Raw genomic sequence first — 223,727 nt, 5'->3', positions numbered from 1 at the left:
CCATCGTATAAGGCATTGAAGTATTTTTCAGATAATAAACTACCTGCATCTGATCTGAGCCAGTCCATCATATGGGCCTGCACATCACCACACATGACATGTGCATAACACCTTAGAATTGATTGTAGCTCAGTAGATAGCTCAGCTGGAAAGACTAGCTAGCGCTCAGACTGGCAGAGGTATGCTCTATAAATTACAAATAAATTACCATAACCAGCGAGGACCGAAGGTTGCATTGGCCAGAAAGATCAGTAGCAGTATTCTAATCCCGAATTTACCTAAAAATATGCACTTGGAATTCAATCAGGGCAGGAGAACGAGCACGGCTAAAGCTCTATTCAAACACTATGGCAATTGCGAGGAAGCGCTATACGTGTATGCTGCGAAGCATTCAAATCACCAAGCGTTTACAGCAGTAGCAATGAATACAAAGCAAGAAAGCATGCACACGTGCTCAATCAAAACCAGAGTATCTGAGACTGCGGAGAAGGCTGCCATCCCTCTGGCTATTGCTTCTCCCAAATACATTATTAGCGACTCTCAATCGGCGATATGAAATTACATCAGAGGATGGATATCAGTTGAAGCTGTAATAATTCTAAACAGTAAAGCCAAACTCATATCATCTGAAGAATTTTATGACAAGGAAATCACCTAGTTCCCAGCTCATACAGAGTGCACATCCACCGCCACCCCCCAACCTTAACGAGACTGCTCATCTGGTTGCACAAGGGCTCATTAGCCACGCCCGATTAGGAGGGGTGGGGGGAAGGCTCTGCCTGAGGAGGAGATGGAATGGAAGAATAGGGTTAGATTTTTTTTCATTCAATGACATTACCCAATTCTATAGAAAGTCGAGGTCCATATATCCACCTCCTAGCCCGTAATTGGACAGGTCTCAGGTGGCTGACTGGAGGCGCCTTCAAACAAGAACTTACACGAACCCAGTACATCTTAACCGCATGTTTCCAGAATTATAGCCTGATGCCAAATGTAAACTATGTTATGATAGAGGAGCCACCCTAGAGCATATACTTTGGGACTGCGAAATAGTTCAAAGGAGAATTGCAGTATCCCCGGATGAACTAAGGGTGCGGTGGAGAGCCGCACTGACTAGCTCAAATCTCCAGGACCAACTTTGGGCCATCCACCAAGTCCGGGAAGGGACCGACAGACAGGGTCTCTCTGCTGCCTCCAGCGTGGCCATACCCAGGCAATCAGTTCGCAGGATATTAAATAAAGTTGTCGCACACACACACAAACCAGAGAGCCACTCTTTTACATATAACAAAAGAGTAATAGCATAACATAGGCAATAGCTAGCTACAGGATGCGCAGCCATACATTTTGCATAAGTGCTCAACTCGGTCCCCAGTCTCCCTGCAGTAACACTGGTAGCTATGTTGCCAAGAAAGCGCATGATAACAGCTTTATCAACATCCATTTTTCTTTCTTAGAGCTTATGGAAACATCATCTCTTCGAACAGACATGCCTACTAGCCTGCCGATCTATGTTTAACAAACTGCATTCAGGTGGCATCTAATTTTTCAGCAAGACAAAAATTTAATACAGAATAGTGAAATGGCTATCATGGTCACCATTTTTACAAGCCACCTATAACCAGTAATAATGAAAAAAAATCCTGATCCACTGCCCAAGTACTAGCATCTAAATGGTAGCAAGGGCCTCTATTTAATTGACTGCTTAATAAAGAAAAACAAAAATCTTCATAAAACACAGTTATGCAGCCATCTAGTCCACAATAGGCTGGGTGCTATATTCTTTGGCAGTGTTGCATTCGCCTGACCTTGGTGGCTCAGAAATAAAAAAAAAGTTCCTGCCCAATCCATCTCATGATGAACATCGACGTTAATGCGATTGGCATTGAAGCAATGCAGCAACACACCATACTGCCATACAGAGGTGCGATAAATATGAGACATGTATGCAGCCAAGTTCCTTTCTTGAGCTTTTCACTGAACACGCTGCACTATCTAGCAGTGCCACCATTAAGTCTGTGTGCGACATGTGTGTGAGTATACAGTAGTGAACGAAATTATATGTATGGTATTTTTCATTTGGATACTGTGAGCTGAACTGCTCAGAATTTTGGTGCTGCATTATGCCAGACTACTAGCCTAGGGCAATATTCTCTTGAATATGCACTGTCATCTTGTGATATTCACACCACATAGACCAACTACTGTGCATACAAATTGCCTGTTTCAAGAATGTATGGCAAGTAAATCGTATTACATCAACCAGTCTCTGAAAATATGTGCGCCCCGGTGAGATAACTTTTAATGATAGGTGGAGAGGTTAGCCGAACAAAAGGCTTGGCATACTGTCACAGTTTTAATATATAAGAAACCAAATGACACTCGCACAAAAACTCTAAAAGGAGCAGCAGCGAGCAGCACGAAATGAACAAAGTGGAAAGTGGTGCCTTACGACACTGTTAATAAACAAAATGTTATCTTTGTCCCTTTGGCTGCACCGTGTTGATGGTACTTATCTCGCCAATTGATTTGCTGTCCTTGTTGTTTTGCATGTCCCCATGCAACACCGTAGTCCTACGCACAAACTAGTGTGTTTCAGAGTAGTGTATAATACATCACGTTTGCCCGCTTTTGATGCCTCAATAGTTGGAGTTAACAAAATTGCGATATAATTTTCTTTGCTAAGTTCCAGTACTGTAAACTTGATACTTGAGTTTGTAAAATTTTTCAATATTCAAGCATTTTTCTAAAAAAAGACAAACTGTTGGACTAAATAAAAGATCGGGTGCTTGCACGTAGTAGATTTGAACCATTTCTTTTATATGCAACAGGCCTCATCAAATTCGGTGCGGAAGATGCTGAGCAAAACAATTTCTCTATTCTCATGCATTTACACAGGAGCTCCTGAGATAAATCTTTTCCTTAAGCACAGTGTCCCATGGTACTACCACCATCACTGCACCGCAATATATTTTCAACACATTTACATCGGAATATCTTTAGAATGATGAGCCTCTTTAATAAAGCCAAGCATACAGCAACACCTAATCACAATTGCATATGTTGCCCATAATTAAAGGGGCCCTGAACCACTTTTTATCGAATTGAAAAAAGGCATTTGAAGTAAAAATAGACTATTTCAGAAATACTTAGTCACAAGAAGTACTTCAATGCGTTCAGCAGAAACAGAGTTATTGGCAATCAAACACGGCCTCTGCTGTGCTCCCGTTCCTTCTTCAATGCCTTGTACTGCAAAGGCTACGGCGCAGTGGGGTATGCCCACATACTCTGCATTCTAAATGTCACTGTAGCACGCGGTTCAAATTTCCTTTCAGGTATTAACGTAGATGCTCTGGCTTCTACCTTGGGTGCCTACGCACGCTAAACATAAGCCAAACATAGTTGTCTTCAGTGAGCCATAGTGCACTTATCCAGTGGACTTGTGGGGGCAGCCCGTGGTGGCCGTAGTATGTACGCCAGGTAGCTTGCCACAGCTTGATGTCAGCTATCGGCCAATAGCAGCTGTCTAAGGAAATGATGAAACAATGCATCTGATGATGAAATAGTGCGCCTAGAAGAGAGTGAGGACAGGGCCTTCTGTTGAAAAGAGAGCACGTGAGAGAAAGGTGAATTTGTGATCCGCTTGCAAGCTCCACGCACCGCGTACGACAGCAAAACTTGGCTGGGATGTTCACAGCAGCATATGCTGCCTGTGGACTATGTTATTTCACCAAGCCCAAGGGCCCTTTTAAATCACTTATGAAAGTGAGGTCTTCACCAATTCATTTATCACACGTTGTGCTGGAACTGCTGTTTGGTGGCAAAGTAGCCATCCTGTAGTCAATGCATGTCACCTCAAGCTTCGCCTTGCTGCGCATGCGACGTGTGTGCCTCATACAGTTGGACAACTAGGCAAATGGCTTTTCACATACTGGACACTTAATAAACGGCTTTTCCCCTGTGTTCTTAGGCATATGACTCTTCATGTTCGATTTATTCGCGAACTTAGGTGGACACATGTGGCATGTGTAAGGCATATTATTTATGTGCCACTGCAGATGCTCCTTCAGTATCCCTTTCCGCACAAAGACCTCACCACACTCATTGCAATGGCGCAGGTCTACTCCCCTAGCACGCAGATCCTTCCGTCTGTTCAGTGGCTCCTTGTGTCGAAACGCAGATGGGCATAGCTCGCACTTGCACTGCTTCTCGTCTGTGTGAATGGGTTGGTGGTGAACTAATGAATGCTTTTCGTTGAACAGCTTGCCATACATGTTACACTTGTGTGCCTTCTCATTGGTGCGCAGTCTCATGTGGACTTTGAGTGACCTCCTGCTTGCTAATATTGCCAAACAGTGACAGCACTGGAACAGCTTCTTGTGCTGCTTTGAGTCCTATGCCCAGCAAGGTACCTCTGCATAAACAGCTTCCCACGCATAGAACCGTCTCTTGACAGAGTGCACGAGCTGTTGGGTCGTGACTGAATGCTTTTGGGCAAATGTCTGCTTGCAGATGGGGCATGCACTTAGCTTCTCACCCATGAGCATGAAATGATGCCCGCACACATTGCACTCGTGGGATTTGTCGATGCCGGTGCTCTGGCTGCACTGCGTCTCTGAAGCCACTATGGTACCACCAGGGGCTCTGCAGAATGAAGGAAAAAGCCCATTGGTCCTTGCAAGAAGTGGTGTGTTGCTATTGGGCCATGTGTAAGCAGGGCGTGGCCAAAAGGTATGGTGGTGGGGCAGAGTCAAGTTGACACTATTAAAAGTACTTGCACTACTGTATTGAAGTTAAGAGCGCAGCAAAAACCATAGACTAAAAAAGGGACACACAACACAAGCGCTTACTTACATCTGATCTTTACTGCATGCACAGAAAAATATATATACACAGATACACTGCGCATGTAAAAAAGAGATAAAAACGAACATCAACAGCACATGTCTAGCACTTATTATTGAAACTGAATTGTCAGTCATTTAGTAACAACGATGGCTGGCTTACACTTAGAGTGGAATTCTTGGTGATATGATAAGGCTCCGAGATTTCCCGAGGGGTCTGGTCAGAGTGCCGGAACAAAATTACTGTACTTTCGAACAAGGGTTTACAATGGCACAATTGGCACTGAGATGCAATATGAGAGAATGGTACATAATTTAACGAATTTCAATGTCCTGATACATATATTAATGCATCGGCCTGTTCTGCCAATGTACATGTGACCACAGGAAATGGGAATGTTGTAGACCATTCCTGTAATACACTCAACAAAACGATTTGGCCGATTTTGATGGCATTCTCCGATACTAACTGCGGGGCCATGTGTCCTTCTGTGCACGCACTTGAACCTCGTGCATGCTTGATCCTGCTACCGTGAGCTAGCTCTCGCGGTAACGGTAGCCTACGGTCGCTCTTGCAAACGCAAGGAGCCACTTGTAATTCAACTATTTGACCATCTGTGTCCACAGAGGGTTCCTAATTATTGTCTCTGTATTCCTTCACAGTGACAGTGAAATTTCGTAACATTGAAGGTTGTTATATTCAGGTTTAACTGTATATCTTGCCTTTTTGTTGACCGTTAGATGACTGTGCAAAGCATGTTTTGATGTCAAGCTGTACATTACTGCCAAAGAAGGGAGCAGCAGCTTTCCTCAAGCTGCCCAGTGCAGTAGCTTCTATGCAACTGCTACCTCCTTGCTATCTCGGAAAAGTAAAGTTGAATGGAATTGAACTCCAGATGGCACATCACATTTTTTGTTACAGCCTGTGACAAAATGGTAATGCATGCCTTGGAACATATAACTGTGAAGCTAATTTCTGCACTTTTCAAGGCTGGTACAATTTTGCTAACCTCTGACTGCACGTCAGTGAATAAATCAGAGTCAAAACAGTGCAGGTTGCAAGTGCCCTTCTGCAAGACTCTAGATATTTTATTCAGCAAAAATCACAAGGATGACGAGTATAATGCAACTTACAATGCCTCCTGCCATTTCAAACCTTTCAAACCGCAACATGAAGTTACACTTGTTTATAACTTTGTCACTGACTCCTCATTTCTTCAGCTTGAGCATCTGTACAATGAAGCACGATTACTAGGCGAAGCAGCCAGAATATGAAATTCAGCTTGAATTTCTGATACCTTTACACAGCCTTTACACAAGCAACACTAGTAGACAACCTCATAAGAAGGCAACAAACACTGACACCAAGGACAACATGGAGGAAATTACTTGTGCTTAATAAAGAAACGATAAATTAATGGAAATGAAAGTGGATGAAAAAACAACTTGCCGCAGGTGGGGAACGATCCCACAATATAAATACCCATGAAAGTGGATGGGGAACGGCGCCGCGGTAGCTCAATTGGTAGAGCATCACATACGAAATGCGAAGGTTGTTTTTTCATCCACTTTCATTTTCATAAATTTATCGTTTCTTCACTAAGGACAAGTTTCCTTCCTCCATGATGCAAACCATCATGGCATACATGATGGCATACATAGAGTTTCTCACTATATATATGATGGCATACATAGAGTTTCTAGAAACTCTATGATGGCATATTACCATCTCTGCCTAGACAGATAAATAGTAGTAGAAGAAAGTGTGAAGCAGTGAAGAGTCAGCTGATTCATTTCATTTGTCTACGCTATGTTCAAAATGGCGCTCAGTGGGGCCGATCCGTGGTTGGTATTTGCTTTCTGCTCCTCAGATTGCCGTCGCTTACGCTGCGTGTGGCCTGAAATTTTGAATTCGTAGCTTTTCGGCGTCTTTTTAAGGAGCTTTTTCGAATACTGTATTGAAGCTGCAGTTTACTGTCATCTCTTAAGTCTAGTGTCGGTGCTTCGTGCCCCTCATATCTTGTCAACCCAGTCACATGAACACGAAGGCGTTTGTACGGTGTTTCTACTTAGGCAGATCGTATAGTTATGTTAAAGCAGGTGCCCTTTCTTTCAGGCTAACGGCTTATGATGCCTGCGAGACAAAAAGAAGAGAAATTATGGGCCTCATCATGCAGCGGAACCAGTACGGGCGACAGACCGCTGCGTATGTTCAAGTTAGTGCGAAGTTGTGTTCTTCCTAATTTTGCTTTAAATGACATCGTCAGTTTTATTTTGTCCTCGTCGCCTGCTTTCTGACGCATGTTTTTGAGAAATCAACCGAGAAACGGGCATTTAGTCAATGCTGTGGTTTAGCAGACGCTAAATACTCTTGTCAAACATGGTCAGATGTTCCGAGATTCGAAAGAATTGTTTCTGACGTATTTGGCCTAATTTTTGGTCTTGTGTTGAAACTTCAACGAAGATGCGTCGTTTCGCTTTTCTAGTTTCATTTAACGAAGACAAACCCATAGTCAAAGCTGTAAGTTGAGGCTGAGGCTACTCCCGTGTTTCTATTCTTTACCGTCAATCCATCATCTGTTGCCACCTTCTCACTCTTTTAACACATTTCATTTTAGACCACTGGCAAGGTGCGCCAAATGATCCGGCAATACATGATGGATGCATCGAAGCTCCAAGAAGACCTGTCCAAAAGTTCACTGTTAATGTATCCTTTAATATGCAGTGAAATAACGACAAGTGTGGATTGCGTGATGTCATTTTTGCCTTGACATGAACTTCCAGCACTACTGGAGAGGTGGAGCGGCGCCAGTACATGGCCAATACATTATTAAACAAGGGGCGCGAACTTGATGCCTTACTGACGAGCAAAGCACCTACAGCTGGCCAACCTGGAAGGTTGTATTGTGCACTTGCAGTAACACCTTCAGTCTGGATTTCACATTATTTTGCCCATCATGTATACGTCAGTTGTTGGACACATACTAGTTCTCATAGATGTCGTTTTTCTGCATACTGGGTTGTGATATCATTCATAAGGTGCCTGTGGTCATGAGCTGCCTGTTTGTTCATTCTCAGTTGTTGTGACTACACCTTAGCTCACCATTTCTTGCGAGGCTTTCTATAACGTATTTTACGCTATCACAGCTGTTTGTTTGTTCTGTCCTAAATAAATAGAAACGACTGCTGGTTCCTTACTCAGGTGTAGAGGTAAGCATGAAATACTTTTTACATAGTCAATATGCATATCAACTGCTATCATCAGCTTCTTCCCAGGCAGCCATTATTTTGATTGCAGTGTTGTCTTCTGATATCTGTGGCATCAGTAAATAACTACACTAGGAACTTCTGGTGCATAAAGTTTCACAACGCTGTACATGCTGTCTTGCAGCAGTGCTAAAGCTGGATTTCTGGATAAGAATGTCATGATAGGGAGTTTTATAAGCAGGGAACCCAAAGTTTGGGGACGTTATTGTTCAGGTGTACAAGAAAATGCAGAGAGTAATGTAGAATGCGAAAGGTGTACAAAGGAAGTTGGGTTTTAGGGTACACAAAGGTGCTTGGGGATTTGCTTCTAAAACTCTCTGATGTTAAAAATGCACATAATGTGAAGTGTAAATTACTGCATGTTGCAAGACCAAGCTGAATAAATCTTTCTTTAGTGTTCTCAAGCATGTTTCGAAAGCAAGCAGTACTCATTGAATGTAACTTATGTCACAGCCTTCTTTATCTCGCACTTCCAGGCAAGAGCTTCTGGGCACTGAACTGTCCAGCGTGAGTGAAGGTGGTTGGAATGGAGAAGAAACTGAAGCCACGCAAAATCTTAATGTTGGTGAAATCAGGGAACAGCAGCAGAGGATACTCAGAGGTACTTGTTGATAGCTTCTCTTCTCAAACCAAGGAAATGTAAATGGTTAACAGCATCTTGATACTTGAACTTATATTCAGAAGGTGTCACCACCTTTTTTTCTCTATAGTCTATGACTTCAATCTTAACAGTCAACAAATAAATAATTTACTTGCAGTATCCTTCAAAAAGACTGATGTAAATAATTAGCAGGCTTGTGCTGACTTGTACGTGTATTCAGTCAAACCCACTTATAACGATACCGGTTTTAGCAATATATCAGTTATAACAATGAGAAGCTGCTGCACCGTCAACTTTTGTATGTTTTGCATGGTGAAATATCCTGCTTACTACAATGCCCCGATGGTGCATTATTGGTTGTAACGATGAAGTCTGACTGCTAGACGTCCGAGCCGAAAGGTGGTGAAATACGAAATCCTTGAAAAGAAAATCAGAAAACGAGAAATTTGAGCTGCTGCACGATGGGCCCGCTGCTCGAATGACTGCCGAGCTCTCATTTTCCAGCCTTCTCCGCATGCCTCTCTCCCGTCGACCTTCCACCCTTCCTAACACGAATGGGCTGTGCCCATATCTCTATGCCGCGCCACCCTTCGAAACACGAACGGACCGCGCCAACTGCACTGCTCGCATCTTGCTCGCTGGCTCCTCATTCAGTGCCGTTCTGCAAATAGTGTAATTTCCCATGTTCGTCTTTGTTGGTTGCTTCGAAATCGTTCCTGGCCACGTTGTTTCTCAGCCTCTTTTCACTCGCCTGCGAAATGGAAGATCATTGACCTGCCCACTGATAATTGGCAATGCATGACGTTGCCGGTGAAAGGAAAGCACACGGCTATATATTTGGAAACTAAGTGCTTCTAACCGATGAGTTGATCACTGCGAACGTGCTTGCATCGGATAGCGATAGCAGCAATGACGCGGTAGGGCAGGCTGCCTCAACGTTGTGCTCACAGGAGGCCCGGCAGGTGATTCAGTCCCTCCGGGGCTTCGTTTTCGTGAGGAGCCTTCCGCTGCACTACGTGGAACACCTGGATACTTTGGAGAAGGACGTCGGCAAGGCTGACAGACCTAAGGTTTTTTCATGCAATGCGACGTATGTGGTGAGACGCTTATGGCCATCTCGCCTCAGCGTTTCTTCTGGATTTCTCAAGCTGACAGGCTGCCACAGCAACCTCCTCGCATTCTTTGAAATGCCCCTTTTGGGCCCACTAAAGCGCTGCCTTGGCGGTGCTCGCATATCGCTTGCCACCCGTGACCCATCTTTGCAGTTATGGTAGTGCCATTCTTTAACGCCGACAGCCGCAGCTTGTTACCCATGATCAGAGTGCCCAGGAAGCAGTTAAACGAGTGAGCACAATCAGTAGCCGGATGGAGGAAGGTGGTGGGGAGGGGCACTGGCCTCCCCGCCATTATAGTTAAGATCAGCTCTGCCATTCCCCTATTTTTATTTTTTCATGCAAACCAGTTTTAACAATTATCAGGTATAACAATGGAATTTTCGGGGCATTGAAATATTGTTATAAGTGGGTTCAACGGTATATTTAGAAGTTTAATAAGGATGGTGGTTTTCAATTCATGCGGTTGCCTGCATGCCTAAGAAAAAACAGTGTTTACCTTAAGTGTTTTCCTCATCATACGGTTCACACAGCAACAAGCAGCCCTTGTGGAACTGCTTAGGATTTTTTTGTGTCCGTTAATTTATACTTTCTGAGATGAAATAACGAAGAAAAGTGGTGCACAGTACCAGCAGCAGTGAATGAAAGTGAGACAACTGTTTTAGCACATGTAGGATTCTGTAGTAACAATATAATCATCAACATACTTATTTGTTTAGTCAAAGATGTCTGCGCAGTGAAAATGTGACTGAAATTTTGCAATGCTGCACCAGGACAGCTTTGGCTCTGGCAAGCATCTCTGTAACATTGGGAAATGACCCTCTAAGATCACCGGCGCAGTGCGGAGCAGGGTGTTGTCATTGACCTCGGAGGTTGTGCAAAATCGGTGCCTTCTAGATCAGGTGTCGTGCGTGGGCCTTCCCAGGCAGCTCCACTCAGGAAAGTTTTGACTGTGCCAGTGTAGACCTGCATTGCATGCATTATTCTAGTAAGGTAGAGAGATGGGTGAGTTGGAAAGAATGCATAAGTATGCATTAGTCTAGTAGCTGTAGTAGTTTTGAATGCACTTTTGAATCAAGCACTCAGGTGCAGGCAATGTCGCCTGCTTGGCTGAATGACTCAGTGGCCTGGTGAGTGTGGCCACTTTTTTGGTTCAGCGTTAGTTTCTCATGCTTTCAACAGAGTTCCAAAACACCTTCACGTTGCTGTGCCGCAAACTACATAGCTTGCTCTTGGCTGACATCACAGATAATCAAGCAGGTCCAATGGGCGCTGAAAAGCACACCGCTGTTGTGTGGTGCATGCACCAAATTTCAGTGCACTGGACATTATTCTGGCAGTTTTGAAGCGTTGTTGAAGAGGTTAGGGAGGGCGTTTCGATGCCCACTGGAAGCGCCTGCTGTGTCGACACGCATCACCTCTGCAAGTGGCGTGTGCATGGTGCCGTGTACCTCTGCCATGCACTTTGGAGCTGTGCCACCTCACAGGCAGGTGCGAAAGTTCGATGCACCATGCTGCAATTGAAGGCCATGGCACAGCAGAATGGTTTTGCACTGGACAGTTGAATGCTGTGGGTTAACTTGACTTGCAGACATAGTTTAACTTTGACTGGCAGGAACACATGTCTCCATCTGAGTAGATGGGCTTTTCACTACCGCAAGCATCTCCCAATAATTTTGTTGCCGTTGAAGTTACTGGCAACTAATTGTCCATTGCAACTACTGGAAGGATTCATGCCAGCGCACGGGCCACAGTAGAATTGCTTTTGTCCTCAACGGCTTCGGCAGTGGTTGTGATATCACGTGCCTCACACTGAATCAAAATGAAATCAGTGCTTACAGAAATTGCTGCAGATGAATCCGTGGCACTATTGTGTATAGGTGTGACCACAGGTGATGAACACACAGACCTGCACAGTCCTTCATGTCTGCCATGGAGGGAGGAAACTTCCTCTGCAATGTATGCAGGCCTCGGCCCTGTGTGTCTGCCGCTGATGACTATATTGATGGGGACTCCACCGGTTCATTTCATTTGTTGCTATCTTGCATCTCACATCTTTGTCTCCAAGATTGCCCATTGCGTGGCCCACATTCATTGCCCAGTTTCGAATGCCATGCGCATATATGAGACACTCAGCGCGCTCCAGGGGTCATCCAAACCAAAGTGTGCAGTAAAATACGTCCGAATTAACAAGGGTTTGAAACCATTAAATAATGAATATGCTTGCCAAAGCAAAAGGGTTAGTCCAAATGATCTGATTTTTCTAAATTAAAGAGGGTTGAATTAGCAAAATTGTACTTAGGGTTTCATGTAATAAGCTGTGCATGTATCTATAAAACTGTACTGTAATTAAATCTGCTGACTGTTCATGCTTTAATAATTCCTGTACACCAGTAATAAAATTTAAGTGCTGCAGGCTGCTACAAAATTGGAATTCATCTGCTCCAAACTGCTTCAGAAATTAAATTTGGCCTACCCCAAAAATTGTATAAGATAGTTTGGGCTGTCACACTCCTGGCATCACAAATAGACAAGATCGGTGCATAGATAGCATGGTGACGATTGTGTCTGCAAAGGTTTGTGCTGATGTGCTCTGCAAAAAGTTCACCGACGATTACAAAACTCCCTAATGCAAAATTTGAACGTAGCTCTATACAAGTCTTCATTTTGCGATATATTGACTGGTGCAGACAATCTGTCTCATGTGACATGTTGCAAATGGATCGAAGTGTGGCGCTACTGCCTTGCTAATCTGGAGATTGCGAGGTTCAGCGCATGGGTGATACGTGGGCACAATCTACAGCAGCTGCTACTGACAGATTTCCTAGGTGACGCGCGCTACTCTGGCACCATCTCGTAGCCACCGTCCCCGTGCTACGCTTTTCCTCTCACCCTTTTGCCATACCCTCCTCCTACGATTTCTGCCTTACGGTTCCGTTGTACCTCCTCCTCTGTTTTCCTCCTAATGCTGTTCATCCCCCGCTGTGCTCCACGCTTTGCTTTCATCTTTCGCTGTGCCCATTCACTTAGTTATGAGGGACAATGCCGGTGTTCACTGCAGGAACAGGTGCCTAAGAGCTGAGCTGTAAAATAGCTGAAAATTCCAGTGATAGCCAGTGTGGCCTTCTTGGAGGATCCACTCTCTCCACCAGCAGAGGTGCAGCTGCTCTCACCTCCGTGCCACATGGTCCACAAACAGTCAGCAATGTGGACACAGGATTTCCCGTGACATCCAGATTGTGTGCAAAATGAGTGCAGGAAATGTTCCATGTAACAAATAAGTGAAGAGAGACAAAAAAGAAAGAAAAGAGGAATTGTGACTGTATGCGTCACAGGGGCCCTTAGCTTTGATACAGAAGAAATCAGCGCATGAGTATATCTTCTGGGACAACAACACTAGTGGGAGAGAGCCTGTGTTGTGGGGAGAGTAGCTAACTTCTCCTTGCTTCAGAAGGCAAGATGCACATTGGTGAGACACCACCTTTATTTTGCTGAGGCAGGGCCGCGATTTTGTAGCGATGCCTTCTGCTGGACTCTATGCCACTCTTATCCAGCATTTGGGGCCATCTGATCCCGTTGATAACGTGGGCAGAGCATTGTTCTGACCACCGACGAAGCACGAAAAGGAACTGCGTCGGAAAGGGCATGTGCTGCTACAAAAGGGTGGCCCAGTTCATTGCAAAGTCACTGATTGTGCAAACCCTGGTCAAGGACATCTAATTATTCAATGTAGTAGCGGACTGCATGACATTCAAATTCTTTTATTGATCACATTAAATGTGATCAATGGAAATGAAACCTCACCTGAAAATATTTGTGGGATTTTACTGCAGAAAAAGAAGCTTGGAAGTCTTGCACATCACATGTTGAGGTCCTTGCGGCCACGGTTCAGTTGTAATAAATATTAAGATGCTTGGCCTTCAGTTTCAGTCTTTCTGTGCTAATTATTTTTTTGTAATGCGCTGGGAGTAGTTTTACACGAATAATGCAGTAGGGTAGTGTAATTAAAATTTCATGTTTAACAAAACTGCACTGGTCCTGTCACCACTAAACAGTAAGATGTGCAATGCAAATTGGATGTTTCCTTACCTTTGAAGGAAGCCATGTGACATGCTTGACCCGACATGGTCATGTAACTGATTTGTGGAGGCTTTAGTTTGTATGTGTTGTTTCTGTAACCAGTAAACTCTTAATATTGAAAAATTCTTTCCTCAATATTTCAGAACAAGACAGAGGCCTCGAAGGTCTTTCACATGTTTTGGGTCGCCAAAAAGAAATGGCTATTGGCTTCAATGAAGAGCTCAACCTTCACAATGGTAAAGGCTGGACAGCAATGCTCAGGAAATTTATTACTACGTCCAGCAATCTCCAAGTGGTGTACTTTTGCAGAAACCTGGCTAAATGATCAAAGTTATTATGACGTCTTACTCTTTCAGAGATCATCGACGACATATCTGAACACACTGACCGCATGAGGGATCGTCTGTTAAGAGAAACAAAAAATGTGGCTGTGGTGGATAGAAAGTCCGGAACCTGTTGTAAGTGTCCTTGGCATCCTTTAATGTGTAATTTCTAACATGAGTACTGCGATACTTTTCATCTTTTGGTATGCTCGGCTTCAAAGCCCTTTATTTAGTCCTTATAGAGACATTAAAGAGATACACTGAAACTGTTTCAGCTGAGAGAGTGTTCTGGCAAAATTTTATTTCATTAATTTTACCGTAACATGTTCACTGTTAGAAAAGAAAATGATAGCCAAATTTCAATTTTCTTGAAAACTTCACACAAATGCTGGTGCTGGTACACTAATGTGAGGTCATGCATTTCAATGTATGGTGCAGTATTCGGGCCCTTCTGTCGCAGTATATGTTCTCAAATCTTATTGTGTTCAATCTACGGCTGATTTGTCGATGTACATGGAAGTGCTGCTGTTGACATCTAATCGGGGTATATATACAAAAAATGGGTTTTTCATGTAACATATGAGCCAACGATTAAAAACTGCCATAAAAAAATGCGATTAAGTCCCTGCACTGTCTTTGGATCCAAGAAGGATGCAGTTCAACTTATCTTGTTTGCATGAATATAAAACAAGTTAATTTTCTAAATTTCTGACTTCGGAATGGGTCTTGTCTTATATTTGGGTTCGTGACATGAATATAATGCATATTTGGTGCCCGCTGCCACTGTGCATTTCACGCTGTCTTAATTCTGATTTGGAATGCTGGTAGCATTGCATCAACATGGTTACGGCCTATTAATTGCAACCCTGAGCAAGACAATAAGCACTGTTGTGTAGGTGCATCAAGCGAGCGGTCTTCAAGGTCGTGCATTACATCACCACGCAATTCATGAAACGCTGTGCCATGTTCGACTGTGTCACGAGCCTTTCTGAACTGCTGTTTGTCCAATAACCTTGGTGGGTGTCACGGAAATTGGCACTGTTCTCATTGACAGCGACAGACTCTCCTCTCACTTTATTTTGCAATAGTAGTTCGCCGTAGCGATGATTAAAGCCCTGTGGGCATCCGCCTTTATGCATCATTTCCCATTTCCTTGCAGACATCACTTTGCGTTATATTCATATTATATATTTTCTTTTTATGAGAGGCTCAAAGTACCCTTTCACATTACATTTGTGGTGGCATTATTTACATGCAAATACAGTACTGTCCTCTTATGTCTCCGTTTAAAGGATGGGAAGTAGGGTCTCCTTTTTGGTATAAACGGAGGGATCTTCCATGATGTTGATTCTGGTGAGCTTCCTTCTATTGCAGTATGGTCACGTACCACTGCCAAGCAGATGCACATGTGAAGGCTGGGCACTCGTTCCTCCCTTATCCTGGGGTGTTTTTGTAACTCTGAAACAAACACTCCCTAGTCTCTGTGGGGAGTTTGTGGGGCCACGCTTATTGATGAAGGCATGACATTGTCATTGGAGGTGAATTTCTCCCTCGCATGATTATCATTCAGGCTGCAGATGAGAATTTCTGTTGATTTCGTACTTGTAAAGTTATTTTTCTATTATTCTTTTCCTTTTTTATTTCTCACACTATTCAGTTTCTGTTCAATGTTGTGCTCTATATGTTATATTTCATTCTTTCAGGGTACTGGGTTGTTATTGTCCTTCTGATGGTAGCCATCATTGTCATTGCTGCTGTTAAATTCTGAGCACGTGTTCGGTAAGGCGCCCTTCGTTCTCTTGCCTGCCTTACAGTTGTAACATTACAGCTATTATTCTCATTTTCAGGGTGTTTCATGGACCCGAGGATATTAATCAGTATGAAAATCCTGCACAGCCGATTGTAATGTACATAAGACGCGTATATATATGTGCAGCGTCGCTTTTGATACTTTATATAGTAACCCAAGATTTAATAACCACACTTTGTGCCTATTCAAAGGCCTGTAAGTTAGTTTGCCTTTGTCACTGTACGCAATTATATAATAAATTATTTTTTTACAGAATGCATTTTCTTTGTTCTTCGCTCACTTTATTTTGTGATGCCTAATGAAATTGTCGTGTTGATATTGGTAGGCATTAAAGCACCTTTAGAGTCTTCATGGCAAGGGTGTACAGGTGCTCATAGATATTTACAAAACAAAGCTGCAAAACTTAAAAAAAAAAAAGACACCTCAGTGGCCTTCCACTCTGTGAAGAAGGATGACCAGCAAACAGCAAAACTGTGTATGCGGGCCCATTAATAGCAAACTGTACCTCCACCGCGGGTCGGGTCGGCACTACACTATCTTTGGAATCGGCCCACGTGTGGGCAGTGCCTAGTGCCAGCTTCACCTCCGCCGTGGGTTAGCCCGGCATTGGACTATCTTCGGGATTGGCAAATGTATGGGAAGTGCTTAACACCTGCTTCACTTTCACTGCGGCTCAGCCCCGTGTTGCACTATCTTTGAGATTGGCCCACGTATAGGGAGGGATTAATGCCTGCGTCACCTCTGCCACGGGGAAAGTGGCAGAGGTGACCCTTAACAGCTTCACTGTAAAAAAGATCTCTTCAGCTCGTGTATGCTGTGTGGTGCACTAGAGCAAGGGACAGACGTGTCCGGACTGCAATTAAATTTTTTTTCATTTATGCAATGGATCTGCAAATGAATTTAGCATATTTTTATGGCTTCTATGTTTAAAGATGTCCAGGAATCAGCTGTATAATTAAGCACCGGTTATGAAGCGGAAGCTTTAGCTCTGGCATAACTCCAATGCCACCTATTCAAGTGCATTTAAAATGCTGAAATGCTTTTATGAAACAACCCCTGGATCAATTTTAGTGAAATTTGTTGCATTTGAGAGAAAAAGTTAAATTCCAGTGACTGTAGAAAGTGTAACTTACTGGTCTAAATATTTTACAAAGATTGAAATAAATTTAAGTTAGAAATAAATAGAAGCACCACGGTTACAAATTAACTATGCACCAAGAATAGGTATTGTAGTTTTGTAAACTACATCTGTTAGAGCATTTAAGGTGGACCGATTTGGTATTATTAATTTACCACTTACATGGATTTGTTACAATGTCTACGACGGTTTTGCAACAGTTCTGTTCTCGTAACACTGATATATAGGAGAGTGGTGTATAATACATCACTATTGGCTGCTTCAGATGTATCATTAAATGCAGTTTACAGAATTTTGATATTGCTTTTCGCCGCAGAGCTAGGGTGTTGTAAACTTGATAGTTTCACCTGTCTAAATTTTGCAATATTCAACAATTTTTGTCGAGTCTGCAAAGTTGAGTCTAAATCAAAAATTGAGATCCTACAGTGACTATATTTTAACTTTTCCTTCGCTATCTCTTTAGACAGGAACCCCCCAAGCTAAAGCTTCCTTAAAACTGCAGTGTAAAGTTAATTGAATGTAGTATCCTATTTTGGGGTGTTTATGTTCAGTTAGGCTTACTAACTTACTTGTGTTGGTTCACTACACAAGTTTCCAAGATGGCACTGTTAGGTTTTTTGCAGCGCGAGTGTCTTTGACAAGCTAGGCACTGATATAGTGAATAGTGGCAGGTTCCACTGGTATTTTCCGTTTTTCTTTGTTGTGGGCAAGATTGTGTATTGGTACTACAGGGTGTCTACCAACCGGGAAAACCGGGAATTCTCAGGGAATTTGAATAGTCTGGAAATACTCAGAGAAAACTCAGGGAATTCGTGCTTCTATCAGGGAAAATTAGCTGTAACTTTATTGAAAGGGAACGAAAGTCTTGTTAATGCTGGCTCCAGTAACAGAGGAATGGCAACGAATCGTCATTGACGCCGTGTCGTCGGCACGAGGTGTTGCCAGAGTAGTAACGACCGATTTTCCAGACATGCCCGATAATTCGCACGGCTTTGCGGCACCACCACGTACTCCATATAGTCAGTGTATATTGTTCTGACTGCAGGTCTGAAATGGCAATAATCAAAGCCACCACTGCCGCCATTTTGATTATCTCGCCGCCTCGAACAACGCAGATCCGCTGGCGGCCGTAGCCACCACCGCGGCAACGTTAGGTCTAGCTGCTTCTATGTTCGCTGTAAGCTTCTTGCCGTACGGTGTTTTTTCATTGAAAGAATTCGCCGCTGTCAGCAATGGCACCGACTCCGCCTTTGTAGTCCCCGCAAAAAGCTTACAGCGCGTTGCGTAATGCCAGTCTCCGAAAGTTAGCTTCGCCTCAGTAGAGCAGTGTTACGCGGTGAAGCATAACAAGCGTGGGAAGGGGCAATTGTCACGGGACACAGTATGTATTCCTTAATTATACACGCGTGCACCCTCGTCTCCTGTCACAGTACGAGCACCGATATGCCTAATAAGTGTACTGGTAGGCCTTAAGAGCTCTTTCGGACGTGCCTGTGGCAATTTTAGCCCTTAAGGGCAGTTAGACATGCATTCATTTTTTCGGACTGCCCGACTTTTTGGATGTTTTTGAGGCACCTAGGGAGCCCGAAAAATCGGACGTTGACTGCACAACTGACCAAGAGGATGCTTCAAATGATCCATGAGGTGAACGCGTGCTAGAAGGAGGATGAGAACAGAAAGAACCGGTGCACTTAGGAATTAACGGGAAAGGAAGCGTGCTGCCGCCTCTTTGAAAGAGCTTGAGCTCAAAAAACAAAGCGTTGGCTGACGCCGAGATGCAGGTGTCCCTCATCCAAACCAAAATAAGCTCTTTAAAGCAGTGAAACCCAACACTGAGATGTGTACGGGCTGAGAGTATGCCAGGACAGTTGAGGTTGACTTCCCAACTGCTGAGAGTGAATCTTAGTTGTGACAAAGTTCAGGCCTCATACCGATGAGCTTGCTATCATTTGATAGAAATAGCTCATATTCAAAAATATTTACTTATGTATGCATCTCCTTCACATTCGTATTTGAAAATGCTCGACCCAATTTGCAATGGGTTTTATCATTTTTTTGCTGTGCATTTTACTAACACCTTCCTTCTGTTTTCTTTTTAAATGAAATAGATATTACTCCTTACTATTCAAACTGGATTATGTCATTTGTTTTGTTTCATCATGCTTACTAGAGAGTGACAGCATCGGGTAACATGGTGTCAGCATGTCTTGACATAAAACAAAGTTCTGCTCATTCACGGAATTTTGCAACGACACTCAGGGAAAACGTGGAAAACTCAGGGAATTTCGAAATGTCAACTAGGTAGACACCCTGGGTACTCAGCATGGTAAGAAACAGTCACACAAAGACAATTTGCATTGCAGGAGCAGAATGCTATTGACATCCATTGTAACAATGTTAACAGACCGATTCTTGTGTTGTTGACAAGCAAATACAGTGAACTGTTAAGACAAACTTGGTTAAGGCGTATTCTCGCGTATAATGAACAACATGGAACATTTGTTTGGTTTTCGATAGACTCGGTCTATCGAGTCTATCGCGTGCAAAATATGCTTAAGACAAGCTGCCTCAGACGTGCTCTTTGGTTAAGACAAACATTCGGAGTGACCGCCACCGCTACCAATCCTGAAGGCTAGGGTGCCTCAATGCGCCACACCCGGGCGTGCACGCATCGAGGCAGCCTACTGGAGGCCTACGGCTCACATCGCCCATGGACAGAGGCGAAAACAAGAGGAGGACATAAAGTGACATTTCAATTTGCAAACGCGGGTGACTTGCAAGCGTATGGGTGCTATAGTGCATACGAAGATATTGGCCCTCGCTGTGCCTAGACTGCATCGCAGATCGTATTCAAGACAGGGTTTACAAGGCCGCACCATACGCAGCAGCCACCGGAGTAAAACGCCCCCTTGTGAACATTCGCTTACTAACTGCATTACCAAGCATGGTGCCAGTGCGTTCAATCAAACATGAACACATCACGCTCAACGACTGCGGACACTCGCTGTCAAAACGCTGGCGTGAGGAATCGCGGCAGCAGCAGAAAGCGAAAGGATCTTCGTGCTGTCTGTCACTTCAATGCAAACTGAGCAGCGAGAACACAGTGCATGCAAAGCTACGAGCCATCAGCCCACCTAGACTATGCCCCCAAAGCAGATTGCGTTCATGACATAAAGCCCGTGTGACCACGTGCAGCTGAAGTGCAACACCCCCCACCCTCCCCTCCCCAATGCTATGCATGCCCCTTTCCTCCTTCGCGCACATGAGATTGAGCCGCCATTGTCAGCTCACCGTCACACGCTTTCACTTGCACACACAGTGTACGGTGCACGAGGATGATATCACAAGATGAACCTGATACGTCCGTATCGCAAATGAAACCTGTAGCAACTGCCAGAGGAGGTCCACTCAGTGAGCCTCTGCCTAGCTTCCTCCTCCACGACACTTCGCCTCGTTTCTCCTTCCTTGCTTCGCTCAACATCACCTAGACTTTCCTTTAGGTTGAGTTGGTTTGCCGTGCGCTTGGCCTGCGCCTTCTTACTTTCGCTAGCTTGGAGCCTGCACCGATGACCTGTGATGCAGCAGATGCCCTACCTAGTCAACTTCTTCCAGAAGCATGAAGGCACAGAAAGATCTTTAAGGTAATTAGGTGAGATGACACCATTTGTGGTGGCTCGCTGATTTGTACAGAAGCGCCAAACATCCATCACAGATTGGATGAAACCAAGCAAGAGTACCACTTTAAAACAGTTTTTATTCAGTTAAATAAATGCTTTTTATGTCATTTTGCTCCTGTTTTATGCCTACTTCATTTATTGTTTTAAAATAAGATATTTGGATGCACCTGGTCATGTTGCCAATTATTCTTCTGATAAGACGAACAGATTTTCATGGTCCCTTCGAGTTCCTCATAAAAGGAGTCTACTGGATTGCAGTTTATAAAAAATTCGTTTTTGCACTGCCACCCATAAGCCTCCTGGCTAGCTCATATCGTCATATGTACATCATTTTGCTTTTTGCTGGTGACCATTTTTCCCCGAATCGTCACTGATAACGAATTATTGCTCGGTGAGAGATGCCTCTGCTCTATCCAAAATTTATGTAGTGTTTCACTGATTTTACAGCGAAAAAGTCTTGCCTAATCATGTTGCCCTCGTGGTCCAAGTTGTGTTGTACATTTCAAACGTATGCAAGCACCAGCAATAACTCTGGAATGCACAGTGCTGCATGTATAAATAGTGGACATACTTGATCTGTGAATTGATTTGACAGCTGACGAACTTTGCATAAATTGCAATATGTGCATTGAGAAAATGAGAACAAGGTAAAAGCAGGAGCCAACGTTTCGATAAGTCGCCTTGTCTTCTTCAATGCTCTTAAACATCTTTACATTTGACATCATGTATAGAATAAAGGAAGAAGACAAGTCCACTTGTCGAAACGTTGGCTCCTGCTTTCACCTTGTTCTTGTTTTGCTTATCATCTTGAATTTCCATTTCCCGCCCTCCCTATGTTTTCTCCAAGATGTGCGTTGGATGTTCACAATTTTTTGACTACAAGGTTTGACCGTTTCAGCAGAATGGCAGTAAAGTTTCTCCAACTTGTAGATTTGTGCTAGAAACTGTTTTAGTAAGTCGTTGACTTTGCTGGTTATTTAAGGTGCCTTTGTTTGTTTTCTTGTGCTTTGTTCTGTACAAGTCACTTCATGTAAAGGGCAGAAATGTAGCACCTGGGCTGGAAGCTTGCAGCTGGTTGTCTCATTTTAGCATTCAAATATATTGGCTGAAAATTCAACATGTGGAGGTCACCGCCGTGTACCTTTGTACCTGAGTAGCACAGACAAACACGTAGTACAAGTCTCTGACCTTATTGCCAAGTAAGGTGGATGAATATATAGTTCATCTGTGCAACTCTGGTAAAATAAAACATGAAAGCCAGCATTTGTTTCATAAGTTTATATTCTTCATTCCTTCTTTCTTTTACTGTGGCACTTGAAACACAAATAAATGAATACAAGAAAAGAAACATGGCAAGTCATGTGTTTTTTTAATCTAAGCAGAGATTTTCAAATCTGCAGTTTGGCACAATGAACGCTTTTACACATCTTTATATTTGACATCTTGTATAGAATAAAGGAATCCGGTGCTCAGACAAGAAATGAGGCATGCTTTTTGCTTTCTAGTACAGTAAGCAAGCATTCAATTTATGTAGCTTTTTAAGCAAAGTCATCCCATATCATTTGCCCCGAAGATGCACCTGCGCTACAAGTGACGCCACAGAGAAAGTTCCGTATTAGTTTAGTACACATGGTCATTTTTTTTTAAAGTGCAGAGTAGATCCAATGGGAATGATAACACCTCATTAGTATTCAAGTAGTAACTACTGCAACAATGTGACGAGATCTAAATAACTGTTCTGTTGAAGGGTCTACATTGTTGTACATTCTTTATTTCAGAGCAAGAAAAAGCACAGCTGATGATGTTTAGCACAAATGTTCTCTTCCATATTAGTAACTACTGTACAGAGGTGTTTTCCATGTTATCGTTATTGACCTGCAGTCACCGCTTCAACACTAGTTTGCTTGCTTGTGCAATTTTCTAAAACCAAGTCATTGTGGCTTCAGTGTAGTGCCAATTTTCTTACCCCTTTCTATTTTTTTTCCTGTTTGAGAGGAAATGCTTATGGTAAAAACAAGAAAACGCCAATCAGTATTAGTGGCTACATTGCCGCCTATCCATTGTCAAAAGGAAGTTACTAGCAAACTGATCTCTGCTTGGTACTCACCACTGTGGTTGAGCGACAGTGCTTTTTTTCTACTGCTGAACATGAGGCTGCGGATTTGGTTCACAGCTGGTGCACGCACATTCTAATGTGAACAAAACGTGAGATTGCTCACATACTTAAGATGCCCATTCAGGAGTGTCATGTGGTCAAAACAAATTTGGAGCTCACCATTGCAGCATCCCTAATAGCACTTGTGTTGGCTGCTTTCGAACATTAGAAGATATCCACCATTTTTTTGGTTGCCTGACACCTTCGATATAATGCGTTACAGTTGATCATGACGGCAAGTTGGGCCAGTTGGTTGGGATTCATAGTAAGGTTCGTTATAGCGCAGCGCAAGACAAGGTTTTATACCTTCTTTTGACCTTGTCTTGTGTGGTGCTGTAAGGAACATTACTATGAATCATTACAGTTGGCCAACATTGCGCTTCAATTCCTCACAATTTCTTTGTGTGTGTGTGTGTGTGTGTGTGTGTGTAGTCTGAATGTCTTAGATAGCGTGAGTGTAGACCAAAAAAAATTGGTGTGATTGACATCTGTTATTGCAGCCTTCAGCACAAGTCAGTCAATGACAGCACATTGTCATGCCCCTTGACATGTTGAGATTTTGCTCAACAAATTCAACTTCCTCTTGCCAAGGTTTTGCTGTTGTTACTGCATGAACAGACTTCAGTATGACCAAGGTTCTGCCGGTAGCATGGTAGTGGTGATAGGAGAAGCACCAGCAAATTATATCTGCAGCGTTCACAACATCACTGTTAGGTTCACAGTTCAAGTTGGACAACCTTGGCTCATGTATGACTATCTAGATTGACTCACCAAAGTTGTGGCTAATACTAAAGACAACGCAATCACAAAAGTGACAGTGCAATGAGATTTGCACAGGCTCACACATGCAGTGCATGATTTGGCACGAGACAGCTTTGAGACTGCACTGTCAGGGTTGTAAAATGTGGTGGCATATTTATTCCCATTCCCACTCGTCAAGCCACTTGAGCGTGGGTTGCAGTTTGTGATGTATTTAGAGTGACTGTCAAATCCATGCGTGCATGTAGTGTACCGTGTGATGTTACTGCCGGACAAAAAAAAATTGCACGATTACATACTCCTTTTCTGCCCCTTTTTACCTCTCCCTCCATTCTTTTTTTAAAATCTTTTATATGAGTAGAGTTCAGAGCAGCTGTGTTGTAGCAAGAAAGAGGAAGAAAGAACAACATTGCATGCTTTTTTTTTCATTTTTTGATATTTTACAACTTTCTCCATGAGGTAGCAGTATGTTGTTGGAGGAAAACGGCAGCGAGAGTCTTGTCAAAGCTCCTATTGGTGGTATCGGTGGTCCAGTGATGTGTGTGCTTTCGGATAAATTTTACTATTCAAGACAAAGAGCAAAACTGAGGTTGATTCATTCCATAAGTTGTGCCATACCTGTAATCATTACATGAACAATTTTTTTTACTACACACAGGCTTTTCATTATTGTACAGACATGTACAGCACTTAACACTGTGACCGAAGACTATTTTTCACATGCCCTTTTATTGTCCTTGTGTAAAACATGCCTAATTACCTTGTACTTTTTTCCTAATAATGCTAGCAATGTTTCTGATCAGCTAACAGACAAAGAGTTCATGTGTAGTAGATATGCTTGCACTTATTAGTTTCAATACAATGACTACCAGTGGCCATACTCGTGCAAGCATCAAAGAAGATCCATGAGAGCGTGTTCAATGCATAAACACATTTCTTTCACTTTATGATATGACAGTTCTCAGGCATCAGTTTGCATTGCGTGGCATTCATGAGTAGCAGCACAAACATTTTTTTCTTTTCTTGTAAAGATGAACAAACAGAAAAATACCTTGACTAAGCAGTCTGGAGTACTTTGACATCAACTTCTTTTTCACTGATGGGATCTCAAGATGTGTTTGAACATGGCTAGAGCTTACTATCAGGATGGCAAAATGTCATCGTCTGCTACATCAAAGGACACGGTTTCATTGTGGTAAATGCTCATTAGACACTGTGTAAAGTGTGAGGGCTCCTCATAGCCTTCTTCAGACCATTCTGAAAACAAAAGAGAAGGTATTGCTTAGAACAGTAGCTTTTCCATGCTCAAATGGGGTATCATGTATTTAAATAGAACTTAAGTGCATTTACGAGTAAACTAAAAAAAAAGTAGGACTTCATTACACTATACAACACTAAGTACAAGGCGATTATGTATTAACACACACACTAAGGGAGATGTGTTAGCATATCACAAGCACTGATTACAGAGTTAATACATCATACACATGCTCCACATCATAACGAGACACATGCATCACACAGTCATTAGAACAGGGCTGTAGCCATAAAAAACATGCAATATGTTCACGTGGTATGCTTTCCTAATGATCAAATAAATAAATAAAACAGTGCAGCAAATGACCAATGATGACAAGCTTTGTGTTGAAAACAAGCTTGGTGCTCATTTTTCTCTTTCTTTGGAGTGGGAGGATCTCGCTGACAAGTGATATGTGGATTTTTTGCTTTTTCTGCACAATTTAGCCCATTTTATACCATCCCAAATTGGACACCATGAGTGTAAGAGCAAAAGGGTATTTGTGTAGCTGTGCGTGTAGTTTTGAGTAGTGCACAAACAAATGCTTTCGCTGTATAACCTTGAACCTTCGATGTCTCCAGGCTCACAAAAGCTCATAGAAGCCAGCCAGTAAGTACACATGTATATGCCAACACATATGACAAACGACCTATATATAGTATATGTATACTTTCACAAATAATTGCAAGGTGACAACAGCCATGTCTGGCACAGCAATAGTTTGTAAGAACAACAAAGGATGTTACTCGTTTCCATTGTTTCACTTGTCTTCACTGGGAAGAATGGAATGGAGGTCCGTAGAAAGAGCACATACAACTCACATGACTAGTCAGGTTATGCACTGCCGGAGTATATATGTGGCATTCTTCACAAACAACAAGTGGAATGCAGGTGCAAAGTGGGCATGTTCGGCTGCATGACGAGAAAAAGAAAGCAGCTGCAAGAAGTAGGAAGGCCATACAAGCATATCACCATCCAATGTACTCATTTTTGTTGTTGCTTTTTTTTGTTTTTCTTCACAGTCCGACCAACCACCAGTGAATTCTGCTGTTACAGGCCAAGGTAGAAACAACTGCCTGCAAGCGCATCCAGATAGTGACACCAGAGAAAGAAATTGTTAGTAAAACAAAACCAGAGACATATCACATTTTTACCAGTGCATGCCTATTATCTCTTTGGCCAGTATGATAGCCTGAGTGCAACATTTGGCTGTAATCATAATATGGCTTGTGCAAGCTCCGTAACTCTGGTGCTGGTTAAAATGCCTTAAACCCTCTGATGCTTACAAAAGTCTTCAATTGTTCACTCCTAATGATCAGTGTGCTACAAAACGCGCATCTAGCGTATGCATTGTAATCAAGGCCAGTACTTTCTTCCTTATTTTTTCTTTCTATGGTAGCGGATTAAAATCCACACCTTTTCCACGCTGTCATGCAACAGACTGAAGTAATAGCCAACCATATTTTGAAATTTCGTCTGTTCTTCCGCAACATTTGCTCACCATTGCCCCTTGGTCACACTCCCATCCCAAGCTGCCCCTGGAACACCTTTTACAACCTTCAGGTTACTTGAGATGTTCCTGAGATTCGCGTTCATACTTGTGCCTACCCTTTCGCACTTGCCTCGTTTGTCATGCCACTACTTCACCCCTGGATACTGCAACCATCATAATAGTTCAGTGCATGGTGTGCACGTTTCAGGCTGCATTGTGAGAGATTAAATTCTTTTAGTCCTGGCTACGTGACCAGCAGGTTGCAGTCGCTTGAATCCCAGTAGTAGAGCGGAATCAGGAGTACCTAGGTTCGAACATGGTGATATATTTGTCTACAACGCTGCTTTCTGTCCCATGGTAATGTTCTCAGTTACACTCAAGTCTACAGTACTTCCGCTATCTGGCTGTCGTATCTAAAACGAAAGAGTGTTACAAAAGCAGGCTTCTCCTCATAAGGACTCTTGCTGTGGAGTAGCTGGCTTTGAGAAACGCTCTCTCGAACGCTACGCATACGTGCTGGCTCTTTCGTAATAGGCATGTACAGCCTACTTATTGTACACGGACAAAAAAAAAAAAAAAAAAGAAAATGTTGCAGCAATTGAATTCAATTACAAAAAATTACTTCCGCTTCTTCCCGGTTTGCGCGGTGCACTTCCAGCTTTTTTATGCAACTTTCCACAATTTCGTACCTTTGGCTGGCACACGGAAAGCAATAATATATGATAATGATCGCCGCACAAGAACATTTGACGTAATCTCAATAACTCGAGACGTGCTTGAGGAAATTTTCCTGTGGCCGGGTTCGTTCCTAGAAAACAATCGGTCTGCGCGCACTGTCGGTCACGTGATCGAAATCTGAAGGCAGTACTGCAGAATGTTTTTGTGGCATATCTTAAGTGGTAAGGCATGAACTCCGAAACTTGGCTGTTTGGAACTCCCAGCAGCATTTGAACAAAAGAAAACGAAAGTCGTGTCCGGGGACAGAGCCGCATTATTATTATATATACATTACAATTACTGGCATCGCGTAATACTCCTCTGGGTCATTTTGGTTGTCCCCTTTTGTCTCTTCATTGAGATATTACGACTTTGATCAGAGACTTTGTCGACATCTGACACAGGTGTTGTATTGAGAATCGATGCTGTGACGTGATAATTCGAATCATCATTTATGTTTGCTTCTCTTGAATGGATGACATCCCGTCATGACTCACGCCCCTGTGACTTCTTTTTCCTTTATCAGTTTGTGGCGTTAAAGAACAAAGAAAGAACATACCACTGCCTTTAATATCAAATAGAAAAATTATCGAGTAGAAAGTTCTAAAACTGGTACAGCGCAACATAAGAAGGAAGAAACAAGCCGAGCCGGCCACATGAAAGAACAGAGCGCGTGAAAGAACACGGCGCTCTGTTGTTTCATCTGGCCGGCTCGGCTTGTTTCTTCCTTTTCATGTTGCACTGTACCAGTTTTAGAATAAAATACCAACTCGCCCAATCCTCAACTCTAGCGAGTAGAAAGGCTACAACGTTCGTGATAAGGTTTACAGTGTCCAGGATAATTCAGCTGCGGGCACGCGGACGTACAAGACCCAGTCAGAATGACTATTAATATTGATTCGTTGTGTACAAATTCAGGGGTGAACATTGGGTATACGCATTTGCATTGCTGGAGCAACACTCCTGCAGCCCACCTAAGCGTGTTAAATTGACCGAACGAATACGAGTACGAATTTTCACGTATATATGCCGATAGCCGAAGGATATCAGCGTTGCACTGAGGCTGTCACGCTGAACACGTCTTTGGTCTGGACGATGCATCGTCAAGACAGATCAGTGCAGATGAAAGCCCCAAGACGACATGGCGCGCGCGCGTCTTCGCATTCCGCTTGGGCCTTTGAAAAAAAAAATATCTGGTCGGTTGGCGGGGTGCGCGGTTCTCGTTCAGCCCAGCTACGTTCAATTCTTGCACCTGCCTTTCCTTTGCCGCCTTTGAAACTTTCGCAGCCTCCTTCCCCACTCATCCTTCCAGTCGATGACGATGCTGTTCTTGTCCGCCGTCAGGCCCGGCTGGCCATCATGTATCTCTTCGTTACCTGCAAAGGAGATGGAGAGAAATAACGTTTGTTAGTCCCGTAGGAACCATTAGGACACAATTCTGGGCCTCTTGGTTGGCTCGGACATTCTGGCCCAGCACATTCTTGATGTGCTGCACCAGAAGCGGCCTCCATAATTTTTCCTAGCTTTCATGGGGGAGTGGTGCACTCCTCCCAGCTGCCGGGACACTTACTGTGCGGCATTTTCGAAAATATTGTGCTTCTGGAGGTGGAGGTGGTGGGGCACTCCCACTAGGTGTACATGTTTATTCCGTAGATAGGTTCCGCGGTGTTTAAACGTCTGGGAGCCTGGGTTCCTTTTACTATATGTATAATGCTTATACATGTATAGTGTGAGGCCAGTAATGTGTAGATTTGTGTTTTTTGTAAATTTGAGGCGTCCTCTTTCGAATACATGTAGGATGGTGCGTTGAGAAGTTGATGCTGCCCTGCGAGACTTTGAAATCAGCAGCCTTGCTTTTCGCTGCATCTTTCGTTCTTTTATGGGATTGCGAGTGTCGTCGACAGGCCAGAAGGATCGGAGAAGACGTCAAATGATCGAGTGGTCAACGATTGCCGCCACTTCACACTATCGTAATATGTTAATAGTGCACGAATCGTCTGAGATGAGTCGACAAAAATGTACTGAATAAAGTCTGAAAGAAGCAAAAATACCACAGAAGGCGCATTTTCTAAAATTTCATTTTTCCCCCATTATTTTCCACCTTCATCATTGGCACGCGCATGAATCGCACGCTGACGCGTTATCGCTGGGATCGGCCACTCGTCGCGTCATGGTATAAAAAAATGGGAAGTAAAGTGGCACTTTATAAAATATGGGCCAAGGTTTTTGTATAAAAGGGCACGTGCACGGTAATTCGACTCATTTGTTAAAATAGAAAAAGAAGGTAAGCCAAATGTCGGCGTTAAGGAAGACATGACTAACGTAATGATGGTTCAAAATGATTCGATGATTAAATTTATTTAATCTCTCTATTCTGCCTCTTTCTCTCTCTTTCTGTCTTTCTCACGTTCATGATTTACGTACTAATTTTGCATCGTATTTCACGAGCAATTACGTCGACCTTGTTTTCTTTAGCGTCGACGCTTAGTCTTGACCCTATCTTTTTTGACCGAGCGGGCCGAGCCGAAGTGGGCCGGTCCCGGAGATATTGCAAGGTGGGTATTTTTTTTATTAAGTGACACTAATAATGCTCGCACCGTTAACTTTACCTATCCTGCAACTAATTGCCACTTCTTGTGAGCACCGCCTAAGCCACTTTCCAGACACCATTGCCTCTCACGAGCCCTGCTTAGTCCAAGCGAACGAGCTTCATTTCGAAATGGTGCGTTGTACGGCGGCTTTGCCTCAACATATCTGTATCTGCGACGGTGCACCCTTTACAGCGGTATAGTGCAATGTGGCTAAACTTTTACTATATTGACGCTAATTAAGCCTGGACCGTTAATTTTACTTATTTTACAACTAATTATCGCTTCTTGTCTCGTTGAGAGCTGCGTTTTGATACTTCTTGCGACTCGCTACGATGCTCTGGAGATGCAAAAGGGCCGTTTTTTTCTGGAAGTGGTTACAAGATACCAGATACTCCAAACCAGTGTGAAGTAAGCTAAAAAGACCTTGCGTTTCAAAAAATTTCGGCAGAACTCATTTCACGATGATGTCGAAATGCGTGCGATTAGCATTGAAGCAATGTAGTGATACACGGAATTGCCGCTGCAGACACGCGTTAGACACAGGGTTCCTCTCTCGCGCTTCTGAACACGCCGCAGCATCTAGTGGCGCCACCGCGAAGCCCCTGCGTAGCGCATATGTGAATATATAATCAGACAAGACTGTCACAGTACATATAGTGCAGGTTCAATTCCTTCCAGCACCGGATAACATTTTTTATGCTATTTGTCATTGAAGAGCGGCACATACCCAGTGACACATACCCAGTGACACCTGCCCAGTGGCGCATACCTAGTGACCTAAGTTTCAACTAAATTCTCGGCTTTTACGTCCCAGAACCACGATATGATTACGAGGCACGCAGTGGCGGGGAAACCCGGATTAATTTTGAACGCCTGCGGTTTCTCTGACGGGCACCTAATGCGCTGTACACGGGCGCTGTTGAAGTTCTTCCCCGACGAAATGCGGTCCCCGCGGCTGGGATTCGATCCTGCGCTCCCCAGGCTTAGCAGCGCAACGCCAAAGCCATTACGCCACCACGGCGGGTGAGCCAAGTTGGCGTCGATAGATGTTCAGTGAAGAACGATACATACCCAGTGGCACAGAACAAGTCACCCAAGTTGACGTGAAATAAGTTCATTAAAAAGTGGCAAATACCTACTGGCACATTCCAAGTGACCCAAGTTAGCGTGACAGAGGTTCATCTAAGAGCAACGTCTACTCAGGCGGTTGGTTTCAAGCCCTGTCGCTTCGGCACAGCTACTCTATGCTGTTCCCATTAGACCATGGACTATTCAGCGATCCAAGTTTCCGGGAGAACGGTTAGACAGGCAGAGAGTCCCCTGAAAGTTCCTGAAGTTCCCAAAGAATACGCATAAAAATTACAAGAGCAGTATGAAATCAATTGTGCTTACAAATAGGGAGGGCGTACTATACTGTACTTTCAATATGTACAGTTGGGTTGATGTCGGCAGAACATAGGCGATTCACTTGTTCGCACCGGGGTCACTTCATGGTTCCGGGTTCGAACGTCTCTGACTTAATGAAAAAATGGCAAGGGGGCAGGATATTGTTCACGCTCATGGTTTGGGAAGTGTATTCAAAATTAGCTTTTACATGATTGTGTTTTTCTTCCAATGCAGGAGTACAATTGTATCTCCAAGATCATTGGTAAAACATGGTCCCGCAGAGAAATCCAAATCCTTGGTGTCGTTGTTTTCGAGCCAACGAACAATGACACCAAGGACAATGGAGGAGAAATTACCGGCCCTTCTTAATTTCACTAAAGAAATGATAAACAAATGGAAATGAAGAAAGAACTGTCCGCAGGTGGGATACGAACCCACGTATTCGCATCACGCGTGCGATCTTCTTGCCAATGGAGCTACAACCAGCGCCGTTTTCCTGTACACTTTCTGTGGTACTTTCTCTAATTGATATATATATATATATATATATATATATATATATATATATATATATATATATATATATATATATATATATATATATATATATATATTTATATATATATATATATATATATATATATATATATATACATATATATATATATAGGTCCGGTGCATAGGCAGTTGAAGAAACGGAGGGGCACTACGAAAATTGCATGTTTAATGGTTTGACGTTTCGGCCGTGGCACGGCCTTCGTCAGAATAAGACGTTAAAATAAAACGAATAAATATGTTTTATTCTGTCGAAGGCTGTGCCACGGCCTAAACGTTAAACCATTAAACACGCAATTTTCCTAAGTGTACCCCTTGGTTTCTTCAACACTATATATATATATATATATATATATATATATATATATATATATATATATATATATATATATATATATATATATATATACGTGTGTGTGTGTGCGTGTGTTTGTGTGTGTGTGTGTGTGTGTGTGTGTGTGGAGAGAAAGAGAAAAAAAAGAGGGGGTGATGAGGATGGCAGGGAGGTTAACTGAACGAGGTAAGAGATTCTGGTTTCCTACCCTGCATTAGGGTATGGGGAAATTAAAGACAAATAAAACTCATGGACTGCTTCTCACGCTGCCCGGCAACTGCCGCTTATGTTAACGTGTTGTTTTCCTTGGGAACGTTGGCACCCGCCGTGGATGCTCAGTGGCTATGGTGTTGGGCTTCCGAGCACGAGGTCGCGCGATCGAATCCCGGTCGCGGCGGCCGCATTTCAGTGGTGAAATGTGAAAACACCCGTGTGCTTAGACTTAGGTGCACATTAAAGAACCCCAGGTGGTCGAAATTTCCGGAGTCTTCCACTCCGGCGTGCCTCATAATCAGAAAGTGGTTTTGGCACGTAAAACCCCATAATTTTGGGGGGAACGCTGGCGGCGAATGCTGTGCACGAAGGCGAGCTTTCTAGTTTTGTTTTACAGCGAAGCTGTATATGGCTAGTTTCTGATGAAAAATGTGTCCATGGGCAAGAGCCGTGTAGAATGGAAAAAATATATATAGTGGTCCAACTGTTTCCGCGCGATGTTATCAGTCGCGGCGGTTGCTTTGAATGTTGTCATTTTATCGACCATGTTATGACGCATGACCTTCATGGCGATATCTAATACGTGGGATGGCAGCGCTCCTCAGCTCCCATTGGAGGGTCGAACAGTGTAAAAAAACGCAATAGTGCAACGACCAATTTGTCGACCGTAATGTCGATCTAGCGGGCCACGACGGTAAGTGGATTGTATCCTTCCTGTTGGAACGGTGCTACACCGATGTCAATGGTGCCGACCACGCGTTACCGGTCATGTATAGACTTAACCTTTGGCAAGAACGTGTCTAGCATAGCAGTATACTGATCGCGGTGTAGCACAGCGACCACAAAGGAATGTCACTGTGGCAATGAATGAGACAAAATAATGACGATAAAGAGCACGAGGTTACGTGTATATGTCTTTATTCAATCAATATAGCAATAACCATATAATTCAATATAGTTGTCAATATAGTCATTCCAATACAGCTTCACTGGTTATCCTTCTTCACAGAGTAGAAGGGCACTAAATTTTTGATGGTGATTGAAGGAAACGTGTATAACAGCTGTGTCTTACCAGTACTCACGTACAGGGCAGAAACCTGGAGGCTTACGAAAAGGGTTCTAATTAAATTTAGGACGACGCAACGAGCTACGGAAAGAAGAATGATGGGTGTAACGTTAAGGGATAAGAAAAGAGCAGATTGAGTGAGGGAACAAACGCGAGTTAATGACATCTTAGTTGAAATCAAGAAAAAAAAATAGGGGCATGGGCCGGACATGTAATGAGGAGGGAAGATAACCGATGGTCATTAAGGGTTACGGACTGGATTCCAAGGGGAGCGAAGCGTAGCAGGGGGCGGCAGACAGATAGGTGGGCGGATGAAATTAAGAAGTTTGCAGGGACGACATGGCCACAATTAGTACATGACCGAGGTAGTTGGAGAAGTATGGGAGAGGCCTTTGCCTTGCAGTGGGCGTAACCAGGCTGATGATTATGATGATGAAGGAAACGAGAGGGCCACGCCGCTCTTACTTTCAGACAGACCTCAAACAGCTGGAATATCGCGTTAAAAAAGGTTTGTGTTTGAGCTTCCGCGTATACCAGAATTGTGCTTTCTCGTATATTCAAATTACAATCCGACGCTATCATGTCTGCAGGTTGTGTGTAAGTCGCACTTTATGAATTTTCTGACGCATCTTACTTTCAGAAATTGAGCTAGTTCAGCAATGCCTACGCGCTACGCGGAGGGACTGCGTGGTTCGGTATTATTTTCTCTGCCACGGACGCCGACGCCTACGCCGACACCGAATTTTCTGCGACACGGGGCCCTTAACGCTATCGCGTTAATAGTGACGGTTGCACGTCGTTCCCTTCAAAGTAACAGTGCACTGAAAACTTCATCAAACGGGAGCGTTCGAAACCACGCTATAGCGTTTGCGTCTGGCACGCCAATAACGTCGAAGATTAGATAGATAGATAGATAGATAGATAGATAGATAGATAGATAGATAGATAGATAGATAGATAGATAGATAGATAGATAGATAGATAGATAGATAGATAGATAGATAGATAGATAGATAGTGTAAGCCCTCACCCAGAATGAGGTAGCTGCTCTTGAGCCTTAGTTTTGGGCACTTGCAGGCCAGGTCGGCCATGGGCACCCAAAGGAAGTCGTTGCCGCGCCGCACCTTAGACGGGCCGTACTTGAAGATGTCCACCACCTGGATGTTGAACCGCACCCAACTGCCCACCGTCTCTCGGGACAGCACATTGGCCTGGATGGCTGTGACAGGAACAGTGACAGAAGAACACGATCACGTGTCATTGAAATCATCGCTCTTGCAGCTACATACGATCGGACCGTGATTTGTAGCAGACAGCTCGCCTTCGTTAAGAGGCCTTCTATGGCTTGGTGGACGGAAATGTCGCCATGGTTTACAGCGAAGCTGTTGAGGGCTACTTTCTCCACCATTGTGTCCGGTTGTAGAAAACAATCCCGAAGATACAGATTAATTTTGACCACCTGTGCTTCCTTAACGTGCACCTAAGCCTATCTACACGAGTATTTTTGCATGTCACCCTCATCGGAACGGGGCCGCCGCGGTTGGGATCGAACCCGCGACCTCGAGCTCAGCAGTGCAACTAACACCATAGCCACTGAGCTACCGCGGTGTGCCTATAGATGAAATCCTCGATTCCTTTAGAACGAGTGTGTACTCCTTACTTGCAGTTAAACAGTTAACGAGCTTTGAGCAGATGCTGTTAAGTTTATTTCAGCTGGTGAGAACTCGAAGGTACCTTTTTTCTTGCTTATGCTAAAGTATATTTTACCGATGCAGCCTATTGTTTATTCCTTCTGGGCGTCCCTTTCAGTCAAGGGAGCCGGACCGTTGCGCTGCCAGTGGTCGAAGCGATGACCTCGATCGTGCACATGCTCCCCGCACACCCTGCAGCAGCGCCGCCCGTGGGCACACAGAGGCGGCGGCACGCACACTTATCGTCGGGCGCGTGCGCGCATCCCGGCGCAGTGAGCGAACCGTCAACTTGTACTTCTCGACATGCCTTTATTATTTACGACCTGCCGTGGAATTTGCGTTGCGCAGGCTTGTCGAGCGGGAAAAGTAAAACGGACAGATAGGAAGGAGTCTGTTGGGGCGCACGAGTCATGCTCCGCGGAGTTGCTCCATCCGCGGCGCGCTGTGTGCCACAGAAGTCGCGAGGACCACGGAGAGTTTTATTGGGCTTGTTATCGAAGCCCCCGTTTCGCGCAGCGGCTTTTCTTCTCTTTTCTCTCTTTTTTTTTCAAGGCCGGCCATGAGAAGTCGGGGTTGGCGGGGTTTCGCTTCTCGCGGTGCATGCTGGGCAGGGTGCGCGGGGGGGGGGGGCGCTTTTCTTCAACTGCTCCGTGTCCGGTCTCATCCGCACGGCTATCCGACCACCTCTTGGCGTCGCACCAGACGCGCACGGATGTGTCGGTACACCCTCCAGAGCCACCTGTCTCAACTCCCCCCATCCTCGAGCCGGCTTCAGTCCTTGATAAAGCACCGACATGACGCCAGATTGCTGCGGACAGCGTCTTTCTCGCGAGGTCTCCGTTTCTATGCGAGATGGTCGATAAGAAGGACCACTGTAGATTCTGTGTTTATGCAAGAAGAACAGGAACAACAACAACAAAAAAAAAGCTGTCTTGCGCATACCCTCACAGCTTTCTTTTTTTGTGTGTTGGTTTTGCACACATGATCTTTTTTTCCATGTCCGACGAGTGCTTGTTACTTAAGCGTATACTAAAATTCCGATAACAAAAAAGGCGCGAGCTATGATCGCAGGGAAAAAGCGGCTTCCCTCTTATACGTGGCCGTTTTTCCTAATTCGTGGCAGAGCGGCTGGAAATCTGCGGAGATGTACCGCGCTGTCCGGCGGAGAGCTTTTAAAGTTTACAAGCATAAATTCATCTTGAGCTCGGCGCTTTGGCGCTTCCGCGATACCAATACAGCACTAATGACACAAGTTCATCTGGAAACAAATCTTCACATGCCACGTTTTTCTCCGATGGCCGTCTTCTTGAATTATTAAAGATAGTGGATTTGAGATAAAATTATAACTTTGGTTGACAACAAGCTTGATTGAGTGTTGTAGAATTTATATTTCTAACTGGGAACTGTTGCTGACCACGCCTTTGTGCTGTCTGTAAGAGGCCTCAAATATTCTCAAGGTACTTTATGTAGTAGCTTTTCGTTTGGCGTTTCTTATCCCCTTTCTGAACGAATAAAAAAAAAAAGAATCACTGCATTGCTCTAGTCATACTATTCGAATTCAATTCCACAATTTCATAGTTCGTCTCATTTTCCGTGCATATGTGTCGGGATTCTTGCGATTACTAGAGCCAGTGCAAGAATAGATCAATTTTACCGCGTTCAACGAACATGCACATCGGTTTTTGTTGTCGGCGCCATGATGTGAGTGTAGTCTTAGGCGCTTTCCCGCTGCACTTGGGTTCCAAACAGCATCGAAGGGAATGCCGAAGCCAATGTCACTGTGTGTCTTTTTTAGGGACATTTAGGGGAAAGTATAGGATGTTGTGCCTGATCCTAACCACACTCATATTGTAGAGTATATTTTATTCGCACCTCCCTGCACCTTGATCTCGAGGGGCGCGTTCTTCTCGTGGTACAGACACAGCACGCTTCTTACCACGTATAGTTGTTATGTCAGCCCCCACACTAAGGACTAACAGATACCACCGGCGTGCTTTGCCGTGCATAGCGATGACACATAGTGAAACTCGCCGCGAAACTCGTCTATAATTTGCCTGTCTTGTCGTCCACGTGTCTACGCAGGAGATTCGCTCGGCTTTGCCTTCTTCGTAAGGCTTATCAGCAACAGTCCTCGCTCAGCGAGCTCGTCAACATACCTGCGTACGCGTCCTCCCGAGCTGCACCGGCATAATAACGTTGAGTCCCCCTCTTTGTCAAACTAAAATATATTTTGACTTACTTAGGCCACATACTATGCTGGCAGCCGGAACTGCCCAACCACTGATGTCGTATCAGCCAGCAGCCGACTACTTAAAAAAAAAATCATTCTTAATTCTTTCTTTTTTTTTTTACTGTGAATAGCTTACGTGATTGACGATTACTGCTCTGAGGGCATTTATTATTATTTTTTTCTAGTGAATGCCATTACCACTATATACCAACTGCTATGTATAGTACGTATCCCATTTTTGCGTATCATTATCTAAATATTTGTTTCTTCAATTTTCTTCTGTATTGAAACCATTCCCATCTACAATGCTCTGGTCGTTCGAGGGTTTTGAAAATAAATAAATAAATAAATAAATAAATAAATAAATAAATAAATAAATAAATACCAGACATGGTACCAAAATTTCAATGCTGAAGTATTCCTGCAATTACTGTGTTGGTTAAAGCCTCACCCTCCACCCCTAATCTTTCTTTCTTTTTTTTTTTTGCTGCAGGAAGCATTTAGCTGTTGCGTAGAGGATAGGGACCTACTTCCCGAGAAGAGTGTATTTGTTTACTTACAAATTATCGATTAATTCCAAGCTAATTTATTCTGGACGAACGTCGTGCCGTAAGAGCCCGATGCCGCCCACATACAACGGTCCGATATAATCATATAGAGCCCCTTACAAACCGATGTGATTAAATCAAGTTATTGGCACCAGGGCATGCGTTCTTTTTTTCAATAGGCACAAGTTCTCAAGCTTTCGGTAATACTCTGCGACGCTCTTTGGCCATTATTGGTCCTTCCTCCTCCTCCTCCTCCTCCTCCTCCTCCTCCCAACAACAACAACAACAACAACAACAACAACAACAATAATAATCACCGCCATCATCATCATCATCATCATCATCATCATCATCATCATCATCATTCTGCAACATACGGCGCAACTTTCTCTCGCCCATCGTCCGCTTTATTATTGTTGACCCGACGAATGCAGTTTCAGCAGAAGTAACGCTATTTGTTACTTTCAATTTAATATCTACCTAGCATTAAAAAAACATTAGAGAGTTTATGGAATGCATACCCCCAACCATATCGTAGAATAGAACGAGTTCGCTGATTATTATAGAAACGACGAGGCGGAAGCACCTTGCGAACGGTTAATTCAGTCGACTTACCGAAGTCCCGCTTGCAGTACTTTCTCTGGTTGATTCTTTTTGTCGTCGTTTTGCATTTCGAGCATTGTTCTGGGCAAACACAAAAGAATAGCACATTGTGAATCTCGTTGGGCACATATTTGTGTCTTGGCTCGATGGTACTAACGATCAAAGCTCGTTCACCAGAGAGCCACATTTACAAAATAAAAATAGACATTTACAAACACGCATTTATAAAAAATGTTTTCACGCGAGAACTGCTCGCGCGAGCAGATGAGAGCCAATTTGGGATGTTTGACATTATGTTGGCGAAGGCGACTAGCCAATGCCAAACGGCACTTATGAAGGAAAAGCTTTGTGAATCATCCCCAGAACTATACGCATTTTGACAACACATTTTGCTTCAAAGGCGGATGTGATACGAAAAGAGTACTAAATCTTCGATTCTTCGATTCTCTGTGGCAAACTTTCCATTTCTTTTTTGCGGTTTTCTTAAGGTTATCTTGACAGCACCAGAAACAAAAGGCTTTCACAGAGTAAAGAGGTACGAGTCCTGTGTGTACAATCTCTTTTACGTAGTCCACCTTCATCCGCGCTGTGGTGATGATGAACACTTACGAACTTTATACAATTCAATTGTATTGTAGCATTTCGTCAATGTAGACGCTGAATCTTACGTATGGAGAACGCGTGTAGTTGTTATCTTACCTTTTATAAAGGGTGTTCAATATTACGCTTTATGGTTTTCTTAAAATTAGGAGTTGGGAGGCATGCGAAGACCACCTGTGCAAATAAGTTATGTGGCCAGTGGAACACAAAATGAGATGATAAGTATCGCTGTCAGCAGCCCAATTAACTAAAATTGAACAATTAACTTTTTGTTGACTGCAGTAAGTGGGTATGTTTGTAATGAAGAGTTAGAAGCAGTCGTGTTTATACACAGTATCAGTTGGAAAAATTCTTCTATCGTGCCTGTGCTCCTAGATATCCGACTCCAAATTTTAATTGTCGTTCGCGTGATTACGCATGCAAGAGAGTGAGGATCGGCGCAAAGCTCCTCCCTGATGTGACGCGGCTGTTGCGTGCGGCGTTTAGACTGACAACGGGGAGAAGGCATTGACAACGGTGATAACTGTGTCCCTTCCCGTCTCGGCCGGCGAAATAAAAAAATGGAAGAACCCTGAACCACTGTCGTAACACGCGATCGCACAGCCTGTAACGATGGCGGCATCTGCCATGTCGAGATAATGGCGCGAGCGGGAACCGGAGGGCAGCGCGCGTGCGTAGTGGTGACTAGACGAGTAAGCATGGTCCGTGCCTGGGCTACGCAAATAAAGTCACTGCTGATTTCTAGCTATTGTCAGCTTTATTGAAACCAAGAGCAACAAATGCACGGCGCACTGCGCTGTCATATCTTGATTTCACCAGCCGAGAGAAGGGGTACAGTTTTCATCTTTGCCCATGCCTCCGCCCTGTTGTCAGGCTAAACGCCGTAGGCATCACATCAGGGAGGAGCTTTGCGCCGATCATCACTCTCTTGCATGCGTAATCATGCGAACAATAATTAAAATTTGGAGTCGGATATCTCGGAGCACAGACACGCTATAGATCATTCTTCCAACTGATACTGTGTAGGAACACGACTGCTTCTAACTTTTCAGTACAAACATACCCACTTACTGCAGTCAAGAAAAAGTTAATTAGTCAACTTTAGTCAATTGGGCTGTTGACAGTGATAATTATGATCTCACTTTGTGTCCCCCTGCAGCCACATAACTATTTGCACAGGTGGCCTTCGCGTGCCTCCCAGTGCCTAATTTTAAGAAAACCATAAAGCTTAATTTTGAACGCCCAGTATAAAGAATGAATAAAGAGTCCACAATGCAGTTCTTATAATGACTCTTCCTGTCAAGCACGTCAAGGGCGAACAGTATTGCTCTATCCGCTGTCGAAAATAACATTTCCTGTTCCATTTCTAAGCGTCCCGGAGAAACATAAGCGAAAAGCGGAGCGAAAGCACACTTACCAGGTCCTCCAGCTGCCATAACTGAATGGTCCACCGCAGGTATTTCTGCGAAGTAGAAGTTTCGGAACAGACTGAGTACAAAAAGCATTTGCAACTTGTTCCACTTGCTGTTATAGGCGTCAGACATTTGCGGCAAAAGGAAGAGACAACCACTTGGCTGGCGCGATAAAACAAAACCTTAGCCTGGGCAAGGACCAACGTACGAACCTTAGTCTAGACAAAAACAAAAGTGCGAGGCACAGATAACACACACACACACACACACACACACACACACACACACACACACACACACACACACACACACACACACACACACGGGCAGAAGTTCTCGCGTGTGTTGTTGTTGACGCCTGCATGTGTGTTTTATTTGTGCCGTGTCCTCCAGTCCACATCTTTTATGTCCCCGTTCACGTATTAATTAAAGGCCGTGGCGTGCTCTGAGCAGTTGTTGCCTGCGTCTGCTATACGTGTAGCGCATGAGGACATGCTGCGTGTTGTTTTGCGGAAGGTACGGAAAGAAAGTACTTGGCTATTTAGCGGTGGGCGTTAGCAATTACAACTCAAATACTTCAACCTTGGTAAAGCCATGGCAGCGCGAATAAAACAGACACAAGAAATACCACACCGGACATCACGGACTTGTGTCGTCTTTGTGGTGTCTGCTTTATTCGCGCTACGATAGCTTTACCGAGAAACAACCAAATAGCCCAAGAACAAGTTATTTTGACTACAACTTTGGTTGGATTTAAACTAGCGCACTGAACGCGTCTTCAATTCCCATGCACATAATCGTTTTCACAGCTTGAAATGACTCTTGAATAGACTACAGGGAAACCGGCCGGACAAGGTCTGACTTTCGCACATGTTAGCCGCGTTTACACACCGCTGACATATATAGTAGTGTAACTATATAACATATTTTGACATGTTTATATATTGACATATATGTAAGTTGTGGTAAACGGTATATCGCCGCAGCAATAATTGTTTTTTTTGGGGGGAGAGGAGCTCATAACTCCTTAACCCTCCCCCTTTTACGGCCTTGAGGACATCTAAGAGCGAAATAATTAAGGGTCTCAATATAAAAGTCTTATTTGCATGCACATTCGCGTCGTTATTTTCTTCTTCATTTTCTCATCGTAATCTGTCCAAAAGCGGTAACGTACGTACCTCAACGTACAAAGTTTATAGCGAATTACAGTTCCTGCACTTCTGAAGAAACCGTTGAACGAAGTAGACGTTGGGCGTCGTGTTCAATCGTGTATCTCACAAGACCGGTACACACGCTGCCCTGTGACTGACACAACCTAGCTCACGATGGAACCTATATGTTCCTGCTAAAGTATGCTCGATCATGCTCGCGCGTCCAGTCTGCGCGCACCGCTGATTCGAGGCGCTCACGCGCGCCTCGCAGATTCTGCTTATTCCCTCCCGACGATGGCTAACTTCTTGAGCTGCGGGCACTTCAGTGCCACAGTGGGATTTGCCGGCTCATTTGCCTCGGATATCTCGCCGCTGGCTCTTATGCGGCTATGCCCAAGTGCACTCAAATTGAAGGAGAGACGGCAGGAAAAAGTATCGATAAGAAAAAAAAAATGAAGCAGCACTCCCAAAACGGGGGAGTGGGGAGACGCGTCTAACAGGCGACGAGACCGGCCGGTCGGCTAGCAAGCAGCCGAGCAGGCCGCGGCATTTCTCGGGAGTGGCTGGCGGGTTCCATAATAGTTGCGCATAGCGAATCGCGCGGCTAACGTAGATTTATGGGTTTCTTTTTCCTCCCGCTCTATTTCGCCTCCTTGTTCGTTCACTCCTCGAGCTTCTCGGTCGCAGCTCTCGCGTCGTTTAGTGCGCCTGCGGATAGCCAGACGTGTAACGCTCTCAGGTCTTCCATACGTTACCTACATAGAAGCAGCGCGGGAGCTGTATGCCGAAAAAGGAAGAGAAGGGGCCAGAAATTGAAGAGGAGGAGAAGAGGGGAAGGAGGCGAAAGACTGGAAAACGGCGCGGGGAACGTGATTGATACGCATTTCGGCAAATTTGCCGAATACCTTCAAACATCCCGCGCCCGAAAGCATACTGGTGCTCACCGCCACCGCTGCTCGCATACTTTTTATAACTCGTGTTCGTTTTTTCTTTTATCACGCCACAATTTTCTTTCTTAGTAATAGAAAAGAGCGGCGAGGGTCGGTGGGCGGCGGCGATGCAGTCTCGGTTGTTTACCGTGACGTGTTTATGTGTTGGCGCGTTTATACGCGGGTGACAGAAGGCAAGGTACAAAGATAGAGCTGAGGGGGGTAGAGCTGAGGGGGGTGGTAGCGAACGGTCTGCATTTGCCGTCTGCTTTCTGCGATCTCACTGCGTGTCTGCCTCGCTTGCTTTCCATAATGTTAACGCGGGCGAGAGCGAGAAAAAAAATAATGTAAGCGTAATGGGGAAGGATAGAACGTATAACATTTGGGAAAGGATTTGCGAGATGGAGGGGTAGGGGGTGCTGAAAGCGTGGAGGAAAGTAACGCAAGAAAGAATGAGGAAAGTTCAGGACGTCTAGGCCTAATGTGTTTGCCTTTTACCCCTCCTTTTATTCCTTTCCTTTCCTACACTAAAGTGGTCGGGCGGTCGGTATGGTAGCGCGCGACGCCGAGCGCGGTCGAGCCGGTGGTTCGCATTATGTACGGCACGCTAGTGACGGCACCCACGTCTCCCCGTCTCCTCCCGATTTCTGTTCTCCCATCTACTCCCCCACCATATACATTTCCTTCCCCTCCACCCACTCCCCACCTGTCTTTCCTCCTTTTTCTTTTTCTTATATTTTTTTCGGCAGAGGCGAGATCCCGCTGTGTGAAATTTCAGGACACTTGGGTTTTGCCCGTGATATAGGAGAAATCAACAAAAGGAAAAAAAAATGCTCATATAATGACCTATGATGCGAGGAATGGCGGGGGAGACAAGGTAATGGAGCGGGAACGACTCGAGAGTGGCCGCGGTGGTATTCCCTGCCTATCGTGCGGGCGCGTGTGGCGACAATCTCATTTTTTTTTCTTTTTACTGGCCGTCCCTCAGGTCTGCGTTATTCCTTCGCGTTCGAGCACTCCTGTTGCTCGCTGTACTCATTCGCTTCGGCCATTCCTCCACTGTCCCCCTCCCCCTCCCTTCTTTTTTTTTAATTTTGAGCTCCGTTACATTCCGTTGCTTTGAAAATACAGCGTAATGCATGAATGATGGTCGATGATGACATGTCATCGTGTTCATTCTAAGTGCGTGAAAAATAAATCCCCACTACTATCCATAATACTCTAAATAAACTGAGGAAAAGTGTTGTAGGTGGCAAATACCTACCTCTTAGGCTTAAATGGACTTTCCAGTGCCAGGAAACGCATTACGTCGCTGCTGTGTGCCCAGCGATAAGCTAATGTGATGCACTATGAAAGTGTTCCTACGTATCGACGTGCGCATGGAAAATTTCTTATAAAATTTAGTCATGCATGTCACTTTGTTCCAAAGGTATGTGAGTGCATGGGTCAATCTTGCATGACCATGAATTGTTCGAGGCTTCACCGAGTGATCGTTGAATTATTTGACCATATTACGAAAATATACGACAGCTACATCGACACGAGAAAGTGGAGATTGAAGTTAAAAAGCCAAAGAAAACGGGATTCTCGGCACTGGGAAAGATACCAGAGCACCTCAGAGGGCGATATCAACGGTAAACTTAAGACAATTAAGAGAAACGGCAGCACTGTGTTAAAAAAAATAAATAAAGGAGGAAATGAGTTAAAGGATCAGTAATAGCATTTATTACACTGTCTATAAGGAAAATCCGTGCCTATTTTAAGTTCGTAAAATTTAGACAACCGTAAGTCAATTTATGACGAAAATTATTTTACTTTGGGCAGCTAAGACGGCAGATTTTCGCATCATCTGAAGGGTTCGATTACGAAGTGAGGCACAACAGCCACTGCCAGCCATAGCGCGTGAGCTTCCTACTCGCGCGAACACTGCAGAGAGAGCAAGGCAAAAACCAAAGGCAAGGAAAAGGGGCGGCTCACTGATGCATGGCGCAATGGGCGACCGGCTCTGCTGGTATCCCTTGGCACAGCGGTTGCACGTGGTACCGGTGACGCCGTCCTTGCAGGGGCACTGGCCCGTGGTCTGGTTGCAGGTGCGCCCCGAGGCGCCCACCGGGTGGCAGTCACACGCTGCGAGTGCGTACGTGTGAGGTCACTCAACTGAGCATTTTGCAAAAGCGCTGTCGGCTGCACGCACTCTGCGTGGCGCCATCTGCATTCGCGTCGTATGCAAACAATTTCGCTGGGTCTTTTCGTCGGTCCATGCAATCTGACTTTATCGAGACAAGTTACGGGAACAGAAGTGCATGATAGATAGATAGATAGATAGATAGACAGACAGACAGACAGACAGACAGACAGACAGACAGACAGACAGACAGACAGACAGACAGACAGACAGACAGACAGACAGACAGACAGACAGACAGACAGACAGACAGACAGACAGACATAGATAGATAGATAGATAGATAGATAGATAGATAGATAGATAGATAGATAGATAGATAGATAGATAGATAGATAGATAGATAGATAGATAGATAGATAGATTTGAGAAAGGCGTAAAGGTCAGCGTTGAGGAGTTTTATCACTGACCTGTTAAGTATTGATATTATAACCTGGCAATGCAATATCCTTCCGGCTCATAATATTCCGCCCTCGCGACGTATCACATCTTCACTATCATCGCATCGAGGACCCCGAAACCGCGAAGTTTTGAGGAGAGCTATAGGAGTACTGGCATTCTCAGATCATCAATAGTAGGCTGCCATTATCCCTCAAGAGAAAAGTGTATAACAGCTGTGTCTTACCAGTACTCAAGTACGGGGCAGAAACCTGGAGGCTTACGAAAAGGATTCTACTCAAATTGAGGACGACGCAACGAGTTATGGAAAGAATTATGGGTGTAACGTTAAGGGATAAGAAAAGAGTGTTGGGTGAGGAAACAAACGCGAGTTAATGACATCGCAGTTGAAATCAAGAAAAAGAAATGGGCATGGGCAGGACATGTAAATAGGAGGGAAGATAACTGATGGTCATTAAGGGTTACGGACTGGATTCCAAGGGAAGGGAAGCGTAGCAGGGGGCGGCAGAAAGTTAGGTGGGCGGATGAGATTAAGAAGTTTGCAGGGACAACAGGGCCACTATTAGTACATGACCGGGGTAGTTGGAGAAGTATGCGAGAGGCCCTTGCCCTGCAGTGGGCGTAACCAGGCTGATGATGATGATGATGATGACGACGAGGACGAGGATGATGATTACGATGATGATAGGAGTATTGATAGAAGTGCGCCGTCAGCGTGCAATCCGTGTCACAGGAACGCCGGTAGCATAAAACGCGCTAACGTGCGGATACCGCGGCAACTGAAGGCTGCTTTAGATGAACCGTTTTCTGCACGCGATCTGCTCTACATGAGCCGCGTGAATGTACGCGCAACGGTACGTCACTTACCAATGAAGAGTATCTAAAAATTCTAAGCGTGCAGCCCTTCATGGTAACCGCCGTCGACCACAGCTAAACAATGAAGTCATCAAAACTAAGCTAAGCTGGGTAAAGGCGTGAATACAGCTCAACAAAACGCGTTGCTGGGCTAGTTTTGTATCTTTTGTGAGCAAGCGCATCACGTCTGGCTAGTAAGGCGAAATCCGATGGGACGAAAAATCCGACGTCCGGCGTTGCGCCGTGCGCGGCGTTATGGCACCAAAATTCATATGTAGTCGAAACCTTGATCTTTGGTGGGAGTCGAACCTTCGGCCTGTGGTGTTAACTGAGGCGAAAATAATTGACTTTCGTCCTTTAGTGGGAGTCGAACCCATGACCGTTAGTGTTCATTAGGGCGAATTAGACCATCAATTTCTTTATAAGAAAGCGTCGAGCCGAGGGGAAGAAGAAGCGTGTGCACGAACTGTGGCGTTAATTAAGGTAAATATAATTAAGGCGCAGATAATTAAGATATGGTTAATTAAGGTACTCGAGCCCACGACCTTTGACGGGAGTCGAACTAACTTGGAGATATGGGCGAACCGCCATATCTCCAAGCTGGATTTCAGTTGACATTGTGCAGGTCGAGAGTCGATCCCATGACCTCTGGTGGGAGTCGAACCCATGACCTTTAGTGTTAATTATGACGAAGTTCATTAAGGCACTCGAAACAGTCGAACCCCCGACCTGTGGGGTTATTTAAGGTACAGTTAATTAAGGTATAGGTAATTAAGCCGCTCGTATTCACGACATATTATGGGAGTCCAACCCATGATCTTCGGTGTTAATTAGAGAAGTTGATTAAGGCAATCGAACCTACGACATTGACATTTGGTGGGAGAAAACAAGTAATAGGAAGTAACAACGCATTAGAATGAAAATGTCAAGTAAAGAATGTCTCGTGAGCGTGCAGGTTTTCGCCTACATCCTCTTTAGCGTAGGCTAAAGTGACTGTCAAGTTGTGCAGAAGCCCCATTTCGACGCAGTCGTCGACCGGTCTTTTGCAGCGTTCGGCTCTATCATGAGATAGATCGCTTCTGGATTGCCGATAGCTTCACCACGCATGACAAAAGTACCAAGAAAAAGCAGACTTACAGGGCCACATAGCTTAGTAGATGTAGGCCCACATTGTTCGGAACTGTTCTTGCCAATTATTTAGGAGGATATATTTACACTTCTCGGTTAGTAGGATCACTAAAACAAACGGTTTCCACGTGCGTCGATCGTGTATTAAATGACTGACGACTGGGATTTCTACAGTCGTAGTTACTTGGTAGAGAAACTAAACTTATGAATAAAGTATGTTGGTAGACAGAGCCGTAATTGTCACTTATAGCAATGGATTCAATGTCCATTTTTCTGAAACGACAGCGTTAACCATCCAGAGCCCAGCTTAACAAAATTGTTCACTCGTAGCATTCAATGACACTGATTTTACAACAAGTGTCGGCGACCGATGGCAATCTGACACTCCTCCAAACAGCTTTGTGAATTCGGTTTGTGCTCGACTGACTCCAACTTTGGGTATCACGTGTAGCTGAAGGGCTTTAGCGAGACGAAGTGCGCAGTCACGCCCTCAGAAAAGTCGCAATGTCTTGTCGCTGCGCCAATGACTCAGCATTGGAGATTCGTAACGTTGAACGAATAGATAAAGCGGAACCGTAGTACAGGAAGGAGTCACTGGAACGTTCGGCGAAATTATGCCGAATCTTCACAGACATTGAAAGCCATAACGTCGCGCAGAATCCCGTTACTCACATTTTATTCATGCTATAGGTACCTTTCTTTCGTGCTCTCACTCCCTCGCAGTAGCTCAGGGGATCTGCGTTTGCAGCCCTTCCACGACTGCTCTAGGGCTCTAACTGCGTGCACGGTTTTTATAGGCCTAGTACCTTCAGCGCAGGTAACCATGTAAACAAAAAAAAAGAGAAAGAAAGAAAAAAGAAAGAAAGAAAGAAAGAAAGAAAGAAAGAAAGAAAGAAAGAAAGAAAGAAAGAAAGAAAGAAGCTCTCGCTGGAAGGGTTCGCGGAAGCCGCAGGTTGCTTTCGATCAGCCGCTATGCGCAGCGGGGCGCTCTCCCAGGGCGCGTGCACGCGCTTCGCATCCGCGCGCACGTCCATACCTGTCTCCTCGGCAGCGGGCTAACAAGACCGTAAAGCTTCGTGCCGGCCCACCGGCCGGCTGCTCCGCATGCCGCTCCCGGATAGCAGTGGGGGGAGCATGGACTCGGCTGTCGTAACTTCAAATTTAGGGGGCCCGCGCTTTTCCGCGGGTCCCGCTTTAGACACGCGTGCCGCGTGTACTCGGAATACGCAGCAGCCCAGTTCTTACGCGGGGCGCAGGTCTGACGGTTAACCGTCTTCTGTGCTACAGCGCTGTCCCCTCGGGATGGTCCGCGCAACGCGTCTGAACCGCGTGGCGAGGCGGCATGGTGTTTCTTTTTTTTTTTTCTACGTTTACCTATGCGCTTGGCGCTTGGCCCCAGGGGGCTCTATTGCTTGCCCTCTTTGCCCCACCTCTTCGAAGTGTAAGAGACGAAAGAGACGACCAGTCTCCCCCCCCCCCCCCTCCCCCCTTGTTTCTCTTGCGAGTCAGTGCCGGAGAAGCGGTCACTTTCTCCGCGAGTGCAGATACTTGTCGAGTTGATAGCGAGGCTGGAAACACCGTCGCGGAGGTATCGCGGCCATTTAGTTTGGTGTGTTTGTCGTTTTCATCTATTTCCACCCCGGTCTCTCTTTCTCTTTCAAAGAACGAGTCTTGGAATCACCGTTCGCATAGTTCTGGAGTGTGACGTCTCTGATGCCGCCCGATCACTTAGCTGCGAAGAAATAGCTGCGCCGGACGCTACAGCATGAGGTCATAACAATACTTGAAACTTTCCAATGGCTTCCAGGTCACTGCGGGATTATCGTCAATGAACGGGCCGATCAAGCTGCCCGTTCAGCCCATATTGAGGAGCACCACGTACCAATACCACCTTCTAGAACTGACGCAGCACGAAAGCTCCGCCTGCTTGCTCGCCAGTGCACTACGTCGCAATGGAATGAGCCACATTTCAGGAATTCCCGACTGTACTCCCTTGATCCCACATTAAGCCTTCGAGTCCCATCAAAGCTTTGCCGTGGAGACGCCACGCTTTTGTATCGACTGTGGTTGGGCGTTGCTTTTACCAAAGCCTGTGTGTTCCACACAGGGATAGCCGACACCCCATCCCGTGTCCGCTACAGCCATGAAGAATCGATTGGCCCTATTTTGCGCGACTGGCCGCAGTACAGTCCACAGAGGGAATCCCTTCGCCACGAGCTCAACCAGCTGGACGACCGACCACTATCATAAGAAGAAATTCTGCATCATCGACAGGACCTAACGTCACATAAGAAGGCCGTGCAAGCGCTACTGCACTTTTTGCGATCTACCGGCCTTTGTGAACGTCTCTAACTGGAACGCCCTTCGTGTGCGTGCCTCTGTGTGTGAATTTTTCTTATTTTTTAAATTTTTTATCCCTTTCCTGTGTGCCCTCTTTCTAGCCCCTATCTTTCAACCCCAGTGTAGGGTAGCAAACCGGAGACTAATATCTGGTTAACCTCACTGCATTTCCTCTTCATCTCTCTCTCTCTCTCTCTCTGCTGCGGGTGACAGTACATAACAAATCTATAGATAATCGAAACTTCTGGAATAATATTGATATCGACCTGTGCGCGACCTGTTTTAAAGCTGGCTGGAATAAAGATCCAAAATGGATGACATTAAAACTTATTTTCTTTTTCGAATTATATTATGTGCTGTTGAATGTTGTATAATTGCGTTCAAGGGGATGTTTCTTTCTTACCTTTTTTCGCGGAAAGTTTACGCGAGCACATATTGACTCAGTAAGCACTCCACCAGAAAAGCCATTCCGAACCGACACACGTAACCGTCGTCGTCGCCAAACAACCATGTCTTCTCTTTGAATCAGAACTATAGCACAGTGCTGTCCTATAGAAAATACAGGACGCAGTAACGGGGACACATACGCCGCCTTTGACACAAAACCATCTAGATTTACTGCAGAGATCGCTCTACCTATAAGCAACGCTTAAGGAATCAAGCAATCAGAGATAAGAAACACGTACACAGTGGACTTGCAAACAAGGTTAAATAACACGCAGATATCCAGCGCAATCTTGGAATCTATCAATTAAACTGATGAACCTTGTTTGAGTTGGCGAGGTAGCAGCAGTGGCACAGGACGCGAGCCCAGCCTTGTCGCCTGTGGCTGTTAGCTGTCCGTGTCACGTGAGTAGGAAAGCAATGTTGATGAGAGGTGTGCGCACAGATACGCACGACACATATCTAAGTATATTTAAGCCTTCATACACGTTGTGTCACACTGGGACATCCATGCTTAGTAATTGACCAAAAATGGTCATATATATATATATATGTGTGTGTGTGTGTGTGTGTGTGTGTGTGTGTATGTATGTATGTATGTATGTATGTATGTATGTATGTATGTATGTATGTATGTATGTATGTATGTATGTATGTATGTATGTATGTATGTATGTATGTATGTATGTATGTATGTATGTATGTATGTATGTATGTATGTATGTATGTATGTATGTACACCCAGTCTTTTTTGTTTGCTCGTTTTGTTTCAGGAGGATACGCAGTGCCGCGAGTTGTTTCTATCAGGTGTTCTTTTTTTAGCTGCAACAGATTTCCAAAAATTGCCTGTGGCAGATAGCACAATTCGAACCTTTGAGCTCAATTACTCGATGAGGTAGCCATTACGTCTACGAGAAATAAAGGTGCTTAATTGAATAACTAAAATCATTACACAAATGAATTTTTTATGTAATTATATTACGGCACACATTTCAATTTGCGAATTTTAGCCGGTGAGTTCGCAAGGCGTATCCAGTGGGACCGATTTGTTCAGTAGAGCACCAGTTTGCGATACATTAATTTTCAAAATGTCCGACGAAATGCATTGACGTTCCAGTTATCTTTGCAATGCATAAAACAGCGTTTTCTTAAAAAAAAGTGGAAGAACACGCGATTTTTACCGCAAGTTTGACGTCGCATATTTCGAAACCGGTGCCAATCCTAAAATTCGTTCCAGGACAATGTGCCTTCCAAACTCACTAGTTGTCATTGGTAGATTGAAATATGTGCTGTAATGTAGTTAATGAGAAACTTAGTGCAAATGTGTTAACTATTCAATCAAGCATTTTGATTCCTCGTAGAAGTAATGACCGTCTCATCGGGTAATTCAGCTCAAGGATTATAATTGTGCTATTTGCCAGAGGCAATTAAAAAAAATGGGGGCAGCTGATAAAAAACATCCTATATATAACCAAAAATATATCCGGTCAACAAACGGCAATGAACGCCAAACTCCTGCTAGACGTTCTTCGCCGCCTTCGCCAACGGCACACACACACACGCACACGCGCACACACACATTATATATATATATATATAAACTGAAATCGATAACGATCAGATATGACGCATGGGCTCAGCCTATACGTGGCAATGTCGACAACCCTAAATTTGTAACCCGCGTCCATTTCTTGGCGATGCAAAAGTTGCGAACGACCCGCGGCGGTTCGACGCACTGCCATTGCGCTTGCATCCGCTAATAGCGCAGCGGGCCGGAATAAACATTGACGCGCGCTTCGAGTCAGTCGCGGAAGGACCCATCGGCATCGTGCAGCAGCAGCCACTCCCGGAATAGAGGAGTGACTTGCTATTTCCGAACGCGTGCCGAAGGCCCCTCGCATTCGATAAACAAACTCTCGGACGTCGTCACCCCCGATGAAAAGGCCCTCGAGCCTTCCACGGCGTGATCCTTCGTCGTGGGTGTGGGCCGTGGCATGCCCGAGTTGTGCGGTCCCGAATCCGCGAGGCGACCGGCGGTTGGCACCGCTCCCACTGAATTCGGTTACCCGGAGCCGAAAGTTACGGCACCCAAGCCGTAGGAAAAGCTTTTCCGTTTCTTCTGCTCGCGTAAGCCGTCTTCTGTGTTGGAATGCTGATGTTTGTTTTACTGAAGGAAAGAAAAAAAAACGAAAACGGTGCCGTCTTCCCAGCAAAAGGGATAAACGCGAGCGGCGGTGCGTATTGCCGTGAAGTCTGTATCGCTTCTTCATCGCCGCATCCCCGACGGTGAGATATACCCAGGCAGTGCTCAGGAAGTACGTATTCCCTATACACTCTCCCACGAGCGCCGTCGCCTCAGCGATCGTGTCGGCGTCATGTCGATTGCAATCGTGAGTGGCGGATGTCCGAGCGCTGGACAATGAAGAAATGCTCGTACGTGTAAGAGAAGCGAGCTCATCAGCCCCAGCACGTGTTCGCGCGCTGCTCGGGAAACAAGCGGTTCGCGTCGCAAGAGGAGACGTAAGGAAAGGACCCATCAACGAAGAGTCACGGAAACGACTAAATGAAGAGTGTTAAAAAAGACAGGGTTGGTAATGTGAAGGCACGGACGTGATAATGGGAAAGTGACGTTGACTAGACATGGGAGACGAATGCGATTAAGGTGGTTGACTATTTCAGGGATGCATCAGAGCCCGTGAACATGCAATCGCACTGTCATTAAATGTTTTTTTTTTAACTTTTAGTGCCTCTCGCGCCTGTTCTTCCCGCTTCGCGTTTTTACGGACTCATTCGGGTAGTTCCTCAAGGACAGAATTCAATATCGCAAGGGAGGTAATATATGCTTCCGAACCCCTGCTGTGACACATTATTCTCTTTTTCTTCGATAAGGTAAAAGAAAAGATATGAAAGAGTTCACTGCTTTCTCGGTTCGTTGTCGGTAGGCATGGAAATACTTTGAGAGGACGTCGGCCCAATGTGTAAACCCTTTGCTTGGAGCATGGTATACAGGCGCGATCGGGAAAGAAGACAAACAAGCACGAGCGGAGATGCGGCGGCAAGAAAACAAGCAATAGCATACGTTAGAACGGGGCTTAGCCGCGACGAAGTTGGCAGCCACGTCCTCCCACCGCCCCTGTTCAAACAACCACTGTCCCGCCATCACCCACCAGAGACGAGATCGCGACGACAACGTGCAGAGCTGTAGGTGGCAGTACGTGCAGACTGGGGTGGCGTTCGCCGTGCAGCCCGAAGAGATGTGCGAGGTCCCCGCCCTCTCCCTCTTTCAAACATCGGCAGCCGCGAAGACCTCAGCGGCGGAGGAAACGGCAACCGACGAAACGCACACAGACACACGCACAACTGACACGCAGCTCGCCACGCTGGAGGTGACAGCAGCGTAAATAGCCTGGGCAGCTGCGTTGGCATGCACGCTTGCTCCCCAAGCCGCCTCCGCACCTTTCGTCCCTTTTCCTTTTTAAATATGGCCCTCTCCGTCAATCCAAACGCGCGGCATCCGGACCCAACCCTCGGCTTCCAAGTGTGCTAGGGGGTTGGGGGGGGGGGGCGGAGGTTACACAGGGGGTCCCGAGAGAAGAGCCAGCGACAACGGGCTACGACGTGCCGTGCGCGAGCAACGCATCCTTAGAAGAAGAGGAGGAGAGGAGGAGGCTCACTGGGGCTCAGGAATTTCTTTTCACGGGGACACGTACGGGGGTTTCTTCTTCTCCTGTGGGTCTGGGGGGCGGGGGGGAGGGCGGGGTATCCCGTGCTCGGCAGCGGCTCCCACGGCCGTCGCTGGCTCTTTCTGGTATCCGGCGCCAATTTATGCTGCCCGGCAAAAGAGGTGTCGCCGCGTGGGGCCCCCCGAGAGAGAGGGGTACCGCCGATGGCCCTCGGCGCACTTCGCGTCCAATGCGCGGGACCTCGCCCACGCCGGCGTGACGTCGCATATATTGTTATCGGAGCTGTCAGCTGTGCCATATGGCTTTTGCGGGGAACGCCGCCACAAAAGGACGCGAGGAATCGGCCGCTAGTCACACGCTTCAATTTATACTCCCGCGCCCGAGAACCCGAGGGCCAAGTAGTGACGACGATCGGACGACGTTTCCCGCGATGCGTCTCGGCAATATGCGCGTACGGGAGGGAGTTTCAGGAACGCCGAATTTAGCACGGGGAAAAATAAAGTGGACACACACACACACACACACACACACACACACACACACACACACACACACACACACACACACACACACACACACACACACACACACACACACACACACACACACACACACACACACACACACACACACACACACACACACACGCGCGCGCGCGCACGCACACACACGCACGCACGCACGCACGCACACGTACGTGTGGACGAAGTGACCGTCCCCATACGTTTTATTTAACAGCTGAGTAATTTTGGTATTCGATAATGACGGGCAAGTGTTATTTTGTGTGTCCGCTGTTTTCTGCAGGCACATCGTGATGCTATTATACGTTCGGGCAATATATGGCTGACTTGAACGCGCGGATCAGGTCTTGAGAACCGGTGGAGAAATCCTAAAATATGGGTCAGCTGGCACCGTTGCTGTCACTCGTCCCACCCTGAGCAGTTGTTCTAAAGCGAATTGCTTTCTCACGCTGTTACGCCAGTTCTCGAGGTTGGCAGTCGATGCTGGTTGAACTTTCACCGCTGGCACAAAGGCGCCGATGCAAAGGGTGCGTGCTCTGCAACGCCTACTATTACAGCTATTTGAGCCGCACGTGCTCTCGCGCGAGAGCTTTGGGGCGTCTCAAGGTTTACAGGCCGCCTTCCACGGCGGCGCTAGCGTTTTATATATAGAGAGAAAACACACATAGTGACGAATCGGCTTACACTCTTAGGCAAAGTTACACCCTTTGGCTTGCCCCTTCTGCAATACAACAATAATCGTTATCTGCCTTGATGCGTTTCCTTTCTTTAACTCTGCGAGCCCGGAACTTTCCAGTAACGAACGGCACGCGCGTTATCAGAAGGGGCACTCCAAAGGGTGTAAACTGTTCCATGCTGATAATGCGCGTGCAGTTCGTTACTGGAAAGTACCGGGCTCACAGCGTTAAAGAAAGGAAATACATCAAGGCAGATAACGATTATCGTTGTGTGGCAGAAGGGGCAAGCCAAAGGGTGTAACTTTGCCTAAGAGTGTATGCGTGTAGCTATGAACCTACACTACCGCTGCGTATGTGCTGGTTAGCGGCTTTGGTTTCTACGAAATTATGCAATGAAAGAACAAACGCTACCAAAATATTTTCACTGCGACAAATATAAATAAGCCTTGAAGTGCATCATTCCTTAGATAGAAAGAATTGCTTATAGAAGCGTTCGGCTATTCGCTTATTTGACAATCGTCGTGGCTCGCGTACATAAGTGTTTTTGTGTGTGTGTGTGTGTGTGAATTTTATTCGCTGCTATATACCACTCTACAGCTGTCATACGCGCCACCATTTCTGTGCAGAGCAAAGACGAAACAATTAGAAGCACCTAATACAAAGGTTCTTATTTTCTAACAATTCATTAAATTTTTTTCACGTCCTCTATCTTTCTGAATGGTAGATTCGGCCTCAACCTTGCAGTCTCTGAACTGCACAATCATTTGAATGAAATTAGATTTTAAAGAAACAAGAAATTCGAAATGCCGGGCCTCAGACGCGATTTTTCTATCAGCTGTGTAATAATCATATTAGTAGTATTATGTCAAAAGGCTCATCATCGCTATTACAGTTGGCAGTTTGAGTGGCAACTGTGAGTGGCAGTAGTGGCAGCGTGAAACTATGCTTCCGTTGCGCGTCGCGAAGACCGTCTTGGTAGTTGACGGCGCACGAATGATTGAGGCCGTTTTCATAGCTTAAGCGATAAGGTGCAATGAATAGAAACTGGCGAAGCAAGTGAACTCGCCTTTGTTGTCATTCTCTTTTCACTTTGCTTGAACATTTATGCTTGTCCTACGGTCGAAGTCCGAGCTCGACGCTCATTTTCCTTGCGTTTGTTTCTTTCCGCAGGGCGCTCCCGGTGGCCTGCCGCGTACGCTACGCTCCTTCGGGGACGAGAGGAGGTGATGCAGCGTTAACATTGACGCGAGCACAGAATTCGAATCACGTGATTTCAAGGAGAGGGATGCAAAGAAAGCAAAAAAAGAAACTAAATACAGAGAAGTCAATCAGACGGGACTTCGCTTTGCTACCCTAAACAAGTTGGAGGATTGTGGTTGTACAAAAAGAGGGACAAAAGGAAAAGGAACATTAGATGCCTTTACATGCGCGTGAGCACACCACGTATGTAAATGCTTGCCACGACTTTCATAAAATGAACCAGCCCGGGATAATGATAGAATGCACATTCGAAACATAACTGCAAGAATTTTAGTCAGGAAGGCATTTGTTATATTTCCACTGATTAGACATACTCATTCGCTTGCTTCGTTCACTACAGCGTGTAAATCTGAGAGGTCGCGTGGCTGCTTCCTCCTCTCTTTTCTATCCTTCCCATTGAAAAATCTGCGTCGTTTAAGTGAATGAGAGAGAGAGAGAAAGAGAGAGAGAGAGAATGTCGATAACTTTCGTCTGCATTGTGGAAGTCCAGTAGCATTCCTATTCCTGTTTGAAAAACTTGCGTTCAGAGTCTTCTGAGGCGTGGCCTGCCACGCTTCACCCATTTAGGCTTCTTATAAGTATACGTTCTAACAGGTGCACAAGGCTTGAAAGAAGTTCCTGCAATGCGACCATCATGTACTTGATAATATAATTGCTCTATTGTGTGATCACATCAGTGAGGACAAATAGCGCGAGGGTGAAGACTGACACAGATATGAGACTGGTAGTATCCAACAGGAAACTGTTACGACTTGGCCATGTGACCGTTGTGAGCTCCCGTCAGCAGCTATAGTCTGAGGCTATATGCTGAGCTCCAGTACGTACACCCGCGTGAAACAGTAGAAAAAGTACGTTTCCCGAAGTCTAAGGGAGAAGTACATAACATATAGTTAGCCGACCAGACAGTAAGTGTCTGACGTAAAAGGCAACTCACAACGGTCACATGGCCAAATCGTAACAGTTCCCTATTGGATACTACCAGTCTCATATCTGTGTCAGTCTTCACCCTCGCGCTATTTGTCTTCACTGATGTCATCACACAATAGAGCAATTATATTATCAAGTACATAATGGTCGCATTTTCATTTTCTTTTGATCGAACTACAACCATCAGACTCTCACCAACAGATATGGGCGTTTGAATAGATAGCAGTGTTATAAGTACTCTGGGATAATATTTGGGCTCACGCGTATGTTATGTCCCAACTTCGGTATAGCAAACACTAATTACAAGTTCTCCGCGCACTCTGTGAACGGTCGACTGCTTCATAAAGTACTGTCCCAGAAGTATGCGATTTATTCTGTACTTTAAGCAGCTTTAAATGCCTTCATTAAGGTATGCAGATCTTAACGTCGGCCCCGAACAAAGGCATGTCCTCGAGGCTGAAATACCGCTGTCGGACTCCTGACTTCAGGTCAGCACACAAGGACAATCAACGAACTTGTCCGCGCGGCACGTATGCAAATTTTTTCTCCTGGGACGACATATGCTGCTGCAGCTGCACCGTCACCAACCTCGGCAGGACGACCGGGTCAGCATTAAATACTGTGTGGCATAGAAAACGATGATCGTCTGTCTGTCTTTCTTTCTTTTTCAGACTTTTGGGCAACCACTGCAAAGAAAACTGTTTCCATGCTATGGCAAGATTCGTTTCTCCATCGTTAAACTGCCAGCTTACTGGTGATTTAACATTAATTTAACTTTCATTTTGACAGGAGCATCAATGAATAACAATAGTTCGTTGTCATAACCCCGTACTTTAAACGCTTCGCGTAGTTTACTCGCATTTTCGTCAGAGTATGAACATGCTGGTCGCAGATTTACATCACGATTTATTACAGCCATGCATTTCCTCCAAATGCTGTGGAGTCCGAGGAGAAAGAGCATATGTCATAAGTTATGATTAAGCAATGCCATGTACTGTCAAGGACGATTCTTTTTTAATCATTACTAAAGTGATATCCCGAAAGAAGACCGCATCTCCAACAAACCAGAAATGTTGATTCTATTTTTCTTTCTTTTTTTTTGCATGGACAGTTAGTCCTCCATGTCTCGCTCGAAAGTTCGGAAAGAAAAAAAAAAACATAGTGCATCAGCGAAAACCGTCCTTATATGGAAACAGCAAGGACCAGTCTTCGCCGCATTCGTTTTTCTGAGAACTTGCGGCCTGGAGAACGCGTACGGCTGCCCGAGATGGCGGAAGTGATGGCTGACTCATTTCAGCACGAAAAAGCTTTGGCACGAGCAGCGGTATACTCCGAAAGTGCGCCTCCCCGAACGTGCCACCTGCGCAGTACGTGCCCACACTTTCGGGCCCCGCTATTGGCGAAATGAAAGCGCGGTCTCTGTCCCTTATTGCTGCTTCCCATTTCCCATGTCTAAATCTTGAAACGGGTTTACCCTCCTCCCCCCTCCCTCCCCCCACACCCCGGTGTGTGCGTAGGAATGTTTACCTATATATGAATCTCACGGGCTGAAATATACGTTTGTTATCATTTTGATGTGTAAGATATACCGTTCTGCAGCGAATCCATACCTCAAATATATTTTCCCAACGACATCTTCAGAGCACGTGCGCATCCAAACGCCATTTCTGGAAAGATGCGCATAGTTGTGCGTGTACTCCTGGTCGCAATCTTATTTGGCGCATATGTCAAAGGTGTGCTAGCCGTTTTGGAATCGACCGACCTGAACCCATTCGCGTGCCGAACGTGCGCGCCCTTGCACGTGGTTCGGGTTCAGTGTGGAACGCAGACTGACCCCATTTTTGCTGCAGGAAGACATCATCTTGTCATGCGGAATATTATGTAGGAACAAGTCGAGGTTGCAGGTGAATGACCGGTGTTTGGATCGCACCGCTGGTACGATCTGTTGGGAACTCGGCGCTGACGCCCGTGGTTGTACCTGGGTCGCAAGCCCCAAGGGTAGCGTTGGCCTGGCGGCCTGGGGTACAACTGGAAGCATCCGAAGGTCCCGGCAAAGCATGAGTCGACTGGTAACAACAAAACAACTTGTTTATTTTAACATCGCAAAGAGTTGGCGGTCAGGTTGACCGAAGTAGAGAGACGGGAGAGCACTTCACTCAACAGAAGAAATCGGAGCCCTCCTTTTGGCGTCCGGGGGCAGCTGTTTTTATACTCTCGCAGTTGAGGGCAAGAAGGAACCCCTCAAAAGACGAGCACGTGAATGTACAATGGGCTAATGGTGACGCACACTGTCGTAGCGCTGCCGTAGCACCATGTCGAGCACAATGTCGTAGCACCCTGTCGTAGCGCTGCCGGTCGGGCACAATGACTGTAATGAGAGGATGATCCCTGCTTTCGCATCGCCTGGTTCGGGCACAATGACTGGAAGGAGAGGGTGATCCTTTGCGGTCGCATCGCCGCAGTCGCGCCTGGAAACACCTGGCGATGAGCGTTGCGGCGACGACGATCGGGCCAAAATGTCTGCCGCCCCGCCGCAGTCGCGCCGGCAAAACCACGTGTCGCAGGCGAAACGCAACAGACCGCCCCGCCGGGGGAAGGAGATCCCGATGGACAGGGGACTGCATCCGCTGTCCGGAGGGATGTCGCTCGATGATGCTCATAACCGAAGTCGGGCGTCCCTCGACGTTTCTTGAGCGCAGCGCACAGAGAAGGCCTCGTTCTCTCGTTCAGGTTCGCACGGGACACTGCAAAGTGACTTCGGGAGAGTTCACATTTTTGTTCTCGTTCCCGGTAAGCGTTAGAACTACGCTGAAACTCAACCGCTCAGTCAGCAAGCACGGCACAACCCTCACTAAGCCCTGCCAGGCTCTTTCCCCTTTTTATACCACTGCCTAGTTCCTTACAGTAGTCTAGCATCACTCAGAACGCGTCCACAAATTGAAAAATTGCACTAGAAAGCATATCATCACTTTGAAACACTAAACAAAAGCAATATGTTAAAAAAAATCCTGCCTCAGGAAGAAAAACATCAGTAACAAACAATTTTGAGGCTGATTCCTACGTTAGGGGCTTCGACTTAAGCCATCGGCGTTACCGTTGAGACTCCCCTTTTTGTAACGCACCTCAAAGGAATATTGTTGTAAAGCGAGGCTCCAGCGCAGGAGGCGGCCATTTTTGGGAGAGATGGTCTGCAGCCATTGGAGAGGGCAGTGATCCGTCTCAATGATAAACCTCGAGCCGGCTAGATAGCATGACAATTTCTGAACGGCCCACACGAGACACGCACACTCTTTCTCGGTGGCGCTATACGCCTGCTCACGACTGGACAGCTTACGACTAGCATACAGGACGGGGTGTTCTACTTCTCCATTTTCCCGTTGGCACAGTACAACGCCCATGCCTCGCTCACTAGCATCGCACTGAACAACGAACCCTTTTGTATAGTCTGGCGATCGTAGCACAGGCTGGTTTGTTAGGGCACTCTTTAGGGCGCTAAAAGCTCTTTCCTTTGTCTCGTCCCAGACGACTGTTTGAGGCTCTGTTTTTCTTAGAGCATCCGTCAGGGGAGCCGCGATATCAGAGTACCTAGGGATGTACCTCTGATAGTAGCCGGCGACACCCAAGAACGACCGAATATCGGTCTTGGTGCGCGGTTGCGGAAAGTCTCGCACAGCGGCCACTTTTATTTCAGAGGGGCGGCGACGACCCTGACCAATCACGTGACCGAGGTAGACAACCTCGGCCTGTGCTAACTGGCACTTAGGAGCCTTGACTGTCAAGCCCGCTTCGCGCAGGCGGGTTAGCACTGCCCGCAAGTGTGCCATATGCTCAGACCAGGATGCGGAGAATATCGCTACGTCGTCTAGATACGGTAAAGCGAATTCTTGCTGTCCCCGCAACACTTTATCCATGAGACTTGAAAAACAGTATGGCGCGTTCTTCAAACCAAAACTCAACACTTTAGGACGGAATGTTCCCATTGGTGAAATGAACGCCGCATACCTACTAGCCTCTACTGTAAGTGGAACCTGCCAATAACCCCTGACAAGATCTAGGGTGGAAATAAACTGAGCGCTACTAACTTTCTCAAGGCGCTCCTCGATGTTAGGGATCGGATAAATTTGATCCTTAGTGATGGAATTAAGCCTGCGGTAGTCGACGCAAGGACGAGGTTCCTTGCCCGGTACCTCAACTAAAATCAAAGGGGAGGTATAATCACTCTCACCTGCCTCAATAACACCGAGCTGTAGCATTTTCTTTACCTCAGCCTCCATAATATCGCTCTGGCGGGGTGACACCCGATACGCCTTGGATCGTACTGGCTCTGTGGAGGTAAGTTCTATATCATGAGTAAGTACAGAAGTCCTACCAGGCCTCTCAGAGAACAGACCTTGAAACTCTTGTAATAGCTGGTGTAGTTCGGTTTTCTGCTCGGGCGACAGCGGTGCTTTACTGATAAGGTCACTAATGACTTGACCGGTGTCTTCCCTGTTCGTCACTGAGCCTAGTCCCGGAAGCTCGACCGGAAGCTCTTCAGGAACGTTTACCATCATGCACACCACTGCTTCCCTTTGTCTATAAGGTTTGAGCAGATTACAGTGGTAAACTTGCTGTGCTTTCCGCTTTCCTGGCAGACTTACCACGTAGTTAACGTCCGACAGTTTCTGAACAATTCGTGCTGGGCCCTCCCACTGCACGTCTAGTTTGTTGTTTAGCGATGTGCGCAATATCATGACCTCATCGCCAACCTCAAAACGACGGGCCCTGGCTGTCCGATCATAATAAACCTTGGCCCTCTGCTGGGCCTTTGCCATTGCTTCACCTGACAACTCCTGTGCCCTTCTTAAGCGTTCGAGGAGCTTAAGCACGTACTCCACCACGACTGGGTCGTCGCCCCTACCTTCCCACGATTCTCGAAGCATGCGAAGCGGAGATCGAAGCGAGCGACCGTACACCAGTTCAGCTGGCGAAAACCCCGTAGCCGCATGCGGCGCGGTCCTTAAAGCAAACATCACCCCAGGCAGACACAGCTCCCAGTCAGTTCGATGTTCAAAACACAACGCTCTCAACACGCGCTTCATGACGGAGTGGAGCTTCTCAACGGAATTCGACTGTGGGTGGTACACTGAGCTGTGTAACAGCTTTACCCCACACCTTTCGAGAAAAGTTGTCGTCAAAGCGCTAGTAAACACTGTGCCCTGATCTGATTGGATTTCCGCAGGGAAACCAACTCGCGCAAATATGGACAGTAGTGCATTAACTATCTCAACTGAGCTGAGTTCTTTAAGCGGCACTGCTTCAGGGAACTTTGTCGCTGGGCAGATCACAGTCAAAATGTGTCTGTACCCCGTGGCTGTTACCGGCAGAGGTCCCACAGTATCAATAACGAGCCGTCTAAAAGGCTCCGTAATGATAGGTACCAATTTCAACGGCGCCCTCGATTTGTCCCCTGGTTTGCCCACCCGCTGACAAGTGTCACATGTCCTCACGAAATGGTCTGCGTCCCGAAAACACCCTGGCCAATAGTACTCTTGCAAGAGACGGTCCTTAGTTTTCTTAACTCCTAGGTGTCCGGACCACGAACCCCCGTGTGACAAGCGCAACAGATCCTGACGATAGCATTGAGGCACGATCAGCTGATCGAACTCCACTCCTCTGCGGTCTAGATACTTCCGGTACAGGACTCCACCTCTTTCCACAAAACGCGCAGTTTTCCTGGCGATACCTTCTTTGACATTGCAGCGCACGTTTTCCAGGCTGCCATCCTTTTTTTGCTCGGCTATCAAAGCCGTCCGGCTGACTTTTAGCAACCTATCAAGTCCGTCTGACGTAGGCGCGATGAGCAAATCAGTAGATAGCTCTTCTAACTTTCCCGCGTCGGGCGTTTCCTCTCCAGTATCTGGCGCCTTTAACGTTACAGACTCAAGTTTATTCAGTTCGGGCGTGCTCGGAATATCAGCTTGCTGCGCCTCTGACCCTTTTTCGTTGTTTGATAACGTCGGCCCCGCAACTACCGCCTTTGCAGCGAGCTCCCGAACCTTCGATCTGGTTAAGGCCTGAACACTAGCTTCACCAAACAAAAGCCCCTTCTCGCGCAGGAGGTGATCGGACCTGTTTGAAAATAGGTACGGGTACTGGGGGGGGCAGCATAGATGACACTGCCGCCTCCGTCTCAAGCGCTCCGAAAGGTCCTTCAATAAGCACTTTTGCTACCGGCAGACACACGCTACGAGCTTCCACGGCTTGCTTGATCCATGCGCACTCGCCCGTGAACATATGGGGTTCTACGTAAGACGGGTGAACTACATCCATCGTAGCTGCGGAATCGCGAAGCACTCGGCACTCTTTCCCGTTCACGAGGAGGTCTCGCATGTAAGGCTCGAGAAGCTTCATGTTCTCGTCAGTGCTGCCTATTGAAAAAAACACAACTTTTGGTGTTGTTTCCGGACACTGCGCCGAAAAGTGACCCGGCTTCTGGCACGTATAACAAACGCGCGCTTGCCTCATCTCGAACCGCTTTCTGCGTTCGGCTTCGGCTGCTGCCGTCTCCTTAGGTTCGGTCGCACTGCTTCCACTCGCATCCGCACTACGCGTGTTCCCCTTTGCTCTCATGGGTGTGAACTTCGGCCTCTCAAACTTCGAGCCAAATTCACCCTTTTGACCGTCCTTAGCTCCGCGAGCCCGACGCGTCACAAACTCCTCGGCTAGCTCAGCGGCTTTAGCCACCGTACAAACGTCTGGCCTATCCAAGACCCAGTATCGCACGTTCTCCGGTAACCGACTATAAAACTGTTCTAGCCCGAAACACTGCAGAACTTTATCGTGGTCACCAAACGCTTTCTCTTCTTTGAGCCACTCCTGCATGTTCGACATAAGCCTATACGCAAACTCTGTATATGACTCACTTCTGCCTTTCTCATTTTCCCGAAACTTCCGACGGAACGCCTCCGCAGACAGCCGGTACTTTTTTAGCAGACTCGATTTTACTTTGTCGAAATCCTCTGCTTCCTCTCTATCCAAGCGAGCGACTACGTCGGCCGCCTCGCCGGGTAACAAAGTGAGCAAGCGCTGTGGCCACGTTTCCCGAGAGAACCCCTGCTTCTCGCACGTTCGCTCAAAGTTAACCAGGAACAAACCAATGTCCTCTCCAAGCTTAAACGGCCGCATCAGGTCAGTCATTTTGAACAATACTCGTTCTCCTGCACCGTGTGCCTGACTTCCATTACGAGCGCGTTCCATCTCTACCTCGAGACGCTTCATTTCCAAAGCGTGTTCGCGCTCTTCTTTTTTCTCTTGTTGCTCTCGCTCTTTCTGTTCTTTACGTTCACGCTCTTCTTTTTCTTTCTGTTCTTTAAGTTCGCGCTCCTGTCTCTCTTTTTGCTCTTTAAGTTCGCGCTCCTGTTTCTCTTTTTGCTCTTTAAGTTCGCGCTCCTGTCTTTTTGACCTCTCCTCAATAGTCTCAAGGCATTCCGACAGCTCGTCATCCTCAGCCTCTAACTCAAGAATAGCCTTTAGCAGTTCAGGTTTTCTTAGTTTGTCTGAGACATCCAGACCCAACTCTCTTGCAAGCTCCAACAATTTCGGTTTGCGCAACGACTTCAAATCCATGGCTGCTCTGAATGCTGCTTTCTCTACTGCTTACTATTGTCTTGCCGCAAACTAACCCGGCAGCAACGACAACCACAATTACCAGCTCTGTTTCTGACACTAACAAAAAGCCTGGCAAAGCTCAGAAGAAGAAAGTCCCGCACTCACCAAACCTCGCAGCCAAGAGTCCAGCGCAGTCGTTCCGCTGCAGGCAACCAGTCATCACACAGGGCTCGTTGCACTGCTCCCGGATCGTCGATGAGCTGCTCAGCATACAGTCAACTGCATCTCTTCGCTGCTGGCCTCCGTTGTCGCGATCCCACCGCTGCCAGACAGTTGTTGTAATCGCACCGCCGGTACGAGTTGTTGGGAACTCGGCGCTGACGCCCGTTGTTGCACCTGGGTCGCAAGCCCCAAGGGTAGCGTTGGCCTGGCGGCCTGGGGTACAACTGGAAGCATCCGAAGGTCCCGGCAAAGCATGAGTCGACTGGTAACAACAAAACAACTTGTTTATTTTAACATCGCAAAGAGTTGGCGGTCAGGTTGACCGAAGTAGAGAGACGGGAGAGCACTTCACTCAACAGAAGAAATCGGAGCCCTCCTTTTGGCGTCCGGGGGCAGCTGTTTTTATACTCTCGCAGTTGAGGGTGTTTGGATCGGACTGCTGGTACGATCTGTTGGGAACTCGGCGCTGACGCCCGTGGTTGTACCTGGGTCGCAAGCCCCAAGGGTAGCGTTGGCCTGGCGGCCTGGGGTACAACTGGAAGCATCCGAAGGTCCCGGCAAAGCATGAGTCGGCTGGTAACAACAAAACAACTGGTTTATTTTAACATCGCAAAGAGTTGGCGGTCAGGTTGACCGAAGTAGAGAGACGGGAGAGCACTTCACTCAACAGAAGAAATCGGAGCCCTCTCTTTTGCGTCCGGGGGCAGCTGTTTTTATACTCTCGCAGTTGAGGGCAAGAAGGAACCCCTCAAAAGACGAGCACGTGAATGTACAATGGGCTAATGGTGACGCACACTGTCGTAGCGATGCCGTAGCACCATGACGAGCACGATCTCGTAGCACCCTGTCGAGCACGATCTCGTAGCACCCTGTCGTAGCGCTGCCGGTCGGGCACAATGACTGTAATGAGAGGATGATCCCTGCTTTCGCATCGCCTGGTTCGGGCACAATGACTGGAAGGAGAGGGTGATCCTTTGCGGTCGCATCGCCGCAGTCGCGCCTGGAAACACCTGCCGATGAGTGTTGCGGCGACGACGATCGGGCCAAAATGTCTGCCGCCCCGCCGCAGTCGCGCCGGCAAAACCACGTGTCGCAGGCGAAACGCAACAGACCGCCCCGCCGGGGGAAGGAGATCCCGATGGACAGGGGACTGCATCCGCTGTCCGGAGGGATGTCGCTCGATGATGCTCATAACCGAAGTCGGGCGTCCCTCGACGTTTCTTGAGCGCAGCGCACAGAGAAGGCCTCGTTCTCTTGTTCAGGTTCGCACGGGACACTGCAAAGTGACTTCGGGAGAGTTCACATTTTTGTTCTCGTTCCCGGTAAGCGTTAGAACTACGCTGAAACTCAACCGCTCAGTCAGCAAGCACGGCACAACCCTCACTAAGCCCTGCCAGGCTCTTTCCCCTTTTTATACCACTGCCTAGTTCCTTACAGTAGTCTAGCATCACTCAGAACGCGTCCACAAATTGAAAACTTGCACTAGAAAGCATATCATCACTTTGAAACACTAAACAAAAGCAATATGTTAAAAAAATCCTGCCTCAGGAAAAAAAACATCAGTAACAAACAATTTTGAGGCTGATTCCTACGTTAGGGGCTTCGACTTAAGCCATCGGCGTTACCGTTGAGACTCCCCTTTTTGTAACGCACCTCAAAGGAATATTGTTGTAAAGCGAGGCTCCAGCGCAGGAGGCGGCCATTTTTGGGAGAGATGGTCTGCAGCCATTGGAGAGGGCAGTGATCCGTCTCAATGATAAACCTCGAGCCGGCTAGATAGCATGACAATTTCTGAACGGCCCACACGAGACACGCACACTCTTTCTCGGTGGCGCTATACGCCTGCTCACGACTGGTCAGCTTACGACTAGCATACAGGACGGGGTGTTCTACTTCTCCATTTTCCCGTTGGCACAGTACAACGCCCATGCCTCGCTCACTAGCATCGCACTGAACAATGAACCCTTTTGTATAGTCTGGCGATCGTAGCACAGGCTGGCTTGTTAGGGCACTCTTTAGGGCGCTAAAAGCTCTTTCCTTTGTCTCGTCCCAGACGACTGTTTGAGGCTCTGTCTTTCTTAGAGCATCCGTCAGGGGAGCCGCGATATCAGAGTACCTAGGGATGTACCTCTGATAGTAGCCGGCGACACCTAAGAACGACCGAATATCGGTCTTTGTGCGCGGTTGCGGAAAGTCTCGCACAGCGGCCACTTTTATTTCAGAGGGGCGGCGACGACCCTGACCAATCACGTGACCGAGGTAGACAACCTCGGCCTGTGCTAACTGGCACTTAGGAGCCTTTACTGTCAAGCCTGCTTCGCGCAGGCGGGTTAGCACTGCCCGCAAGTGTGTCATATGCTCAGACCAGGATGCGGAGAATATCGCTACGTCGTCTAGATACGGTAAAGCGAATTCTTGCTGTCCCCGCAACACTTTATCCATGAGACTTGAAAAACAGTATGGCGCGTTCTTCAAACCAAAACTCAACACTTTAGGACGGAATGTTCCCATTGGTGAAATGAACGCCGCATACCTACTAGCCTCTTCTGTAAGTGGAACCTGCCAATAACCCCTGACAAGATCTAGGGTGGAAATAAACTGAGCGCTACTAACTTTCTCAAGGCGCTCCTCGATGTTAGGGATCGGATAAATTTGATCCTTAGTGATGGAATTAAGCCTGCGGTAGTCGACGCAAGGACGAGGTTCCTTGCCCGGTACCTCAACTAAAATCAAAGGGGAGGTATAATCACTCTCACCTGCCTCAATAACACCGAGCTGTAGCATTTTCTTTACCTCAGCCTCCATAATATCGCTCTGGCGGGGTGACACCCGATACGCCTTGGATCGTACTGGCTCTGGGGAGGTAAGTTCTATATCATGAGTAAGTACCGAAGTCCTACCAGGCCTCTCAGAGAACAGACCTTGAAACTCTTGTAATAGCTGGTGTAGTTCGGTTTTCTGCTCAGGCGACAGCGGTGCTTTACTGATAAGGTCACTAATGACTTGACCGGTGTCTTCCCTGTTCGTCACTGAGCCTAGTCCCGGAAGCTCGACCGGAAGCTCTTCAGGAACGTTTACCATCATGCACACCACTGCTTCCCTTTGTCTATAAGGTTTGAGCAGATTACAGTGGTAAACTTGCTGTGCTTTCCGCTTTCCTGGCAGACTTACCACGTAGTTAACGTCCGACAGTTTCTGAACAATTCGCGCTGGGCCCTCCCACTGCACGTCTAGTTTGTTGTTTAGCGATGTGCGCAATATCATGACCTCATCGCCAACCTCAAAACGACGGGCCCTGGCTGTCCGATCATAATAAACCTTGGCCCTCTGCTGGGCCTTTGTCATTGCTTCACCTGACAACTCCTGTGCCCTTCTTAAGCGTTCGAGGAGCTTAAGCACGTACTCCACCACGACTGGGTCGTCGCCCCTACCTTCCCACGATTCTCGAAGCATGCGAAGCGGAGATCGAAGCGAGCGACCGTACACCAGTTCAGCTGGCGAAAACCCCGTAGCCGCATGCGGCGCGGTCCTTAAAGCAAACATCACCCCAGGCAGACACAGCTCCCAGTCAGTTCGATGTTCAAAACACAACGCTCTCAACACGCGCTTCATGACGGAGTGGAGCTTCTCAACGGAATTCGACTGTGGGTGGTACACTGAGCTGTGTAACAGCTTTACCCCACACCTTTCGAGAAAAGTTGTCGTCAAAGCGCTAGTAAACACTGTGCCCTGATCTGATTGGATTTCCGCAGGAAAACCAACTCGCGCAAATATGGACAGTAGTGCATTAACTATCTCAACTGAGCTGAGTTCTTTAAGCGGCACTGCTTCAGGGAACTTTGTCGCTGGGCAGATCACAGTCAAAATGTGTCTGTACCCCGTGGCTGTTACCGGCAGAGGTCCCACAGTATCAATAACGAGCCGTCTAAAAGGCTCCGTAATGATAGGTACCAATTTCAACGGCGCCCTCGATTTGTCCCCTGGTTTGCCCACCCGCTGACAAGTGTCACATGTCCTCACGAAATGGTCTGCGTCCCGAAAACACCCTGGCCAATAGTACTCTTGCAAGAGACGGTCCTTAGTTTTCTTAACTCCTAGGTGTCCGGACCACGAACCCCCATGCGACAAGCGCAACAGATCCTGACGATAGCATTGAGGCACGATCAGCTGATCGAACTCCACTCCTCTTCGGTCTAGATACTTCCGGTACAGGACTCCACCTCTTTCCACAAAACGCGCAGTTTTCCTGGCGATACCTTCTTTGACATTGCAGCGCACGTTTTCCAGGCTGCCATCCTTTCTTTGCTCGGCTATCAAAGCCGACCGGCTGACTTTTAGCAACCTATCAAGTCCGTCTGACGTAGGCGCGATGAGCAAATCAGTAGATAGCTCTTCTAACTTTCCCGAATCGGGATTTTCCTCTCCAGTATCTGGCGCCTTCAACGCTACAGACTCAATTTTATTCAGTTCGGGCGTGCTCTGAATATCAGCTTGCTGCGCCTCTGACCCTTTTTCGTTGTTTGATAACGTCGGCCCCGCAACTACCGCCTTTGCAGCGAGCTCCCGAACCTTCGATCTGGTTAAGGCCTGAACACTAGCTTCACCAAACAAAAGCCCCTTCTCGCGCAGGAGGTGATCGGACCTGTTTGAAAATAGGTACGGGTACTGGGGGGGCAGCATAGATGACACTGCCGCCTCCGTCTCAAGCGCTCCGAAAGGTCCTTCAATAAGCACTTTTGCTACCGGCAGACACACGCTATGAGCTTCCACGGCTTGCTTGATCCATGCGCACTCGCCCGTGAACATATGGGGTTCTACGTAAGACGGGTGAACTACATCCATCGTTGCTGCGGAATCGCGAAGCACTCGGCACTCTTTCCCGTTCACGAGGAGGTCTCGCATGTAAGGCTCGAGAAGCTTCATGTTCTCGTCAGTGCTGCCTATTGAAAAAAACACAACTTTTGGTGTTGTTTCCGGACACTGCGCCGAAAAGTGACCCGGCTTCTGGCACGTATAACAAACGCCCGCTCGCCTCATCTCGAACCGCTTTCTGCGTTTGGCTGCCGCCGTCTCTTTACGTCTGGTCGGACTGCTTTCACTCGCATCCGCACTACGCGTGTCCCCTTTTAATCTCATGGGCGTGAACTTCGGCCTCTCAAACTTCGAGCCAAATTCACCCTTTTGACCGTCCTTAGCTCCGCGAGCCCGACGCGTCACAAACTCTTCGGCTAGCTCAGCGGCTTTAGCCACCGTACAAACGTCTGGCCTATCCAAGACCCAGTATCGCACGTTCTCCGGTAACCGACTATAAAACTGTTCTAGCCCGAAACACTGCAGAACTTTATCGTGGTCACCAAACGCTTTCTCTTCTTTGAGCCACTCCTGCATGTTCGACATAAGCCTATACGCAAACTCTGTATATGACTCACTTTTGCCTTTCTCATTTTCCCGAAACTTCCGACGGAACGCCTCCGCAGACAGCCGGTACTTTTTTAGCAGACTCGATTTTACTTTGTCGAAATCCTCTGCTTCCTCTCTATCCAAGCGAGCGACTACGTCGGCCGCCTCGCCGGGTAACAAAGTGAGCAAGCGCTGTGGCCACGTTTCCCGAGAGAACCCCTGCTTCTCGCACGTTCGCTCAAAGTTAACCAGGAACAAACCAATGTCCTCTCCAAGCTTAAACGGCCGCATCAGGTCAGTCATTTTGAACAATACTCGTTCTCCTGCACCGTGTGCCTGACTTCCATTACGAGCGCGTTCCATCTCTATCTCGAGACGCTTCATTTCCAAAGCGTGTTGACGGTCACGCTCTTCTTTTTTCTCTTGTTGCTCTCGCTCTTTCTGTTCTTTACGTTCGCGCTCTTCTTTTTCTTTTTGCTCTTTAAGTTCGCGCTCCTGTCTTTTTGCAGTCTCTCTCTCTTCAATGGTCTCAAGGCATTCCGACAGCTCGTCATCCTCAGCCTCTAACTCAAGAATAGCCTTTATCAGTTCTGGTTTTCTTAGTTTGTCTGAGACATCCAGACCCAACTCTCTTGCAAGCTCCAACAATTTCGGTTTGCGCAACGACTTCAAATCCATGGCTGCTCTGAATGCTGCTTTCTCTACTGCTTACTATTGTCTTGCCGCAAACTAACCCGGCAGCAACGACAACCACAATTACCAGCTCTGTTTCTGACACTAACAAAAGCCTGGCAAAGCTCAGAAGAAGAAAGTCCCGCACTCACCAAACCTCGCAGCCAAGAGTTCCGCGCAGTCGTTCCGCTGCAGGCAACCAGTCGTCACACAGGGCTCGTTGCACTGCTCCCGGATCGTCGTTGAGCTGCTCAGCATACAGTCAACTGCATCTCTTCGCTGCTGGCCTCCGTTGTCGCGATCTCACCGCTGGCAGACAGTTGTTTTGATCGGACTGCTGGTACGATCTGTTGGGAACTCGGCGCTGACGCCCGTGGTTGTACCTGGGTCGCAAGCCCCAAGGGTAGCGTTGGCCTGGCGGCCTGGGGTACAACTGGAAGCATCCGAAGGTCCCGGCAAAGCATGAGTCGGCTGGTAACAACAAAACAACTGGTTTATTTTAACATCGCAAAGAGTTGGCGGTCAGGTTGACCGAAGTAGAGAGACGGGAGAGCACTTCACTCAACAGAAGAAATCGGAGCCCTCTCTTTTGCGTCCGGGGGCCGCTGTTTTTATACTCTCGCAGTTGAGGGCAAGAAGGAACCCCTCAAAAGACGAGCACGTGAATGTACAATGGGCTAATGGTGACGCACACTGTCGTAGCGATGCCGTAGCACCATGACGAGCACGATCTCGTAGCACCCTGTCGAGCACGATCTCGTAGCACCCTGTTGTAGCGCTGCCGGTCGGGCACAATGACTGGAATGAGAGGATGATCTTTTGCGGTCGCATCGCCGCAGTCGCGCCTGGAAACACCTGCCGATGAGTGTTGCGGCGACGACGATCGGGCCAAAATGTCTGCCGCCCCGCCGCAGTCGCGCCGGCAAAACCACGTGTCGCAGGCGAAACGCAACAAGGGCAAGAAGGAACCCCTCAAAAGACGAGCACGTGAATGTACAATGGGCTAATGGTGACGCACACTGTCGTAGCGCTGCCGTAGCACCATGTCGAGCACAATGTCGTAGCACCCTGTCGTAGCGCTGCCGGTCGGGCACAATGACTGTAATGAGAGGATGATCCCTGCTTTCGCATCGCCTGGTTCGGGCACAATGACTGGAAGGAGAGGGTGATCCTTTGCGGTCGCATCGCCGCAGTCGCGCCTGGAAACACCTGGCGATGAGCGTTGCGGCGACGACGATCGGGCCAAAATGTCTGCCGCCCCGCCGCAGTCGCGCCGGCAAAACCACGTGTCGCAGGCGAAACGCAACACCGGACACTTCGTGACAATATATATATATCTCAGATTCATTGAAACATATGCGCTATAGTTCGAAATTAACGCGAAGACGGATGTATAGACGTGAATACGATCGTGTTGCTTTTGTGCCATCTCAGGCCACCTGACGAAGGTTTTTGCTGGTTATACGGAATACGGAAATGGAACGCACAGCTGTTGGAGGTCAGCAAAGAGTGTTCTTCGAGCTATCTGCTGTGCTTATTGTAAGCAAATCAAAGACGAAGCCAGCGTTAAGAAGCAGGCATTGCTATTGATTAAGTAATCGTCACGGCCGTGATAAAGTCATTGTTAACGAACAGTGGAATGTGGAGCCGGAGCTTTTGTTGCGACGGCCTTGCTCATCCTCTGATGCACTTGCGATGGCTTTCTTGTCCAGAACTTACCCACAGCTCACACTATCGCGGACCCGTCCGCGCTTGCTCCCTCTCCCCATGGTAAGCGTGCGAGGCCCATTCTCCTCCGCTGTGTACTTTCAGAGACTCGCTCAACGCGGGTGCTGGTTCGTGATGCGCATGCACGATGCATCCCGAACCTAAACCCTCCGCGCAATCGACCCCTGCCACCTTTCTTTTTTTTTTCGGCACGTGGGACCCAGCCTTTGTGCTCACCCACGTGCGCAGCGAGCGCGGCTCAAACGTACGTCTGCTCTTTACAGGCATTCAAAGCAGTCACACGCAGTGCGCCAGTCGCCTTTCCTTCTCCGTACGCCGCGCAACGAAATTAGCGCCCCGAAATGGCCCTCTCTTTTCGTGCATTCTTGTCTCATTCACCGAGTGCTAGATGCAGAATAATGATAAACACGCTTCTTTCTTGTTGGTCACTCGCCTTCGTGGCCGCCTCTTGCAATAAATCTCACGCGTCTCCCATTCATCCTCATCGACTGGACGCCCTCGTCTTGCCTCTATAGAGACTTGAATGTATACAGAGCGTCTTCTTCCGGCAAAGCTTGGGGAAGATGTGTGAGTCTCTGCCCAGGCTGCGTCTCGCACTGTGACTCCCTGTTTCCTCGAACCTGCCGTCCGAGCGGCTGCCCGCGGTTGGCGCTGCCACAATGCATCGCACAGTGGGGTCCAGTTGCCCCGCGCAACAATGAACGAGGCAGTTGTGACTGAGTTGGGGGCGGGAGGAGCACGGGAGGCCGGGAAGCCTCCTTCGTCTCGTCGGACGCGTAGCGCGGCGCTCATGTCAAAAGGACCACGAAGAACTGATTCCCTAAAGTGCTTAGTGAGCGCAGGCCCTTCGCACTGCCCGACGAAAAGGAGAAGTGGAGACCGCGCCTTCGTTCCCGCATTTGCGTTTGTCCCTCTCTTGCTTACCCCGGGCTTTCCTGACTGGAAATACTCGTATGGGGCATAGCCTGCGCGCTTAGAAAGAGAGATCACGTTTGTGGAATATTCCTCCGCCAGAGAACGGTCGCTGTATGCACCGTTCCGTCCGAGTGCGCGAATACAAACGTTGGCGTCACGGGCTCCTCTGTCTTGCTGTTGCTACGGTGCTTGCGTTTGCGAATTCGACTCTTGTTAGAGCGCATATTGTTGGGCTAGCGTGCATTGCTGCGGTGCGTGGTCGAGCCTCGTCGGACAATTGAGAGATGAATAGGAGACAGAGAAGTGGGAATGTGCGTTATATGGACTAACTACTGCACAAAACAGAAAGAAAGATTAGCTTATCAGGCGGGCATGACTTTTCGTATAAGCTTCACAAACCTTCCCGTAGTTCGTTTTAGTAACTTGGTTGACAGAAATTCGTTCGTTATATCTTGAATCACGAATTTGAGTGCGGGTCAAGTGGCAGGTCGGTAAACAGCGTCTAAGCTAATACCAGAATGGCATGGCGAAAGGGCACATAGCCTGTAATGTCTTGGCCGAACACACTGCTGACACGCCATAGACTGCAAATCCGTGCAAATCGTCGCCACCGAAAAAATAACTATCTTCCCGTCTTTTACTACCATCATCATTTTCCTACATACAATCTATAGACTGGTCACACACTAAACCGTCACACGTGGAAATATGCAAGAAGTTATGCACCAATCATGCGCAATCTTGTCACCCCTTAAAGGACGGCATTCTGAACTTTCACTCCATTGGGAACAAGAGACCCGCATGGGTCCGAAAACATCGAGTTTTCTCTCTTTCTTTTAAAATCTTGTTTTCTGCTTATGGTGATTGTTCATTCTTTTCTGCCAAGATCAATCTTACTTTAAAAACTTGCAGTATACAAACTTGCAGCGTAGCCTGTATTGTGACGCAATACAGGCTACGCTGTAACCTGTAACGTGACGTAGCCTGTAATGCGGGCCACACACGATCGTTTCGACCACAAGCGTAACTTTCGTATGTCACGTGGTCTTGACAGGCGTGATCGAACGTGGCTTCATCGCATTCGCCTAAATGTCGCCTACATAAGACGCTGTATATTTAAAGTTATTTGTCCAGCATGCCACTGTGTACCATCGGTGTTGAGCACTTAGATAATTTATATTTGTTGTCGTTTTACAGGCCTTTAGGGCTGTTTCGAGGAAAGCCTTAAACGTGCGAAAGGCACTCGACTTGAGCTGCGGGACGTTCTTAGATCGTGACAATGTCTGGAATCTCAAGTGCGTTCCACTAAAGCGCTGATAGCGTTCTTGCGACACACTTATGGCCTCAATGAGACAATGTAAATGATTTTTGTGTTAGTGCATTTGTGATGTGTATGCGTACGCATGCTTTGCTTTAATTTACAATGTAAAAATTAGTGTGAAAATGAAAACAAGGAAAGAACGGAAAATGTCAATTTTCACTGCAGGGAATTTCTTTCAATGGAACAAAGGGACATTTTTTTACCCCTCCCTTTCCACCCACTCCCATACCTGAATTCCCCTAGCTTCTAAACATATATTATACTTAGGCCAAAACACCAGATTTTCCAAAAAAGATGAACTTAATTCATAAAAAAAAGACTTGTTTCTGTTTATGGCGAAATAAAATTTTCTTAATTTTAACACAATCGGGCCCCATACGGCAAAGGGAAAAATTTGTCATTAACAGTGTGAGCGAAATTGGATCCGTTCCATCTCAATCTTATCTCCAATTCCTATTATTGTGCACTTTCACCAGCAACGCAAGTATACGGGAAGTTATTTTTTTTTAGCCGCACCAAACTTTTTAAAGATTGCCTGTGGCAGATAACGCATTTCTAACCCTTGATCTAAATTACTCGATGACGTGGCGATTACTTGCACGAGAAATCAGAATGGTCAATTGAATAACTAACGTAATTACGCCAATAAACTTCTGAATTAATTACTTTATTCTACATATTTCAGTCTACGAATTATAGCCGCTGCAGTTCGCACGGCGCATTCACTCGGTACGAATTCTCTGGACAGCACAATTTCCGAGATATTAACTTTCAAAATGTGCGTCGAAATGCACTGGTGTTCCCGTTACTTCCGTATTTCAATGCATCAAACAGCGGTTTCTTAAAGAAAGTAACTGGAACGCCAATGCATTTCGTCGCACGCTTTGAAAGTTAACATCTCGGAACTGGGGCTGTCCAGAGAATTCGTTCCGAGTGAATGCGCCGTGCGAACTGCAGCGGCTATAATTCGTAGATTGAAATATGTAGAATAATGTAATTAATTCAGAAGTTTATTGGCGTAATTACTGCAACTATTCAATTGAAAAAAATTATTTTTCGTAGAAGTAATAGAGAGTTTTAGAATAGAGGCCCCAATATTTTGGGGCCCCAAAGAGCTTTGCGGGTGTTAGCGTTGGGGCACGCAGGAGTGAAGAATTTTAGAATAGGGCTTTGCGTTTGCGGATAGCGTCTTGCGCTGACAGCGCCACTACGGCGTCTAAGAAAAACGATTAAAATAATTAAATAAAATATACCATTTTATGATATGAATAGTAATTTTGACTTGCGTGTATTCGCGTTTAATTACAATTTAGAGCTTATTTTTCAAGCAGCAAACAATTAGTTGTGCTTAGTTTTGAGCAACAGAACCAACTTTACGTGCCTTCCCCAGCCAAGCTTAGCCGTGTTAGGCCTACGATCCATAATATCCACACTCGAATTCGGAATCAGCGGCGTCTAATGAATCAATCTGCATAACACACGCTAGTTGAGAGAAAGCGATAACTGCAGTCACTTCTCCTAGCTTGCGAACTTCACGCGTTACCGCGAATCGAACCCAGTTTGGTGCTAGGTTAGAGCCGTCGCTTCGATGGATGCTGCCATGTTTGTTGACGCAAAGCTTTTGGGAACGCTATTTGAGCTCCCGCTAAATCGGTGAAATAGCGTTCCCAACGCAAAACCCAAACGCAGTTTGCGTCTCGCGCATGCGCAGTGGCTTTGACGCTATTTCTTTTGGTCCCCAAAACGTTTGGGGCCCCTATTCTAAAACTGTCTAATGGCCACGTCTTGAGTAATTTAGATCAAGGGTTAGAATTGTGTTATCTGCCATAGGCAATCTTCAAAAAATTTGGTGCAGCTAAAAAAAAAACACCCCATATATATATATATATATATATATATATATATATATATATATATATATATATATATATATATATATATATATATATATGTATATATATATATATATATATATATGGAGAGAGAGAGAGAGAGATGCAAATGAGAGAAAGGCAGGGAGGTTAACCAGAGTTAAAGCCTCCGGTTGTATATATAGATTTCGTATATAGGCAAGCCAAGTGCTCTCAGTTTCTGAATAAGACATAGCTGCAATCAGGGTGAGTCATGCTCCTGAGAGGATGGCTATATAAACTCGTAGAGTGGATAATTGAATGTGTCGTGTAGTTCCGGATTACTTGGCATCAGATGTCTTCACATGGAGTGGTCAGATCTGATATGTTCGACGTAGCGCTCTCATCTGTACGTGTATGATCTGTTACAACCGCATCTCAGCATTTGACTCTTCCCTGCTGCATAATCGCGAGGGGAGTAAACTTTGTTCCTTTAGCGAAATAAACCATCTAAAATCTTGTTTCAGCAGGAATTACGGAAAGAAAGTTGACAAATTATTTCGGCGAAACCACAAAAAAAGCTAACCTATCTGAAAAACGAAGAGCACGGAAAAGATATGGTACAAAAGTTCCGTACTTTTCCTGTCCAAAAAAAAATAAAATAAAAGCAGTGTATTTTTATCTCACTACCTATTTCTTTCACCCCTTACCATTCCACCCGGAGTAACATGTTGGGCCTGTCGCTAAACTAATTAAACTCTACAGACATAACTGAAATGTTTTTCTCTTCCGTTCATTACGCAAGGCGAACCCGTTTTGCAGGATTCTCCTTAGCGCTTCTTCGCAAAGTAGAGAACGCATGTGTTTATGCGCGTGCGCGCGCGGCAGCGTGCGTACGTGCCTCTCTGCGTGCTTGTGCGTGCGTTATCTGCATTCGTTACGAGCACTCGTCACGCTCACTTAGAGCAGCGTCTTGTACTATGCGTCTAGCTCTTTCGACCTGTGACACAGACCCGCGTCAGGAGATATCTGCTTGAGCAGAGCCATCCCAAAACTAAACGAGTGTTCAAAGACAGACTTATCTTCATTTTCAGTGTGTCACGTCGCATCGCGCCGTGAAACAGAGTTTCGTTTCACTGACCATACCGAGCTATGAAAATTAATACGCGCACCATGTCTTGAGCGTGTCTGCTATGGAGCGAAAAATTAACGAGTGAACGCAATAAAGAAGAAGAAAAGAAAGTGCTTAATCGGAAACCTAATGGTTTTGCTCTAGAGTTGTTCACTTAGATCAAAGAAGTAGATATCAATAAGAAGAAGTTATAAGAACCGCTTCATCCAGAACATGAGTGCTCCCCCCGACTGGAAGACGAAGATAACTCTGCCCCGCTGTGCTGTGGCCCTTCGCGAAAGTACAACGAGAGGCGATTAACTGCGCGCTCAGCTGCATCGCGTTCTCTCCTTGTCTGCCATTGGCGGTCTCCCTTTTTTGATGTAAGCGAGGGCACCGCTAAGAAGTCACTCAACGGCGTGCGTAGCGGGCGCGCTTCTTTGAGCGACCATGCAGTCGCGTGTGTGTTTCTTTTCCCTTCTTTTTTTTTCCCTCTTCCTTTTTGCATAGTTTTCGTTTTCTTCCGACAAGCCCGGGATGAGGGTGGCGACAGTTCTGGAGCCACCGGGTCATTTCTGCGCGATGTCAGACAAGATACGGAGCTTCTTGGCGCGTTTATGAAGCGTGAAGCATAACCACAGGGGCACCCTTTTCAGGAGCCGACACCGTAGAGCGGCCGCCGCTCAGGGGGCCGGCGACGGCGCTCCCCCACCGCTCCACCCAACCTTTTGTTTTGAATTTTTTTTCACTGTTTCTTTTTCTCTTGCTGCATGGGGGCCCGTAATGAACGGCGTTCTTTAATGTCTCGGAAAATGAGAACGGCTTCAAGCGCGCTTATGTCCATAAAGAAGAACGCCGAGGCGTGGAGTTCTTGCGCTAAACCATCCACGCGAGAGAATATGCTTTTGAACTGCGAACACCGAGTCGGCTGGATGAGCCCGAGCGTTCTTGTACAGAGCATACACGCGTTATCTAGGCGCTCTTTCTTTTGCGCCTCAGCCGCTGCTTCGTGTACTGAGAGCTTGGCTTTGTTCTTACGGCGCAAGCGGTTACGTTTATTAACAGTGTAGCCGTTGCAGCGAATATCGAAGCCACATCAACCGGTGAACGTTGGCAACTTTCATTGTATACGTAGTTTTCCCAACGCCCGAATGTAACCGTTGCCGTAAGCGTTGCCAACCAAGTTAATTAGGGAGGCATCGCCAAAATAAAGACAGAGAAGAGACGGAGCAATTTTTGTTTCTAAGGATCTTCGTTTTGTCGCCGCTGGTGAGAGTATTAGCGCTGCACCAGCCCTGTGTGTTTCCTTCTACGAAGTGAATTAAGAAACTTCCGTCGCTACCGTTAGCAATTTTGTTCAACTTACGCCGGAGACAGGGAGTGACGTAGCCAGGGGCTAGTCGGGGGAATGGGGGGATTGCACACTGGGCACGCGTAGGCACGCGCCCTCTCCCCGAGAGAGAGAAAGAGGAAAGGCGGAGAGGTTAACCAGACATATCAGTCTCCGGTTTGCTACCCTACACTGGGGATGGGAGATAGGTGTTAGAAAGATGGCGAGAGAGAGAGAGAGAATGAAGAGGAAAGGCAGGGAGGTTAACTAGATATGAGTCTCCGGTTTGCTACCCTACACTGGGGATGGTTAGTATGCAGCCTGCCCAGTTGCCTCCCTCCTCGCCATCCCCGTCCCCCAGCTCCCGAAAAACATTTCTGGCTACGCCACTGGTCCCAGGGTACAAACTATGAGAACACTTGGCACGTTTGCAATTGTGAAAGTGTACCTACGGTCCCAAGAGACAACTGCAACCATTTAAAGCGAGCGATTTCAACGAATAGTGTGTGCGAAAGGTGAAACTGGGCTCGAATAATCGGTTGGTTCAAGTCGTGTAATCTACAAGCAATACCGCGACGAATTTCCACGATCGCCACTGGCTTGTGCACAAGTTCGAAGCCCCTGTCTCTCCCACAACATCTTCATTTGTCTTTTTCTTAGTGTCATGTCCTCCCCGCCCCTCCCACTTCTATGCTATTTTCGCCGACGCCTTAGCCTTCCTGTATGCTTCAAGGCCGTCGCACAAATAATTTCTTTCTTTCTTTCTTTCTTTCTTTCTTTCTTTCTTTCTTTCGTTTCCCGTTTGTTAGCGAACCCACTTACCGCAATTTAAACTCATACAAAAAAAAAAAAAAGAAACATCGCGCGTAGAGGAAAATTAATAGGACTTGGCAAAGGAGCAAGCGGTGCGTATAGCTAAGAAAACGCGAAAGTAAAGCGACTCGGGGGCCCTACCGCAGCGGGTCGGGAGAATGCGCAGCTATACGCCGAGCACATGCTATACCGTGAAAAAGTCAGTTCGGCCGATGCTCGGAAGCCTGCACGCTTTCCTCCTCCTCTTGCGAAGCGATTGGCGATCGTCGCATGCAGTTCGGGCCAGGCGGCGAATTCATCAAGGATGCGCGTACACAGTATCGCCGCCGCCGCCGCCTTTCGGGCGCCGCTCGCAATGTTCCGCGCACGGTCGCGTGCGTTGTGCCTGCGTGTGGTCCGCGCCCTCGCGGAGGCTTCGCTTGACGCGGGAGGAGTTAGATATATTTCGCGCCAGATTACGAACGCAGCGGCGGGGAATCGGGCGCGCACGCGTTCGCGCCAACGAGCGAACCCACGTTGCGCGCGGGGCGCAGAAGTAAGGAGGAAAAAAAAACTGGAGAGAGGAAAAAGAGGAGGAAAGCTGGTGGCGAGAACACGCGGTAAAGTGGCTATGGACGAACGCGCTTTCGCAAGTGCGGTCGGTCGCGCGCGGTTGTAGCGAAAGCCGAGTTTTTCTGCGCGCGCGTTGATCACTTTTGTCACGCATATCTGGGAACTTGCGATTGGTTGCTCCGCGCCGCCCAGTGGTTTCCTGTTTCCCAGCGGAACCTGTTTCCCGGTTCATAATGTAATGTGTTAAGAAAATTGTAGTTGGGGTCGGTAGCATGAAACACCGGTTACCTGAAGACACATGACAGGCGAAGACCATCTCGAAGAGTGCCGTGTTTGGAAGCGGCGATATGGCTTATTTTGTCTTTCGTACGCGTCCGTAGGCAAATGTTCGCTTGACTTTGCTAATGAGAGTAAACATTCGCCTCTCTAAGGGCACTACCCGAGTTACTATTGATATTCTTGCCTGCGCTCTTTTTAATCTGCATGTATTTTTTTGCATAACAGATTATTTAGCTAACGTCATTTCACGGCGCTACGTATACTGCAAACTTGTTTCATCTAGTCCCCCACTGTATAACCTCTCACAATTGTTGCTGTTGGGCCTCCTCCTGGAAACTTAAGCTGTTTGACCGATGTATTACAAATAAGCATTTATGCTAATAAACCCGCCGTGGTTGCTCAGTGGCTGTGGTGTTGGGCTGCTGAGCACGAGGTCGCGGGATCGAATCGCGGCCGCATTTCAATGGGGGCGAAATGCGAAAACAACCGTGTTTTAGGTGCACGGTAAAGAACCCCAGGTGGTCGCAATTTCCGGAGTCCTCCACTACGGCGTGCCTCATAATCAGACAGTGGTTTTGGCACGTAAAACCCCATAATTTAATTTTTATGCTAATAAACTTGAAACCTTATGGGATGTTTAATTGATCTTGTGATCGCACTCATTGTTGTTTATTTCTTTTTTCTGTTGCTTTTCTCGCCAGCCAATGCATGATGCACGGTGTTAGTGCTGTCCATGCATGCATTACTACCGCATTTTTTTCACTGAAAGCCGGGACAGTAAATGTGCCCGCGCACTTCGTCTTGGCGCTCTTCTCGCTTGTTTCTTTATGTACCCCACCGTGCACGATGGGTAAGTGCTCCTGCATCTCATGGGATGAACGAGTGCCTTTCTGCTCGCGTGTGTCTTACTGCGTTCTCGCTCAATGCGAAGAACTGTTTGTTGGTTACAAGTTTGCGTTAATTTTATTTCTTTCACGTCATCAGTTTATTCTTTGTTTTCCTTGTCAGTTTTTCCTGCCACCCGTATTCGTGCTTGCTTTTGGAAACCTTGACAGTGAATGGGGACGCACGCTCCTCGAGCAATTTTTTTCTCGATACAGGTATATGCCAAGCGCTGATAGCCTCTGTTAATCGTGTCACTAATTAAAGGTAGCTGTTTTGAAGTGCCACAGTTGTGATTCCCTGTCTAACAGTTTTCTCTTGTCACGTGTGACAAATTTTAGTGGAGAACAAAGCGCCGTGTACCCATTACGGATAGCAACGTATGCAGTTCAGCGTTAGGTTATAAACTGAGCTATACTTGCTCTAACGCTGGACTTTACTGGCCTTTCTTTCTTTATACCCGCGATACCTCCCGACTTCTAATTTCTCCTTCACCGCACCACCACCAACACCACATCACTCGTCGTCGTTATCGTAATAATAATTGCAATCGTGAATATATTCTAGGACTCCTTTCTTGCCATAGGGTTTCCTACAAAAATTGCCAGAGGGAATTCAGGCGCCATATATCTATAGTGCCTACGGGAGCTGCAAGCGTGGTAATTCGATCAGCCAGCATGGGAACGATGGCTAGTGCATGGATATGTCTAAAGTTCGTCCCATTGGCTTCACACGGCTTTGTGACTTTGGAAATAGACCATTTTCAACAAAATAATTGCGTTATAACTGGAACAATGCGTTATAATCCTGCAGTTGCGCGCAGTATTATTGCTTACTGCGTTTAGAAATATTGGATTGCTTCGTAACTCAGGCCGATAAAGGCTGCAGACCAAGCGCAGTAAATAAAAACGCAAGAACGTCTGAAGGCGCAAGCACGACCGAAGTACAGTGACCGAAGGTGAGACAAATCCATGTATACTGCACCATCACTCCCGTGGTAGATGAACGGATGGATGCATGCTGTAAGCGTCCACTTCGAAACGGGGCGGTGGCTTGCGCCACCAAGCTCGCATCGCCAGAGTTCGCAAGTTTGGTAGGAAACTCTTATGTTATTTGCCACCTTCTTCTCTATTGATGAGTCTACGTCAGCGTTCGGCAATGAGCCTCGTGGGGGGTCCTTCCGCGAAAACCCCGAAGGCCTCGGTGCCACACCTTTCTTTTTACCGGTATGAAAGCCCACTTTGGAATAGACGATAGGAAGGTGGGGGGGGGGGGGGTGCGAGAGAGAGAGAGATTGAAAGAGAGCAGCAATTTATTTTGACAAGTTCGTAGAAAGTCAGCGGGGTGGCAACGCGCCACTAGAGCTTCCGTTTAAACTAGACGTGTTCGGTGTAGGAAGGGTGTCGGTGTCGGAAGGGCAAAGAAACAACAAAAAATGAACAGGCGGGCCTCATGCTTCAAGAGAAGGAGGCCCCAGGTTCGAATACTGGCCGCATCGGCCTCACTTTCACGAAGATGTAATGCAAACACGCTTACTTGAGAAGGTCGTCTTTTCATCCCTCATCACTTCACTTGAAGCAGCATGCCGAGATTGTCGCTAGGCTAGACTCCCCAGATAACACTAGACTCTCTCTCTCTCTCTCCAAAGGTGGTTTTATAACAGTCCCAGATGATATTAAATTAGTCCCGAGATCTCTACTATGAGACCTCTCATAGCTATATATAGTGCACAGCTTTGGGATAGAAAGCCAACAGTTAATGATAAAATTAGCAGCCCTATTTGAAAATCGCTTGCCACTGTGAGAACCGCAAAGTAGTGCGCTTACGAACTACACGCTTCTTTTTCTGCGCCCGTACGCATAAAGATATTTTACGCTGTAGAATTGTTCGTAAGCGCAAATGCTAGCCGACATGCACCGACGCTGGACAAATTATTAGCGAAGGCGGCGGCCCGGCGGGCTATTCACAACGTGTTTACAGGAGGTATTCAGACACCTGGATTGGGAAGAATTGGGGATAAAAGTTAATGGAGAATAGCTTAGTAACTTGCGATTTGCTGATGATATTGCCTTGCTTAGTAACTCAGGGGACCAATTGCAGTGCATGCTCACTGACCTGGAGAGGCAAAGCAGAAGAGTGGGTCTAACAATTAATCTGCAGAAAACTAAAGTAATGTTTAACAGTCTCGGAAGAGAACGGCAATTTACAATAGGTTGCGAGGCACTGGAAGTGGTAAGGAAATACATCTACTTAGGGCAGGTAGTGACAGCGGATCCGGATCATGAGACGGAAATAATCCGAAGGTTAAGAATGGGCTGGGGTGCGTTTGGCAGGCATTCTCAGATCATGAACAGCAGGTTGCTGGAAGCTTACGAAAAGGGTTCTACTTAAATTGAGGACGACGCAACGAGATATGGAAAGAAGAATGATGGGTGTAACGTTAAGGGATAAGAAAAGAGCAGATTGGGTGAGGGAACAAGCTCGAGTTAATGACATCTTAGTTGAAATCAAGAAAAAGAAATGGGGGGGGGGGGGCATGGGCAGGACATGTAATGAGGAGGGAAGATAACCGATGGTCATTAAGGGTTTCGGACTGGATTCTCCAAGGGCAGGGAAGCGTAGCAGGGGGCGGCAGAAAGTTAGGTGGGCGGATGAGATAAAGAAGTTTGCAGGGACGACATGGCCACAATTAGTACATGACCGAGGTTGTTGGAGTAGTATGGGAGAGGCTTTTGCCCTGCAGTGGGCGTAACCAGGCTGATGATGATGATGATGATGATGATGATGATGATGATGATGATGGCGGCGGCGGGCCGTGGCAAAGAGCAAGAACAATTTTTTTTTTTATGAGCGAGCTTACTTGAGCTTCTGTGGTAAATAAATAAATAAAAAAGAACTTCTGCACTGTTCACGTGCTTGCGTGCTTCATCATCTTTGCATATCTTTATTCAGACGCAAAATGAGAAAGAGTAGCCGGCTTCCTCGACAGATGCTGGAGTCTCTTTTAATATATTTGTTGAAGAAACGCGCCGGGGTGGAGAGAGAGAGAGAGAGAGAGAGAGAGAGAGAGAGAGAGAGAGAGAGAGAAGGAAATCTTAAGGACGTGCTGCGCACTTAGTTCACTTCTTTTGATCGGTTGCGTCTTGGTTACAAGGCTTCACTATTAGATGAAGTATGATCTTTGTACTATACCCCTCCAAGGCACGTTAATGGTTCTTAAGGTAACGCCAAAGTAAAGAAAGGAAAGTGAGAGGGGCAGGCGATGAGAAATGATGGATGCGTGCGACGAGCCAAATATAGTGAGCACGCGAGCTTGTTTTACTTACCAGACCGGAGGGGAAAGCCAAAGAGCAAATATTATCGCATTAGGAAGGAGGATCTCAAAAGCAAAACATTGCAGATCGCCATAGGTGCTGCTATGTTACCTCAAACACTTTAGCTCTACACACGGATACAGGTGTGTGTTTTGCATATCGTGCACATCAAGGTATTCGCTGTTTCATTGAGCTAACCCGATGGATAATTCATTATTGCTAGGTAGTATACTGAAAAAAAAAATGAGATAAAGAAAGAAAGAAAGAAAGAAAGAAAGAAAGAAAGAGAGACTGTAAGTCAGATCCGATAAACGAAAATAGAAACCAGCTATAATATCAGGCAAGTCAGCAAGACGGAAGCAGGCGGGAGGGCATAATTTGCACTTATTACAGGCGGCTTGCTTTTGAGGGAACACCTTCGAAGTAGTTGTGAATTCCGTTCCGTAGCGAATCTTCGAAACATTAAAAAGAAAAGAAGGGAAGAAAGGCAGCTATTGGGCAAGCTGCTTCGGGACTGTAATTTTTGTCACGTACCTCTTTCCGGGGGGCGTTGCTCTGTGTACTCTATTATACGTGACAGGAATGAACACAACGCTTTGTCGGCGAAAAGCTTTCAGCTGCTTTATTTATCTTTGCTTTATCTTTATTCGTTCCGTAAACCGGGGGGGGCCTCGTATACACTCTTAGAAGAGGGGAATGCCATGCCGGAAAATGAAATCAAAGAAGCTTCCAGGGTGGCCGAACGCTGTCCGATACGGATTCCAGACGAACGCGGATCTTAGCAGCCCCGCTTCGCTTAAATTTTTGTGCATGGAGCATGCGCGAAGGTTCCAGCAGAGCCTTCTTTCAGCCTAAGTGTTACGCAACGCGTCTCTTTCCGTTGCCAAATGATTCTTCGCGGCAAAAACAGCAGCCGACGTGAGAAAAAATAAAATAAAAGCCGCGCATGGAAACATTACGCAGCTGAGATCGACAGCTCATTATGGACACGTGCTGCTTTAACAGAGCTGCGTGTATCATGCACGTCAGAGTACCTGATGCCAAAGGCAAGACGAAAGAAGAACAAGGACACATTGTAGAGCGCGGATCACGTTTTCTTTAGTGCGTCCTAACAGCCGTGTTTTCCGGCATATAACTGAAGCCCAATGTGTAGAACGGTGCGTTAACTTTGCGGCCGTGAAAAGCAGAGCTTCGCACAGTTCACAGCAATTTAGACGTATCTTAGAGGGATCTTAGATAGAACTTAGATCTCAGCAACTTAGATGCAGCATTAAATGCCTGGAGACATGATGAAAGCGCAGATTATAACTGCTGGAGTGCTATGAGAAGCCTACCAGTGTCAGATAAGGACGAGGAACTATTAGCCGGTAAATCAGACCATTCTCGAGGCTGTAACATTTGACACAGGAGTAAACATTTTCTTGCTCATATCTAGCTTATTTATGACTCTATACCGCAGCTTGGTCGGCCGAAAGCTGCTGTAAGCCACAATCCCCTGCGCTCCCCCCCCCCTCCTCGCTAAAGAAAGAAGAAAAATAAAATAAAATAAACATAAATTCGACTGTTTATGCAAGTGTGATTATAGACTGTAGTGTACTAGTTAGTTTGTAGGGATGGTGTTAAGAGCAAACTGCATCAGCTTGCAAAAGTCGAAAGTTTCTGTACCTTCTGTTTGCGCTCTCTCTTGTTACGTTTCGCCTACGACGCGCGGTTTAGCCGGCGCGACTGCAACAAAGCGGCAGACATTTTGGCCCGTTCGGCGTCGCCGCTACGCCTCCCCGCCAAGCGCGTCCAGGCATGTTCCGATGCCACGTGTCTTCATGTGCGTGTGTGAGTGTATGTGCATATTGGTGCCCACGCTTGTCGAAGCGCGGCAGCCGGGGAGAGGAGCTCCCAACAACTGTGAAGCGAGGGGGTCTGACCGGCGGCGACACGACAGTAGGAGTCACCTTCTCCTCCCCATTGTGCCCGACCGGCGGCGACACGACAGTGTGAGCCACCTTCTCCTCCCCATTGTGCCCGACCGGCGGCGACACGACAGTATGCGTCACCTTATCCCATTGTACAGTCACGTGCTCGTCTATAGAGGGGTTCCTTCTTGCCCTCAACTGCGAGAGTATAAAAACAGCTGCCCCCGGACGCCAAAGGGAGGGCTCCGATTTCTTCTGTTGAGTAAAGTGCACTCCCGTCTCTCTACTTCGGTCAACCTGACCGCCAACTCTTTGCGATGTTAGAATAAACAAGTTGTTTTGTTGTTACCAGTCGACTCATGCTTTGCCGGGACCTTCGGATGCTTCCAGTTGTACCCCAGGCCGCCAGGCCAACGCTACCCTTGGGGCTTGCGACTCAGGTGCAACAACGGGCGTCAGCGCCGAGTTCCCAACAACTCGCGCCAGCAGTCCGATTACAACAACTGTCTGCCAGCGGTGAGATCGCGACAACGGAGGCCAGCAGCGAAGATATGCAGTTGACTGTATGCTGAGCAGCTCAACGACGATCCGGGAGCAGTGCAACGAGCCCTGTGTGATGACTGGTTGCCTGCAGCGGAACGACTGCGCTGAACTCTTGGCTGCGAGGTTTGGTGAGTGCGGGACTTTCTTCTTCTGAGCTTTGCCAGGCTTTTGTTAGTGTCAGAAACAGAGCTGGTAATTGTGGTTGTCGTTGCTGCCGGGTTAGTTTGCGGCAAGACAATAGTAAGCAGTAGAGAAAGCAGCATTCAGAGCAGCCATGGATTTGAAGTCGTTGCGCAAACCGAAATTGCTGGAGCTTGCAAGAGAGTTGGGTCTGGATGTCTCGGACAAACTCAGAAAACCAGAACTGCTAAAGGCTATTCTTGAGTTAGAGGCTGAGGATGACGAGCTGTCGGAATGCCTTGAGACTATTGAGGAGAGGTCAAAAAGACAGGAGCGCGAACTTAAAGAGCAAAAAGAGAAACAGGAGCGCGAACTTAAAGAGCAAAAAGAGAAACAGGAGCGCGAACTTAAAGAGCAGAAAGAAAAAGAAGAGCGCGACCACGCTTTGGAAATGAAGCGTCTCGAGGTAGAGATGGAACGCGCTCGTAATGGAAGTCAGGCACACGGTGCAGGAGAACGAGTATTGTTCAAAATGACTGACCTGATGCGGCCGTTTAAGCTTGGAGAGGACATTGGTTTGTTCCTGGTTAACTTTGAGCGAACGTGCGAGAAGCAGGGGTTCTCTCGGGAAACGTGGCCACAGCGCTTGCTCACTTTGTTACCCGGCGAGGCGGCCGACGTAGTCGCTCGCTTGGATAGAGAAGAGGCAGAGGATTTCGACAAAGTGAAATCGAGTCTGCTAAAAAAGTACAGGCTGTCAGCGGAGGCGTTCCGTCGGAAGTTTCGGGAAAATGAGAAAGGCAGAAGTGAGTCATACACAGAGTTTGCGTACAGGCTTATGTCAAACATGCAGGAGTGGCTCAAAGAAGAGAAAGCGTTTGGTGACCACGAGAAAGTTCTGCAGTGTGTCGGGCTAGAACAGTTTTATAGTCGGTTACCGGAGAACGTGCGGTACTGGGTCTTGGATAGGCCAGACGTTTGTACGGTGGCTAAAGCCGCTGAGCTAGCCGAGGAGTTTGTGACGCGTCGGGCTCGCGGAGCTAAGGACGGTCAAAAGGGTGAATTTGGCTCGAAGTTTGAGAGGCCGAAGTTCACACCCATGAGAGCAAAGGGGAACACACGTAGTGCGGATGCGAGTGAAAGCAGTGCGACCGAACCTAAGGAGACGGCGGCAGCCGAAGCCGAACGCAGAAAGCGGTTCGAGATGAGGCAAGCGCGCGTTTGTTATACGTGCCAGAAGCCGGGTCACTTTTCGGCGCAGTGTCCGGAAACAACACCAAAAGTTGTGTTTTTTTCATTATGCAGCACTGACGAGAACATGAAGCTTCTCGAGCCTTACATGCGAGACCTCCTCGTGAACGGGAAAGAGTGCCGAGTGCTTCGCGATTCCGCAGCTACGATGGATGCAGTTCACCCCTCTTACGTAGAACCCCATATGTTCACGGGCGAGTGCGCATGGATCAAGCAAGCCGTGGAAGCTCATAGCGTGTGTCTGCCAGTAGCAAAAGTGCTTATTGAAGGACCTTTCGGAGCGCTTGAGACGGAGGCGGCAGTGTCATCTATGCTGCCCCCCCAGTACCCGTACCTATTTTCAAACAGGTCCGATCACCTCCTGCGCGAGAAGGGGCTTTTGTTTGGTGAGGCTAGCGTTCAGGCCTTAACCAGATCGAAGGTTCGGGAGCTCGCTGCAAAGGCGGTAGTTGCGGGGCCGACGTTATCGAACAATGAAAAAGGGTCAGAGGTGCAGCAAGCTGACGAACTGAATAAAATTGAGCCTGTAGCGTTGAAGGCGCCAGATACTGGAGAGGAAATGCCCGATAAGGGAAAGTTAGAAGAGCTATCTGCAGATTTGCTCATCGCGCCTACGTCAGACGGACTTGATAGGTTGCTAAAAGTCAGCCGGTCGGCTTTGATAGCCGAGAAAAAAAGGATGGCAGCCTAGAAAACGTGCGCTGCAATGTCAAGGAAGGTATCGCCCGGAAAAATGCGCGTTTTGTGGAAAGAGGTGGAGTCCTGTACCGGAAGTATCTAGACCGCAGAGGAGTGGAGTTCGATCAGCTGATCGTGCCTCAATGCTATCGTCAGGATCTGTTGCGCTTGTCGCACGGGGGTTCGTGGTCCGGACACCTAGGAGTTAAGAAAACTAAGGACCGTCTCTTGCAAGAGTACTATTGGCCAGGGTGTTTTCGGGACGCAGACCATTTCGTGAGGACATGTGACACTTGTCAGCGGGTGGGCAAACCAGGGGACAAATCGAGGGCGCCGTTGAAATTGGTACCTATCGTTACGGAGCCTTTTAGACGGCTCGTTATTGATACAGTGGGACCTCTGCCGGTAACAGCCACGGGGTACAGACACATTTTGACTGTGATCTGCCCAGCGACAAAGTTCCCTGAAGCAGTGCCGCTTAAAGAACTCAGCTCAGTTGAGATAGTCAATGCACTACTGTCCATATTTGCGCGAGTTGGTTTTCCTGCGGAAATCCAATCAGATCAGGGCACAGTGTTTACTAGCGCTTTGACGACAACTTTTCTCGAAAGGTGTGGGGTAAAGCTGTTACACAGCTCAGTGTACCACCCACAGTCGAATTCCGTTGAGAAGCTCCACTCCGTCATGAAGCGCGTGTTGAGAGCATTATGTTTTGAACATCGAAGTGACTGGGAGCTGTGTCTGCCTGGGGTGATGTTTGCATTAAGGACCGCGCCGCATGCAGCTACGGGGTTTTCGCCAGCTGAGCTGGTGTACGGTCGCTCGCTTCGGTCTCCGCTTCGCATGCTTCGAGAATCGTGGGAAGGCAGGGGCGACGACCCAGTCGTGGTGGAGTACGTGCTTAAGCTGCTCGAACGCTTAAGAAGGGCACAGGAGTTGTCAGGTGAAGCAATGGCAAAGGCCCAGCAGAGGGCCAAGGTTTATTATGATCGGACAGCCAGGGCCCGTCGTTTTGAGGTGGGCGATGAGGTCATCATATTGCGCACATCGCTAAACAACAAACTAGAGGTGCAGTGGGAGGGCCCAGCACGAATTGTTCAGAAACTGTCGGACTTTAACTACGTGGTAAGTCTGCCAGGAAAGCGGAAAGCACAGCAAGTTTACCACTGTAATCTGCTCAAGCCTTATAGACAAAGGGAAGCAGTGGTGTGCATGATGGTAAACGTTCCTGAAGAGCTTCCGGTCGAGCTTCCGGGACTAGGCTCAGTGACGAACAGGGAAGACACCGGTCAAGTCATTAGTGACCTTATCAGTAAAGCACCGCTGTCGCCCGAGCAGAAAACCGAACTACACCAGCTATTACAAGAGTTTCAAGGTCTGTTCTCTGAGAGGCCTGGTAGGACTTCTGTCCTTACTCATGACATAGAACTTACCTCCCCAGAGCCAGTACGATCCAAGGCGTATCGGGTGTCACCCCGCCAGAGCGATATTATGGAGGCTGAGGTAAAGAAAATGCTACAGCTCGGTGTTATTGAGGCAGGTGAGAGTGATTATACCTCCCCTTTGATTTTAGTTGAGGTACCGGGCAAGGAACCTCGTCCTTGCGTCGACTACCGCAGGCTTAATTCCATCACTAAGGATCAAATTTATCCGATCCCTAACATCGAGGAGCGCCTTGAGAAAGTTAGTAGCGCTCAGTTTATTTCCACCCTAGATCTTGTCAGGGGTTATTGGCAGGTTCCACTTACAGAAGAGGCTAGTAGGTATGCGGCGTTCATTTCACCAATGGGAACATTCCGTCCTAAAGTGTTGAGTTTTGGTTTGAAGAACGCGCCATACTGTTTTTCAAGCCTCATGGATAAAGTGTTGCGGGGACAGCAAGAATTCGCTTTACCGTATCTAGACGACGTAGCGATATTCTCCGCATCCTGGTCTGAGCATATGGCACACTTGCGGGCAGTGCTAACCCGCCTGCGCGAAGCGGGCTTGACAGTCAAGGCTCCTAAGTGCCAGTTAGCACAGGCCGAGGTTGTCTACCTCGGTCACGTGATTGGTCAGGGTCGTCGCCGCCCCTCTGAAATAAAGGTGGCCGCTGTGCGAGACTTCCCGCAACCGCGCACGAAGACCGATATTCGGTCGTTCTTAGGTGTCGCCGGCTACTATCAGAGGTACATCCCCAGGTACTCTGATATCGCGGTTCCCCTGACGGATGCTCTAAGAAAAACAGAGCCTCAAACAGTCGTCTGGGACGAGACAAAGGAAAGAGCTTTTAGCGCCCTAAAGAGTGCCCTAACAAGCCAGCCTGTGCTACGATCGCCAGACTATACAAAAGGGTTCGTTGTTCAGTGCGATGCTAGTGAGCGAGGCATGGGCGTTGTACTGTGCCAACGGGAAAATGGAGAAGTAGAACACCCCGTCCTGTATGCTAGTCGTAAGCTGACCAGTCGTGAGCAGGCGTATAGCGCCACCGAGAAAGAGTGTGCATGTCTCGTGTGGGCCGTTCAGAAATTGTCATGCTATCTAGCCGGCTCGAGGTTTATCATTGAGACGGATCACTGCCCTCTCCAATGGCTGCAGACCATCTCTCCCAAAAATGGCCGCCTCCTGCGCTGGAGCCTCGCTTTGCAACAATATTCCTTTGAGGTGCGTTACAAAAAGGGGAGTCTCAACGGTAACGCCGATGGCTTAAGTCGAAGCCCCTAACGTAGGAATCAGCCTCAAAATTGTTTGTTACTGATGTTTTTCTTCCTGAGGCAGGATTTTTAACATATTGCTTTTGTTTAGTGTTTCAAAGTGATGACATGCTTTCTAGTGCAATTTTCCAATTTGTGGACGCGTTCTAAGTGCTGCTAGACTACTGTAAGGAACTAGGCAGTGGTATAGAAGGGGAAAGAGCCTGGCAGGGCTTAGTGAGGGTTGTGCCGTGCTTGCTGACTGAGCGGTTGAGTTTCAGCGTAGTTCTAACGCTTGCCGGGAACGAGAACAAAAATGTGAACTCTCCCGAAGTCACTTTGCAGTGTCCTGTGCGAACCTGAACGAGAGAACGAGGCCTTCTCTGTGCGCTGCGCTCAAGAAACGTCGAGGGACGCCCGACTTCGGTTATGAGCATCATCGAGCGACATCCCTCCGGACAGCGGATGCAGTCCCCTGTCCATCGGGATCTCCTTCCCCCGGCGGGGCGGTCTGTTACGTTTCGCCTACGACGCGCGGTTTAGCCGGCGCGACTGCAACAAAGCGGCAGACATTTTGGCCCGTTCGGCGTCGCCGCTACGCCTCCCCGCCAAGCGCGTCCAGGCATGTTCCGATGCCACGTGTCTTCATGTGCGTGTGTGAGTGTATGTGCATATTGGTGCCCACGCTTGTCGAAGCGCGGCAGCCGGGGACAGGAGCTCCCAACAACTGTGAAGCGAGGGGGTCTGACCGGCGGCGACACGACAGTAGGAGTCACCTTCTCCTCCCCATTGTGCCCGACCGGCGGCGACACGACAGTGTGAGCCACCTTCTCCTCCCCATTGTGCCCGACCGGCGGCGACACGACAGTGTGAGCCACCTTCTCCTTCCCATTGTGCCCGACCGGCGGCGACACGACAGTATGCGTCACCTTATCCCATTGTACAGTCACGTGCTCGTCTATAGAGGGGTTCCTTCTTGCCCTCAATTGCGAGAGTATAAAAACAGCTGCCCCCGGACGCCAAAGGGAGGGCTCCGATTTCTTCTGTTGAGTAAAGTGCACTCCCGTCTCTCTACTTCGGTCAACCTGACCGCCAACTCTTTGCGATGTTAGAATAAACAAGTTGTTTTGTTGTTACCAGTCGACTCATGCTTTGCCGGGACCTTCGGATGCTTCCAGTTGTACCCCAGGCCGCCAGGCCAACGCTACCCTTGGGGCTTGCGACCCAGGTGCAACAACGGGCGTCAGCGCCGAGTTCCCAACAACTCGCGCCAGCAGTCCGACCACAACACTCTATACTCGGCGTACACCCCACTCAATTAGACCTAAAATCTGTCGCTCCGGTAACAATGTCGCTGTCGTTAGTAGACCCGCTGGTCGAATGCAATACGAAGTGAAATCGCTGCAAGGCGCGATGTCTATTCGTCGTTAAGTGGCTCGGACATATGAAGACAGTTCGGCGACAGTGCACAGGGAACACGGACTTAATTTTTTCCTGTTACACTGCAGTCCCTGCCACGGATCAACTGCTGTGAAGGGCCGATTCGTCCAGCAAAGACGGCTGCTATCTCATCATCTTCGGACGTCGTTCGGGTGGCTACCTGGCGCATGCGTGCTCCATAGAGAAGTTGGCTACGACGGCGGCGCCACACCAGTGTACTTAAGGAGGACGACAGCCAACTGCGACTACAGTTCGGCGACAGTGCACAGGGAACACGGACTTAATTTTTTCCTGTTACCCTGAAGGTGAGGCTACTTGCTATCCTCAAACAGATCCTTACTAACCTTGCACTGTTGCCGAACACAACGTGCGCCACCAGTGTCGTATTGTTTCTCGTTGATCAAGAGCCTACTGTGCGTTGTCCTTGTATCCTTACCCCACTTCTCTTAGCTGCCCGCTTTCGACCTAGTTATGACTAAGGACGCCAAAGATATTTTAAAGGCCCTTGATGACTTGAAGCGCGAACTTCGGGCTGACCTAAGGGCTTTGAAAGAAAGTGTGAAATTCTGCAGTGACACATGTGATGGTGTAAATGATATCAAGCAAGAGTTAAAGGAATTGCGAAAAGAATTTCAAGGGTTAGTGAAAAGAAATGAAGAACTTGTAGCCGAGAACCGCAAATTGAGCAACAGAGTCGAAGAGCTGGAACAGCATCAGAGATCTAACAATCTGGAAATCAAGGGTGTGCCAACAGAAGGAGATGCTACAGAGGCCGTTAAGAAAATTGGCGTCTTCTTGGGTGAGCCAATCGTTGACACAGATATTGACATTTGTCATCGCGCCGCTGTACACAACTCGGAGGAGAAAAACATAGTCGTTCGTTTTGTACAGCGTACCAAGCGAAATGTAATCCTGCAAAAAAGCAAAAAACAAAGGATAACTACGAAAGACCTTGACTACGGAGGAGAAGCTACTACGAACTTAATGTATTACAAAAGCAAATTTTGCGCATACTAGAAAATTTTAAAGGCAACAAGCAGTTATTGAGAACACAGCCAATATTTACCAAATATAACATGTTGAAGGCTGACCAGGTGTACTACTTTAAGCTATTGCAATGGATCAATAAATACAAGTTACATGTTTCCGCAGTGCCCAGCTCAAGTTCATACAGTACCCGAAACCCAAAACGAAAAATGCCGCAAGTTAGAACCAACTATGGAAGGCAAGCATTATCTTTTCAAATAACCAATGCTCTAAACAGAAGAGATATGCAAGTCGACTTTAATAAAGATGTACATACATTTAAGAAATACTGCAGGAAGTTTCTTGTGAACAGTGACATTATGTTTTCATTATTGTAAATTACCTTGCAAAGTGCGCTTTGTTCTCCCTTGCCATGCTTCTCTCAGCTACTGCAATTTTGATACACGGCTGTGAAATTGTGCTTGGTTTTTGTGATGAGTGCCATGGCTATGAATGATGTTGTTGAACGTGCTGACTGATAACTGAATTGCTGTGTTCTGTATGTAAATATTTTGTACCAATTATTTGCTGACTTCATATTCGAGCAGTGACTAGTCTCCCTTTTTAATATTGCCCACTGTCTGAACCTATGATGTCTGTCTGACTGAACTTTGTTGATGTATTTTGTCTGTATATATTGTACAAGGCGGCCGGGGCCCTTGTCAGGCGCTCTGTCGCCTTTAGCCTCGGCCCCCTCTTAGACTGTGTCGAAAGAAAGAAAGAAAGAGAGAGAGAGAGAGAGAGAGAGAGAGAAAGAAAGAGAGAAAGAAAGAGAGAAAGAAAGAAAGAGAGAATAGTTCTGCATGTCAGTGCAAAGCGTACCACATACCGACTTAAATGTCACCGTTTGCTTTGCGCAAGAAGTAATGTGGGTATGCGAATCGCAAGTAGAGATCTTCTGTATTATCATTGCGTCGTACCCTTCTGTTTCGTCTATTAGTGCAGGCGGGAAAGAGCACAGACGCAATGATTTCGAGAATCCGCTTAACTGTCGTACCAGTTGCCGTTGATATGTATAAAAAGAGGGCTTGTTAGACTTTATCGCGACAGCGTCTGGTGGTAAAGCTTAAGTCAGATAAATGCCACTAGAATGTTGTAAACAATAAACAAAGCAAGCTGCGAAGCACGGACTGTTTATCACGGTACACAGACCGACTGGTCCCTTTTCGATTCCTATCTTGTAAGAATTTCTTAGCACGGAACTAGATTAAGACAATGGAAGGGGACAGAGACGAGCGCTGATCTCGGTCGCTCCGCTCAGAACCGACTGGGTTTTCAATTTCGCACAATTTTGTCGTTAAAATTCGCAGAGCAAGTGTCTGTTCCACTTTCCTTGACCTTGTCCAGTTCCGCGGTGTGAATTCTAACGAGATAGAGTACTAGCTAGCCTTGTCCCATACCATGCGGCAATCTCGATTAATATGATATTCGCAAAAGGGAAAGGCGCATTACATGGGGTAACACGCGGTACTTGCCAACTGCGTTAAATTTGTTTTTAAAGCAAAACATGGTTTGTTGTCTCATCCGTAACACTATTCCGGTCGCTCATTCCTCTACGCATAGACTCTGTTTAGAAAGGTGATGTGGACAAAGCATCAGGAGAAATAAATCTTCCTTTTCTTGATGACGCCGCCGAATGATGGCGCCACCAGATACGCGAGTCTCGATGGACAATTCTCTGTCGTGAGCAAATGAAGACAGACGAAGCAACTAAGGAGAAAAAAAAAATATTCGCCAGTGTTCTGGGGCTCGTGGCAGTCAAGGTCTTCAGTTAGGTTAACTTCGCCGCATTGCTTCGCTTTACAACAACAAAATTGTAGTTGCTGCGTTGTACCTTAGTACATTATATCGCACATTGCCTTCAATTCTTTTTTCAAATTAACTCGGCAGCGATTGCTCAAAATATTCGCCTTGCATATGAAACTTCAATGCATGTAGAACACTACTGAAATGGTTTACTCATATTCTTTTCACCCGCTTTCGAGAAATTCGACACTAAATTGATCTAGACTTCTGTGTTGTCACAGTCGTCGGAAAGTAACACTGAAGTCGCGCTTCGAGTTCATCGTGATAGCGCGAAAATCTAGGATGCAGCAGCGACATGGCAATTGTACTACACGTAGTTCCATCTTAATGTTTGTGCTTTGGCAGTGAAATACAGTTTTTACCCCTGCAGAGATGAGGAGATGCTTACTTCTTTCCTGTACATGGGGATCCAGCTTTTGGCATGTAACCATGATACATAAATAAAAAAAATCCTTTCACGTTAGTAACATGCCAGTATAGAATAATAAGCAGTTTGAAAAGCAATTATGTCCCATAGCCGCATTCAGGTCTCAGGAGGTTATACGCTATCCACAATGATGGTGCTGCAGGAGCGAAGGACGGAATGCAGCACAAGCTCAAGAGCTTTGTTCCTACTTGGGCCTTGACTTACGGGAACTCATATGGGATAACCAATATGGGAAAAGCTTCTTCTACAAGTGAGTATGTCGGACAACCTGTATGCATATGCGCTCGCTAGCCCTTTATCTTTACACGAGACAAAGTTACAAAAGTTGCGTGAACGTTTTCTCACGTCATGAAATAGCCGAGGCGAGCATCATTCGAAGTTGGCTGTTCCATGGTTCCAATGGCGTGCAACCACATGGTTAAGCCGATTGAACGATTCAGGCACTGCTGGTAATTATTTAAAGACGACGTGCGAGTTCACTAGCAATAATTTCAATGAAATAATTGCATCTAAGGTCTTAGCACGCTTTTACTATCTCTTCGTTGCGTACAGAGCACGTATGTGCTATCTGAATTCCCAAGACAAAGAGCTTGCGATTGGTTAATACGTATTGGCGCGTGGAACTGCTGCTGTGGGTGACATTGTACTGATTCCAGTGTATAAAAGTGTCCACACCTCGCGAAGCGTTTATACGTACACCTCATCCCATCATTGGCAAGCGCACCCAGCACCACGACAAGGCGATACGGCTATTTCCGTCTGTACGGGAGGCAGAGGCCACCTTCTCGAACTGTGGAGGTCAACCGCTCAAATTGCGGGCGCCGTTGGCTCTGCGAGGCCCCTCCACGTTACAGCCCGGTTACTTTGACATTCGGGGCTTGTTCGGGGTTCCGAGACAATTGACTGACGACGAAACAAAAAAAACGACAATGTACGGCTCCATTGAGCCGACGGGAAGGCGCCAAGCTGCATTGCGCGCTCTGTCTGCCTGTCTCCGAAGAGGAAAGCGTCCAGGGCGACGTCTGGGCCGCTATATATAGGCATAATTGCAGACGACGCGCTGCCTTCACGGGGAGGTGCGAAGGTCGCAAGAGAAGCTTTGGAGGCTATACAGAAGCAGGACCGAACAACAGCGTGTGTCGGGCACGCTGAAAACACACAATATGGTATAGAAGGTACCTCTGCACGCTTTTCGGTGTGTGATGGGCTTGGAATGGTCCCGGTAATAGCCTTCTTTGCAGTAGTGACAGTGGCGTCCGGCTGTGTTGTGGCGGCAGTTGAGGCAGACGCCGCCGCTCTGGCGACCCGACAGCTTGTACAGCTCCATGTTGAAGCGGCACCGGCGGGCGTGCAGGTTGCAGTTGCACGCTGCGCAAGATGAGAAAGGACGCAAAACATGTGAGGCACAGGGAGAAGCCGCTACGCGGTACAAAGCAAAGGCAAAGACAGTGCTGTATTTATTATTTATGTTTCTTTTTTTTTGGGGGGGGGGGGAAAGACAGTTGTGAGGGTACGTTAACGGTCTTAATTGCTGTTGCCGTTGCGTATCTGCAGTCTCTCTTTTCTTCTGCGACGATTTCTAGTGGGCTGTTTCACGAGAAAAGCGAAATACATACCCACTAACTTCTTTTGTGTTCGCCTTGATGTACGTTGTTCGCGCTTTACTTTCTTGCTCTCTTTCAATCAATAGTTTGCATTAGCGTTTGTCATTCAGGACCAAAACCTGGGATGTAACGAAACTCTTTCAGGAACCATGACCTGCCGCCGGTAAAATAAATAAATAAATAAATAAATAAATAAATAAATAAATAAATAAATAAATAAATAAATAAATAAACTTACGCAACTTGGCAGCATCCAGCCATTCTCAGAGATACATTTAGAACGCTTTGACGCACTCAGCCTGCGGTATGGTGAGCCCGTCATACGGAGTCGGCTGCCACAGGCCACCATCCGGCGGAACTATAGGAGGGGAGATTCACGGTCTCTGCGGCTTCTCTCGTAACCGAGTGCAAGCATGCAATGTCTAAATCCATGCCTGGTCACAGCTCCTTGGCCCCTAGAGGCGGGCGAACGCCTCCATACTGGAGAAGTCGTCAAGCGGCCATCAGCAAAAATAAAATGTGAGAACTAAACAAGAAAGAGGAAGACCTGAAGGCGTGTGGAAGCGCCGGACGAAACGGCGTGAAGCAGTGGCGGCGGACGTGCGTGGAGAGGCAGCGTGAGTTTCGACGGCCCAGTTCTTCACCGCGTGCCTGCCTGTTTGTTCGGCCTTCCAGAGGGCCACGTGCGCGCGTTTAGATGACACTGTCCAGGCACGGCTTCCACACCGCAACAACCACCACCGCCGGTGGCCAAGTGAAAACAAACGGAGGAATGACAACAAAGGCGCCGGGCACCGCAATTTACGGTCAGCGCCCAGGCAGTGCCGCCCCGCGTATACACAGGAAGGCGCGTCTGCGCATCTGGTGAAACAAAGGACCGAGAGAACGGGAAATTCGGGCATTGGAGAGGTAAACAAACCATTGCGAAAAGGCGTAGAGAAAAAAAATGAAAAGAAAAAGAAGTCGAGGGAGGGAGAGAGAGAGGGGGGGGGAACGTGCAACTTTTTTTTTTTTTTCAGGACCTCAGCAACGACCGGTCGGCTGGTCTGGTTCAGAGTGATATCCGAGACCGCTAACCCTGAGGCCTAGGAGCTGGCTGCCGGTGGTCGCCAGACGATCGCAAGAACAGGCAGCGAGTCTTGATAACGAGCCGAGTTTAGCGGGCAAATGAGTCGGAACTTCGAGCCATCGCAGAAAGAGAAAGCCATTAGACAGGTCTTCGTACGTTCGCTTAAGCGCGAATATTCACGGTTCGCCTCAACAGAGGACTGCTTTTACGATCTTCGTGACGCCTGGGTGGGTCGCGAGGATGTCGGGAGATAGAGCGGCAAACGGGGGCCTTTTTCTGTTTTTGTTTTAGTTTTCTCGTCGGTTCCTCCTCGCTTTACTTTCGGATTCGTGTTATCAGTTCGTTAGTATACCAGCATTTCGCGCTGTATACTGCATTCGTTTTCTTTCTCGGATAGTTAGTTTTGTTCACGTGTTTCTCACGCCTTCGCTTGAAGTGACGCGATTTGCATCACGTGCTGTCTCTCGCGTCCTCTACGGTAAAGCCGGCACATACGGAAGGCTTGTCCTAAGTGTCGCGATCCTCTGTTTATCGCCGGGTGTGGCTTTCCCGCAGAGGTTGTATAGAGTGCGCTGTATTCCGCGCAAGCGTAAGGGGTGAGGAGCGTGGTCCACGCGTAGTGGCATACGTTATGTATGCGTGCTTGCACAAAAAGAAAATTTGCAACACCCGGCGTAACGTGAGATAAGACCATTACTGACTTGAAACCTTCGCTTGCTTTCTAATCAACTGCGTTAAGCATCTGGCGTCGGCTGCCTCCGCCGAAATCGAAGTCTTACAGTATATGCAAGGCGAACGTACAGCCGATATCTGTCGAACATAACAACATGAAAAACTGCAAGAAAATACTTGTTCTTCACGCTTGCTTCCGCAGCGACATGACCACTTGAGCTGAGAGCGCACTCAGTCTGAGAAGATAGCGGTGAGTATGAAACGCGCAGGTCATGTCAGCCGGCAAAGAGGATGGCGAAAAGTTTAATGAAGGTGACCTCAACGACGAATGAAGTCATCCCGAAGACATGACAGACGGCTAAGTATGTAAACGTAAATACTAGGTATATGACGTCACGAAGGGTTACCGTATATATTGTTGGTATAGGCTACCGTCACAAGTCACTTACTGCTAGACTTCAACTTGAATGTCAGCAAAAACAAGCTTTGCAGTCCTGTTGAATCACCTGTGCTGTATGTAACGACAGTCCTATCGGCAAAATACTAAAGCGCACCAGTATACATCGAGGAACAGCCCATTACATACAATGAAAGCTGTTATCTAAAGTTCCACAAGGGAAAATTGCAGCTATCCGACCGGTTGTGGCGATTTCGATAGTGACACAGCGCTCATTAGCGCCCTAGCTGGGATGAGACGCTTAAACAAAAGGAAGCTTCTAAATGAATGCGCATATCCCTTTCAGTGGCACGCTGATTGGCTGAGCCCCTGGGAGGACTTCCGGCACTCCAGTGAGCAGTCGCGCTGAGTATTACTTATTAAGAACATGAAAGTATCGGATAAAGTGGTCGACTGAGCAACGACCTTAGATTATGATCACATGTGTAAATAGTTTCCTGACAGTACGATATCAGCGCTTTGCCGTCTGTAGTTTGGCAGACGAAGCTCCTGGCGCCAAGTTCTTCCGAAGACTGCATACTCCTGGGTAACCACGCGGCTCTGTTCATTCAGGTACATTAATTGCGAGGTTCGCCACGGGCAATATAACTTTTCCCTTCTTTTTCTTCTCTCTGTCTTCCTTCATTTCTTAAAAAAAAAATCCCACAATATGGCCAAGGTTGCACTTTCTTCAAGCCAATCGCTTGAAAGTATTTTAACCATCGACCAACTACAAAATTCTGTGAAAGTATTTTTGTAAATGGTTTGAATGGTATTTTTGAAAGTTACTGGCTGCCGAAGCAACAAGCATAATTAAAGTGCAACAGTTTTTCTTCCCTCGAAAGTGCGTCGGTGGTCTACTATATTCACTGGACGTAAGCGACACGGTTCTGTTTCCGGAACTTGTAATTTAGACATACGCATGTTCTTCGCGACAAGGAATACCGGCGTCACTTGTTTAATATTGTAAGCTTTATTTCAGAACGTTTCCTTTTATTACAGTTGCGTCCTTTGTAGTCTCTCAAGAACTGAACCATCAAGAGGAACTGAATGAAGAGATATGAAATACCGGCAGATTAAAAGCAACACCTTCACTGTCCAAGCCGAGAGTACCATAGAAATGCGACGATGTACGAGATAGAAGAAAATAAAGTTTAGTAGACGGGCACGCCTGTCAGAAAGCGAGCCAGCGTGCAACGCGGACGTTGGCACAGACCTGCATATCTCAGCAACCGACTACACATAAAGGTCCCGAGAAATCATGCAGAAAGCGCAGGGTCAGTTCAGACATGTTTGAGACAGATTGCGCGGGCTTTTCAATATGCTAGCCATGCGCCACGGAGATTTCAGAGTGAAGCACCTGTGAGATTCGTGGAAGCTACGTGGAATGAATCCCGAATCACCTGGCACGGTTTTGAACCTTGGCGGCATCCATCCAGAATTCTCTCTCTTATGCTGAAGAGTAAGCATCGACAGTTTGTTTGCTTCATTTCTCGCTATACAGCTCTCCCAACACGAGTCAATGACACACAAAACATCGCGGATGAGACGCGTCGTATCTTATACTCTTGCTTCTCGTGTCTCGATCGATGAGCTCTTATCTTAGTACTCGCATCCATATATAAGCGCGTTAATGTGCGCTGCATCTCTGCCTTATTCGCGCTCTTACAACCCTTTTAGCAGACGTCGCTCTCAGCAGGCTGTATATGGGATGCTCGCATAGCGACGTGAAGTTGACCGGTCACGCCAGTATTACGGCCCGACGCCTTCCCGGCGTTTGATTTATACCTCTGAAACGTCTTCGGACGCTAGAGCGTTTCATTGCTGAGAGAGAGAGAGAGAGAGAGAGAGAGAGAGAGAGAGAGAGAGAGAGAGAGAGAGAGAGAGAGAGAGAGATTGTGAAGAGGAAGAGGCGCTATTTACTGCAACTAAGAAGAGTAACGCATGCTGCTCTCACGGTACTCTTATCAAATTGTTCTTTCAAAATACGGCCTAGCTTGCCTGATGTGAGATGGCTTCTGCGTTTCAGACAAATAAAAAATGTGAAAATCCTAGGCATGAAAAACTGTATAATTCTTTTTTTTTTGGGGGGGGGGCAGGTTACATTCTTTTTGAGTGCGTTGCAAATAAACGTTAACTTTAAGGACGACATATGTTTCCGAATACAGATCCGATTTATCGCCGCTTTCGCAATTACGTGAAAAAGAAAACAAGAAAGTTACCAGAGGAAATCTTGTTGAAGAGCAACTATCGGAGAACAAGCTATGGGAGACGCCTCTATTCACAGTGAATCCTTGGACTAGATGACATGGCCACCTTCTCTTGTAGAAAGTTTGGCCATCGCGGACACAGATGTCCCCCCTCTCTTCGCTGATACTCTCTTCCACGTTTCGAGTGCCCTTTTAATACTTCGTTGAATATCTAAGGCCAAATAAAAAACAAGAAAGCTTTTTGCTCGTGAGTATTGTTTGCGATTGACCGGCCACCTTCGCTAATAATGTTTCCAGCGTCACGATTGGCTGGAATTTGCCCTTACGAACAACTCTAGCGTAATAGCGTTTTCTGAATATGGGCCCTGCTTCACTTGCGCTCTTCCTTGTCACGGCGGCCTCGGAGGCTATCTCGGGTGCTTTGACATCCCGACGAAACGACCGTGATCACATTGCTATTACAAACGTCACGCATACGTCATTTCTTCAATGAACGTCCGGTAAGGCATTGCTGTGCGATGCCTGTTATATAGGGACGGTATACACAGGGGCGGGTGCAAGGCCCGAACACAAAGCCCTCGCGCCTTTCCTTGCCATTACGGCTGGGGATCCGAAGGAACGGGTATATCCTCCTCGTTCGGGTCTCGCCAGTCGCGTACAGCGAAAGGAATAAGCTGCGCCGCTCGTGCGCCTATCGACAGCTTCTGTCTGCTGCTCCCGTGGTCCGTGCTGCGCAGACCGCGCGCGGCTCTCAGTACGTGTACGCGCAGTTCGACGACCCTAGTGGCACGCAGGTCTTATGCAGGCTTGAACAAAACGTACGTGGGGGGCATTCGTCAGGAATACAAGAAAGAGGACGGAAGAAGAAGAGCCGCACAATCCCCCCGCCGACGCCTCCCGTCGGAGCCACCAAAGCGAGCGGAGCATCTTTTCCCTTCTCCTTGCCGTCGTCGAGTCTTCTATCGTCTTCCGCCCGGGGCCCTGCGGCGGGAGGTGTAGAAAGCAGCCCGCGAGACAGGACGAATCAAACGTCATTATACCTGCTCTGCCGCAAATCCACGGCCTCTGCCGACGTGCCGCACTGTGCTGTGGTGACGTGCTGTGCTGTTACAGCCGTGCACCTGCGCGAACTCCTTTGACCGCGTCAGGTTCAGGAGCCTCTTTCGCAACGCGCGCTCGCTAGTTCCGTGGTCGGCGCGCACGTTTCAACAGCGCGTCACCTCAGTCCGTTATATTTCCACGCCGCACTTTACCAAAGCTAAGGCTTGACGCTTTGTCCTCTCAGCGCCCGCCTCGACGGGTTCTACTTTGTCTTAGCTGCGCGGCAGCCAACGCCAAAAGAATCCCCCCCCCCCTCCCTTGTAGTAAAAAGAGGGTCAAAAGATGTCTTATGCACGCTGATGGGAGCTATAGCGTAAGCTCCTTTTGTCGATTTACTTGAATTGGTCAGGTTAATTCAGAGATACGTGTTTTGCAGTAATAGCTGCTGCTGCTACTGCTGTTATTGCACTAGTTATCACCCCATTGCCGCCAACTTCAGCGCGTGGGGCAGACCATGTTGCTTCTAAAATGGTACAGACTGTTTCAGGGAGACATCGATTTCTGAAAAGCGAGAACAATCTGTTCTCGCTTAGTTCACAGATTAGGACTAGTATCTATAGCTTGCTTTCATCATATCGCGCTCGTTCAACTGCGCTTGTGTGTGTATATATATATATATATATATATATATATATATATATATATGCGTGCGGCGGAAAAAGTGAGCCAAGGATGTGTCTCATTGCCCCAGGGCCCATAATCCGCGCAGCGCACGGAGGCGCAGGAACGCAGCCTTGCCATAAAGAAGTTATAGCTTGCTTAAATGGTGACGTAAGGCAAAAAACAAAGGTCCGGAAGAGAGAAGGGGCACAAATACAGCTACGGAAACAAACGAAACGGCCGTGGACAGTGCACAGTCGAGTCCGAGATGTCAGAGGCACGTGCGCGCTTACTATAAGGAGCCAGCACAATCGTCGAGTTTGCACAAGCTTTGGAGGACGCGCGAGTTTGCACAGGACGCGTTCCGACGTGCGTGCGTGGCACTCGGCGTGCGCAGCTCGAGCGTCTTCGCGCGAAGGCAGCGTGCGCGGGACGTTCACGCATTGGGGCCGACGCGCGTACTGGCAGAGGCTGTCACAGGTCGGCGCACGCCGCAGTCGGGGCCCCTGCTTGCGTTTCATTCATCTTGGAGCGCCTGCTCTCACCGGGAGGGCACGTAGCTGATGCCCACTTCGTCCCGGCCATAGTATATGTGTGGTGTGTGTACGCGCTGTCCGAGCGTCCCTCACTTGCGCCGCTGCTTTGGACGGCCAAATAGCGGTCGTGCTCCCTTTGCGCTTGGATTGTTCTCCACGACGCTTCGTCACTGTCTCGCGAGCCTGCCGCGCGCTCTTCTGCTGACAAAGTGCCTGTCGGCCGAAGCTTTCTTCTTTTTTTCATATGGGAGGGTTGGGGGGTGAACGTATATATGCAGCAAAATCCAGCCGAATTGTGGCCACCCCCATTTCCCACTGTATTTTATAACCGCACGGTGATCCTGGGAGGCGAAGCAGGACGCCTCGGCGGTATTTTGGGGTACGCGATCGCGGTCTTTCGCCGGACATTATACACGCGTGATCGAGGTTGACGCGCGGCTTTAGCATCTCGAAAAGCGTCGAGCTCCCCCGTAGCGCGGCAACACGTATACTTGGATGCACTAGTGGCGTGCATCCGGGAGAGCAACATAAATAATGACGATACTGTTTAGTCTGATGCGAATGTGTCGTTTCTTTCCGTCCTTTTTTTTTTTTTTTTAGTGTGACTGCGCGAAACCGGGTTTGATGGGTCTGTCCGTCCTTTTCCTTTACTTTGTCATTGTCGTCGTCTTCAGGCCCTCTTTATCCTCACGCTCACCCTGACCATGACAAACAAGAGCAAAACTTTGCCTTCCACCGCCACTGCGGATCGAACTTATGCTCATAAGACAATGCGCGCTTGCGCATGCGACGGACGAGCTAACCACCAGCAATCGCACTTGGTGATTTCTGTGCCATGTTGTGCATAACGCCGACTCCGAGGGTGGCGGCCTCTGTGTACGGGTGCCGGAGGCTTCAACAGGGGACACCGTATAGCGGACGCAGACAATATTGAGCATCGTAAAGAAGCTTTTATTGAGAAGGTTGTGGTGTCTGCCTAGAGCCTGCTGCTTTTGCAGTAAAAACACATCGGAAATAAAAATATACCGCTGAAGCCTGCTTTCTTTTTTTTAACGCAACAGCGGTAAGGGCCTCGGATCGCCGAAAATCCGGCGTCGGCACCGGCGGCGATGTCCGTATGAGAAAATTCTTCACGAACCACGCATCCCGATTCACGCAGGCCCTCCACGTGGCGCATAGGCGTTACTGAACTGAATTTCTCAGTGTAAAAATGCGCCACAAAAATTCGTACAATACGACTTACACACAACCTACAGACATGGTAGCGTCGCGTTGTACGTAATTTTAATATACGAGAAAACATAATTCGGTTACGCGGAAGCTCAAACACGAATCCCTTTTACAGCTGCAGTTCGAGGTGTGTCTTACTAGGAGCGGCGCGCCCCGCTCGGTTCCTTGCAACACCATCACGCTGGCGCTCGTCTCCCCGAATCGGCGGCAGCGGCGGCCCCCGCCGCAGGGGGGAACGCCCAACAACAACAAAAGAAAAGCGACGGACGGCATGAAAGAAACAAATGACGCGCGCTGACTCACAACTAAGTTTACTGATATCACACACCAAGAAATATAAGCGACGCAGGCAATCGCACAGCAAAGCAAAGAAAAAATCACCGCCCAAGCACTCCGTACAGATGGTTGACCAGCGAAGCTGAAACGTGCGGCCCCGGTGTTTATCACTGGGTTAATACCGACGGCGAGCCGACGGTTCATTAAGCGACAGCCGGGGGGCTGCCGGGTCCCCGGTATGCACTTGCTGCTTGCGCTCAGCTGCACGAGCCTGTTCTTGTGCCCGGGCTACAGCATCGGCACGGCGTAGACGAGCTCGTTCCTGGTTCTGCTCGCGGCGTTGATGATCGAAAGCTGATTGCTCCTCAGGAGTACGTATGACGCGTGGCCTACCCATTTCGGAGCCGGAGAGAAACTGCTGCGCACACGCTCGGCTGCGATGGAGAGCAACGATGTCACTGCTGGAGAAACCAATCGCGCGCCTCTATTTCTCTCTTTTTTTCATACATGGTCATTGAGTTGGGCCGGAGGAGTTTTCGGTGTACAGGCGGCAGACTGACGGACGGACGAATCGGCTAGCCCCCCCCCCCCCCCCCCATATACAGCTTCACTGCAAAAACCAGAAAGCTCGCCCTCGTGCATAGCGTTCGCCGCCAGCGTTTTGAGGAAAACATTACTGTTACATAAGCTGCTGTTGCGTGATAAGCAGTCAGGGATCTTTCAATGCTGTCGCGTTCCACTCTTAAAGGCGAAGCTTAAGCGTTCTCCAAATTTTAACACGAGAGTGTGAAGGACCCCCGTGCCGGAAAAAAATAAAAAAATAAACAATAAAAAAATTAAAAAGGACCGGGTGTCGGCACTGGACGTCGTTCGTGTAGAAACATTCCGAACCACAACCACGCAGGCGCTCCGTGTGGCGCAGAGGCGTTACTGAAGTCATTGAATTCCACAAAGCAAACTGCGTCAGAGAAATTGTTAAGTACGACTTAAACACAACCTACAGACATCACAACGTCGGACTGTAATTTGAATATACCAGAAAACGTCATTCGGTTACGCGGAAACTCAAACACAAACCCTTTTTCCAGCATTTTCGCCTCCGCGCATTCGCAAGAAAGCTGCGGTTGCCGGGAAGCGTGAGAAGAAGTCAGGGATCTTTGAATGCTATCACGTTCCACTCCTAAAGGCGAAGCTCAAGCGTCCTCCAATTTTTTTAAAAACATCTTTTATGCACTATTTATAGGCTGCATTTGGGTTTAATGGACTTAGCTGTGACATCGGTCTTAGAATGCAGGCCGGGTAACGGCAGACTGTCACAAATTACGACACAGTAATGCTCAGGCACACTTGTCACAGTCCTTGTTTTCTTACGTGTCGCTTATTTCGTATAATAGTAGCGCATCAAGCAAGAAGAAACCCTATAGCGCGTGAAGCGCTGTCATTATTTTGCAATCATCCCTCTTAGGAGACAGCTGCTAGCGCACTTCTCTTTCTATTTGTGTGGTGTTTATGTTTATACTAGATTAATATAATAATTCTGGAATCGTGGCGGAACCTAGGCAACGAGAGGTGGTTAATATTCCTCGCTATTTTACCGACTATGGTAAGCGAGTGGCATGTAGGTTATCTAAAATTAAAGAAAATACATGTGTAAAGAAAAGCAAGCGAATACGTTCTAAATGGGACTGCTAACACCAGTGCCTAGTTAAAAAAAAAAAAAGCCAACACAAACCTATTGCTCAATTTTTGCCTTTTATTGCCTCAGAGAACCCATCAAAAAGAGTGACCGCAAATAGAAATTGGACATAGCTAGTTGTTAGAAGACCACGGCAGACGTGAAGGAAGCTTGCAAACTCAGACGCTCACTGGAAAGTCTCGAAAGAATGAGGACGACTTGTTTCGGAAGCAGAGTGCGCGCACATGTCTCAGCAGTGTGAAAAAAGAAGATGAAGGAAACGTAAGAACGAAGAAACATGAACGTTCCCTCCAAGGGACTCGGTTGTTTTGTTTCCATCCACCAGCTGCTCACTCTTGCAAGGCGCCCCATGTACATGCGCCCGCTCCGCGGCACTTCTATATTTATGATCCGCCAGGCGCCAGACCAGGACGTGCGAAAAACCGCCGTGCCTCGCGGGTGGCGAGAAGAGCTCGGGCAGGCGAGCAGCCACTGCCGTAAGCGAGCCGCTTAATCGAAGCTGCGGACAGCTATACGGTGCGGGCAAAGCGGAGAGGGCGCCAACGGACATGCGACCTTGAGCGAAGACGCTATCCACTCCACTGGCGGACCCCGCGTCGAAGGCACGGTTACAGCTGACACAGCACGCCCGAAATCGGAGAAAACGGGGGAAGCAAATACGTATAAGCGAGGGGCGCAACACAGCGGGTGTACACAGCGCAGTGAGATTACGAAACAAAAACAGCGCCAAGCGCCGCGAGGAGCGGTCGCCGGGGTGGAGGGACAAGGAGCAACGCGAGATAAGAAGCTCCGCGTAGGGAACGAGCGGCCAAAGCCGGGCCGAGCTGTGACGAATTGCCCCCGGGTCGAGGGAGCACGGCCGTACGCAAGGTGAAGAAACATGCGGCGCCGGCAGACTGTTGTAGCGTGTGCCTCGTTGCTGTATAGTGCGCGTGCGGTTTACACGCGGCGCTATGGAACGCCCACGCGGAAACGCGAGCCAACTCCATTTCGCTCGCGCTCCAGCCGCGTACGCACACGCGACACGCTATAATAACAAGAAGCAAACAAGCTCTCGAAACAAGAACGCGTAGGATCGGAGCGATTCTCCCTGCGCCACCGCGGCACAGGTTTAACGCCTCTTCGGGCTGGCTCTTCGCTCTCCTTTCGTATAGCTGACGCCTTTCTCTTCTTCCTCGTCGGCCGAGGTCATGAACCCTCGCCTTGGCGGGCCGCGTACATACGGCGGTTGCGGCAGCAGTCCACGTCACCGGGGAGGAAGCGAGGGAGGCCGTGGCTGGCGTATTCTCCATCTCTCGAGGATCCGTCCTCCTCGCGTGCACGGTGTATGGGCCTGTGCCCGAGCGTGGCATATCATGCGTGGGCTTCCCCAACCAGCGGTTAAAGATGGGCACACGGCGATACGCAGCCGTGCTGCAGTTCAGTGGGCGGCTGGGCATAACTCTGCTCTTGTTTGTGTACACAATGGAATCGGCCCCTCAGGCGAGAGCGGCAAAGTCGGGGCGGTCTCTGAAGCACTAAGATGACAGGAGTTCGTAGGTTAGCTCGTACGCGCGAAAAAACACCTGCGCCGCGACTCCGCTCTCCGTCGCCCATCTTCATAGGCCTACCTGCGGGTGGTTAACTTATACGAAATCGGCTGTATTAAATGTGTTCACGGTGTTCTTCGATGGTATATGTTTGTGAAAATTTCTTTGCGCTGCTCGCGGTAGGCGACGATATGCCTTACTTATGGTGCCTGTCAACGACATTGCGACACGATTGTCCGGTATTATTCTACGCTCGGATTACTTTCATGCGCACGTACCAAATTCTTGCTTGGATATACATTTAGCTAATACTACACATTAGAGGTTTCAATTATGGCAATCCGCTTCAAATGGCAGTGCTGTCGGAGTCCGTTATGTTCTTGCCTTATAGAGCAAGTCTGCTAAGTGAAGCTCCGATTTGACTATTTTGCGTGGCAGTGACCACTAAACACACGAACACGCTGTAATGTATATCAGTTTTCCTTTGTGTTGTCATCCGATTACGGGTTTGATGTTTGTCTGGAAAATAAATTCATGTTAATACGTTTAAAACGACAAGAACTTACATGCTAATTGATACAAGCACGAAATACCATACAAAGCATGACGCACAAAGTGAGCAAGGCAAGCACATGACCTATAGTTTGACAATACATCATGTCACTATATTGTGCCTCAGGAGATGAGAGGATCTCCATCGGGAATGTGATGTCTATAAATGGTATGGAAGTAACACAAGCGCAAATGAATATGTCGCCGGTTCTAAAGGCGCAAAAAAAAATATGCTGAAACCATGTCAATGAAAGCAAATAACAAGAACGAACGGGCCAGCGAGCGAACGAGAGAGTCAGAGAGAGAGAGAGAGAGAGAGCAGGAGAGCAAGCGAGTGAGAGAGTGAACGAACGAGCGTTTTTCTTGCTGGATACGACCCCATGCACCGACCACCAACCACGAAAACAGCCGAGGAAACCTAGCAAAGCTATTCGCTATAAAAGGTGAACGCACTCACTACGTCTACTGTCTTTATTATTATTCCCATCATTTAAGGCACATTATTTTTTTACCATCACTAAATCATGAAGTTTCCATCCTCTCCAGTTGGACCCGTTAACCCAATCTAACTACATCTATACTCTTTTATTTTCTGTATACTCGCAGTTGAACGCGTCTTCCTTCAAAGCTGGGAGGTGGCGGGTTCAAACACCTTGCGGTGTATATTGTGAACCCACTACCGGTGAAACCGTGATTACGTGCAGCTGTACTTCGCGCCTCTGCGTGGAGCGCGTAATTAGCCGCACGATGAACTAGCCCTGGAGGTAGTAAACCCGTAGTGATGGCTGAGTGGTAGTGTTGATATGCCGAACCAGAGGTCGCAGGCTCGATTCCAGGCTGCGGCGGCAGCATTCCGATGGGTGAGGAATGCAAGAACGCTTGTGTACAAACCCTACGGTTGCCACGTGAAAGTACCAAACGCGGTCGACATTGATCCGGAGCGCCTCAACACACCTCTCACAGCCTCTGCGTTGCCTTGGACGTGAAATCAAACCAAATGACAGTCAGTCAGTCAGTCAGTCAGTCAGTCAGTCAGTCAGTCAATCAATCAATCAATCAATCAATCAATCAATCAATCAATCAATCAATCAATCAATCAATCAATCAATCAATCAATCAATCAATCAATCAATCAATCATATGAATCAATCAATCAATCTGTCGGTCGTTCGACCACAACGCTCCTCAATTTTCCCCCGAAGACGGATTGCGTCGTTACTTCTCTGCATCGTATGCGACACCTGTCGCCAAATGGTGGTCGTTTGTTGACTGATATATAGTTATAGTTTGCACTGGTAATGAAATATATTAACCTGGTGGCAACGATAAACGCAGCATTGTCGGCAGCATCTATTCTGGGAGATTGGCGAAGTGCTGTGGCTATATAGCATGCTTTCACAGAAAAGCTCTCAGGACAGGATTGCCATATGGATAAGAGAATTGCGAATTCTACCAAACTATACAAGTGTGTCAACAACTCAGGCCACGTCCACCGACTACAGAGGTATAGCTTTTACGTAAGCACAAACATACAAGCATTGCTCTGTGTCGTGCAGTCTGCCCGCATGATTCACGTTAATAGGCTGTAGACTTTAGACCATGTTATCCAAGGTAAATCCTCCGGACAAGCTGCTCGAGAGGTTGCGCAACGAACTTTTCAAACTACACAGTGAAACAGGTAGACAGCTAAAAGTTACGCACGTGTATACAGATACGAACAGTCATGGACACTCGCATGTATCCGTCGTTCTGCCTAGTGTCCTCTATTATTATTGCGTCTCTGCTTCCTGTACTGCGTGTTTTTGTGCTCGTGAACGTGCCCCGGAACCCCAGAGCAGGTCCGCGTGCCTTTCTCCGCGTATATACAGAAAGAGCAAAACAACGGCGTTTCCGATTCTGCTTAATCTTGCCGTTCACATCAGGGATACCGGAGAGAACAACCTTGCAGAGAGCTGCCCACGGGTATGCGGGAGAGAGACCCGAATGAGAGACGGGAGGGCCTGTTACACCGCTCCATGCACATGCGGTCGTCGCGACCTGCAACGCGATACGCCTGCTCACACAATATGATACCGCGGCGTCTGGCCAGGTCAACGAGCAAATAATATTGCACGCTCGTACAACTGCAAACGAGAGAGAGAGAAAAAAAGAAGACAAGCGAGAGAAAGAAAAAACGAACAGGGCAAGATGGACAGCGTCGCGGTTTCGGACCACGGTACTTGCTATACACATCCGATGTCGTATGCGGGGCGGTCCACTTGTGTGGCACGATGCGGACTTGACGTGAGAGCGCGCGGGCATTTTGCGGTGCCATGCGACCGCGCTGCCGGCCCGTCACATGTGAGCGCGGCGGCGGGGACCGTCGCGTGTGTGTGTCTGGGGTCCATTTGCGGCCGGTATCGTTTATCAAGCGGCGGTCGCGAGTCGCAGAGAGGCAAGGCAATAATGCGCCCCGTGCTCTGGCTGCAGCGCCGGCGCGGAAAGCCCAGTCAGCCAGCCGCGCGGTGGAGGGCTCGGTCAGCGAGAGCGCGCGGACGGAGGGCTCTGCCGGCAAAGTGGGCTTCAATAAGAGGCGGCCGACCGCAGCGGAGGCAGAGCGAGCCGCAGCAACGGGCGGAGGTGACACAATGATGGATGTCGTTTGGTTTTCCGCGTTCGGGTGCAGCCCACGCCCTCCTCTTCCCGCCCGAAGCAGACTCGTGTCTGTCCGGAGTATCCTGGTCTTCCATAAACGTACCTCTGTAATCTTCGTATTTTTCCTGCCTCGAAAAAAAAGGTACGCTAGACACTCAGAACTAGCTAGCTAGCTTCCGGCTTGCGAGTTCACGTGTTCGGGCTCGTCTGTTTTGCGCGTGTCTCTTGTTGGAAACCCTGGACCAGAGCGCATAACTTGCTCGCCTCGAGACGACTGCGGTGGTCGGCGGATGTTTGTGAGAAGAGGTCGTCGCGCGATCGGAGAAAGTATTCGTGGTTTTAAATCTCCAGGATGCTAGTGACATTCCTGCAGCAGCAGGTATCCTTGTCCATAAGGTGGAGTTTATTCTTGCAGTTTCGGTTGTTGAGTGCGGTGAATATACCACACAGTGAGCGCCGTTAGCGGCATCGCCCCAATATGACACACTTATGTTGTTCTCGTGCGCGACAAGCATGGAGTAACTCAGGCATGTCATCGTTGTTTCTTACGCTTAGTTAATTATGATGGAAATAAACTTAAAGAACGCGTGGAATGATGCGATAACATTAGAGGTGGAGAAAACATTGGCGAAACAATTCCTGCAGAACGCTTTGTCTGTAGCTTATATATATATACATATATATATATATATATATATATATATACAAAAAAAGGACAAAAAAAGACAAAATAGACAAAAAAAAGACGAATCAAGCTTTCTTTCTATCATCGGGTATACTACGGTCAGATGAGTTTTTTTACATTACGTGGACGTCAATGCATACCATAGTGTAAGTATGTGTCCTACTGGCGCTCGGGCAATCTTATTCGCCTTCTTTTTTTTTTACGTGTAAAATACATCAGTGCCCAAAAGACGGCCGTGTGTTCCCGGTGGTCGAGCGCCTACCATATACGTAGTGGGGGGGCAGCTGCAGCCGCGAACTGGGAGGACGGTCTCGGCACCCCGCGCGTGGATGAACGTTGACGACGGCGCGTGACGCGCGGTGCAGTAAATGGATGCTGTCAGCTCCGCGCCGAGATGGCACAGCCAACTGGGGCGACACACGGTGAGCTTTCGTTCTCGTCCGCACCTATGTGTTTCGTCACTTGTTGTGGGCATTACGTCAAGGCTTATTCTCGTTCTCGTTCACTGATGAGAACAAGAACGGGAACGATCCCTGGCTTTCTTTAGCTTTCACGTAATTTCCTTCGCATCCCTCTTACAAACGCACTGAAGCAATATATAGTCCTCAAAATCAGCCTAAAGTAAGTTAGTGCTAGACTCCGTTGAGCGTATATAGCGTTACTTGAACTAAACCAGACTCTAATAAGCTTGGTCGCGCGTCTGTGCCATGTTGGGAGTATCCTGTTGCACACAGAGAAGAGACGAACCACCTTCGCAAGCTCACTGAGTCGGTGACGCTGCATAGAACTAAGGATATAGAACATTACGACATCAGCAGCACTCTGTTGCACTGCGACAGGGCGCGAATGGCCCAGAGGACAAATAAAAGAAATCAGGAGTGGCCAGACGTGGAGCTCTCCACGGAGAGCTGTCCCTGCAGGAAAAGAGGCATCTCTCAGCGACCACTTGGTTCGGAAGAATGGTTGGCGGTCTCGGCAATATTATGTCGGACCGCAAAACGGTTGCGTGGTAGTCCCACGTATATGTATTACATGGCCTGCGCGTGTATGGGCGGCAAGCAGCGTCTCAGTGGCGTGTATACGCACACCTTGACATGTGTGCTCTGTTCGCGCTGTCCCTTTATGTCTGGCCAAGCTGCGACGCGCACGCTTGCAGCCTCTGCCGATGTGATCACGTCTTTTGTGCAGTATATTCAACGACGTTGTCTTATGCTTTCTCGTTTCATGGGCGAGAAAGGTTGCTCAAGCAGCGTTGTTTGACATTGACGCCTGCTCAAGTACATTCTGTGCACCTCGTCGGTCAACTGGGCTCCTGAAGATTAGTGTTTACTGTGATGGACCATGCACGCAGCACGAACGCTCGCAGCGTCGGACAATCACGCCGGCAAAAAATGGAGGACAGGAAAAACAGAATGAAGGAACAAAAATTTGGAGGACGCTTAAGCTTCGCCTTTAAGAGTGGAACGCGATAACGGTCAAAGATCCCTGACTGCTTCTCATGCTTCCAGGTAACTGCGGCTTACGTAACCGTAATATTTTCCGGGAAACGCTGGAGTAGAACGCTATGCACGAAGACGAGCGGGCGAGCTTTCGGGTAGAAACGCGGCCCCTTTCGTGAGATGCGGATGCGGGGAGGCGAGCGCCATCTGGATGGCGTTGTTGCAAGGAACCGAGCCCAGCGCGCCGCTCTATGAATGGTAGAAACACTGGAAGAAGTGTTTATGTTTGAGTTTCCACGTAACAGAATTATGTTTTCTGGTTTATTCAAATTACAGTCCGACGCTATCAAGTCTTTAGGTTGTGATTAGGTTTTACTTCACTTTTTTTTTTCTGACGCATTTCGCTTTGATGAATTCACTTATTTCAGTAACGCCTCTGCGCCACGCGGAGGGCCTGCGTGGTTGTGGTTCGGAATGATCGTTCGCTAAACGACGTCTGACGCAAGACGCCGACACCGTATCTTATGCGACAGGGGCCCTCTGTCACGTTAATATTGTTAATTTTCTTAGATATGCTAAATCTCCCGGTGAGCGCACATTGCCGCGGTCGCACCTCGATACGAAACGGCTACGCCCGGCGATAAGAATAAAATAATGCATTTAAAAACTGATCGAAATTAGTTTCGTCAACGGTTTTCGACACTGTTCCAGCAGACGAGGCATTTTCTGCAGAAGAAAGACACTGAGAGACCTTACCTTCAGGAAGCGTCTCATGCACGAGTCTGCATTACTCAGAGTGTTTGTTTTAAGAGATCCAAGCCTCTCGACGAGGGCGAGGATCCATAGTGGGGCTCTGTTGCAAAGCTCACGCGACACGCCTGGCACACCGAGGCTCCGAAAAATGAGTGCCCATCTACGTATTTTTCCACGACAAATGTTCTGCAGCGGCTTCATTACACGACACGAGGATGGGTGCAGCTGCATACGCGCCGCGTTGCTTCAAAACCTTTGACAAATGCTGTTATACATTTACGCTGTACACGAGCATAAGTTACGCTGCGCACGCGCAAGCTGGAATCGTTTTCTGACGCGCCAAACGGGCTTGCAGATAGCGGTAAATGCGTAACGACGTGCATACGAAATGACCCAGGAAGGAATGTAGCAGGAGGGAAGGAAAGAAGAGGTGCGCGCGGGAAACGTGTAAGGCAATTAACAACGTCTAAATATAAGGAAACGCCCGGTCCGCGCCGCCGCATATAGAGCCCAGGCGGTCACGAAAACACGGGCGTGCTTGACGAATAGCTCTGTTCCCATTCGACGTCGCCTCGTGCCCCGCACGTGCGAAGCGCCGCAGCTCCGTCTATTTTGACAGGGGCGGACCGTCTTTCACGGTCACACGTTTCACCGGCGAGTCAAGGCTGCCTTTGCTGCGATGCGCGCGGGCGCCGCCGCTTCCGTCTATGTATGAGCTAACAACGGACACCCGCGTAATTTACGGTCTCTGGCCCGTATAGAAAGGTCGACCCCCTATACCCCCTCCCTCCTCCCCCCTTCCCTCCGTTCATAATTCCCTTCTCTCACGCTGCGTCTAAGTGCGTACATGCGCGCACGCGCGCGCTCTCTTTTCCGTTGCGTACAGAACGACTGCTTTGACTTTTGACGCCACAGGTTTTCGCGCCTTCTCCCACCACACCTCTCGAGCTCCCACTTCCAAGCAAACGCGCAGAGGCGAAACCGAGCAGGCAGTCACGAGAGCTAGGCGCGCTATTTGCAGAGCCCGTGAGGCGCGCGCGAGGAACAAAATTAAGACGCTGCTCCAGAAGGGAGCGCCGTAAATCTTTTTCGCCGACAAGGGAGTTTGCGCCGTTTTGTTCTTCCTGGGGGTTAAGTGGCATCCAGAATGGCCCGCTCTCTCTACTGAGCGCGTCCAAAAGAATAACGCTGCGGGCCTGCGGCAGAGGACGCCGATCCAGTGTGCATGACGTCCCATGATTCTGTTCGAGATCGTTTTTCAGCGGTCGAGAGCAGGACGCTAATCGTCACCCCGGCCATGTGCACTATGCGGTTACTTAAACCGCAAGAAAGCGGCATAATGAAAGAATCGCTGCGCATACAATAACAGGTGCCATATCTCGTGAAGGGTTTTATATGGGAAATACTGGACCGAATATTGTGAACCAATATAAATCGTCGTCAATACTGCGCGCGCTCTCGACTTCAAATCATTTCCGCATGCAGTCCACGTCTTTTATATCCTGGCTGCGACTGTTGGCACGGACGAAAAGCGAAAAAGTTATGACAGTCTTTGTCGGGACCCAAAATTATTGTGTGTGTATGTGATAACATAAACAATACTAGGGGCCTTCTGTCTTGGAGTGCGATCAACGCACCGAGCAAGTTTGGTTGATAACGTGCACTGGCGCTCAAACCGAAAAGCAGTGCACACCGTACGCCGCCATTCACAATGTGTGTGCGATTTGTGTCGGCATTCTGCGCACAGTGACTAGCGTGCATAGTTCAAGTTACGTGACGAGCTACTGCTGTTGCTTACGTAACTGCACCGTCTACGTGGTAATTTTTTCCTTACACCTTCGCGTATATAGAAACGCACACGTGTCAGCATTTCTCATTTTTCGATACGTACACTTCAGGAACCTCCTTAGTCCAAAAAGCACTGACGACAGAAGCAGAGCATCGAACAAGGCTTTTCACGGCATTGAAAGAGCTTGTCAACATTTATACGCGAGGATGCTCAAACATGCAGCCTTCAATGTGTTGCCAAGAAACAATTCTCAAGACAAACAGGTAGCGTTATTTGACTCGTAAGCGAATGCGACGCTTGGCAGTGGAAAGACAGCAATAAATTAACTCGTCACCGTTTAACTCGAACGATGGCCAGTTAGGGGAGGGCCTCTGCAGGCCGTTATCGAGAAACGATTGAGGGCACGAAGCCTCGCTAAACACTTCCCTGGGCTCTGGTCATTCGCGATTTTCATCGCGCGAGCGCACCGCGTGGAGAACGTCTTCAAAAAACAGAAGCAGTCCGCTGCACCACACTTCGTGCCTCTCGCTCACCGCAAAGTGAGCGCTCCGTGTAAGCATTAGACACTCGTATCCTATACACGCCACCGAGCTATAGACGAGAAACCACAACACGACGTTCCTTTCTCGGCTCGCTAAAGAGCAGCGCGGTAGCTACCACATCGCCGCCGCAGTTTCAAGATCAGAGAGGAGCGATGGACGGTTTCGCAACGAGGCTCTTTCTTTTTTTTTTTTTCCGGTTTCCCACTTCACAAGCCCTTATCAGATCCGATTAGGAGTTCAACTCGGGAGCTCCCCTCGCTTCGTTCGATTGGGTCACCGACAGCGTCGTGATGAGCCGTCCCAGGAGCGGCGGACGTACTACGCTTACATACACCGGTTTTCCTCTCGACTATGCGGAACGCGCTAGACCGGACGAGGGAGAGCCGAACCGAAAAGCCAGGTCCGCGCGGACGCCCGGGAGAACGCCTTCTCCTCACGAACCTCGCGTGGGCCCCTTCGGAAAATAACACCTTGCCGCCGATGCGAGCGTCCGAGACAAAGGAGCCCAGATTTATTCGATGGCTTAAGGGCCCAATCTCTTTATGGGCTGTCTGTGTATACCATGCGCAGATTGCCGAGGTGGGGTCTGCACGATGCCTGCTTAAACGATGATTAACAGCGGCCCCTAGGGAGATAGCGCCTGTATGGCTACCGAGCTACTAAGTTATATGCGTGCACGACGCGCAGCGGTGCATACCTTGCGCGGACGGCGCGCAGCGGTGCATACCTTGCGCGGACGGCGCCAACAGCGTGCAGGCTCCTATTATGAAAGCATAAGGAAGGATGGACGTTCCTATGTTTAATAACCTGTAAGAGACTACAGTGTAAGGCTTTGCTGCTTGGTCTATTCATTTTCCAGAGGAAAAAAAAATGCGTGGCAGAGAGCTCAGGCAAATACAGCATGCTACACTGTATATCAGCGAGAAGTAATCGAAGAACAAGAAGTTTGTTAGCGCGTGGTTCGTTCAACGCAAAGCTCACAAAATGGTAAAAAGAAATTGGATTGAAACTGTGAGTTAAGCCGCGGTACGTGGTCACGTGGAAGGCGAAGAGAGAGAGAGAGAGAGAGAGAGGAAGAGAAATAGAAGAGAGCAAAGACAAGGAGGTTAACCAGACGCACGTCCCGTTTGCTACCCTGCATTGGGGGAAGGGGTATAATGACGAAGAGAGAGAGAGAGAGAGGGAGAGAGAGAGAGACCAGTTTCGCGCACATTTGAAGGTTCGCACCGACTCTACACACGGTTACCAAGGTCTGTCGACTTGAGGTACTTCAGCAACGCTTTCGTGGCTTTCCGTGTCACCGACGCGTACGGCCATGTTCCAAGGATCTTCATTTCCGAAAATGGTCTAGAGTCCAATCGGTTCAATGCTGTCCGGGGAGCTTCACGATCGACGTCGTACTGGGGACAGAGACATAGGATGTGTTCAATCGTTTCTATAGTTCCGCATGAGTCGCACATGGGCGTATCCCCCATTCCAATACGTAACGAGTAGGTCTTCCTGAATGCCACCCTGAGCCAGACGCGGCACGATACTGTCGCCTCAGAGCGGGAAGCTTTTGATGGCTCTTGCAGCTTTAAGTATGGATTAAGCCTATGAAGGTGACACTTTGGGAGGTTGGGAGAAGACCAGTATTTCTGTGTCATAGCTTTAGCCACGATATGAAGCTTTCTTGCAGGGTCGGCTCTGGATAAGGGGACTGGAAGTGGTCGCGCTTCCAGATGGGCAGACCGGGTGGCTTCGTCGGCAAGGTAACGGCAACTTGCTGAGTCTGTGAGAGTGCACGGGGGCACATGTCTCAAGCCTCACGCTTCCTCATGCTTAACCTAAACGTACAGGCCGTTTTCCAAAGCCCACTGTATCATACGAAGTCTGAAGAATACAAATTTAGTGGAAACTTGCTGTATACACATGCACAACGTTACAGCTTCGCTGGTTGTGAACTAAACACACGTGTGTGTGTGTGTGTGTGTGTCAGTGAGAGAAAGAGAGCGGGAGAAAGAAAGAGAGAAAAAGGTAACAAACCTAATATAGTAAGCAGCCATATACAGTAAGATCGAGAGCGTCGAAAGAACGTCGCATCGCTGAAACAGCATGCCTTGCAGAATAAGGTTCTACATGTGTCTCTACCGAAGCTCTGCGACCTATGGCCGTTGTTTCAGAGAAATAATTCCTGTCCGCTGAAGTAAATTAAACTATTACAGCCACTGCTATGGTTGTCAAACAGCGGCTTTTCTTTACATACAGACATTCCGTAAAGGGCGGGAGAAGGGCGGGGAAAGGCGTACAGTGAAGAACACGAGTAACAACGTTCTGGGCAATTTACATTTTGTTTGACTTGAGGGAAAAATAAGAGACCTTGAAGCGTGTTCGAGTTTAACGCATCGAAGAGTGTAATATAGGTTTGCTTCGATGGAAACGCTCAAACTAGGTTAGAAAATGGCCTTCTTATGTTGATTTTGTTTCTTTCTGGTTCTGCTAACGGCAACGAAAAGTGTGACCTGTATTTGCTCATACAATCTCTATAGGAACAAGTAGAACAAGAGTTTATCTAAGCACGCGACCTCAAAATGTCCACAGTCAAAGCTATATGGTTTCACAGCAGACAGATGTATGCACCATGGAGGCTGGCATTCCTCATCTAGAAAGCAATATCCAGGTCGTACGTCGTAAGACGCCTCAGCTGAGCCTGTAGTAGCTCGTCGCTCGTATGCAAGCTCATGCAGACCGCTAGTACACGAGGGTGGAGGAGGGCATTTAAAGAGACGTGAAGCTTGCCGGTGGGGCTGTCCACCCTATACGCGTAATAATTGTTACCAAGGGAAGAAGACTTCGCGCAGGGGCGCAGACACGCACGAACGCACGCACGCACATCCAACGCGTAAATGCGCGTGAGCGGCCTCGAACTTGTTTCTTGGGTGGAGCACGGTGCGAATACCAATTCCCGCAGCGCGTCGGCGTAAAACTTGCGGACTGCCTCCCTAATTCGGTGCAGTGCGACCTGTATATCGGTGACCGAAGCCGCGGCTATTCAGTGAGATGGGAGAAGATGTTCGTGGCACCGTGTCGCCTTCGTCGATTCCTGCATCCTGCTTCATTCGTGCGTGTACCTGCTATGAGAGACAATTTTCATACATTGTTTTTACTTATTTGTAAGCCTAATACGCAAATGTAGGTGTAGAAGTTCGCCTCAATAAAGCCTTCTTCTATCTCTTTCTGATTTTTTTTTCTCGACTCGAATAGTGCGATGCAGAGCCTTCATGGCTTGCGTTGCGCTGCACCGAACAGGTGAGAGAGTATGTACGTGAACGTATACATACTCGAGGAATGTGGGACCACGAGTTGGCCTCCTGTAAAGATGAACACAATCTTCTGGCAGACCTTGGCGACCTGGCCTATTGAGGATATATGCTCCACCTGAGCCCGCGTGCACAGAAATATGCTATGCACTCATTTCCACGGGTCCGTGCTGGAAGTGCGATAAGTCTAATACGCCTGGGAGGCTGTAAAAACGAACGGACAGGGGAACGGAGGGTCAAAAATTTTTTTCTTTCTTTTTTCTCACCAATGCCCCCTCGCTTTGGCGGGAAACCGAGCGAGCAACCGCGCGTGACAAGGCTGTTTACACTTTTGAGGGCGTGTTTGGTCCGTGCGAGATACAATCGAATTTACGGGGTCCGAAATTTCCGCTGAACGCGTGGTGGTGAGCAGTTTAGGTAACGCACTGGAAGCGGGGCTTGTTTACGGAGCGAGCGATCTCGTCCGAGATTCGTATCTCGAGACTGCAAGCTCTTAATTGAATACCGCGAGCTTCTTTTCTCCGGCAAAAAAGTTTTTTTTTTTTTTATGCGAGTGCGTCTGGTGTGTATGTGTATGTATGTGTGTATGTGTATGTGTGTGCGCGCACGCGCGCGCGCGTAAGTTTGCTGATATTGCTTGCCGACCTAAGAAAATGCCACGCCTCGACAGGTGCTGAAAACAGCGCCGACCGCGAAAGAAAACACGGCGCAGGCGTTTGCATTCTGGAACATTAAACGAGAAGCTAACGAAGATTCTCAAAACGCTTCGATGACCATGTCGCGTCGCTCTTGCGCGCGAAGCAGGCGCGTTATTCTTTTTTGATGGAGCGCTGGGAGCCTGGGAAAATAGGACGCCGAAGCGTCCAGCTGCTATCCCACGAACATCGAAAATAACCTAGAGTGGCTAAACAAGATTGGCAAAGAAGAAAGAAAAGAGCCACCCCGCCGTGGTTGCTCAGTGGCTATGGTGTTGGACTGCTGAGCACGAGGTCGCGGGATCGAATCCCGGACACGGCGGCCGCATTTTGATGGGGGCGAAATGCGAAAACGCCCGTGTGCTTAGATTTAGGTGCACGTTAAAGAACCCCAGGTGGTCAAAATTTCCAGAGTCCTCCACTACGGCGTGCCTCATAATCAGAAAGTGGTTTTGGCACGTAAAACCCCACATATTATTATAAAGAAAATAGCCAAATAGGAAAGAAAAATCGAAGCAGTAGACATCGCGTAAGGCAAGCTCAGCCGGCCCTGCTCTGTAGCCCGAGAGAACTATATGGGGGAGATTATTTTTTAAGTTTGACGGAATTTTTTAAAATCGCCTGTGGCAGATGGCATATAATTATTGTTCTTGAATTGGGTTATTAGAAGAGGCGGACGTTACTAGCACGAAAAATCTAAACACATATTAATCTAATTAAAAAATCACTAACGTCATAATTATTTACGTCACGGCTCGTATTGCAATTTACGAATTGTAGTCGGTGAGTTTGTAAGAAGTATCCACTTAAAATGAATTTCCAGGCTGAGAGCTGGTTCCACATATTATTTGCCAAACTGTAGGCCGAAATACATCGGCGTTCCTGTTATACTTTTGTGCTTCAATGAATAGACGAGCATTTTGTTTAAGAAACAGTAGGTGGAACAACCATAAATTTTTACGTCGAGTTTGATGGCGCATATCTCTAAACTAGAGTTCAATCCACCTCAAGGACCAGAATTATTTTGTCTGCAACAGTCGACTTTTAATAATTCCCTAAAACTTAAAAATGATCACCCCGTATACCTGCCGTACGTGAAGGTATACAATCTCAGCGAAGACAATACCAGAACAAATGGTATGCGAAACAATTACAGCATAGACGAAAAATAAATAAATAAAATAAATAGCAGAATACAAGCACCTCACTAGTGTTACTACGTATAGACATATAAGTGAGCAACTGCGCTTTCTTAAAAAAACAACAACGAAGAAACTAATGGAGAGAGAGTGAGGGAGAGAGAGCAGAGAGAGAGAGAGAGAGAGAGATCGAACCATTGGTGAATCTGTACAAAATCAGCAAAATACACAAATTAAGACTCTGGACGCACACACTGCAGTACGGTGTCGCCATTCCGAGATACTAACTATCGACAAGGAAGTCGCGAAGCGCTGTGACAGCGTGGCTTTGTTTATGCCAGCACTAGCAGGTACCAAAGACCATGATAACGAATACAGGAAGTCCCAGAAGGATCATTAGGCGACGTAGAGTACGAGTACTCGATGAACAGGTGGGCCATGCCGTTAACTCTTATCAGACCTCATGGCCTCCTTGGGCACTGCGTATTATCACTTGTTTTCTTTCAGTTCCGATTACAGAAAAAAAAATGCCCGTAAAGCGTAGCACTGCTCTGCATATTCACGTGGATTTCTGGGAGGGGTGATATTTACCCGCGTGAGAAATGGCAAGGTCATGGTAGCTAATTAAAAAAAAAAAAGATCCACGAATAATCTTCTCAATTCAGTTAATAACTGTAACACACGCGCGAAAATTTCGAAATACAAGCCGAGCAGCATAACGCAGTTGTACTTGCATCACTAAAATACTCATAGGACCACTTACGATATATCTGTTCTCAAAATCTGTTAAAAGATTGAATCGGCGTTGCTTAATTGATTTGTTTGGAAATACGTGAATATGTTAGAAAATATTTTGTTGCGATCTTTTCTATAAATATCAAATGTTTAAATAATTAAATGATATTACAACTGTCCCGAACTACTAGAGGTAGACTTTTGGCGAACTAACAATTGAAATGACAATGCATATCGCAGTACATACACTTTAGGCACTGACTCAAAAGTGTAGCTAGAATTAGGATATTTGCTGAGTAGACAGAACTTCATTACCGTCTAGCTTCAATTCTGATATTTAAACATGTACCCTAATATTAATAACTAGACGTGCAATTAATGGAGCTTCTTAATTAGCTACCCGGACAGTACAATTTCTCGTGCAAGTGCTTGTTCACCTGAACAGACCGAATTGCGTTAATGCTCCGTGCGATAAAGAAAGAAGAAATGGCATATAGTGGAGATAAGAGCGACGCAATTAAACTCTACAGTAGTGAGAGAAATCTTGCCTGGACAATTAAACAGCTCAAATAGCCGTAAGTACTAAGAGGCCGGCAAATGTTTATGTGGACTTTCCTTGGGGTGAATTTTAAGACAGAAGGGGGCGAAATACGTTTCAGCTGCTAAGAAGTACCTAGGACAGTCGATTCGCATCCGTTTATCTGCACCTCTCCGCGACGTTGTCAGTCAACTTAGAAGCCGTCACTACTTTATCGATGACTACCGCTGGCTCGAGGCACCCGGCCAGGTAGAAAATCGCCACTGACCGGGCCGCCCACGTCATGGAACTCCATGAACTCACAGACGAGTAGTGCAGCGGGGTCGTGCGGGGACCCTGGGACATACGTGCCCGAATCCCTTGGTCAAATAAAGTTGTTTCTCTCTCTCTCTCTCTCTCTCTCTCTCTCTCTCTCTCTCTCTCTCTCTCTCTCTCTCTCCCTGGCTCCGTCGAAAGCACGGACGCTGTCACCGCCTGCCAACGCTCATTCCGAAGAGTCACCAGGAGCCGGGGCTTATGCTTCACGTGGTCACTTATCATCAGGGCTCACCTGTCATCGTATCGAGACTACATTCTAGAACAAAGCGAAAGTGGTAAGGATGTCCCAGAAGGAATACGTCCGATAAAGAAAAAAAAAAAGGAGTGTGGGGTTGGGGAGATGTAGAGTTATTGTACAGGTTCCCTAACGGGGGCCTATACAGTAACTCTAGGGGAGAGGAGAGTTCCTAAGCCCTGAGTATGCGATCGATCTTGGACAGTGATAATTGAAGAAACCAACTTGTCGGTAATTTGCGAAGCCTGGTATTGACGCAACATTACATCTCCCACGTGTCTCAGTTCAGAATATAGAGGCGTGGTCCAATCAGTCGCCGAGCATGATATGCGGGGCCTCGGCACGTGGCCCCCACGGTTGGTTGTCATCGAAGACCCCGTCACGATGTAGATAAGTAGGCAAAAGTATCAGCCTTGAAGTCTTTGCGTATGGCCTGTATGCAGGTATGAAGACTGCGAGTATGTATGGCCCTGCTTCCAAAACCATGTAGATCTATAGATAGGAAAGCTAGCCTGCTCGTAATGACTGTAACAGCCATAAATAAAATACGTTAGGTTAGTCGGAAACTAAACGACGGACACGACGCCCTAATAACACAACATCGCAACAACGTATCCTATCAGTGTGTAAGGACCCCCTAACAGCTATCGCTCTAAAAGAAGGACGCCACGGCGGTCACTTCCTAAGTTGCGTGCACAATTTTTCACCGGCACCGGTGCAATGTCTGCGGTTTTGCGAGCTTGCGTGTGAACGCGCCGCCGCTGGTAAAATGAAGCCATTTATATGCGACGCGCGAGGGCGAATTCCCCCCCCCCAACCCCCCCACCTACCCTGGGCACCGTCGTCGTCGTGTGGACAGGCCAGCGGCCGCCAGCCAAGCCAAGCCTCCGGCGCGCGAGAGCGGCGGCGTCCGTATGCGACGAGGCGGGAGTTATTGCGACAGAAAGAAATCGACGCGCTGCGCAGTTTGTTCTCGCGACAAATGGCGCCCCGACGCACTGCGCACGCCGCGTGCACCTGCCGCGCTGGATGAGCGACCACTCCGTCATAGCATAACGAGCCCCAGACCCTCGTCCGTCGGTCGATTCCCGCGGTCGCGGAGGTTTCGCGTCGATAGATCCGAGCAGCAAGATTGCGATAGCGCGCATCTATACTTCGGCCGCCTTAAGGAGGCACCGAACAACCTTTGAAGAGACACTGTAAAGGGAAACACTGAACGAAGTCTAAAATGCAAAGTTCTTTAATAAGGCCATTTTAGTTAATTTCGATGTAATAGGTTTGTTATTACAAAGCAAATGAGTCAAATTCTTATATTTAAAATTAATTAATTAATCAATTAGCCTCTAATTTCGCGCCAAAACTCGAGCGCCGGCGCCTCAAGGTGACGTCGTGGATGCAAAGTTATCTTGTTTTTGTTTTGAGGCGTTTGGGGCAGTTGTAGCTGAATAAAAGTTTTTGAAACTTGCCGAATTCAGCCTTATAGCTTTCTTAGAATGCAATGCAGTCTACGTTAATCCGATGATAAGTTGACGAGCCTCGAGCAGACGCCGTATATATCCGTGACGTCACGGTGAGGTGGTGCGGGAACTTCAAGGTGGGCGTCCCCAGCCGTCTTTTGTTCTTGCGTCCTTTCATTCTTGCCAATCGTCCTCTCAAAATGAGAGTTGCCCTCGGTATTGCAGAAGGGTGATTTACCATATTGGTTCAGACATTGTTTTCTCGTTTGTGGCCCCTTTATAAGGGGGCGCCGCAGAACAGGTGAAGGTTTTTACGAAATTTGTTGCGCATGAAGTGGCAGCATTTCCCATGACCGCACCGTTTGATCCTGCAGCCGAACTCACCAAGGTCTGCGTTGGTAAGCGCTCTTCGCCACTGGCCGGCCCACCGTCTTCGCTTATAATATGTCCAGCACTATATGAATGGGTCTACAAACATCAGCATACACAAACGACTCTAGCGCAAGATAATTTTGTGAACACGGGTCCATGGCCTATTAGGCCAGCTATACTCGACACATCCTCTCGGTTATTATTTGATTCCGCTGCTCGTGCTTGCTGCGATTCGTGCTGCTCGTGCAGTTCATGAGGTTAATGGAATCTGGCCGGTAGAAATTGTTTACCATTTGTATGACGCATGTGTGCCGATGTACTCATGACCACATGGTATTCCGTGCTTCACAAACACCGACACACTCGTAACCGAAGTGACGCATGCCAGCTGCGGATCCTCCATGTTTTACGTGCACTCACCGCGACTTGCGAGAGGCCATGAAGCAAGGCGACGATGTTTAAAAGCGGCCCAGCAGACGATGGGAACGACGTAGGAGTTTTCTGGATCCGTGCAACCGTAATACGTCTCATGACGTATGTTCACCAAGGCATCGACTAACGCTTTGTCGGATCTATCTGTAGCGTGTAAGAAGCGTTGTTCACGGTCTCTTCGTGATGATATCTGACCGCCTAAAAGGACGGGCGCGCAGCTTCCGCGAAGAATGTGGTGACTGTTGATGAGTATATACGTATACGATAGAGCAAGACAATACAAATACGGGGGGGGGGGGAAGAATGGAAAGAGGGCGAGCGCGCTTCCTTGTCTTCGTTTTGTCTCGTGCTACCGCACTCGTAATGAATCACTGCCAATTATTCTGGTTGTAAGTTCTAACAGGCTGACTTAAATGTGATGTGGGTGCCACTTTTACCAGCCGTCCGCGCATGCAATAGCAAAGCGGCCGTTCTCCTCAGGGGCATTTTCGAGAAGGCTTCTCAGGGAGGTTGCGCTAGCACAGTAATCACGATCTACACTATAGAGCACACGGTACACAGCGACCAAGATGTGCGATGTCCTTCTTCAACCTCCCCCCCCCCCCCCGAAAATTTTCGCAGATTTTTCTTTAAAAGAAAGACGTACGTTAAAGACGCAAGTAATGGTGCGGCAGATGCCGCTATTTAAGAGAACGCGCTTGCTTGTCTTACCTCACTCTCAGTCGCTTCGACTATCCAATCCAGCAAAAATTATTGTCGAATAATGTTTATCCTTCCAATTTATCGGAAGGTTAATCGCTTACTCGACCAGCCCTGCATGCCAGAGAATGACGTTTCTTTTTTTGTGTGTGTAGGACATATTACTTTCTTTAAACACTGCGATGTTCCTACCATGTCTTTAACGGAAACGTGTTGTTCAGTCTTCTATGATCTGGAAAGTTTTCTATCGTAATTTTATTCAATTTTATAATGAACATACGCTCTTTATTTGCGCGTTGAGTGTGTACCATAGGCGTAATGCTTTTCGTAATTAGGCCAGTAGAGCTTTTAGTAAATGGGCCAATACAGTCTTCGTAATGCGATATCTGTCGGGGAAGGATTTCCTCTTCGCGCTGTCCGAAAATGACCCGACGCGACGGACCGGACGACGGCAGACGCCCACTTAAAGCTCATTGTCGAGCTGCTCGATTCAATCGTTTAAGGAGGGCGATTCTCCACTCTTTTGGTTTGGCGCTGCATACAATGGACTGCCATGAAATGAACAGCGCGACAGGCCATTCAAGTAGATGAAATCCATCACCGTCAAGGCGCTCAGACGCTTTCTTCTTTTTTCTGCTTTCTTTTTCATTCTCACGAAAGCCGCTGCACTCAGCTATCCGCACGGCGCAGGTGCTTTAAGAGGGTCCTTGAATTCGTGGACAGATTTGTGTTTCGGAGAGGTCCATTCTGTCTGTACGTAGTCGTCTGGTTTACGCAAGATAGACTTGGGCCCTAGTACCACCTGCAATTTTATTTTTACAAAGACTGCCTTTCGCGTTAAGTGCGAATGTCGTTATCAGTGCAAGGAGCATGTTTCTCCCTTTTCCTTGTTTTTTTTTCTGGGGGATGGGGGGAGGGGGAAAGCGCCTCGTCTGACCCTAGAACTCCAATATTATATTTTAAAAGCCCGAGCCCGAAATCCAGCCTATATTCAAAGCGGAAATCGAGTCAACCTGAACACACTCCCGAGCGTAATCCCTACTGTTGTGCATCTTGTCACGAATCGCATAGATGGACGTTGTTAAATGCGATGTTCTGCACTGTGACTATTAAAAAAAAAAAAGATGGGGCAACACTTGAATTGTTACTGCTAGTATTTGGATTTATTTCGCAGACAGTTCGTGACCTGCGGTACACAGCCGCTCCTATTTCAGCAAAGAGGAAGAATGTAGGTATTGTTTGCTGTAAACAGGCCTATAGTTTGCGAATAACTCTCGGCATCATGTTGAGGAAATAACTGTTGGCGAAAGCTAGCCACATTAAGGCGCAACATCCCTCCCTCCCTCCCTCCCTCCCTCCCTCCCTCCCTCCCTCCCTCCCTCCCTTTCGAAGCTGACACTGTATTCCCAAGAACAAATTCTCATGCACAAACGCCACCACTCCTATAGTGTACCTCTAAATTACTGATGCACTGTTTTACGTTGTAGGTGTATACGAATTTTGTATGTTGAAATTTTGTATACGCATAGAAGAGTATAGGGTAGTATTATCGTATGTATGCATTTCTTTTTTTTTTCATTTTTCGATGCCTATTCAAGTAGAACAATATTATAGTTAGAAATAAGGGATAACGGTTGTCTGAACTGTTCGTCAAGCATGCACTCCTTAAACCCTCTCTGCAACGTTAAATTTAAAAAAAAAAAGAAAAAGAAAAAGCTGAACGCTCGAAAAACTGATGTCCCGAAATCAAGGAAGAGGAGGAAATATGACAAGTTTTCCTGTGAGGGGAAGATCAATGACGATGTACGCGCGTTGATTGCACCACGAAGTCCTCTTCTGGGGTTTATTTCTGCCACGTTTTGTTTTACCTAATATTTCATTTTCCCCCTTGACGGAGGCAATTTTTGTGGGACAGTGCAGGTAGACAGAGAAAGAAGCCAGCCTTTCGGCTCACCATTTTGATGTTGCGCTTTTCATAGCCCACGGTGAAGTGTCTTGGCGCGCACAAGTTCCATGCAAATTTGACGACGGGCGTCCATACTCATGCGTGTTCTCACGTCCATCTTATCTCTACATAGTGCCATAATAGTGAGGTCTCTACATGGCTCGGTGTTACATGCATAGCGTGTACGAACGAGGCTGTGTAACGTACAAGAGCCGAAATATTAACCAGGAATACTGTTGACCGAGTTGAGTCATTATGCATAGAAAAGAAAATACAAGAGTGCAGATGGAAACGCAAACACCACTGACACTATTGCTGTTATCTCTCCTTTCCGTGCGTTATTTGCGCTTTTTAAAAAAAATAAAAGTTGATAGTGTCTGCCCAGATACAACCCAGCAAAAAATAAAAATAAAAAACCTGGCTGTCGTAGGCCACCGTACCAAGCGAGTTCCCATATACTAATCGACGAGAGGCAAAGAAAGACAAACACCGATGCGAAGTCAAGATAGCTACCATTAGAAAATGCGGGGCCTCTTAACTGCATGTGATGGGCGGTGCCGGTTGAAAATGTATACTTCGACATGCTTCTGAGAGAAACAAGCATGCGAATTACCAGATCTTCGGAGTAGATAAGTAGTGTATACAGCGCGTCCTGTTTTTCTCTCTGCATTAGCCGCGTGGGAACGGGCTGCGTGGCCGGAATTTTCCGAATTTAGGCCGCATTCTTGGGTTTTATTGTTACCTGTTCTATTCACCTCCGCATGTTCCGCTTCGATGAACGGCAGTTCCAACTTCTTTCTTGAGCTGCAGGGGTAACGTTTATTTGGTAGTTTTGTCAGTTTTTGTTCCTCTCCTCGGAGAATTATCGAACACTGCAAGGAAATGTTCTCTTCCTTAAAAAAAAGAAAAAGGCGATGCATAGAGTTGGTTAAAGGTATAGTGACAGAAGCATATTCGGCGTATCGACATGCACTTTAATTAACTTCCATAACGTACCCGAACGGCTGTGGACATGACAGCAGTTTGCAAGGTAACGCAAAGAGTAACAAACACTGGCATACGAATCCTTTTGTGAGCGTTGAATTCAGTAATGTCGTATCGCTGAAGTGCACTGTAACGCCATAAGTCGACTATGTGTGCAAGGAATATCATACGGTTTCATGTCATCGACAACTACTTCAGGTTCAATAGCATCCGCAGAAATAGTGCCATTATATAGAGGCTATGTCAGCATATATAACGTCCCCGACTGTTCCCCTCCCCTCGCCTCCCCTGCATTATTGAATAGACGGGAGAGGAGGGGAGGGTGTAGTAGGTAAGGGTCAAGCTGAATGTGTTCGGCTATGCTTAGAATTATTTGTGGGTGATATTTTCCAGTGCCAATTAAGCAGTCTAGTGCATAATGAAAAGAAAAAGTAAAAACTTGAATAGAGAGAGGGGCTGTGTCTATGTGCTCCTTCTATAGTATCGTGCCGTCAGGCAATGCGGCTTTTTTTTTTAACCATGTACGAAAGTAGTCTCTCAGTCAATCCTTGTGAGATAAAAGGGATTGCTCAATTTGCTTACGCTAGACATTTACGTTGAACAATCTGTCTGCATGATCACTCGGTGTCGGCAAGCTAACTAGTTCGCCTTGCGGTATTTGTCGAAAACACTGTTGCAAGGCGATTGACTTCTGTGGCGATAACGAAGGTAGGTATCATCTTTCTGGTAGCATCACTTCGGTCATTTCTTTCGTGAAAACGGTCACATAATGAGGGTTCAAGCATGCGTTTAATCCTGAACAACAATGAAAAGGTATACCTCTGCCACTTAAGTCAGACACGCGGCAAGTGTCAGATTCGGTAATTATTCTAGGTTGTAGATTATAATGCAATCGCAAAACCAAAGGAGTTTCGCAGATGCCTGGATTAACAATAAGTTATAGCTCCATTCCTTACGACAAATAACTTGCACAGTTGGCGCGCAGACGGTATTTACACAGACTTAGACTTCCTGTCTTTCCCTCTCCTTTCCGCCTCCTCATCGTAGCAAATAATTGAAGACTTGAACCATCAAAGGCTGCGGGTATGCTTGAAGAGAATCAGGCTGAAGTCTAAAGCCATGGTCAGTAGTAAGCCGAGTGAGCAACAGTTCGGGGTTTGACTTTCAGTGGCTTGATGCTGGGAAGAACGTTTTGCTAAGCGAAGCAGGTCACAGGTGACCCGGATTATGAGAAGTGTGTATCCATAACAATACGAAACATAAACTTAAGCGCGCATTCAAGGTATTCTCAAGTTATGAAGGGCTGTATATCAACATCTTTGAAAATCAAATTGCATAATCAATGCATATTGCCAGCATTACCGCATGAGACCGACTTGTGGAGAGATAAACGGGATGGGAAAGGCAGGGAGGTTAACCGGATGAGATTCTGGTTTGCTACCCTGCACTGGGGGAAGGGTAAAGGCAAATGATAACAAAACAGCTTATGAAGCGGTAGCTTAAGTTGATAGGCGTGACGTAAATCGGTAAGAAGACTTCCGTACGAATTAGAGAATGAGCACGGGTAGGATAGTATAGTTCAATTGAGAGGAAGAAGTGAAGTTCGGGAACTTCGTGGTAACACGTTGAACCCATAACCAGCTGGTTGTTACAGCAAAAGGAAGGATGTGCCAAGAGGAGATAGACAGCTACAAGCGCTGCAGAATGCTGTAGATGGTGTGATAAGATTTAAATTCGCCAGCGTATGTGCAGTCGACGGACATAATACTGAAGTAATTGGATATTACCAGGAGATACTATACTGCCCTGGCTGTGAACATATTAAAATAGAACATATAATAATATGGTGGTATACCGATAGCACTTTTCTCATTGCTGGAAAACATATCCCTGAACAAGAGAGCTGACAAAGGCTTGCGCGCGTGTATGCATGTGTATATGTGTGTGCGAAATAGAGAAACATGGTGTGCGCGTGCACATGCATTGCATGGTTTCTGCTTCTGCCACCTCTTCATCCTGCGTGACGCTTACCCGCAGTAGCACGCAGAAGCCCGTGGGTAGGCTGATTCTCCATTTATAATCGAGCGTTCTCTCCCTCGCACTAACGAGTTCTGCGCGCTTGTGTGCGCATGTATTTGCGTGCTCAATAAGTTTGCAAAGGTTCTAATACATAAACGTCAGGAAAATCCCTCTCAGACTTCTTTTTTTCTTCTTTGTTCAATGTACAGGTGCAATAAGTTTCTTTGCAGCGGACCAAACTGCAATGTTGAGAAATGGAAGAGGCCGCATCGCTTTGCCCCGCATTCGTTTCGTCTCGCAGCGAGACACCTATAGGGAACGTCAGCGCCACCCCACGGACGATTTGCTCGTTCCTAAGGTGAGGAGGTCTTCGTTACACTACAAAGGCTCGCCGAGTAAAGAAGAGCGCGGAGAAACGATTGGTCCACGTATACCGTACCAGCGTCGCCCGAAACGGTGGAAGCACAACCATAAGCGGTTCAAGGCCGCGGGCGAAACAAGGCCAGGCTCCCGCAGCGCACGGCAACACCTTTAATGCGCCGCCAGGAGCCTACAATCGCGGGGCGTCGAGCATTCATCAAAGACGGGGCTCGGCCGGCCTCTTCTTCCTCCTTATCGTCTGGCCCTCATTTATATCACCCCACGCCCCCCTTTTGCCCCACCGGTGACTCGCTTTTTTTTTCCCGCGGGCTTAACGGCTTACGCCAGGTAGAGTAGCGGCTCCAGACTCTATCCCATCTTTGATTTGTGGCCATTGCGCTCTGTGTACTGTTGGGCATCGGCTGATGTTGTTTTTTCGACTCGTGGGCCGAGGAGCTGCTCGCTGCGCCGCTGGATTGACGGTCGTCGTTGCTTGTCTGGTTCGCCGTTCAGGCCACTCCGGTTTCAAGGACGTTCTCTACCGTCGGCTTCTCCATCGGCTTCCACGTTCAGAAGGCCGAGAAAAAATAAAAATAAAAAAGAAACGCTATCTCTGGTGTGTCGGGTTGTCTCGCAGAGGACGCGTTACTATACATAACTCTGTGATGATGCGTCAGCTTGTAAACAGGTGAGTCACACGCTTTATGGCAATACAAGTTTGGAACGCGATATCAAGCATGCCGACCGTTCCATCGATGCCTGATGTGCGCGAACAACAATGACACTGGTAGCTCTACAGCATCGCATGCGTTAAATTTTGTTTCGGGCAGAAGCATGTGCCAGAGCAGTGGAGGTTCTACGAAGCACTGCTAATAGTTCGTGTGCAAATCTCGTTTGCTTGTGTAACCAGGATGTTCTTAAAAACACAGTGTAATAAAAGCTCTGCGCCGCGCTGATCAGTTCGTCATCGATCATATAGGCGTCACGTCGCACTTCCCTAATAACTCAAGCAAGTTATTTGCCGCGTCCAGTGCCTCTAACAATAGTTTTCGTTTTATTTACTGTTTTACTGTCACACTGTTTTATTTACCGGCGATGCGAGCCGTATTCGTATCTCGACGCAGTTTCCGTGGTGTCGCTGTACCTTTGCCCCTTGTCCCCTAAAATGTGTTTGTTAAAGCTGGCCACACCGCACCAAGAATGTTCGCGTGGTGAAGCCCGCTTCTGTATTTTATTCTTTTTGCAAGCGTTAGGTTTATGTTACAAGTGCAGTCGTGCGTGCAAAAGACACCGATGACATTGGAACGGCAAGCGTGGGTATATAAACAAATAAACAATGACGTTCTAACCGAAAGGAACCGAGGTTTTCGAATCTGAGGCCGCTGCTCAGCACGCTGCAACACGGAGACATCGGGCTACCACGCATGCACTAAACCGGTCGAGCGCCCCGCACAACGGTCCAAGTGACGCATGCTGAACACTGATGGTGATTCCAACGCCCAGTAAAGGCGTTTCAATGCGACATATCTGGATTATCGATGATATGACAAGTAGACTGGGCGCATATAAGGAAATTCGGAGGCGAGAAAGCCACCTGAAAGTAGTGAAAGATGCGCCAAGGGCAGTCAGAGGCGCGTAAGCAATCACCACAGAGTCATATATATTATACAATCTATGCAATCTATATATTGCGGTGAGGTGTGCGATGTTCCGAAAGGCTAGTTCCTATCAGCGCAACTCACTAGGAAACTAAATCGAGCGGCGCAGCTGCCCAATTTTTCAGAGGGACGACGAGAATGCGTGGGATCCCGCAAGGGTGATAAATGTTCAGATTCTCAGGGCGGACGAAAATGTTCGAAAACGAGGATTAAGCATTGCATAAACTTGAAGCTAGCCACATACGTATGTGTGCTGACTGTTCAAAAAAAAAAAGAAAGAAAGAAGAAAAGAAAGGCACGGACCTCACAGCCCCGATTCATCATTGACTGCGCTAAGCAGCGCCAATGCCAGGCCCCTCATCGCAAGACCTACCAATCATCATGTGTCCTGGCGACACTTCGAACAACAGGTTTCACTCACCTTACGTGCCTTCATTGACTTTTTGGCTGCTTCGCTCCCTTTTAATAACTATTTTGAACACGCGCACAAATATGGTAAGTGAAGTTTCTTGTAAACATGCTGTCTCTTCCTGTGTGAAGTTGCATCCGTCTGTATATACCTGACGCTGACGCTGTATGTGGCAGTGTGGTTGGTGCCTTGACATATTGTGTAACAGCACCTACGCCATCCACTGTAGTTCGCTTACTTGCTTGCTGCCTCTGTCATGGCGCGTACGCACTGCGGTGGATTGGCCAAGAAGCCCGCAGTTGAACACGGATGGGTGGAGATAAAACTTGAGAGAAAAAGTATATATCAGGGTAAAGTTGAAATTGTACAAGAAATTAAAATAAACAAACTAATTTGAGATATATTTCCTTTCTTAGAGGAATACCTGTGCTATATGAGAGTATACAGCTAACGTCAAGATAATAAATTCATCGGTACCTTTCATCGGGAATCTCTCATCTTTCATACCCGTTTTCCTGTTCCTCAGTCCAGGGTAACTAACCGGAGATATCCTCTGATTAGCCTCCTTGCCTTTGCTTTTATGTGTCTATTTCTCTGTCATGTTCGTGAATAGATGTTAGCATGCTTTTGTAATCAGTAGAGTAGGAAGAAAAACGTGGGAGATGAAGCCAGCACGTGTACATTCACTGCAAACAGCCAGCGCGAAGGACGTTCCGTCTGCCGTCTCAGTTGATCTTCTCGATCCGCACTTGTGTGGCCGAGGAGAGCACTGACGCGACAGCGTTTCATCTCAGCGCGGTCGCGCAAAGTTCCAGAAGAGATAAAGAGGGAGAAGACAGAGAAACGGAGAACGATTAGCCGCGGGCAAAGCAGCGACAGTTTGTTATGAACGACCGCGGCTACCGTCTTGGCAGCCCGCCGCCAAAGGGATACGGACCACTCCTTTGCTGCCGCGACGTGCCGGCTCGACTCGTTGGCACCTAAATCTCGACGAATGACACCACGCGGAGCCGAGGAAGCGCGATGAATATTCAAGAGGGGTCGAAGAAAATTGTGGGTTTTACGTGGCCCGCACGCGGTTTTACCCATACGCACATCTCACCGCACCAACCCATGGGGTTCGTTACAGCAACAATCTAAACTTCGATCGCGTAATGTTCTTCCGTGCTGCAAACTAAATCGTTCCTCTGAAGGTGAAAAACCCCATTTTCAATATTTTTTTTCTCCTTTCTTGCTTTTTCATGAAAATTTTCTCCCTGAGGAGTTAAAGGTCAAGAAACTTGCGATGTACACAGGTTTTGATTAGAGAATGCATGCACTGACTCGTCTGAAGTTCGAAATCCAGCAAGGAAGGGAAATAATGGAGCTGGGATGTCGTATGGTAGCTGGTAGCCACCCGTCATCCCCAAGCGTCTTTTGTAAAACATAGCAGCGGACTAAAAATGCCAGAAAGCTAGATTAAATTGCTTCTGGAGGAGTGATCATTTCGCGCAGCATAAAAGGTGAGAAAGGGCTCTTTATTGAAGAATAGCATAACTGATGCGTGCAGGTCGCTTTGCAGACTGCACGCAGGTCGCTTTGCAGGAAAAGCGGTGCAGAAGCGTAAAGCGGCAAAGAACGGGAACAGAGGTTGTAAAGACAGGAAAAGGGCTCTGTTTAGTTTGATTTGTACAGTTTTGACGGCCACCTAGCAATGAATATATTGAGCTTCGCTTTTCTTACATCAATATATATATATATATATATATATATATATATATATATATATATATATATATATATATATATATATAACAGATAACAAGTAGAGAATTGAGATCCACTTTGCTGAGCAGCTACGCATTAAGTCCGGCGCGTTTTTTCTTCTTATATTTTTTTAAGTATACTTGGCAAAGGCTCATGCTGGCCGTCAGAAAGCCTGTACAAGCGCTTACGTCGTAGTACCACTGCAGTGTTGTGTTTCACGACGCATCCCCCAGCGGATATGTGTTTATCTCATGCATAAACATGTCAGTTTGTATGTCGCTTCAACGTTCTTTTTCTTCATAGTGCGTTCTGCTGGCTGCTACGGGACAGTTAAATGAAAACGGGGACTTCGTCTGTACTATTGCTTTGTACCTGGCGCATTAGCATACGAGCTCACAGGATCTGAATTTTATTGGTATCTAGATGCACAAACATAAAGCTTGAACAACAGGTATATACATTGAGTGCAAATTTGGAAGAGCAGTGAAAGATGAGCGCATAAGATGACAGGTGCGCTTGTTTCTCTAGCTCTGTTTGTCCAAAGTGTAGCTCAGCAATTCCATCATTGAAGATCAACATTAATTTGCTCAACTTCACGCTCTCTTAAAGCACAAAGCTCTCGGGACCGAACAATGTTGTCGTGGTGTCCCACCAAAACATTCCATGCAGTCCAAGTGACATTGCTTGTGGGAGTGAGATAAATTACTTCAAGCGACAGTTCGTTCGTGTTGTTAGGCTGCTGATCAGGAAAATCTCATTGGAGAAGAGGCCAGGGTCATGCCATGAAGAGGCCATGCATGCGGCAGACTAGTCTATTCCAAAGCCAAGCCCTGGGACCGCTTGCACGACGCATTCATCATTTTATTCATTTTATTCATTCAAGAATAATTTTATTCAAAATATATATTTATTTGAAGTTTCTGACAGTCCTGATTGCAGTGAATGTGTTATAAACCGAATTATTCGAAGTGCAGTGGCACCAGGACTCCGCTTAGAACGAAGTGCGAAGCTACAAATTCGAACGGGACCGCTCAGTACAGCATGCACCATGGCCCTTTGCGTTTCTTCGTGAGAACCTGGCAATGCAAAGACGGCTGCTAAGGCTACTCCGCCAAGTAGTGCCAGTATTTTGGGACTAACTGTATCACGTGATAACCGACAGACGACGCAGTTGCTCTCAGTCGTCAGCACAATTACGGCACTTTCACGTCGCCACCATCGAGCGCGGCTTCGTTTCCATATGCTTTCCGAGCACCTGCGCTGTCGGAGTGCACGTCCCGCGTTAATTTGGCTGTCTTAGAGCGTCTCCGTTTTTTACGAGGTACCGCTTACAGCAAAGTTAATTTCTTGTCCCGAAGACTTCGTTATAACGACGGTTTACTGTATTTACATCACGCCTAAATATGACGGAAAGTCTATAGACGTTGTAATCGGGGAGAACGAGAACATCCTCTCTTTACTGTATAGCGTGGGAGTACAAAGGCACTTTCTGCAGCGTCTGCAATGTTTTTTTTTTTCCTAGGGGTTTCACACGCAATTACCACAGCTCAAGGAATATGGCGATGTTCAGGGCAGCTCTTGTTGAAAATGTCAATAGTCACGAGTTGCTCTTAGCAAGGTGAAAAATTTCGCATAAGGAACATGTTATGTAGCGTCAGTTACGTCTGCGAACGTGTCGACAACTTAAAATGGTCGTGATTAGGGCTACTGTACGGGACAACCTGCGGTCAAGCACGTGCACCTTTTATGCGAGGAAGCATTTACGGTACAGCTCGTAAAACTCGATAGTGGTGCATTAAATGAACGCACGAATTATCGCCTTCCTTGTTGCGTTCCTCCATTTAATACAGCAAGCCAATGATCATTGACTTGCCTGCCGTTCTTTTCTTTTTAACACCCGTGATGAAACTTTACGACGGGTAACATACTTCGCGCAAGTGACCCCTCATCTTCAAGCGAAAGGGGTGTAAGTGAATATGAGCAAAGTAAAGAAAGTGCGCTATAGCGCACTATGGCGCCGTGTCACGCAACGTCTACACACAGGCATGTCCGAATGCATTCGAACGCACCGTTGACTTACGTGCGCTCCAGGTCGGCATCGGAGCGCTGCACTGCACAGCATTTATGAACAACCTTGAAGGTGCGCACACACGTACACGCCGTCTCCCACGAAGACAGACAGGATCTCGCTCCGCCGTAAATTCGCAACAACGTCCAATGCACGAGGTCAAAAATGCCCGACTGTGAGAAAAAAATGTAATAAGGAGTGGCGCACTCTGCATCTTCACTGTTTTGCGTTTTGTGCGCGCAAGTACACGCTGGCGCTTGCTTGCTAAAGAGGCACCGAAGCAGGTGAAACCCTTTCTCATTTTTTTCCCTTCAAATTGCAGCCCTTTCGCTAAAACGTAGCCGCACAATATTTCACTGCACGATTGCCATCTATTATGAGCAGCGCCGCAAGGTCGTTTTCATGCCGGCAGTTCGAGCGGCTTTCGTTCGGCGGCCGAAGAGTTATGCCGGCGTGGTCGGTGCGGACAGGCGTGGAAACATTTTTTTGTTGTTGTTCATCGTCTTTCTTTTTTTCTCAATTGTTGATCAGCTGTGCACGTACGGAAAGCTACAGAAAACGGTAAGGGGTTACAAAAATAAAACGAGGGAGACATTGCGAGAACTTGGCCTTATCTCCTGTGAAGATTCACGGCCCCATTTAGCTGTAGCAAGTATAGGAGGAGAGCAGCCATTATATAGGAGCGGGTAAAAATTAGAGGCGCTGTCAAATTGAAGCCCGGGTATGGAACCGACAGCGCCAGCATTCTATCACGGCGTCTTGTTTTATTACTATAGAACTCGTTCGTTGGTCGTCGATATCCGAAGAAAAAAAAAATTGTTGCGCCGGCAGCTTTAGGAACCAAAGCTGAAGAAGCGGCGGGTTCGCTGTTTTCCTCGAAGTGAACATTTTCTTCGAGCAACCGTTCCCTCTAGGATCGAGGAGGAAGACGGAATTTGTATTTAAGACTTACGTGGTGACAGTGGGCTATCGGATTGCAAGCGTTCCTCGCGCATTTTAGCAGTGCCTTTTGGTAGAAGGAAAATTTATTCCTGGTTAAAATGCGAAGATGCTCATACACTGAATACGAGAAGTTTAAATGGGTATTCGAGACTCCGAGATTTGTGTATGTAAAAATTTGGAGCCAGCCTGACGTTTGCTGCGTGATTATAAGCGAGACAGCTGTTGGTCACGAATTTAAGGCAAACATATTTTGAAACGTTATTGGAGTGGTGCAGCGGCTAGATATTCAGGATTACCAGATGAATGCGGTCGAGTAAGCGGCTATGCATGCTTATAATAACCAGACGGAAGCGGCGCGGTCTCTACAAGGAAACAAAGAAAAAGCTTGTGTGAATTTTTATGTTTTTTTCTTCTTCTTTCTCTTTTTATCCTCTTTACCCCTTTCCCCAGCACAGGGTAGCCAGCCGGTACTTACACTGTCTAACTGTCTAACCTCCCTGTCTTCCCTCTCTCTCTCTCTCTCTCTCTCTCTCTCTTGATATTTCAATATTAAAAAATTCTGATGGTTTCAATTAAAGCACACTATATGCAGCACATTGACTCGAACTATGGACTTTGTATATACCACTTGGTTGTTGGCTAAATTTGTTAACGGAATACTTCAGACAAAGAGTTCAAAGGCCGGTCGTCGCCATTGATTACAACGCTACGTTACATCAGTAATTATATATTTATCGTGTAGGGTTGAGCTCCTCGATTCAGGCGAATGTTACCATTCTATAAGAATACTCGAGTCTAAGCCACTTGGTAATTTGGCCCCTCTAGAGGACTCATAAATGCAATAAATGGGATCAACTTTCCATCGTTTCGATCAAAAATGCTCCAACACCTGCGCATCTGACACTACAACTTGTCTTTGGCGGTCCCGGGCATTCTCTGAGCGCTGCTTGACAGATCGCTCGTAGAACGAGATATTGGAAGCCTGCCCGGACCGTCATCCTGACGGAAAGCTAGAAGAGCCCTGTTGTGCATCTTACGGACGACAGGATTGTTCGATCGCCTTTGAACAAGCGCAGTGAACTGTTGTGTGTGTGCGCGCGTCACTTAACGCTTTCCTTTTACCTATTCTCTCGTTCACATTCCTTGTCTCCCAAGCACCCTATGTATCAAACATTGTGGCGTTCTCAGCATCTAACTGATCGCGCACATACATGTTCACAGGTGCAAACGAATCCAAAACATCGGGCGTATACAGCTGCGCACTACGCGACCATAAATTCCCCATCTCCCTCTAGTCAACGTAGCTGTTTCACACAAGACAAGCGAGCTTGCCATTTCCACAGCTGCCAAGAACTAGAGCCACAGAGGTAGCGAGGTTAACTAAGGACGTGCCCGATCGGCTACCCTACACTTTGGGAGGGGGAAAAAGGGAAGAACAGATGTTTCTTTACAGCCAGAAATTTTTTCTTTTTAGATAAAGGAAATGATCAGTGTGGCGCGAGAAATAATACGCGAGAGATCGAATCGTGCTTCCAGATCTCCAGTCGGGCACGATGGCGATGAAGACGTCCCGTGGCACGAACGTACACGATCTGTGGCGGCCGCTCGCCGCCTGCCTGTCCACGGGCTCCATACATTACACATCTGCTACGGCCGTTAAACTATACGGCCCACTCCTCGCACCCGTCCATTTCAGTGATAAAACTAGCGCGTGACCGGCGCTCGGGAGCATCGCGAGAAGGCGGCGAGCCGAGCGTTCTCGTTTCGTTCAAACTTTTATCTCACCTTCACTGTTTGTTTGTGCTAGTCTCGTACTCGCTGCCGTTGCTGAACGTTGTAAAGAAAGCACAGCGCCTGGGCCAGACCCTTCAGCGCTAACAGGATGTAATGGCCGCCAGCGGCTGTTTGTATACGACTGCGGACTGGGAATAAGTTTGAATGAGCTGCCGCACGTTGTCAGTGCGTTCTACCTGGCGAGTGCTGATTGCATTGTTCTGGACGTGGCCAGCGCGTCGAATGTTTGCGGGTCCCAAGTGTGGAGTTTATTTTATTATTATTTTTTGCCTTAGGAAACGGCGGGAGGAATTCGTCGATTGTTGCGGAACATCCTGCCTTTATTCTCAAAGCTTACGATTCTTTCGTCTCTGTAGGTTTTGTTCAGTTGCTTCTCTCGGTAGGTTTACCAGTTCTGGTACGTCTGTGCATGCCATTGATCGAAACCGTAAATGTTTATTGCAGCTGCTGTCCTTCGTTTGAATTGCCGTACAGCCGGCGAACTGCTCACGTAGTAAACCGTGTAGAAAGCGCAGGGCCGTCGACGGCCCTGCGCATCCTACTCGGATTATAGATCTACAGGCCGTTCTTCTGTGACTTAGCCATGCGTCTTGCGTTCTCGATGCATCCAGTGCTACCGTTGCAAAGGAAAACATATCTCGAGATTAAATTTTTTGAGATATTTTACCCAACAAATAAGACAGGACGGGATTTCTTCGTTCTTGGGGAGTTTGTCTGTTGGAATGTTTTTCTTTCCCCCCTTTTTTTTTGCTGTTCACATTTTACTAATATTACAATTTTTAAAAGCTCAACAGCTCCATATGAATCACAACTTTCACATTCCAAGGAGATATGCATGCTAATTTCTTTAACAGTTCTTGCCGTTTTCGTGGACACACTGCTGACAATTCCTTCTGTAACAGGCCTTTCAGAAACATGGTGTTTGCATGTCTAAACAGTACTAACGGCAATAACGCGAACACGTGCACTACACCAACTGATCAATATAGACAACAAGAAAACGCCAAGAGGTCGCCGCCAAGTTTTCTTCTGCTACGTCGCTGTGTACGTGGGTAAGATACAGCAATTGCGCAATTATTCATGAATTAAATAAGGTCTTTTCTGCACTACGTCCTGCTGCGTTCGCACACACATGATACGACACACACAGATGTCAAGATCAGGCTTGTCGATCTAATTTCAAGTCCAGAAGAACTTCACTTTGGCCTAGTTGGTATTTACTGCATATCATATTGACCGCAAAAAAGACGGGGACAGAGGGAGAGAACACATAAACAGCATACCGCCCGTGCTGTTTATTTGTTCTCTCCCTCTGTCCCCGTCTTTTTTGCGGTCAATATGATATGTAGTAATTTCAAGTCGTTGGGTGAATATGAGTAAACAGCTGCACGTCCATGGATGAGGGCAGGTCACAGAAAACAAGAAGCAAAAAAAAAAAAAAAAAGGTCACCGCCCCTTTCAGTCCGTGAAGATGGTCGAACAGTGAAGCTGTGTTAGATACACCGAATGTTACACCATGCAAGTCAAACTTCGTAAGCAATCTATATTGTAAATCTTTCGTTTCCCCATTATTTCACCTCATTTTCGCTTTTGCGGTAGGCAGCTTCTTCCTCAGGAGTACGCACTACTCGTGGTGTTACCACAGTTGTAGCTGGGATAGAATGTGCGGAACCACTAATCCAAACCTCCCTCCATTGGGCTCAAAGCCCACCACTGGAGATGCGGGCGCTGCAATCGTTTTGACGGTTGGTTGGATTGGTTTGACGATTGGCGCGGCTGCCGGCAACCACGCTCTCCTAGTATCGCGTCTTAATCGCTGGACGCTGTTCGTTGGCCGCAAACCGCCAGCACACCATTTGTTTCTTTCGCAGCAGGGTGGAATCAATTGTAGATAAATTCGATACCAATTTGGCTCGATCGCTGAAAATGCACGGTGCGACAACAGTATGAGATTCGCGTATAAGATAGCGTTCTCACAAAGCAAAAGGGGTCACTCCAATCCCTTTCCACTTGTTGAGCTCTTCTTTTCCTTTCCCGCTAGGTCACGTCGCCCCTTTTTAGCGAAGTCGGACAACTACGGCACAGGGTCCACATAAACAGCTTCGCTGTATATACATATTTAAAAAAAGAAATAAGAAACGGTGCCTTCTAAACGATTACAAAAACATGCGTTTCTGAAGACGAGCGCACAACTTACAGAACCATGGCTCATTCATATATATGTTCATCAAGGAGGTCGCGACCCAATCACATGTTTACCTCGCTTTGTGCGGCCTGTGTATCTTCAAGTGCAGGAGCAACGCGTGCGTGGGCTTCTCGGGCGCCAGCATCGACGTGCGACGCACGAGCGCGCAGTTGGCCTCCGCCGCGTTTATTTGTCCAGCCGCCAGTTTGCAAGACTGCAAGCGGGGTGGCCCCCATCTGTGACTACTGGAGCCGCACGCGGGCCCACGCAGACCGCTGGACTTTTAAGCGTGCGATGTAAAACTGTGTACGCGGCGAGCATACTGTCTAAATAAAAGGGCTGCTTGTAGGCCGCAATGCCGAGGCGGCTTCCTCGTCAACGAGTCGTTAACACGGTCTATGCTATAAACAAAGTTGCCCCCGGAGTATGGCGCGATTAGTTTTATTGAAGGGTCTCGAGTTGAAAAAGTTTCCCCTTTTCTACACTTGCGTCCCCTCCCCTCCCCCCCCCCACCCCACCCAAGAAAGAAAAGTGCGAGGAAAGGAAGCATGAATAAACATTACTGATGTTGAAGAATGAGACGTTAGAACGAGTCTCGTCATTACGTCTGCAGTCGAATAGAGTTGTTTATGGCAGTTTGTGTTAGCAATCAAGAGAACAGGGCCAAGCGCCAAATTTACTACGCAGTCTTTTCCCACGTAGCTTTCTCCCCACAGAGATCGTGGAATTCGAATTTAAAGTGGAAAGAAGGTGCGAACATGCCCGGGTTAGTATCATGCTGCAATCTTCTTTCATCGCTTCTGGCAAGCAGCCCTCACTTTTGAAAGTGTAGCGAGCACGAGGAGAGCTATGCCAGCTATACTAACTGTGCCAGCCAGCATAAGTGGGAGAGCCAGCTTGCGGAATATAGGATGGGTTTAGCGGATATTTGATGCGGCCACGGAGTCACCGGGGTTGACAAGTGCAGTCACTTGCCAACAAACATAACAATGGTTTTAGAAGCACATCACGAGACGAAGAGAGTAGAATAAACACACGGCTCGATAAAAAAAAAAGTCTAAGCAGCTGGCACAATAACATCGTGCTCAGCATTTGAGCACTGAATTGACTTGAGCGTTATAAAATTTGCGGTAAATAATCCCACTTTCCTTCGGTCTGTTCCCCATCTCCCTTACCCCCAGTGTAGGGCAGCAAACCGGACGCTCGTCTGATTGACCTCCTAGCCTTTCGTCTGCTTGCTTTCTCTCTCTTTCGTATTTGGTAAATGTTGGACTGAACAATTCATCGACTAGCTAGCTTGCAAAAAAGTACGTCAGCATAATTCACCCACGTAAATAATGCGTCAGGACTCAAAATCACGTCCATAGCATTTCCAAGCAAGCTGAGTCTCCATTGCTATACTTATTTCATTTACTTAGGCGTGCATGTTTTCTTCCAACTTGAGTGGCCGATGCACCTTACCAAAATAAGCACTTAAGAAGATTAGCCCAATCCCCACGTGCGCCGCCCTTATACGTGCACCCTTACGCGGAGCAGCTGTGCCACGTGAGTAATGGACAGCTGCAGGAACCGAACAGCTGGTCTACTTGGATCGACAGCTGACGTCTACGTGCAGACTGTGTTCGCATCTTAAGTTATCGACATGTCACATACAGATGCCAAAGCACACAGATACAGATCTATCGTATTCTTGCTGCACCTAACAAAGGTAAGAACGATATAGGAAAAAAGGCGAGTGAGACAAGAACGTTGCAAGATGTAGTTTGCTTTCTATGACATCACTATCCCTGACGCGCACGGTGCAGGGCCAATCACGTACGTACGTGGTTTATGCTCCGGCCATGCCAGCCGCAAGGCGGCCGAAACATTCCTCTGAAACTCAGTATTGCGACCAAGACAAAAAAAAAAAAAGAAAGAAAAACGCATAGTTGGTAAGCATCGAAACAGGATTCCCTTCCCTGTCGCCTGGTGGAGCCTTCTAAGAGCAATTGAATAAACGCAATGGCCCCCTTTTTTTTTCTTTTTTTGATGCCACCAACCACAATATCTGCGCGCGTTCATGTAGAAATGTTTGCGGCTTTCCATTTATCTTGACGCTGAACCGTCGATGCAAAGCGGCTGCGTTGAGACACGCTCACGCACGACTAATCGCCTTCATAATTGGCCGTTAGATCCGCTCGAGAGCTGAGGCCGCCGCATAGCAAACAGTGAGCGAACGCCTGATATCCATAATAAGGCAACCATGGACTCAAACTTCATCGGCTATAGCGAAGCCAAGCTATACAATATGGAATACGATGTTCTGGTAGATGCGGGGTAGATGAACCTACTTGGTATGCTGCTTACTGTTTAGGACACGTCGTTGAGCTCCGTGTGGATACACTGATAGTGAGAAATATATTCCTTGCATTCAATTAATGGGCTGAACTAGGAGTCTGAGCGTGGCAGGATTCATATGTTAGGCTCGCTACAGGCCAGACTATGAGGCTTAAGACTACTGGAGTATACGCATCAGGTGGCGACCCTTAACGTAATCCAAACGTTGAACGACATCGTTAGATCGTCCATTTCTATTTAAAGATCAATGCCAAGTCTTAGTCACAGCACGCCGCGCATATAACTGCTAGAGAGAGGTGAACTTAGACTAGAATACCCACTTTGTACCGACGTTCGGCAGATGCGAGAACCGTACTTTCATAACCTTTATATCTCAACTGGTGACAATTAAGACCAACGCTATTCCGTTCAAAATTAGTTGATCTATTGAAACAACAGTTCATAGGCTTCGGCTAGGCACTGTCTATACCAAAAGCTTCCTGTATAGTATAAGAACAACTAACAGTGATACATGCTCATGGGAAGAGGCTGAAGAAGACATGGAACACCTTCCACTACACTTTAAAAGTAATGATGCTCACCGCAAGAACGTTTCGGAAAAACTACGTGGCTTGGATAGACAGCCACTATCCTTAGGAAAAATTTTTAGGTCCGTGGCCAACATAAAAACTTCAAAACATCGCTGCGTGCGCCTTAGTACAATTTTGCGGAGGAATCAGAAATATCACAAAAATACTAAGTCATACAACAGTTAGTGCTCGCATTGTTATTATTTACAGGCACCCTTAATTACGTGTTCACTGTGTCTTCGTGTTCATTTAGCATTTGTATTTGCTGTATTTAAAGTGCGGCATTCAAGTGCCCAACATCGTCTCTGTGAACATCTTGGTTTTGTGAACATTTATACTGTGTGAACTCATGCGTTGTGTGTGAACACTTCGGTTTTGTGAGTATTTATGCTATGTGAGCTTTTCTGTTGGCGCGGGCATTTACTTATATTGCAGTACTGAGACTTAGTACGTGAATGTTCGTTCATGTATTTATTAGTCCAATTTTGTGATTGTTGACAACTTTCCGACGATAACTATTATCAGCGAAAAAAAATGGAAGGACTCTGGTTGTAGATAGAAGGCGAGATATTTCTGGCGAGTCAATACGTGGCTGCATGACTCCCGCAAGGCAGATCTAGCATGCAGAATATTGGCTTAAATAATCTCACTGGCACTAAGTCAGTTTCGCATTATCGTAAACATGAGAGAGAGAGAGAGAGAGAGAGAGAGAGAGAGAGAGAGAGAGAGAGAGAGAGAGAGAGAGAGAGAGAGAGAGAGAGAGAGATCAGGTTGAGAGGCGCTCGCCCTTCGGGAGAACATAAGCGCTAGGAATTAAAATTAGCCCATGAAATTGTGCCGCCGAGGAACCACGGCACCCGCCCTGAACGCAACTGGTTCTTTTAGCGCGCGGACTCTATAAACACACACACACACACACACACACACACACACACACACACACACACACACACACACACACACACACACACACACACACACACACACACACACACACACACACACACACACACACGCACACGCGCACACACACACACACACACACACACACACACACACGGAGAGAGCGAGAGAGATCTGCTATATCAAAGACGTGTGGCGTAATGCATGTCTTTCTCCCGCATTTTCTTCTTCTTCTTTTCCATTTCAAGAAACATGTTTTGTGAAGGTGGTGCATAAGTTGCAATATTTAACTAAACGGGACACTTTTGCAAATATGTTTCACTTAGTCTAACCTATGTGAAAATAGATTAAGGGTGTGTTCCGAGACCATGCTCTTTCTTCAGATCGCACTACTTAACGTTAGTGCCAGTGAAGAAGTATATAGCAACACGCTAGACAAGACAGACACACGTCCTACAGCGCTTCCGTTGTGAACAGCTACCCCCAGTTCGACGACATTCCAGCTTCCCTATACACGATCGCAAACGGCTTGTGAACCATCGGAGGAGATAACGGCTGGACGGCCTGACGGTCCCGGCTGCTGTTCGCGGTACGCGGACCACCGTTCTGGGAAATCCGCGAGCGGCGTGAATTATTATAGCCGGTCCGGGCCTTCGAAATTCAGCGGCGGTGCCGGTGCGCGCGCGCTGTCCGGTGTTTGCCGCGTGGTTTGACTTTGCGGCACGCAGGTGGGATCTGTCTGTCCCGTTGAGAAAGAAGCGACCGCCGCCAGGGCCCCTCCCTCCATCCTTCCTTTCCAGCTCCGCCGCTGCTGCTTCCTCTGCTCCTATGAGCTCCTCCGCTGAGAACGTCGTCGAGCAGATGCGCTCTGCAGGGATTTTTATTATAGCACGCCGGCGCCTGCTTATCGCGTCGTCAACGCCCGAGACATGTGCACGGGCCTCGTCGGCCATATACTTTCGGGTTGGCGACCGAGGTCGTGGGGGTCGTGTGTCATTCGTAGGACACAAAGGAGATCGCGGGGACATCACGACATAGTGTATGAAACGATCAGCTGTGGAGGATCCGTACTTTAGAATATTCGCGTTTGAGCGTACGAACACTGAAATACATAATTGTTTCCTTAGATGATGGCCAGAATCACTCATTTTTTGCTTAAATGATACATACTTCTGGTTGCCCTTCGTCACGCTGTAGTCAGTTTATCGGGAGCATCAAGCCGTAAAGTTACACCTGGGGAATGAGAGACGTTATAGTCAGTGGGTGTCTCCCAAATAATTTTGACTGCCTGAGGTTCTTCAACTTGCTGGAGCTCTTTGCCATACGTGGACTCTTTTGGACCCACTTTCAGTGGAACGCGCCCCCCGCGCATCTGGGATGGGAGTCGAATACGCGATCCCGCGGTAGAACGACATGGCTGGTGAACCATGGTAACTGAAGAGAAAGTGTAGAAGACGGTGCCACGCTGAGGGGCCTTCCACGCAGGACGCTCGACAACACTGACATTAAGCGTACGCAAGCTCGGACTCGATACGGGTCAGTATGGAAACCTTTATTATTGAGCGATAAATCAGCACAACACCTTTATCTAAGGTTTACACGCTTCTTTAGGTGGCGCTTTTAATCTACCCCGGAACGATGGCTTGAAGCAAGTGCTAAAAGGATCGTTACACTGTATGCATGTGCTTGTGCTTGTTACCTGTGCATCTTGTTTGCGAACGTGCCCTGACTGTGATTGAGTGAGTCATTTCATGCATAACCGATCTCTCGCGGAGTTGCATGCTGGGCGTATGGCCAGGCCAACATCCTCCGCACTAATGAAAAAATGTATTTCTTTCTGTCACGTGTGGCCCACTGCGCACGTGAATTTCGCGCAAGAGCAGGCTCAAGCGCAATTCATCCTGCGCTCGGTATGATTGAGGCCAAATCCGTCAAATCAGTCAAAGCGTGGCACTTGATGCATGTGTCCTTTCACCTGAAACAACACCATTTGAAAGCCAGTGGCGCAAGAAAGTTTCGCAGACTGTGAGCATGCTCCGCCGCGTCTCATGGATAGCAACAGAAGGTTCTTCTAGGGAACCGTCAAATAAATGACACGTATAGCGAGACACGTCGAGCGTATAAGCATTCCAACTACTTATTTTCTCACGGAGTTGCCGGCTCTCTAGAGTCACGTTAACCAGTGAATATGCGTCTTGTCACGACTCACCCGTGAAGTGTCGTTCCGGGGTTCTGATTAACGTCGACAAGAATGATTAAAAACAAGACGCGAGCACACCGTCGTCGATCAATCTTTCAGAGAGTGAGGGCCGTTTCGCGTCCGCCTTGGTGCGCACCGCATGCATGACGACCGTATCGGCTGCGCTTACGGATGACACCGTGGTCGAAAGAAAAATGAACGAAAAATAAAAGAAAGAAATTCTGAACCAAACTTTCCTTTTTTAACCCACGATCACTTATAAGCTATCAAATTGGTCTAATGCAAGAAAAGAAACACGGTATGGGGCGAAGGGCCTACCGAGCGACGCGAGACATTTGGAGGGATGGGCCCACGAGTGCGAGTCTTCCTTCTCCTACGCAGGCCCATTACATGCTGGGCTGGGGAGATGGGGCGGGCGGTTTCGGAGACGCGTAAGTACTTAATCAGGAACGGCAAAACGTGACGTAGCTCTTCGCCTCTTCATGCCAAGGGCGAGGAGGAGTCCTCGCGCGTACTCGAGAGCCCGGGAGAAGGTGCATGCGGTGACTCCGGCACGAAGTTTGTCTGTGTGGACTCGTGGAGAGAAGGGTAGGGGAGGAGGCGTCGTAACTAGAGAAAGGTTCTACTGCCAGGGTGGTGAGAGTGAGTACAGGAGAGAGAGTAAGGGAGAGAAAGGGAGTTCGTCTCTGGCACAAAGAATTCCCGCGCCCTGCTTCGGCCGCCGCGTGACAGGTAATTAGAACTGGCGTATCGTCTCGTTGGGGCATTCATCATGTACTCTCCCTTCCCCTACTCTGAATAGGCGCCGCTACAACAACAACAACAACAACGGCGACGAGCCAGATATGGCTCAGGAGGAAGCACAACGTGAATGCATGGACATTTAAGGAACCCGGAGAGAGAGAGAGAGAGAGAGAGAGAGAGAGAGAGAGAGAGAGCTACTGGAGGAAGAGTGCAGTGCAGTTGGTGTTGCAGCCCGTGCGCGCCGTATGGTCTACAGGGAGCCAACCCTGGATGATGTCTGTACTTGCGCGTCACATGATATTAAACGTCAGGACGAGGTGAGCGTCATTGAACTTAACAACTGCAGGGATGCATTGACATTCACGCCGTACATCAGGAACGCACTTTACCTTTTTAGCCGAGAGAAAGAACGTGAAAAGGAGGAGGAGATAAGGGGATTAACTGGAAAATAAGTGTCCGGTTGACTACCCTACACAGGATAAGAAGGAAGGGGGGATAGATAGATAGATAGATAGATAGATAGATAGATAGATAGATAGATAGATAGATAGATAGATAGATAGATAGATAGATAGATAGATAGATAGATAGATAGATAGATCCCTCTGAAAGCATGAGGCACAAAAGGCAAGTGTCACGTTTATCGCGATATTGGCCCCGCGCATAATTAGCAAGCTTAATTTGTCCAGCAGCACTCCCTTGTAGTGGCATGACCATCCCGTACCATTCAACGTTGTAGCGAGCTATTTCAAGATTAAAGCATGTGATGAATTCGTGAAATATTGATGTTGTAAAAGGTGCTTGCAGTACTCGGCTTTCTCGCGTTATGTACGCCTACGCCGGGCAGTCGAGTTAGTTACTTTGTTGCAGTCTCGCTCGCCAACTAAGTGCGTCAAAGGGAGGAGGTGAATACGAAGAACGAGCAAAATGTCGAACGCGCGCGATGCACTCAAGTAAGTATGATTTCACCCTACAAGAAACGACGAAAACGCACGGCAAGTAAAAGGTCGTGTGAAAGGGCATGTTGGCATCAAAGCAGAGGAGCGAAGCTGCAATGGAAACGCGTGGGATCACCTCGAAATGGAACTTTAAACAGGGCGCAAGTCAAACAAGGACAGGTGATAGCGTGTACTTGAGCTCTGTGATGATTTGAAGTTGCATTTTCTTTCTCCCTTGCTTCACAGTCACGCTCTATCAGCGTGATAGTAGAGCAAAAAATTAGAACCCCCCCCTTCCCCCACCCCCCTCTATCTAGACATACAATCCGTAAATACAATCCGTAGCGTCAAAACCAAACAAACCAAAAAGATAAAAAAAGGAAGCAAACGAATAAAAAAGTTTTAAGTCGAGCTACGCAAACGATGCACTTGGCTGGCCACCCGGAAGCGCGGCGAAGCGTAACATCGGTCCCCCCGTTTCGCTACATCGTTTCGTGCCGACGCACCTAACGTATCAAACAAGCGCGCTTTACACGGCCATCCCAGAAGCGCAAACGCGTCAAAGCAAACGGAACTTTATATAGCGTGCATAACGCGGCGCGAAGCATATCGCGGCGATGCGCGCGCGCGTTCCCTGACCCCTCGAACCCCGGTCGACGCCGGGCCGCCCGAGTCGCCTATTCTGGGCCCCCCGCCGACGCGCCGCCGTTGGACCCTATACAGCGTGTATCCCTTCTCCGGGAGCCTCGTAGCGTGAAAAACATTGGGCCGCCGGTGCGACGACGGCATCTGCGCACCGACAGACAGCCGCCACGCTCGCGCCGCTGCGAGGTTCTTGACACTGCTCCAGTTTGGCTCGACGCCACCGGCGACGACGCGCGCCCTGCCGCAACAGGTGAAGGCAATTTCGCGCCCCGCGCGCGCTCCCGGCCTCTGAGGACGCCGCCTATCTCCTCGCAGTTCTCACAGCCGGTGGCGTGGCGTGTAGTAGCGAGCGTCGACGAGGGGAGGGGGCAAGGCATTTGAGGAGTGAATGAGGGATGACAAAGAAGGTGCACAGGAGAGGGAAAGATTGGAGACAGAGGGGAGGCAGGAGGGACGCTAACTAGACTTTGTCCGGGTGGTTACTCCATGATTAAGTCGCTCTGTGACATCGCAAAACAACTTATTTTCGTAAATCTTTAGTTGTGTAATAAACTTGATGATAAGCTCAATGCTCATGTCCTTCCTATTATTATTATAGTTATTATTTCTAAATTTAACAATGTAGTAATAGATAAGTGAATTCACTTCCTCAAAACTTTAGTTAAACGTCACGATCATAGATCTGCAGAAACGTTGAGGGTTGCGAACTATAAGGTCGACAAAGCCATACAACGAGGTCCACGGTTCCTTGCACTTGACACACGGCAACTGTGCTTAGTCCGTGAAGCAAGCAATGAATACACATACACGTCTAAAGAAAGAAAGAAAAAAAGAAAAGAAGAAGGAATGGAAAGAAAGAAAGAAAGAAAGAAAGAAAGGAAGAAAGAAAGGAAGAACCTGACCAGACCAGATTTGGTGCTCTGGCTCCTGCACCTATTTATAGCAGGCTGTGTCGAGATGAGTGTGCGAGGAAGGGGTCAATCCCTCGCACTCTCTCCTTAATTACCGGCAATCGGGGCAAATTTTGGCGCCCCATATTAGAGCGCGCTGGTCATTCGTCGGGTGTCTATAGCGTTTAATAAGGCCGTGGTGGGAGTAGTCGCCAGGCGAGAAAACGAGCGGCATACAGCCTTATAATTGAATGTGATAGCGCCGATTAGTAGATCGAAGCCGCGATCGTGAAGAAGGGGGACACCTTAGGTTGCAAGCGGAAAAAAATATAAATAATATAGGAAGAGTGAAATAACAGTTAGTCTACTTTAACTTTCAGGGCGCGGTTCAATCATTATCTGCTCAATCTTTATGCAAATGTTATCATTGTGTACCAAAAGCTTCTCTAAAAGAAATTTAGAAACACCTATTTCTTTCATTTGTGTATAAAATTTATTATAAAAGAAATATAAATACCAAGAAAATCTATAAGAACTGACTAAAATATTGCTTTAACGCTAAGTAACGACATTGGCTTTTCTACCATGTCTTCGTGGACAATGCGAAGTCCAATGAACAAATTATGGAGCAGAAACGAGTGCCACACAGCGGCTGTGTGCTCTTGGTAAGGCCACCAGAAATCACTGAAAACACGAACTAGTCCAAGCGCGACTCTTTCTCTCTCCCTCGCGCCTAGTAGAGGGTAAGAAAGGAGGGGAGTGGAGATGGGGCCAATTCGGGGAAAGATTCATGCTTCTCTCTTGCAAATTAAGAGGGTCACCTCCAAAGTAGAGGTCATAATTTGCGGTGTAGTCTGCTTTCCGGCTTAAATCAAACGCCTCTACAACGAGTTGAGCAGATGTCCAACACCGGCGGTTGAAAAGTGGAACCTTCAGCCAGCTGTTTGAAGAGATGTGGCCCAGACATCGCACGAACGGGAACCTGGCAAGTACCGGGCACGAGGGTAAAAAATAGACCCCTAGAGCGTCGTAAAACGCGCACCCCGCGAAGGGTGGCCCGGCATCGCGACGTGTCACAGGCCCCGCACGCTGCCTTTCACGTTCACGAAGCGGGCGAGAGAGAGGACGCGGGCGCTTGCCCCCAAAAATTGTTGGCGTAGCCTTTGCGAATTGTTTTGTCGTCCTTACTGGAACGACCGGTAAGACTGCGTGTGATTACTGGGGTTAGTTTACAAATTCTTCGTAACTGTCCTCGATACCTAACGCTAGCTAGCCTGCATGACAGATCTCTACAATAGCGAATAATTTTTGGAATGGCGACTTCACCGGCCTTCGTAGCAGAGGGCGACGAAGCCGTTGTTGCTGTTCTTGAGAGAGAGAGATAGACGGGGGAGGGAAAGTAAGAGATGAGAGGCCGATAGATTAACCAGCTGTCTGGTTAGCTACTCTGCGCTGGGGGAAGGGTAAAGGGTAAAAAAGGTGAGGAGAAAAGAAGATAGTTATACGAAAGAATCTGCCCTCACAAACACTATGACGGCACCTGACAACGATAACAGTCGTTAATAGAGTCCCGATGCTTTAAAGAAAACCACAGCTGTGCCTATGAAAGCAACTCGGGCTGTCGTCGTCTGGGACCAGGGTCTAAGAATACCAATTACCGTATGAGGACGGTTGCGTTTCTTAAAGACTTGCACAAACGACTTTAGCACTGAGTTAACTACATTCTTGTGCTGCGAACGTGAGCTCAGAAAGGTGATGATAGTGGGCCTGTTCTCTCTACCTCGCTCCAGTTCGTTATTTTCTTTCTTCGTCCCCTCCTCCCGTGTAGAGTAACAAACCGGACTTTCTGTTGTGGTTGATATCTGTATCGTTCTCCTTTCCTTCGTCTCATTTTGAAAATCTCTTCTTACCACAAGCATAAAAAATTAAATCGGCGCGAAATCACATGGAGTGAACGGAAAGAAATATTAAAGAAAAAAGGTAATGAGAGCTGCATGTCTGAGCACAGTCTCGTTCGCCTGCGAACAAAAAGAAAGAAAAAATGAACACTTATAAAAAAGCTGCTTGAGTAGCGCGGCGTCGAAGCCACCATGAAATTAAATAGAAGATATTGCAGCGTTTCTATAGGGTGTTTCATCTTTTAATGCACCAAATTAAAAAAAAAATTGCCTGTGGCTATTGTTAGTTTGCACTGCTGTGCTGTTTACATTTTAAAGAAAACGCTCCTTTATGCATTGGAGCACAGAAGCAACTGGAACGCCAATGCACTTCGTCGGACACTTTGAAAATTAATATCTCAAAATTAGTGTAGTCCTGCGACTTCATCCTAAGTGGATGCACCTTGCGAACTCACCTTCTACATCTAGTAAATTGAAATATGTGTCTTAATGTAACAAACTAAAAGTTCCAATTATACTCATTATATAATTACACGTTTCGACTTCTGATAGAAAAAAAATGGCTGCCTAATCGAGTAATTTAGATCAAGGGTTAGAACTGTATTATGGGCCACAGGCAATTTTTTTAAAAATTGGTGCAGCAAGAAACAACAAAGAGAATTTTTTTTTTAAACGCGGTGTATAATGGGGGGGGGGCAGCCCGTATTAACGTAACGCAATCGTCACGCATGACATTCTCGGTGCTATGTGCACATGAGTTGCTACCCACTCGTCTTTTTGCGATACTGCAGACATCCGATGCTTGTAGTATGTGTAAACTACTAGCTCTAGTTTTCTTAACTGGCGGATATTAACTAAATAAATCAATGAGCCATTCTAGGCATGGAAGAAACATGAACTGGACAGGCAACATGAACATGGTGAGATAAGATAACCAGGCACATATATGGGCAGGCTGCCTTTAGACACACCTGACTATGTGTCTATGTGTGACTTTCACACATAGTCAAATGTGCGAAACACACATCTGACTACGTGTGTTTAGACGCACCTGACTCCCTGCTCTGCCACAGTGATTGAGCGGTGAAGCTTGTCCTGCGGTGAAGCCAACATAATGTTTGTGTGCTGCGGCAAAGCCAACATAATGTTCATGGAACCTTCGTGTTGTGCCAGGTCCACCACAATGCGAAGATATTTTCCTCGTCCGTACTCTCTGGCTGTCACTGATCATTGGTTTCTTTGTGTGTGTGACATAATACATAAATTACGTACGACATAAGGACTAAGCATTCATGAAGAGGCAGAAAAGTAGGGGGGACCAGCGCTCCTTCGATTCATGTGCTACACTTCGAGCATGCCCCCTCCCCCTCCTCTTTCCCTCCACGCTCTCTGCATCTTGCACCGACACTGACCTTGCGACACAGTGTTCTCCTCCGGACGAGACGTGCGTCCGCTATGCTTCCGACAAGCTTTCTTTTACCCCCTCGCTGTCCTTACGCTTAGAGAAGAACAAACAGCGCGCGTTCCCCATAGCCCGCGTGCACAAACAACGCGTTGCACCTGTTTCTTGCGGCCGGCGTTTACAGGGACGGGGGGCGCACAAGCTTCTCCGGCGAAATCAGGCGCGCCTCAGACCGGGTCGCAGCACGGCGCAGCTCCGTGCACAGCTGGGGCGGGAGGATAAACGGCTTGCGAAAGCAAACAAAGCTTTAGGGCGCGCAACAAACTTTCTCCGCATGCCGCGGCGCGCTCGCGTTACGCCCCTTGTTTCAGCTCCGTTCCGCGCGTTCTTTTTTTTCTTCTTTCTTCGGCTACAGATAACGCCGGGCATTCATTCACCACCCACGTTTGCGTTGCGACGAGAGAGAAAGGCAGAGATAGAAAAAAAGTAATAATAATAAGGACCGAATTAACGAGAAAAGCAACAGAGAATGGAGTATCAGAAGAAAGGCGAGCGGTAGAAAGGTGTGGCAATGAGGTCCGAGCTGGGAAAAGACGGATTGTTTCTTTTAGAAAGCAATTTCCCATGCCAGCAAGGGTAAAGCGCTACGTCTATCTACGCACGCTGCGCGGCCTGCAGATAGACATTGCACGCTGTTGGCTGTACGAGCTGAATGCGAGAAAGCAGTGGAAATAAAGCTGTAGAAAACGAGATAGACTTCCGGATTCGGGGAGCTGGTGAATCTGCCTCAGGAGATATATCAAATCCTCTCCTCACTGTGTGGCCAGGCGTTCTCGCGCTGCCTGTTTTTTGTATTATTTCGATGATGTGAGTTCTGTTTATAGCGGTCAGCACGGCGCATCTCAACATTTCGGTGGCGAGGTGGTGGGCCCATCGCTGGGCGTATATATGCCGGAGTGGCCCGCCACTGTAAACCAGAAGAGTGTTCCCCGCTCGCAGAGTTAGAAAAACGAAAGGAAGGATAGAGAAACAAAATTCTTTGCGTCTGTCGTCTGAAACTTGCTCGAAAAGGCCCGCGGGACGAAGGTGTAAGCAATGCTTCCTTGCCTTCGTGCATCCGTCACAGAAGCCTTTCGAGCAATTTTCAGTCGATGCAGATTTTACTCAGCGCCGATGGAGCTCTGCTTCAAGGATATTTTTTTTTATCCTCTCTTTGATCGTGCTGCACTCAGTCATGCTGCGTAGCTTTCCTCACGCTCGAAAAATTCAACAGAGTTGACTTCGATAAGGATCAGAACTAATTCCTCTGTTTCTAATTTCCCAGCAAATGGACGATTTGCAAGATTCGCAAGCTTGCTTCTCCACACACCTCATCAGATGTAACCAAGATGACGAAACTCATGATACTATCGTAAATTATGCGCCAGAAGAGGGGGTGCGAGGTGTTGTAGTCTGATGTCACCATCTCTGCCATCTTCCGTTCCTAGCGCCAATTCAGCGCCTTTCAGCTTTAGTGCTACCAAGAGGAGCACGGTCGTGTTGCTTACGTAGAGCAATTTAGATGCGCGGGAAAGCCTACTCACAGAAATTCGCGTCTCGTCTTTTGCAACGACCGTTGCGATTGCTGATGCCGTAAATGCGGCAGGACTAACATCAATTTTAGGATGTTGATGCATGTGCAGTAAGCTACTTCAAGTTAATTAAAAAAAAGAAGTTATGGTCGCATTTTTAGAATCTGCACAGTCTGACATCGAAGTGTCTTGCTCTGAAAGACAATCTGTCGAGCGTGCTTTACAGCCGTAAGCGATTATGCGACAGCACGGCAGCTGACTGAGAGAAAGACAAAGGGCGTAAAAAAAAGAGAGAGAGATAGAAACGGAAAGACATAGCGCAAATAAACGTGACAGAGTGCAGCCGGGTTTTCAATTCACACGTCCGGCCGCAGGCGTCCACGCTGACAGCAGCTGCCGTCGAAACGTCTGGCCTTGAAGCGCGCTGACTGGGATGAAGATGAACGACTGTCAGCGCTCCTCCTCTGCATCTCTCTCCTTCACTCCCTGCGCGGGAACCCTTCTGAGAAGGCGCGAGCAAACTCCTCAGGCCACGGAGCGCGCTATCTTAAGTCTGTGTAGCTTTAAGTCTGTGTAGCTTCCTATACAGTCTGCACACTCTGAGCCGGGAGGCACGTTGCAGTAGTACACGGGCTTCATGAACATAACTAAAGCTTCGCATCTGCAGTGCCAATGATCACTGAGCATTGTCATCGTTGCGCTTGTCGATGATCGCCGAGTCCGATAGCAGCATCCATATCTACATGCGGTATAATCAACTCGCAGTTGCTCACAGGAAACTCACCTCATTCACAACTATGTTCGCACGTTAAAATAGGATATGCCTTAACTTTTTTCGGCCTTATGACGCAGTTTCTTCTTACAATATATATATATATATATTACATTTGTTACTATTGTGTGAAAAGGAACAGCCGTCACCATTACAAGGTGACTACATCTCTCTATTATTTTAATTTCGATAAAAAATACTGTTGATTAATTCAATAACGCTTAATTTCAGGGAGCATTGAGAGTGCACGTGTGATGCCAGTACAAGGGTTGGACAGGTGCCGTGCCCACGGTGAACGGGTGTATAATTTCGTCGCGTGCGGGTGGTTAATTAAAGCGAATTTTAACGAGGAGCGTTGGTCGCTTCTACATCTGGACATTCAAGCGAAAATTATTCTCTTCTTTATATTTTTTAGAATGCTGGTCAACGTGTAGAGTTCTCACCACTCTGCACAGGCATATTTCGTAGGACTCGCACACGCGCGAGAAGCCACGTGCTATAAGACTAGTTCCACAGTTTTCGTGCCGCTTATCGACAGAGGCGAAGGCTAGATGCGGTATAGATGCTGCAGAACTAGGAGTTGCGGTATGAGGGTCAAACACCCGTGTGACTCACCAATTGTGAGTATACAGGCCTTGTGTCGAGAGAGAGAAAATAGCTATAGGAAATGTATACGGGGGTTAACCCCTGAATTAATCGAGTTTGGAACCAAACACGGAGGAAAGGGAATACAGGGATGAAAAGAGAAAGAAGAGGGAAGTTACACCGGCATGTAATCACACTTCTAAGCCTATCGTCTTTAAGAAAGCCGAGTGCCTTGGCCTTTACACTCAGAAGGCGGATGGCGTTCCAGCGTATCGAGGGCCTATCTGTTTGTGAAGCCAGGGGTAGTCACAAACTAGATGTCCCATGGTTTGATCACAACCACATATGTACTTCAGAAGCAGGACTGTATTCCATGCCTACGCGAAGCGCATTATGCGTTTGTAAACGCCACGCCGATCCACAGGCCTCGTGTAGCTAACTGTGTATATGCTCGCAGTATATGACAGAGCATTGGAGCTATAGTGCTGAAGTTGAAGGGTCTACAGAAACAATACTTAAACAGGGAACAAGTATGCAGTTACCGCCATAATGCTGAGTGCGATCATTTGCCGCATGTCATTTAAGTCTTCGAACTGTCGCGAAGCCGGTTGCTCTGCAACAGATCTTGCTGTGCCTGCGCGAATTCTTATCTGCTTGTTGAACTGCTTTAAACGGCTCTTCAAGAAAAAAAGAAATCAAGAGGCAGCAAGTGTGGTTGGAAGTCGGTGCGCAGTGCGATCTGATGCCCCGCGGAAGGCCCTCTCTGAATGCCCGTGTCGACGGAGGAAACGTTGATTATAGGATAGTGAAATGAATGAAGTGAAAAAAAAAAGAACATAACGAAAAGGAATAGGTTGCTGGCGGTGGAGAAATCTGGAAAGAGGGGAAGGCGAATGCGTTTTTGACAAGCCAGGTCACGTCGGAAGGGTCGAGAAACTGTTCTCTTTCCTCGCGAGTGCAAGAATAAGGCCTGCATACTCGTGTCTGCGCCGTTCACTGAGCCAGGATTAGCGAAGAAAACTGTATTGCGCAACTTTTCACAGAGCTTCTAACACTCCCCCTCCTTCTCCCTCTACCCCCCCTGAATTACTCCTACTGAAGTAATTGGTTGTTTTTATTAAATAAATGTAGAATATATGGGACGCGTTCTGCATATCTTGCTTAACGGTAGTACCTGAACGGCGACGGAGAAATGCGGGGCTTGAGAACTGGAGCAAAAGAGAGGATGAGAAAGATGAGATATGAAATGGTAAATACTGTATACTATATACAGCATGGTCTCTGCGAAGACTGCTACAAAATTTTTAAGTATCATCTGTGGCCGATACTACACAGTTCTAGTCCTTGAGCGGAATTACTTAATTAGAGGCGGACATTATTTGCGCTGCAAATTCATAATTCACTAGTTACTAAAGTTCCATAATTATGCTTTAACTAATTAATTTATTATACGGCACATATTGCAATTTACAAAGTGTAGCTGGGGAGTCCGCAAGGCGGACCTACTTGGAACAAATGCTCAGTAGCTCATCAGTTTTGAGATATTCATTCCCGAACTTCGCGAACAAATGCATTGTTGGTCCAGTTACTTTTGTGCTTCAACGCAAAAACTAACCCCCCCCCCCAAGAAAAAAGAAAAACAAAAGAAAATAACACAGTGTTTTATTTAAAAATACAGGGCACACAGGGTCTTATACAAGGCATACAGAGTCTCACTGGCTTCATATTTATAAAATAGAATACGTGCCATAAGCTAATTAGTTAAAACATACTTAGGGAATTTTAGTAATTAGGCAATTATGCATTTCGGTTTCAAATGATCTTCCTCTCATTGAGTGATCCTAATCAAAGAATAGCCACAGGTAATCTTAAAACATGTTCCGGCAGTCTTCGCAGAGATGCCCAGTATACAGTTCGCGACTAAGTAGAAGTTCACCCTTAATTAGCGTGCTGTGTTTGTGCATGGTGCTTAATTGTGGCACGGCATCACTTGACGTCGTTTTTGCTACTGTTTGCAAGCCGGGGAGCAAGCCCCGCAAACTCTGGAAAGTCAGGTAGAGTTTTGTGAGCTGCTTTTCGCGCGCACCTGTGGCCGCGCGCGTGGCCGAAGGAGAGACGATCGCATCGTTGTCGCAACGCAGTTGCCTATGCCGAGCTAACGTGGCATTGGTTTAAGTTACGACGAAGCAAAAGAGGCTCGGGTACAAAGACAGAATGAAACGCGCGCTGTGTACTGTGTAAGTATCCTCCGAACTTCCATTGTTACAACTTGCGTGGCTATATATAGTGTTAAACTTGATGTCGAGGTTGAAGGGAGATAAAAAAAAATTAATTCCAGAGAGGTGGTTTAACATTACTTCCTAACTTCACTTGCTTTTCCCCTAAAAAGAAAATAAAGAGAAAGAAAGAATGAAAGAAAGAAAGAAAGAAAGAAAGAAGAGAAGAGAAAGCTAGAGAGAAAACAAGAACACGAAACAATATTTAGAAGTGCGTGCTCAAGAATCAAAGTGATGAAGTCATGCGTGACGTCACTAAAACTGCAGCTTCCCCCCGACTATATTTTTTTACTTCGTTTGCTTTCATGAAGGACATAAAGAAAATCTTCACTTTAACCGAATCGATCAATAATTCGTATTTATGCGTGTTTGCCGTTTAATATGTTAGCCCACACCACGATCACTTTCGGCGATACCATCGCGTCGTCCATCAGGCGCGCGCGGATTGGCTTGTTTGCGCCAATCCCAATGAGCTGATTGGCTGGTCGAGCACTACGTCACACGAAGGCCACAGTATCGCCGAAAGTAATCGTCAGAGAATACGTCGCCTGTGTGCCTGTTCGGGTCTCAGTATGGTGCAGGGCGCAACTTGACCTCGTCTTTTGCGTCCGATATGCTCCAGTGTCTCAGACTATGTAAAGACCTGTCTTATATACTCGCTTTAGATCTCTCCGCCCATAAATGTTTGAACCTGCGACGTTACTGTTTAACTTATATATTATTTGGATCCGACTGCTGGTACGATCTGTTGGGAACTCGGCGCTGACGCCCGTGGTTGTACCTGGGTCGCAAGCCCCAAGGGTAGCGTTGGCCTGGCGGCCTGGGGTACAACTCGAAGCATCCGAAGGTCCCGGCAAAGCATGAGTCGACTGGTAACAACGAAACAACTTGTTTATTTTAACATCGCAAAGAGTTGGCGGTCAGGTTTGACCGAAGTAGAGAGACGGGAGAGCACTTCACTCAACTGAAGAAATCGGAGCCCTCCCTGGCGTCCGGGGGCAGCTGTTTTTATACTCTCGCAGTTGAGGGCAAGAAGGAACCCCTCAAAAGACGAGCACGTGAATGTACAATGGGCTAATGGTGACGCACACTGTCGTAGCGATGCCGTAGCACCATGTCGTGGCGCTGCGCACGATCTCGTAGCACCTGGTCGTGGCGCTGCGCAGCACACTGTCGTGGCGCTGCCGGTCGGACACAATGACTGTAACGAGAAGATGGTCCCTGCTTTGGCATCGCCTGTTTCGGGCACAATGACTGGAACGAGATCCCTGCTTTGGCATCGCCTGTTTCGGGCCCAATAACTGGAATGAGATCCCTGCTTTGGCATCGCCTGTTTCGGGCACAATGACTGGAACGAAATCCCTAGGCGGTCGCATCGCCGCAGACGCGCCTGGAAACACCTGGCGATGAGTGTTGCGGTGACGACGATCGGGCCAAAATGTCCGCCGCCCCGCCGCCGTCGCGCCGGCAAAACCACGTGTCGCAGGCGAAACGCAACAGACCGCCCCGCCGGGGAAAGGAGATCCCGATGGACAGGGGACTGCATCCGCTGTCCGGAGGGATGTCGCTCGATGATGCTCATAACCGAAGTCGGGCGTCCCTTGACGTTTCTTGAGCGCAGCGCACAGAGAAGGCCTCGTTCTCTCGTTCAGGTTCGCACGGGACACTGCAAAGTGACTTCGGGAGAGTTCACATTTTTGTTCTCGTTCCCGGCAAGCGTTAGAACTACGCTGAAAACTCAACCGCTCAGTCAGCAAGCACGGCACAACCCTCACTAAGCCCTGCCAGGCTCTTTCCCCTTTTTATACCACTGCCTAGTTCCTTACAGTAGTCTAGCATCACTCAGAACGCGTCCACAAATTGAAAAATTGCACTAGAAAGCATAACATCACTTTGAAACACTAAACAAAAGCAATATGTTAAAAAAAATCCTGCCTCAGGAAGAAAAACATCAGTAACAAACAATTTTGAGGCTGATTCCTACGTTAGGGGCTTCGACTTAAGCCATCGGCGTTACCGTTGAGACTCCCCTTTTTGTAACGCACCTCAAAGGAATATTGTTGTAAAGCGAGGCTCCAGCGCAGGAGGCGGCCATTTTTGGGAGAGATGGTCTGCAGCCATTGGAGAGGGCAGTGATCTGTCTCAATGATAAACCTCGAGCCGGCTAGATAGCATGACAATTTCTGAACGGCCCACACGAGACATGCACACTCTTTCTCGGTGGCGCTATACGCCTGCTCACGATTGGTCAGCTTACGACTAGCATACAGAACGGGGTGTTCTACTTCTCCATTTTCCCGTTGGCACAGTACAACGCCCATGCCTCGCTCACTAGCATCGCACTGAACAATGAACCCTTTTGTATAGTCTGGCGATCGTAGCACAGGCTGGCTTGTTAGGGCACTCTTTAGGGCGCTAAAAGCTCTTTCCTTTGTCTCGTCCCAGACGACTGTTTGAGGCTCTGTCTTTCTTAGAGCATCCGTCAGGGGAGCCGCGATATCAGAGTACCTAGGGATGTACCTCTGATAGTAGCCGGCGACACCTAAGAACGACCGAATATCGGTCTTTGTGCGCGGTTGCGGAAAGTCTCGCACAGCGGCCACTTTTATTTCAGAGGGGCGGCGACGACCCTGACCAATCACGTGACCGAGGTAGACAACCTCGGCCTGTGCTATCTGGCACTTAGGAGCCTTGACTGTCAAGCCCGCTTCGCGCAGGCGGGTTAGCACTGCCCGCAAGTGTGTCATATGCTCCGACCAGGATGCGGAGAATATCACTACGTCGTCTAGATACGGTAAAGCGAATTCTTGCTGTCCCCGCAACACTTTATCCATGAGGCTTGAAAAACAGTATGGCGCGTTCTTCAAACCAAAACTCAACACTTTAGGACGGAATGTTCCCATTGGTGAAATGAACGCCGCATACCTACTAGCCTCTTCTGTAAGTGGAACCTGCCAATAACCCCTGACAAGATCTAGGGTGGAAATAAACTGAGCGCTACTAACTTTCTCAAGGCGCTCCTCGATGTTAGGGATCGGATAAATTTGATCCTTAGTGATGGAATTAAGCCTGCGGTAGTCGACGCAAGGACGAGGTTCCTTGCCCGGTACCTCAACTAAAATCAAAGGGGAGGTATAATCACTCTCACCTGCCTCAATAACACCGAGCTGTAGCATTTTCTTTACCTCAGCCTCCATAATATCGCTCTGGCGGGGTGACACCCGATACGCCTTGGATCGTACTGGCTCTGGGGAGGTAAGTTCTATATCATGAGTAAGTACAGAAGTCCTACCAGGCCTCTCAGAGAACAGACCTTGAAACTCTTGTAATAGCTGGTGTAGTTCGGTTTTCTGCTCAGGCGACAGCGGTGCTTTACTGATAAGGTCACTAATGACTTGACCGGTGTCTTCCCTGTTCGTCACTGAGCCTAGTCCCGGAAGCTCGACTGGAAGCTCTTCAGGAACGTTTACCATCATGCACACCACTGCTTCCCTTTGTCTATAAGGTTTGAGCAGATTACAGTGGTAAACTTGCTGTGCTTTCCGCTTTCCTGGCAGACTTACCACGTAGTTAACGTCCGACAGTTTCTGAACAATTCGCGCTGGGCCCTCCCACTGCACGTCTAGTTTGTTGTTTAGCGATGTGCGCAATATCATGACCTCATCGCCAACCTCAAAACGACGGGCCCTGGCTGTCCGATCATAATAAACCTTGGCCCTCTGCTGGGCCTTTGTCATTGCTTCACCTGACAACTCCTGTGCCCTTCTTAAGCGTTCGAGGAGCTTAAGTACGTACTCCACCACGACTGGGTCGTCGCCCCTACCTTCCCACGATTCTCGAAGCATGCGAAGCGGAGATCGAAGCGAGCGACCGTACACCAGTTCAGCTGGCGAAAACCCCGTAGCCGCATGCGGCGCGGTCCTTAAAGCAAACATCACCCCAGGCAAACACAGCTCCCAGTCAGTTCGATGTTCAAAACACAACGCTCTCAACACGCGCTTCATGACGGAGTGGAGCTTCTCAACGGAATTCGACTGTGGGTGGTACACTGAGCTGTGTAACAGCTTTACCCCACACCTTTCGAGAAAAGTTGTCGTCAAAGCGCTAGTAAACACTGTGCCCTGATCTGATTGGATTTCCGCAGGAAAACCAACTCGCGCAAATATGGACAGTAGTGCATTAACTATCTCAACTGAGCTGAGTTCTTTAAGCGGCACTGCTTCAGGGAACTTTGTCGCTGGGCAGATCACAGTCAAAATGTGTCTGTACCCCGTGGCTGTTACCGGCAGAGGTCCCACTGTATCAATAACGAGCCGTCTAAAAGGCTCCGTTATGATAGGTACCAATTTCAACGGCGCCCTCGATTTGTCCCCTGGTTTGCCCACCCGTTGACAAGTGTCACATGTCCTCACGAAATGGTCTGCGTCCCGAAAACACCCTGGCCAATAGTACTCTTGCAAGAGACGGTCCTTAGTTTTCTTAACTCCTAGGTGTCCGGACCACGAACCCCCATGTGACAAGCGCAACAGATCCTGACGATAGCATTGAGGCACGACCAGCTGATCGAACTCCACTCCTCTGCGGTCTAGATACTTCCGGTACAGGACTCCACCTCTTTCCACAAAACGCGCAGTTTTCCTGGCGATACCTTCTTTGACATTGCAGCGCACGTTTTCCAGGCTGCCATCCTTTTTTTGCTCGGCTATCAAAGCCGACCGGCTGACTTTTAGCAACCTATCAAGTCCGTCTGACGTAGGTGCGATGAGCAAATCAGTAGATAGCTCTTCTAACTTTCCCGCGTCGGGCGTTTCCTCTCCAGTATCTGGCGCCTTTAACGTTACAGACTCAAGTTTATTCAGTTCGGGCGTGCTCTGAATATCAGCTTGCTGCGCCTCTGACCCTCTTTCGTTGTTTGATAACGTCGGCCCCGCAACTACCGCCTTTGCAGCGAGCTCCCGAACCTTCGATCTGGTTAAGGCCTGAACACTAGCTTCACCAAACAAAAGCCCCTTCTCGCGCAGGAGGTGATCGGACCTGTTTGAAAATAGGTACGGGTACTGGGGTGGCAGCATAGATGACACTGCCGCCTCTGTCTCAAGCGCTCCGAAAGGTCCTTCAATAAGCACTTTTGCTACCGGCAGACACACGCTATGAGCTTCCACGGCTTGCTTGATCCATGCGCACTCGCCCGTGAACATATGGGGTTCTACGTAAGATGGGTGAACTACATCCATCGTAGCTGCGGAATCGCGAAGCACTCGGCACTCTTTCCCGTTCACGAGGAGGTCTCGCATGTAAGGCTCGAGAAGCTTCATGTTCTCGTCCGTGCTGCCTATTGAAAAAAACACAACTTTTGGTGTTGTTTCCGGACACTGCGCCGAAAAGTGACCCGGCTTCTGGCACGTATAACAAACGCCCGCTCGCCTCATCTCGAACCGCTTTCTGCGTTCGGCTTCGGCTGCCGTCTCTTTACGTTTGGTCGGATTGCTTTCACTCGCATCCTCACTACGCGTGTCCCCCTTAAATCTCATGGGCGTGAACCTTGGCCTCTCAGACTTGGAGCCAAATCCACCCTTTTGACCGTCCTTAGCTCCGCGAGCTCGACGCGTCACAAACTCCTCGGCTAGCTCAGCGGCTCTAGCCACCGTACTCACGTCTGGCCTATCCAAGACCCAGTATCGCACGTTCTCCGGTAACCGACTATAAAACTGTTCTAGCCCGAAACACTGCAGAACTTTATCGTGGTCACCAAACGCTTTCTCTTCTTTGAGCCACTCCTGCATGTTCGACATAAGCCTATACGCAAACTCTGTATATGACTCACTTCTGCCTTTCTCATTTTCCCGAAACTTCCGACGGAACGCCTCCGCAGACAGCCGGTACTTTTTTAGCAGACTCGATTTTACTTTGTCGAAATCCTCTGCCTCCTCTCTATCCAAGCGAGCGACTACGTCGGCCGCCTCGCCGGGTAACAAAGTGAGCAAGCGCTGTGGCCACGTTTCCCGAGAGAACCCCTGCTTCTCGCACGTTCGCTCAAAGTTAACCAGGAACAAACCAATGTCCTCTCCAAGCTTAAACGGCCGCATCAGGTCCGTCATTTTGAACAATACGCGTTCTCCTGCACCGTGTGCCTGACTTCCATTACGAGCGCGTTCCATTTCTACCTCGAGACGCTTCATTTCCAAAGCGTGTTCGCGCTCTTCTTTTTTCTCTTGTTGCTCTCGCTCTTTCTGTTCTTTACGTTCACGCTCTTCTTTTTCTGTCTCCCTCTCTTCAATAGTCTCAAGGCATTCCGACAGCTCGTCATCCTCAGCCTCTAACTCAAGAATAGCCTTTAGCAGTTCAGGTTTTCTTAGTTTGTCTGAGACATCCAGACCCAACTCTCTTGCAAGCTCCAACAATTTCGGTTTGCGCAACGACTTCAAATCCATGGCTGCTCTGAATGCTGCTTTCTCTACTGCTTACTATTGTCTTGCCGCAAACTAACCCGGCAGCAACGACAACCACAATCACCAGCTCTGTTTCTGACACTAACAAAAAGCCTGGCAAAGCTCAGAAGAAGAAAGTCCCGCACTCACCAAACCTCGCAGTCAAGAGTTCCGCGCAGTCGTTCCGCTGCAGGCAACCAGTCGTCACACAGGGCTCGTTGCACTGCTCCCGGATCGTCGTTGAGCTGCTCAGCATACAGTCAACTGCATCTCTTTGCTGCTGGCCTCCGTTGTCGCGATCTCGCCGCTGGCAGACCGTTGTTTGAAGTCGTAGGCGATCCCACCGCTGGCAACCAGATGTTTGAAGTCGTAGGCGATCTCACCGCTGCCAACCAGATATTTGGATCCGACTGCTGGTACGATCTGTTGGGAACTCGGCGCTGACGCCCGTGGTTGTACCTGGGTCGCAAGCCCCAAGGGTAGCGTTGGCCTGGCGGCCTGGGGTACAACTCGAAGCATCCGAAGGTCCCGGCAAAGCATGAGTCGACTGGTAACAACGAAACAACTTGTTTATTTTAACATCGCAAAGAGTTGGCGGTCAGGTTTGACCGAAGTAGAGAGACGGGAGAGCACTTCACTCAACTGAAGAAATCGGAGCCCTCCCTGGCGTCCGGGGGCAGCTGTTTTTATACTCTCGCAGTTGAGGGCAAGAAGGAACCCCTCAAAAGACGAGCACGTGAATGTACAATGGGCTAATGGTGACGCACACTGTCGTAGCGATGCCGTAGCACCATGTCGTGGCGCTGCGCACGATCTCGTAGCACCTGGTCGTGGCGCTGCGCAGCACACTGTCGTGGCGCTGCCGGTCGGACACAATGACTGTAACGAGAAGATGGTCCCTGCTTTGGCATCGCCTGTTTCGGGCACAATGACTGGAACGAGATCCCTGCTTTGGCATCGCCTGTTTCGGGCCCAATAACTGGAATGAGATCCCTGCTTTGGCATCGCCTGTTTCGGGCACAATGACTGGAACGAAATCCCTAGGCGGTCGCATCGCCGCAGACGCGCCTGGAAACACCTGGCGATGAGTGTTGCGGTGACGACGATCGGGCCAAAATGTCCGCCGCCCCGCCGCCGTCGCGCCGGCAAAACCACGTGTCGCAGGCGAAACGCAACAATATATGATTTAAATTATAGCTAACATATAAGTAAGAGTACCCTTCACCATTATAAGGTGACCACCATCTCTTTCTTTCACTTTCATATCAATAGAGAGAAAATTAAGCTTTACTTGAAGTTTTGCTCGAGCAAGAGCCTTTTACAAACTCAAATTCCGCAGCATACGACGTGCAGTCTTCTGGGTGTTCCCATCGCTCACCGCTCGTCGCCTTCAGCGCGTCACGTATTCTCCGTACCACACTTGAGCCGCACGCACCATTGTGGGGACACCTGCGGAACGGCCGGTCCCATGCCAAGAGCCCGCGGGCGCGCAAGCGGTCGAAATGGCCTGGGCCACAAAGGTTCCGACGGAGCCGTAAAAAACGCCGCACCAGCGCTACCGGTTGCCGCCTTCCTTTTTTTATTCTTTTTTTTTCTTTCTTTTATTGCTATGCAGCCGTTTTAGCGCTCTCAACCACTCCGCTTACCACGCGCCAGAGAGCTTTACCAATATTTCTGTGTCCCTCTGCAGCGTGAAATGCGATTTCGATAACCACGTTTTGATGCTATAGCATGAAGCTCTAGCCGGCGCCTTTCAGTAAGCCACACCTATACCCCGCGCTATCACTGTCCAGCGAGAAGTGTCTCGTTTGTAGCAATGTGCAAGTGTCCGCAATGCTTACATTATAATGCCTGCTCGAATAGAGATAGAGAGAGAGCTCTTTAATGAATCCTGGAGAGCTCTTTGTCTGGCGGCATGCCGAAGGCATGCAACTCTAATAATTAATTATGGTGTTTTACGTGCCAAAACCACTTTCTGATTACGAGGCACGCCGTAGTGGAGGACTCCGGAAATTTCGACCACCTGGGGTTCTTTAACATGCACCTAAATCTAAGTACACGGGTGTTTTCGCATTTCGCCCCCATCGAAATGCGGCCGCCGTGGCCGGGATTCGATCCCGCGACCTCGTGCTCAGCAGCCTAACACCATAGCCACTGAGCAACCACGGCGGGTCATGCAACTCTAGATGAATACGATGAAATTAAATGATATGCGCTGTGCACGTCACGGATACGCAACATTCACAAAACACATCACAGCACGCAACAATCAAACTAATTCAAGTATCTCATATAGAGACTTGTGTTTTAAAGGCACTTGGATTTTCAAGGCACTTAGCTTGCCTGGAATGAGGGAGCAAATGCTATTAATGGAACCGTTGCTTGGTTCAAACGCATTGAAGCTTAAGCTTGCTTTCTTGCTTTTACAGAATCTGAAACTTGCCGCCTTGCACTTTTCAAATAATAAGTTCTGGCTACGAGCAGACAGTTATACTTCGGCTATGAGAATTCACTGTGGCCACATAGACGCGTCTCTTGTCATAGCTTTGTTCAATATGTCAGGAAAAGTGTTGCACTGTGATGTGCTACATTGCTGTTTGTCCCGTAGAATTTCAAGATAAGCAAGATGAAGGAAGCCAAAACGAGTAAATATCGCCTCCTGCGGACTACGTGCATGGTTCGTTTGGTTTTTAGTGACCAACAATTATCAGGAACGCTGTCGGTTACGCAGCCTGTGACGACCTCCACTGGTTGACTCCATTGTATGAGCTTCTTATCAATACTATCTCAGCTTGAGGTCAATGTGAAAGAGATAGAAATATGCGTAGGAGCAGTGGTAGGGCAGTGAAGCACACGGTGGATGAAGAGGGCAAGAGAACGCACTAACTTTGCCGCGTGCAGAAAAGTTTGTTCATATATATCTTGCTTTGCTTAGAACGTGCAACGATGATTACAGATTCGAAAGGGGGACGTTCAGTAGTAATCTGTCCAACTGAGAAGGACCGCGCAAATGAAACGAAATGAGCTCCTATACCCAAGGCGATAATGAAATATACCCGACGTCTCTCGCCGCTTCTTGCGCGTTTGGCAGAGTGGTGGAGCAAAATTTGCGCCCCGGTTTCGTTTCAGCGCTGCCACTGTGCTTTCTTTTTCGGAATCAATCCGGAAGGCACTCTGCTACGACGGTCTCCACCGAAACCCTCGGAGAGTGAAGAAAGAAAGAAGGAGAAGGGGACGAATAGGAATGGGAATGCTAGACAGGGAACCGAAATACTTATATAAAAAGGCAAAAAAAAAAAGACAGAAGAAAATATACGCACGAAGAAATAGAGAGAAGGTTTACAAGTAGAAGCATCGGCAAATGCAGAGAAGCGGTGAATGGACCTGGAAAGGGGGAGGTGACAAGCACGCAGCGACGGGTGTGGGTCACAGATTTCTCCGTCGGCACCCCGTAGTGGTGCGGCTTGTCTGCGCTGCCGTGTACTGTGCCAAAAGACCTGGAAAGAAGGCGGCTGCGCGCTTGTACGCCACTTCGGCACAATGGGAAGTCCGGCCACCCACCGACGAAACCCTCGCGAAGCTGCGCTGCGTGAAGCGGGGGAGGGGGACTAGAACGAGCGGAGAGCAGCCCCCCTCCCTGCGCAGTGCCAGCCACAGAGCGCGCGCGCCAGTTTGGCTGTGTGCACGGTTTTGCCACCTGAACACCACGAGAATACAGTTGTCCCTCTGGCTGGCAGTTGCATATGGTGGGAGAGCCGCCGTTCTTTTGGTCTCTTGCCCTCTATCCTTGCGAGCGGTCGACTGACATTGCACGGTCGCCTTTGCAGGCCCGCGTTCTTCCGCTTTCACAATCGTTTCCGAGTTTCCCAAAGACTCAAAAAATATTCCTTGATAGCTTATGAGATTTACTTTAGTGGCTACTAGTGTTCGTATGAAATTTTGTTTCCACTCGCTTCGACAAAATTAATACTATTTCAGCTCGTATACGGTGTCCGATTAACGAGTCACTGCTGCACGCCCACATAGACTCCCTCCCTCCCTCCCTCCCTCCCTCCCTCCCTCCCTCCCTCCCTCCTTCCCTCCTTCCCTCCCTCTCTCTATCTCTCTCTCTCTCACACACACACACACACACGCACACGCACACGCACACACACGCACGCGCGCACGCACACACACACACACACGCACGCACGCACGCACACACACACACACACACACACACACACACACACACACACACACACACACACACACACACACACACACACACACACACACACACACACACACACACACGCACACACACACACACACACACACACACACACACACACACACACACACACACACACACACTTTTTGAAGCTGATGCATGATTCTTCTGCATTCCAATTTCCTAGCGTCTAGACTGTGAAACCGACCGGGATTAATTGTTTGCAAGCGGTATGCGGTTGGTGGGCTTCGTTTTTTTTTTCGTATTTGTTTCATTACTACGATCGGCGCTCCGGGTCACGAGAGATGTCAGTAATTTCAACCTGCGGACACAGAACAGCATTTGCTCCGCACTGTGAATGTGCGATTTAATTAAGTTTTCTGTCCCCAATTTTCTGCATCGGGTGCGGAAATCGGTGATAAAATTTATCGACATGCCGGACCTATATGGCATCCCTGCGTTCTCTATTTGAGGTCATTATTGCGGTCGGATATAATAAAGCCCCTGTTATCTCTGTGTTATAATCCAGCCCCGGTTATGACCGTTGGCGCTACCGCAAGCCGCTCCCATTTCTGCAGACCCTGTTAAAACTCCTGAGGGTAGAACGCTTTCAGATACTAGCATAACCAACAATGTATACACGATAACTATTGGTAGCTTTCTCAGCGTAACGTGTTCTGTCACGGTGAGTTTTGCGTAGCGTTATACGCGTTGGCTATATACATTCGTGTTGATTTTAATTATAAACGCGTGCTCAAATTCACTCAGCCCCGGACGGGTCTTTTCAGAAACGACTACTTTTCCTTTGCCGTGACTCTGACAGCAGTGTGCCAAATGACATGACCTCGGTGAGAAGGCGTCATTTGCACCCCTGCGCTGGCGTGAGTTATTTACCTGGGAAACACTGGCTCCTGCTCTGTGGCAGGGCCCCGGAATCAACATCCGGAATGGAAAACATTGAGAGCTAATTCAGCGCGCCACGCCAACGTTTAGCCTTCCGAAGTGTGCACTGACCTTCTATGGAAAATTTGCTGGCAAATGCAGGGAGCGCCCTCCATATGCTACGGTATCTGTCGCGGTAATGACGTCGTCAAGCATGTAGTGTATACAAGCACACTCGTAGGAAGAAACGTTCTCCACTTTATTCAAAACTCTTCTCAATACTGGTACAACTGAAAGTTGAAGTCACGGAGGAGGAAAAAGAAAAAAAAAAGAAAAAGAACACGGGCCGAATCACTTCTGATTGCCTAAGTTTCTAACTGCGTTTTACGGCATAATCTTAATGCCCCCTACATGTCGGGCTTGCCCACTTCATTCCCTACACTACGTGCGCAGAATACTTCCTACGCTGCTAATGAAATCACAGCGAGCTTTCTGATTTATGCTTCTTTCAATTCACGTACTCTCAGTACCCCTCCTCCCCCCCCCCCCACTCGCACTTTTTCTTTTCGTTATCTTTTTTTTTTTTGTGTGTGTGGACTGCATTTATTAACAGTGCCTGTCTTGTTGCAACACTGACCAGCTTCTCTTCCAAATGAACTTTCTATCTCCCTTGCGAGCTCGGCGTTCATCAGTGGCCGGCAGCGCCGCATTGAAACAAGAGGCAAAATGTGCGGCAAGAAGAGAGAGAGGGTGAAAAAAAGAAAACCAAACGGGACATTGCGAAATATGCACACCTCAGTACGCACCCACAGGACACAAACACACACAGAGACCGAGAGAAAAGAAGCAAGACGGGAGCACCGGAACGAATCGGGAGAAGTAAGCGCAGCTCACGGGCAGAACAAGGTTGTGTGCCCTCGCTTTCTTTTGTGCAGCCCGCGCGCTCGTTTCATGCTATGCGCACGTCGCGGATGGACGGGAACTATAGGGGACGTCGCCCCGTAACACAATAAACGCGAGGCAATTAAGACGAGATTATTGCGCGATCCCTTCCTTGATAAATGCGTCCTCTCACCCACTCGTTGCTCGAGCGACGACTCCAAGCGAACTGGCTACGGGGCGGTAATAGACGCCCAGCGCGCGAGCAGCCGACACTACGGACGTCTTCGTCTGCCGGCTTAGAGATTCCCACCGAGCAATTTTTTTCCCTGCAGTTGTGGCTTGATATGCTCGTGCGTCTACTTCCTTTCCTTCAGTTTTCTCTGCGGAACAGAGATAAGCAACTCGAAAGTGTATTTCGAACCGGTGATGATGGGGATGATTACGTGAGCTTCGGAGCGCCCTGAAGAACTACGGGGACAGAATCGCTTCACTCGTTTCTTGCCATGCTATTAAAGTATAGCGTACACGCACGCGTCTGTTTACGAACTCGTCAACTAGACGCATAGTTACATTCGCTTAGCTTGTGTGGGTGCTAAACTTCGTTCGCACTAGCAGATCCTTCGTTTACCACTACAGACTATCTGTTTACTTGAGCGATCCAAGGCGATGGTGGTGGCGGATAGCGAAATAGAAAGAATAACTCCCCTACGTACGGAAACTTGCTCGATCCAGCGCATTTGCAGTGGCGAGACGAGATGGAAAGCAAATAAACGGCCACTTTGAACGAGAAGTGCCGCCTGACCGCCTTTAGATGAGAGGCTATACATAGACATCAGGAGATCGACATGCATGACCTTTTTCGTTCTTAAGGTACGCGCATATTCGTTATTCTTGATCGGCGCACGCGTTGTCATCGGTCTACATACGTTCAGGTTCCAGATACGGAAAGTATCTTGGTACAGGCTCGAATGGTTCGCGAGAACAGTTGATAGCGTTTAGGAAACGAAGATATTACCGAAGGCGCCCTGCCAATGACAGACAATTGCTACGAAATAAATGTATTGCCAGAGCTTATGTCGAATATGACTCCCTTTATACAGGCACTTCGGATATGATGAGTCAATCGATATACTTAATCAGCGGCAATGACCGTGAATAAACATATACTACTGGCAAAAAAACAGACAGACAGACAGACAGACAGACAGACAGACAGACAGACAGACAGACAGACAGACAGACAGACAGACAGACAGACAGACAGACAGACAGACAGACAGACAGACAGACAGACAGACAGACAGACAGACAGACAGACAGACAGACAGACAGACAGACAGACAGACAGACAGACAGACAGACAGACAGACAGACAGACAGACGTGTGCCGGATTTTCGGCTAATATTCGCAGCAGGTACCACCCCAACCCTTCCACCTGATTCGCACTGCAGAAGTTTACACTGAAGCGCTGGTGAGAATGCCACCCTTTATAGCGAACGTTTCATCTGCACTACTATGCTAAACTGCTACTATATACTCCTTACTGCAACGCAGTACAGGTTTCCAGCATTTCGCCTTTTGTTGGCTCGCTAATTAGGAGAGCCTGAATTCATTAAGGTGTCTTTCATAAGCTCATTTCATAAGATCATTTCGGTTATAGGTGCCGACTGACTTCGCTAAGAATGTGTTCACTATTATACGACTTGCCGGCGCCTGTTACTCTCAAGTGTTACGCAACACTTGAGAAGTCCTTGCTGGATACGGGCCCAGTTTTGTAACTGCCCCCCCTCCAAAAAAAAAAAAATTAGTTGCCTGAACCAAATGCTTGGAGATACATTCCTTGTAACGAAATTTGCGATATAACAAACACTTCGCCACGTCCAGTGTGCTTAACTATAACGACGTTCTCCCGTATATCCTTTACCAAGGCCTATGCATTCCGCATAGGGATGACCGACACCGCAACCTGTGACCACTGCGGCCATGAAGAATCAATTGACCATATTTTGTGCGCTTGCCCGCAGTACAGTCCACAGACAGAAGGCCTTCGCCACGAACTTGACGAACTGGACGACCAACCGCTATCGGAAAAAGGAACTCTACAGCACCGAAGGGACCTAACGTCACAGAAGAAGGCCGTGCAAGCGCTATTGCGCTTTCTGCGATCTACTGGCCTTTGCGAACGTCTTTAACTGGAATGCCTTTTGTGTGTGTGTGGGTCTCCATGTGTGCGTGTTTCATTTTAGCGTTTTGCTCTCTGTCGTCTTTCTAACCCCTATCTCCCCTCCCCAGTGTAGGGTAGCAAACCGGAGACCGATATCTGGTTAACCTCCCTGCCTTTCCTCTTCATCTCTCTCTCTCTCGCCCGTATAGTACGTGTTGACACGCTTGTTTCAAGCGAGCACAAACAAACGACGAGCACTTACGCTTTACATTTATCTTTTTGTCCCCCTGCTGCTTACCTCCATGTAGGGTAGCCAGTTAGAACTGCCTCTGGTTAATCTGTCTGCCTCTCCATGCATTCTTTCTATCTTCTCTCGTTTCAAGCAGCATCTTCTGCTCCACAGAGCGGCGCGCAAAGAGAAGCAGAACGAAGAGGGAGCGCAAGTGCCACTCAGCCTTCGCAGAACACAGAGGAAAAGAGGCGACGTGCCGACGCGCTGTCCCTCTTGTTAGAAGGCCCTGGCCGTTCCGTATACGACGAAGCCTGCTCTTTCTATTGAAAGGCCTTCGCTTTTACGGCATAAATAAGCAACTCAACCAGCATGAAATTCTAGGGCTGGGACTTACAGATGGGCGAAATTGTACGGTTATTTATATTTCTAACGATCAGTTGACATATTCGAAGAGTGACGTCCTTTCTGTGCACAAAAGGAATAAGTGTGCGCGCCACTAAGCTTCAGCAAGCCATTACGGATCCCGTGAGTATAAAAAAATATTGCCCGTATTACGATTTACTGCCGCTGCGGTAGGTATACGCACCGGCGCGGTTGCGGAAACGCAACGACTAACGCACGCCGCACGCACTCACGTGTGCGAGCATGTCTGATCGGGTCGCGTGATCGGCGGTTCTTATGTGACGCTAATGTTGAACGAGGGAGTTAGTTACACGGCGGCGCGTGACTTCGCTTCGGGCGACGCGGCGGTCGTCCTCTTATCTTAGGCTTTAAAAGGATCCCTTCGGCAACTCGCGCGCTTCTAGCTCGAAAGACTTGCTACGCACATACGGACTCGCCGGAGCGTACTAACCGGTTTAACGCTAATGATACGCTTCCGCCTCGGAGTCCCACAGAACGAAGCTTGTCTCCGTTTTAGCCCTTCTCTCTCGACCACTACGCCTAACAGCTTTGACCCTTGGTTTTTGTTGATTATTATTTGACCACCCTCTCCCCCTTTACACACACAAAATTTCGCATTTTTCTTTTACATGTATAACTGCGACCTCCACGGGAAGGCGCGTTCCTTTGCAATAGATACGCAGGGTAAAACTGGTTGTTCGATAAGCCAGCAAGTATATAAGTCTGAACGTTCCGACAGCCAGAGTAAGTACAGAACCTGCTGAGTATCTCTTCGCTACTGTTGATTCAAAACTGCATATCCCGGACCGTGCAAGTAATTCTACCAGCGATGTTCGTCTTGGACGCGAGCAGATAGACCTTAACCATTTATCGTTCAGCCAATGGGACAATATTAAATAAATGGATAAAAAAGACAATCCACAAGACAGGATAAGATTATGAGCTTATACATCGAAGGGCAAGCACACATTTGCAAATTTATCCGATCATCCAAGCTTGCATGTCACGGTCCGCAAGTTCGACTCCCCCCCCTCCCCCGGTATTTCATTTCTGATCGTGGTCAAAACAGCTGGAAGAATTCGCAATGCGGGGTGAGATCTCCAGTTCTAATTACTTCTTTTTTTTCTGCCAGAGGACGAATTTCCGCAATTTCATATGCCGTGATAATTTTGCACGTAAGTGAGCGCGGCCGAAAACAATGTCGGTACACGTTCACGATGAAGGAAAACAGCTGGCAGTGCGGTATAAAAGCACAGCAAAATCGAAAACTGTATTTCATACGAAAAGTCATCAGACCAATTTCCATCTTCCAGATACGATCAGTCACTCTATGAAAACGACGATGCTCAGACTATGACTCGCTAATGCTCGTAAGAAGCTATTTCTACAAAAGGTGGGCAATGCGACAGGGCAGCGTGCTATTTTAGCGAAGCAAAAGAACATGTTTAACACTTAATTCAGCGCTGTTGTAACTACGCTGTGCATCCTTTCCTTTCAGATCCATTTTTTTCTCTTCCCTTAGTGCACGGTAGCAAACCGGACGCCTTCCTGATAATCTCACCGCCTTTACATTTTCTTCTCTGTCTCTCTGTCTACGCAGCATATCGATAAAAGCTAAAGAATAGCCGATACCTATCCTGGGTAGATCACGACGTTACTAACAAGGAAACGAAAGCAAGAAATAAGCTTGAAAAGGATCAGAGTTCTTGGCGCGTCCGCCAGTTGGGTTTTGTTGATCTCTTGCTGAACAAGTGCTTTCAAAATAATCTCATTGTTGCAACCCATCATGAAACCAAAGCAAAGCATTTCGTCGCCGGCTTTTCTGCGGTCGAACTCAAAGGAACCGCTATAAATAGAATTGGAGTGTGTATGCTTTTGTAATAATAGGATAAACGGCAGGCGATAGCGTATACACTACACTATACACATGGCAACGAAGGTTGACTCTTTAAATGTGGAACGAAGCAAGCTTCGTCTGTTATTTTCTTTATTTTATTTATTTCTCAAACTCACTTTGCAGCCGCGCCAAACATTCCCCGTTGATTGCATGGCCTCCCGGCCCACTGGCTGAGAAGTCCGCCTGACTAATTTCGTTCAGTATAGTGAAGAAAGCGAAAAGACAGGAGAAAATAACACGCTTTATCTCTTGACCAACTGCGTCGTTTCGTCGTCCACGCGTGATCACGTTTAGGGCCACTTCAATCCTTTTGGTGCCTCGATCCCAGTAGGAAAGTATGCTGCCACAGCTCGCTAGAACAGTGTTCAGAAGGCTTTTAATTTACTATAAGAACTAATCCCAGATCTACAGACAAGGCTAAAGCCACAAGTGTGCATGATGGACTGCACATCTTCGCTTACGTCATTGATACATTTGCGCCCAAAATGCACACCTAACGAGGGCGCCATGCTGAAACGCCTGACACTGAACTGTCGTTCTTTACCATTTTTTATGTAGATGATGGTGCCTCGTCGAGAAGTCAACATGCGGTTTGGGATAGAAAGGGAGACACCATGAGAAAAACAACGGCATAACGACAGAGAAGACACTCAAAGACGAATTCCCTCGAACAGTTCAAAAGTCGTCGCACTCAAACCACAAGTTCACAAGCCAAGTTCACAAGTCCGAACATAGACGTTATACAGTCCGTGTGAAAAATTAGGGGAAAAAATGCAGGAATACCTAGATTTCTACAATACACCTTGAAACTTCATTTTTGAAAAGGGAGAAATGAAACAGACCATACTAAATGTTAATTCCTTTAGTTGATATGACAATTATGTGACTGTGGAAAAGCCGCGGCGACTAAACTTGTCATTCCCAAGTAAATATTTAAATAAGTAAGTAAAAGTCAGATCAATCAATCAAGTAAGATCAGATCCATTCACCGATCAATCACCTGCAGAGATATTTCAGGATACGGTCGTTTTTACATCGCGTCCTCGGCGTGCTCATTCGCGGAGCGACATATATCCACGGACTGAACGAATGAAACTTGCGAATGTACCCACAAAATTGGTAGTGATTTTCTACATGCCCTTTGACGAAATTACGTTAAACTCGACTTTAACGTCTGCATTATTTCGTATTCGACTTATGTGGCTTAGTGAATGCGCTTCTAACGGATCTATGCGTGCGTGTGGTGACTCATTTATGCAAACGGGCTTGCTCTCCGCGGCACGACCCCCTTCTTCTGCAGCAACGCACTCGCTTGCTTAATGGGACGGATCATAAAAACGAGTGTTTCTCTCCTGAGAGCAGGGTCGAGGCAGACGCCAGAAGCTATTCTCAACAGGCGCTCCACGTGCTCTGCGAACGAGCCGTGCGTGTGTATATATACAGACAGAGCACCTCTTCAGTTTCCACAGGAATGCGACGTAATTCCCTCGCATGCCTGCGGCCGAGCACGTAGCCGCGCTTGCCGCATTTGCTGCAGCCTGCAACCAAACGACGCAGGGCAAGCCCCCGGTGTAAACACCCTGCCGCGGAATGCGCGTGTCCATGCAGTGCAGACCTTACGGCGCTGTACAGCAGAGCCGACGAGTATGTGGGGCTCCACTTTTTCTAAGTGCAGGGCTAAACTAAAATGAGTGAAGCCTCTCTCGATCGCGCGGCCCTTGGCTCGCTCGCAGATTTATTTTGCCCCCCTCGCGTTTCTTCATTCGTTTTCGAGTCCCCGTTAAGGTCACCGCCTTGCTCGCGCTCCTCTTGCGGCAGCCGCTCATCTGTTTCGGCTTGGCTGACAGTCACGTTGTTTGAATCTGTGCGCACGCTCGTATACACGCACGCGCCCAGACGCCTTGCGGCGACGCGCGAACCTGCGACGGCAAAAGCGTCAGCACTGACCGGCCTGCTGCGTCGAAAGTGCCTTTTCTTTTTTCTTCCTTTCTTTCTTTCCTTCCTTCTTTCTTTCTTTACTTTTGTTTTTCTTCACCTCGTACCTCGGCGCTCCATCAGCATCCGTCTTCGCGAGGGTGACAAGCAGCACAGTGCCGCGGCATCCCGATATCTGCGCGGGCAAGCTCAGCGCGGTGAGCGCACCCTACAGGTATACAGAATCCCCGCGGTGAGGCGTAATCAATTCCCCGCCACGAACTACGCGCATAATAGGTCGTATATCCGCATACAAGAGAGAGTGCACGCGCTGCGTTTTTTTTTTATTAATCTACCACGACCACGGTCATCCTATAAAAAAACGTGGCTTCTGACTGAAGCTCGCTCCCTGTCAGTTGCCGCATACATGGGGCGAAGAGTGCGTCGCTATAGCCTTCTTCCCACGCGCTTGTCAGCTTTGCGGTGCTGCTCTCTCTTATGACGTAATCGGGGTGCGATCACGTGCGTACCGGGTATACGTGCGTGTATGCACTATATTACGCACACGACACCGCAGAACTGTCGAGCCATGGGACATGGTCGCCGCCTCGCACACGTCCGAGTAGAAGGCGCGTGGACGACAGGAAAGAGAGGGAGCTGGAAGACATCGTTATTGGATCAAAAGCCTTCCGCTCCTCGCACCCACCTGATAGGCTGGGTGTGGCGATATACCTGCACGCGACGGCCAGGTCTGTGAAAGCGCAGCGCACCCAAAGGAAGGCCGCGCGTGATAGGTCTTCCTTTCCCCTTGCTCTGAGCGCGTCGTGCCGTAAAATTATGGAGCTCCTGGTGATTAATTGGAGGCAACCGCAACGGAAAAACGTTCACGAAGGCACACTTCTGCGCTATATGCAGGCTACTTAAAGATTATGTTCATGAGTGAAGAGACTAAATAATGCTACGTACGTGTACAACACTTTCAACTAATCACGCGAACTTTCTCTGACCCACGCATGACGCCCATTAAGCTGATAAACGCAGTGTGTTTTTTAACACTTAAGATTCGAGATAACATTTGAAAAAGTCCCTCGCAAGCTCCTTTAAGAGTGGGCCTATGCTCACAGAGAACAACCCTCGCATAGGTGTACTGTACGCATCTCACATGCGCTAGTCAGAGCTGCAAGAAACTAAAAAAAAAAATCGGCTACCTTTCTTAAAATGCTAGGAACCTGTTTCCTTTCATTCTTTACAGTCTTACACCCGGATTACGGGTGTTGTCCGAATATGCAAAAAATTGTTTGAGCGCTACAACAATGAAAAGTAAAGGCATCGGACAGTGGCGAAGAACAACTCTCATAAATGAAACATTTTACTAATCAGGCTCATTTCCCCTAAAGTCAAGGAGAAAAACAAAGCGAATAACGCTATTTGAATAGAAATGTTTTTTTTTTTCGCGTAGTAAATTTGCCTTGAGCACGCGTTTGCTAACACGCCTGGCGAAGTGTACATGCATTACTCGGGTCTTGGAAATAAAGACGCTGCTTACAGCTAGCTCAGTGCCTGTGCGTGCGCATGGGGATGCGCATGTGCTTGCGTTCACGTACAGGCAGAAAACTGGAATTTTGTTAATCGCTTTCCTGTAAGAATGCATCGCGCCAAATGCTGCTTGCTGCTTTCCCTCACGACACCGAGCTCGCAACTAATGTGCCGGGTATCGTCGATGAGAGCGGGAAGAAGCAACAAATGGGCGTCAAATTGCCTCTGCTAATGCAATTTGGTCGTATATAGGCGGCAGCTCGTACATATATATAGGACGACAGGACTACCGCGCGCTGCCGTAATGAGAGGGGGGAGGGCACCAGCCGCCGGTTAATGGTACCTTCTAATTAACACGACGAGTCGTAATTACGACATTATGAGGCCATTCTATACTACGCCAGATTGACACAGCATGTGCACGAAGGGAAAGCGAGGCAACAGACGTTGTAGGGAAACTTGTATAAATGGAACCATTTTGTATGTTTATTTCGCCCTCTTTAGTTTCCGTGGCGCGACGTTCCCCTGGCGTGGCGGTTGCCACGGGTGCCTGAAGGGTGTGAAGGGTAATCAACAATGTCGGTTGGCGTAAACGTAGCGAGAACACCTATAGAAAAGAGTAAGCGGAACGTCGCATTCTTTCAGAATCGACCTGTTTCCCCGACGACATGTCCTGCATTATTCGTTCACTTCCATCGCACGTCTTTTGATCCGCAGCGTCGCGTGTGGAGAAGGAGTACACTGATGAGGAATTCGTGCACTGAGAGGGCACTGATTATGAACGGCCACGCAGATCGCAGCATAAAGTGGTAACGCACTGTAATGCGATGTTCGTTATACATGGTGATTGATAACGCTTAGCGGCGGAGATAAACTGACTGCAACATTATATCGTCAAAAAGCCGCTCAAGACGCGTGTCGCGATGCATGTTTAAAGCGCTCATCAAGACAGCTGTCGAGGTTGTAAAGCTTCTGGAAATGCAAATTACGTGGTCCAAGCCCTCGATGGCATAGCAAGTGGGACATAATGGCATGCTGGGCAATTGAATCATAAATAGTGCCTAAATGGGCGAGGTTGATTATTGAGGTCAAGGTGATTAGTGTGTCAAAGTTGAATCCCTCACATTGTTAGAAAAAGTACATTTTTTTCAAAGTACAGGACATGATTGTACGTCATATTTCTATCTCTCTCTCCCAGCGTGCGCATGTCGTGTGTGTGTGTGCGTGCGCGCGCGCATGTGTGTGTGCGTGCGTGCGCGCATGTGTGTGTGTGTGTGTGTTTGTGTGTGTGTGTGTGTGTGCGCGCGCATGTGTGTGTGTGTGTGTGTGTGTGTGTGTTTGTGTGTGTGCGTGCGTGCGTGCGTGCGTGCGTGTGCGTGTGTGTGTGTGTGCGTGCGTGCGTGTGTGTGTGTGTGTGTGTGTGCGTGCGTGTGTGTGTGTGTGTGTGTGTGTGTGTGTGTGTGTGTGTGTGTGTGTGTGTGTGTGTGTGTGTGTGTGTGTGTGTGTGTGTGTGTGTGTGTGTGTGTGTGTGTGTGTGTGTGTGTGTGTGTGTGTGTGTGTGTGTGTGTGTGTGTGTGTGTGTGTGTGTGTGTGCGCATTCTCTGGCTTTCAAGTTGTGAGTTCGGTAATACACCGAAATATGTTCGCTTTGCTTCCTACGTCCGAGAATCGACCCGAGAATCTCCATGGACGTGACTGACGCGTCACAGAGGACCTTAAATCTGCATCGCCTCAGCAGGCGAGTGCTATTCTTTATTCCATGCCCATGATCCATGATGGAGCGAAAAACAAAAGCACGAAGAAGAGGTAGTCTACCCTGGAAACCTTCAAGCGATTTCAAGACAAATAAACAAAACAACAACAACAACAAAATCGGGCAGTGTACAAAAACAGTCTGGAAAAGAACGAGACCTCTACTGGCTTGTTCGGCTCCTTTAACCATGTCACTTTCCTGGCATCGGCATACGGGATTTATCTTGCACAGGCCGACTCCAGTCGTCTAGAATGTATACGGACAACACTCGCACGGCATCCTCCTTTGGAAAGATTGTAAGTTCCTCAGGTCGCCACAGAACGCCCTGCGTGATACAGCTCATCCTTCTCGGGCAGCGCGAAGCGAAGATGACTGAGCTCCTGTGATACATCTTCGCCCACCAGCGGTACGGATATGACACGCGCACCATGCTTTACATGCAGGTGACGGTGCCGGCCTTTTCTCGAGGCTGGAATGAGTAATGGGTTGCGTGGCGCCAAAACTGGTACACCACCTCTAAATGCAGAGTCTTTTGCTTTGCACCGGCTTTCATCTGCTAGGCACTGCACTTTTATTTTTGTTTTTCATTTGTTTCGTTGCAGCCACCGTCAAAGGTTCGACCGATTAACCGAACCTTCTTGCAAGTGTACGTGTCTGTGCGCTTCCTCTGAAACATGAACGTGAACGCGTAGGGGCACGATTAGAGATACTAATCAGAACAGAGGAGTTGTGCGCAGAATAGAGCTGGACTCGCACCTAATCTTCGGCGCAGAGTTACAACGCATAATATTCAAAAGTACATGACGTGTAATTACAGGTGTATTTGATACATCAAGTCCGCGAACGTAATGAATCAAAGAGGAAGAGGCGGAACGAGTTACTTGCGGACTCTGCAGGAGTCACGTGTTCGTCACAACAACTACTTTTGACAGCGAAATGTCAGTTGACCTCTCCGTTGCGGTGAGAGGTTCAAAAAACGCGTCCTAATTTTCGATACGCTGACCGTGTCAGCAGTGTCTGGCATTGTTGATTCGCTCAACGTCAGAGTTGCATAGGTGCTGTCAAACACCACACAAGGCTGTTCTCGTTTATAGACCTATGCACGTTTCTCGCCCTCGCATGAGCACCGTTTTGCGTCGCAATCTTATCTCACCATGTTCGTAATACAGACCTGCGGTTCGCCTTCCAGCAGTACATGTGGTCAGAATAATTGCATTTATACAGGAAAGTTAAAACTTGCAGCTAGATGCAAGTTTCTGTACTTTTTTGACCACACATTTATTTTAGCTGAGGCATTGAAACGTCCATGCGGAAACTATTATCCTTGTTCATAATAATATTTCTATTTCATTTCCAAATTTCGTGCCAGCACTGTTTAGACTGTGCTAAACCCACTAACAGGCCACTTTTCGCTCAAGCGCGACAACAGCTTGTACTTTAGTTCTTGGACTAGGCAGGTTAGAACCGAGTATTTTGGGGGGACCTTGTGGACACAGAAACACTTTCAGATCCTGGCCTAACGCACGTGGCTGGACGTCCGTCTCAACTACGTCGGCAGTGAACGCCTTCTGAAATCCATGAGCGCACACGCGGAGTAAACCGCGGAAATCACGGCACATACGTTATACGTATGCGAGGCGCAGCGGTCTCGAGTGACATGCCCTGCCATCACGTGTTCCTTCCTAAGGGAGTCGGCCGACGGAGTAGCATTTGATGCCGGCATTACCGCATAGGGGTCATTTCTCTACGCATACGCCGAGCATTCACGGTGACGATGCGTACGAACCAGCCTGCGCCACTTACTGTAACAAAGCATGCGTTTTGCATATGTGGCCGCCGCTTTGTGAAAACAACGTTCCAATAATCAACCGTACACCGAGTTAACTCAATGCCAATGACTTGCTTTTCCACCTTCGAAGAGCTCACAGTCGTGTGTACCGATTTTGAAGAGGTTCTTTCCCCTGGGAGCTGTCGCATGTTGTTAACTCACGCTCTTGCAAGGGCATGTTAGCAAATTTAAATGTTATTCGTGACAGAGCTGTCTACACGCGACGTGTAGGACAGATGACCACCTGTTACCCGATTTTTTCTTCCCAAGAAAGGTGTGGAACTGAGCGTTCTGACTTGTTTGAGTGTTTGTTTGTATTTTTTTTTCATAATGCTGCTTCGCTCAAGAACTCGGTGAGAGGCAGGTATAAAGAGTGGATTAATAGCCAACAATGAGACATCAGAAGGGGGCAAATCAGCTTTTAAGATAATCCCAGTAAGGTACTTAAGTCATACCCGCGAGTAAACTGATAACTGAAGGGTTAGTCATTCATTTAACCGGCTTATTCTGGTCGAAATCACCACAATACCTGGGCGACACTTTCCTGGCAGTGACACCACGAAAAGCGAAGCTCCTCCTCCTATATCTGAAAATTACTTCCGTCCCTCGAGGCTTTCGGTTACTGTAGGTAGATGCGTGCCATATAGGCACTCATATGCATGTATACGGAGCGCGCCCGGAACGGAGTAAACCGACACCCCCGCACGCACCGCCTCGTTTTGTTCCGGGCGCGTGAGCGTGAGGGAAGAGCGCGGAGTGAAAGTGCGGGAGGAGAGCAGTAGATGAGGGGTGGAATCGTGCGGGGCGTATGCCGTCGGGACGGCACAATTTGTCTTCATTCCGGATCACCGCACGGGACTTCTTTCCTCTCCGCGCTCGGGAGAAGATGTCCGGGAGAGTGGCGATCCGTACGCGCACGCCGACTGTGTGTTTGCCAGCCAATCGTTCACGCAGAGATGGGGAATGAAGCTGCAGCGAGGCGCCCTTGGATCCGACGAGCTCGAAATCGCTGAGCCGCGTGTGGTGCGAGGGCTGGCATATACACCTCTCAGTTAGCTCCCCCGCCGGGATCGCGGAGTGGTTCCTATACGGCCCTTCCGGCTTTTGCTGTGGAGCCCACTTGCTTTGTTACGCGCGCCGGCGTCGGCGGCAATCGGGAATTCGTTTTAGCGTGGCTCGTCCGGGTGTTTAGCTTGTGCGCCTTCTGGGACTGTTGGGTTGCTTTTAATAATTCAGCGTGTGTGGGCATGGCCTGCGCTCACCGCAACATGAGAGTGGCATGTTCGCTGAAAATGCGCGAGCAGTCCGAAGGCGTGATTATTTGATGCTTATGCAGAGCAAGTTGCCTTTTTTGGGCAGCGAGGAGTTGTTGAAAAGAGCGCTACAAATATTTTCCTATTGCGAAATATCCATCATTCCGTTGTGAACCCCGACAACTGTAGTGCAAAGCACCTTAAACTATAGCCCAATAAGTATATTTCTACTGTCGCGCGTCAACACGAAGTGAACGGATATCTTTCCGATGTCTGCTTTTGGTGGCTTATCTCAAAGTTCGACGGTGCGATGTACATGTGGACTTCTCACGCTGACGTCACCTACGCACGCGTCGCGATGCCTATAGAGAGAGCAGCTGCCGTCTCCTGTCTTTTTAGCCTCCCCCCCCCCCCCCCTCCCTTCCTTCACTGTCCGAGGGTCGATGATATAGGAACCGGGGTCGCGGCGTCGAGTCCAGAGCAAAGAGACGGCATTCGTCCAGCTGCGTGCCATTCGGCGAGGGCCGCATGCAGCGTCCTCGCCTCTGCTGGGAACGTCTCCGATCTCGATCTGTTTGCGGGTGAATAATTTATGAGCGACACTCGAAAGATGGGGAGAGCGAAAGACAAAAAGAGAAAGGGGGCCTCTGGTGCTGTGTGGTTTGGTGACCGCGGATCAACAGGAGAATGGTCGTTTGGTGGGCGGGCGAGTCTGGTCGCGTGGGATTCACCCGCGTCACGCGTAGTTTCTCTCCTTGAGGCAGCTTGGCGGGCTTGCACATAGCAGTGGAGGAGGGAGGGGGAGGAGAAGCAACAGGGGATGCATCAGGTTTCTTCGCGTCTTGCTTGTCCCCTTCCTGTTCTTCTTCTTGAACACTGCGTGCCCCGACACCGAAGGAAAGGGAGGGTGCGGGGGAAGGCCACCGGGAGAAGAACGCAACAAAAAACAATGAAAAGAAGCACATGTTTGTCCGTAGATTGCATCTTGAATTCTCTGAAGGCAGACTCCTCTTCCTTCGAAATCCCTGTTCATTACAGTTCTGCGACTAGGGACCGAGGAAACGTTCACTCTTTCTGTAGGCGGACATGCCACGTTGCGTTGTGATGTAAGACCATGCGAATAACTTCAAAACATCCCTTGCGATGACGTCTGTTCGATTACTTGCGCTGATATGAACAAGTCGAGGACCATGTTCGCAAAGAGGACGCGGAAATTCGTGAGCAAAGGGGCAAATATGGGCGGTACAAGGCTCTCTATCGGTGTAGCGAGTGGTTACCTTGAGTATGCAGCCTTAGCGAAAAAAAAAAAATCCGCGCATGCGCCCCCAGAGGAGAAAGAAAACAACCTATCAATAGACCATGTCGTAACCAGTGAGGTTCAGGTTATTCTGCCTAATTCATTGGTAACGAGGATCGTTTTATTCAAGTTTAGCTGCAGTAGATGAAGAAGGAAACTAGGCTGGTGCAAGCCGTAAGTGCGACGCATTTACATAGACGTACCTTCTGAACAAAGCTCCTAATTTAGTTCCTGTGGATAAATCATTCTGTTGGAGCACTTGAATTGTATTTTAACGGGTAAAGAAGATTTTACTATGACAGTAGACAAGATTTCAAAACTGGGTTGGCTGTATCCGTCCGTCCCTTCATTTATGCTGTCATTGTCGTGTCCTCGTCGTCATGCTAACACTCGGCGTCACCATGCATCACCACATGGCAAATAAGCACAAAACTTTGCCAGCCATCGCCACTGGGGATCGACTTCATTGCCCTGAGAGAAAGGGTAATTGGGAGGTGGACACGCTATATTCACTAAGCTACAGCGCAAAAATTCGCGCGTGGCGATTTGCGCGGGTTGCTATGCAGCTCGCAAGCTCTGAGTGTGGAGTCCGTGCATGTACCGCGTACGACGAAGGTCACGTCAGGCAATGCCGTAGCGGAAGACGACGGAGTTGCCCGCATCGCAAAGAAGGAACTGTTCTCGAGGAGACGGCCGTGCCTACTGTGCACCTGCTGCTGTCGCAGTAAATAATGAGTTACATACCAGAGAAATCGTCGAATTCTGCCGATATTTTGTTCTCTATAGCCCTCTCACGGCACCATTGTAGGTTTGAATTACACTGAATAGAAATAAATTGATTGATTTAAATGATATGGCTACGAGTCCAGTCCCCCGACTGTGTGTCGAATAGTATAGTTAACCGTACAATATACTAACGTAATGCCACTGACGGGCAAGCAGTGTGCCGCAACAAACACTGCTAGAATCCTGAAAGCAGTCGCACAGCGACGCAAGAGCACGTAACGCCCACACCAACCACACGCGTGCGAAACGGGATCCGGCGGTGTGAGAATGAGCAGAAGTGTTTCACTCGGACAGGGCCCTTGCCGAACCCCTTCGGACCACTCACCGCCACTAACGCCGTACACATTACCGGAAATCGCTCCGTGCTCTCCATTTGCTCCAGAGCCCCTTCAAGACGTGCTAGGAGTGTCTGTCTATACGGGAGCCCGCCTTGAGGTCCTCCTGCACTCCACAGGAGAAGGAAGCGCGGAGTCGGCGCAGCCACACAGAGATTATCCGTTCTCCGCCGGATGGACGAAAGCCGCACGTTCGGCTCGTACGAAGGGACAAGACTGCGCGGCAATTTGTCATTCGATAGCACCCTGCAGATAACGCCGATGACGGCAGCTGTAGGGCTCGCAAAGAAGCTTCCGCGACGGCTGAGTGCCGAGCGAGAAGATGCAGAGCTATATAGCGGCCGGCGCGCCTCCAATAAGTGCCCGTCTCTGCACCTCAAGCGCCGATACCGCCTGCCTCCCGTCGCGTTATGCCATGCATATAGACGTCGAGGTGCGGCCGCATCCGTGTCTTTCGGAAGCTAACAAGACGGAAGAAAGAGGGTGTCCCGGCGATGAGAGCGACTGTGTCTTTATGGGCGACTCTTTCGGGAGCGAACATACGATTCAGCCCATTTTGTGCCTTTGTAACCCGTGCGACGTCCAGCGTGAACACTATACCATTACAGCGGCTGGACTCGAGACCATTTTTAGAAACAAAGATCCTTGGACCTGGTCTGGCCCATCGCTGGCGTAGAAAGCAATGAAAGCGTTAATACAGCTTCTAAGATCGGCAGAGAGAGAGAGAGAGAGAGCGAGACGGAAGAGAGGGGAAAGGCAGGTAGTTTAACAAGAAATAAAAATTCGGTTTGCTACCCTACAATAAGGAAGGGGGAGATAGATAGATAGATAGATAGATAGATAGATAGATAGATAGATAGATAGATAGATAGATAGATAGATAGATAGATAGAGAAAGCAGGGATGTTAACCAGTCAAGAGTCCGGTTGGCTACCCTAAGCTGGGGGAAGGGAGAAGGGGGAGAGAGAGAAGGGAGAGTGAGAGGGTATAGCGAGAGAGATAATAAAGTATAGAGAGAGAATGGGAGCGCAGACACACAATCAAAGCAGGTCACTATCACCGCGCACTATGACCGCACAGTAGCACGTGCAGCACTGAAAACACCAGTTTAGGCTAAAGGCGCTTGTGCAGGTTTCTAGACATTAAAAACTGCAGCAGTCTCCTCAACGCCATCAGCTGCGACGGCTTGTGAGGTCGGTATGCTAAGACGATTTCCTCTGTTAACGGTATTTGATCAAAGCGCGCTACCGCAATGGCTGGCGATAGTCTGTGTGAACTGTAGCGAGGACAGTAACACAGGAAGCGTTGAAGAGCCTCCTCGCTACCGCACGAGGCGTTGTCAAGGCGTTGTCGGCCCATCTGATTCGGAAAGCAAAAACTTTGTAAAAGCCATCCCTAGTCATATTCGACAAAGCAGGGTAGCATCGCGTCGTCAGAGTCCAGCTGGGATGCGAAGGCGGAGAGGAGAGTCCAAGGGGTGCAGCCGGCTGCCTTGAAAACTTGGTGCGTTCAACGTGGAGAACGGAATATCTCGTGCTAGCATTAGAAGTTTTCTAGCGGCATCTGTCCTTGATTATGGTATCAGCTCCTTTTTCTGCTTTAAAGAGCCGACCGAGCAGTCTTATCGGAGAGAGAGAGAGAGAAACGAAGAGGGAAAGGTAGGGAGGTTAACCCTATCGGCGTGTTCGTTATATGTACCTATGATGTCGCTGTGACAGGGAAGCCACTGAAATGTCACGTGGTGTCCTTTCTCGGGCCAAAGTGTGGATAAAAAATTATATTACGGGGTTTCACGTGCTAAAACCACGATCTGATTATGATGCATGCCGTAGTGGGGGACTCCGCATTAATTTTGACCACCTGGGGATCTTTAACATACACCTAAATCTAAGTGCACGGTTGTTTTTACATTTTGTCCCCATCGAAATGATGCCGCCGTGGCCGGCATTTGATCCCGCGATCTCGTGCTTAGCAGCGGAAGACCAAAACGACTAAGTAACCATGGCAGGTCAAGGTGGGGATTAGCTTTCTAGTCTCGAACACCAGTTGTTGTGGTTCGCGTCGCAGGGTTGAAAGCAGACTGCAGTGCTGCCTTCGAGTCGCTTAATATTGACCATCTTCGAGGTTGTTGTTGGCATGTTAGTACTTGATGTACTGTGCAGTACATAACATGTTTGTGAAGCTTAAAATATGTGAAGGTTTTTGTATACACGTGGTACAACAATTATCATTATGCCACGTCGGCGCAGCAGGCTGCTATACTATAATGGTGATACACCGCGGTCTTTTCTCTGTGCCTCGTTGTACATGTATAACGCGGTAGAGGCGTCGTTCAGAATAACACGTATAGGGATTGAAATTTGTTCCTGCTAACATTGGCGGATTTCCTCGTGCCGAGCACGTCTTTTCCGGTTCTATTGTCCACCTTGACGGCAGCGTTATGAATGAATAATTTCTTTATTCAATCGAAGAATCGAAGCTGCGGAGTCTTGCTCACCAACTGAAAGACCGCCAATGTTAGCAGCAACAGCTAACCGCATACATGGGAGGCCTAACAAAAAAAAAAAGGACAACAATAATAAAAATACAGTGAGCTGAGATTTCGGTGCACGCCAGAGTACTCCCGACTGTACAAATTAATACAAAGTATCTTAGTTACGTCATTACGCCAGATGCAGCTTTCGGACGCAGAACCTCTAAATTAAATAATGTTTGCTGGATTGAATCGTCTGGATTAATTGGTTTCATGCGAAGACTGCCGGTATATTGGGAAAATAATGAGATCTCGCTAAATCATACTTCTTGAAATATTGTAGCATAATCGAGAACTCGGGGTTACTTTATTGGAGAGTGCACAATGACAGAAAACGAGAGGCTTAGAAGGAAAAGGCGAGCCTATTATGCATACAACGGTCAACGCGATGCCGACCACGTAGACAAGCACATTTCTGCCACATCGTAGTATTGATGTACAGTGTGTATGTATCGCTTTCTCTCGCCTACGTATTGTTCTCAATCAAATTCCAGAGAAATGCTTCAGTTATATCGCAATGTAAGACTCTTTTTTTCTTCTTTACAGAGTAGGAAAGTCAATTTGGTTTTTGTGTGTGAATAGAAAGAGTACAGTGAAAAAAAAAAGGCTTTAAAAACAAAAGAATGGTACTTACGATTCCAGGTTCCGCGCTCGCCCGAGTGTATACACTGCTGAACCTTTTCTTTTTTTCCAATACGAGAGCCTTACTTTATGCAAAAAAATAAGCGTCACAGTAATGAAACTTTGCTCACGCTCAAGAGGAGCGCACAAACTGAGCAAGAAGCGAGGATAAAAGAGGCAATTTTAAAGGCCAAGGACGTACACGTAACCTTGTTATCTCTTCCTTTATCGCAATGCTCGCGCCGCCAGCAGCCACCCGCCAAGAGCCCGTTCCGCTTCTGTAGTTTCCTCACACTTTCCAGCGTTTCGCGGAGTCGAGAAGTGCGAGTTGAGAAGCGTGACCTGCAACCCGAACACGCTCTACGCGTGCAGGCGCGAACTCTTTTGAACGCCCGCCGCGATTCAGGCGCGGCATCGAAACGCGGAAGTGCGTGTGGTGACAGCTTCACTGTTACCGACACAACGGAGGAAAGCTCGCGCTGCATCTTTTGTTACGTGAATGACAGGATAGCCTATAATCGTAGCGTGCAAAAGCTGGGCCTTTGGTTGTGGGCGTGCAATTCATCTATATAAGATAAACTTCGGTGATTGCGACGAGGCCATGTAGAACAAATCATCTGTCGTCCTTCTTTCGATGACAAACGACAGTGCTTGCGTGCTCCTGCAGTCCGACTGAACGAGAGACCGTTCACGGTATAAAAAAATAACGAGGCCACGGACCCTATCGTCATTGGCACAGAAAGCCTCCAGAGCCCCGATTTAAAGACGACTGAGCTCCGCGAACCTCTTTGAGCATGCAGTGAATGATGCTGTACGTTTGTGCGCTCATCACTTATATTCCTTTTCTTCTCCATTTTCTGCCCCCTTCCCCCTCGCTTAGTGTAAGGTAGTAAACCAAGTGCGACCTGATTAACCTCCCTGCCTTTCTTTTCTTTCTCCCTCTCTCTCTCCCTCGCTTATCTAAAAGCTTTTGTCTGCAAGCGCGAACTGCCACTGATCATGTGATGTTTCGTGAGTGGTTATAATTAATTTCTCTGGCAGTTACTCCGCTGTACCGATACACTACACTCTGTGTCATAGCAATCTGAAACCGGAGTGGAAGTTTCAAGCCGCTATGCGGCGCTGCAGGGACAAGCGCGATAACATGAACGCAATCGCATGAGCGCGCTCCCGGTTGGTCAACGCCCAAGGTATACATCTTCGTCTTCAGTGACAAGTTATTGCGAGGCGCATTAACTCTCCCGCGCATTAAGATATTACAACATTATATATATATATATATATATATATATATATATATATATATATATATATATATATATATATATATATATTTATATATATATATATATGTAACGCGAATAAGCGTTATATAATATATATATATATATATATATATATATATATATATATATATATATATATATATATATATATATATATATATATATATATATATATATATACGTATCGGTGTCACGCCCAAGAACACCTGTTACAGGCCATTTTTATGTACTCTGTCAAGTCCTGTTAGCGACATTTCAATTCCTTGCAGCTACAAGCCTTCTCTTACCGCGATTATTTCAAGCCAGGTGCTGCCTTTCACAACGATGAACATGTTTAAGGGGACATTGCACTAGCGCGCAAAAAAAGGACACAGACAGGAAAATGAAACGCTAGACATCAACTGGCCTTAGGGCGCCATTGCGCATGTGCTTCAGGGATTGATCATGTAGCACGCGTCTTTTTTCCTATATATTTGTGTCCTCCTCAGGATAAAGACAGTTGATGGCTAGCGTTCGGTGTGTCTTTTTCATGTTCCTGTCTGTGTCCTTTCTTTGCGCGCCAGTGTCCCCTTATACGAATAACCACCAACTAGCCCAGCTTTCTGCCTTAAAAGAACATGTTTAATCTGCCCTATACGTGCTTAATTCCTATACGCTTTAACTGAATCTCGACGTTGATTCTCACGGCCACGTTATTTATGACGCCCTCCTCTCCTTCTACAAGCTATACCAGCCTTCGTTCTACGGGCGTGAAAACCTTTTAAGTAGTACAGCCTATTTCGCTCGGGCGTCAAACAAAACGACATAAAGAAGCAAGAAAATCGCGAACGAACTCTTCCCCGCTAAGTATTTAGCCGGGCATCGCGCGCGCGCGCGCGCTCTCCTAATGACCGGGCATTTGGCAAATCGACAGCCATCCGCGTATCGACTTCTCTACTTCATATTCGGGTCACTTCCTCGCGAATGTGTTTGGCGCCGAGAAACGTATAGTGTATAGCGCACGGTGCCGTCGCCGTCGGCAGCACAACGCTCATCGCAAACGGACCGACGTGCACCGGTCGACCGGCTGGCTTATTTTCTCAGCTCGTTAGTCGACCGCCGCCTCGGAATTCGCGGAGGAACGCGAGAGACACGCATACGCGACCGACCCATTAGCATCTCGCGAGCCATTAGGTTCTCTCCCAATGTTGAGAAACGACATAGCTCACCTTGAAACGCATACGTGTGTATAGCATGTATATGCGCGCGCGCGCGCGCCTTGCCAACCGTTCGCTCATTTATTCTCATAGCGGACAGCTTCGTTCGCTTCCGTTTGCCAATGGCGAAGGAGTGGCTTCACAGTTGGCATGTGTTTCTTTTTTTTTTTTTTTTCAGGCGAGGTCTTTTAATTGTTTTTTTTTTCATACTGCAAAACACGCTGCGTGGAGTTGGGGACATGCGATGTCCTTCGCGGAACGCATTTCGCACGCCCAGACAGAACGTGCGCCTAAATACAAACATAAGACTCGGCGTTCATTTTCCTCGGCTGATTTGTTGCGGCTATACTACTGGTAATAACGACGTAGGTTGCATACGCACGCGCCTTTGCATGCATTTCGAAACGCGCCGCGGTTACTCGTTGCACGGTCATCCAATACGCGCCGCCGCGCGAGTTGTTCTCGTTCGTTGGAATGAGGGGCGGTAAAATAAAGGTGTACCATTTGCATATTAGTCGATGGAAGGCGCGCTTGCGTATGCCCCACGTCGTGGACGTGCGTCTCAACTATATGAATTGGCTGCGCAGCGCGTGTGTACGTGCGATGATTGAGTTATATATCTGAGGCCGGATTGCTCGCGGCGCTCGCTCGGCCTCCCGCATTACGCCAGACGCGTCTGATTGAGTTGTTGCTGCCACGGGAAGCGTTTTCTTCATGTATCCCCGCGTATGATGTCCTTTATGCGAAGCCCGTGCTAACGCCTGTCTGTTCGAGCTTTCAGAGCTGCAAAGTGCGAATGAATATGCGCATGCAGAAACATAAAAATACACACCGGAATGTTTTAACTATATAGCTATACACCCACGCTATTTGTGATGCCATTAGCGGTTGGCAAAAAAGCAAAAAAAAACGAGAAGGAAATGAAATTTCGGTCTCGAACAATGATCTAAGCGATATTTGCGAGAGACAGTGCTGAGGTCGTGCACTCTGGGCAGATAAATCACCGAAATATATACATTCACCTTTTCGTGACGTTAAATGTTCAGCGCGGCATCTCGTTGGAGCGACGGCCACTTTGTCTGCTGACTTATACAAAGGATCCTCACCGAAAGTTATGTCTCCGAAAATGTCCAACCGAGAATATAACCCTATAGCATTGGGCATGTTGACTTTAAGTGTTTCGCGTAGTATGTTACATTCGCAATGGCGTGCGAACAATCTGTGCATCAGTTGTCCGTTTCAAGGGCGCTATGACGTAAAGCTATTCCAAACTTTTCTATTCGAATTCTGCAATCAGTCCTCCGCGTTTGCTCAAAACTGACCACTGCCGCTTCGCCTGTTTGTCATGCGACGTCACGAAAACCACGATAGATTCCCATCTGATATGACGTATACACACTGATTATTCATGATCAGATCGAACAAAAGAAAAATAATTATTTCTGGTTCGACGCCTTTTCGCCATTAGCCATCTGCTATTGGTCAAACATTTTCGGGCTGCACAAAACCGCGAGAACTCATCGCGTCAAAGTGACGTGTACGAGCTTATAGTAAGACGCATTAATATGCCGAATAAAACTGATTTTTTTTTGTCTGAATGGCAGGAGGCTGCCCCGTTCCAAAAGGAATAAAACATGGCTGCCGCCAATCGTTCAAGCACTGGTTACTCGCACATACCGGGGATCATGGGTTTATTTATGCGTAATAAAACTTTTTGTGTGGCCGTGTAACGTCACCAAGCACTTTCGGCATGTTTACGACATCACTCCCCCAACTTTGCTGAGGATACGCCGCAATTTTCAGCCAGCCACCGCAAGCTAAGTAAGGCATAGCGGACCCATCGCAGGCGGCTGCACCACCAGCTTCATTCGGTTATCTATTTTCAGTGTGCTGGCTCGGTCCCATCGGAACCCCCTCTGCTTGAGCGTGCGCCTCGCCTCTTGGCAGCCAATTAGACAAGAAAAACCGCTCAATGCAGGCAATGTTATTGGTTTTTAAAGCAAACAAAAGTGGTCTCTTATAAACGAGAAGAGTGTTTGAGCTGTTCAGGCAACGCTGTGGGTAACCACCCGATGCTTGAGTCGGCGGTTACGTAAATTTGACGTCAGGAGATTGGAATAGAAACATATTGGTATAGTCATACGTTATAGGGTTTCAAGTCGGGCGTAGCTAAAGTGTCCTTTCGTGCCAGCCCGGCCACCTACTTCCCTCCCTCACTGGCGGCTCCAACGTCACCCTCCATCACTGTCAAAGCAGACTTTGTTTGGGAGTGCTTTATCAGTGCTGTTGGGTGCTGAGAGAGAGAGAGAGAGAACGACGCCAGAAAGTTTTTGAGGCAACAATGCACCACCTACCACTGTAGCAAACGCCGCTGAAAAGTCCCCGCAAAAGATGTGACTGTGATATGTCCTGAAGCCAGAATTGCAACCCGAAAACACCCAACAATCGTGGCATTATGCGCATGTTGGACGTTGGACAGCTCATCTCAAAGCAAGGGCCACCAAGAGCCAACAAGGGACACTTACATCCTCTTTAATAACTATAGAAGCCCATATGATCGAACAGTACCCAGAAATTACAGGATATTGAAAGACTTATACTTCCCATTACGTTATAGGCTGCACTGTGACTGCTACGCTATGTGAAATTGAACGCCTTCATTAAAATTAATTATCTCTCTCTCTCTTACCCCATGAAACCGAATACCTACGTGAAATCGAATACTTACTTTGGGCTTCAGCCCAAAGCTTAAGGGACCCAATGCGATATTGCGGACACTCCGAAACGAAAGTTTCCTTTCGCAGTGCTCCTGTTCACTCCGGTAAAACATGGCGTGTGAGTGGTGAACCTAACAGGGCAGGCAACCAGTAATATGGCACTATGCTGAGCGCCGTTATCAGTTTTGTTAAGATAAGCGACATTCCGCCGCTTCGTACAAAGTTTGGCCATGCAGGAAACAAATTAAACCGTTGAAACCCGTATCCGCTTCTCAATTTTGTCCTACCACGTTCGCGAGCTCCGTACCCAGGCAGTCAGCAGACTGCAGCTCTAAGAACAGCGCTCGTCTCATCACAGTCCGCGGCAGGATTTTGCGAATTGAATGGGGCCACACCGTTCTCGGGAACACTCATTGCGCGGGTCGGAACCGAAGCGCAGATTCCACCGCCATGCGCACGGCGCACGATCGCCGCGTACGCACCGGACCCGCGGCGTGCGTCGTGGTCGCAGGAATTCTCTCGTTCGGCGAAATAAGTTGGGAGGACGGAAGCTGGTGGAGAGGAGGAAGGCGAGGAGGGGGCACGCCGCGTGTGCGCTCCATGGCTATACGTGACCGGACCGCGAGCGCGCTGCCGTCGTCGTCTTCCCAGGAACCGCGTCTCCGCGGACCACGCCGCGAGTCCGACGCTGCGCGAAAGGCTCCGTCTCCCCTTTGTGTGCGTTTCACGGCGAGGCGCAGAATCGCAGACTCTCGAAGAATGCAGACTGGCATCAGCCAGCCGGCGATGAATCTGAGCGCCGTGATGGAATGTTCCGATTCGACACAAAACGCTCGGCGCAAGCTCTCGTGTACTGTGTTTTGCTTCGCTCTAGCGTCGTCTCCTAGCTCGTTTCTTTCGTCTCGTGCCCGCTATACTAGCTTCCAGAGCTTTATCGACGCGTCGACGGCGATGAGGTGGAACGGCAGCTTACCGAAGCGAAGCAGATGATACGAGTTAAAAGGAGTTAAATGAAGCGGCGCTTCCTCGAAGAAAAATGTACTTAAATACGCTTGCGTGTTACCTTTGCCTTTGTGCCCTCGTTTGTTGCGTGCGCGCTGCAGTATCATAATGAATAGCTAACAAGTCGCCCAACATTCAGTACTTGTACTTAAACGCAACCAAAAAAAAAAAAGGGAAGTTGCACTCCAATAATCTGCTCTGTGATTTCATCTCTCTTTAAATATTTTCTGTGTGGGGTGACCTGTCACGCGATGAAAAAAAAAAAGCACGTGTGCTAAATTTGACTCCGTGTAACGTTACCTTCTCGCCACGCAAACAAACTTGGTGTCTTTCTCTATATTTCTTTAACACAGCTCGCGTCCCTAAATGGCACAATGCAGAGCTTTATATTAGGGTACCCGAACAGCATGCTGCTGATTGAGAGAGAGAGAGAGAGAGAGATAAAAGGGAGATGGAAAGGCTGGCTTGCTATAGCATTGCGGGTACCCATACAACCTTGCCTCCACCAGAAACTTCGTAATCTAGGCGCTCTTTCCCCTCTGCCCAGGTGCAGGGCAGCCAACCGGGCGGGACACTGGTTAACCGTTAGTTAACGTTCCTGCGGTGATCTTAACCGATGTTTAACCCTGAATTCATGCAAAACTGTGTGGCGTCAATACCATCTATGACTATACACAAAAGAGTCTAAAGCAGCACAGGCGAGCAAATTAATAAGCAGCACACATAGGCACGTCAGGTGTGCAGCTATTCTCTCTTCACTGTCCGCAGCATTCCATTTTCTATGGTAATACCATTTTCCGCCGCGATTCAAGGGGGCAAATTTTCCGATTCGCTGTATAAAGCCTTAGCCATTCGGGTAGTCTCTGGGTAATTTACCTGTTGGCCGGATTCAAATTCCTGGCAAACTCATTCTGCTGAGCAGAATTATGCCACAATTCGAGGAAGCCTCTATTCTCGCAGATTTTGATTTTCTTTCTCTCTTCCTGTTGTTCTCACTTTGCACTTCCTTTTCTTCTTTTTTTTCATGCAGTGAAACTAAAGGGCGTCACATATCTGAAGAACTGAACGGCTCAGGCGTGAACGACCCGGGAATTCCCCTTTTGTCCGTATCATCCTTTAAAGAGAGCCGAGCCAAAAGGGTACGTCGCACAGCTTTTCCTTTCTTTTCATTTCTTTACTGACGCAAAGGAGAAACGCTGCCACAACCGTTTCGCGAAACAGCCAACGCGGCACGCTTCCATGCGTGCCCGGTTCCTTTGAAGACCGCGTCGGTGTACTAGGCATGCAGAGCAAAAGAAAACTCATGGGAGCGATTTATACCCCAGCTGTCTCATCAAAAGCGTGCAATATTGCGGAAGCTGCAGTGTACATATAGTGCGTGATCTAGCCTATCCCAGACCGAACTCACAAAAGCCTATTTCTGCTTTCCATCGGTTCACTATTGGCGCCTTGTTCTTGATGTATACACTACCCTTAGTCAACGCTATTGTCCAGTGGTATGTCGCGGGTCAGTCACGAAGGTCGCTCACGTTTGAACACTTCCGTGTTGGATAGCCCGAAGCACGCTCTAACATTATCAGCACTGTCCTGTTCTAGTGAGATACAGTATAATTCGCGTATTGTACCGCTACGTAGTATGATAAAATGATTAAAAAGAAAAAGGAAGACAGACAAGCGTATTCGCGCGACCGTGAAAGCGAAGCTCCCGAAGACGGATGTCCCTTGCAGTAGCCGTCCTTTGTCTCTGCGACGTCTGTCCGACAAGGAATTTGTCAGGGTTTTTCTATTCTCCCTTTCTCCTCCTCCTCCTCCTCCTCCTCCGCCTCCTCCTCCACCGCCTCCTCCTCCTCCTCATTCTTGCTTTCGTGTTGCCTCGAAAGCGCGCGCGTCTTGTGTCCGTATATATAGCCGAGCTGCGCGGGACGTCTATCTCCGGCAGACCTCCTCGCATGGACGTCGTTTCTGCCTCGTGTGACAAGTCTCGCGATGCGTCCGTGCCTACGTGTGTGACACCGACGCTCGCAACGGAGCTCCGGGCGAGTCCGGCCAGTCACACGTGTCGCGGAATTCTAGCACGTTTGTGAATTTAAAACAATCCCGCTTACCACGCTAAATGTTTCATATTTGCTCTGTGGTCTACGACATCATACAGAAAGTGAGTACGCATTGCACAGGTTAAGCGATGCCTGGTCACAACTTGGGCATGCCATCGGGTTTCGATTAATTCAAGGAATCTTCCGCGAATCATTCATACGAAGAGCCTGCGGCCGATTCGTGAAGGTGGTTAAAAAATATCACCTACCACTGGATTACCACTCTGTGAGAAACCACAAAATTAAAGGTGTGATACGAAAATTCGACTGTTCATGTGTGCGCGTTGACCATTCGTTTGTATTCATTTGATCGCGCGATTACGCGACGTGTGTGAGAAAGCGAACAAAATCAATTAGTAAGCGTCTTGACGTGTGCGATTTTGCCAGGCGAAGATATGTGGGCGACGCACAGGACCAGACGCGGAAACTTATTGATGCGAAAGCGTCAAACGGCCCATTGAGCGAAAAAGCCGGCGTCTGTAGTCTGTAGCAGCGAAACGGCACCTAAAAACCCACAGGATGTGACGCCCCGTCACGAGCGCGCCTCGACGGAGCAAGGTGGGCGAGAAGGAACACCTTCTGCCTCGCTAGCGGGTCAGGTGTTACGTGAGGGGACAGGGCACGGCCGCGACGCCACGTCATCCTCGCACTCGCTCTCGGAAGCCTGCGCGCAGTCCGTATCTCTCTCTCTCACCCCCACTGAGCTAAGCTGCTGATCGCACCTGCCGGGCTTGGCGGCTGGTCTCTCGTCGCGCAGGACGTCGGTGGCATGCGGCGTTGATACCGCAGGCTGCTGCAGCTTGCTGGCTCGGGCAGCACCGTATCGCTATGGTACATTACTCTCAGCGCAAAACTCGAAGGACCGCTGAGCGGCGTTTAAGTGGACATTAATGTTTTCGGATTCACAACTCACAAGAAGTGCTTAGGTGTCCTCAGATTTTGTTTTGCGCAGTCACACATACGAGTTATTAAATGTGCCGTCCTTTTGTTCACTTTCCTATAAACTGAAAAAAAAAATCAATATTTCCTCTGATAGTCTCAGGAAAAGTGCACACAGGAGCAGCCCGGATGAAAGCAGACAAGGCCGCAGAGTCGAGACACCCACAGCGTTAACTTTCCACAGCATTCTTTGCCACGGAAGAACCGTGGCAAAGAGTAAACGACTGAAGCTAGGCATTCGCAAAATATTATCATTTCGTTTTGCGTACACTATTCAGTTAGATAATAACTACCAGCAAACCCATCTTGCCACATTCGATCGTTCTCGATGGTTGCACGCGCCAGTCCGTCTGTGACAGTAATACGCATCATCGGGACAAATGATCGGAGAAGCAGGGAAGCTGTGTCAGACGAGGTTTTAATTTCATAGCTTTCCAAAAATGCCTGCAGTAAAAAGGTTTCCATACAGTTTGCGATTAAACAATACAGTTAAGTGCGGGAGCATCTGCGTAAGGTTTTTCAGACGCGCAATGAGGACATTGCGTCGGCTTTATGCTTCTCGCAGGCTAGTTCAACGAGAAGAAGGTAAATTTTCTTGTCCTACGCTACACGTTATAGTGAATACGTCTTTTCACATACACCAGCAAGAAGAACCGCGTATCACTCATGTCGAAAGCACGTGAAAGTATGACACTCCGGGTATATTGAGACAAAATTTATTTATGGGGTGATTAGGTGGCAGGGCAGAGGCGTCAAATGTTAAGGTGGTCTATAGTGGGAATCCACGGCACCTCACCCTGCGACCTCCATTGTTATTCATACCCTCTAAATTCATCAAGTAAGCAGAAGGAAGAAGGACCCCACTCCCGTACACCAGCTGCACTCGGCATTCGTCTGCTCAAGTTGGACGTTCACGTATGTAGATGTAAACTCTACGCGTCTGTCTTCCAAAGGTGCTTAGATGGGAAACTCGACGATGACAAACAAAACGTCTTGCATAATTACTAGTGTTTGCTAGCCATTGCTACAAAGGGACAACGAAAAGAAAGGCAAAACGCGCAATCTCTCTCAGACACCGCTATCGCCATTCTTTCTCCATTACGTCCCTTGCAGCATGCGCCGGGCAACTTGCCAGGACGCAGTGTCGCAGCAGCCTGTGATAATGTTTCAGAGGCGCGAGATAATGACTCCGAAATAAATTTAGGCTGCACTTGCGGTGCTCTTTATCTGAGACGCGGCGCAATACAAGATTGCCCACGTTTTCAGAACAGCCTGAAGGCAGTCAGTTCTAAGACGGCTTTTTGTGTCACATCTAAGGCCCACCTAGACCCTGTCCTGTCGGTTATTTATTTATTTTTATTTTTTATATCTGTCTACAAACAGCAGCGCCTTTCTTTCGGCGCTTTCTCAGAGAAAGAATATAAAGAAAAACAGAACGATAACCAACGGAAACGTGCCGTATCGGAACTGCGCTCATCGCGCCTATTCCTCGCCAGGCCTAAGCAGCTCCTTGGGAGGCGCTTCCTTCGTTGTGCGGGCCAGCAGCTCGCGGCGACCCAAAGGCGTCGTCACGCGGCGCCTATGCTATGCGTTTATGCGGTCCGAGAAAGCCCGCACAAACGCAGGCAGCCAAGCAGGCAACCGTGCGCGTGGAAGCGTTCGGACCACCCATGGGGTCGGCTTCTCCAGACACTGCATGGAGCGACCGGTGCAGCTCCGTAGCGCGCCGAAGCGACACGGGGCCACAAGAGGCCGCGGCTTCTCCGTCGCCCCGGCTTCTCGAGCGTCGGCTCTAAAACAGTACAAGAAGGAACAGCAGCAGTGGAGGGGGGGGGGGGGGGGAGGCGTCTGTACATCCGCTGGCTGCCTGTCGGTCCGAGCTGCCTCCCGCCTCTCGTCATACCTCGCGCCCCTCTTCCACCGCTCCCCTCATCGTGCGCCGTCGGTCGCCGTCCACGCACTGACACGTCTTAATCTTTTAAACGTTACAAACGACGCGCACCGGACCTGCTACAACTACAACGCAACCCCCTTTCCTGCCTCCTCCCTCTCCGCCCCTGTCCGACACACAAACAAGCACGCGACGGTGGGGCCACGCGGCAGCCGACACCGCGTCGCTTCCTCTGGCCCGCATCCTCTTCACGCCACCTCTCCGTCACCTATATGTTATACGTTCCTTTTTATTTCCTCCCGCGTAAGTGCCCATTGCGCACGCTTTATAATATTCTCGCCGAGGAAGCGGACGTCCAGTGGTGCGAGAATTAATTTAGCGGCAGCAGCTGCGGAAAGGAGGGGACGGGAAGAGGCGGGGTGGCGACTCGGCCGGAGGGCCTTTTGCCCCGAAAAGAGACAGCCAGTGGTGCGCGCTGAAGCTCTCGCTGCACGGTGCTTCAGCGTGGGTTTCTACTTTGCGTGTTTCGTGCATATACCAACGGAACAGGGTTCGCAACTCTGCGTCCCAACAACGAGATGACGAGAGCTACATTTAGTTTAATAAAGACGCGGGAGTGTATTGCGGGTGACAGCTATTAAGTGACCGTAAGAAGCAAATTTTTTACCCATCGCCACCTTCCTTTTTTTTTTCTTCTAAAATAAACATTGAAAGAAAGAACTTAAACGGGCGCCAATAAGGAATGTGATTTCTGCAACACACGTGTTTGTTATCCCAAATAAGGGCACTATAGTTAGCTAAAGTTTCATTGCATAGCTTTTAAACCATGAGGTTAGGGGTTCATATAGAAATCAGGGCCAATAATTAACTCACCAGCGCTGGTCGTTCTCATTAGCACTGGTAAAGGAATTTTGAACATTACCCCTTCGTGTATCTGTCGAGCTTCACCGCAGTGCACTTGAGTAACACAGGAGCCATCATTTTAAAAAGACTGATATTTAAGAAGGCCACCAGAATTTAAAAAAATTTTCAGTTAGCACCATGGAGAGGGCATGCCCTTTTGTTAACATCAGTATTTACGGCTCTTAGTCGTAACGTCCTTGCTGCGTTAAAACAGAATTTTGGTCAGGATTAAAACACCGCTATAACGCAGCAGGAAAATTACGAATAAGCGCCGTAAATAAGCATGCTATTAGAAGGGCGTACTTTCTCGACGTCGCTAACTGAAATTTGTTGCAATTCGCATGAGATGCATGTTATGGTGGCTTCTAGCCACCATATGCATGTTGCATGTACAACATTCCTGGGTATTATGACTGAACTAGCACCACTTCCAAAATTTTAGTACACAAAATGTAGACGGTAAACTAGGCGCTCCACATATAATTTTTCCCAAAAAAGATTCTTCGTGCATTTCCGCATTCTCTCTCCTTGCGTGTGCTTTTCTTTTTGGAGTTTTCCGTCGTCCCTTACCCCTTCCCCAGCGCGGAGTGGTAAACTGGATGTCTGTCTTCCGGTTAATATCACCACCCTTTTGCATCTGATCTCACTCTCTCTCTCTGCAAACTCTACATGGATCACCATAGTGCTCTGCTGCCTGATCCGGAGACCGTTACCTCGGAAGCTAGGCTAGACTCAGTGTTTTAAGCAAATGAGCATGTCTTTAAACATTGGATGTTTTCAAATGAGCAATCGGTGCGACTGCTTAAAGTTAATGATTTATAAGTAAACTGGTAGACCTTACTTAACCACAAGCTTATTACACATGATCGCAATATTTTTTTACACTCGCTCGATCCCCTTTAAAGTTGTTTCGTGAACTTCAAGTGCGCTAGGGACGAGATACCGAGCTAGAGGAAGACAGGACGAACGCAATCTGCGTTTGTCCCGTCTTCTTCTACCTTAGTGTCTCGTCCCCATCGTTCACGAAATAATGCCTTACCAACTTGCCTCCCAACACACTCTCCTAGAGTTTAACATTATGTTGCCGATAAAAAAAAAGTACGACAGCTGCCCAGCATTGAATTTGGCGTAAACACCTTGCAAACAATGTAAAATCATTTCTCTAGAAAACGCACAGCTGTTTCATCATTATTACATCATTTTTTCTGAATATGTAGAAATATATGGCATGACCACCATAACATTAAAACTGCTTATTGATTAAGCAGAGAAAACGCTTAAATGTGCATGTGAAGGTTAACTTTCATGGCTCATTCGCGTACCTGTGCCGTACGCGCAGCCTGGTTATTCGCCGTCATCACCGAACACATTTACAGCCCTCCCGGGGCCGTTAGTGGTTTCCGGAATGTGGAAAAGTCTTAGATTTCGCTCTCACAGCCGTCTTAACGACTTGCCGCTCCATTTGTGTTTCAGGCCTCACTGGAGTATACTCAGGCACCCAACGAACTTGAGCGAGCTCATATTACAGTGCGAGGCAGCTCCCGTCTCACATTTCTTTCGCACCGTACATTGCCCATTTACTTTTCTTCCTTTTCTTCCCCCTAAGATGGCCATTTCATTCCCTTCTCCACTCCCTTGCAAGCAGCCTCGCCCAATTGGCCACTATGAGACGGCTGTCATTATGTCAGTGTGTTTTGGCTTAATAGACGAAGAAAAAGAAAGCAAAACCACCAGAGATGGACGCGTCATTTACACAGCACGACTCGTGCCAGTTTGTTCGCAGCAATGCCCTTGTAGGTGAACGTTATTCCCGCTAAGAAGAAGAAAAAAAAAAGATTTGCGCGCGTTCGCGATGGTAGAATGAACTTGCATGGACTGACTGGCCTTTTCATAATGGACCTACGTCACACTGTCGCCATATGTAGAAAAAATTCCCCTATTACGAATTCTTGGATATAACGAATCAATACCATTTTATGGGTAGTTTCGTTACATGCGGGCTTGACTGCAATTGTCGTTCTGTTGGTGCTCCGTCTACATGTTCGTGATGCCTGTATAATAAATGTACTTTCTTTCTACAAAGGATTCAAAACACACCACTGCGAAAGGGCACGAAAGTGAAGAATTGAAGTCTACAGTTATTTGTCCTTTGCAATGTAGCACACACGCACACACACACGCATACACATTTGTGCATGAGACGAATATGAAATTCTCTCAATCAAAATAAATGACTTCGTTCTACTCAAATAAAGTCGACATGTTCAAGTTATAAAAGTAATTTGATATAGACAAATGACTCTCGTAACACCACGTTGACGTGCGAGCATTCTGGGCTTGCATTCGCAAAACTCTTCTTCCACGTAAGCGCCGGGCAAGTGGCGTTTCGTTATCATGCCGTTTGCATCACGTGTGCAGGGCACCCGAGCACCAGCCAGCCAGGACACGCTCCCACGTAAGATAAGGTTTACGAATACGGGCCGTGATAGATGTTAACACGTGTATCCTCCGGCGGAGTCATACATGCCTTGTGCGTCTAACCGTTTCCCACTTGCGCAGCCAGTATTACGCTTCGCGCGCGCCTCGCACGCCGTCAGATTCCTCGTATCGCGACTTGCATACAAATCTGCGCACAGCGCAAGCCGGACGCACGGAGCAGAAGCAAGAAGACCTGCCGCAACGGCGCACGGAAGCCGCGAGCGAGAATTTCGGAGACCGCGCTGCCCAGCCTCAGCGTAGGATACATTTCTCACCGCCACAACCGACACGGCGGCGCGGCTTGTATCTCGCGCAAGCTTGTCGCTCATTCGGCCGCAGTTTGCCGAATGGTCGGAGTCGTAAATTCCCCCGCATGCGCGCATAGGAGAGCCACATAACAGACTCGCTCTTCTAGGAAGTCCGTCGATATTTGCTTCCATACGGACACAAACTTTATATCTCTTTCGCGATTCAGTCAGGCTTGCGCGGGAATCGTGGATCCGGCCGGTCGGCGCAGCCCCGGGGAAAGACCCGCGCTTCAATCTTTCACTTCTTCTTATCGTATACTTTGCGCCTTGGCGTCCGAAAGCAAGATAAAAGGAAACCATCGGGAGCCTACACTATGTATATACAGTGCGCACGGAGACGACTATATAGTGAGCGTATATGTGCGTCTGTAATATATGTGCGTGCGTGAGTATCGCTGTACTTACACGAGAGTGAGCGCTCGCTTCACGTAAAGGGATATTATATACGTCAGTGCAGCGAGACAGTTTTACTTCCGCTGCGGAATCGTACGCTGCGGCGCGTCGTCTGCCGGCTCGGCACTATGGGGGTGCGCACGTGGGAAACGGCGAGAGCGGAGTGCAGTGACTTCTTTTACGGCCGCGTACGGCGTGCACTTTTCGGCGAGCTATATGCGTTAGCTATATATGTGTATGCGCGCGCAAGCGACGTCTGCTGCCGGATGCGTGCAGACGGTCGCACTGCGAAACTGCCCGAGAGAAATCATTAGGTCGTACGAGCAGTCATAATGCAGATCTAAACGGAAGGAAGGGATGACTCCGCTGATATGGGAACGATACGCAATGTAGCAATCGGCTTCGAGTAAAAGCAAAAAAAAAAAAAAATAAAGTTTTGCTCGGCGTTCTAAAGTGTAGTTGTGCATGCGCAAATTATGGTATAGCACAGCGACAAGTTCTCGTTAGGGGAGGCAGGCTTTGAATCCTCTTGAGCGACACGCGTTCTCTCTGCAGTGCGAAGTTCCTTTCTCTCGTTTCTATTTCTTTCTATACAAAGTTGTTTATTTTGTTTTAATTATTCCCGAGGCTTCTTTATCGTTAATTTCATTTTGTAAACACTTAAGTTTGCACTTTCTCGCATGACGCTATACTCTTCTAAAATATACTGATACGACGTATAATATGCTTAGCTTGAGAGAGGGAGAGAAAGATAAAACTTTTATTGTGTCCATATAAAATAAATAAACGCAGGGGGTGATCACGTTTATCCTGAACTGATTCGGTACTTCGGTATATGCTGAGACTCGCTGTCTCAATGTCATTAACTGCTGCATGCACGTTCCAGAGCAACTGCCAGAAATAGAGAGAGAGAGAGAGAGAGAGAGAGAGAGAGAGAGAGAGAGAGAGAGAGAGAGAGAGAGAGAGAGAGAAATACACAATGACGCAATGGTATGTATAAGCAATGGCTAACACTGGTGAACTAGCTAGCTTATTTTCCTATCAGAAAAGATGAAGTACAGCTAAACTCGATCGTGAATGAATTCACGCCTCTAAGTCGACATCGCAGTTCCTGGATAGAAGAGTGATGTCTGTCTTGCTCACTAAGAAAAGCTGCCATATTATTCAGCCGAAAAAGAAAACGACGCGACATAACTTTCTAAAGAATAGCATCTGTTCTTTAGATCTCAGCTCGCGGTACAGAAACAATGCTTAGGGATTGACCATCAGAATCAGTTACTTCACTCATCTAGGCTGCACCGCCCACGGGCAACATTAACGCAGTCGAAAGGTTCCACACTTAGGCACCTTGCTGAAGCAAAGCAGCGAGTCTCTTCGTACAACCTATGGACTAAGCGGGAGATACAGCGCCACTCCGCATGACAGCGTGCAGGAAAAAATGATGGTGAGAGAGAAAGACGGAGAGAGGAAGTGAGAGAAGAGGCGATGCATCGAGTGTACGAGAGTTGGGCTGCATCCGCTGTTGCGCGTGCATGCATGCACGCGTGAGGGCCAGCCGTAATTGATGAATGTCTCCCTCCCGTGCGCACAACAAAGCAAACAAAGACGTCGTGAAAAGTCTGATGGGGATTTAAGGCCGTCGCGTGGGGGCAGGCTGAGAGGAAGGGTGAACGGCGAGGGGGGGAGGGGGGCGTGCGGCACGTCGTGCCTCTATATATACTATATAGTATAGTGCAGCAAGCACACGTACACGCACGCGCTCTCGTACGGCCATCGCTCGCGCAAGGATGCCGCTGGCTGCGGCGCGCAGTCCATGCAAATGGAGCTTCCTCGGCGACGTGCCGTTGTTGTCGCGGCCAGCTGACTTATGGCGCAAAGCCGGCGTCGTCCCGCACGTGGCTCATTACCACTGATTGTGTTTACAGGAGCTGCCGCGGTCCTCTTACTGATTTACCTGCACGCGCGGGTGTCCCGTTGCGCAAGCCGGCTGCAGCGGATATGTGTACACGCGTGTTGGCTCTCTGATATACACACTTCGCGTGCGTTTGTTTTGTACGTGCGTGTTTGTGTATATATGAGCGTGTGTGTATAAGTGCAACATGTACTTGCATACGTGTTCTTTCCTTTTTTTTCCTTTCTTTCTTCCTTTCTTTCTTTCTCTCTCTCTTTCTTTCTTTAACCGTCGGCACTGGCGCTAGAGTTTCACAATTGCCTGTTTGTCTTTCTCCGTTTGCTTTTGTTTTAGTGTGTCGCTGTGTTCCTCCGCGTAACTCCTGAGTTATGAAGCCTGCGGCCCGGCAACGATAGTGCCATGTAGCAGCCAGCAAACGATGCGTGCACGTCATCATTTCAGGTAGCGTATAGCATGATGTATGGGGGAACCATATGGCAGGGCCCGTACAGTGCGGCTCTAGGTGCCTTTACGGAAACTTCCCTCTTCGACGCATCCAACGTAAGAGTGCAACTGTGTGGCATAGCTGGACCAGTGGCGTACTGATGTATTCGTAGCTTCAAAGCAACCTTATTTGTTTCTGCTTCCGAGTCACTCGCATAAGCACGTAACAGGTGACGCTGTGCCAAGTGAGGTTTTTACGTGTTACTGTTAGCCACGTGCTTTCTTCTGGGGTTATATAAGATCGTATGTACGGGCAGGCCACGGGCTAAGTAGCCCCCCTATCTATTATGTTTATAAACCCACTCGATAAATAAAAAGGCCGATTGCAGACTGTTTCGACAGAAGTTACCCAATATTGCTGTGATATTACATTAAGCCAACGCGATGTAGCTATATACGTTCTACTGACGAACAATATATTTTTCTTGTGTAACACACGCACGCAAGCACGCACGAATGTCGCATTGTTCATGTGCGTATATTTCGCAGCAAAGTGTAGCGCATAGCAAATGAAATGTATACAAATCAAATTAATTATAGACTGCTGATCACAAGGAAATCCCGAAGGGCTGTGAGAGCGCATCCGTGCTTGGCAGGGCATGGGCATGTAAAGTACATTCTGGTTATAAAAGAAGTACGTCTGAAAAATTGTTTCAACTTCTCGCGTAAATGGCCGCACTATTCTATATATTACGGATAGAGACCATGACGTGTTTCTCCGTATAGGAACCTCTGGTGCGTCACAGTATTGGAAGTTAGAAGGTATCCTCTTTCTCACGCGGTCAAATAGGACGAATTCCAGGTGGGTGACCAGTGTCGAGCAGTGAGCAGCAGCCAGTATTCGGTCGGCTATGCCTCGTTTCCATTTGTGCCAGTTTCACCAGAGATCCAAAGAAATTGAACGTGATGGCGGAAAATGAAGCAACGGTTAATGCCTTTGCAGCCTCGTATGATAGCGAACACGAAACAGCACGAAGAATCCACCTCCCCCCCCCCCCCCCCCCAAATCAAGCCGATATCTCTAGAATGTATACAGGACAACTGTAAATAAATTCGTTGTCAGCAACGTAGCTTCCAGCCCAAAGAATTTCCGGCATTTCTACGTACACGATCGAGGAAACGGACGAGGGCACAATAATCAGCTGAGAGTGACACGGGCATCGAGAATGAGGTTCAAAAACGAACGAACTAGGCATTACAGGTGACAAGTGAATGCGGCAACAGCGATCCGAGTCGTCACAAAGCCGGCGTCTCCCTATGTTTATAATCAGTGCCAGGCGTTAAGCCGGTCGGCGAGCTCGCGAGAGCGCCGCACGCCCGCGACCCGGCTGGCGATTCTCCAAAACGGTGGCAGAGCGCCCGGACGCTCTGCCACCGCGAACCTGCGAAAGCGCGTTTGGACGCGCTTTCGCAGCGACGGCCGCGCGTCTGGGAAAAAAAAAAAAAAAACGACGACACCGGGCCACCGCTAGACAGCGAGTGAGGCGGGAGAGCAATTTCGAGGTTGAAGTCCTCTCCTCCCGAGTCCCACGGGGCAGCGTCGCGAGGTGGTGAATCGCCGCACGCGGCTCTTGTGCGCCGCTTCTCCCGTTCCTCGCAGGCTGACTCATCGCTGGCTGCTGCGGGGACGCGCCGGCCTTGACGGGGCCGCCGCCGACAGCGTGCACCTGAATCGCGTCTTTGTTCGATCCTCCTTCCGGAGGCATCGCTGCTGCCGGTGAAGAAGCCGCCCACTGCGGGGGAGGCGGCGAGCCTGCGGCGCCTTCCGTCCTTTGAAGTCGACAGGGAGTCGAGTCGTTTTGAAGCGAGAAACCGATCACTTCGCATTTTCCGTGATGGTATGTATGTATGTATGTATGTATGTATGTATGTATGTATGTATGTATGTATGTATGTATGTATGTATGTATGTATGTATGTATGTATGTATGTATGTATGTATGTATGTATGTGGACGGGTGACATCATAGGGGATGCAAATGGGGAATATTGTAAGGACGCCGTACTCACAAAGCAGTCACATACGTGATACACGTAGACCAACGCGTTTAAAGAACTTCACGTGCTAATGCGTACACATAGCTCGGAATAGGATATGTCCCCTTTTTTCTCCCTTTCTTTATTTCTTACTTTGTGTGCGAGTCTTGAACTCGCCAGAGGGCATCACTTTTTTTTTTTGTAATGTTTTGTTCTTGCCAGGACCGAATTTCCGTTGCCGTCATCCCACGCCAAGTGCACGTGGACGAATTGCACGCGGACGTACTCGCCCCTGTGAACGAATCCTGCTCGGCTAAACGCCAACTCGTATCGCAGCCAGCTCCTCTTTTTAGGCATCCCTAAAGAAGTCAGAACATCTCGCACGTATAATCACACAGCCCTTCATTCACTCGTGCGCGCGCGTGAAATTGCGAAGGACCACACGACCCCCCACGCATCACCCGTTAGCGTATACGCCTGCTTGGCTTTACCATTCAGACATTGCGTGGAAGCAACGGCTCGGCGAGAACAACAACATGAGCGGCGTGGACCATTAATCTTTTCCGAGTCCGTCATTGTGCTCCGCGAAGAACGCCGGGCTTCCCTGCCTACGCTCGCGTTGAACGCGCTGCCGAGGGCAACAATCCAGCGTCGTGGTCGTCGTTAGGAAACAAACCGTGCAAAACGTACTCGTGTAGCGTAACTTTGGATCTCTCTCTCTCTCTCACCGATGCACTTCTCCTCCCTGGAAACAGATGAAAACGGCACCTCCCTCCCGCTTAAGCCGAGTAGATATTTAAGGCACTACGAGCGGCTCCCTCCTGGATAAGTGGCCGGCGGGAAGGCGGCTTGCAGCGCTCTTGCAGGTGGGTACGTATACCAGCATGAACTGGAGACTCGAGAAGAAAGAAAGAAAGAAAGAAAGCGTTCGAAAGTTCGGTGGAAAGAAAGTGGTCGAGGGAGAAAAGGAAAGAACCGCGGGGTTGGGGGGGGGGGAGCTAACCACGACAGTATCATTAAATGCCCGGCCACTCGGTTGGTTCGGCCGCTGCTCAATTGCTTAGTGCGCATCGCACAGCGGTGCGTGAGTGTGCGGAGCTCTTCGACGGCGTTTTTTAGGTGCGCGAAACCGGCTTACGCCCCGCGTGCCTGGGTATACCGCGCGTCTGTGTACTCCAATGCCGGACCGACAAGGCCGTGGCGAGGTTGTTCTTTTGGGCCGGGCTGCCGGCCGGTTGCTCGAACCGGGCTACGTTCTCTCTCTTTCTGTCGGTGTCTGCGCGTGTGAGTGTTTTGTGTGTGGTGGGGAAGGGAGAGAGAAAGACAGGTTAGATGTAAGAGTGATGTCTCCGTAAGTCCCCGCGCCTGCAAGCACGCGGCTTGAATGTAAACGCTCGGTGCCGCCGCAGAAGAGAAGACGAACAGATGACAGTGAATGGGGAGCCTCTCCCCCCTGTTGTCGCACATGCGTGTTCGGAGCGGTGATAATCGAAGCAGCGTTTATGGACGGACATATATAATAGCGGGTGCCGCGAAATTCCGAGTGTTCTAAAGGAGGGCGAGTTGTTGCTGTAGCATGATCAGAAGAGTAGCAGTAGCTCCCTATGGGAATACACGGACAAAGAGAAAATAAAATAAACGAGAAAGGTTTAGCGGTCTTTACTCGTACTTGAAGCGCGAAAAGCGCGAATACCGTGTGCACCTAGCTATTGCACAATCTTAACGCTCATTTTCTTCGTCAACATTATGGTTCTCTGAAAACGTGATGAACTGCGAAATTAATAATTCTTTAGAACTTTTCAAGTCACTTGCGACCTTTCCTTTCCCATCTTCGTTTCCATTTCTTTTGTTCTGGTTCCATATTGTTTAATGCATGTTTTGCATCATCACCTCTAACATACGACGCACGCTCGATTCTCAGTGTTCGCCCTTGTATAGCGTGCATAAATTTCTTCGTTTCTTACTGCAGATAGGACAGTAAATAAGAAGTGACAAACATATTCAACCGATTAGCGATACCCCCTGAAAACGAAGCAAACAAAAAAAGAAGCGTGATTTGTGCAGCCAGTCATGGGCCGGCCTCTAAGCAGGGACATAAAGAAAGCAAGCAGACAAGATTTCTTCAGCCTTTAGCCACTGATAGTTGCAAATCCCGAGTACCTGTGCTTCGCCTCACGGCGTTCAAGTCTCTCCGGGTCTGCACATCACCTTGCGTACATGCCGTTATAGCTGACACCGTGGACAGCCTGTAATGACCGTTTTTCCCTGTTGAGTTATGAAACGTAAAAGGGCGCGAGCTGTCGGAGAAGGAGCAATGTTCGGCGCCGCCCGTATAGTTATAGCTTATGGGAGATGTCCGACAATGTCGCCCGCACCGAAAAAAAAAAAAGAAAAGGAAACTTCGCAACGGGTTCGCAGTTTCGTCCCGGCGTCGCTGACTTACGAGTGCTTCTGCCCGAAAGAGACAATGCGAGCTGCTGCTGTTGCTCGTAAACTTGGCACCATATATACTATTCGTTATCTGCACAGAAACAGCAGAGAACTGCGACGATGTTCTGGTGCGTGCGAATAGAAACGTGAAAAAAAAAAGAGATAAACAGACACACACACAAGAAAGAAAGCAAATGATGAAGAAGGAAAATAAAATAAAAGCCACTTGCGATGATGGCACCGCGGTTTGTGACTCATATTTCTGACTCCCAGTAGCAAGTCATAAAACGTTGCCCCTGCAGAAACAAATGTTCGCGGGGCAAAAACGGTCGTCTCTTATATACGCGACGAGGAAGCGCGGTAGTGAGTGATTTATCGTTACGGACGGCGCACATAACCGTGTCCCGCGACTTCACGGAAGCAGTCTGTGCGGTTTGGGCACTGACAGAGACAGTTTGACTCTTTTCTTTTCACTACACATCCTGTAGCAGATTCAATAAAAAAATATCGTAGAAGGTGCTGGCTAGAAGCTTCATCGTACACAAATGACAGCGAATGAGAGAATGCCGGTTCTTGGAAAGAATAGCTACATGTAAGAATAGCTACATGTAGTCATGTATAGTGCTACTATTAGGGAATGAAGAGTTGAGAAACAGGTAACATGTACAGTATGGATCACTTGGGAGCGATTTACTGTTGCTCATCATATTGGAAGTGCGCTGCTTATTCCTTGATGTTATATTACGTTGCACGAGTAGGATACATTAACAGAAGCTGCGCCGGCCTGCGTTCTGAACGAAGGCTGAAGTTGGTGTAGTAGGCGGTGAGCGTACGTCGTATATGCGTATAGGAATAATTCGACAATGATGAAACCTTGCACCTTGCTTATACTTGAGCGAATTCAAATTTCGAACGTAATAAAGTCAAACTAATAGCAAAGCTCCGTCTCATAGGACAACGATTTCTCAGTACGAATGCTGCCGCTGCGGGACAAGTAACCGTAACCAATTAGGAAAGATAAATCATACAAACCCAGCGTACACAGAAGCCAAAATAAACATTTTTCCTTTAATAAAACACGTCAATAATCGCAAACTTTCCCTGCTATACACTTACTAGATACTTTAGACGATGAAAAGCAGCTAATGTTCCTAATTTTTTCCGAACGTTCCTTACTACGGTGTCATTTGGCTCTGTATCTAGGACCTTTACTCGATTAAATGTATTGGGACTCCTTCATTTCCGTTAGCTCTTTCCCGCCATTTATTATTATATCTTTTGGCGCGTTCGTTCAAAGCCACACGCAATTTAGACACGAGAATTCGGGCACACGGAAATACTATTGGGTCCAGGTACTCCCTGTCGGTCCCTGCGTGGGAGACGCCCACTGCGCGTTGACGTGCGTCCTGCAGGACTTTTATTAAAGTTTTTCCAATCCAATCCAATCCGGTTCTGCTACCAGGCGCAGCTTATTTTTGCAGGCGCTTTATTGCTTGTTCAGTGGCACGTTCATAGTCACGAAACGCGTACAAGCTGCTCACATTACGAATAAACGTTTCTTAATAGGATTTGTGTTCCTTTAATGAGCTTTAATATTTGCCACAGGCTTATCTAATTATGGTCGAAGCTTCCAGCTATTCGCAGCTATGCCGCCTTCGCTTACATACTTGATGCCAAGCTGTCAGAACAAGATGAATGAAGGTGATCCATTTCTCGCAAGTGTCACAAAGCCATTAGTCGCGCTTTAAGCGATAATTCTTTAGTGTTTGTAATCAACGTGCAAGACGCCTGCAAGACGGATCGTGAAAGAAACGTGGCAGGTTTTGTGATCGCGCCTACATTTGATAACGGCGAAGATTGAAATGCTTGTGTGGGCGCAGAAATAATAAGTCCATTTTCAATTATAATCACTGATGCTCATTTGTATTCCTAAAGTATACTCGAGGTTTTTGTGTTAAAACACGGGAAATAAAGGCTCGGTCAGTTCTAAATTCATTATACATGTATTGACGTCATTTCCCAGCCCAGATTGGAATATTCCTTTTAATTTAAGTCATTAAATGTCCTTATAGGTATTTCGGACTTTTCACTGTGCTTTCCAAGCATATCAAATGCTGTCTAAATTTTCTACAACGAATGAGAAAAACGGAAGCATTTTATGACTCGAGTGTGCCAGACTGACGACAAGCAGCTCTGACGTAAGACAAGAGAAGTCTGAAGAAGTAAATAATAACTAAATGTTAGGTGACAAAATTAAAAGACTAGTGACATAGCTTCGTATACACAGCTATGTGACTGTATACTGTACATACTGTACTGTATGTATAGTGCACTATATACTGTATATACTGTATTATATATACTGTGACTGTAACGCGCGTCCGACAACTGTAATTAGCGTTAAAAACTAAACTACCCTGTCTATTTACTATCAATTCGGACGTGGGCAGCCTGGACCCGGGTTTCTGGCTCAGACATGTCTGGCTTGTCCTAAAGATATCCAGTAGAGTGCACAAAAAAAGGCTCGCGTTTAATTTGTGCGTTTGGGTCCACAGAAAAAGACAGTTCTAGCATCGGCAGTAAAAGAAGAACAAGTTCCTACAGTTATGTTAATAACACGGTGACTATTATTGTTTTCAACATAGCAGCTTATTAACTTAATATGCAGCATTAATGTAAAGCGTAACTGTTCAGCAGTTGCTGCGACGTCACTGACAAGAATCCTTATTGTATATTGTTTATAAAGTTTCAATTTTCCAAACATCGCTTATGTAATAATCTTTAAAGTTGCAAGCATGGAAGTGTACAATAAGACACCCTGTAATACTATAGGACACGCCCCGTCGACAATGAGCGGAAGCGGATAATCAAGCGCAACGAACGTGCATGTTGCTTGCAAATACGTGCCCCTGTAGGCATACGCGAAAGAAGCAAAAGTGTTTCCCGTCGCTGCATAAACATTGTGCGGATTGGTGGCCTGTTCAACACTGACTGGGCAGTGCTGCAGTTAAAGCACAAGCAGAGCACCCATCCACTGGCTTACGTTATGTTGTTGTTTTCGATTGGCCTAGGAGAGAGAACGGCCCTGTGAACCTTAGGAAGGTTATAAGACAGTGTCCGTTCATGCATATCGCGCGCTTCGCGTGCATGTTTGTGTTGTTCATCCCTCATTCACGGCATACGTCGCAGTGTGCCAAGATGACGACTTTACATTCTTCAGCCACATTTTGCTCACACCTCGGAAGAACTCTTCAGGAAGAACTCCCATGTCAATGAAGGGAATCACGATAACTCGCACACAGATATTCAACAGTTCAAACTTCATGCAGCTCTTATCGGTGGGGGTTGAAGGGCAAGGACACATTTACATGTAAAGAAAATGTGGCGGGAAAAAGCGCTTCGGGTGAAACCGTGCTGTTGCGTGTACTTACGGACGCACTCGTGGGCGTCGTGCGCCGTGGCCCTCCCCCAGGGCCGGTCGTAGTAGAAGGGCTTGCACTTCTCGCAGTCGCGGCCCGCGGTGTGGTGCTTGCACTCGCAGGCCAGCTGGCCGTCCCTGTTCTGGACGCAGCGCGAGCCGTGGCCGTTGCACTTGCAGCGGCCGCCCACGGCGAAGTCGGACACGGCGTAGTAGTAGGAGGCGTCGCGCGCCGGCACCAGCGTCTCGTTGTCGGCCGAGGCGGGCTCCGGCAGCGCCCAGTTGGTGAGCCGGTTGAAGACCACCTTGACGTCGGTGGCAGTGACCCACTCCTGCAGCACGGGGCTGCTGTCGAACTCGTAGGCCGACGGGCGCCCTTCGAGCGTCGAGAAGGCGATGCGAGCGCCGGAGAGCTGCTCGGTGCTCGACTGGGGGTCGCTGCAGAGCGGCTCCTGCTCGTTGGCCTTCGTGATCAACGCGCGGTTGGGGCGGCCGTACATCTTGCGGCACTGCGACGAGTAGAACTGGAACGGCTGCCACGAGCGGCCGTGGTCGGTGCTCTTGTAGATGGCCAGGGAGTCCGGCTTGGCGCCGCAGAACTGCAGGCTCACGTAGGTCAGCTCGTACTTCTTGCCCAGGCTGAGCACCAGGGACACGTTGTGCAGCGGCTGCTGGAACGGCTCGGACATCCAGCAGGTGACGTTGTTCGGGTTGTTCAGGTCGGTCAGGTAGGCGGCCGGGTGCCGGCGCTTCGGGTTGCCGGCGTCGCAGATCTGGCAGTTGCGCACGATCTCGCCCTTCTCGTCGGTGGCCGTGGCGCAGTAGCGCGACGGCGGGTTGCCGCACTCGGAGCTGACGCGCACCTCCTTGCCGAACGCGGCGTTCACGAAGTCCGGGATGCACCGGCGCGGGTTGTTCATTTCGTCGAAGCACGGGTCCTGCTGCGTCTGCGCGGCGAACATGGAGCTCAGGAAGGCCGACGAGGAAGCGGCCCTCGCGGCTGCCGTGGCCGCCAGCGCCAGGACAAGCAGCAGGGCCGGCAGCGGCGGCCCGCCGCCGGACACGAGCGCCGTGGGGGCCCCCATTCACAGGAGACAAGCGGCGTGCCGCGCTCTCGGCGCGCTCCTCATACTGCGGCCGCGGACGCTCTTCTCCGGCCGCTTCGAATGGGGCCGCCGTCCCGTCCCGCGCCGCCTCCCATTGGTCGCGCGCAGCGGCCCGGTGCGCGAGGGCGCTGGAGCGCGCGGGTGCGCTTCTCCCGCGCGCACCGGAGGGGCGTCTTCCCCCCACGGCACGCTGCTGGCATGGACCAGGTGCCCCTCTCCCGCCTACGCCGCCTTCGTTTTGTCGCGCCCCGGGGGGAAGAGATACGCGCTGGAGCACGCTGTTGCGCGCCCGAAGGGAACAAGCACCAGAGCTTCGAGGGAAAGTAGCTGCAGAGGCTCGACGACAAAAGGAGTGAGCCGAAGAGTTGGCCAGTGGTGGGTTGTTAAAGGCGGGGAACGTTTTGCGGCTGACTTATCTTATGTTTTTATTTTCTTACGAAAAGAATGTGCGACGAAAGGTGTGACCACGAGGAGGGCTTTTGCGAAGTTGGGACGTAGTGCAAACCGCTAAAGCTTTTGTGTGTGTTTATGTGTGTGTATGTTTTAATGCATAAGTGTTGTTTAAGGTATTTTGGTTCTATCTCAAGTTATTGACACTCATCTAGCGCATTTCTCACAAAAAAAAAAAAGAAAAGAAAGTAGCAGCTGTCGCCACCATAAGGCTAAAAACTAATCTCTATTTGGAATAAATGACAAATCGCTTACGGCACCATAGGATTCATACCGTTCAGAGAGGCAAAATATCTGGAGGGTAATGCTGCTGTGAAACAAAAATGACTCGCGACAATGCATGTTGAAGGTAATTTCTGTTTTCAAATCTGGTGTGCTCGTAAATGAGGACAGCGACTTCGGCGACTCACAATTATGATGGCGCTCCACCACTGCCGCCGCAGTGAATGTTAATCGCGTGATGTATTCGTCCTGTTGAGAAGTACCACTGTGTTTTCTTAAATATGACGCGTTTTTTCCAATTATCACATCTCTGGGGAACAAATAAAATACAGATTTCTCTAAGGAAGCTTTCCCTTCTACTACTCAACAATTTTCAATAAATAAAGATATTAATACAACGCGATGACGTCATGTTACCCTCCTCATGGTACTGAAGGACGGCTTGCCTGCAGAATCAATGTCCCTTCAGCTACCATCGTGGTCAAATTGAACGCTAACAAATAAATTCAAATACAAGTTAAAAGTAAATCACGAATAAATTTTCTACGAAACATACTAGTATGTCGTACGCCTCGAGCAAGGCTTTCAGATGCTGTTGTTCTTATTCAAAATTTCCCTTTTGATCTTTTGTCCACGATATTCCAGAGGTCGCACAGTGCAGCTGCCACGGTGTAAAACTATAAGGCATTTCATATGTCCCCGTGCATAACACTTAGGGCCTCACTCTATACTGATTATCCATGTCCATTGTGTATTTCCAGTGACAGCGTGATATGGAAACAAGATAAAGAAAGACAGAGTGTTTGCCTCTCCATAGAGTTCCAATCCTGTATAGAAGACGGGGGCCGGTACCAGGTGCATCTTTTGGGAAATCCGGCAGGGTGACATCGTTTCCGCCTTGCAAACACAGCCACGCAAATAATTAAATGCCCTCATTCCTTCGAACTATAAATCTTTCTTATAAGTGTCAGTCTGGTTAGTCCCCGGTGCACAATTGGTCAAAACTGCACCTCCACCAAAAACCTTGCGGGGATCTTATATTTACCAGAATGCATTTACAGACGCCGTTAGTATGGTACAACACTCTATCCAAGGCTAATGTAAGCACGAGCAGTGCGCGGCAGCCACAAACATTGTCGTTGTCTTTATCGACGCTTAAAGCGCGCCCCATTATATCGGTTTAACGCATTGTCAAATGATTGTGCTGAATGCCTTGTTCCTGTTTATTTTTTTGCATTTATTCCTGTCGTATTTAATGCATGAAAGCAAGAACAACGAGTGCACTGTGCAGCAATTACCCTCTTAACAATGCACCAGCTGGATGCCATATTTTGAGCAGTTTAGCATTGCAAGAAAGCCAGCTCTATGCTATAAAAATATGTATCCATAATTAAACAACGGTGTCTTCTAGTGTGTGTTTCTCTTTCACAACCGTAGGTATAAGCATAACATCATGCTTCTATCGGCATATATTCACGTCTTACACAATGACTTGAGCACGCGTTCATCTTATTGGTATCGCTGCTGTTGTCTTAGCAATCGCCGTTTATAGGGTGTCCCGGCTAACGTTAGCCAAGTTAATCAAAGAAGATGAAAAAAAAAACATTAAGATAACACGATGCAATATACCTTCTTAATACGGACGATGTTCAGTCGTCAGACATCTGACGACCGAGCACCGTAGGTCATATAATCATATCATGCACCGCAATTTTTTAAATCTTTCTTTTCTTCTTTGAATACATTGGCTAGCGTTATCTGGGACACACGGTATAGTTGTTCCCCTATTTACGTATAGTTCAACCTCGCTCGCAGTAGTCAGCGTACTTAAACAGGCGCTTCTGAAGGTGGCTCTATTTAACTAGCTAGCCGATTAGTCGTAAGTCGTTTTCACTCTGCGACAGACGTCCAGTATGTAAAACACATGTGCGCTTCTCCGAACTGTACTTACGTAGAGCGCTTGTCAAAAATTTCGAAGGATTCTGCCGTTAGTACGTGTGTACCATGCATTTGAAGTTCCGTTGCACCAAAACTCAGATAACGCAAACGAGAGTGCTTCTCATATTCTTATAGACTTCGGAGCTCCCTGTGTGCTATAGGAGCATTGCAACAGGACTGGGCGACATATCCTTACAGTTACGGGGTAGTTTCAAAACTGAACCAAGTGGCTCTCAGACGCCGCGTAAAGAGCACTTCAAGCACGAACGACGATTGCTTGCAGCAGCTCGATGGCTAGCGTATCATGTGTACTCTACCTGGAAAGCAGCTGAAACTCTGATTTGGCGCGTTTTCTGTCTATATTTCTTTGCTTACATTGTGAACGAATAACTTCAAATTACGATTTCTGTACGTCCTTCGCTTTTTCTTGTCTTGTTTCTTTGTCTTCTTTGTTTTGTTACGGGGGGGTGGGTGTATGGAGGATGAGGTAGGGTAGAACTCCACTGACTTCATGCAAAGTATGCGCTCCCGGTGAAACAGTTCACACTTTCACAAAATCATTTCAAAGACTTAAGATGGAGCCTGTATAGTGCAATCACGTCAGAAAACACAAAGATGCATTTCCTTCCACTCACCTCCAGAAAACAGTAAGGGCGATGAGACTGAGGGAGCGCGTATAGTGTCAGCGTTGCCAGTGAACGAGAGAGTGACAGGAGAAAAAAAAAAAAGAAACCTAAAAATTAATAGCAAATTCTGACAATGTACCAAAGGGAAACGCGCGCAAGTAAAGAGCTTCCAAACTACGTAAAGGACCAGGAAAATAGTAAGAAAGAAAGAAAGAAAGAGAAGGAAAGAAAGAAAGCTGTCAGAGAGAAGCTAGAAAAAAAAATGCAAAGACACTAAAAGGCCGGGCAGTCGGCATCAGTCAAAAGGAGGCTTCTGCTGGTTATTTGTTTTGTTTATTTGGTCTCTCGTTCGTCTTTCCAACGAATAACACGCCTCCAAAATGCGAATCGTCTTATAAGTTGGTTCCGCGACACCTCGTCGTTTTCTCGGTATTGTACGAGCGACAAATGGCGTCTGCACTCGCGAGGCCTGAGAAGTGATGCCTGTCAACCGGCGTGTCGAGGTTTATTTATTTCTTTTTTTTTCTGTTGTGTTCGGGGTTACTGCTACAGCATAAAAGTAAACCACTCGCTTCTTTTTAAACTCTGCGCTTGGCCAGAAGGTTGTGAGCCGACTTGGTCAACTTCAGGCATGAGTCTGTTCCCCCTCCTGACTGACTTTTAATTCACCGAGTTCCTAAACATCCTCAGCTCCTTGTGATGTAGCCCACGATGAATTGAAATCAGCAGTCGGGTCAGGATACTGTGGATATTTCTTTACCTAATCGAATATTTCTGTGGCACTTAACGACTCATTCACTAAATAAATCATCTCTCATTAAGATATGTTGGCGTGGTGAACGAAGCGCATGAAAGCGAAATTCAGAACGCGTCTTTCAGTTTGAAGTAGTATAGCTAATAATGTTTTAATCAAAATTTATTGCCTTCAAGGAGGTCAAGTGTCGTAGTAGAAGCGCCGTCATATTTTCTAAGATGGTTGCTTTAGTAAATTTAGCAATTTCATCGCCCTAAAGAGCATTACAGAACAGCTTATGTTTT

At 47.9% G+C, this 223,727-nt stretch overlaps 2 protein-coding genes across 3 annotated transcripts; one reads left to right on the top strand and one right to left on the bottom strand.

Annotated features, from left to right (window-relative positions):
• Positions 1 to 6,591: 6,591 nt before the first annotated feature.
• Positions 6,592 to 16,292, top strand: Syx8 (syntaxin 8). 2 transcript variants are annotated; one of them, XM_075681830.1, is made up of 9 exons: positions 6,592 to 6,689; positions 6,961 to 7,060; positions 7,463 to 7,551; positions 7,629 to 7,742; positions 8,588 to 8,712; positions 14,048 to 14,140; positions 14,261 to 14,362; positions 15,931 to 16,006; positions 16,075 to 16,292. In XM_075681830.1, exons 1-8 carry the CDS (start codon positions 6,655 to 6,657, stop codon positions 15,993 to 15,995), a joined length of 723 nt encoding a protein of 240 aa, XP_075537945.1. In that variant the 5' UTR covers positions 6,592 to 6,654; the 3' UTR covers positions 15,996 to 16,006; positions 16,075 to 16,292. The 2 variants fall into 2 exon arrangements, with proteins under 2 accessions (XP_075537945.1, XP_075537946.1); XM_075681831.1 differs by lacking the exon at positions 6,592 to 6,689 and adding an exon at positions 6,708 to 6,898.
• A 7,122-nt stretch (positions 16,293 to 23,414) lies between these two features.
• LOC142572606 (netrin-1-like) lies at positions 23,415 to 219,488 on the bottom strand. The gene is made up of 8 exons (XM_075681828.1): positions 218,361 to 219,488; positions 98,032 to 98,220; positions 44,559 to 44,708; positions 40,507 to 40,551; positions 38,502 to 38,570; positions 34,448 to 34,636; positions 28,529 to 28,648; positions 23,415 to 25,023 (listed from the first exon to the last, which is right to left on the bottom strand). The coding sequence occupies exons 1-8, from the start codon at positions 219,430 to 219,432 to the stop codon at positions 24,908 to 24,910; spliced, it is 1,950 nt and encodes a 649-aa protein (XP_075537943.1). The 5' UTR covers positions 219,433 to 219,488; the 3' UTR covers positions 23,415 to 24,907.
• Positions 219,489 to 223,727: the final 4,239 nt, after the last annotated feature.

This window comes from Dermacentor variabilis, chromosome 2 (assembly GCF_050947875.1).
Source record: "Dermacentor variabilis isolate Ectoservices chromosome 2, ASM5094787v1, whole genome shotgun sequence".
Classification (NCBI taxonomy): domain Eukaryota; kingdom Metazoa; phylum Arthropoda; class Arachnida; order Ixodida; family Ixodidae; genus Dermacentor; species Dermacentor variabilis.
The sequence above is the reverse complement of the archived record's forward strand: the minus strand, read 5'-3'. Positions and strand labels throughout refer to the sequence as shown.

Excerpts from the sequence above, each read along its gene's own strand:
- LOC142572606 (XM_075681828.1), bottom strand. The coding sequence starts at position 219,432 with ATGGGGGCCCCCACGGCGCTCGTGTCCGGCGGCGGGCCGCCGCTGCCG. Across the intron at positions 44,709-98,031 it reads ACACCGAAAAGCGTGCAGAG|CGTGTGACTGCCACCCGGTG; the intron begins GTACCTTCTATA and ends ACGCACTCGCAG. Across the intron at positions 40,552-44,558 it reads GCCCATTGCGCCATGCATCA|AAATACCTGCGGTGGACCAT; the intron begins GTGAGCCGCCCC and ends TCTACTTCGCAG.
- Syx8 (XM_075681830.1), top strand. The coding sequence starts at position 6,655 with ATGTTCAAAATGGCGCTCAGTGGGGCCGATCCGTG. Across the intron at positions 7,552-7,628 it reads TCCAAAAGTTCACTGTTAAT|CACTACTGGAGAGGTGGAGC; the intron begins GTATCCTTTAAT and ends ATGAACTTCCAG. Across the intron at positions 14,363-15,930 it reads TAGAAAGTCCGGAACCTGTT|GGTACTGGGTTGTTATTGTC; the intron begins GTAAGTGTCCTT and ends TCATTCTTTCAG.